This window comes from Acomys minous, assembly GCF_964271855.1.
Source record: "Acomys minous genome assembly, chromosome: 8".
Taxonomy (NCBI): Eukaryota; Metazoa; Chordata; class Mammalia; order Rodentia; family Muridae; genus Acomys; species Acomys minous.
In genome coordinates this window covers 68,912,092-69,189,072 of record NC_140489.1, presented here as the reverse complement: position 1 = coordinate 69,189,072, position 276,981 = coordinate 68,912,092, and the positions used below count along the sequence as shown (strand labels likewise).

At 40.1% G+C, this 276,981-nt stretch overlaps 1 protein-coding gene and 1 pseudogene across 5 annotated transcripts; one reads left to right on the top strand and one right to left on the bottom strand.

Annotated features, from left to right (window-relative positions):
* Nucleotides 1-34,276: 34,276 nt before the first annotated feature.
* STXBP6 (syntaxin binding protein 6) lies at nucleotides 34,277-270,351 on the bottom strand. 4 transcript variants are annotated; one of them, XM_084792379.1, is made up of 6 exons: nucleotides 270,018-270,351; nucleotides 206,843-207,031; nucleotides 82,694-82,824; nucleotides 81,682-81,847; nucleotides 43,387-43,544; nucleotides 34,277-37,516 (listed from the first exon to the last, which is right to left on the bottom strand). In XM_084792379.1, the coding sequence occupies exons 2-6, from the start codon at nucleotides 206,994-206,996 to the stop codon at nucleotides 37,493-37,495; spliced, it is 633 nt and encodes a 210-aa protein (XP_084648505.1). In that variant the 5' UTR covers nucleotides 206,997-207,031; nucleotides 270,018-270,351; the 3' UTR covers nucleotides 34,277-37,492. The 4 variants fall into 4 exon arrangements, with proteins under 4 accessions (XP_084648505.1, XP_084648503.1, XP_084648504.1 ...); XM_084792377.1 differs by lacking the exon at nucleotides 270,018-270,351 and adding an exon at nucleotides 269,922-269,940; XM_084792378.1 differs by lacking the exon at nucleotides 270,018-270,351 and adding an exon at nucleotides 212,937-212,956.
* LOC311603557 (small ribosomal subunit protein uS17-like) lies at nucleotides 96,037-96,511 on the top strand (annotated as a pseudogene). The gene has a single exon. The product of its transcript is annotated as a small ribosomal subunit protein uS17-like (transcript).
* Nucleotides 270,352-276,981: the final 6,630 nt, after the last annotated feature.

Here is a 276,981-nt window from a genome sequence, read left to right as displayed (position 1 = left end):
CAACTCATGGCTCTCAGGTTATTTGCAGTGCACTGGAGAATAGAACAGATGGTTTATGTCATTCTAGAAATCCAGACATTTATCTCTATTACCCAACAGATCATTAATTTAGAGTTTCAAAGCCACAGCTGAACACTGAAAGCCTTTGCCTTCAGAGACTGGTAATTATTAGGGTTCTCACACCAATAAACTTAAAAAATTACAGTCAAGAAAGGAAAATCAATTTCTTACTATGTCAAAAACTCTGACAATATTTGATGATGAGATAAGATGATGACATTGGATCCCCTCTGGTTCAGACATCAGGAGGACAAAACTCTAGGAGCTGTCTTTTGGCCAGGCCTGCCCTCCTTAGATTCTAGGAAAGGCAAGAGTTAATTCAGGTGCTGGAATTTGTTAGCAGCATGTTGGACAGAAGGAACCCAAGTAATCATTTTGGTCAAGTCGTTTTTCAGAAAACTGAAATTGTAAAAATACTAAGGGCCTCTAATGTAAAACACTGAAAATATAGCATAAAACATATTATTCAGAACAAAGTAGGAAAATGGTAAGGATCAAGAGACTGTCAAAGGAGCCACAGGCTTGAGTGTTAATGCTGGCTGGTGGTACCTAGACCTTGACTAAAACCAAATAGAGAGTAGAGGGCCCCAAATAAGTTCAGATTCCCCAAAGCCTCAGGAAAGACACAACAATAACAACAACAACAACAACAACAACAACAACAACATTATGTCACCATTAGAAAGTTGAAGTATCTTAACATGCATCCTGTATAGAATATTTTTAATTGAATGAATTTTGTTCCTCAACAATGTTATACATGTATAAATATATACTGTGTTCTGATTTGTCTCTCTCACGTACACATTGTCTTAATGTCTTTTCTTTCTTTTTTTTAAAATTTTTAAATTTTATTTTATTAATTTATTCTTATTACATCTCACTGGTTATCCCATCCCTTATATCCTCCCATTCCTCCCTCCCTCCCATTTTCCCCTTATTCCCCTCCCCTATGACTGTGACTGAGGGGGATTACCTCCCCCTGTATATGCTCATAGGGTATCAAGTCTCTTCTTGGTAACCTGCTGTCCTTCCTCTGAGTTCCACCAGGTCTCCCCATCCAGGGGATGTAGTCAAATATGAGGCACCAGAGTACATGTGAAAGTCATACCCCACACTTCACTCAACTGTGGAGAATGTCCTGTCCATTGGCTAGATCTGGGTAGGGGTTCGATATTTACGGCCTGTATTGTCCTTGGCTGGTGCCTTAGTTTGAGCAGGACCCCTGGGCCCAAATCTGCCTATCATAATGTTCTTCTTGTAGGTTTCTAGGACCCTCTGGATCCTTCTACTTTGCTATTCTCCCATGCTTCTCTCATCTAGAGTCTCAACTTCTTTTCATTCTTATCAACCAATTTCCCATCCCTACCAGTTCATTTATCAGATTCATGGTTTTTGTTTCTGTTTTGTGACCCATTTAGTTCAACCAGAGATTTCTCTATGAGCAGTGTATTACAGCTGTTCACTGGAGCCTGGTGGGGTCACCAATGACAATAAATCTTTCTGTGTTTTTGTGTCTCTGTTTCTGTCTGTTTCCACCTCCCTCCACCCTCTTCACCACCCCTCCGCCAAAGTCGGCAGTAGCAAATAGTTCATCTGTAGGCTTTGAACTTTTTAAAACCTACTTTATTTGGGGTTATTTAATGCTTATACCTCCCTTCCAATCCACCTACCCTAGATAAGATAGAAAAGAGGTTAATGGGAACAGGAGTAGAACTTTTTAGACTCAGTTCCTTGGAGCAATTCCACTGGCATAGTTGGCAGGATTCCAGCAGATTCCTTAGACTGCAAACCAGCAATTCAGTAAAGATGACTGCAACCACAGCCACCGCAGCCTGGAGCAGCAGCCAGAACCCGGGACCTGAAAGCATTCTAGAGAACAGTTCTCTCTAGAAGCATCTCAATGGGGAGTGATGAACACACAAACAATAGGAAAAATACTGTGCACCCTCACACAAGTGTGTTTCACACCCTACACTTGGGATCAAAACAAAAACATATTTATATACACTACATTCATCAGTGAGGGGCAGTCTTTCAGAGCTTTTCCTCCACCCATAGCTGACTGTTGGTGGCCTTTTCTTATGCAGATCCACTGTCCCAGCGTTCTATTGCTATGAGGACATCCAATGACCACAGAAACTCTTACCAAGGAAATATTGTAATTGGGGCCTGCTTACAAATTCAGAGGATTAGTCTATTGCCTTCATGGCAGGGAACATGGCTACATAGGCAGCCATGGTGTTGCAGAAGTAGCTGAGAGTTCTACATCCATATCCACAGGCAGCAGGAAGAGAGAGTCTCTGGGTTTGGAATAGACTTTTTGAAACCTAGACCTCCACTCGTAGTGACACACTTTCTCCATCAAGGACACACATCCTAATCCTCCCAAACACTGCCACTCCCTGGTGACCAAGTGCTCAAATCCCTGGATCTGGGATGGGCTTTTTGAAACCTCAAAGTCTACCCTGGAGACGTACTTCCTCCAACAAAGTCATACCTCCTAATACTTCTCAGGCAGATTAGCTAGCTGTTAACTCTCTGATCCTCTAAGTTGGCCTAGATTTCACTTCCTCAGCTTTTGTCATAATCGAGTTAAGTCAGAGGGCTTAATAACCCCTATCCTATAACAAACACCAGTCTCGTTTCCAAAAATATTCATAGCCATGTGTCTTAGCCAGTGTTCTATTGCTGTGAAGAGACGCCATGACCAAGGCAACTCTTATAAAGGAAAACATTGAACTGGGGCTGCCTTACAGCTACAGAGGTTTAGTCCATTATCAGCGTGGTAGGAAGCATGGCAGCTTCCAGGCTGACATGGGGATGGAAAAGGAGCTGAGCACTCTACATCCATATCCACAGGCTGCAGGAAGAGAGAGCAATGGGCCTGGCTTGGGTTTCTGAAATCCCAAAGCCCACTCTGAATGAAACTTCCTCCAGTGAGGTCATACCCATAGACTTGAACAAGGCCATACCTCCTAATCCCTCTCAAGTAGTGCCACTCCCTAATGAAAAGACATTCAAATATTTGAGCTTCTGTGGACTGTTCCTATTCAAACCACCAAGCCATGTTATATGGTGATCAAGAGAGGCCTGTAATATAAAAATGAGTAACAAATATTTATTTGATATGTCAAGGACCAGTGAGGGTATAAAGTATAATTTTTCCTAGACTGTAAAGCTATAAAATCAGAAAAGATGAATTGGTTCCTCTCCAAAAGGGGAGCTATTAGAATCAGCTGTTCCATTCTGTATAGTTCCTCCCTGGTTCCTTTCACTCTTCTGCTGCTTCTCCTTGGCCCGTTATGTCACAATGTGTACATTTTCATGTTGCAAGCCTGGGCAGCTCTGAGGTCTCACTCCTGTACTTCCTTCTCATTCTCCCACCCCAATGTGTGCTTTATATTCATTTCTCTCCCTTGCATTGGGATAGCAGAAGTGACACCCTCTTCACAAGATGGAGTGGAACTCTGAAAAGAGCTGTTCTTGAGCTGTTGCTTTTAAAGGTGGCTAACTGGTATCGCTGAGGGGGAAAAAAAAAAAGAGTGCAACTTGCATTCTGGTACACGTTTCCTACTCTGTGACTACATGCAGCAATTCTCACTTAAGCTTTTATACAGATCAATTTGGTACCATTTCCATTTATTACAGATTTAATTGCCTCTTAATTGGTGCAGATGTTTCAGCATGTTTTGAGGCATATTGGAACTATCTTCCTTAGAACCCATTTCAGGCTCACTTCTGGCCTGGATTTTATTATTGTTAAGTTGACATTTTGTGCTTGGGCCTCCCAAGTTTAATCAAAGAATTTCTGTCTCCAATAAAACCACCGACACCCATAATTTTTATAGAGAAAGAGGAAAGATCATATTAATAATCAGAAGTAGCTGGGCACAAGGGCATGTGCTTGTAACATTAGCTAGCTACTTGAGAGGCTGAGATTAAAAAATGGTAAGCTCAGTCTGAGAAATTTAGGGAGGTCCTGTCTCAAACAAATCCCGCACACACACACCCCACCCTGTGAAAGGAGTGTGTGATGGTACCTGGTAGGCAAGGAAGGTGAATCTTTCTGAGTTTGAGACTAGCTTAGTCTACGTAATTAGATGAAGACCAGAACAAGCCAAAAACTGGAATTGTATCAAAAATAAATACAAGAATAGATAAAAATAAATGTAAAAGGCAGTACGGTGGTCTTTGTTTCAATCCCTAACCCCCCATCCCCCTCTGCCCCCACCTTTCAGCTCCAAAACTGAAATTCATCTCAGCAACTAAAATGACCAGGTCTTGGATTAGAGTAACTGAAAATTCAGTTTAAAACACATTATTATAGAGCCATATATCTGAGGCAAGTGATTTACATTTCTGGACCAAAGAAGTTGTCCTGCAAAGACCTGGATTTTAGATTCTGGGTGTCTTACTATAATGTCTTGTATTATGTAGTGAAAACATTTTAGTAAAGTAGCATAGTTTTGACATTTAATGCTTGGATTATTTTCACTCTTGGAGCACACAGGCTGCCCAGATGCTTGCTTCCTTATATATTTATTCATTATGCTGAAGAAGACAATGACTGGGCAGGTCTAAGAGGTATGGCTAATAGAGTCTGAATCTTAATATTCATACCTGTGACCCTGGAGTGATTTTATCTAACTCATAAAGTTGTTCTGAGTGTGAAAATGATGAAAATGATCATGGAAGCTCTTTATAAACTAAAGGACTCTGATTAAACACCCACAGTCATTATTTTAATAAGAAATGTGGATATTTTGTGACAGAAAAAAATTATATGCGGATTAGTCAAAACACATGATTAACCGCTCAATTATGCACCCCATTTCTGGTTTTAAATATCTGGACTCCTTCCATGATCATTAGTAGTTCTAACCTGAGCGGAGATCAGATGTGAAAATCTAATTGTATTAATTCTCTGGCTGAGAGATCCTGGTTAAAGTGTTGGTGTGTGGAAGACATGCAAACAGGAAGCCAGGAACGTATAGTCTTCCCTTCTCATCTCAAGGATGCTCACTTGAGACTTGCAGGAGGGAGAAAAGTCTGGCCTTAGTTTCAAAAGAAGGTAGAGGAGGCAGATGTCAAATAAGGTAGTCTTTGGTTCAGACCATTTTACCAGCAAGCCTTTGATGATCTGTTTGACCCTCTTTAATGCCTAAACAGACACCATTGGAAGAAAGTACCACAGAAATGATGAGTTGCAATGATTTCTGGTGAAGTGCATGGAAAGCATACATTTCAGTGCTCTCGGCTGATGGGGCATGGTGTTCCTTTTTCTCTTCTTTCTTTCTGTTGCTGTGATAAACGCCATGACTATAAGCAACCCAGAGGGGGAAAGGGGTTATTTGGCTTACACATCTGATCATAGTCCTTTACTCAGGCAAATCCAGCCAGGAACTTGGAAGCAAGAACTGAAACAGGCCATGGAGGAATGCTGCTTTCTGGCTTGCTCTCCATGGCTTACTTAGCCTGAGGACCACCTTCCAAGGGGTTGTATCACCCACAGTGAGCTAAACCCTTTCACACTAATCATTAATTTAAAAAATACCCATAAAACCCCTAAGGCTAATCTTTATTGAAGTACTTTTTCTCAATTGAGGTTTCCCTCCCAAGTGACTTTTGCCTATTCCAAGTAGACACAAACTTTAACCAGGACATATGGTTTTCCTAGGGGTTGGCTTTATAATTTTTTTAAACGGTTGTGTGAGTCCTCGATTCTCCATATTGAGATCTGAAGTGCAAAGCATGATTTCTATTTTCCTGGTGGGCTGTCTAATATAAGCTTCTTTTTTCCAACAAAAACTCTATATAGGGAAAAATGTGTTAATCACCTGTAAGCTGAGATGAGCCAGTTAGTTTCTTAAGTACTTTCAGTGTTCTATTGTCATTATTGTCATTATTATTGTCATCACCATCTCCCGATAAATACCATCATCACAGCCTTTCAAGATCAAGCCTGTTTTTCTCTCTACTTTGAAGATGAGGAAACTTAGGCTTAAGTAACTAGCCTAAGACCTTGCAATAACATATGTAGACTTAAATTTCAGAACATGGGAAAGAAGCATTTGTAACAAATGGGCATTATCACAAAGTCAGAATGGTTATGAGTCAGAGATAATTCCAGGAGAATGAGCGGTGGTAGCTATGATCACCTCTTCAGCAAGCCATCAGTATTTTTTCATGTAAATTCTTAGTATATTGAATTTTTATTTATCTGCATGTGGGCACATACATGTACATGTGAAGGTGGGGTTGAAGGCATGTCATGGCATGCATGTAGAGATAAGCAAATTTTGGGCTAGCAGAAATGACAACATCTTCACAAGATGGAGTAGAACTCTGTTTCTGAGCTGTTGCTTTTAAAGATGCATAACTGGTGTTGCTGAGAAAAAAGAAAAAGTAAAAGAAAAGAGTTCCAAGAGAAGGCAGTAGTATCAGAGACACACTTCTTTTCATAGTCAGGAGTCCCATAAAAATAATAAGATAATAGTTATAATATATACGCAGAGGACTTGGTATAGACCCATGTAGACCCTGTGCTTCTTGCTCCAGTCTCTGAACTCATGTACACCTTGCTTAGTTGGTTCAGAGGGCCCTGTTCTCCTGGTGTCTTTCATCCCCTCTGACTCTTCCAATCTTTCTACTTCCTCTTCAGCAGGGTTCCCTGGGCTCTGAGGGGAGGGCTTTGATGAAGACTTTCAATTTAGACTCTTTCTTTCTGTATAATGTCTGCCTGTGAATCCCTGCATCTGCTGCCAGAGGAAGCCTCTCTGATGATGCACTAATAAGTCACTGATCTATAAGTATTACAGAATGTCATTAGGAATCCTTTTATTGATTTCTAAAGACAAGTTGTGTTTGGTTTTACCCTAGGTTTCTGGGCTTTCTAAACTCTGGTTCTTGGTTACCAAAGCAGTATTAGGTACGGTTCCTTCTCATGGAATGGGCCTTAAGTCAAATCATACATTGATTGGCTACTACCACAAGTTCTGTGCCACAAATGCCCTAGCACATTTTGTAGGCAAGACAGATGAAATAGTTCGTGGTTGCTTTGGTATGTATGTCTCTTCTTTGGTGGCCTGAAGAGTCCCTTCTCATACCAAAGAGCTAGAATGTAGTGGTGAAGGCTCCATGTAGGCATGAGCTCAAATTCTCCATGTTCAGTGAGCTGTGTGGATGTTGTCCTCATCAATGAGGCCCTGCTGCCAGTTTACAGAGATCAACCCTTTGGATTAGGATCAGCCTGGGTGAGAACTCCTTGGTTAGCACCTCAGTTGAATGCAAACCAATTCCTCTGCTGGAAGCCATGCCTGGCTACAGGATGCCTAATAGAGACTCCAGATTCCTCATTAATAGAAATCCCCATTAGGATTACTTTTGTAAGTTCCAGGAAGTTTATGGTACGTTACGTTTCCACATCTGGCCCCATCCAGCTGTCCCTCTCTGTACTCTCCCCCATTGCCATCCCTTCCGAGCTATCCTTCTCTTTTCCATGCTCACCTGCCCATAGATCACCTATAAAATATTTTCTATTTCTCCTTCCAAGGGAGATCTATGCATCTCCCCAAAACCCCTTCTCTCTCCCTAACTCTCTGAGTCTATGAATTGTAAATTAGTTATCATAAGGCATTTACTTAATGGCTAATTATAAATGAATACATACCCATTTATCTTTTTGAGTCTGGATTACCTCACAAACAGTTTTTTTTTTTCCTACTTGCATCCATTTTCTGCCAGATTTCATGATGCTAATTTTTAACAGTTTAACTAAAACAGCAGTTTAACACTCACCATCCTGCCCAGCCCCCAGGGAGAGGAAACAGTGGGCCTGAGTTCCTGTTCCAGCCCTACCTGCACCTACCCAGCACCTCATGGCTAAGGATGTTGAATATTTCTTTAAGTGTTTCTCAGTCATTTGAGATTCCGCTCCTCAAAATTCTCTGTTCAAATCTGTACTTCAGTTTTAAATGGGATTATTTAGTTAAGTGATATCTAATTTCTTGAGTTCTTTATATATTTTGGATATCAGCCCTCTGTCAGATGAGAAGTTGGTGAAAATCTTTTCCTATTCTGTAGACTGCTATTTTGTCTAATTGATGGTTTCCTTTGTTTTACAGAAGTTTTTCAGTTTCATGAGGTCACATTATTAAATGTCAGTCTTAATACATACACTATTGATGTTCTGTTTAGGAAGTTGACTCCTATGCCAATGAGTTCAAAGGCTATTTCTTTTCTATAAGGTTCAGTATATTTGGTTTTATTTTGAGGTATTTAATCCACTTGGACTTGAGTTGTATACACAGTGATAGATACAAATTTATTTTCATTCTTCTGCATGCAGACATTCAGTTTTACCAACACCATTTGTTGGAAATGTTTTCTTTTTTCCACTGCATATTTCTGGCTTCTTTATAAAAAAAAATCAGGTGGCTATATGTGTGGAGACTTATATCTGGGTCTTATATTTGATTCTATTGATGGATCTGTCTGTTTTTATACTAATACCATGTGGTTTTTATTGCTATAGTATGTAGTACAGCTTGAAATTGGGGATATTGATACCTTGAGATGTACTTTTTTTGTACAAGCTATCCTGGGTGTGTTTGTTTTTCCAGATGAAAATATTGTACTTTCAAGTTCTGTAAACTATCGTGTTAGAATTTGATAGGGATTGTGTTGAATCGCTAGACTGCTTTTGGTAAGATGGACATTTTTACTCTGCTAATCCTACCAATCAGGAAGCATGAAGATCTTTCCATATTATGATATCATCTCTAGTTTTTTTCTTCAAAGACTTGAGGTTTTTGTTATCAGTCTTTCGCTTGCTTGTCTAGAGTTATCTAAAGATATTTTATATTATTTATGGCTTTTGTGAAAGGTGTTGTTTCTATGATTTCTTTCTCAGCCCATTTGTCATTTCTATATAGACGGGTTACTGCTTTTGTTAGTTAATCTTGTATCCAGTCAGTCCAGTGAAGTTGTTTATCACCTGTGGGAGTTCCCTGGTAGAATTTTTGGGGTCTTTTATGTATACTATCATATCATCTCTAAATAACAATACTTTGACTTCTTCCTTTCCAGTTTCTATCCCCATGATATCCTTCAGTTGTCTTATTGCTGTAGCTAGAACCTCAAGTAATATGTTGAATTGACATGGAAAGAGTGGACAGCCTTGTCTTGTTCCTGATTTGTTTGAGTTTCACTCCAGTTAATTTGATGTTGGTTAGAGGCTTGATGTAAATTGCTCTTTTTATGTTTAGGTATGACCCTTGGATCCTTGATCCCTCCAAGATTTTTTATCATGAAGGGGTGCTGAATTTTGTCAAAAGCTTTTAATGAGATGATTGTGTGGGTTTTTTCTTTCTTTTTAATATGGTGAATTACATTGACTGATTTTTCTAAGTTAAACCATCCTTGCATCTCTGTGATGAAGCCTACTTGATCACTCATGATGGATGATTTTAGTGATGTATTCTTGAATTTAGTTTATGATATTTTCATTGAATATTTTTTCATTCATGAGGAAATTGGTCTATAATTCTTTTTCTTTATTGAATTTTTGCATGGTTTTGGTAGCAGGGAGACTATGGCATTATAAAATTAATTTGGCATTTTTTTGTGGAAAAATTTGATGAGTATTGATATTAGCTCTTCTCTGAACATCTGATAGAAATTTGTAATAAAACCGTTTGGGCATAGGGTTTGTTTGGTTTGGAGATTTTTAATGACTGCTTTTATTTACTTAGGGGTTATAGGCCTATTTGAATTATTTATCTGAATTTGATGTAACTTTGGTAAATGGCATCTATAGAGAAATTTTCTTTTGGATTTTCCAATTTTGTGTAAATTCTTTGGATTTTCTCAGTGTCTATTGTTATGCTCCCATTTTCATTTCTGACTTTGTTAATATGGATATTCCTTCTCTGTCTTTTAGGTAGTTTGGTAAAGGTTGGTCTATCTTGTTGATTTTCTCAAAGAACCAACTCTGTCTCATTGATTCTTTGTACTGTTCTCTGTTTCTATTTTATTGATTTAAGCCCTGAGTTTGATTGCTTCATGTTGTCTACTGCTCTTAGATGTGATCGCTTCTTTTTGTCCTAGATCTTTCTTGTATGCTTTTAAACTGCTAGTATTAGATCTCATCACGTTCCTTATGAAGGCACTTGGTGCTATGAACTTTCCTCTTAGCACTGCTTTCATTGTGTCCCACAAATTTGCATATGGTTTGCATTCATTTTCACTGAATGCTAGGAAGACTTTTATCTATTCCTTGACACAGTGGTCATTCAGTAGAGAGTTGTTCAGTTTCTATGAGTAGGTAGGCTTTCTATTGTTTCTATTGCTATTAAAGTACAGCTTTGATCTATGGTGATATGGTAAGATAGAAAGGGTTACTTCAGTTTTCCTGTATCTGTTGAGACTTGCTTTGTGACTAAGCATATCATCAGTTTTAAAGAAGATTCAGTGGGGTGCTGAGAAAAAGTATATTCACTTTTGTTTTGCTGATATATTCTGTACATATCTGTTGGGTTCATTTGTTGCATAACTTTTGTTAGCTCCAATATTCATTTCTTCATTTATTTTCTGTCTGGATGACCTGTCTATTGCTAAGAATGAGGTATTGAAGTGTCCCACTATTAATGAGTGGAGTTCAAGGTGTGATATAAGCTTTATTAATGTTTATTCTACAAATATGAGACCCCTTTTGGGCATAGATGTGAAGAACTTAAATGTCATCTTGGTGTATTTTTTTCCTTTGATGAGTATGTAGTGTCTTCTGTATCTTTGATTAAATTTGGGTTGAAGTCTATTTCTGGTAGACATTAGAATAGACACACCAGCTTGCTTCTTGGGTCAGTATGTTCAGAAATTTTTTTTCAACCCCTTTACTTTGACTTAATGTCTATCTTTGATGTTGAAGTGTTTCTTGTATGCAACAGAAGGATGGATCCTGTTTTCACACTCATTCTATCAGACTGTCTTTTTTATTGGTGAATTGATTCTATTGATTTTGAGAACTGTTAGTGATTAATGATTGTTAATTCCTGTCACTTCGATGTTGTTGTTGTTGGTGGTGGTGGTGGTGTTGCTGGTGGTGTGTGTGTGTACGCACGTGTGTGTGTGTTTGTGTGTGTTCTCTTCCTTTCTTTGGTTCTGAGTATGTGAAATTATTTATTTCCTGTGTTTTCATGGGTGTAATTAACATTCTTGAATGTATATTTACTTCTAGTATCTTCTGTAAGGCTGGGGTTCTGTCCAGAAGCTCTTGGCTTACAGAGTCTCTGTTGAGAAGGTGGTTGTAATTATAATAATTGTAATAGATCTGCCTTTATATGTTACTTGCTCTTTTCCCCTTGCATCTGTTAATATTCTTTCTTTGTTCTTTGTTTTTAGTGTTTTCATTATTATGTGGCAAGGAGACTTTGTTTTCTGGCCCAATCTTTTTGGTTTTCTCTGTTTCTTACATCTAGGCATCTTCTTCTTTAGAAGAATTTCTTCTATACTCTTGTTGAAAATATTTTCTGAGTCTCTAAGCGGTGATATTCTCCTTCTATTTCCAATATTATTCAGTTTGGTGTTTTCATAATGTCCCAGGTTTCCTGGGTGTTTTGTGTCAGGAAATTTTTAGATTTAACACTTTCTTTGACCAAGGTATCTATTTGTTCTATCGTGTCTTCAATACTTGAGACTTTATCTTCCATCTCATGTATTCTATTGGTGGAATTTGCCTTGTAGCTCCTTTTCGAATTCCTAAAATTTTCATTTTATGAATTCCTTCAGTTTGTCTTTTCTTCATTGCTTCTATTTCCATTTTCAGATTTTGAACAGTTTTATTCATTTTCTTCAACTTTGTGTTTTTCTTGGCTTTCTTTAAGGGATGTATTTGTTTCTTCAACTGTTTGTGTTTCCCCGAATTTCTTTATTTCCTTCAATTGTTTGTTTGTGTTTCCTTGGATTGATTTAAGGGGTTAATTTATTTCTTTTATAGGGAAATAAATAAGTTCTTCTTCTTACTCTATGATCTTCCTATAGTTGGTTTTTCTCGTCCTTAAGCTCTGTTGGAATATCCATGGTCTGATGTGGTAGGATAGGTAGGCTCTGGTGGAGACATTAATTTTGTTCATATGCTGATGTTTAGACATCTGGGTTTGGGATGATTGGAGGTCAAGGTGCTCATTTAGGAGTTTGTCTTTGTTGGGTGGGTTTCTTGTTCCTTAGTTTCTGTTTCCTCCCTGGATTTTCATAGATTGTGATGGCTGTATATTACTTGTTTTACTGGCCTGAGCAGCTGGTGTGTTCACAGGGAATGTCTGCTGGTGTTGGAGGCTCAGATACATGAAAGAGTCAGGGTAGGGAGGTTAGGAGAGGGTGGTCTGTAGGATTCCCAAGCGATGAAACTGAAAGATTGGGCCTAATGGAAGATATATATATATATCGAGAGAGAGAGAGAGAGAGAGAGAGAGAGAGAGAGAGAGAGAGAGAGAGAGAGAGAAGTCTGAGAACAGCCTACCTGGATTTCTAGCAGATATGGCCTGTGGTTGAGCAGGAGATGCCTGCTATTGTTTGGGGCTGGGATACAACAACAAGTAGGGAGAGGGATGCTGCTAGGAATGAATGGTGTGGGATCTAAAGGAGATGTGGGCAGTGAGGAGGAAAGGATGCAGCAGTTGATCTGTTGCAGTGTTAATGACAAGAGTAGGAGATTGTCTTCTGGGTATATTCCAAGGAGTGGGGTCTTGAGGAAGCCCTATTCCCAGTTTTATGAGATAGCGCCAGACAGATTTCCAAAATGGCTGCACTAGTCTTCATCCCCACCAGCAATGAAGAGTGTTCTTCTTTCTCCACATCCTCACCAGCATGTGGTGTTGCTTGAGTTTCTGATCTTAGCCATTCTGGTGGGTATAAGATGGAATCTCAGAGTTGTTTTGATTTGCATTTCTCTGATGACTAAAGACGTTGAGCATTTCTTTTTTTTTTTTTATTTTATTGTATTAATTTATTCATATTACATCTCAATGGCTATCCCCTCCCTTGTATCCTCCCATTCTTCTCTCCCTCCCATTTTCCTGGTATTCCCCTCCCCTATGACTGTGACTGAGGGGGATTACCTCCCCCTGTATATGCTCATAGGGTATCAAGTCTCTTCTTGGTAGCCTGCTATCCTTCCTCTGAGTGCCACCAGGTCTCCTCATTCAGGGGACGTGGTCAAATATAAGGCACCCGAGTATGTGTGAAAGTCAGTCCCCACTCTTCACTCAACTGTGGAGAATGTCCTGTCCATTGGCTAGATCTGGGTAGGGGTTTGAAGTTTATAGCCTGTATTGTCCTTGGCTGGTGCCATAGTTTGAGTGGGACTCCAGGACCCAAATCTGCCTATCATAAGGTTCTTCTTGTAGGTTTATAGGATCCTCTGGATCCTTCAATTTTGCCATTCTCCCATGCTTCTCCCAATAGGATGTCCCATTGAGCATTTCTTTAAGTGTTTCTCAGCCATTTGATATTCTTCTGTTGAGAATTCTCTGTTTAATTCTGAACCCCATTTCTCAATTGGATTGTTTGGTTTGAAGGTGTTTAATTTCTTGAGTTCTTTATATATTCTGGATATTAGACCTTTGTCAGGTGTAGGGTTGATGAAGATCTTTTCCTAGTCTATAGGCTGTCACTTTGTTCTGCTGATGCTGTCTTCTGCCTTACAGAAGCTTCTCAGCCTCATGAGGTCCTATTTATTAATTGTTGACCTTAAGGCCTGGGCTGTTTGTGTTCTGTTCAGGAAGTTGTCTCCTGTGCCAATGTGTTCCAGGCTCTTCCTCACTTTTTCTTCTAACCGATTTAGTGTCTCTGGTTTTATGTTGAGGTCTTTAATCCACTTGGACTTGAGTTTTGTGCATGGTGACAACAACAGGGACATATGCTCAACCATGTTCATAACGGCCTTATTAATAATAGCCAGAACATGGAAACAGTGTAAGTGTCTCTCAATAGAAGAATGGATAAAGAAACTGTGGTACATTTACACTATGGAATACTACTCAGCTATTAAAAACAAGGAATTTCTGAAATTTGTGGACAAATGGATTGAACTAGAAATGATCATAATGAGTGAGCTAACCCAGAAGCAGAGAGACTCAAATGGTATATATTCACATATAACTGGACACTAGCCCAGGGGGCATGTCCCATGAAAGTCGTCACTTACCAGGAAAGTGGGATAGAGGTGAGGACATCCCATTGGGACTCTGGGTGAGAGAAATATAGGAGATGGGGAAATAGAAGGGTCCAGAGGGTCCTAGAAACCTAAAAGAAGAACACTCTGACAGGCGGATCTGGGCTCAGGGATTCTGCTCAATCTATGGCCCTACCCAAAGACAATAAGTGCAGTCATTATCAAACCCCTACCCAGATCTAGCCAAGGGATAGGGTATTCTCCACAGTTAAGTGGATACTGAGGACTGACTTTCACACGGACTCTGATGCCCCATATTTGGCCATGTCCTCTTGATGCAGAGGCTTGACGGCACTCAGAGGAGGGATAGCAGATTACCAGAAGAGACTTGATACCCTAGCATCATATTCATGGGGAGGTGGCCCCCCTCAGTCACAGTCATAGGGAAGGGGAATGGGGTGAAAGTGGGAGGGAGGGAGGAATGGGAGGAAGCACAAGATAGGATAGCAATTGAGATATAATATGAATGATTTTATTTTCAATTAAAAAACAGTTTTTAAAAAAAAGACTAGGAGATTGGCTCTAGGGAAACAGAGAAGAGTTGGTTTTTAAATGATGTCCAACAGTATATGCATGCCCTTTAATGTTAAATTTTTTCACATTCCTTGCTTGAGCAACCTATTTACTTTATCTTCAAGTATTGATATTTTATCTTCGAATTGATTCACTCAACTTGTAAGGTTTTCTCCTAAGTTTTCTAATTGGGTTATTGACCTTTTAAATGACATCTTTATTTTATCCTGAGTTCTTTTAAGTATTTCTATCTCCTTACTAAATTCAAAACCTTAATTGTCTTAGTTATTTAATTCATCCAAATGTTTAGGATATTTTCAACTTCCCTTGGGCATTTATAGCTCTTCTCTTTATGTTCATTGAGCTTTTTATTCATATCTTCTTTAGACTCACTAAATTCTTTGAAACAGTTCATGATTGGGCCTTTACAATCTGTGTCCTGGGGTTTATGTAGGTATTTACTATTAGATAACATTCCAGTAGGACTGGTGGGATTGGGGGGCATACTGTCTTTATCTTTTACTTTTGTGTGTGTGTTTCTTGCAATGATACTTGACCATGTGGAGTTCTTTTTTTGGTAGTGAGTGGTCTGATGTGGAGCGCTAGGCTGTCTGTGTTAAGTAGAAGTCAGTGTATTTGCTGTTGCTCAAGCTTGTTTGATTTCAGACCACGTGGGAAGTTTATTGGTTAGTCAGTCCTTCAGGGATTCAGTGTTAATTTTGGATTGGAGGAATAGGGATGATTCCAGTTCAATGATAAGAAGCACACGAATGGGGCACATGGCTGGTGTGAAACCTGTGCTACACAAGTTATTCCTGGAAGTGTAAGGATGACTGAATGGGCCAGAATATTGGGAGCTCATGAAGCTAGCCAAATCTGCAAACTGTGCAGCTATAGCTAGGCTTGATGGCTGGGATAGTGTTGGCAGTCAAGGAGTAAAGTTTCCAGACATTCATCAGGTTGGGCTGGTGCATAAATGTGTTGTGTGAGCTAAGCCTGGTGACTGGATATGGTGTAAATGGGTTAAGGTTTGGTGGACTTTCCAGATTGGACCAGTACATGGAATGTGCAACCTGAATTAGTCCTGGATTTTGGATATGATGAAAATGGGCTCATATCCAGAATATTTACCAGACTGGGCCAGAACATAGAATGTGTAACCCCAGTTAGGCCCAGAGTTTGGGTATGATGCAGATGGGTTTGGGTCTGTTGAACTTACCAGAGTAGTCCAGCACAAACATTGTGGGACCCTGGCTAGTCTCAGACATTTGATATGGTGAGGCTGGTTAGGGTCTGGTGGACTTACCAGACTGAGATTCTCAAAGTTCTGATCTGTTAATTCTGATTTCCTTCTTTCTGAACCTGTGAGCTTCCTTTATCAAAGGCAATGTCATCTTTACAGTATGTCTCCAATGACTCTGACCTGCAATGTGTCTTTTCCAAGTTATTCATTTATTTACTCATTTTTGAGAAGATGTGTCCTTTTGTATCCCAGATGGGCCTGGAATCATGATCTTATTGCCACTTCTTCCCGAGTGCTATGATTACATGTATGTACCGCCATATCCAGACACAAGGTAACTTTAAGAACTTAGCTCAGAATTCCTCATCTCTGGAACATTTCCAGTGATGTCCTACACCAGTGGTACTCAACCTTCCTAATGCTGCAACACTTTAATACAGTTCCACATGTTGTGGGGACACCCTCAATGATAAAATTATTTTTGTTACTACTTCATAAATGTAATTTGGTTACTGTTATAAATCATAACATAAATATCTGTGTTTTCTGATAGTCTTAGGTGACTCTTGCGAAAGGATTGTTTGATTCCCAAAGGGGTTGCCACCACATGGTGAAAACTATTGCTCTACACCTATCTCTCTTTCTAATTTAGTTAGTTTTCATTTATTACTTTTTCTATGAAATCCAATATTTTTGGAAGTAATCACCTCTATGATGGTAATCCTCTCTTTTCTCTTTTAATGCCTATCCATACATACCTACTGGTTTTCACTACAGTGTGTGCATTGTGTTGTTAAACTTGTTTTCTCAGGGGAAGAGAAAAGAATACTATATATATTATATGTCCAAGATTTGAATGCATCTGAGTTCTCCTGGGAATCTGTGTTCTTTTCCTTTCTATGTGTCTATTTTTCCTCCTTACTGGTTTTAAAATCTATCATAGTTGTATCTGAGAAATTTCAGGCAGGATTCCCTCGGGGATGTTAAATAACTTTTCACTCAATAATGTCTGCCTCCACAGCCTTCTGAAGGGTCACCATAAAAGCTGGTTGCTTGCAAGGAGACCAAACAAAGCATGAGGTCATGGATATAGTAAAGTGAGCCGAGGCTCAAGGCAGCCTCAATTTATTTTTTTCAACAAAGGTTATTATTTATGCACATTTAAATATAATTATTATTTATGTTCTTGCAGGACAATTTCTTAAGCTTCAAAAGGGGGAAAATTATTATGCTATATGAGCCAATCTCAGAAATCCTGTATGCACTAAATCAAAGTGATAAATTGGCATTGTGAGACATATATGCCTCTTATGAGTTTGTTTAATATAAATCAATTCTCCAGGTTCCCAGCCACACCTGTGGGGGCCAGTTTAGTTGCTAAAATCTTAAGGTTGGTTCTTAGTGTGCTCAACAAAGTGAAGTCACTGCTTATAGCCCAGATTAAAGTGGTAAGGTATATAAAAATTTATTGACCTCCTAGTGGTCAGGGTGTCCTGGCCACATTTCAGTTATCAGTTTAATATTTATATTGTAATAACCCTGAAAGTTACCTCCTCAGTATTATATAGATGAAAAACCTGGAGCTTTGATTGTGAGATATTCTATAGTCATCTTATATGAGACAACTGAACTCATAGTATGAAACTCTCTTAAACCTTGCCTTCAGTGGCATGAAATAAGCTTTGTTAAAGACTTTACAGCATAGAAATTGACACATGTTATAAATCAGGATTTTGAATTAATTGCTTTAATTTTGAGATCCATTTGTTAAGCACTTAATAGTACACCATAGCTTTCAAAATTTTTCTACTGGGTTAGGAGTCAAACACTGCCGGTCTCTGTGCTCTTTACTGTGACCACTTTGGAAGAAGGGAGAGGCTGAGTGTCACAGACCAGCACTTTCCTATAGTCAGTGTGCTCACTTTCTCCCCAGTTAGGTTCTGTTATTAGGACTTTAAATTCAGCCAGGCAGTTTAGAACATCCATTCTCTTTACTCAGGTTCAACTCTTGCCAAAAGACAAAGTCAAGTGGTAAATCCATTAGAGGAAAACCAAAAAGACAAAGATAATTTGACTCCTGTTATTTTCAGTACCCATGAGTAAATGCCAAGGAGGAGGTGAACAAACCATTAGTTCTAGGATGCTTTGAGAAGCCTCATTGGAACACTCTTTCATTTGGCAGTGAGGAAGGAGACCCCATGGAAGCATTAATCGACACTATCCAATTATAAGAGACAGAGTCTAGTCAGTGGGCCAAGTGTCCATCTGCTTCCCATTTCTAATATGTTAATACAATTAAAAGTGAGTGCAACCTAACTCCAGCAACATTACTGATGCATTATGTTTCTGAGACAGGAGTAACACAGAAATGGACATCAAGGAAGATGTCCATCGGCCAACCAAATGTCATGCTATGTCAGGAGTGGACTAGAGTCAGATGGTGAGGAACTAGCCTTTAGTAGATATCAGCTTTAAATGAGACAGGAATATCCAGATATTCAAATTTTGGGGCAACTTTTAAGTTTGTATGTATTTTACAGCTCTTTCTTTTCTGTGTTAGTTCTGAGTTTATTTTTGAGGATAAAGTTGTTATTTGTATTTATAGTAATAAGTTGAGTGACTTTTAAGTCATTGAATAGACAAAGACAAGAACTGACCTATTTTGTACTGAGAAAATTTCTATATAGTGTTCAATAACAAGTTATAAATATAGATATGTTTATCAGAGTCTTGACTTAACTCCTTACATACATCTCAGAGCTTCAGAATGCTTCCAGTATCTCAGATGATCTTACATTTCATGTGCAGAACTTTCCCTAGACACATCTCACTCTCCTTTAAGAGTTAGGACCTAGGAAAACACATTCTTTCTATAGCATCTCTTACTCAGTTCCCATATTCATATTTCTAACATCATGGAAAGAAACCATGGCTTAGCATTTTTCATCCAGGCTTCTGTTCGTGGATGCCTAAAGCTGTTTGGCCATGAGTTAGGAAATTAATCCTTGCCATGATTTGCTATTACTTGCTTTCTTAATAACTGACATTCTGATTTGTGTAAGATGAACTCTCTATATAGCAGTAATTTATATTTCTCTGATGGCTAATGAGGTTGAACTTTCTTTTTCATTTCTTATTGGTCATTTGTAGTTCATCTTCTTGAGAACTCTTCTGCTCATTTACTTAGTCTATTTATTGATTGTGTTTGGTTTCTGATTGGGTAGTATTGTCTAGTTCTTTGTGGTCTAATTTAGATATTAATCTCAGTCACATGCATAGTTAGCAAAGATTTTTTCTCCCATTATGCAGGCTGTCTCTTAATTTGATTGTTTTGTTTGCTGTGGATAAGCTTTTTAATGCCATATATTCTCATGTATCAGTTGTTGGCCTTATATCCTGAACAACTGGAATTCCAGAAAGTCCCATTTTAAAATGTGTTCCCTATATTTTCTCTGATAATTTCAGAGTTTTGGGTCTTACATTTGACAACTTGCCATTTATTTTTCTGCAGTTTGAAAGCTAGGGATCTAGTTTCATTTTCCTACATATGAACAAGCAGTTTTCTCAGTACTGTTTGTTGAAAAGATCATCTTTTTGCCAACATATACTTTTGTAATCTTGTCAAAAGTTAAGCAGCCTTATACATGGGCCCTATATTTTATCATGTTGACCAATGTGTCTATTTTTATGCCAGTATTGTCTTAGTTAGGGCTTTTATTGTTGCAATGAAGAATCATGACCAAAATAAATGTTAGTAAGGAAAAAGTTTTTTGGGGGGCTGTACTTCCATAGCACTTTTCATCATCAAAGGAAGTCAGGATAGAAACTCAAGCAGGAACTTGAAAGCAGGATCTGATGCAGAGGCTATGGAAGGGTGCTTCATACTGGCTTGCTCCTCATGGCTTGCTTTGGCTGATTTCTTATAGAACCAAGAGCCACCAGCCCAGGATTACCAGCACCCATAATAGGCTGGGCTGTCCTCCATCAATCACTAATTAAGGAAATGCCTTCCATCAGAGGTCCTGCAGACGTGGATAGGATGGAAGGGGAAGGGAGGGTGGGAACAGGAAGATAGGAGTGAGGGGATAACAATCAGGATGTAAGATGAATAAATTATAACAAATAAAATGCTTGTGAAGGAGTGGAGGGTAGGAGAAAAAGACCTGGAGGTGACAGGAGCTCCATGAGAGGAGAAACAGAACCAGCTAACGAAGGCTCAGAGGGGCTTGTGGAGACTGAAGCACCAACTAAGGACCGTGCGTGGACTGGACCCACACAGTTGTAGCAGCTGGCCAGTTTAGTCTTTATGTGGGGCCTGTCTCTGCCATGGACTCTGTTGCCTGCTTTTTGATCACTAACCCCTGGTGGGACGGCCTTGCCAGGCCACAGGGGAAGAGGACACAGTCAGTCCAGATGTGACTTGATGAACTGGGGTGGGGGGGAGGGCAGGAGGGGAGGTCCCCTTTTTGAGGAATAGGGAAGGGAGGCTGAGGAAAGAGGGACGGAAGGTGAGAATTAGAGGAGAAGCGGGAGGGTTCTATGACTGGGATGTAAATTAAATAATTAAATAAATAAATAATTAATTAATTAATGAAAAGAGAAAAAGGACCTACAGGCTTTCATACAGCCAAATCTTTTGGAGGCATTTTCTTAATTGAAATTTCCTTATTTCAGACGGCTTTAGCGTGTATCACGTTGACATAAAACTATCTAGTTTCAGTAACATGGAGTTTTAATTACTACAACTATATATTATAGCTGCACATGAAACATGATAGTATCTCCAGCATTATTCTCTTTTGCTCAGGATTGTTTTAAGTGGACTGAGTATTTTGTGCTTCATATTAATTTTAGAATTTTTTTCTTTGTGTAAAGAATGACATTGGGTTTTTCATTTTTAGATTGCTTTTTGGTAGTGTATCCATTTTTCTAGTATTAATTCTTGTAATCCATGAACATAAATGAACTGCCTAGTTTAAGGCTGCTTTGCAAATGGATGCCAAAACATTAGTATGGATAGGCTCTGTTTTGAGTCTGTACAATTCTTTTATGTAGTAAGTTGAAATCTAAAACTTCCAGTTTATTTACAGAGATCCATCCCCAGTGCCATACAGAAGTAGTAACAGTGATGGAGGAATATTTTCTTTCTTGGGTAGCTAGATCTTCAACACTTGCTTCCCCACTTAAACTCAGCCACTTCTGCATTTTCTTCAGCCTGACATTTAATATGTTCTTCTTGCAGTTGCCTATTTACACTACAGTCTTATTTATCACAAAATTTTCTGCTTCTCTGGTTGCTGTTTCAGTGTAATTGGTTTGTAGTGAAATTTGTACTCCAGTGAAGGGATCCATGCCAGCAAGTTTTTCCCAAGAGATATCACTGGGGAAACTGCTACCTTGGGGAATTTACAACCATCTGGTGTCTGCCTCCACCCCTCAGGCTAGCACTTTGTTCTATCAGTACATTAAAATCAGACTGGTTCAATTCCCAGCAACCACATGGTGGCTCACAACCATCTGTAATGTGAACTGATGCCCTCTTCTGGCCTGCAGGTGTACATTCAATTCAAGCAGAGCCCTGTATACGTAATTAATAAATAAATCTTTAAAATAAAATAAAATCAGATTGCTTCAGGTTGAAGGTGTGCTTAGTGGTATGCTAGTATAGCTTATATTATACCTGGTGTTTCTTTCCCAGCATCACCAAAATCATAAATAAGATAAAATAAAACAATAAAATAAAGGCAGCCCTCTCCCAGACACTAATAGCATTTGACTTATGTTTCCCTGACCAAATGGGATGATCTTTGCTTCTCTCATCTTTCAGAAACTTTTGGGATTTCTAGTTACTCAATTTCACCTTATTAATTCACTGCTTTGCCCTTTATGCAACAATTGTAGCAGAACCAGCAATTGAAATCTCAAGACTCAATACCAAAATGACAGCCCAGGGGGTTGTTTAAAAATCACAGAGAACTTCATGATGGTAATTAGAGTGTGAAGGCAATGCGGGGGGGGGGGGGGCAGAGGGGAGGGGGAGGGCTTATTTTTTCTGCACCTGGAAATGCTCCTAAACCCAGCCCTCCCTCTCAGGACTTCACTCTTCCCACTCTCCCCCAAGTGCAGGCCCTCCTGTTGAATTCTCAGCAAGTGCTCTTGAATGACAGCCGAGGGTCTCAGATGTACTGAAATGCTATGAAGCTCCTTGACATTCACAAAGCCCATGACCATGGCACAGAGTGAAACTATTCAGCTTAACGTATGCTATAAAAATGGTAAGAGAAGTGTCTGCCCCTTTAAGCAGCCCAACACTGTGCAAGGAAAGTCACGTGACCTTTGAACTATGAGTACAGGTGGGCCAGAGACATGGAAGCAACAAATAGCAGCTAGGGCAGGGAGGTTCTTATATGGATCTGCGAGAAGGAAAGAGAAGAGGGTGAATAAACGAGAAAAAACCTCCCACCTGGTCAACATACAAACCATTCAGGCTTTGCAGACCTGCTTTTGCTAAAGGCCTTTCTTAACAAATAAATAAATAAATAAAAGCACCTGGAACAGCACTGGCACAGTCAGGCAAATAGGAACAGGGCAGAGGTGGGGAGGGGTCTGTCTTTAAAACAACAAAGCCCTAATGAGCATGGCTAATTAGCAAGACTGCGTTCATATTTCCCACCCTGGCTTGACAGGACAGTGAGAATTATGAAATGGCTGCTGGCAGACAAATGGGATTTCCTCCACCATCTGTCTTCCAAATGATCCTGTAGGTACAGCTATTATTTCAGTCAGACACTGGCAGGCAGGCAATTGTTCACAGCCTCTGTGAAGAATAGTGGCTGTCAAGGGTTTGGTGAATGTTACGACTTTCCGCGGGCCTGTTTTCGGCTTGTCTAACTATTAGCACAGCAGGCCTATCAGAGAGCAGCGGAAGTGCTCAGCGGCCTCTTTTCAAGTTTCTTTTGTCCTCTCCTCCCAACCTTCCTCTCCCTACTCCTTCTGTCTCTTCAGGTACTATAACTCAGGTTTCCTCTTCTCGCCCGAGTCTCCCCTTTTCTCTCTTGTGTCCGTCACAAAACTGAGAAAACATTGGGGAGTCAGTCTTTCTCCTAGGCAGTCCGGAGTGAGAGGAAGAGGAAGAGGAAGGTTGGTAGGACACACCTGAGGGAACAGATGGAAACCAACTGCAGTTTCATGCAGAGGGAGGCTCGGGAGTTTGGGAATTGAAGATGCAATGAGGAATTTAAAAGAAAAGAGAAAAAAGAGGTGCTTGCAAAACACATCTTGTATTAAATGCTGTGTTAATCCTGGCTAATAAAATTGCTTGTTAGATGAAAGAAAAAAAAAAACCAGCTGGAAGACAGACTCTTATTAAAATCCCTCAAAGGTAGGTGTTAGCTTGAGCACATTAAATAGCTTCGTATAATTTGATATGTTCATTTTGTCAGCAGTTTAATTTTGATCCCTTTAGGACCAATTTGAGTGATGTATTCAGTCCACATCTGGTTTGATGTGATGGATCTGAAGCACCCCATACAGTTCTCACCTTTACACTCTCCAGAACCCTCTAGTACAGACCCAGAATTCAACAGTGTCCCCCTGGTCAACTGGGCCCTCTGGAACAGGGAGTGTCTTTGAACAGATAGTAGCTTGAGAGTCAAGCTTCCTAATATGCTTATGTGTTTTCTCTTTGCCCTCCCTTCCCCACTCCCTTCCTTGTGTCTCTGCTTCTACTACCAGCCTGCCTGCAAGCACAGCTGAAAAGGAAAATAAATCAAAATTAATCAAAACAATACAGAACACCTTCCCTGAAGCTGCCTCCTCTGTAAGAGGCTGTCATATAGTAAAAATCACTCTATTTCATTAGATAATGTAACTCGAGTTTCCTCACCTCAGCTGGCAGGAAGGGACTCTGACTATGCTGTCTCTTATTGACATTTCTGGTTTCCTCACAACCAGTCAATGAAATGTGGTCCCTTCTGAGATTCCATTGTCATAGAAACGTGAGAATAACTTTTGGTCCTACATTGAGACTCAGGTTCAGGGCTTTTCCTAGTGGTATAGCGTGGGCCCCGTGACTTCCTACCCGATGATCCATGAGAGTAACTGTATGTGCATCCTAAAACAGACAGTTGTAAAGATGAAAGAAACCCCTATTGATGCCATACTGATGCAACAGACATGATCTTGTACCATCTTGGACCAACCTGGTGTACAGCCTCAAGCCCATCACATGTAGAGGCTGAATATGAAGAACATCATGCCCACTGAAACAAAGCTCTTTACCTGGTTTTGGAGAGAGATAAATTCTCCTTGCACTGCCACCCTGCAGAAAATTCCTCCTGAAAGCTTATATCCTTCACCTTAGACTTTGTTAGTTTTCTATTGTCACTGTAAAAAATTTATGAATTTAGTGCATTAAACCAACACGAATGTATTTATCTTTGTTTATTTTGGTGTAGTGTGTATGTATGTGTAGTGTGAGTGTGGATGTGTAAATGTTTTCACATATATGTAGACAGTGTGTGTGTGTGTGTGTGTGTGTGTGTGTGTGTGTGTGTCTGTAGGGTTGATTACCTCCTCACTTCTTCAATTGCTCTCCACTTCATTTATATATTGGGAAAGGGTCTCTTGTTGGACCTGGAGTTTGCCAATCAGCTAGTCTATCTAGACAGCTAGCCCTAGGGAACCCCTTGGGGACTGGGATTTCAGGTGGTTGTTATGCCAACCTGGTTTTTAATGGGTGGTGAGAATATGACCTATGGTCCTTACATTTGCACGGCAAGGGCTTTATCCACTGAACCATCTCGCTAGCCACATCACAAATGTATTGCTATTGTTGTCGTTGTCAGCATTGCTGTTTTCTCAAAGTCAAAGCTCTGGCCAGGCTGCATTTCTTCTGGATTCTCTAGGGAAGGTCCTCTGTTCATGTTATGGTATTTCTAGCTCCTAGAGGCCATCTGCTTTTATTGTATTGTAGCCTTTTTCTTTATCTTCTGTTAGGGAATAATTCTTATTCTCCCTCCCCCTCTCTATTTCTCTCCCTCCTCCCTCCCTCCCTCCCTTCTCTCTGCATTGCCATACTGCCTTTCCTGATTCTAAACGTCCTGTCTCCTCTGGTAGGGATCACTGTGATTAAATGGGCTTACTTAAATAACCCATGCTAACCAATCTCAAGTTCTCTAATCACATGTGCAAAGTCTCTTTTGCCATGTAGGCAGCATGCTTGTCGGTAGCAGGCATTAGGATGTGAGAGCCCCTGCAGGAGGTGTGATTCAGTCTACCCCAGTGATCCTCACAAACCGGAATCTTAGCATGTCAAAGGGCTTATCTAAAGGTGATAGCTATCAGTCATGTTGTCCAGAAGTCTGTTTTCAAACCATCTGAAGAAAGGAAATATTTTCCTGGTACTAAACTGTCGGTGGTCTCCTTGTCTTTTTAAGGTAGTTAGGAAGAATGAAGATATGTGATATGTAAGTTTCCCAATGGGCCACTGAGTCAGAGAGAGAGAGAGAGAGAGAGAGAGAGAGAGAGAGAGAGAGAGAGAGAGAGAGAGAACATTTTTCTAAAGTAACCCAGACATTTACTAATTAGGGTTCAGAACATCCTATCCAGGTCTTCTCTGGCTCTTGGACTGCACACCTTGGGGTAGTGCTAGTGTAGGTAGAAGCCTACCATAGATCATAGAGACATTGGCAATGTAAGGATACATCACAAGTTCTTTTCCCCCAAACCTATATTTTTATAAAGACAAAATATACTCCATCTCTCTGTCCATTTACACTCCTCTTGTAATGATACAACATAAACTTCTAAAATCTTCTATTTTAGCATAAAACAAACATCCCACTGCCCTCAACCTTAACACCCATGTTGATGTCATCTCTGTCACTTTTGTTTCAGGGTCTCATATAATGGCCTTCAGTCCCTGGTACTTTATACCCTCACACTCTTTTGTGGGGTTCTTTTAAGTGACAAGTTAGAGATTCATGCTCCCAGGTGTCTGCAGTTTTAGTAGTCTTTCAGATTCATTCTGTTGTAAAAATGAAGATTTCAGCATTTTATAGCCAAATATGTAAGTATCACTGTGATAAAGTTAACATGCATCTCATCTTCAGTATGATGTCTGAACTGAGCTTCACTTCCTAATAGCTGATCATAAAGTAAAGAGAAAGAACTATTCTTTAGTACTCAAGGAGAAATCAATGCTTTCTCTAATGTGTGTATGCATATGGTTACACACACCGTGTACATATTACTCAGGAGAGGTTAGTTCAAGGGAAATATTTTGAAAAATCAGTATTTATATAGAGGCAGTAAAAGGATGTTATATATAAAAACACTCAAAGTTCATTTTTATTTAGGTTGAAAGAAAATGATGAACACTTTGCTAACACATTGTATTCATATACAAATACATATATTTAATCTACAAATATATCTTTTGAGCTATGCATATGTGCTCATAGATGTATAGATATCACTGAGATTTTGTTTTCCAGGAGACAATAGATTATACAATTAATATTTGTGATAAGTATCAGAATGCTCCAGAAAACCAAGGAAAGCAATGAATGTATCTAAATGGCTACTTCCATGTAGCAAAGACTAGGAGGTATGTTGGATGAAAAAGAGGTGCTGAGTGAAGCCATGAGAGAAACAGTATGTGCATTGGACTCCAAGGAGGCTGGACACTCAAGCAGCCTCCATTATTTCTCCATTTCTTTTTCAGACTCAGAATCCCAGTGGAAGGAAAAGTGCTGAGGGCCCAGAAATGTGCATTGCTGCATGGAGGAACATGCAAAGCTAGATGGAGGGAGCAATATTCTAGCCAATATGAAGTATCAAAAAGGATCACTGCAAAGAAGCTTTGTGACCTCTGATCACGCGTCTGCCTTGCAAAAGCTGGAGAAGCGTATGTGGTTATCTGCTTCTGGAAGGAAAGCTAAGTCACAAGGTATGTGGGCAGGAAAGCTGGGACCAAAAATTCAGTCATAGTTCCAGGACAGGGAAGTGAGGATGGTAGATAACAGTAGCCTAAGTCTTAGCCTTCTAAGATGTGGCCTCTATTTTTACTCCTATTCAGTAATATTAATTGTCTTTTAAATTTAACTAAGTAACTAAGTAACTAAGTAACTAAGTAACTAACTAACTTGTTTTAGCCTTCTGATTTTTTGACACAGGATCATGGTCTATGTAACTCTGGCTGACCTGGAACTCCCTGCTTGGATTTTATTTTTTCTTCAATAAGTATCTATTCATATCCCTTTGCTTTGTCTTAGTCATTGTTCTATTGCTGTGCAGAGATCCCATGGCTAAGGCAACACTTGTAAGAGAAAGCATTTAATTGGAGAATGGCTTATAGTTTCAGAGGCTTAGTCCGTTTTCGTCATGGCAAGGAGCATGGTGTCAGGCGTGGTGCTGAGGCAGGACCTGACAGCTGCATCCTCTTCTGCAGGCTGAGAGAGACCAGAGGCTTCAAAGGCCTCCCCCAGTGACACTTCCTTCAACAAGGACATACTTCTTAATTCTTCTAGTCCTTTCAAATAGTTCTACTTTCTGGTGACTAAGCTTTCAAATATATGAGACTATGGTGGCTATTCTTATTCAAACCACCACATGCTTGGAGGTAGAAAACTCAGGGCGTAGTTCCAGGACAGACACGAGCGAGGACGGTAGGATCCCAGCAGTCTAAATCCTAAGGCTTGACTTAGCCTTCTGAGATGTGGTCCCAATTTAACTGCCATTCTATAGCAGTATTTTCTTTTTAAATTGAGTGAGGTTTGTTTGTTTTGATTTTTTGACACAGGGTCTATGTAGCCCTGGATAGCCCGGAAGTCACTGGTTTTACACCCACCCCCAACTAAGTTTCTAGTCATATCCTTCTGCCTGGAGGCTTTATAAGGCCAGGTTCACTTTTAAAAAACAAGGATATACTAAATTTCTGCTAAGTCTTCAGCTCCAGATTGAAGTCACATACTCCTGGCTTCTTAGAGTTTAATACATTTTGTGCAAGACAATAAAGAAATGAACCCCATGCACACAAATATTTCTGTAGATTCCATAAAGAAAGAAAGAGGTGCTGCAAGGGGCTGTTCAGGGGAAGTCTTTCTGAAAGACAGTTCAGTGGAGACTTGAAAAGACAGTTGGTATGTGACACACTGGAGAAAGAAGTATTCTTGGCAGCAGTCACAGCAACTGTGAAGGTTTTCAAGCACAAAGGAGCTTGACAGGCTTGAGGTGGCCCGGCAGTGACAGCCAGTGTGTAATGAGGCAGCAACTGCACATGACGGAGATAGGACTCTCTCTGCCTAAGCAGATCTGGGAACTATGTTTGAACTCCTTCCTTCCCTCTCATTTCCTTTCTTCCCTATCTTCTCTTCCATTTCTTCTCCTGCTTTATTTCACAGCATCAGTGGGCAGAATATGGCTCATGTTCCTTTGCAATGTCCTCAGATTCTCTCTTGCTATATCTGGGAGACATAGGCATATAACAGACACCGAGGGGAGGCTGGCTTCCCACCATAGAGGATCATGGGGAGCCACAAAAATGGAAACATGAGGCCAGGCTTTTCCCTGGCTCAGCCATAGAATGGAAAGGAGGCACTTATATCAACTTCCAGTCTTTTTCTATTGCTTCCAATGGGAGAGTGAGGACAGCTTGGGGCTCTTAAGGAGAAACTGAGCTGGCCTTACAATTTTCCTTGGGGAGAACAGCCCTACACTCATAGGCTCATGAGGGGAGCCAAGTCTTACACTGATTGGATGTTCTAGGGTTATAGTCTGTCAAAACTTGATGCTCAGATAACTTATTAACAACCATCACTTTTGTTTAATGAATTTCTAAACTTGGCCTTTTTCTGTGGCTTTCCTTTGCTAGTTAATGTTAGGATGCTCATGCCAGGACAGCAGGCCTGTCCCAGTGAGGGGGTAAATAGGTCACAGTTCAGCTCTTGGATATGAATGTCTGACTTCCCTGAAGAGCTTTGAAACTATGTTGTTGTCTTTAATGTTTTCTTGGTGGGCAGACATCAGCTTCTCCGACAGGCTATCAAGACTCGCCAGCATTACCAGTGGTCTTAGGATGCAATGTATCCAAAGTGAGCTTACAATGTAGTGCCTTGACCTTGGTGGTGTTCTGAACATTGTCCTCAGGAATGGCTTGTAATCCCAGCTGTCTCCTTCCATGAGCAATTTGGAACTATGCTCTCACATTCCATAATGGCAAGTAGTCATCTTGGGGTCTTATTTTCCTTTGGAGGAAGGAAGAACATTTTGGTACCATCTTCTGCTACTAGCATAGGCCAGAAGGGAGAGATGTGGTGGTACATAGGGGCATAGAGTGATGCCCTTGGACATTGGGTGGGGAGAGTGAAGGCTGGAGTTTGGAAAATCCACACCTCTACATGTGCTCTCAGCAGCTCCACCACATGTCACTTCATCCACCAGGCTTGAAGCAGGTGCAGCAGAGATTATTTTGCCTTGTGACATTAAGAACCAAATACAGAAAAACTGTAGTTTGTCTAGAGACACAGCACTAATGGCAAAGCCAGGAGGTTCTCTGCTAAGGATTCAAATCAACCTATGCTGTAAAAAAAAAAAGTCCCTATGGCTTATATTTTGGGAAAAAGTAACATAATATACTATTTCGAACGATGAAGTTTGGCATTTTGGTTAAAGCAAGCCTACTGCCTACTTGTTCGAATTGCCCTGACCTCTCTTGCATGGACAGTCCTTTATAAATGACCTAATAGTGACACTAGGTTTGCATTTTATAAATAAAGCACTGCAATTATGTGGAAATAGTATGCTGTCACCATAGTTTTTCTGAGACTAACTTGTATTTGAATACATTAGTGGCTTCCAGGAAGATATGACATCACCAGTGTATATGATAGTGAAATTTACTTGCTTCCTTTTTTCTCTAAGGGCTATTTTCATTTCAGACCAGATTGAATTTGTAGAGCCAATGGTTCTTTTTAAATAGCATTGGGGAAGTAGTCTAAGAAGAGTCTTCGCAGCCTCCTTGGAGTCGCGCAGATGATTTCACAGAAAGAATTTGAACCTATTCCTCAAAGAGTTGCATGAATTTCTGCTCAAAGGATACATCAGAACATTTCCCAAGCCACAAACTGTTCATTGTCACCTCCATGGTTGGTGACCTAGATATAGACTTGACTTTTTCTCTCATTAATTTAGCTTTCTTGGATACTTCTTTCAGAAAGCCATTCCTATTGGGCACTTAGGTCATCTATCTCTCATTTGCCAGGGCTTCTGTCTATGAAATGTAGAAGGATTGTAAAACTTGTCAGAGAGGCTTGGATAACATCTATTCAACATGCCCTAGGCCAGCGTGGACTTAAGGAAAGTATGGCTATTCACCAGCCAGCACCACAATCATCAGCCATTAAGGTCCTGCAAAGTCACTGCTTTGGGATCCTGCACAAGGTAGACAGATTTCTGGCTGACATACACAGAGTGCAGATGTGGCAGGCACAGGGCTGTACAATCATTATATCGTTCAGTTGCTACAGTCACAGCCACTTCTAAAGCCACATGCCTGACAAAGCTGGAACTAGATTTCAAAGAAGAGATGGTTGCAGCATGAATCATTCTTTTGCCTCGCAATATGTTTACTCTTGTGAATAACCACAAGGGGGTGCCCTGCCCTAACTCACTACACCTAAAAGGCAATGGTTTTAATTTTATGGAGGGGTGTGCATGTGTGTATGTGTGTATGTGTTACAATTATTCATTGTATACCTTTTCTTTCTTTTCTCTCAGTAGCATGGTAGTAGGCATGGAACCCAGGACCTCGTAGTAGACAAGCACTCTAGCACTTAGCTACACCCCAGCTATAGCCCTGGACATATTTTGTCTAAATTGCATGGTTCCTTTAATATTGAAACATTCCAGACTGATGTAAACATGTTCACAAATATTGGGTGTTAACTCCAGGCCTGAAACAGAAAACGCTCAAAGAGGAGCCTCTGTGCTGTGAACAAAAGGCATGTCTGCTCTCCAGTAAAAGAGTATTCTTTGTCCTCCAAAAACCAGAGAAAGACAGAATTGTTCTTACAGCTTCAGCCACAAAGAAGAATGCAGCCATAATTAAATAGATCATTTGGTGCACATGGTCAGTGTTTACACAGGAATGTTGCATAGAATTTGTGATCTCTAGCCTTAGTGCACATGGCAAAGCATAAGGAATCCATGGGCTCGGTTTTCTTGTTTCTGTGTCATCTGACAAATAATCAAGTTGGCAGAGCAACTGTGATACAATGTCATTGGACAAAAGCTCTATCCATATCCAGTGTTGGCAAGTGATGCCTGGGACTCAAAGGACTAGGAGTGATACACCCCTCCCCATCTAAGTCTAGATGTATGACATTCATAATAGTGAAAGTAAAAGAATAATAAATCATAATCCAGTAGGCCTGGCCATGGGACCTGTTTCTATACCTTACTCCATGACACCCAATGTGATGGGCCAGACCTTTCATGTAGTCACCTTATGTAGTCTAGTCATGACTTGGCAAACAAAAGAAACTAGAAGAAAACTTGAAGAAAAAGCATGTTCTCTAGCAACTTCCTCTGAGGCAAACTTCCATCTTGGAGGGAGGCAGACACAACTGTGTTATGAAAAGATGTGAAGTCTTCTGTCCTCCAGGGAAGCTAAAAGGGAACAACTCAACGGCTTCAGGAAGTCCCTGAAACTTACCAAATATACTAGACCTCTCCTTTTCCAAAGGTATATAAACAGTAATGACTAATGAGACACTCTAAGACAATTTGACCTGCCTAGAAAAGAGACCAGCTAAGCTTCCTGGAAGAATCTCAGACAAACTGAGCCATGTGGAAAGGACTCTTTCCAATCTGATGAGCTACCTACATGGACTCTTTCCAATCTAACAAGCTACCTACAGGTTGGCTAGTGTGCTCCAGGTTTCCAGCTTCTGTGAGCTGTCACCAGTGGGCTGGTGATTTGGCTGTCTTGGAGTCATTTCTGCTCCTATAAGTACCCCCTCACCTATGTGGCTGTAAGGAAGACCAAAAGTTCATGGTTCACCAAGTTGAAATTTGATAGTATCCTTATTTTGGTCTGTCCTCAGTTCCCTGTCTGGGGTGAGCACATATTTATTCACATCTCCCCAGGAATAATGTTATATAAGGAAGGAGTGGGGAGTGAAAATAGGATTTGGGAAACCCAGAGGCTCCAGATGAGGTTCAAATGTGAAAATGTGTTGAGAGTCAAGGCAAAAGACTGCCCTTATCAGTAACACTTTAGTACACTTCATACTGAATATTCTTGGTGGCTTTTATTTGCTGCTTTAAATCTAGTTAGCATCTGGGAAAACCAGGTGCCTCACCATCTGGGGCCTACACAAGTTATTTATTTATTTTTTAATTAACAAAGGGAAAGATAACCAGGGATAGAAAATCAGGAAATTTGAAAGTAAATGTGAATATTATAAGAACACTACAGTTGTAACAGGCAGTCAGGCTGAGGGAGTGGCTGTAACCCTTGGTAAGTCCACACTTTACTGACAGGTGACCTATAGAAAGGCTGAGCTGAAGAAGAGATTAAGAAGGACCAGCAAGAAGATTTTGGACAGAGAAGACTTTGGTGAAGGACTGACGACAAGGTTTGCATCAAGAAGGCTTGACGGCATAAAATAACCACAGGCTGCGGTGGTTTGCATTCATAACATTCTCAAAAATGCATCCTGGTGAAGGATTGGTCTGACACTTGAGTGCTACTGGAAGGTGGAAGAATCTTTATGAGGTGGGTTTAATATGAAGGTACACTCTTAAGGGGGCTTGTGAGAACCCAGTCTTTTACTCTGATTTTCACTTTTTTGGACACATGATGAGCAGTTTTTATCACTATGGTGTATTGAAACCTAAAAGCAATCTGTCTGCATGATCACACAATGACCATGAGCCAAAGAAACACAATGATTGCACTAGCTGTTTGCCAAGTAGGAGATCAAGAACCGAAGGACGCCTTCCTTTGTGTCGCCTCGCTGAGGAGTCAGCACTCACACTCTGAGCAGTGAACTAAGCTTGCCTGTGGGTGCGCGTGGCCTGCAAAACTGAAGCTATTACACAAAACCAGGGGCTTCTCGGATGTTCTCATGTGCTTCGTCGCACTTTGCCCATGTTCACTCTTCTGCTCTCCTGTCCTTTTCTTCTCTGTGTATTCGTGAGGTGACCCCAGATTCCACATGAAAGAAAGCGTGTAGTAGCTGTCTTTCTATTGCCTCTTCTTCCCGTCCTTGAAACACCTTTCTCCCACACATGCTCCTGTTCTACTTCTGAGTCCTTTATATACATGTATAAGTCCAGATTCCACATGAGAGAGAAGTGCTGTCCAGTTAGGCACGTGTCCTTTATCCATGCCATGTAACTCTATGTTTCTTGCTGGGAAAAGGGGCCATCAGAGTCATTTCTAGTGCTACTGGTAACTGGAAGTACCCTCCCCAGATGACGTGACCTTTTCAACTTGTCACATTAATTCTCTCAAAATTTGAGTTGGTAAATGTATAAATGGTAACAAATAAAAATCATTGTAAGAGGATAGCAATCTTTGTAGGCTAGCCAGATGAGTTGTAATTTTGTACAAAAGAGCAGGTGTCTTTAAGTGCACAATTTACCTAATGTCTAGGTTCTCCTCATTTAAACAAAATCTGTCACCATTGTTTCTCCTTGAAGCAGTGGAGACTTGTAGGCCACTGAGTTGGCCTGCTTCATTGTGTGTGCCCTTCAGAGACAGCCACCCAAGTTACTCAGGTCACCTCCCTTGAAAGTCAGTGGTGGTGACATTTGCTCTGCCTCAGAAATAAGTAGACACAATCTGATCTAGCCCACCTTATAATGTAACAGGGCATGACACTGGTCTTTTGAATGATGGGACATACAGAAACAAACTCTGAAACTGAACACACAGTGCTTGACACCAGCAGGAAGGTATGTCAGGATCAGCTTAACTGCTTCATTCACACAAAAGAAAACGAAACCCAACACTTGTTCAATAAATGTCATGCTTGGCACTGAGCCTTGCTCCTTTATACTTCAAGTTCCCCACAATTCATCAGCATTCTGGTCTCAGTCCTGAGGCCTCCAGCGGGCACACAAGGCTTTCCTGCTAGCGTAATACGTGTGATGGTGTTCACCTGCATGGTGAGCTTTTATAGGTTTCACAAGTAACTGAGAGAAACAAACTTTCACCACAGAGTTAAAGTATTTAATGACAAAATTCGAGTTGTGTAATAGTGAACCAACAGGACAGCTGTTATTTGTCTCTGAATGAAACAAAAATGGCACTCAGTAGCATCAGAGAATTTCTGAAAAACCAAGAACAATACACATTAGCAGCATCACAATTCTGAAAATTAGGAGTGAAACCTATCTTAACTAATATCTCTTATTTAGGGCACTCTGTAAATGTTTCTACATAAATGCATAACTTCTACTAGTCACAATAGTATAAAACAGATTTCACTATAACTTTTAAGTCTAACAGATAATCCTACTTTTATCAGACCTTAAAAAAAGTTAGCTACTGGTCTTGTTACATTTTACAAATACATTCTTTAAAATGAAACATCAACCTGAATAACGGCATAGTTCCCGGATATAGACATCTAATCTCTAGCAAAGAGCACTACAGCTACATTCCAGGAAGAGGTGGAAACACTGGCAAGTTCCCTTCTTTATGCACTGTCAATATAACTCAAAGTCCTCCAGAGAAAGAGAGCAGTTCTAAAACCCACAGTGAAGTGCAGAAATAAAATAAACAATGTAAGTCTTCATAGCAAGCTCAACCAAATGTCTTGGTCCCAAATGACAGGAGTCCCTTTAGCAAATTTCTGTGGGTTAGACTGCATTAGTCCTCCACATTGCAGCACCTCCTATCAAAGAAGAGCAATGTGTTATCAGGGGCTTCTCTGCAAGAGACTGGACTGTTGAAGAGGGGCAGCAATTGCTGTTCTAGCCCCTGTGTTTGGTGGAGGACAAGCAGGATTCACCATAGGTCAAGGTCATGGTGGCGGCCTAGAAGCTGAATGATTGATTGTTCAGTAGAGGAGGCCTACAAAGCTCCAGGTGAGTTTCTCTTCCAGGTCAGGCTAGTTCTAATGAGCTAGACTCAGGCCTAAAGTGATCAACACAGAGAATGGAAAGAGGGCAGGTGGAGGGCACTTACACTCACAGAAAGTAACCGTAAGAATTATGCTGAGGTTGAAGACTCAGCTTTCACAGTATGTATATGACCTCCCCGTCCGCCCCCCTCCCAGAAACATCTTCCCCAGAGCTGTTGTCAGGTAGCAGAGCTATTTATTGTTGAGTTGTGTGGGGGACGTTAGACTACTTCTCTCAACTTTTTATACCAATTCTCTGAAACTAGACTGGGAGACAAGTATGTGCGTTTTCCGAGCTAAAGTCTGCAAATTAAACCAACTTGGGGTGTTATTTGGGGGCTTTTATTTTTATTGTTTTAGAAATCCGATAGTTCCAATAGCCAGCACATGGCATCTTCCTGGCTTTTTAAAAAAAAATTATAAGATACAGTAAACATCTGTAATCCCCTATATACACTTCTATAGTATGTTCTTTACCTGCCCAAGAGGATTCACAAACCTGTTTGCGGCAAATCCCATCCTCCTCCTGCCATGATATTCCACGGACAGTGTGCTCTTTCCTCGGGGATGGGTTATTAGGAAAACTTAAGCTATTTAGATCATCATTAGTAATCTAAAGTCATCTTACGCTGCTGCATTAGAGACTACATCACACTTAAACAGGTGACTCAGTGGATAGCAAAGAATGAAAGGGGTCCTGAAGACCCAGGCTTCTGAAAACTTCATGCAATGCAGTGAGTGTCTGGCTTGTGTAGCTTGCCTCATTGCTTTATGAGGAATAAGCATATATATATTATTTATGTTTAGCTTTTAACCTTCCAGAAAACAAAACTTTTACATTCCAAGTGCAGTATTACCTTGAGCAACACATAATCCAAAGGCCTGGAAGAGACTGTTTAGTCTGACAGCAATGTAAAGGCTTGTAACCAGCTGTCTGTATCGGACCAGGCAAGTTGAAATTGACAAGTATGTAATATGTCAAGAAGCGCATGTTAAATAACACAAAATAAACTGAAAACAACAATACCCAAACCTCCAAAACCCAGATACCAAGAAACTAAAAGTTCTCTCCCAAGGATAATGTGAGAGCGTCTCTAAAATTTGGCATAAATTTGTAAAAAGAGGAAAAAAAATAAAGTAGCATATTTTCATATTATAATTTACGTAGACTTTTATCTAGACAAATCATTTATTTTTATTTAAATTTATTTATTATTGTTGTTGTTTTGTGTATGTGTTTTAAATGGTATGCGTATGTGTGCTGGGACGTGTGTGTGGAGGTCAGAGTTCAACTCTCTGGAGTCTGGTCACCAGGTTTATGCTATAAGCACCTTCATCCACTGAGCCACTTCACTGACCCTAGATAAATTATTTTTTGTTAAAAATATAAGTACCTCCCCCATGTCAACTACTATACTTTGGGACAATGACAAAAAGAGAAACATCCATAAAGGACAAAAGAGGTTTTAAAGTAGGTTTTCCTGCAGATCTTTACTTCAAATTTTTATCCTTCATATGATAATTCCAACTAGTCAGACTGAAAGAAGGAGCCAGAAATGTTTATGCTTCAGCCCAGAAAAGTAGATTTCTATTTGTGACTCTGACTTGTTTTGTGAATGCTTGTGATGGTTCACGCAAAAAGATTAATAAGCAAAGAGCAAAACCAAAGGCTGTTATTTCCCCTGATTAATTGTGTGTTTTCCTTTGTACAGAGTTAAAACTCTGGATCCTGATTTTTAACTTTGCTCTTCAAGCTGAAAGAACTAGGAGAGTAAGTGAAACCACGGCTTGGCTTTTATTTTTACCCAGGGCCATCATCTGATGCCACCACACTGTACAGCTTTGTTGCTTAGTTTCCAAGAGAAAAAAATTCGCTACTTTAGTCCTGGCTTATTATTTGGTCCAAATTTCCGATTCAAACTACAAAAACAGTTTTCCTTCAGAAGGAATACACACACACACACACACACACATACATAGACACACACACACATAGACACACACACACACACACATAGACACACAGACCCAGTCACACACACACACACACACTGGAAAAAATAAAAATGAAGCTGATGCTATTGCAGCATTCCTTAGCAAGATACGGAACCGTATACACACAGCATGTTGTCATTCATATTAACGTCTGAAGATGAAAAACCAAAACCCCTCAATGTCCTTATATTGGATAAGCAAACAACAAAACAACAACAACAAAATCGAAGAAGCGACGGTCTAGAATTCTTGTAATAACTGCTGAACAAACTCCTCCCTTTTCTGTAGAGGTTCACCAGGATAGTCAGCTTCTCAACATTTGTGCTTCATGGCAAGCTACGGAGACAGAGGGAGAGGGATAACAAAAATGAGACATTAGCAATAGGGAGCTCTCTCCACTTTTCCTTCCCAAGTCCAAGGTGACTACCATTCCTATCCACAATGGTCCTGGTATTGTGCAATACTTTCCCAAATAGTTCACAGAACATTGTACTTCGCCTCTTCTTTTCCCTCAACTTTGTTGGTATATGTGCCTGCTGGTAGAGGATACTGTGTGGTGTTCTTTCATCCCACTAAAGGAACAATGGTAACAAAATACACAGGGGACCAAATGACTTACCCAGAGATTCTCAGGTTACTGGTTATGTCAGGAAGCAACACTCCTGAGATACGTTGCAAAAATGATATTATACCCTGGAGGACTTCTCTACCCTGCCTAATTCCCAAATAATGGAGATAGAGACCTCTTGGATTTATAAACTGGTTTAAAGCACATTAACTGGGCAGGTATCAACTCTCTGAGGTAGTTTTCTATTTCCAAGCTACACACTTAAAGTTACTTGCTTTAATAGTTCCTGTCTGGGCTGCTTCTATTCTATCAGGGCAGCATTCATGGCTACATGGTTATGGCTCATATTGCCCCACTGTGAGTTTGCTCTCTCCTCTTGCTGTGGCTTCCTTTCCTCCTGCTGCATCTTCTCCTTCCTCTCTCTCCTCCTGGTCTTGTGGTCCCTCTCTGACTCGAAGCCTGGGAACTTAAATCCTGCTTCTTCTCTTTTGCCCAGTTACAGGCTTCCAGATATTTTATTAATCAATAAATTTTAAAATTGGACAGAGCAAAGTTTACACAACAAAGAGTAGCATATGTGAGGATGTGCTCATTTAGGTTGCCACCAGATCTTGGGGGCCAGTAATTAGCATTAATATACATAGCACCAGACCAACCGTCAACACATCCCATAAAGTGCGATAACTCAAAAGTGTGTAGGGAGACAATATAAACTAATCTATATATTATCTATCCTGGATTTTCAATCAGGTCCAAAGTTCCTGGTCCTGTATAATAGTACAATAAATTGCATTTTTGAATAGGGATGAACAATAGACTTTAACTTTCAACTATTGGTGCTCTGCCTCCTCCAGGAATACGTCAATAATCCTTCTTTCTAGCAAAGCTTAGGGCAGGCACAGTGTCGCCTTCTTGCTGGCCCCAAGAGAAAGGTTAGAACCTTGAGCTCCCACTGTGAAAACTGCATCCATATTTCTGCACATGGCAGAAGATGACTGGCCATTGTCTGGGTTATTCTCTGCAAGGGAAAACCTTAGCTGAAAGTCTTGGTACCCTGTCTAATAGTGCCAGCAAAGATCTCCTACTGCCTGATGCTGATGGCTACTCAACTGTCAGATGGAGGGTTTGTGAGCTCTCAGTTCTGAGTATGCCCATTTTGCTATACTGAATGCTAATATTTTTTTCTTTTTCTGGTCAACAACTCTGGTGATGCCTAATAATGCCTGACATCAAAAAGATTTTAGATGAGGACACAGTGACTTAATAGAGGTAAGGTTCTGCCTCAGATTTATCTGTCTTCAGCCACATTCTGGGAACCTTACTGGAGGGCCTACATTTTTGTTCTGCCTCAAGTTTTTCATATATTATTTAGCAATGAGGTCCATCAAATAAACACAGAGCTGTTAAGTGTTGTGCGTAATGAATACCAACCATAAATATTTGATCAAGGCCACTGTCTTGGTATTCATTGAGCTATTAACTTTCCACTAATGGGCTTGTGCCAGTTTACACATAGCCACTAATCTTCAGGAATGATTGTGCTGCTGCTCAAACCAGACTCTGGGCCACGGATACTGTAATTTAGGTACAGTTAGATAGGACAATTTGCTACTTAGGTCTTGTTATAGTCTAAATATTTGTATCTTCCCCTACATCATATGCCGAAACCTAACTGTCATGAGTTGGCATTAGGAGATGGGCGTGGGAGGTGACTGGATTGGGAGGGGCAGAGTCCTCAGAATGAGTTAGAGACTCCTTCCCTTTTCACTATGATAGGATTCCCTCAGAGGTCACCATAAGTGATATGGGGAAACAGACCCTCCCCAGGCATGGACTCTAGGATCTTGACCTTGCATTTCTCTGTGACAAATAAATTCATTGTTTATCAAATATCATTTTTTGTTTGTTTACTTTAAGCTATCCCAAACAGACCAATAAAAGCTATTTTAGCAAAAAGTGGTGATGCCCTAATTTATAAAAGTATCTGAGGATGATGGGCTTTAGAATTAAGAGCAGAAAGAGCACTAGACTAAGCACGACTAGGAAACCAGATAATACCTGAACTTCTGAGCTTGGAAGTCAGGAACTCCATGCCTTCCCGTTGTTTCCCATGCCTATGAAACTGCTGTAGGCTAACTCAGGGGCTGGGGCATTTAATTTACATTTCCTCCTGGTTTATTTACTGAGTATTTCACAGAAACCCCCATCTGTGATTTGTAACCTATTCTACACAATGTTGATTTAAAAAAAAAATCAATACTGATACTAAGAGGCCTGAGTGTCTCTTCTGGCCTGGAGGCCCAAACTGAGCAACTGCCACAAAACAGAATGGAGGGAGAGATGGAGGGAGGGAGAGGAAAGAAAGAGATAGCATGCTCTTTTTCCTTCCAGAGAAGGTAGTGCCTGTTGCCACCCCTTTCCGAACAAATGTGGGTTGGTGCCGAAGAGGCCAGATCAAGTCTCTTTTCTGTGAGATATGTCATTTGAGGATGCCTTAGTGTGGGTAATGCTCTTGCCTGCTGACTCACCACCCATGGCGGGCTGTCAAAACCTGGAGCACACTGCAACCTTGAGTTTTGGGGGGCAGGGGAAAGTGAGCCAGGCCACTTCTGTCGTGAGTTGCTCTTTCCTAATGCCTGGGACTGTGCTGCCAAACCCACAGCTCAGGAAGGAACAACACTTCCTTGTGACAGGCTCACCAGAGCTGAGGTGAGGAGGGCATGGGGACAGGAGAGGAGGATCTTCTCCCTCTCCTGTCTAGAGGGGGCCAGGACCCACACAGCTGGAGGATGCAGATGTATAAAAGAGATCTGTATGAAAAGACACCTCTTGTATTTGGGTCATTGCAGGGGTCCTGGGAAAAAATTGGAAGAACAGGATTGTTTTCTACTGTAACCTAGAAAGACCTGCCACACTTTCCACAGGACTTGGTTGTCCTCAGAGGAACCCTCACCTGGGATGACGGTTCTCTGCCTCATGCACTATGTCTTCCTCTTGTAAACACAACCCACTCTTTATGAGTCAACAGGCTACACATGCCTGGGGAGGTGGTGGAAGGTGGGTGGAAGGCCTGGTTCCACCTCCTAACCCTCTGCTCACTACTGAGCCTGGCTGGGGCTTGGTCAGTGAAATGATGTCTGCATGGTAAGCCTATACCAGCGGGGTCAAATCAGCAGGAAAGCAGCCGCACCTTATCTAAAGAGGCCGTCCTGCTCACCAAGAATACTGCCTGGGTTAGTGATTCATAAGCACGTTCCCGAATTTAGAAAACACAAGTCTAGCTGTGACACAGTCTTCCACTCCCTCATACACACTCACTCAGGGGCGCTACAGTGTCTTTTCTCCCCTGGGAACACCGTCCGGAGGGGAAACCAATTAAAATGCAAACTCCTCTTGCCCAATCCACTAGCACCGGACAACTGCCCAGTGTTGACCAAAGCTGTGTACCCCTTGCTTGATGGTCTCCTCAACTTCTGTTTTAAGGATTGCTCTCTGTTCAACACTAGAAACTTCCTTTTGAGTTTGGATCACACAATATTTATCTGCATTCTCTTTTTAATTTGCTGTTTTGAAGATTCTCAGTCATCTGTAGTAATTCTCCAGCTTCATTACTGAGCTCATTATGTGACCAAATGGGACAGGCTCATCAGAAGCTATGCTGATTGAAATAAATCATAAGCAATTTAGATTTGTCTGCATGCTCTCTCAGCACCTAAGGCTATATAGGTGCTATTATTAATTAATTATCTCTGTTTAACTGATGAGAAAACATGGGCTTGGAGAAATTTAGCATTTCTCCTCCTAGGTCACCCAGATGGAAAATGGCAGAGTTGGGCTCAGACATAAGCAGTTAACTACTATATCATGTTATTTTCCAGCCATTCAGCAAACTTGGCCACAGTGTCAGGGAAACAGTCGCAATGGCCAAGGACGTGGATGTTTGCACAACCCCTTTGTGGGAGGGATGCCTATGTGGATGACATCCAGGTATTGTCTACTCCACATTAGGAAGAATAATTTCACGGCTTCCTTGGTAACCTGGTTTGTGGTTTAATCATTAGCCTAAACTGTTTTAGCAGAGTTTTATCAGCGCACCATTGGCCGCTCAATTCTGTGGGAAGGCAGCAGAGATAATTGCCTGGAGTCCCCACCCTTTGCAAACTTTAGGACAGCTGCAAAGTTACTTCCTTTGGCTTTACTATTCCCAACTCAACACTAAGAGTTTCCCTGCAGATTTCCACTGTCTATCCCCCATCTGAATACTCGCAGAGGCTTTTTGTGCTAGTGACCTGGGCATGGGACCTCTCACATCTCCACATCGTCATTTCTTCATACCAAAGCATCTGGGCAAACATGCATCAGGCTTGACTCCCTTTGTCATGGGTCATGATTGTGAGATCCCAATGTCAGTTTGCCTTCCAGCTTTCTCAGATAGACTTGGTTAGCTCTTCAAGGAACTCCACCTGGTTCTCAGAGGCAGCAGTGTACCAAGACCCTGTTGTCACAGAAAGTCACTGAGGCACTTAGTTCTGTGTAAAGGCAGTCATGATGGCAAGGCAGAAGAAGCATCTAGCAGGAGCCAATCTCCTGGAATGCTTGTGTGTGAGCCCTGGACCAGCATCTCCTGCCCAGTAGAACGTATTTTTCTTACTGCTGCTGGTTGACCATTCTCATTTCCGCAGCAGAAGTGGAGAATTCCATGGAGGCTAATTGAATTATTCTCCCTCAAAAATCAACTGAAATGATCTGAAGGTCCAGATCATGAGCTTGACAGGCTGCTATGTCACCAGTAGATATGGTCCCCAGAAACTTAAATTCAAGTCATTGGTTGGAAACAAACTACTCTTTGATCTGAAGCACAAGTGCAGTAATAAATCTTCCTTATCACTGACCAGTGGGCCTTCTCCTTCCTCCGGTTTCTGATTGCCTTAGATAGGGGCTGCCAGTAAATAGCCCTTTTCCCTTCTCAAAGGCAGTTCTCAGCAAAAGCATGAACACGCACGCTAAGTATCCAGTGACACGAGAAGTACCATTCTCTGAGTTCAGGGACAGGAGATAATCTCCCTGCCACCTCTGTTTGAAATGAGGTCCAGACAGAGGCTTTGAATCAACAATACCCAGGCACTTTCAGAGGGGAAACTAGCCTTGGGACCAGGGCTCGCTTTATGTCTGGTAAAGAGCTAATGACACAGGGCACATGATGGGTGGATACAGACTGAGAAAGAGACAGAATAGCAAAGGACGTGCTAGAAGCCTAAAGTCCCCCATAATTCTTTCAATTGTGGCCAAGGACAGGGATATACTGTGAGACCTGATCTCATTTCTCTCTCTGACTGTGACCTGAACTTGAACCCTAATATTTGGGGCAGTAATTAAAGATTTTCTTTGTTATCTGAAATATGTAAAAGTCAGAAGGTCAGAGAAAGAGATGAGGACATTGGAAAGAAGATAGTGACCACAAAAAAACAAAACAAAAACAAAAACAAAAACAAAACAGGGACAAAGAAGAAAAATTCCAAGGCTCCCATCAAAAGGATTATGAAGTGTTACTTGATTTTCCTCCTCACTATACGAACAGTTTCTTGGTACTATGACCTCTAGAAATCCAGCATGGAGACCCTGCTCTCTGCTGGCTCACCTTGTGTGCGGTTTCTGCAAATTGCTGGGCACTGTTCTTCATGTCTTCCGTCTTCTCCTCTGCTCGGCCTAACCGTTCCCCACGCTCATTCAAGGCCTGGCTTGCCTTCTGTACTGCACTGGTCACACTGTCAGCTGCTGAATGGAGGATGCTGTTTCCTAGAAGAAGAGTAAGAGCTTCAAAAGCTTGGCTAACCCAGAAGGACAGATGGCCACACTACGGAAAGGCCAAGGGTGGATGGTGCCAGAAAAAAAGTTTACATTGCTTTGCGGGTAACTCATTCATCTGTAGGAAGAACACCCACAGATCTAGCACAGGACCAGGGCAAATCCTGCCATCTTCTCTCCACTCTACCATCACCTGTCCTGCTTGTGGGGGCTCAGAATGACGGGGCCCACTGGGACTTGAGATGTTCTTACATAAGTAAATGGGAACCCTGTGACAAGTTCCCAAATTGGGCAAGTTCATTGAGACATATTTGGATCTTATACACATTTCCATTAATTAATTAATTACATTTATTTGTTTATTTTCTCTCTCTCCCTCCCCTCACCCCTTTCTGCCTCTCTTTGTGTTCAGGTCAGAGGACAACTTCTTGAATTTGGTTTCCACCTTGCACCACATGAGTCTCAGCAACTGAATTTAGTGAACTTGGTGGCAAGAGCCTTACTTGCTGAGTCACCTCGCTGCTTTATTTACTTTTTGAGACAAGTGTCTCACTCTGAGGTCTAGGCTTGTCCTCCAAAGTGGTGAGGTTCCAGACATGATTTCCATGCTCAATTAAACTCATGGGAGATATCTTCTTTTTCTTTTTCTTTTTTTTTCCTTCCAGTCTAGGAGACTGAACCCAGAGCCTGGTGAATGCTAGGCAAACCCCATACCACTGGCTGTATCCTCAGGGCTTTGGTTTGGTTTAATCTGAAGTTTAGATTCAATAATCACCAGAAAATCGGGGCCATAAGGATCTTCTAGATTTAATGTTCTACATCCCTTTACTTTTATTTTACCACTTTACCTAGCAATTAAGCCAACTCTCCATTGCATGGCTAGAGCTATGATTCAACGATGAGTTTTTAAATTCGAGGGTGATGTGATGGCTTCCATCCTCCATCCCTGTGCTATGGCTTGGATGGTCAGGCTTCCTTGTTCTGGAATATGAAAAGCAGAGCCACACAGCTGCATGCAAGTAGCAGGTAGGAAACCATCACAGAAACTGGCCTCTGAAGAAAGTTATCACTTGAAAATTCAGGAATGACACCAAAGAAAGGAGAAGCCAACCACACTCCAGAGGTCACGTATCCTTGGCACTCCACTTGCCAAGACAGGCATCATGACTTGGTAAAGAACTTGCAGGCACTTTAGCCACAGAGGAAAGCACAGTGCCAAATAATAGCCTCAGGAAAATTTATAGCTGTATTTTGTTAACATTGAATGGCATTTTATATAATAGGTTTATGTCTTTGAATAAGTTGATTACATCATTTTACTTTGTTCTGGGGATGGATACTTCTAGCCACAGATAGCTTTTAATAGAAATGTACTTTCCACTAGTCTCAGCTACAAAGGCTTCCTAATTTCTCCTTTGTGAGAACACTCTGGAGGTTGTGGAAAAGAATCTCAGGCAAAGAGTGTCTGATGCAGAGGCAGCACTGAAGAAATCACTTTACATTTTTCAAGGGCTTAATATACACACACAAAAACAGTGATTAGGGTAAACTAATGTTACCAGTTGTAGCTAGCACCAGATAGATATTATATATATATATATATATATATATATATATTCATCTGTATATATAGACACAGTGAGTACAGAGCTGAGGAGATGGCTCCCCAGGGAAATCTGGTTGGGCACAAAGGAAAGTCTGTGACTTCAGAACAAATTTAAGAGGAGAAATCATGGTCTTACTTTGCTTTCATACTTCAACAGTAACTATGATGACAATCTATTATCAGGGCTAATAAAAAAGCACAAGATTTTGCGATCATATAAACATTCACATATATTGCTTCATTTGACTTGTCCAAATTTCTATGGAAGCAGATTTGAAGCAGAAAAGCTTGTACATGGTCATAACACCAGAAAATTACATGGTTACCATCCGTAGATGATGCCATCCTTTTTCACAGACACGATACAGTGATCACTGACACAACTGTTGGCAGACTAGCACACAGGTGTGGGTTTTAGCAGGTTATTCCCCAGGGTTTTTCCAGACTGCATCTTCCCTCAAAACATTCTCCTTGGCAAATTAAGAGTTATTGCTTATGCAACACGGCAAGCCAAGTGACACAAAGAAGAAAGAGAAAAGTAGGATAGACTGGAAAGACGAGCGAAAGACTGAAATCTCTGTGACCTATGCTTCCTTATACACACCACAGTTTAGCCACAAGAGGACTGAGAACGATGAGCAGAGATCTGCAAGTGTCAGTGTGATAGTTTATGCTGATTGTCACAAGTGACAAGCTTAGAGTCACCTAGGAGTCGTACCTCTGGGAATGTCCAAAGAGGTTTAACTGGGAAAGAAGATACACTCTAAAAGTGGGTGGCACCATCCCATAGGATAAAGCCCGGACTGAATAAAAAAGGAGAACACAACCGGAACACCAGCATTGGCTTCTCTCTGCTTTCAGACTGTGGAGGTGATGTGACCAACTTCCTCATGCTCCCACCATCACAGACTACCCGTATCTTTCCTGCCTTGATTGCCTATACTCTCAAACTGCGAAGAAAGAAAACATCCCCTTTCCCTTCTGTTGCTTCTCGTTGGATATTTGATCACAGCAATGAAGAAAAGCACCAAACGGGCTATGGAGACAGTTCAGTTGGCAGTATGTCTGCTGCACAAGCACGAGGACCTGAATTCCACTTCCAGAACTCTGGTGAAAACACCAGGTGTGGTGTTGCATGCCACAATTCTGGGAAGGTAGTGACAGGTGGATCCTTCGGACTCTGGCCAGCCAGTTGAGTCAAATGAGGAGTTCAGATCCTGGCGACATATCCAGCCTCAATAGATAAAGTAGAGGGGCTGGAGGGACAGCTCAGTTGTTAAGAGCATTCACTGCTCTTCCAGAGGATCCAGGCTAGGTTCCCAGCACCCATATCAGGCAGATCACAAGGGCCTGCTACTCCAGATCTAGCATGCACGCGCACATACACACACACACACACACACACACACACACACACAAAGAGAGAGAGAGAGAGAGAGAGAGAGAGAGAGAGAGAGAGACCCTGCACCCCCCAATAGCTAACATAGGAAATTGTTATGCAGAATTGATTGCTGTGGTGAGCTTGTGTGAAAAATGTGGAAGAGTAGATCTGTGGAAAGAGAGGCCCTAGACTGCCATCATCTAGTTTAATGCAGTCATTCTGATGGCTGCTTGCAAATATAAAAATTCACTTGAAAGGAGAGCAAGTGGATTGAGAATGCCACTGAAGGAATTTCTTGCTGGAAATTAACCTCCCAGAGAAGTGGTTTCAGGGTTCAGGCATCAAAGTGCAGAGTCCACTACAGCTGTGGTGTAAGGGGACAGACTACAACCTTGAGCTAGCAATAGATCTTGGCTTTTTTGCCAATGTGGTGCTGGCTTTGCAAGCCTACAAAATGTAAGACTTACAGGGTCATAGTGTCTTGATTAAGATTCCAGACAGCTACAGAGACCAGGCAATGTGGGGCAGGGTTGAGTTCCCTGTAAGGACATGATGCCATTGTGTTAAACAATGTATACTCGTACACTGCACCGGAAGCCCCAGGAGATACCAGGACTGTGGGATGCCAGTCTTGGAAACTCAACAGGCATGCAGTGAAACCAGACCAAGAGAGCCCCTGTGTATCAGAGCAGCTGAACTAGAGCGATGTGCCTACGAAAGGGTCGGGGAGCCCATGTGATGCCTTGAGCCCCAGAAGCCAGAGAAGCATTGGCAGCATTTGGTGTTTTCCCAGCCAGGTTTTGGATCTTGCTTTTGTCTGATATTTCCTCGCTATGTCTCTATTCCTCCTTCTAAAAACAGGAATGTTTACTCTGTGCCATCGCATGTTGGGAGTATGTGATACAGAGATCCACAGGTAAGTGATCACTTTGAGATACAGATTCACTGTGGAATTTCAAGAGTGTTAAAATTGTAAGATTATGGGGACTCTTCCAGATGAGATGAGTGCATTTTGCATAATGAGATGGCCACAAGTCTATGAGGATAAGGGTTTAAGACATGTGTTTGGGAAGCAAATTGGAAAGGCGTGGGCCTGAGATGCTTAATACCAATTATCAAGTTGTTGATAGAATGTAGTGATTCTAAAGGCTATATTCTGGCTGGGAAATAACGAGAGGCATTGTCATGGCCATTTCTTTCCTGTTAGTATAGACTGAACTTTAAGATCTGAACCAGAAAAAACCCTTCCTTAGTTTGCTTTGCCAGGTATTTTGTCACAGGAATGAGAAACGTAATTAATATGTCTTGGTTAAGAATAACTGTATTAAGATGGGTGCAGTGCCAACCAAGGACAAAACGTGCAGTCATCATCAAACCCCTACCCAGATCTAGCAAGGGACAGAACATTCTCCACAGTTAACTGGAGACTGGGGACTGACTTTCACAGGATCTCTGGTGCCCCATATTTGGCCATGTCCCTTTGTTGGGGAGGCCCAATGGCACTCGGAGGAAGGATAGCGGACTACCAAGAAAAGACTTGATACCCTAGCACCATATTCAGGGGGAGGAGGTCCCCTACAGCCACAGTCATAGGGAAGGGGGAATGGGGTGAAAGTGGGAGGGAGGGAGGAATGGGAGGATGCATGGGATGGGATAGAAAATGAGATGTAATATGAATTATTTTAATTTTCAATAAAAATGTGTTATTAATTTTAAAAAAAGATGGGTGCAGTGGAACATCCCAGCACTTGGGGAGGCAGAGGAAGTAGCATCTCTGTGAGTTCGAGGCCTGCCTGGTCCACAATGAGTCCAGGACAGCAAAGGCTACACAGAGAAGCTCTGTCTCATAAAGCCAAACACTAACCTCCTCCAAAGAAATAATTGTATTATTAAAAAATTAATTAAAGAGACTTTGGAAGTAACTGCAATAAAATTAAAAGGGTATATAAACAGCATCTTTTTTTTTCAGTTATAATTGACCTTTATGACTTCCTAAGTTATATACACCTACGAATTTAGACTGAATCCTCTATGCACTAGCCATGCTGCTTCTGTGCCATGACTTTCTTGAAATGAGACCTGTACACGATTCCAGGTAACATCACAGCTGGTTTCTTAATAGTTGTTGTAGAAAGAGAAACAACTGGTGTAGCTAGAATGGAACCATACACTGTACTCACTGTTTAAAGATGACATTGATGACCACTGACAATAGGAAATCCGCCTTAAGTTATTTCTCCAGTCATAAGAATGAATCTTATTAGGAAAGCCTCATTCTTTCAGATGAAATGGCCTCTCCCAATTTGATTCCTACCCATAGTTTAAGGCTGAGGGATCTCCTCTCATTTGCCAGGCTCCAGCTCAACTGCACTCCTTCACACAATGGTTAGCATATGTCCTTCTCTGGTGTGTAACCAAATCACAGTACTTAAACCACGCACACCTTTTCCCTTCACTTTTCAGCATCCAATGCCACAACTTTGAGCTGAATCACAAACTTCTTGAGTGTCCCCTTTCACTCTGTTGACCATCCCTAAACCTGTAATGATTTCACTCTTCTGACTTACTACTCACTTGACTTTTTTCTTTCTACAACCCCTACTTATACCATAATTCTAGGGCTCTGGCCCCTCCCTATGGCTATATTACCCAACACTTAGTTTCACAGGCCTGAATCTTCATCTTTCATAAGGTAGTTCTCTGAGCTTAAATGCATGTTCTTTCTTAGTAGACTCCAACTGAATTCCCCAAAGTTACCTTAAATTCAGTTATGCAGAAACCTGACCCTATAGTCTTTTCTGCTTTTTCTGTAGGGTTCCTGATTCTGTGAATGCCCTCAAGATCTGACTCCAGACAGAAATCTAGGGGTTGATCTTAGGCTCTTGTTATTTTCACTGGAACTCAAGTAAAGACTGCATTTTCTACAGCTTGCTACACTGTTCTGTTTACCACGCTCATGCTCCTCACACAGAGGCACAGACTTTACTGACATTTTTTCTTTTTTGTTATTACTCACATTTCTTATAGTTATTAAAAAAGGAAGGTGCTAACTCAAAGGGTATAAACTAGCTGAGACTTTTCGTGTGTGCAGAAAATTGCTCTTTGTGACTTTTATTAAACATTCAGAAACTACTTGGAGTTGGCACACCATTTGCCAGGTACTATTGTAATGACCCAACTGCTAGTCACTCTGTACTTATCTAGTATTCAGTTTCTTTCCATTTAAATGTAGGACTTGTCATCCATCTTATTTGTCTACAGAAGACATTAAGATGAAGACAAAGTAACTGTAGTGCCTCGTGAAGGTGTGTCACTCTACTTCCTCTCAAAGGAAGGTCACATATGATTTCTAGAGAAGTTTTGGGGAAAGGCCCAATCAATCACACTTATCCATTTTGTTCCTCTTATCCTGGGATAAATTTTTTATAACCAATGAACGATATTTCTTAGGTATCTAATTGTAGCTCAGTGTCTTGTTTAGGGGGAGATGCCCACATAGTCATTAAGTGAAAGCATGTTCTATAAATAGGACACCATCCTCAGAGGTTGGGGTCCATTAATATTGTGTTGTTAAATCAGGAAATAAAGCAATCTCCTGAGACAGATAGAATCATAATTCTTTCTAAATAGACAAGAAGCATATTAATACCCACATTTATTCAAGCAGTCTGAGAAGAAGCTGTCAACCACAGCAAATAAAGTCAACTGCCTCTTGAGAGTATAGTACAGACCAGTGTGGCTTCGCTGATGTTGCCTTCACTTGACGTAGTCTTAAAACAAATACATGCCAGCTTCTTTTGTGTTGTGCACTTTATAAAACTGCTGCGAGAGAAACTTGAGATAAAGCCTCATGATTGTATCTAGTCACTATTAGAACACAAGTAAGGAAAAAACAAGGAAGGGAAATAAGGGAGAAAGAGTGAAGCATACAGAAAGGGATTACTGAAGAAAAGCATGAGAAGAGATGTTTTTTAAACATAAAATAACTTGCTCAGAGATGTCCCATTCCAGTTCTCTCTTTCTCCTTCCTCCCGCACATGATCCCTCTTTTTCCCTTCCCCATTCCCTGACCTATCCAGTTCCCTTCCTTCAACCACCCATATGTAACAGATGTGCAGCGCAATCTTCATGTGGGACCCCAAACAGCAGGATCAGGGGTTGTCTCTGACTCTGTTGCCTGTCTTTGCATCCTTCTCCCTTAACTGGGTTGCCTTGCTTGGCCTCAATAGAGGAAGATGTACCTAGTTTTATTGCAGCTTGATATGCCAAGGTGGGTTGATATTCATGGAGGACTTCCTTTGTCTGAGGAGAAAGGGAGGGGAGGGGACAGGGACAGACTGGGAGGATGGGAGGGGGGGAAGTTCTGATTGAGATGTAATGTTAAGAAAGTTAATTAATTAATTAATTAATTAATAATAAAACTTGCTGAAGCAAAAAGTATATAAGATATACCAAAAGCTTAGATCTCAACAGGAATTAATTTGATAATTGTAGACTTCAACCCATATACTGGCAGTTATACTATATCCAGTGAAAAGATAATTTAAAAGACTTCAGCAGTTATTTCTTATATATAATACATATATATTTTAATTATACATTATTCATATTGTTTAGGAATCAAAAAGCAAAATCATCTAGAAATAAATGCAGATAAATATATGCTTATCTGGCTAAGTAAGCAAACATGCAAACATGTTCACCTAAGATTTTTTTTTGAAACAAGTATTTAAATGTTTTAAATGTTATTCTCTCTCTCTCTCTCTCTCTCTCTCTCTCTCTCTCTCTCTCTCTCTCTCTCTCTCTCTCTCTGTGTGTGTGTGTGTGTGCATGTGTGTGTGTGTGTGTGTGTGTGTGTGTGTGTGTGTGGTAGGTAGATGACTGCTATTTAACCAGAAGAGGGCATCAGATCTCCCTGGAGCTGGAGTTATAAGCATTTGTGAGCCACCTGATATAGGTGTTCAGATCAGCACCAGGGTTCTCTGAAAGAGCTGTAAGCACTCTTAACTTCCAAGCCATCTCTCTAGCCACAATCAGATTTTTAAAAATAGTATTGCTTTACTTGGACTATTTCTGTTCTAAAATGCAAAATGCAGTATGGCAATACTCCTTTCATCAATCTCTCTCTCTCTCTCTCTCTCTCTCTCTCTCTCTCTCTCTCTCTCTCTCTCTCTCTCACACACACACACACACACACATACACACACATACACACACACACACACAAATTCACAGAAATTGGTGGGAAGATGTATTATAATAATTCTGTTAATATACCAAAACATTATTACTCTCATATTGCATGCTTAAAATGTTCAATAATAAGTTGTTCCTCAAGTAGTTTAAATAGCTCCTGTTTAATTTTCACTCATGTTTTAACTTTCTTAGCAAAACCACTTCCATGGGTAAGGTATAAGGTACAATTAAATTGGGCTTAAAGTAGTAACATACACATTGCCTTTACTGGATATTAATATGTAGGATTAATCTTCCAGTCTACCTCTAGCAAAATTAAGTTTTATGGTGACCTGCTTTCTTGCCAGCTGCTAAAAGTGCTCCCTGCCACTTACCCACTGTTTTCTTCCTGTGATAAAAGTTCCACTCTTGCCCTTCACTGGCATTTCAGTCCCATCATTTTCATGGTGCATCAAAGCAGATGCTACTTAGTCCTGTGACCCGCACTCAACATCTTAGAAGAATACAACTTAAATGCCAGTGATACTAGTTGTCATTTACATGACGTGAGTAATGATGTGCAAAGACTTATCCAATCTAGCAAAACAAGTTGGATTCTAATTCACAGATTCCATTAATTATTGAAGATTAATACTAGATTAAGAAACTTAACAAGCTCTTTATACATAAGACAGGCTGACTAATAACACCACACCATTGCATGTCAGGGTTGGAAGTCCTTAGTGCCATCTTTAAAATGAAAGTCCTCTAAAGGGCAAATTTTACTTGTATTTTTGTGTTGATGACCACATAGATAAATAAAAGATAGATGACCACATTGTTAAACAAACAAACAAACAAACATAATGACTATATAAAGCCTTTCTAAAAGGAAGGGTATTAACCCATGCTGGGGCCAGATGCAATATGAATGTCAACCAATCACAGAACAGTTCTCATTCATGAATGTCTATAGGGCAGGAGGTACTAAGGTTAGAATTAATGTTCCCAAGAAGATATTCTCACCCTGAATTTACAGTTACAGAAATACAAGCTAAGGCTGGTGCAATAGCTCACAGCTGCTTTGGCACTCACTCCAAACCTCCTAAGCAGTTAGTTTGGTCAGCAGTTCCCAAAGTGGTTCCTTGGGTTAAAAAAAAAATGTAGCACAAAGAAAACATAATGGTATGTCAAAATAACATTATAAAATACAATCTAATCAGGACATTTCTTGAAGAATTTTGGATAATTTTTCATAAACTAATATAAGCCCTACATTTAAATGAGATAAGGATTCAGGAAAAGAATGGTGTGCAATTTCTCAAACTGAATTACTTGTGGGGTCCTCTTGGACAATGTACTGAGGCAGAATTTGTTAGAAACTGCTGCAAGGAACTATTTTCTGTGAAGCTAAAGAGAAAAAAAATGTAAATCTGGGCTGTCTCCATCAATTTAGTAGTAGATAGACAAGTCATGTAATTATATTCAAAGGGCTTGCTTGCTTTACAGAGGCAGGGAAACAGATACATCATGCTGAATGGCAGTTCTAGAATTATCTTTTGTTTCAATTTGGTGGTTAATTTCAGGGCCCATGAAGCTTGCTTGTTCCATGGAGGTGGATGACTAAGAAAAATGGACTCAGCATCCAGGAATACTTTGTAAACCCATAAATCCCAAAGCCTACTTGGAAGAGAACTTTTTTTGTTGTTGTTGCTGTTGAAATTAGTAAGGAAGAAAACTGGCCCATTCTACCAAATACATGTCTTCTATTGGCTATGTCAAGGTAGTTTAGTGGAACCTTAAAGACTTAAGGAAAAAGCCCCATTCTCTCTCTTTATCTCATAGGTAACTATGACTTCATAATTTACCTCTCAATTCCAATATGCTCAATGCAAAGTCAAACATTCAGGATATTTTTATCCATGTCCCTTTAACACATAAACTTAGGATTTGAAGAAACATCTGCTGATATTGTTAACATTAATTTAGCATTGGTTCTCAGGCATTTGTACTTATGGGTTATAGCAAATGAGAACATCAAATAAAAGAATACATCTGTTGGTTCTGTTCAGAGAATATCAGGCTCTCAGAAAGGTGGCTCTTCAAAAAAGGTATCCTGTAAAATACAACGTTGTCCTGAGGTTTAAAATCTCTGCACTCAGGGAGGCAGAGGCTGGTGATCTTTGTGAGTTTGAGGCCAGCCTAGTCTACAAGGCTACACAGAGAAACCTTGTCTCAAAAAACCAAATCAAACCAAACCAGACAAATAAAACAAACCTCAAGAAACTCTCATCTAGAAAAGCGGGTTTTGTTTTTTGTCTCTTGATATTTATGCTAACATACCAGTTATGCCTTGCAGGTCTATCACCTTAACACAGTAGAAAGTTAGTAGCTTCTATTTTAAGAACTATGATCTTAAGTCTATATAATATGAAATCCCCTAATGTAATGTTATGGCCTATAAAGCAAACTCAGCTCAACATGTGGAGTCTGCTACTTTCTTGCTGTGCAACAATGAATAAATTTCCTTCCTCTCTGTGATTCAGCTTCATTTCTTATCATGGGGTCAGGCTGGTACCTACGTCCTAAGATTTGATTGTGGGAAATATCTCATGCAATGTACAAGAACAAGGTATAAGAGGTACATGCAGTGGATAATCAACATTAAGCAGTAACAAAATAACCTGGCACTAAAGTCTTTCTTCTAGGCCTTCTTCTACCTCAGCTCCTCTTTCCCATCACTGTGGACAGTCTTCTATAGTCATCTCTCATACTTTCCTCATCATTTTGAACACTCGGCATGATGTTTATAACCCATTATATTATGATCCTTACGCTTGGGGAGATGGTCAGTGGGTAAGAGCACTTGGTATTCAAACAAGGACCTTAGTTTGGACCACAGAATACACATAAAAGTCCAAATGTGGCTGCACACATCTTTAACACCGGAATTGGAGACTGGAGTTGAAACAGAATGATCACTGGGGCTTGCTGGCCATATGAACTAGACAAAATATAGTTAAAACTAGGTACAGTGAGAGAGCCTGGCTCAAAGAAGCAAGTCAGAGAGTGAGAGAGCTAGACAGCAATGTCCTTCTTTGGGTGCTACATGTGAACATAAACATATGCATGGGCTGCACACATGCTTAGAACCCCCTGCTCCCAACACACAGAAGCTCCTCTCTCAGATTCACTGTTGACCTGGCCACTGGACCATAAGCTCGTTGATAGGTTCTTTTGAAGGTCACTCTTTTATTTAGTTTCTAGAATGCACTTTCCTGATTTCTACCACTCACGTTGATTCCTCCATTTGTTCTTTTTATGGTTAGAGAAATAAAGTCAGAAAAGTCTGAGCCTGATTCTGGCTCTGCTGAACTGCCATCTCTGGTCTCAGGTAAGTACTCTGAGGTTAAAATTTCTAATCAATAGAAAGGGAATAAAAGTAGCTGTTTCACAGGGTCTATTGTAAGAAGTAAAATCAATATACACTTAGCACAATGCTCATTTCACCTTGTGCCCTTCGCTTACCACAGAACACATGTGTTCCACACGTAAGCTGTCCTGAGTGCCTTGCAGATTACACCTTGGCATTAGCTCAGTCTTTCTTTTTCCTTTAACTATACAATTCTATAAAAATTAACAATGGTGTTTACCTCATCTCCCAGGCCAACATATTTGACTGTAACCTCCATCATCATAGCTAAGTCTGGAGCATCCTACCTCAGAAGGGCATTTAGCTCTCCACTTTGTAGAGGAATTTTAATTCAGAACATGGCTGCTCTGGCAAAAGATCACATTCAAAGACCTTCTATGTTTGTGTGATCTGGCTGGAATAAAAAAAATGCCTTTAATTCAGGAGATAGAGGCAAACAGATCTGAGTTCAAGGATAGCCTGGAATAGAGCAAGTATCAGGTAAAGAAAAGTTTAGGACCAGCCATGATGGTATGTGCCTTTAATCCCGAACAATGAAGGTAAAGTTAGTTTGTAGAAGGAAGCATCCATGTTTGAAAGTTATTTCTAATTGAGTGGCAGAAAATGTGACAGATCAGAGAAAGATTTGACATAACAGGATATGTGCAACTCACAAGAAGGGAATGGAAAGAGAAGCTACCTAAGGGGCAACGTAGAGAGAGGGGAAAGAGGAGACAGTTTTACCAGGACAGTAATAGAGAGACAGGTTGCAGAGAGAAAACTCAGCTGAAGAAATAAGACAGAGAATGAGAAACAACCAGGAGATTGGAAAAGATTGCTATAGTTAGTTTGGGGACAAATAGAGCAATTCAGAGGCTGAGAAAAAAGCCAGATCAAACAAGTCAGTTGGGAGAGGTGTTTGAGCCAGAACAGTTGGGTTGAACTTGAGAGCCCAGAGCTCAGAAAGAACAAGGAAAGGTGATCTTATTAAGCAGTAATTCTCAGAGGCTAAAAATATTCTAGGCCTAAGTTAGATTGTATGAATGCTCGAAGCTTCCAGGACAAGGCCTCGGTTAGCAGATGGAGGCAGTAAGTGTTCCTCAGACAACAACTGAAGAAGAATAAAAAAAAACCCTTTACACCACTTACTTCTAGTTACTATGGAACCTTAAATTGTTTTGGCCCTACTGAACAACCACAGCATCCTGCATGGTTTTTCTCCCACTGCACTTCATGCCTCCAGTACTTTGTTTTCTTTACAAACAATCATGTTGGTCATGCAGTTTCCTTGTTTTGATGTGGACTGGGTCAACAGAGTCAGTAGTCAGTGTCTGTCTTTATTTGGTTCCAGGCTACTTACTTGCAGCCTCTCACAGTTCCCTGGCCTTTATCTATTGCCCTACTGTTTCTTCCAAAGTTACGATTTTACAGTGTGCTACTTCAGAGAAACACATATAATAAATGAGTCTTGGAGAAAAGGCAATGTGAATAAAAAGCTCAACAAGGAATACCAGGTCCATCTCTGTTCCTAACCTTAGCAGTAGCCAGTCCTTGTGAGTTAGGCAGCACCAGCCCATCCTCAGATACAATTGGTATTCAGATTTCAGTGTCTATCAATTTTATGCTAGGAGAAAGAAAAGTTCGTTGAAAAGAAGTAAATTGGATGAGTTGGGGCAAGATGGGGCAAGAACCTCTCAGATACACCTAAAACATCTTACTATCAGACAGCAAGAATGCTTTCAAATGGTAGGGGGGTATGGGAATAAAAAACTGATTTAATGGGGATTTAACAAGGCAAGCTGTAATACTTAGAACTCCAACACTAATAAAAGCTGTAGTAATTAAATAAGTACAGTAGTTTTATATAAAAATTTCCATAACCTTTAAATGCCCACAAGAGAAAAAGTTCATATAAAATACATACCATTGATATTTAAATACAAACTAAAATTGGATGCTTCGCTTATTTGATTAATTTTAATTAGTATGGAATAATTTAGCTGGATATGGTGGGATAGGCCTTTAGTCCTAGCCTTTGGGATGGTAGAGGCAGGCAGAATTCTGTGAGTTTGAGGCCAGACTGGGAAACAAAATGAGTCCAGGATAGTCAGAGATATTCAGAGGAACCCCCTCCTGAAAACAACAACAACAAAAACCAAACACACACACGATGGAGAGTGATGACTACTTTTATCCAGATGTGGTTAGGGATTGTGCTGGTTTAGTAAAGTGGTAGTTGTAGGTTCTCCTCCAAGACACACAACATTAGTAGTCCTGGCTAGTTGGCTAGGTTTCCAGGTCCAGGCATGATGAGCCTCTTGTTGAGTAGGCCTTAAGTCCACCTGGAGAGCTGTTGGTAACTGCCAAGGTCTCTACTGCGTCCTTAGGGCCATTGTGCCATGCTGGCCATTGTTGTGGTTCGCAGGCATGCCTGCTTCTTCTTTAGAAATTCAGTTGTTTAGAATAGATCCCATTTCATGGGGGGAGAAACATCTTGATAACTTGCAAATTGCAGTAAAGTATTTAAAGGACACTTGTTTGTGTCTATTAGTTAACACACCAGATCAGTGATCTGGTGAAGGGTTGTGTAATGGTTTCCAAGCAAAGTAAACAGGTCAGTGTTCTGGGAGAAAATCCATCAGATTGAAAATCCTGGGTGCCTGTGAACAGCTTGGGCTCAGTACTGCTACCAATGGAATCACATTTATAAAGAGTTGTGAGGGAAACATTACAAGGATTCGGGTTGTATCACATCAGCAGAGGAAAGCAGAGCCAGTGCCCCCTCCCAAAACAACTGTTTGATAGCCCAGGTCTTCTAGGCTCAGAAAAACATGGGGGTAAAAAAGCACTTTTGATTAAATTTGGAAGATCTGTGAAGAAGTTAAGAAATAAACAAGATATAAACTATTGATGTTGTTAGTTTAAATAATAGGACTAAATATCATATTCTAAGTACTGTAATTGTTAATATTGCATCTTTATCTATTTAAATTACCTTAAGTATTCAAAACATTAAATGGTGATTGCAGCTTAAATTGCACAGTGAAATAAGTTTCATAATGTTTAAAAGCTTAGGAATATTTCCAAGTTATATCCAGTAGAAATATTTAATGAGCTGAGCATGAAACAAAGTAGAAGTAAAAGTGTTGGCTTCAATGCACAGAGTCCTGTCAGTCTTGAAGGAATGTCATCAACACTCCTACACACACCGTCTCTGTTTTTGCTTTGAGTCTTTGTATGCTCGAGTTACTCAGCCCCTGGTACACTGTCTTTTTCTTCTGCCAGGTGGCTCAAAGTCAGAGACTTCACTTTTATAAATTCCCCTGCTGTCTGTGTATTCATTGAAATATTTGGAGGGAGGTCACCTATTATTTACAACAGGCACAATATCGGTTGACAACAGGGTCATAGAGAGAAAAGATGAGTCTCACTCACAGTATTCATCATCAATGGCAGGGAAGAAACTTTCACTCTAAAATCATGGAGTAGAATGAACATTGGTCAAAATATGTGTAGAGGTAGACATATAGGTGTCAAAATACACTTATAATTGAAATTAAATTATTAAAGCACAATTTAAAATTTGCAGCCAAGTAAACAGTTGAAATTTTAAAAAACTGCCAGACAGTTCACAAATAATTTAAAATTTACCAGCTATTTTATTTGTTGTGACAGCGAACAAAAGAGAAAGTCACTGGCTTAGAGTCAGGTGGAAATACGTTTCTGAAGAGGTAAATTGTTAAGCTGTCCTGTGGAAGACAAAAAGTGGGCAAAACCCACAAGCGTAGACATGAAAGAGGAAAAACTCAGATGTTCTAGGAATTGATGAGGACCGCTGTGCTGGCAGATGCGAGTGTGGTTTAGGAAGAAGAGGTGGGGGACAACTGGGAGCCAGACTATACAGGAATCACATGTGGATCTCAGGTGGAACTGGAAGGTACTGTTGTGTTTAAAACTGGAGTAACATGGACTGAGATTTTTTGTTATTATTCTTCCTATAGTTTGAGAAAGGAGCAAGGGCGCAACCAGAAAAAAATGTCAGGAAGCTATTGCAACGATGTCAATTAAGAGATAATGGTGACCTAATACTGGGAAGACTTAAGATACATAATGATGGACAGGATATAAAATATAGATAAAAAGGAAAACAGGATCTGGCTTGAGGAACTGGAAGACTGTTTATAAAACAGAAACAGGAAAAGCAAATTTCCTTGGAGGGTGAAAGACAAGAATCTAGGATTTCACTTCTAATTGCTTGTGAGATTCCCAAGTGGAGCCTGTAAAGCAAGTAAAGATGCTAAGAAGCTTCAGAGAGAAGGCCAGGATGCAGACACCTGTAACTGTTCAGAAGAGAATTGGGGATAAGCTGACCCAGGGTTCAACACTGGACAATAGGGAAGGACTCACACATAATTCCCTCTAAACTTTAGAGGAAAAGGTTAAAATGAAAGTGCCTGCTAAGGGGGAGGAGTGAAATAGACTGAAAAGGAGAGGAAAATCCAGGTCAACAGAAAGTAAGTCAAGAAAATGTATCAAAGACACATCTGCAAAAATGCCAAGAAAACTCACTGAAGAAAAACAGTTTCCCCGTAAAGTGGTACTAAGAAAACTGAATATCCACATGTAAAAGATTGAAGCTGGACCCCTATGTTGGTCATATGCAGAAGTTAAGGTAGACCAAAGGCTAAAATTGACAGCTAAACTGTACAATGCTTAGAAGAAAACACAGGTGTAAGTCTTTATGACCATAGTTTAGGTGATGGTACTTAGACTTAATACCTAAAGCTAAGTTGTAGGGAAAAAAAATAGGCAAGTTAGACCTCATGCGCTTTGTGTGTACATGCCTCTATGTCTATGTGGGTGGAGGCCAGAGGTCAACATTGGGTGTCTTCTCCAGTTGCTCTCCATCTGATGTTTTGAGTCAGATCTGGCTGCCATGGTTGGCCAGGAAGCCCTAGGGATTCTTGTTTCTGTGTTCCCAGTCCTGGGGTGATAGGCATGCACTCAGTTGTTGTTTTTTTATGTGGGTACTGGAGACTGAACTCTGGTCCTCATGCTTGTGTGGCAAGTACTTATAAACTGAGCCATCTTCTCAGCCTCAATGTCACCAAAATTTAATTAGAAAGTCATGTCTCTACTTTTATGCGTCCTTGACAATATACACACTTTACTACCGTACTTAAACAAGCATATTGTATTGTAACTATCAGTTTAAGTGTCTGATTAGTTTGTCAGGCTGTGAATTTGTAAATTTTCCTTCACTGTGTTTTATTTTCATTCAGGCGATTTAGGTGAAAAAAAAAAAACTTCAAAAAGAGGAAAATTTTAATGGGTCTACATATAAAGCCTGCTCACTAAGTTGAAGGAGCACACCAAGGCTTGTTTATTAACAGGACATAGAGGATAATGTGATCTGGTGTAGAGGAAATGAGCTCCTTGTGCCTGGAGATAAGCACTTGAGAAATCAGGAATGTTAATCACACATTCCTTGTCTCTTCAACAAATGGAATGCGTATTCCTGTTTCCCACCCAGATGGCTGGGAGTGGAGTGGATGTTGTTAATAGCCCTGTAATCTGAGCTGTCTGTAGAGACGGGCCATACTTGAATTCCCCTGTGATATTGCATTTATCCCAAATTCTTATCCCCTAGAACTTTACTTTGAGCATTGCTTCTCAGTCAATAGAATCCTTGGAGGGATGGCCATTTTTATTATGTTAATTCTCCCTATCCATGAGCAAGGTAGATCCTTCCATCTTCTCATGTCATCTTCAATCTCTTTCTTTAGGGTTTTGAAATTTTTTTCAAACAGGTCCTTCACTTGCTTAGTAAGAGTAACTCCTAAGTACTTTATATTGCTTGTGGCTAATGTGAAGGGTGTAGTTTTCCTAATTTCTTCCTCTGCAAGCTTATCATTTGTGTATAGGAAGGCTACAGACTTTTTTGAGTTAATTTTGTATCCAGCCAATTTGCTGAAGGTGTTTATCAGCTGTAGGAGTTCTCTGGTGGAAATTTGAGGGTCACTTATGTAGACTATCATATAGAGGGGAAGGTAATCCCCCTCAGGAACAGTCATAGGGGAGGGGAATAAGGGGAAATTGGAAGGGAGGGAAGAATGGGAGGATACAAGGGATGGGATAACCATTGAGATGTAACAAGAATAAATTAATAAAGGAGGAAAAATAATAATAATAATAATAAAAAAACAAAAACAAAAAAAACAAAACAAAAGAATTTAAGTTAATAGAGATGACATAGGATAGATACTGATTTAGACCCAACAAGACAGGAAAGATGTTTGCTTCAAGTTTGACAAATGCGAGTGGCCAGATCACTATGAATGTAAGTTTCATAGAACTCATGATTGTCACATGGTTCTCCCTGCTGTATGTAGTTTGTTTTTGCATGTGTAATAAAATAAATGTATGTGAAAAAGGAAAAAAAAAAAAAAAGAATCCTTGGGGGGATATGTCACAGGTACTTTGTAGCTGTGATACCTAGCTCACACCAGATTCCTTCTCTAGGCCCTTAAGCTATAGAATCCACTCTTGCGGAGGAGGTCATATGTACTTTGCAAAAGAGTTTTGATGTAGTCATACCTTAGGCTTTATTGTGATAACTGTCACCAGGAAAATATTTTCCAAAATTGTTCTGTACTTAAATATGTCTAAATGAAACTGCCCGGTGCCAGACTCCAGAAGTTTTACCCAGCGTCAGATAACTAAGTTGTGCTGAGCCAGGTTCTTTCTTGCTTCTGCCAGATTGTTTCCCTGCAGGCCATTGCAGTTGTAATACTCCCACAGTCTGGTACTAAGACAATGAAAAGTAAGTAAAATCCTTGAGGTTCTGAGAGGGTAGAGTGAATAGTTGTTGATTTGTAGAGACAAATAAACAAAAATAACTTCCAGAAAATATGTGTGTAACATTTTCAGAAAATATGTGCGTAACATGTAGAATATGTACAACCCTAACAAGTTCGTAGGGGACCTTTACTTCAAGATAACTCAGGGGATATCGCAGGTCTACTGTCATAAAGTGCTCAGGTTCTTTGGGAACCAACAGTAATGTGGTTAGGATTAGTAACGCACTAGCAACCTTTTAATTTGAACCAGCAATGAGATAGATAAACCTCCCCAGAGTAAAAAGAAACATTCACGGTACGTTTTAGTGGAAAAATGCTGGATTCGGCAAGAAAACATCACCTTGTAGTTGCCATGGTACTTAGCAAGTGCGCTAAGTCATTATTGCTTATCATTAATTCCTACCACTTAGAAGTAATAAGTTGAATTAAGTCAGCCCATTGGTCACTTTTCTCATCACTGTGACAAAGTACCTGACAGAAGCAACTTCAGGAAGGGTTGGTTTGGGCTCATAGTTTTAGTCCTTCAGACCATGTGGACCCTCACATGAACCTGAGAATCAATTTTTATATCTTAATTTTATGACTATAAAGTTGTTAACCTCATGTAAAACACAAAACATGATATGGCCATGCTAGCAATGTTTGTCCAGTTCTGTCTGGGCTGACAGCAGTAGTAGGCATTTTTATTATTTCTCTAGTACTTTGGAATTTTGAAATTATGCCATCCTAGTGTGTTTCATGACTATTAATAAGTTGTTCTATGGTATTTTGTTTGATTATTAATGAATTCCCATGGTACATTTTTACTTCCTAAGAAGAATGTTCTGAAAATTGACAACTTGTCATTAAAATCCACTACAATTATCATCAACAGAGTCCAATTATGATCAATTAACATAAAGGAGTTAATATACACTGTACTATTTTTAAACATTAATATTATTTTTTCAATTCATATTATAAGATACAAAGAAGTAGCCAACCAACTGTGGACTTCGATGTGTATCACCAGAGTCACTAATGTAGCTCCATTCCATTTATATCATGTTAGAAAGTATGATTTGCAAAGGGCCAACATGTGCTAAGAAAAATGTTAAATGCTTTACACTAATTATTATATTCTAATACCTATTGTTTAAGATAGATATAATGATCTCTTAAACCCAGCAAGATACTGAAACTCAGAGGAAAGTATCCTAGTCACCACTGATAAAATCTTGATTTGATCAACTATGCCTGACTTCAATATCACTACTTTTGTACTATGTGACTTTCCACATTTTCTTAAAGGCACAATTATGTGAGAGAGTCTAAATGCCAAGAGTGCATTTCCCCTTGTTACCCATATTACTTTTCATAAGCTTGGAAACTTAAACCACAACTTTTCTGGGATTCTAGGTTTCACCTTTGAAAGCGAGTAAGGAATTCTACTCATGATCCTAGAATGTCATTTGCATTTCTCTAATGGAATATTTAGCATAATATACACAAACTGTTGTCTATGAAGCTATACATTTTTTTTAACTTGGCATCTCTTTCTACAGTATAATAACATCTTTGACTTTTTGGCATTTCCAGGCATATCATACATCCCGTTGGAGGTGTTCATTGATACTTACTGAATGGATGGGATTTTGAACAAGAATAGAAGACATGGATTCATAAAGATGTGGTGAGGTTAGTATATATGCCTAAATCCTATTTCCTTGTCATTTGTCATAGATTATGATATCCTAGTACACAGAAGAGTGCAATTTCTGAACATGGTAAAAATTATAATTTTATTTTTCCCCAAATTGTTAGGGGGTTCTTCATTCTGTTGAAGGTCTAATCATGTATAAAGTACAACAAGTCCAAGATATATGATGCAAACAGAAACATTTTCACTGGAAATACTACTGTTTCAAAGACTGTTATAATCTGGCAGAAAAGAGATGACATATAAACTGAATGAAAATGGAAACAGATTTTGCTTTTTTGCCTGTGTTTATTCCATTAGAGAAAATGAAGGGTTGTTGTTTACCCCTCCTTGTTTAAATATCACACTGGAAAAGAAAAAGGATTAGGGCATGTCTTCTCTAGTCATGATGGTAAGATGAAAAAAACAACAGCTCTCCTTTAAATGATAAAGATATTTGTCAATTGAAGGAGATTTTGTATGTCAGGTATCATAAGACATTTATAAGGGAAGTACCCTTACATACTGAGGGATGCATGATCTTCAGCCTGGTAAGGCACCTCACTCATGCATCACATAACTAGCAGGCCAAGTTTATCATCTGGTTTGAAATGAAGAATTTAAAGCTGTACTTGGCAAGGTTTTCCCATCATCGTACTGATGAATGGTTGGATAGATACCGTGCCAGGGATCCACAGAATTGTGTCTTGTGCTTCTCTATTCCTTTCCTACTCTCTCACATATGTTTAAGTATGTACACCTTAAGGAGCCCCTTGTAGGAAAAGTGCTAATACGGTCAGTGAATTGTAAGCAGAAGCAATGAGTGTTACTTTTGGGGGGAGGTAAGAAAAGCCCTCTGGTGGGCCTCCAGCTCTCTTTTCCGTGGTGGAACTGACTCTGGAAGGATAGAGACAAAGGCAAACCGGGTCCATGATTCATAACTTAGAAGCTGTTCCAGGGAAGGCCTGGAGCCACAGGCCTGACTGGAGGGAACAGTTTTATGCGCTAAGCGTAGGGCATTGTGAAGTGTTTGCGTTGTAGTGCCTGAGTCCTGAATCCTGGATGGAGTGATGCTCATCATTTCAATATATTCTGCGGAGAGTGCCCAGGTTTAGAAAGCTCTTGAAAATGCTTTATTTATTTAAAACACACAGAGCCAATAATATTGTTTTACTATATATGTGGCTAGGAGGGGAAAAACTGATAAATGCACCTTGTGAGCATGTAGTGAATAAAATTATCTATCTGAAACCCTTCATAATATTGTTTTGTAATAATAGGGGGACATGGATTATGCAGTTAAAAACTAGATTTTACTTTGTAGGAAGTTATTTTTCCTCATGCCGTTAAGGAAAGATAGGTGTTTTTGAGAAATAAGTGCTAAATAAGCCTAATTTTATGGATTAAGAGAAAAAGACCCAGGCTTCAGATTAATACACTAATATCAACATCCTATTTCCTGCATTGCATTTGTGACCGTAACTTCTATCGACACTAGATTAACCTCTCGTGACAACACCCAAAGTGCGTTTTCTCTCCTGTGCTGTGTGAATGAAAACAAAATTATGTATTTATTTTCTTACTCAAAATCTACCTTTGGATAAACCTAAAGAACAAAATGCTAATAAGTAACAAATATTGTACCATCCAAATGTGATGACACATTGAGAACTCACCATTAGAGAGACTGGTGACCACAGCAGCTGCTAGTTCACTGCATGGTCACTTGAGAAAGTTGTCAGTGACACCTGTTAGTCCAGAGTTCTCTCATAGGTGTGTGAAATCACACGCATTTGCACTTGAATGATAGGATGATTGTGATTGCAATATTTATATTCGTACATCTTTCATACTCAACTGAGTACAGGAAGGGACTTTGCAGGAACAAAATACACCAAAAGAATTTGTCTAAAAACCAAAGACAAATAACAGTTGAGAATTTACAACTTAGAAATGAAAACGAACAGCTGTCAGAAAGCTATCAACTGACAGACTAAAAATTCTTTTTGTTAACTCTTGTAATAGGGAGACAGGAGAGTGTATCTGTAAAGGTCAACGAAGCAAAAAGAAAGGTGAATGGAAAAAGAGAATCTTTTCTCAATTCTTTAAATCTTCAGGAAAAACTTCCTGCTTCAAGTAAAAATTTACATGAGTCCAATTACGTATTTTGCTGCAGGATGGAGCTATAATTAAAGCCTTACCTTATATGGCTACTGTGCAGCTGCTGGCAGAAAGTTCTAGCATCTCATCATATTGACATTAGTTTGACAAAATGTAGTAATCATTTCCTTTTGTGGATGAGAAAGGCATCAAGAACACGCATATTTTAATTTGTATGTTAGCTGATCCAGACATAATTATTAGAGGTTACGGGGTATATATGGCACTGCAATTTTCCTCATTCTCCTTTTAGGTAATTGAATGCTTTGCTTATTTTGAATACATGTAACTTGACATAAATGGCCTAAAAGAAGGGGTGCAAAACAGCAGGAAAGACGGAAGAGAGTAGGACAGAGCCACAAACTCTGCAAAGCACAAAAGTGTAATGTTTTTAAAATTAAAATGTGGCCTCAGGATGCAGATTTATAGGTCTGTGTGGAACTTATTTCTACCAAAATATCTAAATCCACTGGTGAGCCATGCATGGTGGCATATGCCCTTGATTCCAGCACTCCAGAACTCAGGAATAGTCAAAGGTGGTGGCACTCAGAGGAAGGACAGCAGGTTACCAAGAAGAGACTTGATACCCTATGAACATATACAAGGGGAGGTAATCCCCCTCAGGAACAGTCATAGGGGAGGGGAATAAGGGGAAAATGGGAGGGAGGGAAGAATGGGAGGATACAAGGGATGGGATAACCATTGAGATGTAACAAGAATAAATTAATAAAGGAGAAAAAAAAAGGAAAAAAAAAGAACTCAGGAATAGAGGGGAGAGGCAGAGGCAGGCAGATCTCTGAGTTCAAGGCTAGCCTGGTCTATAAGGAGAGTTCCAGGACAGCCAGAGCTGTTGCACAGAGAAACTCTATCTGGAAAAGAACAAACTAGCAACAGCAAAAAGCCTACTGGCGTCTGCCTTTCTTTGTTTATATTTAGTAATAGCAGCAAATCCACATGTGAAATCTGAGCTCTTACAGCCATTTAACTGCAGTGTATTGTGCCTCAAAAAAACACTGCATCCTGCATGGGGACTGGCATATGTGTTTGAATCAAGATCAGGAGGAAGTGGATGAAAGCAATGGTGTGAGCAGGCTGGAATCTATGCTTCAGTTCTGAGCTAAGGGCGTGTAGAATGTATAATACCCTAGCTATCTGGAGTCAGCCACACGGGCACTTGTGTTTATTTTAGCCAGGGCCAAGTCGGAAATGAGCTTTGTAAAACTGACAATAAAAAAGCCCACAAATGTACAGGGCACACAACCCTGCTGTGAATCTAGGAGGTCTGGGACACAGCTGGGCTCTAATAGCACAGGATAAAGAACAAAGTCTTTACCTGGGACTTCTCCACACTGAGACCTGTCCTCCAGACAGTCATCTCTAGACAGTGTTTGAAATGCCCAATAGAGCTGGGGGGGTAGCCTGAAATAGTAGCCAGCATTAAAACAAACAGCAAACAAACAAACAAAATTAATGATCTCTGCCAGTTTGCCAGCCAACAAAATCTTCTCCATGTTTTTACGTGCTAGTCAGATATCTGCATTTTTTGTTTGTTTGTTTTTGTTTTTCTGAGACAGGGTTTCTCTGTGTAGCCTTGGCTGTCCTGGCTTCACTTTGTAAACTAGGCTGGCCTAGAACTCAAAGAGATCCACCTGCCTCTGCTTCACTGAGTTCTGGGATTACAGGTATGCAGTGCCACGCCCAGCTAACACCTGCATTGTTTAACTTAGAACTTTACTGGCAAAATGGGCATCAAAGCATTTGTTGTGGTCTGTGCTTATGAAGTTGAAGGAAAAAAAAACATTTTAAAATGGTTATTTTGATAAAGAACATATCTTAAGTACCTACATTAGAGATTCACCTTTTAGAAATGTCCTGAGGGACTGAGCTAGTGTGAGTGTCAGCACCTATATTCATGGACAAGTCAATTTTCTTTCTGGTTTTATTTCCTGATATTTATTATTTTTTACATACTTTAAAATTCTTAATAGATTTATACAGTAGTTCTTGCCTTTAAAAAGTTAAACATGCTTAAAAACAAACAAAAATAAAAACTATTAAAACAGAACACTTAAAAAAAAAAGCTCAGGTCATTCAAAGGTCAACAGGGCTTGACAATGAGCACTGAAACCATTACAAAGATCTCGCCTCTCAATTGGGAGCCTGTCCAGGCAAATCCACGGGGAGCTGAGTTCTGTGACTATGAGTGAAAGTTGCATTGTCTGTCCCTGTCTGCCCTCCTGCTCTGTGCTCTAATTTTAGACATACTGGCCTTGACAGCATCCCTTAACAAAACGATTAGCAGCAACCAGTCCTAAATGTGACGTTTCCCACACAGAGAAAGATGAGAAATTCCATACCCTCTTCTTGTAGTTAATAAATTTTAGTAAACACACACACACACTACCACCATCACCACCACTACCGCCGCTGTCACCGCCACCACCACCACCACCACCTCCACCACCGCCATTGGGGACTTGATCCATATCACTACCAATTCTTTATAATTCTATTGTTTTTCATGTTTTCAGAATACATGGTCACCCTTTGAAATGTATCAAAAATACTGTTTTTGATTACAGACTTCCTGAAAGACTTTCATGTAGGATTCAGAACAGTCAGTTCTGTAAAGGACCAACTAGTAAATAATTCCAGTTTTGCAAGTGATAGTGTTTCTTTTACAACTGTTGTTATATCATGGAGCCATGGATGGTATGCAATGAAGGGGTGTGGCATATTCCAATAAAACTTTATTTACCAAAATAGGCTGGATTTGATCAGAAACCTCAAGTTTACAGACCTCTGCCCTAGTGTCCTAAGGAGTAAGCTGGCTGGTATCAAAACACAGGAGTGTATACATCACATTATCTTGATATTTCTTACAAAATACTTAGGCATGAGTGAAAGATAACTTGAACTTCACAGTGTTCTGTATTTTGCAAAACAAAAAATAGAAATACAACTGCACAATGAGACATTATATCCTATGCCCTGTAAAGATGAAACCAATCTTTACTGTGGTAAGGCAGCAGTCCCTAATGCCTTAGAAATACAGCAACCATCTCTAGTACAACTTCCCTTTTCTGAAAAATAACATCACTACTACACATTGAGTGTTACCCCACATAAAACACTGTCCAAAATGGTCTGTAAAAACTCACTTAGTCCTCTGAACAACTCTATGATGGTGTAAGTGGGAAACCTAAGGGAAAAATAAAAAAATGTCTCTGAGATCACAGCTCATATGGAGAGGGCATTAGCACACAAGCATTCTTGCTACTGAATCCCTACCCTCAATCCCTTCTCTCTGAAAAGGAAGAGGAAAAGGAAGCCCTTGTGTGTCTTCATGGATCTGAAATATCTACTTACTGTTGACTGCAGGACGGAAAGCATACATTGTTTTCCACACACATAATGTTACTTAATCCTACCCACAGTGCTATATAGAATAAACTTTTCCTCTATTTTATCTCAACAAAACATGGCTAACGAAGCTTATTAATTACTCTAGTGAACACATAATTGCAAATTGAATTATATTTAATTTGAATTATTATGTACACATAATAATTTGGATTATTTTATATTATCCTCATTTACCTTAAATGGACTTATTTTAGACTCATTTTCAAATTTCAATTGTTCTTTCTTTCATTTTCTTTTGTATGATTTCAGGTCTTGGTTATTTTTTCTTTTGGTTAGTTTTTACTTGCTACTGAAAATTGTTTGCCTATCTTTCTAAAGGAAGGAGTGAAAAGTAACACTAAGGATGTCTTAAAAAGCCATACAGAAATTCACTAAATATTTTATAAGCCACATATGCATATATTTTTTCCTCAGGTAACAGAGTTTAATTGGTGTTGCCCTACACAGTAAATACTGCCCTTCCCAGGAGCTACAGGTTGCCACATAAAAGCCCAGTGCCAGGTCTGGGATACTTAGCTTTGAGTTGTTGACTCCAAAAACAATACAGGCTATTGCTATTGCTTTCGTTTGCCCACCATGGTTTGATGTTAAGACTCTATTGCTTAAGACACTAACTACACATTTTGGTCACAGGACTTGGAGAAATCAAGTTAGTACTGATCAGGAAACTTCTAACCTGCTGGTTGGCTTTCATCACACCTGAAGGTCAGGTCCTATGCAGTGTTACCCTGCTGTGGGTCCTGCGCAGCCAATGCAAAGGCTGGCAAAGTAAGACGATGAATGCAATAGTGACATAAACATTAACGAGGGTTACTAATTGTTTTCTAATTGGAGTCCATAAAATTACTGTGAGCACCAAGGGCACTGGCTTGTTACAGGAAGGCCAGAGAAAGCACATGTAGTTTGTCACCCAAGACCTCTATCTATTGGACACTTTTCTGGGTCCTACTATGCGGTAGCACGAGAGCTCTCAAGCGTCATTCTAAGTCCACAGGCATCATTCCATGAAACAGTGGTACTGGCATTCGGAAGTCAAGAGAGATTACAGTCTTCCAGTTAATAAGTAGGTCCACAGCACTCTATTTTAAAAATACATACTATTCCCGTTTATCCTTTGACATTAGGCACAATGTATGCTAATTGTATTAAGTGCCCCTTCCTACCCCTACCACCTATCAGTCTACCACCCAGCTCCCCACTCCCTCCAACCTTCATGCCCACGCCCTTAACAAAGAACTCGGTGAGTTCAACTTGTGCTGCCTGTATACTCACCGGTGTGAGGCAGCTCACAAGTGTGAACAACCTACCGAGTGCCACACCCTTAAAGCAAGCATCAACTTGTAATAGCTCCTCAGTTAGAAGCTGGGTTTATGGGCCCCTCAAGCTCCATGATTCCAGGCTGACTGGCTTGATCTTGCACAGGTAACAACAGCTGCCATGTGTTCAAGAATGCAGCACTCCTGTTATGTCCAGCGGCCTCCCTCATCCGCCTTTGTAGTCTTTCTTTCCCTCTTCCACAACTGTCCCTGAGTCTCGAGCGAAGGCCACAATACAGATGTTCCATTTGTGGTCAATTACATCACTAAACTTACTCTTTGTATTTTGATTACTTGTGAGTTTCTGTGTTAAACATAACCCACTGCACAGAGAAATGTCTCTGATAAGGGCTGAGAACGGAACTAATCTCTCATAATAAAGAAACAAGTTCAGTGGGTCATTTGGTACTACATCCATCAAGCAGAAGGTAGGTTCACCCCTGAGGCCTGCATTTCTTCTGGCTGTGGAAAGGGCCTTAAATCCAATTAGAAAACATTTGATTACTCTCATGACGTGCATGTATCTTGCCATGCAGTTTAATATTGTAGTTTGTAAGACTCACAGCTGGGTGAAAACAGTTGCTTATCTTTCCCCACCCAAGAAGCCTACACAACTTCCTGAGTGAGGAAACTCAGACCCAAAAGACAGATGCTGAATCCTTAGACTTGTGTGTTTAACTGAAGCACCTATCAACTCTAGGAACTCAGAGATGGAATGTACGTGTGTGTGTGCACGCATGCGTGTAAGAGTTCAACTGGAATTGCCCTATACATGGAATAATGTTTTTCCTAGAAGCCACAGTTTGAAAAAAAAAAAAAAAAAAGCCAATGCCAGGTGAGTGACACCTCCCCTAGAGTTGTTGGTGAGGAATATCTCAAAGTTCTCCAAAACAATACAGGCTCCTGCTCTTGGTTGCTCATCAAAATTTGAAGGTATGATCCTGTTGCTGGACAGAGGACACACTTTGGTACAGGACATAGAAAACTCAAGTTGGTACTGAGCAGGAAGCTTCCTCCTTGCTTGCTAGCTTTTAAATTTCTTTAAAGTGATTTTTTTCCCCTAAGTATTAGTGTGTGTGCATAAAGCAGGATGTGTTTGTTGGTGAAACACTAACTAACTTCTCATAGTATTCAGCAGCCTCACCTGACTCACGGATTTTCAGTTTTGACAAAGGACCTAGTAGACTCATGAAAAAAAAAATATATATATATATTTTTGTAGCGAACAATACATTCATTCTCTTATAAAGTTGAGAAAACATACTTTGGGACTTTTTTCTTCTTCCTAGAAGATTTAAATTATGTGCCCCCAAACTCTGGCATAGTGTTATTTGATAGATTTGGAACATTGTTGCTTTGGTAAGTCAGCAGTAACATGCACTCCATAAATGTCAAACATAAAATGCAATGCTTTCAGCATTCTATAACACCATGGCAAGCAATTCAGCATCCTAGCCACCTGAAATATCTACAGTGCAGCTCATCTCATTCCTATCTGAAACAAAAAAGTTATTACACAGCTACTTTTGTGACAAACAGGGACTAAAAATTAAGGACATTTTGTTTATGAAGAAAATGTTTTTGATAACTATTCTGAAAAACATGCAATAATATGAATATACACATTTAAATTTCTGGACTTTTATTAATGTATATCAGTTACATAAATAAGGGGTCTCATTTAGACAATTTTAGACATATAGATAACATAATTTGAGTATATATATTATATACTGTAGTTTATATATAAATAAGAATATAGATGACATAAATAATCACATAGTGTATATGATTTCCAGCTAAATTATAAGACTCATTTGATTAAATATTTTAAAGTAAATTTTCATGCAATATACATTGCTGCCCATGTGATTCATGTAAGATATATATTTCTGCCCATGTGATCCATGTAAGGTATACACTGTTGCCCATGTGATCCAATTAGGATATATATCACAGTAAAGCAGAGAGGTTGAACATAATGCAAACAGCTTAGAGAAAGTCATAGTGCTGATGAGTGACAGCATCAAAGGTAGGGATAGGCGAATTTGTTACAGACTGGATTCTCTCTTCACTGTATCAAGACCTCCAGCTGACTCTCAGTAAGGAGTGGCTCTCATCTATTGCATATTATATAAATGGGATTTTTAAATAATCAAGCCAATAAATGATACCTCTGAAGACTCTTATGTAGCCTTGGTCTGGATCAAGATGTTGATGGAGAGATGATTCAGAAGCATTTTTGTCATGACATCCTAGATCAGAGTGACTGGGCATACCCACCAGCTATTTCATAGCAGGCATTTTAGTGTAATGTGTATAGCTAACAAACAATGAAGGAAAACAAATTTTACATCTGTGACCCAATTTTCTGTCTTACACAGAAATGGATAGAGTTTAAGGAAGTAATTCTTAGTTATTTCAGTTGTATCACTTATAATAAAAATCATCGGCTTCTAATTACTTTGTGAGTGTTCATGGAGAGCAAAAGAAAGTGTTGGCTCCCTGACACCAGAGTTACAGATGGTTGTGAGACTCTATGTGGGTGCTGGAAATTGAACCCAGGTCCGATGGAAGACATATCAGTGCTCTGAACCACTGAGCCATCTCTCCAGCTCCACACTTGTGGTTTTGCAATTGTGGTTACAATAGTGAAATACCAATAACAAAACTTAAAAAAAGAAAAAAATAATCTCCTTCAAATAGGATTTTTCAATTGTATACTTCATCATCATTATTTTTAGTAATGTACTAAAATTTTTTATTCTTTATATCTGTCTCTCTAGAAAGTTCTCTATGGTATTCTTTTTCTTCACTATTAGGGATTGAACCCAGAGCACTGCACATGCTGTTCATCCCAAGATCTATGTGATAAGTCTGAAATCAAACATGCTGTCTGGGAAAAGATACGTGGGCTACATGGATGAAAATGGAGTTATGAAAGGGGTAATTCTCTCTGTGTAGATACTAACAGAATGTTATTTATGTAATTTATAAATGTCCAAACACAATTTTTAATGTAACTCTCACAAAGAACTTGTTAAATTGGTGCCACTCCCCTCTTCTGAGCCACATCTATATAAAGACCTGTGTCCATGAAGGGGCCTTGTGAGTCATAGGATCACAGGGAATAAGTGTCAGATCTCAGCTCAAACACCAGCTCTGTCTCCTAATAGTGGTGAGATTTTCAGTAAGTTTCTCACAAGTCATTTTCTTCATTTGTACCAAGGGATAGGATAACTAAAGCTTGCTATTTTTCCAAGGACAACAAAATAGTCACCAGAGGACCTCTAACAGTATCCTCTTGATTTCAAGGACTGGAAGAGACATTTTGTGACTCTGCCACAACAGTGACTCACTTGTTAAGTTTGTCTTCTCTGGCTCTGTGTCTATTCCAAGAGAACAGGAAACAACATGGTAGCTTTAAAACAAGTTATCTGTGAAGGATGAGGTGGGGTGAGGATAGGCAGAGGGAGGGATGAGGGGTAAATGCACAAGGAAACTGACTTTCAGTTAGGGACAACATCCCACGTGACTTCCTTCTTGAGAAGTAAGCAATTCATATTGATATGCTTGATCAAGCATGTATAGGTTTTGATGTTCATGCTCCATATTAAAAATATTAAAAAAAAGTATTTAATAAAGGGAGAAATCTAACACTTATAGCAAATATTAACAAGGTCATTTAAAGAACATTATTGATAAGTTGGGATTATACCAATTACATATTTCCCCCATAAGAACACACATACTTGTGTGTCTTGTCAAGTAACTGCAGAAACCAAGAACGTGAAAAGAGACCAGGGGAGTGGGGAGAAGAGAGCAGTAGGGAGGGGAATAGCACAATACAAGTGATTTGAAGGGGAAATGGGAAAAGTGAGGGGATTAATGGGTGTGAACAAAGGATGTTAATGTAGAAAACGGAGGGGGACAGGTAAAATAACAGTAAGGATGCCAGAAAAAGTCATTAGAAAGCATCTATCTACCTAAATCCACCTATAACACATTTAATTCAATTTATACACATACACTCAAAAAATCAGTTTAAATGAAATTTTTTCCCCCTCTGGACTGACAATGTTCCTTGCCAGAGCTATAGACTAACAAAAGTCCCAACAGTAGGCACTAGAAGCACCCTTGAGTTGTTCAAAGTTCTCCAAGGGACTCCTCAAAACACGCATTAGTGCTGCTGCCTTTTATTGCCACTCAGAGGTTGAAGATAAGTCTCTATTGCTGAAGACACTCTAGTTTCAGGACCTGGAGAATCTGAGCTGGAACTGACCTAAAAGTCTCCTCCCTGAGGACTAGCTTTCCACAGCACCAGAGGGTACTGTGCAAGCTCTCAGGGAAGGAAGCAACCAACAGTCCTCAGGCTAGGATGCCTATGAACTGAAACAATGATCAGCACAGCATGATAACGCTGAGAGTGCAATAGCAACATGGATACTTCAGTGGTAACAAACAACAGCTCTCTGATGGACTTCAGGCCTGATCACCAAGAGGCCAATCATGCCTTGTACTGAAAACCAGGCCAACTACCAGTTCAGCCACTTTCCTAAACCAGCATAATTCTAAATATTTCTCCTTACCTTATGCCCATAGGTAATTATAGTACTCGCCCCTCATCTAAGCAGCATCTCCTTGCAACAGATGGAAACAACTATAGAAACCCACAACTGATCAAAATGGAGCTAACAAAGGACTGGCTTGTGCCAAGCCCTACCTGAAACATCTACAACACGACTCCTGCACGTAAATCTCTTCATAGCTGAAGAGGGGGTGGAAAGAGTGTAAGAACGAGAGGAACAGGAAGTTTGCTGTGAGATGGTGTTGCCAAGGAATTTCAGAGAAACTACACTCACAAAATCTTACCAGCATGGCCACCCAAACAAGACGTGAACAAAAAGGATGAAAGTCATGCTAACATGAGAAGGGGAAATCTCATGAGTCATCAACCCTAGACAAAGAACCCTAGACAACAAAGGAATGCTGAGAGCGGGATAAATAGACTCCTCCAGGAAAGAGCACATGGATTCGTTATCCAATACTAAGTAGTCAGCCTTGAAATCATATACCTACAAGTAATTTTATATGGACTGAGCAGGTTGTATTTACGTATCTTGGAATATATGTATGTAATGTATGCAATATATATGCATGTATATTTGTTGTAAATGTGTAACTATAATTAAAGAAAAAGAGGCAATGAATTACAGAGAAAGCAAGGGGAACTGCACAGGGAAGGTTGGAGGTGGAGCGAGGACAGGGAAGGGAGAAAATGTAACTATACTTTAACTGAGAACTTTTTTTTCAATGCAGTGATGCACATGTGTGCATGGTATATGTAAATGATATACATATATTGTGTATGAAGATTTGTGAAATGTGCACACATAGGAGGCCAGGAGAAGATATCAGGTGCCCTACTCTATTACACTCTGACACATCCCTTTGAAGCAGAGTCTCTCACTGAAATTGGAGCTGAGGTGGCAGCCAGTAAGCCCCAGTGATCCTCATTTTTAACCTTTCCACCAGTGACAGAAGTAGAAATGTGTAGCTGCACCTGACCTTTTTCTCGGGTACTGTAGATATGGGTGCTAGGTCCTCATGTTTATGCAGTGAGCATTCTTACCCACTGAGCCATCTCCAACTCCTCTACGCCCTGAAAATTATCTGTTTTCTTACTTTACACCATCTATGCCTGTGGCACTCACAAGGTGACATATTCTCTTCCCACGCTTCACTAAAGGATGACCTTGTTTTGTTTGAGAAAAAAGTATAACACAAAGTCACATTGTGATTCAATCTTTCCATTCTGTCCACCCCAGGGGGACAGATTAGAGTCATTTGGTCTTCCTTTTTAGCATACCAATCAGGAGGGGCAGACAAAGGCCAACCTGGGATGAAGGAGACATCAGAGGCACCTGTGTTCCTGGAATCCTAATGGTGCTCAGAAGTCTGGGCTTTATACCATCATCTGAAGAGCTGAGTGCAGAAGGGCAATGTGTCTGAAATACCTTTTGTTGCTGATCAAATATATGGCCCTTCAAAATTGGCTGCTTCAGGAGAAACAATCTCCCACATTCTAAATTCTGAATACAGTTAACATAGAAATAAAACTTTGCATTAACTGTTGGACTAAGGGAAAACTTATTTCATCTTGCCCCTGTTTGTCAACCACTAGCCATCCTTTAAAAGGTATCATGGCCATTACGTTGCTGATAGGCAGTTTTTTGTTTTTTGTTTAAACATCTGATGCCTACCAGAAAGGTTAATTAAGGTGGTGAAAATGCCCACTTTGTGGGTGTACCTCCATGGATAGCTCAGAGCCTGACACATGGTCATTGCTGAGCACTCACTAGTGGACTCAATGAGAAGATGTGCATGTCTGAGCCTCAAAGAGTAGTAGGAAGCACACTGGAGGATAACTCATAAAGAAGCAAAGGATTAGGAAGTAACTGGATGAGTTAGTCAGGGCTTTTGGACTTAGTGTTCATGAAAATCCTCAGATAGATTTCATTGCAGTCTCACCTTGAGATTAAATAATTTTATTCCATTATTAATTTATATCACTTACTGAAAACTAAACAAGTATTGTGATGCCCTGACTTTGTGGTTTTAACACAGATGTTGTCGACATTAAACAGTTGTCTGTAGTTCATAGTACATCCTTTATTTGAAAATCTGCAATCTAAAACCTTAAACTTTCTGAGCACAGACAATCTATGACATGTGAAATATTCCAGTCTTATTTTGTGATGGGATGTAGTGAAAAGCAGGTACAAGCTTACAGTTGCTCAGGGTCCCTAAGGAAAAACTCTTCCATCCTCTTCTCTGCTTGTTGCTCAGAGTCCCTAAGGGAAAAGACTCTCCGAGGTTCTTGACCTGTGACAAACTTTGTTTTATGTACAAAATTATTAATACTGTTATAGAGATTTACCTCTGTGTATAAGGTGCATAAAGCTGTGTGCATAAGGTGTATATGAAGCATAAGTGAATTTTGTGTTTAGACTTGAGTCCTCCTTTAAAAGATATCTCACCATGTTGTGCAAATACTTGGAAACCCAGAACTAAAGTTGAGAACACCAGGTATCCAAATAGGTAAGTAGCAGTCACCATAAAAGGTCAGGTTATAAAGGTGGAAGCCATTGGAGCTTGTTCATGTTTTACAAAGAATATTGAAGAAAGTAAAATAGCAAAGCTCGACTTGGGACTCATATTGAGTTAATATGAAATCAAATACTCACTATCTAAATGAATGTTCTATTTGGAGCTTCTTTTTTTTTATTATAATGACCTAGTAGAACATTTCTCCTCAGGAGTCTAAGATTCAAGCACACATATGTTATCAGAGGTATAATGTCATGCCATCATTTCTATTTAAAATAGATGCAGAGAAAAATAAAAGCTATGATGTCAGAAGCATATCCAACCTTCAGCGACCCCTATCATGATACCATGTTACATTTCAGCAGATATAACTTGCTCCTTTCCCTGTCATCATCAATCTGTGTGGTAAATAACTAGAAAACTAAATGGAAGGAAGACTGATCCTTAATGAATGAGAGGGTCATGCATAAAGGCTAAGAATGAAATTAGAAATGTGGTCCTAGCTCACTGATTCTTCAACTATCTAGAAATAAGAAGACAGCCACAAAGGACACGAAGAGAGACTACCATGTACTACCCACGCCCCTCAGAGAATGGTGCTCTGTGTCTAGGTTTGGAAGTAGCCGTGTAGAATCTACTCATGTATTTGGCAGACCATGAAGTTAGCATGAGAAGACCTTTTTCCTTTGGAGCTAAGAAAACATTGTTTTGGAGGATAGAATTTTTTAATATGTCAAGGAAACAATTTCATTTATGTGTAACTGACCTTCCCCATGAGAAAAAAGAAAGATAGCATCACATATGGCCTGCATAGGTAAAAAATGTAGGGGGTATGATGACGTGGAGTTGCTGATATGTAAGTGATAAATTTATGTTGAACTGGTATTAAAGAAAGTGTTGTTCAGGGGGCAGGCACACTCTGTTTAACCTTGATAAAGTCATTTAAAACCACTGAAACTCAGTTTTCCCAAGGATGGCATTGGAGCTGATGCAGACTCTGGGAGGCAGCATATGCATGGCCACAACTGCACCATTTTTCCTGCTTTCTTCTGTCTAATCTTCTGAAATTCTGAAAGTCCCCACTCCAAATTCAAATAATACAGAGTGAGATAGATGGCTTTAAAGGTCCTTAGGACAAAACATAGATAATTATCTTACATTTAAAACCAGCCACAGTCTGAAGCTCATCCCTGCTATCCAGACCTGTTTGGAAACTGAGGAGTGTTCTGACTAAAATCTTCTCAGCAAATCCTGTACATCTTCAGAGAGGACTTGTTATACTAAAGCCATGCAGCACTCTCTAAGGAAGATGCCTTTAGAGCTGTGAAAGCCATTGCCAGACTCTTATCTTTGCCCCTGACTAGTGACCCTTGGCTAGCTGGCTAATAACTCTGGTTCTGTTTCCTTCTCTGTAGAGATAATAAATTGCATTTCCAAAGGCTGCATTCATGCCAAGTAAGATAACATACGTAGAGACTGCTGAAGGGCAGCATATTAACAGCAGTGTCTTTAAAAAAAATCACAAAACTGTCATATGTAAAATGAACATTTGCATCTACAACTTGTGACCTGAATATAAGACGATGAGAAAAAATTGTGAAATTAGTGAGAGTTTAGTCTACTAAAGATGGAACAAGTTCATAAAAGTAAAGGGGTTAGATAAGAGTGATCCAAGAAACACCATTTTTCAGTTTCAGAATTATGTAACTGGAAGAAAAAAAAAGACTAATAAGAGTACTAACTCATTAGACTGTGTTGATACAACTGTTATCAAAGATACCGAACTTTTTGAATAAGACAGATTGCATTCATTAGGGACATACATGCTGCCAGCAAATTACAACATGCTCAATACCAACTTTTTTGTTCTCACAAGGAATGTAGGAACAGCCAATATTTAACCCAATAAATTATTTAGTTCCTTAGTCAAGAAACAATTAGATAATAAACTATGCCTTAGGAATTACTGATTCTGAGAACAGTAGAAGTGAAATCCTCTAGTCTATTGCCAGGTACTATACCTGGGAAAACTAAAATCTAAAGGAAAAAAATACCTAAAATCACAAGAGGCAAAATTAGTTCTGGTGTCTGACCTCATTAGCTTATTCTTTTTGTGTGTGTGTGTGACTATAAAAAAGCTATCTGGTTTTATCAATATAAATACTGCTTAGCATTACAAATGTGGGTTTCTATCTCTCAGTGGTGCATCTTTGGGGTTCACAAGGCAAAGACTATAAGAGAAGATAGGACCAATGGTCAACAGTCACAGCCGGGTCGTATGAGAAACATGAGTATATTCAAGGTTAATGAAGGACATGTGAGGTGCAGGGGCTCCCACGACACTGGATTTCCTTCTCGCTTCTCCGTTCTCAGAGTGAAATACATAGAAGTACAATCAATGTTCATGGAGAGTCCTCCCCGAGAGTCACACGAGTTCCAGCTATACAAGCTCAATGAAGAAAATGTTCAATAGCAGGAACCAATCTGATATTAGGCCAGAATAGGAAACCCCATCTGATGAAGAATGAGTAAAAGATTGTTTTCCTAGACAGCTTTCTACTCACTGAAAATAGCCACAGGTGGTCTTAAAACAATGTACTTTGCCCATTTACCAAATTGGGTAAGGATGGGCTTTCAAATCAGGATGAATTTGAAGTTTACCAGTGGCAACAGCATAGCACGAGTTTTTCAAATAGGTCATTATTTGGTACTTAATTTCTACACTTATCTTTCCATTTCATGAATTATGAAGTGGTCTCCTTAAAGAAAATATACACCATCCCTCATCCCACATATTTTAGAAAAACAGGAGAGCTACTGTATGGGACTGCCTTGATGCCTAAGAGAGATCTCCCAAGGTTACTAAGATGTACATAGTCACAGGACCAATAATGAAGTGAACAGTGTATTCTCAATACAACATCTCATAGACAAATAGCAAAGCAAGCATGAACACAGAGACTGTTAGCACAGAGCAGTGCATTGTACCCCATAGTCATAATGAAAGTTGAATAGAGTCCAAGAGAGGATGCAACATCTCTGGTGGGGCCATCTCTTAGTATGTGATGATGACAAAGTTGGCACATTTAAAAAATAATTTTCTAAATCAGTAAAATAGGTCAGTGCAAAGTCCAAGGTTATAAAATATCTGTGCAAGGTTTGCAGTTTTAGCAGTTTGAGTTTCCTAAAAGCCTTGCCACTGGAAAGGCAGATATCGGCACCCTTAAACGTTTTCTTTATTTCCAGTGCCAATGCTTGCCCTGAAGCCTGGCTTAGAATACTATTTCACTGTTGTATGTTCTTCCTTAATGAAGACGAAGAAGGGCTTTTGATAGAAAGTGCTATGGTCGGATTGTGAAATGTCCTCCACAGTGATGGAACACTTGGTTTCCAGCTGGTGTTTTTGGAGGTTGCAGAATCTTACATTTAGGAGGGAGGACAAGTTTGAAGGCTATAGGCTATCTTTGTGTCATAGACCCAGCTGTTCTAGGTGCCCTGACTGTGAATGCATTCCCCACCATGAGTGGACTGTATTCCTCTGAACTATGAGCCAAAATAAGTCCTCCCTAGCTTAAGCTGTTTCTGTCAAGTATTTTATTACAGTGATTTAGAGAAAGTAACACAAGAAAGGCCAGTAAGACCAGTTTCAGGAAGAACTTGAAAACCATCTTGAGAAGAAAAATAGGAGGAAATAACCCAGAAGAGAGTTCTGCAATCGAATTATAGCAAAGGCAGCAAAAAGCTCAAACTGAAAAGCTTTTCTAGTAAAGAGACAGGCTTGTTACATAGTACAGGCCAGTTTGTTAAGTAGATACTGTCTTCTAGGAAGACCAGCATTAGTGGAAGACTGAAGCATGCCTTTGCCTCTAGATGTGGCATATAGCACATTTAATATCAATTCTGAGCATTTTGACTGTTTTAATTATGTTGTTCAACATTCAATTCTTATATGAAAATGAGTGTCAGGAAATGGGGTGGCTAACACAGTATAAGTGCCCACTTACCTCCCATAATTTTGGATTGGCAGTTAATAAACTCTGGCTTCCTGTCTGTGAGGTACCTCTGGCAGGTGTGATGGAGGATCTGGAAGAAGGTGCACTTTTCTGAGGCCGTGCTAGCAACCCACTGGTCAAAGGCATTTTCAAACAACAAATCAAATTCTGCAGAATCCTGGAAAAGATAGCGAAATAACTACACAGACTTCTGCTTTGAGCTCTGTTCTGTCAAAGGATGCATAAAGGCTAAAACAAAAAAAACTGCAGAAAAATGGACCATAAATTTCATCTTTTTCAAGAACCAAAGTCATGGAGAGTTTGCATGTCTCTGTCAAGCAAATAAATCCAAACTCTACTGTATTTAGAGATGTCCCTAGGAAGCTATAGTCAAGCCTTGTGTTAGAACTCTGACTATATGGTATCTGCCAATTACTAGTAAAAAAGGATTTCTTCAAGTCCTCAGCACTGCTATTTGTTAATTTCTTTATAAAGGGCCCGAAAGGAATTTCCCCTGGTTACTTCAGTACTTCACTGATGCTTGGGGATACTGTAAAGTGTATGCACAAAAGGGAATGGGTACTTTGAGTAAATGCTTACTTCATAACACATTTCTATTGGAATACTAATTCATTAAAGAGCTATCATTTTATTGGCATTGGGAGGCAAATGAAACTTTGACAAGCCTGGGGTTTTCATATAGAGAGCCAGGGATATGACTATTTGAACCCTGCCCTGTATTTATAAATGTTGTTGGAGATATCGTTTTTCCATATGCATTCTCTTGGGTTTCTCTATCAAACTTGGAAGATTTATAATTTCCCATAAGACAGGAACAGACATGGGGACGTTTTAGCACATAACTCAAATAGAAAAAGAGCCCTGTAAGAATGACTCCCACGACCACCACCACCACCACCACCACCACCACTGCCGCCACCACCACCACCAGCCCAGCGCTGTGCTAATGCAGAGTCATCATGTGAAGAGAATTCCTTTGCTCAGCATTGGAAAATTCACTCACCCGATTAGGATCAATACCATTAACCTGGCGAAGCTGCTCAAGCATCCACTGGGATCTTCGAACGAATGACGTGGAGCCCTCAAACTGTTTGACCTTTGTGATAGATGCCTGTGTGGGTTTCTTGTTTGTCACTGTCAAAACAAAAAGACAAAACCCACTCAGATTAGTGGGCAGGCAAACTGGCTGATTTCATTATTCTGTGTTATTTTTATGTGACACCAAATGTGCATATTCAGGGAAAGAAGATGGGGGCTGAAGGTGAATGCAAGAGAAAAAGAAGTTCTAACCTCTCCTTTCAAATCAGTTTATAATACAACTGTTGCTTCATTTATGTTCAATTTATACAACTGAACTGAAAGTATCTTAACCGAATAACACCAAGTAGTTTTAATGGAGGCTACAAGTGCACAATTACAGCTCTTAGAGAAAGAAGTGTACAGGGCAGTCAGACATCAGGTAGGGCTCATTAAGAAGGCTGAATTTTAAGTGAGGGGAAGGTTACCAATCCCTTGGGGTAGCTACCAGGCCTATTTCCAGTTTTACAGTTCATTGTAAATACTGACACTTCAGTGATAGACTTGACTTTATAGCATGACCCAGTTTGTATCTAGTTTGCATCTGATTAAGACTATCTGCCTGGCATCCTGGGCACAGCTCCAATATGAATTCTTTTAGTCACTAAACCTGAGGACAAAGACAATCTTTCCACCTTGAGCAGTTCTTAATTGCCTATGCTACGTGCAGGTGGGCAGCATCACCCCTGAGATGTTAAGCACAGATACTGGTAAACAGGCATCCCAGACATCCCTGCATTTGCTTCCTTTGTGATTTGACGGCTCAAGGATGGTGGAGGAGGTAATTACAGACCTTGACAAGGATTTCCGCTGAACTACTGAGCCGTGTGTAGAAGTCAGTGAGAGTAAATAGCACAGCCATGAAGGAGCCTGGGAAAGCGCTAACCATCACTGGCTACAATGCGTTTGGTCCCAGTCACTGCCTTTAGGAAGAGTGTGCACCAAGGGAATATTTTCCCTTTGTTTCTAATAACTATACAGAGACTTAGCAGATGGCAAAAAGAGTTTCCAGGCATGAGGGAGAGAAAGACCTTGCTCTAATAGTTGGTGAGAGGAAGCCTCTACAAAGGCTGCAGAGATGGCTCAGCATTAAGAGCACTTGCTGCTCTTGCAAAGGGCATGAGTTTAGTTCCTAGTACTGGGAAGCTCACAGTTACTTGCAACTTTAACTCCAGGTGTGTGTGTGTGTGTGTGTACGCGCGTGCGCACACACACACACACACACACACACACACACACACACACACACACACATTTTTTAAAAGAAGCATCTATGGCTCATGTATCCTACAGCTTATTATTGAAGTAAGAGAACCCAAGAGAGAAGCCAAAGGGGGTCACTCTGCCTTTAGTTGTGGTGAGTCTCCAGGTCTCAGCACGAAGTCTGTCTTTATGGCCTTAGCACAATCTTCCTCTGCTCCTAAGCTGAATTTAGCCAATGTTTTTAGACATCAAATAATGCTTGTTATCTATTATTTCAGTTATATTTGGAAAAACGATTCTGAACACTTCACACCAATCCCATTTACTTTTGTGGTTAGAAAGCCATCATTCCTTCAATACTCCAATTACAGGAAATGCTACAGTCTCTGATCACAAACGGCCTCTCTCTAGCCAGAGGCTCTCAACCTGTAAGTCATGAACCCTTGGGGGGGGTGTCAAAGGACCCTTTCACAGAGGTCACCTAACACAGGGGTCACCGAAGACTATCAGAAAACACATGTTAACATTATGATTCAAAACAGTAGCAAAATCACAATTATGAAGTAGCAACAGAAATAATTTTATGGTGGAGGGTCACCCCAACACATGCAACTGTATTAGAGGGTTGCAGCACTAGCAAAGTTGAGAATCAGTGCTCTAGACTTTTTGCAACCATTGGGAATGGTTATTTCTCTACACACACACACACACACACACACACACACACACACACACACACACGATGAAAAAGGGACTTGAATGGGCTTCTCGGATTCACTGATAGTTGTACTCTGTGCTTACACTTTCTTGTTAAAAGAAACACACCTGGAATATACTAGGCCCTAAAATGTCCTTAAAGTATTAAAGACTATTTTTCAATAACAGGAAATATGTGTATTAGACATGTGTATTAGACACACCCCCCTGAACACTCAGAGGATTTCCTCCTTTGTTTATGCAAATCATATGGCATTTCAGCATGCTGGGAAACTGCAGACTTTCCTTCTAACTTCAGTTGCCTAATTTTACTTGTGGTCTCTGTTTCCAAATTATTTACAGCATTATAAAAGCTCTCACACAATGGAGGGACACTGTATATTCCTGCATGCTTAAGACGTACACATCAGGAAGGCAAGTTCCATGGAAAGTTTGTCATTAAAATGAACTGGCCAGGAACCCCATGTACAGTGATCAAAGCCCCCATAAAATTCCTCAGCAGAAATCATTCTATAAAATATATAATTACAGCCCCATCCACTCCTGCCTCATTTCCACAATTAGTTTATTGCTTGCCCAGTTTTTGGCATCTGGCTAGTTTTCCTGGGCACCAAGCCCAGTTTGGTTTGATTTTTGTTTATTGTTATTATCTCCAACATCCTAGTTTTGAGTCTGAATCAGGTGCCTTAAAATCATGTTATAATATACACATTATTATAGAATTAAACAAATTTCCTCTTACAAAATCAAAACACTTAAACACTATACCACTCCAGACTTTCTGAATACAAAACTTGAAGAAAATGTGTTCTAACTCCTTCCTTGTCTTGGGACTCCTTAGCTGATTTATTAAAGCCTTCAAATTCCCCCTGTCCAGTGAAGACAGTAGTCTAGCAGGAAGTTAGTTAAAAGCATCCCTTCAAATGAAAACTAATTACTTTGATAAGAACTATCAGAGCACTCAGACCAAGCCAATCAAAATTTCAGCATGGATGAGGAGGGGCTCAGTAGCAGACTACTTAGCATTTGACTACTGGGGAAAGAGTGGTAGGGGAAAGAGTCAATTTTCTTCAGAGATTTGGCCCCTGGTAGCTTACCCATGTATTAGCAGTTTACCATGTCAATATTGGAAGCACTAATTGGACTCAGTAATAAAGTCTTGGGGGAGCTGAAAAGGAGGTGTGTGTATGTGTGTGTGTATGTGTGTATGTGTGTGTGATCAAATTACATTGCATACATATATGATATTGTCAAAGAATAAATAATATACTAAAATAATAAAAAGTCACAGTGCTGTAGTCCTCACTGCTAACATAAAATAGATCCTTCAATTAATTATTTTTAATAATTTTAAAGACGAGGCAACTACTATAATTTATGTTATGCATTCAATACCCATGAAAGGCAGAGAGATACAGACATTTAGAGTAGCAAGTCAGTATAACAGTCCCAAGGAGACACTGCGGTTTCAGTCCTCTTCCGTGGTTCTCAACACTAACTAAGCAAATACAACAAACTTTGTGAATGGAAGCCCCTGAGGACATGGTTCTGAAGTAGACCTTTTAAGTCTACCTGGTTAATTCTGAGGCTAATTGGCTGCCAGGAACCACTGGACATGTATTATTTATCCATTTAGCAAATATTTATGAAGCACTTGTGTCTTATGGGCAATTCCAGGACTTAATAAGGTAGGTTTCTAATCAAGAGCCTATCAAGAGTCAAGAAGGCAGCAGGAGGGATGAAAATTCTGCAGCAGAGCATTAAGCATGGTGGGGATTGGGATTGGGGGGAAGGGTGGTGATACATGTATATATAAGCCATCTGTCCTGTAAGGACTAGAGCACATCCTAGAGAAAGTCAAAGGGTTGTTGCAACGTGACAGCATTGCTGACAGCGTACTATCATCCCTAGCTTGGATTGTCATGACTTCCCCCAATTGGCCTATGAAAATATTGGCCTATGAATTATATTTTTTAAAGGAAGTGATATTTCAAAGCATTCAGAAAAAAATGCAAGCTCTTTACCATGACTTACAAAGCCTTAGATGAACCTGTCCTTGGGGGCTAAAGACATCACATTTCATGTCCCTTTTTGTCCACTAAGCTCCTGGCAATGTCTGTCCTCCAGACCTCCTGCACCTGAGGTCCTCTTGGAATAAATGTCATTTCCTTTGTTTCCTCAAGGTTGTCTCTTGTTCATTGTTCATATTTCGGGCTATACCTTAACTTCACAAAAAGACACATCTGTAGATAGTTTATCCAAGTAGATTTCTCCCAGCACATTTCTACTTTGAATGATGTTTGTGTAAAAAAAAATAGATTATTTCAAGCCTGGATACAATATTCAATGTTTGCTTCTCTGAGATGTTTGTGAAGAATCAAGTCAGATACTTCACACACATGCCGAGTCCCCAAACATATGTGATGTGGGTAAATTTCCACATGAATCTGAGCTACTACTTACCAGTTTGTGAGATAGGCTCCTACACACTTTTAAAAATAGCATGTAATGCTAGATATCTCTTTGGTATAGTTTGATTTTTCTGTGACTGAGGCAGAAATTATGCTTTCCATTTTTTTATAGATAAGAAAATCGAGGCAAAGAAAGAGCTGACTTTCCAAAAGTCACACTTAATAATTGGAAGGCCCACAAATTACGTGTGAACTTTGAGCCACTGCTCTTTCTACTGCAATGTTTTGCTGCAGTTCAAATGTCACATTGTATTTGGCATAGGATACTCAGTGGGCAAGAATTAATTGCACCCTTTCTTTCTAATGATACTTGCTATGATTTTTATAGTTTCCTGAATGGTTTCCTTAATATTTTCCTTTAAATACCCATACATTTTACTTTTCAGTTTTTCAGTTTTATAAACATTCAGTAACATCACCTGACAAAATTGCTGAAGCAGCCTCAGACCTGAAATGTATTTCTCATGCATATTATGAAATCTAATGATTATATATTAGAATTTTAATAGAGCCAGAAGGAAGCCAGTTCCAAGCATCCATTCCCTTACCCTGCTTCCTTGCAATATTGGTACCTAGCTGCCATCTTTAAGTTTGCTTTGATTTCCTGGATCCATGTTGCAGATTTCTTTTGGTTGTTGCCACTATTTTTTTTTCCTGTCAGCCACTTCTGGCACTGCTAAAGATCAACACTGGCAATATTCCATGAAAACATTTTTTACAAAACATCTAAATTATATATTTCTCATCAGGAGTCTTAAAAACAAAATGGCTGACCATTAGATCAGCTCAGCAAGGACCTGACCCATACCACTAACACTGAGTTGCTGTTCTGTGGAAGATTATGGTAAGACTAATGTATGGTGATCTTTATGGTGTCCAAGGTATGTATGTATGCATAGTGAATTCTCCTATCAGTTGCCTAGCCTTGGGATCATGCTCTAATGTGCACATGGATTGAGTTTTGCTTGTTAATTTGAAAAAAAATAGTAAGATAAAGTTATAAGATAATTTAAGCTCTTGTGTGAGGAAATTATCATGCACATGTTAGTAAACATACAGAATGATAAAATATACATAAAAGTAGTATAAAATCAATTTGTTTCTATGAAAATTATTTGTTACATGTTTTCCTTAAAAGAGTTCCAAGGCCAGTTTGGTCTACAGAGCTAGTTCCAGGACATCCAAAGCTATACAAAGAAACTCTATCTCAAAAAACAAAATAAAAACAAAAACAAAGCCAAAACAAAAAACAAAAAACAAAAACAAAAACAAAAAACAAAAAAAGAAAGAAAAGAAAAAAGAAAGAAAGAGGAAAAGAAAAAAAGTAAAGACCCAGGTGACAAACTGGATGATGGCAGACAGATGAAATTCAGGGGGTTTGTTTTGTTTGGTGTTTTATGTGTTTGCTTTTGAATTGTTGAGAAATGGTGCTGTGAATCATGGGACCCTGTGTATTAACATGGGACCATTTCCCCAAATTGCTAGATTTATCTTCAGAGCTCAGCCTCTCTTCTTCCTATCTTAGAAACTAAGAGTTCTCTGAAAATACATTTTTGTGGCTCTAGTGGGCCCAACAGTATCCTTACATTTGCAGGTTTTCATAAGGACCTGCGGGGACAGGTGGAGAGCCCTGTCCTTGTCCTTTAGTTCCAAGGGAAGAAGGTAGAGACTCAGATCACATGGTTTTGGTTTCCATCAGGGATAACCACAGAGGAAGACTTCTATAGAAAAATTTATTTGGTAACACTGCTTCCTAATGCAGAGCTTGCAATTGTATCATATTCTCATCTTCAAGCTAGAGGAGAAAAATGGGGTTGGGAATGATAAGGATGATGTGATGGTAGCAGTGGTGATGGAAAACTCAGAAAGGTTTTCCCAAAGGATAGGAAAAAGGGAACCAAATATATGAAAAAGTATTTCCTCTTATATACAATTATGATGAGCCATCTTGCATCAAACTTTCTCCAGAAGAGCACTTAACCTATACATTGAAAGAGCAAGTGCCCACTTTCCAGAATGTTGCTGGAGACACTAGCTTGTTTTAATGCTTTCAAATTACTGATGAGCACATAGTATGCCTGTTGGAATGTAAGAACTCCAATGTCACAGGACTACAAGATACCTAAGCAACATTTTGAAAGTCTAGTTCCTTATTTGCCATATTCATAATTCATATCTTTTGAATTAATTTATATTAAATTAATATATCTTATAATTACAATTTAAAGTATATATCGGGTTCAAGTACAGCATAAGTAGTCTTGAACCATTACATCTTAAGTTTGAAATGAAGAAGTATAAACTCCTAAGGCAGGAGTTTCCCCTTTGTCCTCTGCAAACTAGGATTATGATGTGTGGTGCTTTAAGTGAGAATGGCCCCAATAGGCTCCTGTGTATGAATGTTCAGCCATCAGGGAGTGGCACTATTTAAGAAAGATTACAAGATTAGGAGGTTGTGGCCTTGTTAGAGTAGGTATTATTTTCTTGGAAGAAGTGAGTCACTGAGACGGGCTTTAAAGTTTCAAAAGCTCATGCCAGGCGTGGTGTCTGTCTTAGCCTGTGGATCAGGATGTAGCTCTCAGCTATTGCTCCAGTGTCATGTGTTCATCTGTGTTCTCTGCCATGATGAAAATGGAGTGGGCCTCTGACACTGCAAGTAATCCCCCAGTTAAATGGTTTATTTCATAACAGTTACCTTGGTCATGCTATCTCTTCCCAACAAAAGAAAGGTGACTAAGATCTAAGGTCTTCTATAACATATATTGATACATAGTACACCTTGGTGCAGGCAGAAAGGAATCAGTGACTAGTTGAATGGCTCCCCAGGGTAAGAAAGAACAACTCTGTGCGTATCAGAAACCAGAAATGAACAAAAAAACTTATTTCAGGCCAAACTGCTAGGGTTCAAAAATCAAGCCACAGTTTTTTAGAGATTTGAACACTACTGGAAAAAAAGGACTATCCTAGGACCTGAATAAGAAGAAAGGGCAAACATCAAGAAATTATAAAAATATCATGAGAAATAGAATAGAAGAGGAATTTGAGAGTTAAAACCACTTACAATAATACATACTACAACCTTTTTCTAGCAGCTTCTTAACCTCTGAGCCATCTCTCCAGTCCCTTTCTATCAGCTTCTTTAGCAACTAATTCTTTTGCTTCTATCTCCCTGAAAATATAGTTTGAGCCTTGAGATTTAGCTCATTCCTATTGTGTGTGAGTATTACCTTTCTTCACAATTCATCATAAACTTGGAGAACAAATCAATTTACATGTATTTAGGGTAAAAGTGAGATGGAACATAAAAAATTACAAAATCAAATATTATAGTTTTTGCAACGTTGCATTTTAGCTGGGAAGTATATGAGATCCTTGACTCTTGGAATCAACTACGAATCAAACAGCCAAGCCAGGCAAGGACATGCTCAGAGAAACAACTGTGATGGAATCTGAAAGAGATTCAGCTCAGGTAACATTTAAGGACTGTAATATACAACAAGGAAAGAGAAAGGGTTAAGTCCAGGTGGAGAGCCTGTTCTGCTCTTACTTCTGCGGTTCTGGAAAATGATGTAAACATTGTTTTCACTGTATTCTTAGAAGAGATTTTCAGTAGAGCAGAGCACAGAAGCAGCAGAGCAGTTCCTCCAACTCCTGAATCAACTTTCTCCACAAACAGCTGGATGCCTGGCTTGCTGGCTAGAAGACAGTGTCCTTTAACGTGACCCTTTCCTTCATCACTAACATTACACACTGGAAAGCAGAGGTGAAACAGGGACTACCCTCGGGAAAATATATTTGGCAAAAATTAAGTATCTATATTACCTTGGTGAGCTGAGAAAAGCATGTTTCAGCTGAAAAGTACATTTTACAAGGGACAAAGACAGAAGCATCTTGTTCCTAAGTTTTGTAAAAGGGCAGATGCTCACCACTGTATGATTCAGGCCTGGGACTCAGTTTTCCCATGCTACTCCCTCAGCCACGCATCCCTGGGGATAGTATTTCACAACTCATGCTTACTATAAATGAATGACGGAAGGATGCAATATAAGTTGACAGGACATTCAGAGGGAGCTAGCTAGAAAAGGAAGGAGGGAAAGGGAGAAGAGAAGGTGGCTAACACTTGAAGGGTTAGAATTAACACAATTTTCTAGTAGGATAGTTATTAAGCATTTAAAATCACTAGGAATTTGGGAAAACCAAAGCTCTTATTACTTAGCAAACACAAACATTCAAATATAATTACAACTATCGGGCAAGCAAAGACATAGACACTGCTCTTTTCTTTACCACTACTTACTGGATACACTTGTAATTCTATATTTTAAATGAGAGATTGCATCACTGATAGTCTAAGAAGTGAAAGACGTCATTCAGAACCTGATACTTTCAATCTTTACTCTTTTATACTTGAATATAAAATCAAGCAAAACATTTTGATTCAAACAGAAAACTCCACCACATTAGAAAAACCCATCAGGGATTAGAAATAGCTGAGTTTATCTTGGTTAATTTGAGTTAATATCTACTGAAGAAAAACATGGGTATAGTGTATGGCCCATAAATTTCAATCTTGTGGATATTTACAACTAAGATATGTGTGTGTGTGTGTGTGTGTGTGTGTGTGTGTGTGTGTGTGTGTGTGTGTGTGCTCTAATTTTAATGGTATTTGCTCCCTAAATGAAAGTATCATAAATCAAATATTTTTAATGTACCTAAGTAACTTATAGAAACCTTGGTCTGGCCTATCTTAAACATGCTCAAAAACTTTTATATATTGTGTAATAGTTGGGCACATTTATTAACACAAAGTATATTTTTAAGAACATGTCAAATACCAAAAGTAAGCCATTGACTATCTACTTAAAGGAAAAAGCAGAATGGAATTATGGGTATAATTCTCCATCATCATAAACTCAGACAGCTGTCACCTGAAGCAGGGAATTCAGATTATCTGTACATAAAGCCTGAGTTTCTCTAAGAAAATGCTAATACAACAGCTAATAAGTCAACCAAAAATTTCAATTTTTCAATAGTGTTAAAAAGAATATAATTTTTAGTAATGCACTTAATCACAGTAAAGGACTTGCACACTGAAAGCTAAAAACCTTATTTAAAGACATTAAATAATTAAACAAATATAAAATACCTCATGTTCAAGTAACTGAATGAATCAGCAATGTTAAAAATGCAAAAATCTGCAAAGTGAAAAGAGTCGTCGTGGCAACAGGCTAGAAAGCTCAGTCTTACTAATAGGTCACCTCTCCCCAATTGATTTAAAGATTTATTGACACCTCACTAAAAATGTCATTGGGCATTTTGATGGAATTTAAGCATAAGATTCATATAGAAATTTAATGCTAGAGGAACAGACATTGAGTGAAAGCTGTGTGACTAACATGATGTGATTACAAGACTTTTGATAAAACTAACCCCAGACAATGTGTTACTGGTAGATAGATGGACACATAAACCCAGGGAACAAAATGGAGAGCCCAAGGCAACGGTCTGGCACATACATGTGCAAGTGAGCTCTTAACAAAAACATAAAGCAACTCAGTAAGCAGGGAAAAATTCTTGACAAACAATTCTAGAACAACTGGATGCAACAAAAGGAATAACAGTTCAAATTTTGTACTCTATCCACAAAGTAAGTACGGATGATGGTAAATTCAAGTACTATAAATACCAACTGACACACGTTTATAATGGAATACACAGAAGAAAACACTTAAGACACTGGGCTGCACAAACATGTCAGCTACGTTATGAAAGTACAATTCATGAAAGAACAAATATAAGATTTCACAAAAACAACAACAAAAATATCTCCCAAGCTTGCTTTTTTAAGAGATAGTTTCTAAAGTAGGAGATGACATTTGTCACACATTTATCTCACTTAGAGTGAGAACATTTGCTTCAAACTCTTGTGGCAGTTAATTTTGTGTTGCTGCAATAAAATATGTGCCAAAAACTTGGAAGAGTAAAGATTGACTTGGCTTGTGGTTTCTGAGTGTTCCGTCTTGCTCATGCGGTTGGGCAGAATATCACAGTGGCAGGGGCGTGTGCTATGTTCACACTACAGCAGGCAGGAGGCAGAGGGAGACAGCAGGCCCTTAGGGGCTTAAGGATCACATTCCCCAAGGACCCACCTCCAATGACCTACTCCCTCTGGCTCTGTCCTACATCTCAGTTTCAAGAACTTCCCCAAACAGCACCACCGAAAGGAGACTCAGAATTCAGGGCCCAGGCATTCAAGGGACATTTTCTATTTAAACTACAACTCTCAAAACTCAGTAGAGAAAGACAAGCTGATTTCAAGAAAACAAGCAACAATTTTAAAGAAACATTATGAAACTGTGGAAATCTCAGGGTCAGTGCCTTGGAGGAGAGCTCTCCTGGCATGTGTGAGGAGGCCTTGAATTGTAGCACCTACAATACTTGTTCCTTTTTCATTCGTTTTTATTTAAAAATATGTTTTCTCCCTCTTCAGACTTACTTCCTTTGCTCTGCTGTAGAACATACTTCATTTTGTTGTTGTTATCTGACTTGAGGGAGGGCGAGAAAGGGACAGAGAAAGAACATTATGTTGGGTGAGTAGAGGTAGAGATGACTAAGGAGGCTGTCGAGGTAGGAGGGTAGGAGGAAGAATATTGCATAAATATATTATATGTAAAAAATTTTAAAGTAAAAAATGTAAGAGTAGGTGTAGTAGAAGGAACTACATATTATGTATTGAGATGTTACAGGACACTGGAATTTTAGCATGGAGACTACAATTATGAGTCAGGCTGTGTGTTTTACCTGGCAACATCTCAGTGCCAGGGGTTCAGAGTGTACATGTTCAGAGGTGCACTCGTTTTCCACACTACTAAATGAAAGGCACAGAGAAATCAGAGGCCTTCAGAACACTCAAAAGAATGCACATGAATTTCCTGGATCTATTAAACACTGTTCAAATCGAGCTCAGTTTCTTTTGTCTAATATATATTATATGCTATTATGTTATGTTATACTATTCTCTTAATTGTATAGTATTATATTAATTATGTAATATTATATTGTATTAATCATATAACAATTATATCATATTAACTTTATTATGATATATAATTAATATGAGCACATATATTTTTGCATTTTCAAGGCCATTTATTTAACCCTTTATCTTCTACTATGGAATGTGGTGGCCCACCCATTCCTTTGCTTCCCTGCTTCCTAATACTTTGAGTTAGGAATACTTTGCACATTAAAGTGCTGCCTCATAACTAAGCCTAATGCTTTCCCCCTCAGCTTCCATCATTTGTGTTTTATTGAATGGCTCCCTACACCACCATATAGTATGATGGTTAATTTTACATGTCAACTTGATAGACCCCAAAGGATCCATATTAAATATTGTTTCTGGGCATATCTGTGAAACTGTTTTATACGTGAAATTAGCATATCAATCAATAGACTCAGTAAGGAAGACTGTCTGCAGTGTAGGTGGGGACCTTCTAAGCTATTGTGGCCTGAAAGGAAAAGGCTCAAGAAATGGGAATTTGCCCCTATTTTTCCTGTCTTACTGCTAGAGGTAGAATTTCAGCTTTTCCAGACCATATACTTGAGTTTATAGTATCATTTTCCTTAATTTCAAGCCTTCGAACTGCGGATTGAAAGACAGCACAAGTTTCCCTGATTCTCTACTTTGCAGATGGAAATTATAAGATCTCTCAGCTTCATTATCATGTGAGCATAGACTCCACAATAAACATAAACATATATATACATGTACAGAGCACATATATGTATACACATATACTACATATGCCATGACTTGAATTTTTTCCTTTATTTCTTTTTTTATGAATATAAAGGCTAATATTTATTTTGAAGGTACAATGAACAGGAGCCATTAGTAAACCACATTGATAAATTTTTCTCATGGTGCCTACGTTTCTTTGGCCAAGGTGCACTAGATCAAGCCTTTGATCTAGAGTGGATAGTTACATCCATAAACAATCTTGGTATTATACCTGTGACTATATTGAAGTTTTTCTTTCTTTTAATAGTTAAGTAATTTATTCAGATTACATCCCAATTATTATCCCCTCATTTATATCTTCCCATTCTCCCCTCCCTCCCTCCCTCTTTCACAGTATTCCCCTCCCCTAGGACTGTGACAGAACGGGACCTCTTCCTCCACTATATGATCACAGCCTATCAGGTCTCATCTGGATAGCCTGCTTCCCCTTCCTTTGAGTTTCACCAGGCCTTCCCACCAAGAGGAAGCGGTCAAATAGGGGGCTTGAGTCTTTAAGGATCTCAAAGGCCATGTGCTAAGGGCTTTTTAACCAGCCATGGTACTAGTAGGAGGTGGTCCAGCCCATAGGCTGTGGGCTTAGTTGAAAGAAGTGAGGTTACTAAAGCTGGGACTGAGACCTTAGGCTTTCCTTGCTTTCTGTGCTTCTTGGCTTCCATGTGGTGAATAGACACTTCCATCACATAGAGAAAGCTGAGCATCCTGACTCATCCAGCAGCTACAGTCTTCACTCCGATGTTCCACCTTGCCAACAACTGAAAAAAATATGTACTGAAATCCCTGACACCATGAACTAAGACAAATCTTTCTTCTGTTAGGGTGATTATACATATTTTGTCACAGTGATAGAATGTTGGCGAATATAATACACATATATGTATAAATGTAAGTACATGTCTTAGATACTCTATTTCTTTGAACAAGCAAGGATATAAATCCCAACACATTTTTAGGTATGGAAAGATTTTTGGGTATGACAGTTAGTGCCAATGCCCACAGGTGTAAAAGAGTTTGACATCTTGAGATAAGGAAGCCTGGGAGTTGGCCTAGCTCTCTTTTTCTCAGGCAGCTAAGAAGATGGTGGACATTCAAGTGGAGCATGCTTACTAAAAGCAGCCCACAGTCTTTCAAAACAAGAAGCATGTTTTTCTGGGAGAAACTGTCAAGGAAAATCTTGCTCGGTGTTACAAAAGTGTTGGTCTAGGCTTCAAGACGCCCAAGGAGTCCACGGAGGGCACATATATAGACAAGAAATGCCCCTTCATGGGTAACATCTCCATCTGAGGTCGAATCCTGACTGCTGTCGTGACAAAAATGAAAATGCAGAGGACTATCGTCATCCACCAGGACTATCTCCATTATATCTGGAAGTACAATCACTTTGAGAAGCACCACAAGAACACATCTGTGCACCTGTCCCCTGTTTCAGGGATGCCCAGATTGGTGACCTTGTCACTGTGGGAGAGTCAAACCTTTGAGCAAAACCATTCTATTCAATGTGATCAAGGTCACCAAGGTTGCTGGCACCAAGAAGCAGCTTCAGAAGTTCTGAGGGGACTCTGGCCTACACGTGGGAATGAATAAGGTTATTTTCCAACTTAAAAGCACAGAGAGAGAGAGAGGAGATGTGGGGGAGAGGAAAGAAGACAGGCTTCTTTGTCTAGTGTGGTAAAACTTCATGAAGAAAAAAGAAATTGAGAGACAGAATGGCCAAAAGTGAGGGAAAGTCATTGAAAACATGACATAAAAGGCTTTGTAAACATGAATCAAGAGCTTAGTTAGATTGACTTTAAAAAAAAAAACTGACTGTTGTAGTGTATAAACTAGGGCAGATGTGTTCATGAAAACAAAGAACTCCCTCCCAATATGTATTTCTGAAGTCCTTGGAAGAAATTGCAAAAGCCATTTAGTTTAGATTAGATGTTAGAAGTAGAAACAGAGACACAGTGAATAGTCTATTCTACTTTGCATAGCTGTTGACCCTCTGGATAGAAAATATCAAGATATAAATTATGATAATACAAAGTAAAAAATAATAATCCTCAATGTCAGTTACCAAATAACCACCATTTTCATAGCCACATGACAAGTGGATATAAGGCTACTGTTTATGAATCTTGCTTTGTATTTTTGTTTATATGTATGTATTATCTCATCTACCATATTATAGTCACCCAGAGAATATATTTTTAGAAGATTAGGAGTGTAGACTCAGTGTCATGACTATAATATGCAAAATGTTACATCATTCCTACATGTATTAGAAATAGCCACATAGCAGTATATACTGATGGCTGTGGTCAGAAACACCCCACGCTCCACATTCCTTAATTATGTGTTCTTTTGTTGTTGTTTATTTGCTTGTTTTTAATTTGGGCTCATTTAAGAGAACTATGGCAAGGAGAATAAGCAGTCACACCTGATGTGCAGATTATTCCACACAATAAATAGCTGTCTCTTGCATATAAAATCAGTGTCACCCTCTGCATCTCTGTGACTTCTGCTGCAAATTCCAAGGTGGAACACATTCTTCTGCATGCCCTTAGTATTTTGTAACAGCCTAGGAATCATTTTTGAAATAAATTATGCCATAGGTATTAAATGGTTTCTTCTAAGAAAAATCTCTGGGGTCTTTCCAAAGTACTATCTTGATGAAGATTTAGAACAAAAGGAATGAATGCTGAAGGAGTGTCAATGTACTCAGCATTATATTTAATTCCCATATAAATAACAACATAATAGGAGGATGAACTGTCCTAAGGAAACGAGAGACAACTATCAGTACATTCACGTTTCTCAGCTCAGCTGGCCATGATGTGTAGGGATCACCAACCAGGGGAAGTGGGGTGAATGGCAAAGGAGCCGACACAGAACCCCGGGAATCAGACCATGGAGACCAGACTCAAAGGTGCAGATCTAACTTTATTGTGCAGTGTAAAGGCTTTTTAAAAGGTTGAAGGGCCAATCAGACTATCTCAAGGACCAATAGCAACCTATCAGGTTGGTGCAGCTTTCAGGAAGTGTGGGGGATGGGGGAGGGCAAGCCTACCTTAGGAGACTTCCATAAAGAAGGGAGAAGTCACTGCCCTAGCTGGATCCATTTTGGGACTTCACTAGTAAGCTAGGAGTCCCTAGTAGATCAACACTGTATGCAGTGGATCGGGATCGTTCAAGGAGTCTTAGAAGACCCTAAGGCTTCAGTCGCCATTCTCTGCGGGCCTCCAAAAGGCTTATCTCAACAATCCCCGCAAGGATGCACACACTCCTCCGTTTGCTTGGAACCTCCTTTCTGCCCTTCCCTAACCTAGAACACATAGAAGAGTGACTCTTGTGATGTCTTAGTTGCTGTTCTATTGCTGTGATAAGACAATATGAACAAGGCAACTCATAGACTATACAGTTTATTAGGGCTTACAGTTTCAGAGTTCATGACTATCACCCACAGTGAGTATGGCTATAGGCAGACAGGCAGGAAAAGCAGGCAGGCAGGCAGGCAGGCAAGGAAGGCAGGCAAGGCAAGCAGGCAGGCAGGTAGGCAGGCAGGCAAGGAAGGCAGGCAAGGCAAGCAGGCAGGCAGGCAGGCAGGCAGGCAAGGCAGGCAAGGCAGGCAAGGCAGGCAGGCAGGCAAGGCAGGCAGGCAGGCAGGCAAGGCAGGCAGGCAGGCAGGCAAGTCAGGCAGGCAAGGCAGGCAGGCAGGCAGGCAAGGCAAGCAGGCAGGCAAGGCAGGCAGGCAGGCAGGCAAGGCAGGCAAGGCAGGCAGGCAGGCAGGCAAGGCAAGGCAAGCAGGTAGGCAAGGCAGGCAGGTAGGCAAGGCAGGCAAGGCAGGCAGGCAGAGCAGGCAGGCAAGGCAGGCAAGGCAGGCAAGGCAGGCAAGGCAGGCAAGGCAGGCAAGGCAGGAAGGCAAGGCAGGCAGGCAGGCAGGCAGGGCAGGCAAGCAAGGCCGGCAAGGCAGGCAGGCAAGGCAGGCAAGGCAGGCAAGGCAGGCAAGGCAGGCAAGGCAGGCAAGGCAGGCAAGGCAGGCAAGGCAGGCAGGCAGGCAGGCAGGCAGGCAGGCAGGGCAGGCAGGCAAGGCAGGCAAGGCAAGCAGGCAGAGCAGGCAGGCAAGGCAGGCAAGGCAGGCAGGAAGGCAGGCAAGGCAGGCAAGGCAGGCAGGAAGGCAGGCAAGGCAGGCAAGGCAGGCAAGGCAGGAAGGCAAGGCAGGCAGGCAGGCAGGGCAGGCAAGCAAGGCAGGCAAGGCAGGCAAGGCAGGCAAGGCAGGCAGGCAGGCAGGCAGGCAGGCAGGGCAGGCAGGCAAGGCAGGCAGGCAAGGCAGGCAAGGCAGGCAAGGCAGGCAAGGCAGGCAGGCAAGGCAGGAAAAGCAGGCAGGCAGGCAAGGCATTAGAGCAGTAGCTGAGAGCTGAGCCACTCACACCATACACACACACACACACACACACACACACACACACACACACACACACACACAAAGAGGGGGGAGGAAGGGAGAGAAAAAGGGGGAGAGGGAAGAGGGAGGGGGAGACAGAGAGACAGAGATGCAAACTGAGAATGGTGTGGGCTTTTGAAGCCTCAAAGCCCACACCCAATGAGCCATCTTCTCTAATAAGGCCATACCCCCTAATCTTTCCCAAACAGCTCTGACGACTGGGGACTAAGTTTTTAACTATATGAACACATATTTAGTAGTAATTCTCATTCAAACTACCACATTTGATAAATCCAATTTGAAGCAGAGAGAAATCACTAATAGGAGCCATTACTCCGTGACACAGCTTTTGTAAGTGCTAACCGGAATCACCGAACTTTATTCTCCCGGTCTCAGAAAGAAATACAAATGCCTTTCAGTGCCTACACTAGGGAATGAGTTCTTACTGAGTGATTGTCACTTCAAGTATACTGCTGGAAGGTCAAGGTATTACATTAAAAAAAAAAACTGAATAGAGGGAATAAAACAATGGATAGATGTGGTGTATGTCTGGCAGAGAACCAATCTATTAAAGCACGATGTTTTTCCAGAATTCTCTAGTACTTTGCATGGTATTGGTTTGGTACAAATTTGACTTTATTTCAACTAAAACTTATGGCAGAAATTACCACCTTTCTATTGCAAAGTAGCCTATAATAGATTTAAAGCTAAACTTAGAGCCAAATATGACATGAAAGTTCTTGGATCTCTAAGACACCAAAATTATACCTCTTCCTCAGACGTAATGTTCTCACTCTTCCAATGTACAAGCCACAGTTTGATTGACTTTATCACACCAATCCGACAGAGCACTTTACAAATTTTGTGTGCATGCTTTGCACGTCTCTGCCTATCAAGGGGGATATCGTCAAGAGCTTTACTCTCTATTTATGCCTTTCCCTTGGCTACATTTCTTCTTCTAAGACACATTATATAAATGTTCCTTCAACACCTCTTATTCTCATCAAAATAATTTATAACTTATGCTCACTGTTTTAAAAATTTGTTGACAAGAAACTCTTTATAGAATATAGTTATTGTCATTTGCATTTTTACATTTTCACAGCCCTGAGAGTTGTCATTTAAATGTTAATAATATTGCTAAAACCTTCCTTATATATTCCATAATATGGTGCATTGTGAGACCCACCCTGAACATGTCACCCACTGCTTTTATCGTCCTCCACTGACCCTTTCTGAGCTTCCCACTTCACATTTTCAGACACAGAGGAAAATATAAGCAGTATAAAAATACTTTGAAACATGTCAAATGTAGCAGAAGTCCATGCTCAGCACCAGCTCAATCTGAATGCCTATTGGAGTACACTTGTATTTTTTTAAATTATAATGCAGTATGTCCATGGTTATCTTACTATTTAGAGTAAAGGTTTATAGTCTCAGTTTTTGGCCACATTCTCAAAGAAATAAGAGAAAATGAATTGACTTTGGAAGCTTTTTCCCCCCTCTATAAGCCATGCCTGCACTGTATATCTCCTTGTGGTGTTTTGTGATTTTTCACAAAGCAGGAAAGCCCACTTTGAGCTCCTGTAGGGATGCAAGTAGCCTACCTAGCAGATGATGGCAGTAGTGAGAAAACACTGAATGGATGGTACAGATATTAAGGGCACAAGCTGCTCAAAATGTAGGGGTGATTCCAACATACCAAGAAGACAGAAAGACCTCTCACAAACCCTATCTGTGGAAGTGTTTGTCACTGTTTGAAGAACTTCCATGGTTAGGATAAACAGGAGCTATGGACCTTCTTCTGTCTAGTTGTACTCTAGGAATGTGCCAGATGATGCGTCAGTAGGTCTAAAGGTCACAAGAACTGCCACAATCAGCAACCAGTTGATCATATACTATCAAAGATCAAATATCTCCTATCTAGTAGGAACTGTCTGCATCCTGCGCTGCTTTTCAGAGAAAGCCACCGCTGACTGGCCTTTGAAGGACTTATGATTGTAAAGGATCACACTGGACCTGTGGAATGATTCAGGAGTAAAGGTGTTTGCCACTGAGCGGGCCCAAGTTTGATCTCTGGGACCACATGATAGAAAGAGAGAACCAATTTCTACAAATCGTCCTCCGATGTCCATACAGTGCACAGGAGAGATGCCATAAAACCACAAACGCATATATAAAACAGGTAAATAATTTAAAACATTGGACCAATTTTTGCAAATGTTGAGACCACTAGCTCAAAAACTTTAATATTCACCTTTGATTGAAATTATAGTTCACTCAGATCTCACTGCTGAGGCTCCTGAATTAAGACACTGCCCTCAGAGTTAGTCTCTTGTTCTTTTGTTGGGAAGAATGAGGCTTGCTTCATTCTTGCTTCTTGATAATTTTATACCATGACGTCTTAATTTTTTATTTCTAAGATCTTTTCCCATAGAAATTGAATTTTAAGTCTTAACCTTTTTGTTGTTGTTAAAAACTTTTTAAAAAAGTCAGTGATTCTCCCTTCCCCTAGCCTTCTGACTTGACATGACTGTGTCTCCCCCTGGTCCCCACAGCCTGCCTTGTTCAGTGGAATCATTGAGTTCTGGGGGCTCCTCACTAATGGGTGCAGTTAATGGTCCTGAGTAAAATTATCCCTGCTTACAAATGTCTGCAGCTCAGATGCTTCACACAGAGAGTGCCTCTCCTCTCCTTTCCTCTGTGGACCTACCTCCTCAGGACAGACCTGATTCTTCTACCAGTCCCAAACTAAAGCTCCCTGGTTCTGAGTCTGAAGAGGGCACTTAGAAAAAAGTAGAGTACAAGGTCCATGCGAAGAAACAGAAGATTCAGACTGTGTTCTCTCAGGACCAGCTGTGTGAACTCAGGGACAGGTTTAAAGGGCCCTGGTACCCGAGCCTCCAGAGGATGCAGGAACTCTCTGCCAGTCTGAACCTTACCTATATAAACAGGCTAAGACCTGGTTCCAAAACCAAAGATGAAATGTAAGTGATGGCAGAAAAACCAATGGCTGATGACCGGCAACAGTGTGACCCAGAAGGGCTCTGCATCTGTGGAGTATCCTGGTCTCCATTCCGGCTATCCCCAAGGCTATCTGGTAAACACATCTCGAAGCCTTCCAATGTGAACAGCCAGGCTTGCACCAGGTTGCCTTGGAGCAACCAGATCTGGACCAATCCAACTTGGAGCAACAGGACCTTAACCAACCCAACTTTGAGTAAGAAGACCTGGAACACTCAGGCCTGCAACAGTCAGGCTTGCAGTGCTTCTTTCCCTGACTTTGGGGTGGACTCTCTGCAGCCTGACATGCAATTCCAGCAGTGCTTCTCTGCCAGTGGTTTGGAGTGAATTTACAAGCCACTGGGGAAAACCATACGCATCTTAGGACCCCACAAGCCTTGGAATTTCTCCTGAACTGCTTTGTGAATTTGCCAAGTGGAGTGTGAGGAGTTCACAGCTCTTGCTTAAAGTAAAGGCAGCAGCTGGATTCCTTCCTTCTTCTAAAGATTTTTATGTTGTTTTTATTGTTTCGGTGCCAGAGAGCAAACCCAGGACCTTGAACACGCTGGGCACCCACTCAGCAACTGAGCTCTATTGGCCTTAGCTGTGTAGCTGTCTTTTCCTTTAGTGGAGACTGAACTAAGGGCTTTAGAGACAAGGAACAGTGCCCTCCCTTCCCCGACAAACACATCCATCCCTAAGATGAGCTTGTCTTTTTCTTAGAAGCTTGGGTCTTGGTGTACATGGTGTGTCAATTTCAGGAGTAGGGTTTAATTGGAATCTGGTCAAGGAGGTCTGAATATCTTTTGCTGCTACAGAAACGGACATGGTGGCACTAGCTGTAGATCCAGTATGTTTGACTTTCTTTAAGATGTGGAGCCTAGAGGCATAAAAAGTATAAAGATTCATTCAGATCTGGTGGTCACTCTGGAGGATCATGAGTTTGAGGCTAGCCCAGATACACAGTAAGTTCAAGATCAGCCTGGGCTACATTTAAATAGTAAGGCAGCATCTGAATGAAATAAAACTAAAGCTTTGGCTGAAGGAAGACTTCCATTTTGGTCGTTAGGGGATTTGATCTGTTAAGTGGCTTTTTCTGATTTCCTTCATTTCTTTTCATCTCACCATAAGTACTATATTAATTAATATCTGTAGGAAGATGGTTATATTTGACTGTACCATGATCAACCAGTACCAGTTAACTAGTTTAAGTGAAATAAAATTCTAAATTTACCTTTAAAAAAAAAGACCCTTAACTGGGGCAGAGGGGAGGACATCCTATTGGGAGTCTAGATGAGAGAAGCATTGGAGAATGGCAAAGTTGAAGGATCCAGAGGATCCTAGAAACCTACAAGAAGAAAATTATGAGAGGCAGATTTGGGCCCAGGGGTCCCACTCAAACTATGGCACCAGCCGAGGACAATACAGGCCATAAACTTCAAAGCCCTACCCAGATCTAGCCAATGGACAGGACATTCTCCACAGTTGAGTGGAGAGTGGGGTATGACTTTCACACGTACTCTGATGCCTCATATTTGACCATATCCCCTGACTGGGGAGACCTGGTGGCACTCAGAGGAAGGATAGCAGGCTACCAAGAAGAGACTTGATACCCTATGAGCAGGAAGTCTCCTTCAGTCACAGTCATAGGGAGGGGAGTAAGGGGAAAATGGGAGAGAGGGAGGAATGGGAGGATACAAGGGAGGTGATAACCATTGAGATGTAATATGAATAAATTAATAAAATAAAATGTAAAAAAAAAGACCCTTCTGTCATTTTTCAGAGGCAGGAACTATATTAGAAACCACTCCCTGGGACAAAGGAGGCAACCAAGCTACTATGGCTCCCTAAAGGTTTCCCTAACACTAGTGCCTCTGCCTTGTTCCATTATAGTCAAACTACATCAGCATCCTAAGGCTTCAAACATCCTTATTAAGATTTCTTACACAAGTGTACGTATTAACCAATTTTTCCTCTATCTTCAGATAAATTTTTCTCCATTTTAAAGTCAGAAATCACACTGAAAGGTCTAGGACTTAGCCTTGATTTCAGATTTGCATAATAGAGTTCAGCATACCACTGAGCATCTCTGAGGCTAACAAAGCAGCATCTTAATTAGCCTTTGGTGCCCCCTAACAAAGCAGCATCTTAATTAGCCTTTGGTGCCCCCTAAGCATCTTTAGTATCCAGGTGTAATGGAACTTCTGGGAAGAAAGAAAATCCTCCAGAGAATAGCAGTAGTCAACAAGTACACAGAGAAACTAAACTGCCAAGATTTCCTCAAAAACTCATTTCTTCAATCTTAGACTATCTATATACCAGGTGATTCCTGGTCTCTCTCTTGAATAAATATGAAGTCCATGAGTAAAATCCTCAGAAAAAAAGATGACTTTTTGTGTGTCTGGTAATACAAAACTATTTTGGCAAGTTATTACAAATAAAATTAGGCTTTTCTATTAAATATTTTCTCTGCTACTGTGAAATCATACCTGAAGTTGATGATCCTATATGATTCTGGGAAAACACATTTTGGAATTCAAAGGCATTTGTAACCCTGCATGACATGAATGCATACACTACCACCACCACCAACATAACCACGGCCATCACCGCTACAATCACCAAAGAACCCAAGTATTATCAAAACTGTCAACTCCAGGTAGAATTATACAAAGTGACTAACACAGGGATTATAACGACCACTGATACTGTCACAAGGATAGAATTAATGTTTCTCTCCCATGTGGTCCCTTCATTCAGGAGGCCAGTGATGTAACTGAGAACACCATGGTGAAATGCAATTGTCTGTCCCAAACTTTGAAAGGGTAACCTCTTGACAACAAGCTGCCCACTTTCCACATTCTCTGTCTACAAACAGTCTTGGTGGTAGTCCACATCACTGCTGTCCACCTGTTTTGTCACAGGTAGAAGACCATGCTTGCCTATCCAGAAGTGCTCATCATTCAAGCCGGAGCTACTGAAAAAAAGGATCTTTAGAAAATAAAGGTTTGATTCTTTAAGCAAAGTAGGTCACCATAAGAGGGCACAAAATGCCCAATTCATTCCTGTGTTAATGAGGGCTCTCTAGAGGAACCAATGGGATAGACAGATAGATGATAGATAGATAGATTATAAAAATAATTTATTAAATCATCTTTAAAATAGCAACGATAGCAGAATCGCACCTGAGAGTTGAGAACACGATAGTTACTCAGCGCTTGTGGCTAGGCACCTCAGCAATTTGGGGAGTCCCTCAACAGCTCTCTCTCCCTTGGGGACAGCCCGAAAACTAGTAATTTCTCAGTCTAGGGCTTGGTTGCCTCCACAGTGCCAATCTGGCACCAGAAGGCCGAAAGTTTTGTTGACAATCACTAGTTCCTAGTCCACAGTGAAAGCCTGGTTCTAATATCAGCAATCACCACCACCGCCACCACCAGCACCTCCACCACCACCACCATAACCACCAGCACCGCCACCACCACCTCCACCATCATTATCATCCAGCAGTAAAAGAGGAGGCCAAGGAGCAAAAAGGGAGATAACCTGTCACATCCCTCTTAACTGGACTGCTAGCAGAAGGTAACACCCACAACTGGAATTGTTCTTCCCACAACTGTCAAAGCAATCAAGTCATTTCTTCAGGTGAAGCTCCCTGCTCTCTACTTTGTAGCAAGTTGACCTTAAAACCAAACATAATAGCCCCAGCTAACCAAGCCTCACTCTTCAGTCCACAGTTCCATGACTGGTACCAGGCCATGCACACGCAAAGCTCCTCCCACCTGTGTGCTGTTGCTCACAGTAAGTTTCAGCCTGAGATGCCTTTGTGGCAACCTTATGAAAATATGAGGTATGTTTATCACTCACACAGCAACTCCAAAGTTCTGCTCTGCTACAAGTCCTTCCTTCTAATCCAGCTCATGGTTGCTCCCTTTTCCCAGGTAATTTTCTTAAGACTCACTTCAGTACTTCGCTTAGTCTGATCAGAAACTCCAGGGAGATTCTCTTTCAAGAAAATAGTTGGTCCTACACTGTCTAGATTTGTTCTGTTATTTTGTTTTCGTTTTTTATTTTAATTTAGCAGGGTAAATATTTTTTGTTTACATACGTCTTATTATTGAATCATCTGATTTAGAAGCATTTTAACTTCTAGGCAGTGAGAAGAGAAGCTTCATCCAAATGACCAAAAGTTTAAATTCAGAATGCGTAATGCTCTCTCAGTTGAGAACATTCCCTTGATTAATGGAATAGTGCCTTTTGGGTAGTAATAGTCCAGGAAGAATTGGATATAGTCCTCTATTCCCCAGGGTGTGCATGTTATGTTCAGAAAAAATAGGCAGCCAAGAGCTGGGGGCGGAGCTTAGTGCTGCATTCCCACCCTATCCCCAAAATTGATATGCATACAAAAGCAAAAAAATTGTAGTTATATTTCTGTTTAAGCAGAGCTTTAACAAGCTAAGGCAATCACTAGATGGAGGCAAAAATCTAACGTGGGGCTTGAAACAAGAAAGGAAACTAAATCTCTTAAAAAGGCAGGATATAACCTATGGATAGTCACTTGCCCATGTGTAAAAATGACTGGTGAATAAGTCACATTCTCAGAGAGAGAGAGAAAATAAAGATAGAAATGGCCAAGGCATGAGAGGTTTGGGATCAATAACAAAGGGGACAGGATCACAATGACTTTGTCTCTGGGGTACCATGACAACCATGGAGAGGAAAGGACAGGAAAGATCACTGCCTTTCTGCATGTGCTGTTTGTCGGCTTGTTTTTCTTTTACATTAACTTCCTCCATCTCCTGAGGACTCTTTGTAAGGTGATTTATTTTGCAGCTGGAAGTTCACCCTCTGAATCCTTCTTCCTTGACTGAGAACAATGGGGATGTGGAGGAAGAATGTGGTAACAGTGTCCAAACATAACAGACACTGGCTCTATCTGCCCGAACTCCTGTACAGTCTTCCCCAGGACACATCTGACGATCCACATACTGCCGGCCTGACTCCAGTAGACAAGGAGCCCGGTTTTGCTGATGTATAGGTGCAGAAGCCCTGACTGTCAATATTTCTGCCTAGGAATGAGGTAATGGAAGCTATTGATTACAAACTAAAATTAGTACACATTGAGCACTCCAAATGGGAGCTTCCAAATCTTAAGCAGTAAGAGTTTTGAAGGCAATACCCTACCGGTCCCTTTGTCCTTGGTAACTGGCTCACTCTTGTCTCATGGAAATGTATGGAAAGGATTTGTCTGGTGGTTTAAATGCTGAATGAGGGCACAGGGCTTGGGGAGGAAGGCTTCCAGGCTGTGCAATAAAGTTAAGAGCAAGGGGAGCTGAAACAGCTGCTCAGAGCAGAGGTCCATCCTTGAATTATGACAGACTCACCATACCTTTGGTGACCATCTCAAGCAAGTCACCTCTATCAGAGAGGGTTGTTTGACAGGTTTGTTCTAAAGAAAAGTGTCATTGGGGAAGGGAAATCTGAATGAGTAATGTCATGTCAAATTTATTCTTTGTACATCACCTAAAAGCATTACTTTTAAAAAGAAAATATCGTCACCAAAGCTCCTGTCTCTTGTTCTACCCACAGAAACAGAGCTCCTTCCAATGCCGGCCACATACCATCCATGTTGTCTTGCTCATTAAACTCAAAGCTCAGTGGTGCACACACTATACAGCCCATGCACTATGACAGGCGAAGGTCACCACTATTCAACTGACTAGAACTAAGGAGTGGCTGGTTTTGTTATTGTTTGTTTTTCTGTGAGAAAAAGGTTATTTGCTGAGAGAACAAAGTAAAGAGAAGTTTTTATGTGAGAATACACACACACACACACAAAGAGTTTACTGCTGGGAGTCTCAAAAAGGATGTTTTCATGGGGTCCCAGATCTAATCTATACTGCCCAAAGAATTACATGTAACCCTGCTGCCACCAGCAGAAAGCTAATGGTCTCTGCTGACTTTCTGCCAGGAGGACAAGCTTCCTAAAGTGTCTCTGCAGTGGAGGCCAATTTTTCTGTTGTTCAATCCTGTATTTCTTCTTGTGCATTGGTTGACAAAAAAACATCAATGGCACAAAATTTGATCTAAAAACTACATGTCCCCTCCCCTGGGAAGGCTGCTCTATGTGGGGAAGGACCTTGTGCCCCAACACTGGATGGCAACTAAGAGCAGTAACAATAACCTGAAGGTGACACATCACAGAGAAGAGAAGGCTGGAAATTTGAGGAAACCGGGTCATTGCTGCCTCTCTGTCTATATACATGGGCCCTTTCCTCTTTGAGTATGTTACCAACTTTAAGATTAAATTTTGGCCAAAAAGACACAATGTACTCCCTTTAGTCTTAACATTGTTCTTCCTTCCTTCCTTCCTTCCTTCCTTTTTTTTTTTTTTTTTTTGGAGACAGGGCTTCTCTGTGTAGCCCTGACTGTCCCAGAACTCACTTTGTAGACCAGGCTATATCACAGAGCTACTCCTGCTTCTACCTCTGGAGGGCTAGGATTAAAGGATTGTGCCGCCACACTTGGCTCCAGACTTAACTTTCTATGATCCCAAAATGTTACAGAAATGCAACATGGCACAGTGGAGCCCATTTTCCCAGGTCCAGATGCCTCCCTTATAAGATGAGAAACAAGCACAGCAAAGGACTGTCAGGAACTGCAAAAAGGGCTACAACTTTGCACATCCAAGAAGCACATGGGAAATAGACATCTTCAATGTCCAGCGCTCTGGCTGTCTTCAACTGCTTATACACAGTCATTCTTCCAAGAAACTCCAGAGACTCATAAAAGGAGGCCTGGCTGTGCAGCTCCCTCTGCATGGCTGGGGAGAGAGTGGGGCTGGGAGGTCTCTTGGCAGGAAAGGAGCTGCATGCTATGAGAAAGTTTTTCTCTTGGTAACGGCAAAACTTTCTGAAATTCCCCTGGAGAGAATCACAGCTGTATATGAGTTAATTTATGTAAAGTTTCTGTCACTTAAGAGGAAGTTAAACAGCCAAAACTTGGATCAGAAAGCAGCATGACTTTTTTTCTTCTAGAAAATATAAAGCCACAAATAGCATTCATTCAAAATAATGTTTATTATGTGCATACTGAAAGGAAAGTGACACTGATGCAGATGGGGACATGATGCGGGGATATGAACAAGGTGATGAAGGAGAGCTGCATTTCTCAGGGACATGTACATCAGAAGAAAAGCGCAAGTCCCTGGGTGCTAGAATCTAGGCAGGGTATCAAAAATGCCACAGTACATAACTTGTACTACCATGCTGTCATATGACTGGGTATCTCAGGTGGGAAGGACACACACTGAATGGAATGGTGATCCCATTGGTGTGGTGTGCTGAGCTCGCCTTCCTTATGGAAGAAGGCTCCTTCCAGTTTGTTGTTCCCAAGTTAAAGCTCAAGGAAAAAAAAACACACATACTCCTCTTTCCCCAAACCACTTTTCTGATTCCACAAGGAAACAGATGAGCTTCACTAATTGGGAAGGACTGGCCCAGCAAGAACAAGTGCACAGTCAGTCTGAGAAGAGCTTCTCCTTTCACATGGCCTTGAGATGAGAAAAATCTGTAAGACTCTGCACATCCTAGCCAAGAACCCAGGGTACTCTCTATGTCCAAGCTAAATGTTTAGGAAGTAATCTGGTTAAATATATATTTATATTCAAAAGTAGAACTCTAGACTTCCTGGTCTCGTTTCCTGGCTTTAACACAAAGACACTATTATTTTCTTGAAAAGGAAATTATTCCAGCATCCCTGGCCAGGTTCTGACAATTCCTGTTTGCCTCAATCCTCTTCCTCCCCTTGAGAGGATTGAGACTTATGGCTGACATTGACAGCTCACGGGGCTTGCACAGCATTGTCCCTCTGTTTAAACTGTGAGGAGAGTGCTTCCGAGCAAGAGCAGTTGGCATCATGTAACCAAAGAGCTCCTCCCATTAACAACCCAGCTGCAGGGCAGGTTCATTTCCTTTTAAAACATAAGGCAAAAGCCTCAACTTGGTAATTGGGCATTTAATTGGGTATGTGGAAGTACTTACTGGATTTAAGAGCTTCAACAGGTAATGTTTGAGAACTTAAAAATTAGAGAGGTGATGACTTGGATGCAGATGGAAAGCCACTGAATTCTGGCACTAGTTTAATACACCATGTGTCAGGTGTTGAGCAGATGTTGAGCTTTCTTAAATTTCCTTCCATGTCAGAGGTCAAAACGTTTTACTTTTCAGTTTGGTATTTCGGAAAAGTACTCCACTCAATGCTCAATTGTTCAGGTAACAGTTCTCAGTTTTCTACAAGGAGCAGCAGGTATGACCTTATTCAACACTGCAGAAAAGCAGCGATGAGTTCCCAGGAGTGCCTGTGCACACTGGCATCTGGCAGGCAGCTTGAAGTCTGTTCACTGAAAGGGATGGTTCCTCGTGATGACCCATTCCCAAATAGCTCAAAGCCACTTACAAATACAGCCAATACCCATGGAGTCCTTATTCTTTGTAAATCTTATTTTAGACAGGTAACGCATTTACATGATTAAAATGTAATATATTAAGGCACATGACTCCTGCATGTGTGTCCATCTTACTTAGCTGCTTCCCATCCTGTCTAACTTTACAGTTTCTCTATGTGAAAAATGACACACATGAACAGGCATTTGCGTTTGCGCTTGACACTAAAAGTGAAAGGTTTTACATGTTTTGAACAATATTGAATCTTGAAACCCTTTTGAGATTCATAGAAAGAGAAATTCTTAAGCTCTTTTTATTATCACATATTAATTATACAAATAATTGTGTTTACTATAGCATTTCAAACATGCTTTGGTCATAATCAACCTGAGTACTCTAACTTCTCTCTCCTCCAGCTTCCTTTCATCCCCTTTGTCCTCCAATACCCAACCTCTTTGCCTTCAATTTTTTATGATCCTTTTTCTCTCTTAGACTCCATGTGAGCGAAAAAGCTGTACTCGTCCAAGTCTGGCTTATTTTACCCATCTCATGATAAGATCTTTATTTTCACACATCTTCCTGAAAATGAAATAAAATTTCCTTTTTACAGCTAAGCAATACTTCACATTTTTTTCACCTGGTCATCTACAGATGGCACACAGGCTGATTCCATGATTTGGCTATTGTAAATAAATAGATAAGCACTGTGTACAGGTACTGTCTGTTGTAATCTTTCTTTTTACAGCTCAGTACTACCTACTCAGTACTAAGTCTGTGCCATGGAGTATTCAGCCAGCCTCCCCCACTGCTGAATAGTGAGTTCCTATTGATCATCAGTAATGCTACAACAAATAATCCTGCAAGCATACCTCAAGAATGTTCCAGAACTAGATGGCGTTGCTGTGTCGATGAACAAGTGCACAAGAAATTTTAACATATGTTGTCATCAGCTTTCCATTGGCAGGTGGCACTGTGTTCTCCCACTGGAAATCTATGTCTATTTTCTCACACTCATGTGGGAACATTGCATGGTGAAATGATAAACCAAGAGATAAAAAAATGATACCACCATGTATTTTAATTCTGCCTTTGTCTAACTATTGACAGATCTTTCATAGGTTTAGGGACCATTTGTACTTCATATGTTTTTCCATTTTTCCTTATCATGATAATCATCTTTTCTTATTTATTTGTGACATGAACTCTGTGACATGACCATCCTACAGCATTTGGCTTTTGACCATAATGTTGGATTCTCTAGCATTTTAGTGTTTATGCTGTTTAATACTCTTAAAAAATAGCATTTTATGGCTTCAAGATTTTTCAGCCAGCCAGGAAGTCATTTCTTATCCTAACCCCTTTCTATGTGTTTTTAATGTGTAGCTACTGCATCTATTGGGAATAATTACAGGCAATTGATGACTGCTGAGAGTGAGAGTTAGCCTCCCCCAGAGATGAACCTCCCAGTTGGCTGGCCAATACAAAGTGTCCCTGGAACCACATACTCACAAGAACAAAAATGGACTGGGCAGGTTGTATCATCCATGTACACACATATAAATACTTACATATATACTCACATACATATGTAATAAGAATAATCAGGGAAGAAGAAGCTACCAATCTAAGACAAGGGTGGGCATGAAATAAATTGGGGGGAGAAGTATGGGAGGGGATAGAGGGAGAAAGTGGAAGGAGAAAAGAGATGCAATTGTGCTTTGTAAAATTAATTGATTAATTAATTAATTAATTTATTAACTTTATATCCCAAATCAGTTTTCCCCTCCCTCCTCTCCTTTCAGCAACCCCCCTCACCTCCTTCACACTCACTCCTCCCCACTTTCTCTTTAGAAAATGGGAGGCCTCACATGTGTGTCAAACAGCCCTGGCATATCAAGTTGCAAAAAGACTAGGAACATTTTCTCTTATTGGGGATAGATGAGTCAGCCCAGTAGGGGAAAGGGATCCAAAGGGCAGTCAACAGAGTCAGAGAAGAACCCTGTTCCCACTGTTAGGAGTCCTACATGAAGACCAAGCTGCACAGCTGTAACTATGTCCAAAGGGCATATGTCCCATGTGTGCTTTGTGGTTGGTGGTTCCGTCTCTGGGTGAGCTGATTCTGTAGGTTTTCTTGTGGTGTCCTTGATGCACCCTGCCTCTTATAATCTTTCCTCTACCTCTTCCATAGTATTCACCAAGCTCTGCCTAATGTTTGTCTGTGGACCCCTGCATCTGTTTCCATCAGTTGCTAGGTGATTATGCTAGCCTCCTTCTGCAAGTGTAATAGGCAATGGAAACTCCCAGGAATCTATGAGGGTGAACCTAGCTAAGACTCCTAGCAATGAGGTATATGGAGCCTGGACTGTCCATCTCCTGTAATGAAGCAAGACCTCCAGTGGAGGGATGGGACACAAACCCAACCATAAAACCTTCAACTTACAAATTGTTCTGCCTACAAGATGTTCAGGGATAAAGAAGAAGCAGAGATTGAGGAAGTAGCCAACCAATGACTGGTCAACTTGTGATCCATGCCAGGAGTGAGAGCCCACCCCTGACGCTGTTAACGATGCAATTGCATTTTAATAAATGTTAAAAAAAAATTTGATACAAAGAATTAATTCCACTACCTTCCAGATGACAACTGTTTCTGTATTATTTACTAACACTTCAACATTGTCTCACAGACTTGAGACACTACCTCTAGCACACAACAGTCTCAGTCTCTCCATTCATTCCTGTTGAATCGAAGATTCAATCTCAGCAGATAGCTGATCCTCAGCTGAGAGTAAACAGAAATTAAAGTACCTAATGACCTCTTCTGAAATTAACTTCTCAAAACATTTGTCAGGATCTTTAACCACAAGACACTTCTTACTACTGGCCTCTTTCCCACTCAAACTCAAAAATTTCTTTTTTCCCTTAGAGGTGTGCGCAGTGTTAATGTGAACAACACAAAATAGGAAGGGACTGATGGGAAGAACTGCCCTGCGCATGGTCACTCTCAATGCAGTGAAACTGTGGGCAAGAAAAGACGATTATGAAAACACAAAGTGCTTAATGTCCTCATTGCACAGTATTTGGTACAAACAACCATGTGACTCAGATGTAATGAAACTAGCAGTTTTATGAAATGAAATGTATAAACCAGAAAAAGAAACAAAACAAGACACAACAAACAGCCATTAATCAAGAAAATAAACAACCATCAGTCATTCCTGTTGGTAGGAATATAAATAGGTCCCCCCAACTGTGAAAAGCATAATGATTTTTTTTTTCAAAAACTAATCTTATGGCTATAATATTGCACAGTTATATCACTGCTGGGAGCAGACCCCCAGGATCCAAAGTCAGCAAAGATGAATATGCACAGATGTTTATCATGACACTATAGAAAATAGCCAAGTTTTGGAATTCACCTAGGTGCTCAGCAGTGGGGTAAAGGGATGATGGAAAACACAACAGAGCTTTCTTCAGCTAAAGAATGACACTATGTTCTTTATAGGAAAATGGGACAACGGTAGGTCATCAAGTAACATGAAATAAGACTCAGAAAGTCATGTTTCCTCTCACACGTACAATGTGGCAGGGCAGGGAGACAGGAAAAAGGGGAAACAATTAGGGAACAAGAGGAGCAGGAGGGAAAGAAAGGAGACAAGGAGGATAATGGCGGGTGAATGTAACCAGAGAAGGTTATATGGCCACATGAGACTATCAGAGTAAAGCACATTATTTTTGTAACTAATAGACACAAATAATATACATTAGAAAATTCAATAGCAATTTATACCACATAAATGATACCACTGAAAACAGCTGTATTTTAAAGAGAAGTAAATTTTGATTGACTGAGCTTCTCATCCCCATTAAATTATAATAAGTACTATTTAAAAAACAATATGCCATACAAATATGGCCATTTGTGTGTTGTCCTTTTTCTCACATATGTGTTCATTATATAAGCAAAGAACTGCCAGCGGAGTCTCCTTCTTTACAGAAAGAACAAGAAAGAAACAGCACAAGTCATTCTGACCCCTAATGCCTTTCTTGTAATCTGTTTGATACTGGAATAAATACTTAGTATTAAGACATTATTGATCTAAGAATAAAACCAAGACATTTGCCTCCTGGGGCCCAGGCTGGCTCTCTGCTCAGGACCCGTGCTTCTTCTCGCTCAGACCCTATGGTCTCACTTGGTCTACCTTTACTTTCTTGCTTGCATCCAAGATAACTGACTTGGTTTGCTTGATGACATTATATTATGACCCGTTATTTTCAGAAGGGGTAAGGATAAAAGGAGAGGGACTACACCAACAGTGTAACACAATTTATTGTTTTCTTCCAGCCTTTGCAACGTTTCTTTCTTCTCCACAAAGCCCTTCTTTCCTAGGCTTCAGCAGCACTGAACCCGATACAAGGTGGATACTAGCAGACAGAACTGACCTTGTGAACAACAACAAAACAACAACAACAACAACAACAACAGCTCAGGTAGACAGAATATTACTGGGCAGTGTCCTATGGTGCTCAGTTAGGTATTAGCAGCCACCTGCTGTACACTTACCACTGATATGGGAACAAACCTTGGGTGTCATATTTCTTGTTCTTTTCATTTGCTTGGTGCTCTCTCTCCCTCCCTTCCTCTCTCTCTCTCTCTCTCTCTCTCTCTCTCTCTCTCTCTCTCTCTCTCTCTCCATCTATTGAGCAGTGAACCACCCCTACCAGAAGGCTTGACAGCTGTGTATTCTGAGTAGAGTCTGGGTACAGCTGTGAGTGAAAAGCTACCTGACTGGCAATCACAGCTTCACCCAATCATACTCTAACTTAACTTGTGCTACAATGTGCTGGGAAAACAAACCAGACGTTACTTATTATATTGTTCACAATGGTCCCCAGAGAAGCGAGAAACTCTCCTTAGTTAGGCAGCTGTATGAGAGTTAATTCTGGCACCATTCCAGCCCCCACCCCCTTTCTCCTGTCTCCCTCCCGCTTCCTCCTCCTCCTAAGAGACAAAACAGGCAGGGGTGGAGGGAGCAAGAGAAGCAAGAGATAGGATCAAAGATTTCTAAACTTTCTCAGAGAATGTAAAATCTACTGAAATCTTTTGGAGCCACGCTGGTATTTAGTTCACTACCATAGGATACATCCATACGATGTCCATAGCCACGGGTATGACTGAGGCTTAGCACAGCAAAGGATACAGAGAGGAAAAAGTTCTTTGTGCAGATGAGAAATGTGTTGGAAGCAGTAACAAGGGACCTAAGGGTGTGAGCCACTGCTCCTCAGAATGCGGTGCTGGGGATTTGAGATAGGAATACACAATGAAAAGTAATGGGGAGATAGGAACAAACACTTGGAATCATCTCAGCTCATACCTAGAGGGAAGATGCCTATTAAAAGTCATCAAATATGAAACACTGGGCTGTGCATGGCTCTATGATATAGACATGTCATGTGCCAATGATTATGACACATCTTATTCTCTTTGCCACAGTACTCAGAAGAAAAGAAAGGGGGTCGGGGACAGCTGGAGGGCAGAGAAGCTGGCTGAGCTGATGGCACTGTGGGACAGTGCTGACTTCTGAAAGGTTAAGAGTCACATTTCATAGGGCTTTCTGAATTTTTCTTGAATGTTTTTTTAAAGATTTATTTATTTATTATTTTTAAATTTTTATTTATTTATTGTTATTAGTTGTATATGATCATTTCTAGCTCAATCCATTTGTCCACAAGAGTGCTTTATCTACAGAAGAGGATATCAGATCACATTATAGATGGTTGTGAGCCACCATGTGGTTATTGGGAATTGAACACAGGACCTCCGGAAGAGTAGGCAGAGTTCTTAACTACTGAGCCATTTCTCCAGCCCAGATTTATTTATTATTTATACAATATTCTACCCGCTTGTCTGACTGCATGCCAGAACGGGGCAACAGATCTCAATATGGACAGCTGTGAGCCACCATGTGGTTGCTGAGAATTGAACTCAGGACCTTTGGAAGAACAGACAGCCCTCTTAACCTCTGAGCCATCTCTCCAGCCCCTTGAATGTCCTTTTTCACTGCCTCAGTATCTATACCACAAGGGTCCTGTGCAGATGTGACCACATCATTTCAGACATTGTCTCTGCTGTCTTCCCAGTCCCATCCATGTTTTCTTCTACAGACTGTACTTTGCAGGTGATGTTGCATAGCCTTCTGGGTTTTTCTGTAAATATAATAGATGCAGTTCTGGGAGTGACAGGGGCAGGTTGCACTGTGCTCAGTGCTTGTAGGCTACAAGCTCAAGGGTAAAACTCAAAGACACCATTCTGAATACCTTTCTTGAGTCTCTTCTGGCTTTCTGAATGTTCCCAGCTTCCTTAGGTTGTGGTGGGTGGCCAGAGCTCCAGCCAGCAGATGCAGTTTACATTGGAACAGTCTTTCAGTTACAGGAGAAAAGAAAACGCCGTGTAGGGAGTGGACTTCAGAAAAGAACACAACTCAATGTTTGAGACACATTCAAAACATCTTGAAAGAGACATTAACTTCACAGGGGGAAAACACTTGAAATAAAACAAACATTAAGGATGAGAAATATAAAACAAGGCAAATGCCACTCACAAATTCAGAACATCCAAAGACAAAAACAGGGTTGGCCAGCGGTGTCCATAGATAGCTACCAATGACAGGAAGTGGCTGAGCTGTAGTGGAGTTTACTAAAATGCCATGGAAACAGGAGCATAGACTAGGATGTCACACAGCACTGTTCTCAGAAAGGACAGGGAGGTGTTTTGTTGTTACAGTTTGATTGCTTTCAGATAAGGACTTGTTACATTGCCTAGGCTGGCCTCCAATTCATAATCCTATATTACCTCCTGAGTAGAGTCCTGGGATTACAGGGTGACCATGCCTGGCAGAGATGCATTTTTCAAAGTGGGTAACTTGAGTGGCTGGCATCTGCGGGGCAGCATAACTTAAATGACAGGAGCAGACAGAATTCTGTGCAGCTTGAGAAATGCGGGGAAAGAGGATTCATGGCTGACTGGATGATGCTGTATAGGGAGGACATCTGTGTAACTTCATCGGAGTATCCACCCCAGCTTGCTGGAAATTAGATGCAAAAGGCAGACAGCTGTGAGAATCTGGATGTTTCCTCCATCCTGCATTGTGGATGCAGGAATTATTTCAGCCTTTCAAGGCAAGCTCCTATGTAATACCTATCCTCCTTCTGGTCGGGGGAGATGCTGAGTTTATTAATCAAGATGCCTGAGCCTTGTGGGCAAAATTGTTCAGGAACCTCTCACAGTCGGCAACGGGAGAATCGTGACCTGTGCATCTCTAGAACTCTCCCGTGTGTGTGTGTCAGGCCTGCAGCACGTGCTCTGCTCTGTTTCACATGCCTCAGTGGTGTCGTATATAGGTTTCCCCTTCTGGTTCCTCACACTGCCGCTAGTCACGCTTAATGCAACTTCAAACAGAGAAGAAGCAAAGCCTTTCCCTCAGCTTCCTGATCAGCTGTAGGCTGCCAGGACACCACACAGTCATTTGTTCATAGAGTCAGTAAGTGTTCTTTCCTGAGGACATATAAATGAATAACTGTTTCCAAAAAGAAGGAATTGGTCAAATGGTCAGCAGTATTTTCATACAACTGAATATTATGAACCAATGACAATGATAAAAATACAGTGACATGGAAAGACGGTCAGGGGCTTAAGATGCTGTGTGTCTCCCTTATACCATACAACTGTATGACACACTGTGTACATTTCCCTTATCCTAGAAAAGCCATGCACTTTACTGTGTATGACTATATCCTATGTGTTCTTCTGCATAGTGCTTCTCTTAACTTCATGAAGTTTCTATGAGCACATGTTCTTAAGAAATAATTATGGTACAAAAGGACCCTATTAGGAAATTGGTTAGGTTTTCATTGGTTTTATGGAGTGCACACACAGAATCTGTTACAAAACAGAAAAGAATTATATTCTTGAAAATGGATGTATGCGTGAGGCTATTTTTTAATCCAAGAAATTGTAAGATTGATGCCAAAATAGAGAAAAGAGATATTTTATTAAAATGTTTTCTTGGAACAACAGGAAGAAATGATTATGGGAGGCAGAGGCAGGGAGATCTCTATGAGTTCAAGGACAGCCTGGTCTACAACAATATTTCAGGACAGCCAGGACTATTACACAGAGAAATCCTGTCATGAAAAACCATTTTAAAAAAGAGAGAAATAATTAACTCTCTAGTATAGAATATGTGGATATTTATGAAAAAAAATGTATCTATTCAGATGCCTTACTAATAAAGTACACACTGTATTTGGGTTTCCTTAGTTACTATGTCTTTGCTATTGTAGGATCCCATTAAGCACATTAATATTTTAATAATAGAAAATAGACTGTTAAGAAATTGTCATAGAGGGAATAATAAAAATTTACATCATTGATAGAAGAGCATCCACGAGTGGTTGCAAGCACTGAGAGGTTTGTTTTTAAGTGAACTGTCTAGACAGGTGACCCCTATTTCCTATGGTTCTCAGGTGGAATGTTTTTAAAGCCTGCTATTAGAAGTGAAAAACTACCAAAGATTCAGCTTATTGCAGAAAATGGTGTGCTGCACTCACTGTCCTGAGTTAGTGGTTAGAGAGTTCATTGTGCTGCTGAGAACTGTGTCTGAGCTGGCTTAGTGACCAACTGTTTGTTCTTCTCTGCACTGTCTAACCCCCTGAATTCTTCCACAGCTAATGGAAATATCAGATGACCCCTCTCCACAGAGAATCGTTTATAAAAATGATTTGAGTCAGAACTTTTGCTACAGCACAGGCTTTTAAATAATTGGCAAGCGAAAGGACACAACGCTGTGCTGAGAACAAAACACACCCAAAGGCTTCTTTCCCTGAAGGCTGCTTTCCCATGCCTTTCAAAAGAAACCTGAAAATCAAGCTTTAGGATGTGACTGTCTAGATATCTTTGCAAAAGGGGCTCATTTTTTTTTTCAGAAGAGGAAGAAGGATGAAATACGCCATGAGATTCAATGGATTCATGTCCATTGACCACTTACTTTCTGCAAGGTGGGGCTGGTTACAGACCAACCTAATCTGTAAAAGTAGGGAAAAAAACCCATAATAATGTCATTATGAAGCCGGGCGTGGTGGCGCACGCCTTTAATCCCAGCACTCGGGAGGCAGAGGTGGGCGGATCACTGTGTGTTCAAGGCCAGCCTGGTCTACAAAGTGAGTCCAGGATGGCCAAGGCTACACAGAGAGACCCTGTCTCAAAAAGCCAAAAAAATAAATAAATAAATAAATAAAAATAAAATAATGTCATTATGCTCAATCTCACTTACATCTATAATCAAAATGTTAATAAAATTGAGGGAAAAATCACCCAAAGAACAGCTGCAAACAGTATCTAATTCCCATATTTCATTCATAGGAGAAATTTGGAACAGAAAATATCAATAGCTCCATTTCTGAACTAACAAATTGTCATTTAAAAATTTTTTATTAATTAAATATTTTTTGTTTTTTACATAAACCTTTATGCTATTACATATATATACAATAAACTACCAATAGCAAGAAGAACCATGACACAATCAGGAATTATATAAATGTTACATTCTTAGTGTTTTGGCTTTTTGTATTTGACAGCCTTGAAGAAAATGGCACAGTGAAGGATTCTATTTTGATTAGTTTCCCTATGAACAACAATTCTGAAATAGCTGTTCCACCAGAGCAACAACAACAACAAACTGAGAACTTTCCCTAACTCAGCCAAGAGTCAAAGATGGCCCTGTAGCTTTCCTTAAGTACCTGTTAGATGCTTCAGCCTCAAAGGATCCCAAAGTGCAGTTGTCCAAAACCTGCATGTGTTACTGAGGCATGCAGATGTGTAGTATCTGATACTAATACAACCACTTACTTTCCCAGTGTTGCTTCTTGAAGGCACACTCAAAATACCAAATCTGAAAGCCCATGACTGAGCCTTGAAGTGGCTTCTGCCTTTCTGTGGAAAGTGACATCACAGAAGTAGAGAAGCTGCTTTTCCTGCCTGGTACTACTATGCAAAAATAATTGCACAGGACTAAGTGGTGTGGTTCACTGGGAACACTGAGACATTTGAACCCAGTCCTCACTAAGCTGCTGTTTACCAGTATAAATACACTTCGCTTTCTCTCCAGTTCACATGTTGCCCGTCTCCCTGACTGCTTTAGTTAGGGTAGTTTCTCCTTCAGAACACAACTGTCTGATGAATATTTTAAAAATAAACTGATGAGTCATTTACTTCCCTGCATGGTTCAGAATTAATAAATGATATAAAGGAAGCTTGTGGTACAAGCCTGAAATCCCAGCGTTTCAGAGATTGAAACAGGATGAAGGTAAGAGAGAGTCTGTCTTCAGAGATGAAAGCAGAGGAGAGGAAAAGGAGAGGAAGAGGGACAGATGCAGAGATGAAGGAATTGTTATGTATGTTTTTATATGACATGGACGTTGTTCTCAATGGATGCAGTCTGTACAATGCTATTGCAGATCTTAATTTGGAGTCAGGCAGATCCAGCTGCAAGCAGCTTTTTAATTCTTGTCTACATGATTTCAGTTGAAACACTTATAGCTCAGCATTGTTATGCATAATAGAATAATAATATTCACCAAAAATTCACATAATTTTAAAGAGCAGCAATAATGTACTTTGTGATTGTTAGTAGAGGGAATAGCATACAGTAAGTACTCAATAAATGCTGCTTATCTTAATAAATATCATCTTTGAGGAACTTTTGATATCTAGAACTCATCAATAATTCATACTGGGTATTTAATTTTATTCTGGAATTTGTTGGCATGAGGCATTCGGTGAAAAGCTAATGATGCTATTCACCTTCCTAAGTTGACATTTCACATTAGCTGTTAAGATTTAGCTCTTTTCCCACAGTTCACACAGTCTGGACTTACACAGGACACTACCGTTCTCTAACAATTTATTTTTTTGTCACATGGCTTTTAGCTATTTTAGGATTTAAAAAATATACATAAAGCAATTTTAATGACTTTCTAGAACTGTTAATGTGCTTGTTATACCAGCATGGGTGTCACCGTGCAATCTTGAGATATAAAACAAAAGGCGGTCATGATCATAGCACCATGAGGCAGCCAAGCTAGTGTATTTGGTGAGTGCCAGGCTAGCAAAAAACCTTATCTCAGTGCAAAACGTTGATGGTGCCTCTGGAATAACGTGTAAAGTTGTCCTCTGGCCTCCTGGTCCGTCTGCATACATTCCACCCGAAGCCCACCACTTACACTAGTGAATACATAAACTTGCATTATAGGTGAAGTTTGCTAACAGTCAAACTCTGGTTTTTTGTTTGTTTTCTTTTTTTGTGTATAGGTATTCTGTCTGCATGTTATGTCTGTACTTCGTGTGCATGCAGTATCCACAGAGGCCATGCAAGGGCATTAAAAACCCTTGAACTGGAGTGGGAGTCAGTTGTTAGATACTATATACTAGACCCAGGTCCTCTGGAAGAGAAGCCATTGTTTTTAAGCACTTAATTATCTCTCTGCACCCACAGGTAGGGGCATCCCTTAGCATCTGTGGGAGACAATCCAGGAACACCCGAAACTGAGATAAGCAGATGCTGATTTAGTCTTCTGCATGAAGGGCCAGAGTGTCTGTGCATAAGCACATCCTCCCATAAAGCTCGGGTGACCTCCACATGGCTTGTGACTCTCTCTACAACACAAAAGCTGTTCAAGTAGGTCTCACACTGTCTTCTTCACAAAGTCAAAGGAAAGACCATATACACTAAGCATATACTCAATATGCTTTGCAGATTTCAATCTGAGGGTGTGGAATCCACAGATGAGGAGACAGGACACAGAGGGGCCCAAGGTACAGAGCCATGCTGTCTCACAGAGGCTGACAAACACTGCTGAAAACACAAAACCTCTTTAGCTCTGCTTCTAGACAACTAACATAGACCAAAGGCTGCCTGCTAACTTCTGCCCCACCCCAACTAACATCATAGCTGAGAGCATGGATGAACACATATTTGGACAGGAAAAGTCTTTTGTTTCTACATATCTATGAGCTCTTTACAGTTAAGGCCTCTGTGCGCACATGCCACACACATGCTTTGGTGCTTTACTTATTTTGTTATTATTATTATTATTTTAAGCACAATCCCCTCAATATCGACGAACTCCTAAGCCTGGTAATTTAAAAAAAATCACTAGAAATTAGATAATTTCAAATTAAAAACGAACATTATATTTTGGGTAATATGAGCTCATTAATTCTTTCCTATTGCCATCACCCAATTTTAACATCTCTCCTTATAGCAAAAGGAAGACAGCATTTTTTAAAAGAGGAAATTCACTTTGTTCATCGCTCCTTCCTAAAAATCTATATTTGGATTCAATAGCCAGTGGACTGAAACATTAATGGGGCTTTCCACTGAGCCATTAGCCTTTTTCTTTCTGTTTTGCAAACAGGGCTTATTAAATCTTTGCTGGAGGCACTAGAGAGATGAAGAATACTGAGAATGTGCTGATGTGAAAGCTTTCACAGAACTCAAGCAAATCATTTCTGATTTGCCATAATTCCACAACGAGAACCGCCAAGATGCATGCCGCTTGGATGGCAAATAGAACCCGGTGCCCGGAAACAGAAGCCCACCCTCGGCCGTCACGGGGAAGCCACCGCAAACACTTCTCATGCAGTACTTCCCAGTCAGTGTGAAGGACAGATCTTTGTGCTAAAACAGCTTACAGCCACCCTCCTCGCAGGACCAGAAATACATGAATGCATATTTTAGGATACCCTGAATTTCTTTCTTTTAGCTATCCCCTATTCTATTTTAAGCATAGAAACACACATGTAGCTAATTTTAATAATATATAGCTTACAGATTTATATCATATCGTCAAGTTGAATAATTAATCAGGTAAAGATGTTGAAAGCAAAACCAGCTGGGCGTGGTGGCGCACATCTTTAATTCCAGCACTTGGGAGGCAGAGGTAGGTGGATTGCTATGAGTTAGAGGCCAGCCTAGTCTTCAAAATGAGTCCAGGAAAGGCAAGACTACACAAAGAAACTCTTTCTAAAAAAAAAAAGAAAAGAAAAGAAAGAAAGAAAGAAAGAAAGGAAAAAGAAAAAAGAAATGAAAGAAAGCAAACACAATATAGTAGCCTCATAATTTACATAAAATCAGCCAGCCAACTCTGTGTCACACACACACACACACACACACACACACACACACACACACACACACACACTTTTTTAGTAAGTTCTCGTAAGCATGATGAAAATGACAACAGAAATACTGTTTTCAAGACATGCACGCAAGCACACTTAAAACAAATACTATCCTGGCTAGTTTTATGTCAGCTTGAGTCATCCAAAAGGAGGAAATACCTAGGAGGAGAGGAGGAAAGGGACTACAATCGAGCTGTAAAGTGAATATATAAATTAAAACTAAATTTAAAACATCAAAATAGAAAAGAAATGAAAAAATATTTCCGTAAGATCCAGCTGTAAGTCAGACATGGTAGTGCATGCCTTTAATCCCAACACTCAGGGAGGCAGAAGCAAGTGGATCTCTGGGCCAGCCTGGTCTACAAAGTGAGTCCAGGACATTCAAGACCACACAAAGAAACTTTGTAGGGGGAAGAAAACAAAAGGATTCTGTTGCAGGACCAGCCTGTAAAGCATTTTTAATATATTTTATTTATTTATTCATATTACATCTCAATTGTTATCCTATCCCTTGTATCCTCCCATTCCTCCCTCCCTGCCATTTTCCCCTTATTCCCTTCCTCCTATGACTAGAAGAATGGATAAAGAAACTGTGGTACATTTATACTATGGAATACTACTCAGCTATTAAAAACAAGGAATTCCAAAAATTTGTGGACAAATGGATTGAACTGGAAATGATCATAATGAGTGAGTTCATCCAGAAGCAGAAAGAGTCAAATGGTATATACTCACTTATATCTGGACACTAGCCCAAGAGGTATGTCCCATGAATGTCTTCACTTATCAGGAAAGTGGGACAGAGGGGAGGATATCCTATTGGGACTCTAGTATGGGAGAATTATGGAAGAATGGAGAAATAGAAGGACCCAGAGGGTCCTAGAAACCTCCAAGAAGAACATTATGATGGGCGGATCTGGGCCCAGGGGTCCTGCTCAAACTATGGCACCAGCCAAGGACAATACATGCAGTAAACTTTGAACCCCTACTCAGATCTACCCAATGGATAGGACATTATTCACAGTTGAGTGGAGAGTGGGATTTGACTTTCACATGAACTCTGATGCCCCATATTTGACCACGTCCCCTGGATGGAGATGCCTGGTGGCACTCAGAGGAAGGATATCAGTCTACCAAGAAGAGACTTGATACCCTGTGAAGCATTTTTTAAATTAGTCATTGAGTGGGGAGGGGAGCGCCCAGCCCATTGTGGGTGGTGCTATTCCTGGGCTGGGAGTCCCGGGCTCTATAAGAAATCAGGGTGAGGGCTACTTTTCTAGAGGTCCTGAGTTCAATTCCCAGCAACCATATGGTGGCTCACAACCATCAATAATGTGATCTGATGCCCTCTTCTGCAGATAAAGCACTCATATTAAATAAATAAATAAGTAAAAAAGAGAAAGCTGAGCAAGCCTAGATGAGGAAGCCAGTAACAGCATTTCCCCATGGCCTCTCCATCGGTTCCTGTCTCCTGCTCTGTTTAAGTTCATGTACTGGCTTCCTTCAGTGAGTGACTACAATGTGGAAATGTAAGCCAGATAAATCCTTTCCTCCCAACTTGATTTTAGGTCATGATGTTTCACGGTAGCAAGAGAAACCCCAATGAAGACAAATACAACACTAACAAGACTTCTCAACCTAGAGAGCACACAGACAGGTTGTTAGTGGCCCACGCTGAAAACCTAGAAAGCTGGAACCTAAGCTGAGCACATGGAAAATTCAAAGCAAGACAAAAACCAACAGTACACCAGCAAAGGACTCCTCAACACTTCTCAGTGTTCTCAGGCATCTTAGTGAGCTAAGATAGGACAAATCACTGAAAGTCTGCTCGAGATGCATTTAGATGGCAGTTCCCCGCCCTTCCAGCCCTCTCTTGCATTGGAGGCAGTTTAAGGCAAGAGTAACACTATTTTCTACCTTGGGCTGTGCTTAGACTTCCTGCTTTCCCTACTGGCCGCAGCTTCTAGGACTCTGGCAGGTAACCCAAAGCCTGTGTTTTTATAGGTAGAAGGTTAGGAAGGCCTCCTACCCTTGAACAGCAGAGAATCATAAAGATATTGATATCTGTGTCTCCATTTGAAAGCAGAGGTGGATGAATCACTTCCTAGTGGAGCTGGCAGGGCATGCCATGGAAGAGTGTGCCCAGACTCTTCAGCTTCTAAGACCCTGCACAGCCAAGCATCTCTGAGCTTTGATTCCTAGATAAAATCACAGAACCAAACATGTCAACTAAAACTACAGAGAACAAGGGCTAGTAGGGAGAATGAAACATTTAAAAATCTAGCATTAATACTGTCAGAAAGAAAGATGAAGATGACCTCTTTGTAAACCAATAAGATATGTAACACGTATCCTTACATATGTATTGTGGACACAAAATTCATATGTACCCTTACTTATGAATTCTGAACACACAATTTACTCAAGTATAGAGATAAATTAATGTTTCTTCTCTCTCTGATAGAGTTGGAAGACAGAAAGAAAAGAAGAAATTAGAGTAATAATCCCCACACGTTTCATAAATCAGGGCCCTTTGCAGTGAAAACAATCCATAGTTTTTAGGCGACATTTTTTTAAATGTTAAATGACATAATCTCCAGCAAGGCCGAACAGACACACTGCAACCCCAAAGCCATACCAGAGCATTATTCCCAGGAAGGCCTATGACGAGACTGACTCCCCTGAAGTAGGCATTGCTGTGGTCACTGCCAACTCCGGAAGTGAAGTGTGCTTTCCTTGCCAAAAGCAGAGTGAGAGCTGTTGCTGCTGGCCCTGAAGCTGGGCTGCACCTGCCACAGTCCCTGTGGCATGCAGCCTATTGCCTTTCACAGAGCCATTCAGTGGCTCCACACTCTGATGCCTTAAAATGCTGCTCCAAGAAATGGCTTCCACTACCATCCTTGCTAAAGAATGAGTCCCTGTGCCTATGAATCTGAATAATGTCTAGAGCATGAGCTGTAAAACAGCTTCCAGCCTCAGTGGTACCCAATGGTAAAGTAAAAGACAGCCGCAGTGTATGTGAGATAACTGAGCATGTGTGTGGTCAAAGGATCACCCATACCCAAATAATGAAGTGTCAGAATAAGGAACACACTCATAGAAAGAACACTGCGCTGGCTGTGCTGCATGTGCCTATCACCTCAGACCTTTGCAGGTGGAGTCTTGAAGAATTGTAAGTTTGAGGGCACCCTGGGCTATATAGCAAGATCCTGGAGAAGGGGGAGGGGAAAGGGGAAGCGAAGGAGAGGGAGAAATGGGGACGGGGAGATGGGGAGGGAGGAACAAAGAGAGAGTGTGTGTTAGGTAGAGAGGGTTCATGGATTGAAACTGATTCAAGCAAACTGAAAGAAACAGAAGAGTGCTAGAGGGCCCATAAGCCACAGTACAGGAGATGGAAAGAGGACCTAAAATCACATTACCATAAATCTGCAGGACACAAGGGATAGGCAAATCTTAGAAGCTTTCTAACTGGAGAAATATAAGTCATAAAGAGAAGCTTAAGAATTAGTATTCTTTGGGGTTTCCCAACAAGCTGCACTAAAAACTAGGTTAGAAAAGGTCAGCAATTTCAAAGGAAACTTTGTTTCAGTGTGTTGCTTTGAAATAAATAGAAATGGGCTATAAAGGGAAATTCAGTGTGCTATAAATTCTAATTTGTCCCCTAGAAGTAGTACATGGGTGCTACTAGCTTTGGGGCTCGTTTTTGATTTTATTTACATTTGGCATGTTTATTTCCTTGATTCCACAACTGTTCAGGCTATTGGAGCAGTACCAAGTGCATTTCCAGGCTGGCCTGTTGTTTATGCTCAGACAAAACATCCTAGATCTTACTCTACCCTCATCGAGGACTTCACACACTCTCTCCCATGTGCAATCTGTTTCTTCCACTTCCTGCTTTTCTCTTGTTTAGTGATGTCTTCACACTCAAGGTATTCCCTAGGGAAGGGCGCAAAATATCTGAGCACAGGCATGGATTTCTTTAGAAAATCTTTATTTCTGGCTGGGGATTACAAATAAAATGAGTTTCCTAAGAAAACAATATGAGCTAAGAAAATATTCATATTCTTTGGCCTTGTGACTCTACCTTTGGGAAGCAAGCCTAAAGAAATGATATTTATTCAATGATTACTTAGAGTATGGCAAAACCATACACATGTCCCTTGCTCAACAATCTGCTAAAGATAAATATATCGAAAAGCATCTATTCAAAATCATATGAACAGTGAGATAACCTTTGATAAAATGCAGAGAATAAAGGGAAAATCTTTGCGGTTGTGCAGTAAGTGAACAGGTGAAAATTTTCTTAAAATGACATTTACAGAATGATTATGACTTGGTAAAAATAAGGTTCTTCTATGAATAGAAAGAAATCAAAGCATGATTTACATAAAATGTCCATATCTGAGTGTTGCACATGTTGATAATTAATTTTTTTCTGTTGACCAACTGACTTTTCCAAACTATCTTTACATATTAAAGTTAATTTTATTTCAGTAAAATTAAAGCATATTAATTAGAAAGTTAATGTGAATAGGTCATATTGTAATAACGCTAGAAGATACCTCTAAGGAAATCAGAAAGTTCAAATTAGCACAGATAATTCAGAGATAGCACACTCCGGAAACTTTTTGGAGCACCTACACTGTCCAAGAGAAATGAGAATGATGTTCTTCCCTTCCTGAAGTCTGATTACAGTTCTGTGAGTCAAATGACAGGTTATTACCATTTTACAATGGGCACTGAGTGCTGTCATCTTAGCAGGAATTTATTCTACCAGCCAACTCTTGGGTGGTGCTCTTAGACACTATGCTATACACCCTCTCACATCCCCTGAAGTGTACACTTGTTGAACACCATTATTGCCAGTGCTCACAAGGGAAGAGAAGCGCTGAAGAGCCTATGCGAATTACAAAATCCCACATGGTCAGAAATCCAATAGGTAAATAGGAGACCACAGTTTGCAAACTCAGAGCACAACTGAAATAGATGCAATTTATTTCTAAGCATGTCTTTTCTTTTTCCATCTCCGTAGGGCTTGTGTAAGGGAAATCCACACTTCTGAGTCTTATATCTCTGACACTTATAAACTACCAGATCTCAAGCTCTTTCTTCTGGGTTTCATCAAAGAGCTTGCCTCCACTAGGGTAAGGCCATGTCATCTGCCTGCCCCACTCAGTACCACCCCCTGCTCTGTAGAACAGAACACAGCAACAGAACACTGAACTACAGGAGAGCAGTGTTAGGAGTGGAAACCAAAGCCACACACTGGCTGCAGCAAGAAAGTGGGTTCTGTGGGTGCTTATTTTCGAATTCATTATGGAGTCCGAAGTAAAGTCCAGGCTTCCGTGTGAGATTTGATATAGACTCAAAGACCCTGATATCTGTTGGGAGAGAAATGTTGATAGCACTCTGTACCAAGTAGCAACTGGGCTAAGTAACAAGAGAAATTTCCACAAAACTATTATTTCCCTCAGCTGCTGTGATTCAGTCATGCCTGATGTTTTTAGCATGCTATTTAGAGGTTTCTGGACTGTCTTCCTGGGATTGAAAGACAAGAAAATGAAGTTTGTATCAGGCTGTGGCAATGACAGGGTCCAATGAGGTTGCCATAAAAATCATGAAGACAAATTGCCTGACAATGAAGCATTACCTATCCTATGAGGAGAGTACAATATCCGTCCACCCTAAAGGAACCAGATCCCAAACAGTCCACTTCTGGTTAAACGTTAGAAATAAATGGTGACCTACAACATCTAAAGCAGTGATGAAGGCAATAAAACTTGGGATGTATGCATAATTAGAGAAGGATGAATTCTGCTTACAACTACATAAACTGCATTACCCCAGGGCAGGACAGACTAAGTAGTGAAATTTACAGCTTGAATTTAAAAGCCTAACCTCAAAGCCGAGTCTCATTTTGGACTAAAAGGGAAAATATAAATAACTTATTTAACTGCCCACACTAGTTATGTTATTGTTTAACCTTTTTAAAAACATTAATAGGTAGAAATGCCATAAACATTATTTTCACGTGCAAAATATACCTTCTCAAATTTAGGCCCAGTTTAGACATATGTGCTCTTTTGAGATTAAAAACAGAAGAAGATGATGAGTATATTACTAAAACATACCTACCAGGATGTCAATAACAAATAGACAAAACAATAAAAATAAAAATAAAAAGTCATCCTACCAAAACAAACAAACATACAAAAGCAAGCACTGATTGTATCAAACTAAGGCTAGAGAATCCTGCACAAGTGGGCTACTTGCATATGGCTGGGAAGTACACTCTCAAATGATGCAAATACTTGAAATATAGCCTGCTGCTTCTGATAAAATTAAGTATACTATCACTAAGACAGTATAGTTTGTTTTATAGCCCAAGGAAAATGAGGATATAAGGCTAGAGAGGCTATGTTAGAATGTGTGGAGAAACTTACTAATGGTTCCAAACTTAAAATAACAAAAACTGATGAGAACAACAAATTATGACTTACCAGCTATAAAAAACAAAAGCAAAAACTCCACTCTCAAAAAAGACCCACCCATATTACAGGTAAGACATGGATGAGTCTCAAAAATGCACACAGAATGAAATAAATCAAGATTTGAAGGGTTTAATTTGCATTGTGTATCCATATTACATAAAGCTTGGCAAAGGCAGAGTTATCCCAACTGATAAAAATCAGGAGAGTGCTAATGGTTAAGGATAGGCACCACTGGATGGAAAGTGGAACACCTTGGGATGACGGAAATGTTGGATGTCTTGAACTGAGTAGTGTTTAAATATGGGTCTATACATGTAAAGTATCAACAAGCTATATATTTAAGTCTTGTGCCTTTTACAGATTCCTTATAAATCAATCACAAAAGGAACAAACTACAAATGAAAAACATTCATTTTCCTTAATGTAAGAAAATTTTAGCATTAAATAAGTCTTTACATATGCATTAAAAAGAAATGAAATCTCTATAAGGAATACAAGGTGTTGTGATGTGATTGGGAATGGTCCCCACAGGCCCTCATGTATTTTAGTGCTTGGAAGTGATGACAGTTGAGAAGGATTACAAAGTGTGGCCTTGTTGGAAGAACTGTGTCTCCTTGGGTGGGCTTTGGGGTTTCTGAAGTACAAGCCAAGCCCAGTAGTTCTTTCTCTTTCTCTTCCTTCTGCCTGCAGGTCAGCTCCTTCTCTAGCACCATGTCTGCTATGTTACCTGCTATGTTGATAATGGACTAAACCTCTGAAACTCTAAGCCAGCTGTAAGCCAGCCCCAATTAAATGCTTTCTTTTATAAGAGTTGCTGTGGTCATGGTGTCTCTTCAAAGCAATAGAACTATGACCAAGACAACTGATTTTTGCTAATGAAGAAGGTGTAATGGTTCAGGAGAAAGGATACTCCTTGTCAAATTGTTTTTTATAGGCACATATAAGAAAAACAGTTAAATATACAAAAGTAAAGAACTGACTGTAGATATATTTATGTTGAAAGTCTAGACTTGAACTAAATTAAGATGCAGTAATGTTCTCCATAGATATGGAAAGGTAAGATTAAGCAAAAATCAAGGAAGTGTGTGTGTGTGTGTGTGTGTGTGTGTGTGTGTAAACCTTGTGATTTGAAGCCATAGTTCCTAGTATGCCTATAGTAAAAATGAGATAACTATTCTCCAGAAAAGATGGCTGATGAAACACACCAAGAATGGTGATGGCTTCATTCCCAACTCAGGGTCCTCTGGAGATGTAAGTAGTGACCAACAAGCAGGCCCCACATGGAAACTGTAGCTTGAGTGTGTACTGAGTTGAAGAGACAATAGGCCCATCTCCCCCACTAGTTATGGTAGGAGCGTCACTTGAGTTCAGTTGTGCTCACTTCCCAATAGGAAACAACACAAGAAAGTTAATCAATAAGTGAGGTTTCATAATGCCTCCTAATAAAGTGAAAGGCTAGTGGCAAGGGCATAGTGGAGTTTCTAGTGAGCAATGATGCTTCATTTAGCACACTTCTGTTTCCTGGAAATTCCATGGCTCAGTGTATAAATATCAGCATAGTGGCAGGTCTTGAGGTAACTCTCTGTATCTAAGAAGCGATCCATGTACTTTCACCAAAGACCATGAATTATGCAAAACATTTTGAAAAACACTTATCTTTGACTAAAATTTCATACTTCCTTTGAACTCTGGCTAATAATCATATTAAGATGGAGCTCACCACATGAAATCTTACAGCCATTTATATTTTACTTTCCTTTATTGAATTCCTGTGAATTGTCACATGTGCTTAAGACTATCTAATAAAATTTCCTGATGGGTTATAGCTGTCATTCTGAACGCCTGTAATTGGGTTTTATTATTCTCAGTTGTCTTGTAGAAATACAGTTCTACGTGCACTTCTGTATGGGTTTGCTGGTTCTCTCTGATGGATGAGGCAGCATGGGGATGCTTGGGCATTTCAGATCTTTTATAAAAAGTATTTTTATTTTTATCATATACACACCTACACCCACACCCACACACCCACACACACTTTTCCCTACTTCTTTGTATGAGTAGAGTGCCCTTAGAAGCCAGAGAGGGCAATGGCTTTCTCTAACTCTAACCCTGAGTTACAGGCCACTGTGACCTGGTGTTTGTGAGATGCTAGATCTGCTCACCAGGACCTGACCTCGGCTCTCAGAAGAGCACTAAATACTCTTAACTGGGCCATCTCCACCCACTAGCCCTTCTTCAGACTGCCTGTGTGCATGGTGGTTGTCTTTGTGATGGCCTTGTAACTAAGATACTCCATTATACACATTAAACTTTATACTTTCTTTCATCTATAACGGACGATAGCTAACGTCAGATTATACATTTTGATTCTTCCATACGCCTAGTTAAGACTGTCAGAGAAAAAAGTTATTTATAAACTTTGTAAGATGAGTTACAATTAAATTATAAGATCCCTGAAAGTTTACAAATAGACACTCTGAACATAAAAAAAAAAATCTACCAAACAGAAAAGCTGTATTTTGGTTTAGAGACTTAATATTGGTGAGTACAAAATTTATGCATGCAAAAGCAAAATTCCAAGTCAAAAGCACAGCTTCATAGGTCTTTTAAAAACTACAAGCCACATAAAGCCACTGACTTTTAAGTTTCTTTCTCTTTTTCTTTTTTCTTTTCTTTTTTTTTTCTTTTAAATTTTTGTTGGTTCTTTGTGAATTTCACATCATACACACCAATAACTCTCATCTCTCTCTCCCTTCATATCCTCCCTCTGTCTTTGCAATCTCCCTCCTAACAGAGACAAAAAATTTTTCATTGTGAAAGTTGTAGCATGCCACAGTGTATACTACAGTATATCCTTTTTTCCACACTTCTTTGCTTGCAAATGTCCATTGCAATGACTCATTGGTCTGGTATGAGGCCTCTGGCTTCTGTTACTCTATCAATACTGGAACCTAACTGGGACTCCTCTTAGATATCCTATTGTTGTCCAATACCGTGGAGATCCTGTAGTTTTGGATCTGTAGGACTAACCACTTCATGCATTCCAGCAGTTCACCAATGAGGTAGATGTTGGGGTGGGCCAATTCAAACTTCTGGTTCTGGGTCTGAGAGGTATCTGAGCTGGTCAGCCCACAGGCTCTCCCACTCTTACTGCCTTGGGGCTGGCTCACCAGGAACCCCTACAATCAGGGCCCGTTCTACTCAGCTTCCCACAGGAGGTGCAGGACCTGCTTTCCTGAGTGTTGCAGGAGGTGAGGAGGAAGGCCAGGTCTCCTGCTCTTATGACCTCAGGACCAATTCTCCCACCTGCCTTAAGTGGCAAGGAGCAAGTGTTTGGGGGGGGGTGCATCTTTCCTTTTACCACATTGCAGAGTACAGCAGACAATTTGCAGGGCCAGATCTCCCACAGGCATACCTTTAGGGCTGGTTCAGCCCAATACCACTCCCTCCCTGCATCAGGGTCAGCCCTACTGTGCTGTCCAGTGTGGGGCCTGCTCTCCTGAGTGCTGCTGCAGGTGAGGGGCAGACTTTAAAGTTTCTTATTAACTAAGAGTGGATGGTAGGCCACAGAACATTTACCAGGACTAAATCATGTATGTAAGCCAGGGCCTGCATATGCATATACCACTTTACACTTTTCTGGTGTGGTATTCTTCCTTCCAAAACTGACTATATATCTTCGTTTTCTGCTATATACCCCTATATCTGTGCTGTATTAGAATAACTCGGCTGAAAAAAATATAGATAGGTTTTGCTTTAATGCCTCTGGAGTAAGAACTATGACATTCCATCACACAGCTCAAGGGCTGGCTCCTGGGAACAGGCGAAGGGCTTGGCACTGGGAACATCATTCTTGTCGGTGACTTTGCCACTTGCTACTGTGAGATTTGGGAGCATAATGAACTGGAAGGGACTGTTTCTTCCAAATCTCACATTTCCAGCCAAAACAATGAGTCAAAGTTGTCTCAGATTTAAAACAAAGCCAACAAACACACACCTCAGCCATTCGATGTGACTAATTTGGTGACTGTGTCCACCTGGAACTTCACACCTACATGGCTTGACCAAGCATTGCCTAAGCTGATTTACACATCTGTTAGAGATGGAGTAGTGTCTCCTCCAACTCAGATGCTGCATTCCTAATTTCTGACTTGAGTACATTTAGAACTGGGATGCTTAAGGAAGTAATAAATGTTAGAGGAAGTCATGAAGATAGAGCCCAGTATGACTGAAGTCTTAAAAAGAAGAGGAAGAGACACCAGCATAGGAATCCGGAAGAGAGGTTGCATGAGGACACATCCAAATGGCTGCGCTCTAAAGCTGGGAAGAGAGACCTGCCAAATTTGCCTCCGTGGCTTCCTTTAACTAGATCCCTACTCTCCAGAATTGTAAGGGAAATAATTTCTATTCTTTTTTTGTAGTACTGTCAAAGCCTTAAAAGATCAATATAAAGTGTCTAAAGCAAATCTACTTGACTACAGTCAGCACTGGAGAAAAACACCCTACCATTCAGACACTGGTTACTGGACAGGATTTCCCTTCTTTTTAATAATAAGACTTGATTAGAATATAATTGTAAATATTGAGGTGCTCAAGCAATGCAATGTTCTGAAAAAAATACCTTTTTTATTTTTAATTTTAATATTTTATTAATTTATTCATATTACATCTCAATCATTATCCCATCTCTTGTATCCTCCCATTCCTCCCTCCCTTCCGCTTTTCCTCTATTCCCCTCCCCTATGTCTGTGACTGAGGGGGACCTCCTCCCCCTGTATATGCTCATAGGGTATCAAGTCTCTTCTTGGTAGCCTGCTATCCTTCCTCTGAGTGCCACCAGGTCTCCCCATCTAGGGGACGTGGTCAAATATAGGGCACCAGAGTTTGTGTGAAAGTCAGACCCCACTCTTCATTCAACTGTGAAGAATGTCCTGTTCATTGGCTAGATCTTGGTAGGGGTTCGAAGTTTACTATACATATTGTCCTTGGCTGGTGGCATAGTTTGAGCAGGACCCCTTGGCCCAGATCCACCCATCATAATGTTCTTCTTGGAGGTTTCTAGGACCCTCTGTATCCTTCTATTTTCCCATTCGCCTATGCTTCTCTCACCTAAAGTTCCAATAGGATGTCCTCCCCTCTGACCCACTTTCCTGGTTAGTGAAGACTTTCATGGGACATGCCCCTTGGGCTAGTGTCTAGATATAAGTGAGTATATACCATTTGACTCTTTCTGCTTCTGGATGAACTCACTCATTATGATCATTTCTAGTTCAGTCCATTTGTCCACAAATTTCAAAATATATAAAGAACTCAAGAAATTAAACACCACCAAACCAAATAACCCAATTAAGAAATGGGGCTCAGAACTAAACAGAATATCAAATGGCTGAGAAACAGTTAAAGAAATGTTCAATGTCATTTAGTCATCAGAGAAATGCAAATCAAAACGACACTGAGATTCCATTTTACACCCATCAGAATGGCTAAAATCAAAAATCCAAGTGACACCACATGCTGGCGAGGATGTGGAGAAAGAGGAACAGTCTTTCACTGCTAGTAGGAATGCAAACTTGTACAATAACTTTGGAAATCTATCTGGTGCTTTCTCAGAAAACTGGGAATAGGGCTTCCTCAAGACTTAGCTATTCCACTCCTCAGAATATACACCACCACACAACAGGGACATATGTTCAACCATGTTCATAGTGGCCTTATTCATAATAGCCAGAACATAAAAACAGCCTAAGTGTCCTTCAGTAGAAGAATGGATAAAGAAACTGTGGTACATTTGCACTATGGAATACTACTCAGCTATTAAAAACAAGGAATTTCTGAAAGAATATCTTACATTCTAAGAGACTGGGATTTTTGCTGGACCTCACAGGCAGAGTTAATAACACACCTTGAAGTCACTTAAGACTGCAATCCTACTGTGCACTCAGCTTGTTTCTTTAAACTTCCTCTAAGAAAACAATGTTAACAGTCAACCTTGCTTTGGATTCCCCCACATAGTCAACATGTCCAATCTAAGAATAGCTGTAACCTTAAATTATGGACTCTTCTGTGTTCCTGGCCCAGATAATGTGTATCATTTTCTGACTCTGTAAAATACAGAAATTGAAAGCAAACATCTAATGCTGGATATTGGTTTGTAAGCAGTGGTGTTTGTTGTCACAGTCAGTTGTGATCCTTTAGAGCCAGTGACAGAACCCCTTGTAAAACCCTGTTAAGGATTTCTGTAAAGTAACCCTCATCTTCCCCAATGGGATGATTTCTGTGGTGTTCAATAGATACAGAGCAAAACCCTTTGTTAGGGGCAGTCACATGATACATACAGAACAGAAGACATAGTCAAGGGACAGATTCATAAGATAGACTTCCGGCAGGCACAGACGCAGATTCATGCAAATGATAGAGGTAGATTAAAGAAAGACACAGGAAGCATAAAGTAGAGAATTCAAATCTAGACTCACTCTGGAATAAATAACTTTTCTTTTGGGCTATTCCAATATATTATTTTATCCTCTTTTGTATTATTTTGTATTGTTCCAAAGTCCCCTTAGTGCTTATGCCAAGAGATGTCAGTAAAAGTTTCAGGATTTTCTTATACAGGGCACCTTAGGACAGTGAGGATATGAACATTAGCTTTAGCTTGTTCACCAAAAAAAAAATTCCCAAGGCCATCTCTATAAAACAGTATCACATGATGGGCACCTGGCAGGTGGTGACTACAGTGTCTGGAATAGAGCAGAAACTTGATATATCTGTGAAATGTGGACCTTTCTCAATGCTCCCTTGCTCTTTGCTCCCACCTATCTGATTCAGAATCCTTGAGCCTCGACAGGGGCTGTTGTTGTTCTGATTTGGCAACAGCAAGGGTTGAGTTCCATGATCTTTGAAGAAGTTGGCTTAGTCCAGTTCTATGCTCAATTCCATACTTTTCAAACACCAGGTACCTTTGTGTCTCTCTTCTTTGACTTTGATAAGGGAATATGTAAGATCATTAGTGAGCCAGTTCCTAAACAAAGCCTTCAGGCGGTACACAGTGTGAAACCAAGACTGGATCATGCACTGAAGTTCCTGGGGTTCTTTGCACCAGAGAGCCTGCACAAGTATTTTCTGTAGAAAAAGACACCAAAGTGGGATCTGAACTCAACTGGCCAGAGACATATAGTCATCTACCATAAGAATAAACTGTTATGGAAAGAAGATGAAACTTTAAGTACAGTTAAGAGACCTGTGAGCATCGACATAGAAAAATCAATCAATTATCACTAGTTTTTACTATTTTTAATCATGGAATTTTTCTTGAAGATGAATTCATCTACAGTAAAGTTATAATTCTATTTACCTAAAGAATTTGCTTATTTTTGTACTCCTTTGTTTTGAAGGGCCTCGGGGTGGTCTTTTCTCAACCCATGCCTGTATCAGGAAAGGGATGTCGGATTATTTTTCAACTTAAATATGAAAACCTTAAGCTAAAATATACATAACTAAAGACATAATAACATTCTACGGTATAAAAACTTCAAAATCAGATTATTTTGGCATGACATTTATCTTTTTATGTAGACATTTATTTGAGGCCATTTAAAAGATTTATGTAATGCAATTCAAAGAACAAGCCAAAAACAGTCATTGTCTCAACTGACATTGATAATGATCTTTTGTGCACAGAAAATATATTTAGCTTCCTGTGCCCAGAGTATCTCAGAATATATATCTTACTAATATTTTGTAGCAGTCATATATTTGAAAGTCATTTGATTTAGACATTTTATAAGATTGTTTTTGTAATTCTGTTAACCTGAGAATAGAGCATTCATGATATATTTTTCATTTAAAGTAAAAGAAGACACAGTGCAAAGTGGTATGATTTTGAAATTATCAGGCTCCCTTACTCCAGGCAATAATTATATGTCTAGTTTGTAAGCCAGCAAATTCACAAGCTTTTACTTTGCTGTGTACAAACTGGTATTACTATGGAATATCTGATTGAGGAGATAAACTGTCTACATCAGTATGTCTTCTGATAGAAAACGGAAAACACTACTCAAAAAGCAAAGCTACTCAAAAATAGTAAAGATTTGGAAGCATTTACAAACTAAGTTTAAAAATATATGTTCAATTATTAAAGTTAACTTAAAAGAAATCACTACCATTGAAAAATATAAAGGAAATTATACATAGTTGTTAATATCCACATATTATTACCTAAATTACTTAAGTAGTGCATCAGAAGCACAAGAAAAAACTGGAAAATGAACTATAATGTTACTATTTTGGATGCTTTGCTTCTTTGTTCTTTTTGTGATCTGACCTTTTTAAGAGTGAAATAGTTACTGTGTTAATATGAAGTATCTCCCAGAAAAGGCACATGTCTTGAAAGCTTTGTCTTCAGCTTGTGGCACCAGTGCCTGAGATGTGGTCACTTCATGGTGGTTTGGATGAATATGGCCCTAATTAAGAGCTGTCCCTGCCCCTCACTGGTTGTGTCATTCAAGTGCTGGTCCCAGTCCTCACCCAGGCAAAGCAGGAGAACTGATGGGCTGACCATACCCAGGCCCAGATCCAGGGTTCTGAGTTGGCCCAGCCCAACATCTACTCCACTTGTGAACTTCTGGAATGCATGACGGGGCCAGCCTGCAGATTCAAAGCTGCAGGATCTCCATTACACAGGACAACAAGATATGCAAGAGGAGTCCCAGAGGATATGATCTTGATAGTATAGCAGAAGCCAGAGAGGCCTCGAACCAGACCAGTAAGTCACTGCAATGAACATTGGCAAGTAAAACTGTACAAGATGGTATACTGTGTGACACACCACAGCTTCCACAGTGAGATGCTTTTTAGTTTGTTTACTCATTTGTTTGTTATTTATTTTTATTTTTTCTTGGTGGGGAGTTTGCAAGAGCAGAGGGCAGATATGAGGGGACGGGAAGATAATTGGGATTGGCGTACATGATGTGAAATTTATGAAAAAAATCAATAGGAAGTTAAAAAAAAAAAAGAAAAGGAAAAGAGAAAAGCAAATGCCCTCCATAGACTCAGGGAATGGCACTATTAGGAGGTGTGGCCTTGTTCGGGTAGGTGTGGTCTTGTTAGAAGAAGTGTATCACTGGAGGTGGGCTTCGGGTTTCAGAAGCTCAAGCTAGGTGCAGTGTTATTCCCTCTTCTTTCTGCCTCCCTCTCTCTCTCCTCCCCATATTCTCTTTGCAACTCTTTTCTTGGAGAGAAGACCTAACTATGTTCTCTAGATTGGTTATGAATTAATAAATTCAAATGATCCTCCTGTCTTAGCCTCCTGAGTAACCAGGATGTCTGCCACTACACTGAACTTCAAATATGTCTGTCATCTTCTTCACTCTTGTGGCATCTAAATAACAAAAGACTTTACTATATTACAATTAAACCTCTGTACCATATTACGACTTCTAAGTGTGAGTTCTGTGCCCATATCTTCATGGCAATCAGAATGTTAAATGCATCAAGTGACATTGTACTTAATAACCATCTTCGCTATCCTATTTAGTGTGTGATCAAAGTAAAGTGACAGCTTTTGGCTGACCTGTCTTTGCAAAATCTAAACCTACCTATCTCCTTAATCTCATTTCTTCTCCACTCTCAGCCAGTTCCAGATTTTTCCAGGCCTTTCTTTAACCCTTCAATTGAATCACACATGTGGGTCTTTCTGCCCCTTCTGCTTGAAAAGCTTTTTTAGTTCTGCCTCTAAAATGGTCCTCCCTTCTACAACTCAGACTGAAACAGACCAGAAACTTATTCTAGTTTCTTCCTAAAGTACAGCTGGTGGTGGTACAGACAGACCAGCAACTTCTTTCGATATCTAACAGCCCTTAAACCGTCAAAGGACAGGCTGAGTTACAGCACTGTAAATGGCTCTGATTGCTCTGTACAGTCGGGTCTCACCTCAGGCAAACCCCATCATCCACCAGTAGCTAAGCTCTACATCACACAGCTCAAGGACAAGCTGGTGAGATTTTGCAGGACATAAAAGGAATCAAGAAATTAGAGTGGAAAATGTACTTAAATAGATATAGGTAAAATATACAGTAGTAGAGTTTGTGCCAGCTAAATACATCAAGCCATATTTACATTTCTATGTTATCTGTAGGGACAAGCAGGAAGGGGAAAAAAGCATTGGCTTTGTTTGAATCTACATTTAAATTTAGGATTTTGATTCTTAGGACATCACAAATCTAAATTCCTACACGATGATACACAGGCTTGGCCTTGAGTAGGGTCAATTTACAAATTTTAGTTGGTCAACCTTGCCACAGAAACAGTGCCCTCTGGCAGTACATTTGTATGCAAGAGCATTACAGTTCACCGGCCCAGATAGACACTTCCCTGTTGTCCTCACAATCCAGGGTGATATGTCTCCTACTGTATACTTGTAGAAACTGATGTTCAAAGATTTTTATGTAATCCAACCAAAGAATCAGTTATAAAGGAAATCTAAGATGGTGCTATTGTAAATCCTAGCACATCACACAATAAATTGTAGTAAATCTAAACTAGGATGTTCTAGAATCCAGAAGACAGGTTGCCTCTGACTCTTTTACCAACTACCACATATGATACTGAGAATCAATATTTTGCCTTAATTTCCTTGTGTGTAACAATAGATATAACGACATTTCCATGAGCTATACCACAGATGTGTTAAGGAGCAGTAAAGGCTCCATGCAAAAAATCTGCCCACTTCAAGTCCTGTGAATCCATTGATCCTTAACATGCTTGTCTTTTGAAATCTATGGTTTGTTCCCATTTCCTTCAGGCCATCACTCATATCAACCATCTTAGATGACATTGGTGACTGAGATATAACAAAGGCCCCTATCCCCATTTGTCATTTACTCTGTTATGAAGTTACACATATCTTTACTATCTGATGTATTTGTTCATTTGCTTGCTTACAAATATGCTTCACAAAAGCCAGGGTCTTTACTTTTGTTAGCATCTCTAAAGCCTCCAAGCTCACTGGCACAGAGCATAGCCTTTGAGCACTGACCTAACAGAACTGGATAAGCTTCTTGTATAAATACTTGTAATATTATTTGGTCATAATCTTCTATTCCTGCTCTGGTCTGTCTTCCACAAGACAAGTTATACACAGCATTTCTCATATCAAAATATGTGCCTTTAAAGTCAATAATGTAACTGACAACTATATAAGCTGGAAGATCGCAGGATTAGAAAACAGATATATGATAATTAGGTACTAGAGCATAAGCACAGGCAACAACTTAAATCTTATCAAAATCATCAAACATTCTGCTCTTACTTCAGTTCCTAACATCAGATGCTAAACCATCAAACAGCCCTGAGAGCTGGGAAAGGGGCAGAAAAGCACAGGAAACATTTCTCACAACAAAGGAATCTCAGAGCAGAGATTCTTGAACAATTAGATGCTATATCTGGGAAGAAAGAAGAAAAGAGAGTAGTGGTAGTAAGCATTTAGCTGTATCTAAGATGGTGAGAGGGAGAGAAAGAAGATATAAATAGTACCAGATTTTAACTCTTCATGTGATTTTCTGCATGGCTACACTGTTATTTGCTTATTTATTCATTTATTCATTCATTTTGGTCTTTCTAGACAGCTTTTTCTCTGGGTAGCCTTGGCTGTCCTGGATTCACTTTGTAGACAAGGCTGGCCTAGAATTTATAGAGATCCGCCTGCCTCTGCCTGCTGCGTGCTGGGATTACAGGCGTGTGCCGCCACTGGCTAACCTATTTCACAATGAAAAACAACAACAACAGTGAAAGCACTGGCTTATCTTCATCACAGCCATCATAACCTGCTGAATCTGCTTCAAAGTTAGAAGACACCTTGACAGTGATCTAGCACAATCTGCCACCAAAAATGAAGAAGAATCAGGCCATGCCTTGTGACTGAGCTGAGCAACTGCCCCGTGTGGTGAGGAGCTGTGGAGCAGCCAGGGAGCATACACAGGGTTCAGAAACAGACTGCTCTGGGCCATGTTCAGGGGTGGTATTCAGGCAGAACTGGATGGTGTTGTATAGCTTTGCTCAGTGCAAAGTGCATGCTGTATATACAGAATGGCGGCTTCAGATGAGGTGTGCCCTGGGCCACTGCTGCTGGAAACACCTTGGGCTCATTAAGCATTCAAGGCTAAATTAAGTTTTGGTCATGTGTGTCATGAAATCTCTTACCGTTGCAGCTACATAACCTTGTGGCGTTATGGACTACAGTTGAAGAAGCGGTGGTTTAAAAATGACAATTTATTTAAAAAGTAAAAAGATTTGGAACAGCCCCGCCAACAACTGATTATAAGTGAGTACAAGAGATTAATGCTATTCAAAGACAGGTCTTCACAGCATGCTGTCTGCTGGTGTGCTGCAACAGAGACACAAAGAGGGGACACACTGAGAGACCTCTATAGAGCTTCACCAAAGAAAGGGGACAGCTCCTTAATTACCAGTAGATTAATAATGCGGACTTGTTTTCATCTCATTTTTCTAGCGATTCATTTCACTCTGCTTTTATCTATGCAAATAGGAAGCTTCAGAGCAGGCCTGCCACTACAGGCATTTTCTGGAGGAGCACTAGATGAACTGGCACTTGAGCTCTGTTTTTAAATCGATACAGCTCTGATTTGTAGTACTGAGCTGTATGCCTAGTTCTAGTGCTACAAACACCTCTGCAGCCAGAAGATGGGAGGTACAGAATCATTCTTTCTTAAAAAGCTCATTCTCTCTTAAAAGACACTGAAGAGGAGAGCTTTCACTAAGGGGCAACCCCGCCCCGCCCCGCCCCCCCCAAAAAGAGAAAGCAACAGCAACAAAATCACCTGCAGCTCAGCTGTTAATGTACTCCTTAAAACTTTTCCTTCCTAGTTGGAGACAGGGAACATGGTCTTGGAGAGGAGAGTGAGGAACATCTAATGAAAGGGTCGTTCTTGTGAGTGTCTTAGACACTCTGAGAAGGAAGTGTCTGTGCCCATTTAGAGCTTGGTTTGGATATGCTAAGAAGGAAAAGATAAAAATAAACAACAACCATTTAAAAATATCTATAAGGCAAGTAAATTTCATTGGAAATTTTAAAATAACTTTGAAAAGTTAAAGTGCTTCTCTATCTTTCCCATGTTTGATCCTGTGCTTTAAATACATCAGAAACAATGAGAGTAAAATCTTTATAGTCTTTGGAAAAATCTTGTTACTACCTTGGCTATCATCTGATTCATTTCAGAACAGCGTGACCAAGGAAGTGAGGGCTAAAGAGGTCACCAGGAAACGGAAAGGTATTTGCTTCTTTCCAGAGGAGGATTTGAAGCTGCGGGCTTGTATTTAAGAAACACTGCAAGGGGTGCTGCGTAGCTACCTCCCTGTGCCCTGCTGTGCCTTACTTAAGTGGCCTGTGTTACTGCTCAGTACCTCAGGCCCACTAAGCCTTAAAACAAATTACATTTTATCTTTTACTGTCACATGGTCACAGACACTAATGGTGGCATTGGAAACAAGTCTCTGTGACCAAGAAATCAAATTAAGAATAGTTTCTTCATCTGTTCCAGTATCAGTGTCTGGTCCTATTGTTCTGAAAATATAATTTCTCACAAGCATTATACGATCCTAAAATTATAAATATTTGAGGTGTGTGTGATGCACAGAACAGTTAAGGCTGGTTCTCTGCTCTTGGTATGAGTAGAAGAAACAGATTTGTAAATCTTCATTCATGCCATAGGAAGAATGGCATCTAATAATAAATCACATGGATTCTGTAACCAACAAGAAGCACTGTCTATGCATGTGTGAGGCAGTCTCAGAACTATTCCTATGTTGTGGGATTAGCAATATAAGTTACATGCTTGTTCTGCAGTCTGAATTCATTACATCCGGATTGCAGCCTGTTCCCTCATGGCCTTCCTCTCCCCCCTCCCTCCCTCCCCTAGTGCTCAAAAAGAGAATTCCTCCTTCCCTGATATCTGCCCTCAGTCCATAAGATATGATAGATATTGATTTACATTCAGAATTTTACACTCACCAAGATAGGAAAGATGTTCTCTTCAAGGATGCCAAATAGCCAAAACACTATGAATGCAACATTTATATAATTCCTAATTGATAGGTGGTTCTTCTTGCTGTAGGTAGTTTATTGTATATATGTATAATAATATAAATGTATATGTAAAAAATAAAAAGGAGAAAGATCCTTGAAAAAAAAGAATAGGTTCTTCAAGTGGCACTATGTAGCACTCTGGGAGGTAGAGGAAGGTGGATTCCTATGAGTTTGAGGTCTACAAAGTGGGTCCATTGTACAATAGCCAATGATATACATAGAAACCCTGTCTCAAAAAAATCAAAAATAAATAAATAAAAATAAAATAAAATAAGATTAGCTTCTTGCGGATTTTATTATCTTACAGGTATCTTCATTGTTGGCCGAGGCTATGCCATTTCCAATGTCATGGTAACAGTACATTAAAGTTGTGTTCAGAAGGTGTGTTTTAGTTTCCTTGTTTCTTTTGTTAGCATGATAGGTGAGTATCACTCCATTATTAATATGCATGGCACCATATATGCCCTTGCACCTTAAAAGGTACGCAATAATACCTGAAATTCTCATGTGGGTGCTGGGGTCGTCTCCTAGCTCTTTTTGTTTTATTTTTTAACTAAACTTCAAATATTAACTAGTGGAATGATGTCTTATCCTTAGTAAGTTAAAGAAAGAAAAAATCCTATATAACTTTATGGTAATAACAAATTTTCAGAGAGAGGTTGGTTATATTTTTTTCTACTTTCCTAGAGAAAATATCCATCCCTTTCCTTTTTTATGTAAAAGACCACCAGCAACAATCATACATAGCAGCCTGTAAGGGCCTGGCATGAACCTACCTGCAGTCTGATGATGACTTTCTTTTCTATTTTTCACAGACACTTTCCCTTCTTAACTTCTGCTTTTAAATTTAAATTAGGAAGATGGTGTATCCATAATTATAGAGGCTTGGAAGGACATGTCAAGAGTTATGAGTCTGGTTGATATCATTTTGGAATTCCAATTGTATTTTCAAGCGATGAAGGTCTCAGCTGATTTTTGCATTTTCAAAAAACATTTTTTTTCCTTCAGAGATACAAGTATGATGCAGCAGCATTGTTGTGAGGAAATACATGGGATTCCCTCAACTTCCAACATTACTATCAAAAGTTACTCTTTACAGGATAGTCCAAGCACTCAGGAGGCAGAGGAAGAGGGGTCTCTGTGGGTTCAAGGCCAGCCTGGTTTACAGAGTTCCAGGACAGCTACACACAGAAATTCTGTCTCAAAAATACCAACCCTTCCCTAACTCCCCAAAAAGTTATTCATCATAAAATTTGGGTCAACACTCTTTTTTTAGAAGGAGGAAAGGGAGAGAATTGCTGATATGGACAGTTATGTTTCACAGTGCCTAACAAAAGCACCCTATTGTGCTTCACATAGTCACCGTGGAAGTCAGCCAGAGCTCCCAGCATTCCAGAAACAACCTCAATGTAGAGATGGAAGAAAGCTTACTAAATTACATCAAAAGCACAAGTGAGGAAGCTTGGCAGACTTCAACTGTGGTTAAGAACTATACCCTAATAAACACCTCTAATAGAAAAAGTAAAGTTTAAAGTGTGGTTGGGAACAGCTGTTCTGAGGAGTTCCATGGGGTTGATGTACATGCTATGCTGCTCTGACATTTCAATGGAAAGCCGCAGTAGCATTGCTATCATGAACACTATTACTATCTTATTTCATCTCCTGAGAGGCACTGGTTCTTTCTCAACAAGAACTACACAGTAGGTAAATCACTTGGACTTTAAAACAGAGTCCAGCAAAGGACTGTTTCACACTTCTGGTGAAGAAAATTTAGCTATAAAGTTTTGTGTTTTAAGTCACAGAAATTAAAATAAAACATGAGGTCCTGGTATGCTTACATCAAGGAGCAGCATGCCTTTCTTGTTTTTACTCCAGGGCTGTCAATATGCACTAAATCTATGGTGTTAGCTTTAGTTGAATTGTAAGATAAAACAATCTTTATCAAGTGAAGGTATAATTAATAAATGCATTATTGACCAACCATTCCTTTCCTAGGCTGAAGGTTACTGAACAGAATAAATGACATATAAACCAACTGATCAAACAAACACATAAATAAAACTGAAATGATCATAAGAACTAAAAGAAATGTGGTTTCTACTTTTAGAACTTCAGAAACATTTCAGGACTGGTTTACAGGCAGCATTCAACAGACAGGTGTGAATCTCTCTTTAAAAATGGTGTTCAAATGTCATCCACTCTAATTTTGAAGTGACTACCAGGAGAACTGCCATAGTTTCATCACAAGAATCTGATAACTAGGTACTCTGGGATTGAGTAGTTTTCATTGTATAACTTAAGGCAAATTTGCTACCAAGAAACTCAGCACACAAAGCTGACAACCTGCCTTGGAAGCTTTGAGGAAAGTAACATTGAGTAGGTAAAGGGAGCCTAACTCTCACTCCACTTCATTCTTTAACCAGCTGTGAAATCTAGACATTGTGCTCACGAAGCACAGATGAGGCAACATCTTCCTGAGTGAGACATAACACAGAGAACATATCAAAAAACCAGAGGAATAACCATGTATGAAACTCAGCTATTGCAACAGTACAACTAACCATAAAATGTCTGCAGATTTTTCAAAAGAAAGATTTAAATTTCTTTAACAAATCTAGGCCAGACTGATTGTGACTACTGCAATGCATATGGAACAGACTTGTTTGTTCTGTTGTGGTATGAGAAAAGCGTTTTGTTATATTTTTAGAAGTCTTTTGTTTGTTTAAAGAAAACTTACAAATAACTGGGTCTGGTTTAATATGACTCCAAAGATTAATAGCTCCTAGATACACAGTCCTAGGACATTTTTTAAGTATAAGGCAGTGGGGTCAAAAGGATCAGTACCCCAGGAGATCTTGCTATAAATGTAGACTCTCAGGCTCCAGCCACATAATGAATCACAATCTGCAGTGTAATAAAACTCCTCACAGATACACATGCACATTCAAGTTTGAAAAGTAATGGTTTGCTGATGTGGAACATGGAATTTTGTCAGAGTGAAGACCTAAGCAACTACAGGTGTTTAACTGACCGGAAAACATGACCTTTATTAGGCAATACCTTCTAGGGCCATCATGTTTAAGAACAAATGAGAAAAGTTCCTGCTCTGCTGGAAGCATGGGATAAAGAAATTAAAAGTATTGACCATGTCCCCTGGAGGGGGAGACCTGGTGGCACTCAGAGGAAGGACAGCAGGTTACCAAGAAGAGACTTGATACCCTATGAGCATATACAGGGGGAGGTAATCCCCTTGAGGAACAGTCATAGGGGAGGGGAATAAGGGGAAAATGGGAGGGAGGGAAGAATGGGAGGATAAAAGGGATGGGATAACCATTGAGATGTAACAAGAATAAGTTAATAAAGGAGGAAAAAAATGAAAAAAAATTCGGTCTTTCACCCAATAAACTCCATCATTTCTAGAAAGTTAAGGAGTCCGGCAATTCAAAGAAAAAAACAAAAAAAATTAATACTAAAATCCTTGTTCAGTTATTATTTATTTGTTTGTTTGTTTGACTCATGGCCTCACTATGTAGATTTGTCTAGTATGAAACTTGCTATGTAGTGTAATGTTAATTTAAAACATGGTTGTTCGGGCAAGAGATCACATCCAAAGGCCTTGTAGGTCTATGTGATCCATCTGGCAAGAGATCACATCCAAAGATCTTCTAGGTCTATACGGTCCAGCTGGAAAACAAACATGCCTTTAATCCAGGAGACAGAGGCAAACAGATCTGAGTTCAAGGCCAGCCTGGTATACAAGTATCAGATAAATGAAGCTTAGGTCCAGGTATGGTGGTACATGCCTTTAATCTCAAACAAATGTAAAGTTAGTCTACTTGAGTGGCAGAAAAGGTGATGAATCAGAGAAGATTTGACAGAACAGTATAGGCCCAACTCTCACTAGAAGAGAGAGGAAAGGGAAGCTACTTAAGAGGGAGTTTTATAGAAAGAGGAGGGAGTTTTTTTGTTGTTATTGTTTTGTTTTGTTTTGTTTTTTTAACCAGGACAGTAATAGAGAGATGGGTTGCAGGGAGACAACTGAGGTAAAGACTAAATGCACTAGAAAATGAGAAGAAGCCAGGGTAGAGCAGATTGCTGAGCTAGTTGAAATCAAGCAGAGGAATTCCAGATCAAGAAAGAAGCCAGATTAAATAAATCAGCTGGGAGAAGAGTTTGAGCCATAACAAACAGTTGAGTTGAACCAGCCCAGAGCTCAGAAATAACAAGTAAGGGTGAACTTAGTAAGCAGTAAGTCTCAGTGACTGAAAACATTCTAGGCCTAGGTTAGATTGTATGGAGGCTAGAAGTTTCCAGGATTGGCATAGGCTAGCAGAGAGAGACAGTAAGCCTCCCAGACAACAACTGAGTCAGGAGAATAAAAGTTACTCTTACAATGTAGACCAGGTTAACACACAGAGATCCACTTGCCCCTGCCTCTGCAGTGCCAGGATTAAAGTGTATGTCACCATGCCCAACAATTAGTCTTAATCACATCGACTCATATAAAGATTTTGTAGGTCAGTCTTGTACAAAACAACAACAAAAACTAGAGGAAAGGATAACAAAATGAGAAAGATAAAAGTGTATTTAGTTCCTATACTTTGTACATTATTTGACAAGGTACTGGCAACTCACATAGGGATCCTCGTACATTCCTCAGTGGAGACACATGTGTAAAGAAGCTGTAGTAAGATGGCAGATAATAAACATACAGCACAGCACAGTCTTTCTGAGGCACCAAGAACACTGTAAATATTCAAGGATCATCTCTTAAGACTCCACATTTTCAATTAGAAATTAATTGAATCCCAGGGGTGGAAGAACTCTCTTCCCCATATAAGATGTGTATCAGGCACCTACCACACAACACACCAGAAACTAATGTCTGCTTCATTAGTAGCAGAGCAAAGTAAGAGATAAAACTTTAAGGATCTTAAAAGGGAAAAGTCATATCAATAGAAAGATATTCAAATTGTGATTGAGTATAAGGAAAACATTTAATTTTCCTAGTGATTAGGAAAATGCAAAGTAAAGCCACAGTAAGAAAATTCTTGATAAGCCTTCAGGATGTCTAGGACCAAAAGGACAGATACAAGTGATGGTAAAAACGGACTCATACAAGTTACCATACAACCAGCAATTTACTCTTAAGTAAATAACCAAGAAAAATAAAGATATGTATTGATACAAATACTTTCATAAAACTGTGAACTTTTATTCATAAAGGCCACAAAATGGTAGGAAAAGGCATATATTAGCTTTTCATTGCTGCGTTAACCATTAATCTAAGGGCTTAAAATGATGTAAGTTTATATGACAATTCCCCTGACTTCACTTGATTCTTCTGCTAGGGTTATAATCTACCGACATGTTTTTGCCCTCTTCCTCAACCATTAAATCCAGCAGTGACTGCTGTTTTTATTTGTCTTCCATAGATACTCCTCCCTTTGACCAAAGACTTCAAAGGCTCTACACATCAAAAGAGTTCTGTGATTAGATAAGGTCTATCACATGACCCAGGATTAATTTCCTAATCTCCAACTCTGGTACCTGAAAGACGTATGCAAAGATTTTTTTCCATGTAAACTACCATATTCATAGGTCTAAGATGAGGCTATGAATAATTTGAAGAAACATTTCTCTACTTATAGCAAATTAAATGTCTGCAGACTGATGAATAAACAAAGTTTAGTTTATTTATGCAATCAATATGATGCTATTCTTCAATAAACAAGAATGAAAGACTGATTCATAACAGTATGAATGACCTTCTAGATCATTATGCTAAGTAAAAGATGCCAATCAAAAAGCTTTATGACTACAATTACATGCAATGCTCAATAGATCAATAGATCAATCCAGAGATAGAAAGTATATTAGGAGCTGTCAGACACTAAGGTCTATCATCTGCTAATGTGTATAAATTTTTATGTAAATGAGAGGAATATAATGAAAATGAGAGAAATACTACAAGTCTGTGAGCATAAATTAATACTGAGTTGTAAGCCTAATGACACAAAAATTTTGTGTTAATAAATCCATTAAAAAGTGAATTCATATATGAGGACACATGAATGATCCACAGTGGTTCTATTTAAATATGGTTTGTATTTTTATTAAATACAATAAATAAAAGCTTAAAGTCATTGTCAAGGGACCTTGAATTATGACCTATTCCTTATGAAGACACATGAAAATAAATACATTTAAAAGAGGCAATTGTTTCTTAAGCACAAATAAGCATCGATTATAACACAGCTACCCAAGTTAACTGCAAAAAACAGATGTCAAATTAGAAAACATTTCTCTCAGGGAGCTGAGGTAGCAAGTTTGAAATATATGAAATAAAACAAGTTTCACTGAATAAAAAACTCTGGACTGGCAGCATGACCAGTGGGGTCAAGAGTAAAGTATTCAGTAAAAATACTTTACCATAATAGGTAATGAAGTTCATTCTGAAGCATTCTGCTCTGTTACAGTGCATCAGTCATGGCTTATACACTCCGTTCTAAAACACAACTCAAAAGAACAATGTCATCTTATGGCTGAGTAATGATTGGCAAATACTGATGCTTTTCATTCTAAATCAAAAGTTCTGGGGTGTTTATTTGTTTGTTTTTAGCATTTTGCCTCAAGGGAACTATAAGATAGTAAGGGCTTCCTGACTTCAAAGCTGGTGGCACACTGGCAAGGCCAAGACTTTGTTGTGAGTCTGAAAGTTTTATGATTAAAACACTGTTGTGTTATAGAAGCTCAAGGACATAGCTTGAGCCACACACCTTGATCGGACTTCCTCTTTCCCTGGTACCCAAGCCAGCACTCAGGATGAGAGCTGCTCCAGCTGCCTAGGTTGTCTCCTTTTGCCTTATGCAACTGGCACAGTGTGGAGTTCAGCACACTAAGAGATCAAATACTTTCGGGGTAATTTTCTGCCCAAGATGCTTAAAATAATCTCATTATCAGACCTCATTCTGGTGTGCAGAACATGATACAGTAGTTAAACAACTTGAAGGGAGAGAAGAAAAGTTCCTAGGAAAGGAAAAATGTCTCTTCACAAAACACACTGGCAGGGCTCACCTGTCATGCATAAGGCTCTGAGTGTGATCCCAGCATTAAAGAAGGAAAGACCATACACTAAGAGAAAGGTAGAATGTTACATTGGCTAAGCCCCCTTAAAGACAACTGGTGGATATAAAAAGCCATAACTGCATGTAAATAAAAATGTTGCTTTTATGGTTCATCGGGCTCCTTGAACATTTTTTTTTCCTCTATAAAAATGCAATGGATTTTTTGTAATGCCTTTAAGTCCTTTGGTGGCTTGCTGGCTCACACTGAATTCTGCTCACTTAATATCTGGGTTTTTCGAAGAACGGATAAAGAAAATGTGGTACATTTACACAACAGAGTATTAGTCAGCTGTTAACAAAAATATGGCAACATGTAAGTGGCAGGCAAATGGATGGAACTGGAACAAATCCCGAGTGAGGTAACCCAGTCCCAGAAATACAAAATGGTATTATTTACTTCTAAATGGGATATTAGCCAGTAAGTAAATGATAACCAAGCTACAATCCACAGACCCAGAGAGGCTAGTAACAAGGAACACTCAAGGGGGAACATGTGATCTCCCTGGGAAGGGAAAACAGAGTAGATTTTGCTGGTGGACAGGGGTAAGGTGGGGATGGGAACAGGAGGAATCAGATGGAAGGAGAGAGTACTGGAAGGGGTGACTGGAACTGGGGGACATTTAAGGAGCGACACAGAAATCTAGTGCAATACAAATTCCCTTCAGTCTATGAGGGTGACCCTAGCAGAGGCTCCTTCTAATGGGGGTTATGGAGCCTAAACCCTGTAACTAGGCAAGGCCTCCAGTGGTGGGACTGGGACAACAACATAGCTGCAAAACCTTAGGCCCTCAATTTGTTCTGCCTGCAAGATGTGCAGGGTAAAGGTGGTGCAGAAGTTGTGTGAGTGGTCAACAATGACTGATCCAAACAGAGTTCCGCCCCAGGAGAGGGAGCCCACCCCTGACACTGCCTAGAGGGTCAGGAACCAAGGAAGGCTAGCTCAGGGGCTTGTGCTTTGGACTTTATTGTTGAGGGTCAGTGAAATGGAAAATATTCTTAGTGAAAAGTTAATTTCATAAGAGCCAATTGGGTAACAGAGGCAGCAGTGACAGGTTAGGCACACATGTATCTAGTCTACGTGTATAGGCACTGTCCTAGTTTGGTTTCTATTGCCATGGTAAAGTACCATGACCAAAAGCAACTTGGGGAGGAAATATTTTATTTTACTGTATAACATATAGTCTGTAGCTGGCATTTGCTATTTTATGGATCTTCCTTCTTTCACTCTTCTCCACTCGTTTCTTCTTCCCTTTTAACCCCATACCTCTAGATAAGGAAAGAGATCTCTGAATGAAGTCAGGGGTCATTGTCATTAGACTACTTCTTTCTAATTAGGGACATGGAGTTCCTTGAAGGAGGCTTGATCTTTGCCATCAGGATATTTTAATTTTTTCTTGTTGTCTCTTCTTTTCGCACAGCTTCTTTCAAAACATGACCAACAACAACCAACAACTAACATCATCACATAATCGCAGAAACTAGCTGCAGCTGGTAAAATCATGCCCCGGCTAGAGCCTGAAGTAAGTCATAGTCAGCTGCTGCAAAGCAGCCCCATAGCCCCACACCTAGGATTAAAATGAAAACAAATTCTTATGATATTTCTCTGTTTTTTAAAGAAACTAAACATTCCAGAACTCTTATTACATTACTTTATTATGAAAAGAAGTCAGGTCAGGAACTCAGGGAAGAATCTCGAGGCAGGAACTAAACAGAGACTATGGAGGAGCACTGTTTACTGAATTGTTCCTCATAGTTTTTTTCAGCCTGCTTTCCTATAGTGTCCAGAACTACATGCCACGGGGAAGACACTGCCCACATTGAGTTGGGCCCACCCATATCAATCATTAGTCAAGAAAATCACCTCTAAACTTGCCTACAGGCTTGACAACCCTCTTCCCAGATAATTCTAACCTGTGTTGGGTTGGCAAATGCTGCACAGGACAGGCACTTACTTAGGATAGTGGCTGTAAGGTTGATTTTTTTCATAAAACATCAGTTGGTAAGTGTAGGTTTTTACCAATCTGCTGACAGAATCTAGGAGGGACAAGCTAAGAGATTACAACTACAGAAGCTTCGTTCACACCCGACCAGAGTGTGAAGTGAAACAAAAAGAGGGAAACGTACAGGGGAAAGTGTGGTTTTCCAGGCTTTTTCATATCTAGTTATTATTACTCTCATGTGTAGATTTTTGTCTTTGCACTGTAAATGGATGGACCAGTAAAACATCTAGATGTCAAAATTTACCACAAGCTAAACTTGTACCACTTCTTCTCATTTCCTTATGCTTAAACTCTCTACCTCACTGATTCTGTGTTTCAAAACTAATCCTGAAGCTCAGCAGTGGGCTTGCCTGTGTCATCAGGAAAGCTGGGTCAGAGGAGCTCACGACGTGCGCAGGTAGAAGGTACACACCCACCGTGTCATGATGCTGTCTAAAAGGTGCATCAGTGACACCCTTTGCTATGACACTGCCATTCACACTTCAGTTTTCAGTGGCTCTTCTCTGACAATTTAAAAATATTTGCTCATGAAAACCTTCAATTATTTTAGAAATATTACTTAATATTTTCATTTCCATTTCAAAACGTTGAAGTCACTTCTTTGGAGATAATGCTATTTTTCTCTTCTTAATAATGGCTGTGGGGCCATCAACTGCAGTGTAGTTAGTGTGCCAGGCCCTACATCGGGAAATAAAAACAACTTTCCTCTCTCAGCAGTCATCATTAGTTGTTCAGCCAAGGGTAGGGCTCATCAGACTCTTGCCTTTTGTGCTAAAATATTCACTGGATTGATCTCATGCTGGCAACCACAGTTGCTGTGAGTTCATGAGTGCAGTGCTCTTGGTTATGTCCAGAACACATAGTTTTGCTTCAGTTCTGCACATCTCAGGCTCTTACAGTCTTTCCATTCCCCTTTCTGAGACAGCCTCTGGGCCTCAGGAAGGAAATGTAACTCAGATGTCTCACATGCCCATATGTGACTGAGCACTCCAAAGACACTTTCTCTCTGCACTGTGACCAGCTGTGAGTTTCTAAGCTAACTACTGATCCCTACACAGAGATAATTCTCTAATGGGGACTGAATGATGTGTTCACCCATGGGCATTGAGATATCAGTTTAAAGAATATTCAAGTTTTAGGAATTACAACTTCCTAAGAATAATGCGTAATCTTTTTAAACCTCACTTTTCTCATCTGTAAAATGTGAATTATGTCTTCATCTCGAGGGGCTGGGTTGAGGATTCAAGGACATCTTGGTGATGTTTTTAATTGATGCAAAGCCATACAATTGCATGATTGCCACAAGGGTAGAAATAGCTGCAATTTTCTATCGACCCAACCAAACCTGGGGTGAGCTATCTTTAAAATGCAGCCAACAGCATATCTTCTTCTTGCCATGGCCAGGCTAGCATTGCTGTGAACATAATCTCATTTCCTTTTGCTAAATCGTGGCAGCTGCATCTCTGCTTATTTCAAAACTCTTCTAAGACTATATTGCTGCGATTTCCCAGTCTTTAGAAGCCCTGGGAAGTACGGCACTTTCCAACAGACTCCCTGATACTAGATAAATGAATCCTCCCATCCGTTGACCTTGACATGCCCTGCATTTTATATCTGCTCTGGATAAACTTCCTGCTTATTTCACCTTACACACTGTCAATATATTAGGAGGAGCCTTGTAAGGTGTCATTGCTACCTCCAGTATATGATTAAGACAGTAGGATGAAGAAATGGTTTGGGTTGTTAAAAGATTTAAGTGAAAGAATGCCTTGAACTACCACTGCTTTGGATTCAAAGGTCTAATCTTTAGTGGTATTGTTACATCATTAAAGAATCATTCTTGCCTTTTATCTATGTTTTAAATTTACAGCAAAATACATCCGACACAAAATGATATAGATAAAAGTAGCAAATACCCAACTATCTATGACTCAATAAAAGAAAAACCTATGGAAAGAATCATTAGTGCTTTCATACATGAAATCTGTGACCCCCATCCCTGTCCTCAGCAAAGCTGGCTAAACATCTGAATGAAGTGCTAATGGTGCACGCACACAATTTCTCTTATATGAGTGATCACAGTCATCTAGTCACAGTTATATAGCTATATTCACAAGACAAAACATTTTATGTTGAGAAACTGTCTACAGATGCCAATATAGGAAAGATTATCTTCCCACATTTTATTAAAGAACCAACATATTTTTATCCATTTTCTATTTTTAAGTAACTAAATTCATGATTTCAATAGTGCAAGTCAGTTTCTTCAGAGTGTAAACAGTAGCTGAGTCCTAGAAAAACATTTTTTCCCCCGAAAGAGGGCTTCTCTGTGTAGCATTGGCTATCCTGGAATCTCTTTGTAAACCAGGCTGGCCTGAAATTCACAGAGATCAGCCTGCCTCTCCCTCCCAGAGTACCAGGATTAAAGCTGCACACCACCAGGCCCGGCTTTGAACATCTTATACCTTCAGACACTATTGGCTCTCCGAAACCTATGTTGAACAGCTGAATAAAAAGTGCTGGTAGTGAGGCTCAGGTCATTTATTATTACTCTTTCTGAAGTCAAATAAGAGTATTCTATATACAGTGCAGGCAATCACAAAGGTCATCCACAGAGACACGCGTTCACGGCTCACTCACAGGTGTTAATGTTTCCTTTGCTCCACCCTTTCTGGATGCTTATCTGCCAAGCTTCCAGACCTTCAAGCTGATAGAGATGGGATCTCACTTTAATTGTCTTGACTACTACTGACTACTACTGAAAATGGGCCACTGACCTTTCCTCATTTTCTTTTTTCTTTTTTTTTCTCTAGGAAACACTCATTCCCTGAATGCTCCATACCTCAGGGCAGTGCGCTTTAGTATTTGTGCTTACTGAATAGCTTGTGTATTTTCTTTTTTTTTTTTTAACATTTTATTTTATTTTTTTATTTTTATTTTTTTCTACAGTTTTTTTATTAATTTATTCATATTACATCTCAGTTGTTAGCCCATCCCTTGTATCCTCCCATTCCTCCCTTCCTCCCGCTTCCCTACCTACTCCCCTCCCCTATGTCTGCAACAGCCAAGGAAAATATAGGCAGTACACTTCGAATCCCTACCCAGACTAGCCGATGGACAGGACATTCTTCACCGTTAAGTGGAGAAGGAGATCTGACTTTCACACAAACCCCATATTTGACCATGTCCCTTGGATGGAGATGCCTGGTGGCACTCAGAGGAAGTATAATAGGTCACCAAGGAGAGACTCGATGCCCTATGAGCATATACAGGGGGAGGAGGTCCCCCTCAGTCACTTTCCTCCTTTTCAAGCCTCCTGCTAGCAGCTTTTACCCATTCTCTGGAGCTTTGTTCTTGCTGTTTGATGGGAATCCTTATATTCTGTTCCTTTATAAGTGAGTTTGAAATTTCTACCCCTACTGCCTGCGGCATTTCTTGGAACAGAGGACTTCCATGTTACTCCCGTCAAATGAACAACCTTTTCCTTACGCTTGTCCTTTATGCAGTTGTTTAAGAAATCTTTCCTTAATTTGATAAAAGAAGAGCAACCTCCCACATATGTCCTGGCTTGAACTTTAACGCTCTACATTTTTACCTTTAGATATTTAATATGTAGAAGTGGCTGTTGGACATGGTAGAAACTAGATGACCACTTTCTTCTTAGTATGAATAGCCAAGTGTCCTGGCTCCAGTGGCTGAATAGTCACTCCCTCCTTGCCCACTTGCAGTGTCACACTTCCAAGGGTATGCACACTATCCTCTATCTGCTCTCCCCTTGCTCTATTAGCAGACTGCATTTTGTGGAAATGGCCTGGAAAACACCTTCCAATGTTAGGATAAGCAGGGATTAGATTATACTGAAGACAGGAGAAGCTGAACCACATATAACAAGCCATATGAGTTTTTTCAACACAAGAATCACTACTCATAAAAACTTTTTGAAAATTACTATAAATATCTGAGTACTCATCAAAATAGGGTCTTTTAAATCCAAGGTTGTAGTAGTAAGGGAAAAAAAATCCAAGGATGACATTGTCCATGACCTACTTTTAGTTCTTATACATGGAAAGTGCTGCCAGCATGGTGGTGTACACATATCTGTAAAGGCAGCACTTAGGAGGCTGACATAGGAGGATCAAGAACTCAAAGGCAGCCTGGGCTACACAGTAAGTTCAAAGTCAATTGTGCGGTATGGCAAGACCCAATCTCAAATCAGAAAAAAAAAATGAAACTAATCTGTGTCAGTTTGGTGTTTCTACACTCTCACAAGGCACTGTGCGGGTCTAATTCTACAAAGAAGTCAATGGGACAAGCATAAATTTATCATCTGTTATGGTCTATGTTTGTTGTTGTGATAGCTCTAGCTACAATATCCAGATGACTAGCCCACACTCTGTAGTGCTGGAGGACTAACAAGTGAGGGACACACATGGAGTCATAGCTGAGCTTAAAAATCCCAGAAAATGACAAGTAACACACCGCTTTACCCTATTCATACTTTCCAGGGTAGCTCAAGTCTGAAGGAATTTGGGGGAAATCACAAGGACCCAATACTTGCTGAACATTTTTGTATTCTATTATTTTTCTGGAAAACTTAGCTAAGAAATAAAAGCATAAGTAAGATACTACTGTTTCAAGTACAAGACTGTCGATTTTGTAAACAACCAAGTCACATATTTAAAAGTACACACATGTGGTGGTTTAAATAAGAATAGTTCCCATATCATCAAGCTAATCCATCATATAAACAATCTGAAAGAAAAAAAACAGATGATCATCTCCTTAGACGCGGAAAAAGCATTTGACAAAATCCAACACCCACACATGTTTAAAGTTTTGGGGAGATCAGGGATACAAGCACATACCAAAACATAATAAAGGCTATATACAGCAATCCAATAGTCAACATCAAATTAAATGGAGAGAAACTGAAGGAAATTCCTCTAAAATTAGGGACCAGAAAAGGCTGCCCACTTTCTCCATGTCTTTTCAATATAGTTCTTGAAGTTCTAGCCAGAGCAATAAGACAACAAATGGAGATCAAAGGGATCCAAATGGGAAAGGAGAAAATCAAATTATTCCTATTTCCAGATGATATAATAGTGTACATAAGTGACCCACAAAATTCCACCAGAGAACTCCTACAGCTGATAAACACCTTCATCAAAGTGGATGGATACAAAACTAACTCAAAAAAGGCAGTAGCCTTCCTGTATACAAATGATAATCATGCTGAGAAAGAAATTAGGGAAATTATACCCTTCACGATAACTATAAGCAATATAAAATATCTAGGAATAACTCTAACCAAACAAGTGAAAGACCTGTTTGAAAAAAAAAAAATTCAAATCTCTAAAGAGATTGAAGATGGCATCAGAAGATGGAAAGATCTCCCTTGTTTATGGATTGGAAGAATTAACATAGTAAAAATGGCCATCTTACCAAAAGCAATTTACAGATTCAATGCAATCCCTATCAAAATACCTACACAATTTTTTAAAGACATTGAAAAATCAATTTTCAAGTTCATATGGAAAAACAAAAAACCCAGAATAGCTAAAACAATCCTGTACAATAAAGATCCTATGGAGGAATCTCCTTACCCGATTTCAAGCTGTATTATAGAGCAACAGTAATTAAAACAGCATGTTACTGGCATAGAAATAGGCTGGTTGACAAATGAAATCAATTCAAAGACCCAGAAATAAATCCACACACATATCAACACTTGATTTTTGACAAAGAAGCCAAATTTATCCAATGGAAAAGGGATAGCATCGTCAACAAATGGTGCCGGTCTAACGGGATGGCTACATGTAAAAAGATGCAAGTAGATCCATGTTCATCACCATGCACAAAACTCAAGTCAAGTGGATTAAAGACCTAAACATAAAACCAGAGACACTAAATCTGTTAGAAGAAAAAGTAGGTAGGAGCTTGGAACTCATTGGCACAAGAGACAACTTCCTGAATAGAACTCCAACAGCCCAGGCTCTAAGGTCCACAATTAATAAATGGGACTTCATGAGGCTCAGAAGCTTCTGTAAGGCAGAAGACACTGTCAACGGAAAAAAGCAATAGCCTACAGATTGGGAAACTATCTTCACCACACCTACATCTGACAAAGGACTAACATCCAAATTATATAGAGAACTCAAGAAATTAAACACCAAAACCAAATAAACCAATTAAGAAATGGCACTCAGAACTAAACAAAGAATTCTCAACAGAGGAATATCGAATAGCTGAGAAACACTTAAATGCTCAACATCTTTAGTCATCAGAGAAATGCAAATCAAAACAACTCTGAGATTCCTTCTTAACACTCATCAGAGTGGCTAAGATAAATAACTCAAGTGACAGCATATGGTGGCTAGGATGTGGAGAAAGGAGAACACGTCTTCATTGCTGGTGGGAGTGCAAACTTGTACAATCACTTTGGAAACCAATCTGGCTCTTTCTCAGAAAACTGGGAATAGGGCTTCCTTAAGACCCAGCTATTCCACTCCTCGGAATATACTCAAAAGATGCTCCACCACACATGATCAACCATGTTGATAGCAGCCTTCTTTGTAATAGCCTGAACCTGGAAACAACCTAAATCTCCCTCAGTTGAAGAAGGGATAAAGAAACTGTGGTACATTTACATTATGGAATACTACTCAACTATTAAAAAAAAAAGAGGAAATCCTGAAATTTGCAGGCAAATGGATGGAAATAGAAATGATCATCCTGAGTGAGCTAACCCAGACCCAGAAAGATACACATTGCATATGCTCACTTATAATTGGACACTAGGCCAATAGAGATGTCCCCTGAAAGTCTTCACTTAGCCAGAGATTGGGCTAGATACTGGGACTTTCTACTGGGATGCTAGGTGAGAGAGGTAAGGAAGAATGTGGAAAGACCATTAAGGATGGTGGATTTGGATCCAGGCAGGTCAGCTCACACTACTGCACCAACCAAGGACAATGCATGCAGTAAAACTAGAACCTCTATCCAGATCTAGCCAATGTACAGCACATTCTCCACAATTGTGTAGAGAGCAAGGGAACATGAACTCTGACCACTTCCCCTTGGTGATGAAACCTGGTGACACTCAGAGGAAGAGGAAGCAGGCTACCAGGAAGAGACCTGATAGTCTGTAATTTTATAGTGGAGGACAAGGTCCCTTCCTGTTACAGACTAAGGGAGAGGGATAGGATGAAGGAGGGAGGGAATGGGTAAGGGAAGATACAAGTGAGGGGATAACCAATGAGATGTAATCTGAATAAATTACTTTAAAAAAAAAGAATAGTTCCCATAGGCCCCATAGAGTTGAGTGCTTAGTCACCAGGAGGTGGTACTCTTTGACAGGACTAGAAGGATGAGGAGGTATGGCCTTGTTGGAGTAAGTTTGTCAATGGAGTCAGGCTTTGAAGTTTCAGGCTCAGTCTATTCTTTCTTTGCCTATGGATCAGGATGGATCAGCTACTGTTCCAGCACCTGCCTACATGCCACCATGCTCATTGCTTTGATAGCAATGGACTAAACATCTGAAACTGTGAGCAAGTCCCCATTAAATGCTTTCTCTTATAGGAGTTGCCTTGTTCATGGTATCTCTTCACAGCAATAGAAAATTGACTAAGACCAATATGGAAATACATAAGGGCAATACTTTACTATGTAGGTGAATTCATGATAGACCTGCACTAAATGTTGAAGTCTTCTGAATACATGTTTATTTGACTATTCAAAAATGATGGTTCAGTATGCTAGTATGTCCTATGCTGTTCTTCAGGAAATATCAACATGGACAGAGCCTCGACTCAGCTTTCAATTTTACACAAAGCACATAGCTATGGCTCAACTCGGAGACCCTGTGTGCTGGGGGCCAGAACCTCTCCTCCCATTACTAGTGAAACTGAAAAGCATGATTCCATGCAAAACATAAGCCATTATAGGTACAGAACAACTGAACACACCCTGGCCAGAAAATCTACTGTGAAAGCTTCATCTTGTTCCTTCCAGCAGCTACCCTTCCTGAAGAGGGTCAAGGGCAGACACTAGCATTTCTTCAGGCAAATATGCTTCAGCTCCATAGTTTATTTGATCTAGTTCTCAGAAACCAGCAATTCAGCCATTTCAGATTAACAATAGCAGGGTTTGCAGGATCTCTGTCCAGGCCCTTCTGGCTTTTATGCTTTCTGATGAGAAGTTGGAATATATCCAGAAGATGCTCCACCACACAAGGAAATATGCCCAACCATGTTCATAGCAGCCTTATTCATAATAGCCAGAATCTGGAAACAGCCTAAATGTCCCTCAGTTGAAGAATGAATAAAGAAACTGTGGTACATTTACACTATGGAATACTACTCAGCTATTAAAAACAAGGAAATCCGGAAATCTGTGGACAAATGGATGGAACTAGAAATGATCATACTGAGTGAGTTAACCCGAAGCAGAAAGACTCACATGGTATATACTCACTTATAATTGGACACTAGCTCAAAAGGCATGTCCTATGATAGTCTTCACTTATGAGGAGATTGGAATAAATGTGAGGAAATCCTATTGGGACTCTAGGTGAGAGTAATATAGAAGAATGGGGAAATAGAAGGATCCAGAGGGTCCTAAAAACCTACAAAAAGAACATTGTGACAGGTGTATCTGGACCTAGGGGGGTCTGCTCAAACTACTGCACAAACCAAGGGCAATACAAGCAGTAAACATCGAACACCTACTCATATCTAGCCAATGGACAACCTTCTCCACAGTTGTGTGGAGAGCAGGGACTGACTCTGACATGAACTCTGGTTCCCTCTGTTTGACCACTTCCTCTTGATGGGGAGGCCTAGTGTTATCCAGAGAAAAAATAAGCAGGCTACCAAGATGAGACTTGATAGTCTATGACCATATAGTGGGGGAGGAGGTCCCCCTGGGTCACAGACCTAGACGAGGGAAATAGGGTGAAAGCAGGAGGGAGGGAGGAATGGGAGAATACAAGTGATGGGATAACAATTGAGATGTAATCTGAATAAATTAATTAAATTTTTAAAAAAGAGAAAAAAATCAGGCAGTAGTGGTCACGTAGTAATTGTTGTCTTTGGAAAACCCTAAACAGGCTCATATAACAGGCTTTAAAAATATTTTACAATCTACAAATGCCCTAAACTTCCATCTCTTCTCTACACTGAAATGGGAGGAAGAATTCAACTGGAAAACAACTTCTAACTGACTTGAAATTTATCTTTCAGCTTTAATAAAAATAGAAACATTATGTGTTTCTTTTGCCAAAAGTCCCTGAAATATCTCACCAAGGCAGATATCTGGAAAGGGCCCAGTATTTCTGATGGCTGGAACATAAAAGCAGAGATTGGACAGGATCAGTAGAACGGAGCCATCATGCAGTGTAGATGGTGACATGTCTTTGCTCGCTCTCTAGCTTTCTTTTTAACTTTTCTTCTTTACATGAACAAATAAGCATATATTTCATGTCCAACAAGCCTAGAAAGTTCTCTTGAAATATTAAAAAAATTCTTTCCTGTGGGACTATACTACTAGGGTGTATCAGTGACAAGAAGTAGGGTACTGGCAGGGAAAGTGCAGCCACTTACTGTCAAACAGCTTCTCTGGAGTCTTGGAAATCACAGTACAGGCATCTTACCACATAGACATGACATGGAGTCAGTTAGAGGCTTTCCTCTGGGGCAAGTAATGCTTTATGATAAGCTTGTCAAATAATTAAGCTTTTCATACTTTATTCCTTGTATTATGGAGAAAAACATGTAGGATGATAAGCTCCAATCTATGATTATTGTTGCTTCATACTTGCTAAGAAAAATCTGTACCTAAAGCAGGAGACCAAACTTGTAATAAGTGTTTATGATTTTATGATTATATCCTCAAGGTAGAAGCTAACCATTTGCCAGCAGTGGTAAGAAAGCTCTGCGCATGTCCTTATTCACACATGCAGCTAGCAGTCTGTGTGCATATGGGCAGGTGACTAGGCCTTGGTTGATCATCTGTGAAAGGACAGTCACACTAATAATGTGTGTGTGTGTGTGTGTGTGTGTGTGTGTGTGTGTGTGTGTGTGTGTGATATCTTGTGGAGATAAAATGGGTTAATATGCATACGACACTCAAAATTACTGGTTGGAGAAGAATACATTACGGTTACAAAAGTTTTATCACCTGTTACTATTTTTTTCAATTGCTGCTGGCAAATCGCAATTTCCTGATTTAAAAAAAAAAAAAAAACAGAGTGAAATGCTAACATTTTAGTAGACACAATTGAGCAAAATCTTATGTGTAAATTATTATTACTAAAAACTTGAGATGCAAAGATTGCAGTGTGGGTAAATTTCTAATGTTCTTCTCACGAAGTATGGCATGCTGATGTTCTTATGCAGAAGGCGTCTGGGACTCATTCGTCAAAACAATGTTTCTGGAACACAGGCTATTGTCACTGCTTAGCTGCCCTCCAGAACTAGATGGCAAAGCAGTAATGCTGACGAAACACATGTTTTAGTTACAGGACACAAAGAAATAAGCTGGAATTGAACTGGAGGCTTCCTCTCTACCAGTTAGTATCCTTAGTGCCAGAAGGTGCTATACAAGCACTTGGGGTGAGGAATATCACACCCTTCGCCAGCTGTGTACCTACATACTACAATATTAACCTTCCAGAAACAATCTATTCACTGACATGCAATAGTGACATGACTGCACTTGGATAATCATGGGATTTGAGGCCCCTTCCACATGATAAAATACATTCAAAAGTCTACAGCCAATGAGATCATGGACCCTAAACCTATTACTGTTGTTTTGCCAAATGGGCATAGAGTCAGTCAAACTGTCTTTTAAATGTTTGTTTATATATGTGGACTGGTGCTGCTTTCAGTCATGTCACAGAATCTTCTGTAAGCAGCAGATAAAAGTTAATGCAGAAACTTATAACCAGACAAAGTGCTGAGAATAAGTATTGACTCTTAAGTCTTAAGCAAGACATCTGTATCACTCCTACTAAGGATCGAAGAGCATCACTGAAGAGAAGGAATAAAGATTATAAAAGCTAAAGTTTTGCGAAACAGTTGTTCTGGACATGACGTGGTCATTGCAATCACTAATATACAGCAGCTGTTACCTTCACATGATTCAGCTCTGCAATCTTCCATCACAGATCAGGGAGAAGCTTCCCACAGCTATCGATAATTGATGAGTGCTAGGGTAATCATTTTCTTCAATGGTATAAATACTGGTAAGTTGCCTATGTTCCAGTAAATGCCACCCTAAACAGTCTCATACAAATGGGTCCAATTAAACTCAGTGCGTCACCGGGGGGAAAACCATGAAAATAGAAAGCAGGAGGAAGGACTAGGTAAGATGAAGTAGAGGATCAGCGGGAGTGGCAGAGAAGGTAAAAGGGGTCAATATGATAATAATACATTCTATACATATATGAAGTTGTCAAAAATAAAGATATGTATTTTAAAAGAATATTAATTAAGGCATGATTATTATGTTGTGAGTAATGGTAGCTACCTCCAAGTCTTCTCCACTTCCACATTGGCCCTACACATTGGCTGACCCCTTTAGAAGGCCTTCTATATCAACAGATAGCCTCAGTTGTTAACTTAGGTTCTCAGTGACTGTGGCTCTTTTCTTTTTGGCGCCAGTGCTGTGTTGATGTCTTTCTAAAATACAATCTAGTGGAGCAAGCAACAGTATGTCTTAATATTATCTGTATTTGACAAAGGCAGACTATATTTCTGTTCAAAATCCTTTAAGAATCCTCAGAACCATGTCACGCAAATCTTAGTTTGCTGAAAAAGTTTTCATAATTGTCATAGTTTTCAATAACCTTTTCTCTAAAGACATCTTCAAGGAAGACTTGGTTTACTTTTAGTCACTTCTGATACTGGCTTTCTCACTGATTTTGTGCTACAATATACTCTAGTCTCTATGCGTTTCATCCAAAATAGATGAATTGCAGCAGCGTTCCTTTGGGTGAAATTAGCTGAAATGTCAACCAGATTTGGGGCTTATTTTTCTTTATTGGGTCCTTCCATTCCCTCGGCAAGGTATGTTAACATTTAAAGTGAAAAAATTCTAAACCTTTATGTCTGCAACTTTAATAAAAATTTTCCCTCTCTACTTTTGGGGGACATATAATCAACTAGGGATCACATTCTCATTAATCTTAGTCTACCTGACACCTCACAGATACCCTTTGAATTATTAGTTGGTGCTGCTAGCACCTGTGCACACGCAGACAACTGAGTGAGGAGAAAGCAAAGAATCAAAACACAAAGGTGCCTTCAGATACCCTGCCTATAGCAAGATAGTCTACCAGAATTTAGGATAACAATCCAATAGAAGATTAATCTACCAGACAAGTCTTCCCTTTTCCTTATGAACCAAGGCTAAGCTACACAAATGCACATGACTCAAAAGAAGATTTAAAAAAAAAACTATGTAGGAGAATACAGGGGAAAGACTCTTGCACTACTATAGAAAGATCTAGAAAATAGGGTGAATATTCTAGAAGATAGGTTCAAGTTCACCTTTCATCAACCTTACACCTTGTCAATATTTCCTTTTGCTTTGTTGTGTTTTCTTTTCAGTTTTGTTTTTATGCTCATCACAGCCATATGCTAAGCTGTTCATTTACAATTTTAATAGTGTCTCTAGATCATAAACACATTATTTCTGCTTCCACCAGCTTATTAGTCTATTAACAACTTCACACTGTGAAAACAAATTAGAATTGGATAACCTACCCAGTTTCTGACACCACTTTTCAGCTCTTTAGTAATCGCTTCAGATCCTGACAAGCCTAAATATAGAAGCAAGAAACACATAGCTGAAATAATTTAGCATCTTAGTGATTAAAGCAGAAACACACAGGCAGTAGCTCAGACTCCGCAGCACTTGCAGCTGTCATATCTAATCATTGTTTATTTCAATTTATTCATTCCAAAGGTACTTCAAGACAATCATGCGTTCCCAGAATTTAAATATTTCTAGTAATCTGCCTCATTGGTATTAAGAATAAAAGACAGCTTTTAATTCCAAAAACTCTCTGGGGGAAAAACACTTCTGAATATCAATCCAAGCCATTGTTAGGTTAGAAATTCCATTAAAACTCAACACGTGTCACATTAAGAAAAATGACAGTAGGTCATTCCATAAGGCCGAGACTGATGGAAGGCTTCAGAGAGAAGCTCAATGCAACAGCTATGGGGAAAACACCTCACAGCAATGCAGAGCATGCTGGAAACAGCAAGATAAAAAGTCTATACTCTTGAGAATTCTGCTCCTAACTGTTCCCAAGTACAGACAGGGTACCTGAATAAAACTTGCAGCTTTGTGGGATGTTATTCTCTTTGGAAAGGCATTGTACTGATAACGTTGTTCAGAAATTAAGGTATCCTCAGAAGCCTTCCAAGCGTTCACCTCCACAAACACTTAACACCACATGGCAAATGCTTCTACTCCCTCTTTCACAGACCAAAACACCAGGGCTGTTTTGTCTCTTCAGTTGATTCAAGGTATGTTGCACTCCAGCAAAAGGCCAGACTTCTGCAAGTCTAAAAGCATATGCTTAGGGCCATGCATAGTTCAAGCTGTTCCCCATCTCACAGAAAATATAATTTTGTCTTTCACTAGAGACTGCTGAGATCTAAAGTAGAAGTTTGCACTTCTAAAAGGAACTTGTGCCTACATTGGCAGTTTCTGGAAGTTTTATTGTTGAACTTCCAAAGATGCTAATAAACATGTGTCGAATTTCCCATTTAGGTTTTTCGGTACCAAAAGAATATACAATACAAGAGGAATTTCTTCAAATTAGAAATTTACAACAGAAGCAATTTTTTTCTAGCTCCTAAAGGCCTAAGTAGAGAAATAATGCCCTGCAAGGGATAGGTGGGTGACCTCCACTTCACCTTAGACCCTGGTCAGTGAGGTGGAACAACTGCTTTCCTCTAGTTTCTTCTCCATCTTTCTCCTATGATTGTAGGCCTTTAAAGGACTACTGCTTTCTAAGCTTCTAAAACAACATTAAAAAAAAAAAGCATTACCTACACAGAGGTTAATAGCTCTCACATAATCCACAGGTTTTCTGACCAAAGCTTAGTCTCAAGGTATAGGATGCCTTTCTTAGCCATTGGCCAGGGGCAGGAACCTTGGAGACCTTCAAAATAATATAGGCTCCTACCATTGCTCTTGGTTGCTCACCAGAACTTGGCAGTAAGACCTGCTACTGAGCATACAGTACAATTTGATTATAGGACATGGACAAATTGACCTGGGACTGACCTGAAAATTTCCTCCCTAATGGCCAGTTTTCCAGAGGGCCACAAGGTGCTATGGAGATGTCTAAGAGAGAAAAGGCATAGTAGTCTTAGTCAGCTGTGAACCCTAATAGTTATCATAACTGGCCAGGAAAGATATGTCTGTTGGTACAATGGTGGTTTGGATGTTATGGAGGACACCAAGAGCTTTCTAATTAGATTGAAGGCCTCCTCCATAGGAGAAAACTAATGTTTGGTCCCATAAAACTAGGCAAGAACCTGAAGGCCACAAGGGAGAACCTTTTATCCTTTTGCTAAGGGATAAAGTATCAAATGGGCATGTACATACAGATCCTCATACACAACGATTACTGCAGCTCACACTCATCATTGGAGAAGTCTTCTTTTGGTGATGGATGCTAGTTATTACAGAGATTTGCAGCTGGTGAAATAAGTGACTGTGTAGAGTTCAGCACTTAGGGGATGTCTATAGTGTACCCTTCCCCACCAAGGCTTTGGGAATGTCACAGAAGCAGGGAAGAAATACTGTTAAAAGCCAGGATGTGGGGAGGACTCCTTCAACGTAGTGCCTTCTAGACATGACAGAGCTATTGCTTTCGTGAACTCACGGAAACTTTAGCTGCCTAAAAGAGCAACACAGAATCAAGACAGTCAACATTTCAGCATGGGGGTAGGAGTTCATATGATGCCACCCATAAGTGAGGAATTGTGGCAGCTTATGGCTTCTCGGGAAGGGAGAGTCAGTTTTCTTCACAGCTGTGGCCGCTTGTAAGCTGCAATGCTCCTGAGGAAGGGCTTATATCTGTGTGCATATAGGCAGCAATATTTGACTCAGTAGGGTATAAAAAAAGATGGAGAAAACCTAAAGTTGACAGGGGGCAGAGAATGTCGTGGGGGGGGGGGTTGGATTGAATGAATATAATCAAACCACATTATATACATGTATGGGTTGTGTATTCACACACACACACACACACACACACACACGCACACACACGCATGCACACACACACTGAAGTTAGCTAACTCCTGACAGAAGGAGAAGTAGGCCTTAGGAGAATTGAGATACTACACTTCTGACTCACAGAAAAGCATTTCATTATATGTAAGAACGAACAAGACCATGTTTCCTAGTAGAAACTTTTATAGCCGTTTAAATGAAAAATATTCCCCAGGCCACTGGTTCAGAAATGTTCATGTTATTAGATTTCTTCAACACTTTCAGTGCTTCTGTTGTAGACAAACAAATGTATTTTTGGAAGTGAAATCCACCTGGCATACTCCTCAGCTGGCTAATCCTACCATCTGGTAAAGCAGAACCATGGCAAACCTCATGGAGACATCATTGTGCCTGCATTTTTCTAAAAATGTATACTATTTTAATAAATTATTTTTTCCACTGAATTTTTAGTTTTTGAAGAAAAGTCATATTCATTAGGAAAAAAATCTGACAATTCCATTTTTTTCCCCAGAGCTGAGGACCAAACCCAGGGCCTTGCACTTGCTAGGCAAGCACTCTACCACTGAGCTAAATTCCCAACCCCTGACAATTCCTTTTATGACAAAGTCTTCACTCTATACTTCTTTGGCTGTGGTACTGGGATCATTCTGACACTTTATAGACAAATTCCTATCTTTACATAGCATTCTAAAAAGAATACCTCCAGATAGGTCTTCTATCATATAGTGTAGGCTAATAAGACTGAAGCTGTATCCAACAAAATGGCAGTGTCTGAGATGCATTTGGGAACTGGGATAGAAACTGTTTCATAAAATCGCAACAGGTAAAAATCATTACTTTCTTGTTAAACTTTTTTTGTATCCCCCACAAGCTATTGTTTAATCCTGCCAAGATAAAACAGTTAAATATTAAGGGTTATTACTTCCTGTTTTTTTTTTACCTCGTTTATCTGAGCTTCCACAAAACTTCTTAGAAGAGTTAGACTGTCTACTTTTGTACTTCTAGAGATTTACTCCTGCAATTGGGCTTAGTCTTTAAGTCTAAAAACACAGCTCATCTAGTTACATTGTATTGTGTTATCTCTACAGAACACTCAAACTAATGGCATATTATAGAATATATGACCTTATGAAAAATTTTAAGATAAGTTTATTTAGAAAATTTTATTTGTATCTTATATTTTATCAAAAAATTGTTGTAATGTTTAACACAGTAATTTTAAAAGCCAAAAACTAATTTAACATTTAATAGTTAATGTAGTAATTATAAAAATGCAAATAAAAGACTAACCTTATTTCTATATCAAAACTTATATTGTTCATGTATTTATATACATTTCCCAAGGTAGCAGCAATTTACAGACCAAAAACTAATATCTACACATATAGTTGGGTAAATAGTTGGCTAAAGCAACTACCAAAAGATGACAGTAAATGTAGTTGTAGAAATATCAAAGCTGAGACAAGAAAGAAACAGTAATGAAATCCAGACAGGATCAAACTAGACAATTGATATTTAAAAAGCCCCCAAAAGGGAGCACAGAATATTAAGATACATAATTGTAGCCATTGTTTCACTGTTTTGTATGTTCCTTTTTCTTCCACCCTGCTCTACTCCTTTTTCTCCCCTTTCAATCTCTTATCACTAGATATGAAAGAATAAAGGATAGAGGGGGAAAAGGGCATCATTATTGGTAGACTACTTCCTGCTGGTTGGCAGCACAGAGCCCCGTGGGGCAAGTTTGATCTTCACCAACCACCAACTAGCCACACCCATCAGGACTCTAACATGTACATATCCTCTAAAAAGTTCCCATAATTCCAGACATCAAACACTAGCTGAAACTCTCTGCAGCTGGCAAAACTATGGCCCTGCCAGGGTATGAGGCAAATCACTTTCAGCTGCTGTGAGGCAGCCACATAGCCCCAAACCTAGGATTAAAACAAAAACATATTCTCAAACATTTCTGTGTTTTCTAACGAAACCAAAATTGCACAATCCTCACTACACATGAAAAGAGAAATCACTAAGAAAAATGACCATAGTGACTTCACAGAATGAAGTTGGAAGATAAGCTGTTAATCTACAATGCAGTGGAATACTTTTTTAATATTAAAATGTGCAAACTAGAACTGAGCATGTTTCTCAACCTCTTATTGCAGCATGCAGTGTAGAAGAGGCTACTGTGTTATTAACCACACAGCTATGATGGGAAGAAAGCTTGAGTGTCAGCAGAACAAGCAGAGTGTTGCCAACACAAAAGAAGACACGGACTATGGAATAAGCTCATGAATTCTTGACTAAATCACCAAATGCTCCAGGATGAAATATAGCCTATCCAGAATGAGCAAAAAGAAAACTCTAAAACCAAAAGGCTATGGTAAAAAGATTTAGAATGCACATTAAATTCATTAACATACAGAACCAAAACTAAACTATCGGGGGGAAACACATTATAAGAATAGAACGTACTTACTGTAGTCCCTGACAAAGTAATAACACAACTAAGAAAAGCCAAGAGGTATAGGAATGTAATACTAGTAAATACTGCTGTTTATAAAATCAATAAGATCACTCTCCAACATAAAGATCCTCAGACAAGGATGTTATACTTTTTTGTTGCTGTGTTATATACCAGAAATAATTTAAATTAAGAAAGGATTTATTTCCTTTGGTCCAAAGTTAGCTCGTTCCATACTAAGGCAAAAAAACATGGCAGAGAAAATTCCCTTAGAGTTGGGCCAAATCCAGTACATATGCTTCAAAGGACCTTCAAAGAACCCACTGTCTATAGTTCTACCAACTCTCAGTGGTCTATTCAAAAACTTTATCCATCAATAGGTTATGCCATTGATTAGAACTCAGATCTCATGATCTAACTATCTCTAGAATGGTATGATTCATTCATCTCTCAGGCACCTGTCAATATAATCAAGTTGACAATCACAGTGAACTACCACAATCAGGTAATGAATATGGTCAGAGTACATTATATACATGTATAAAAATACTACGATGAAAGCTTATATCATTAGTATATGCAAATTTTTAAAAGACGAAGGGATTAAACACCAGAGCAAACACATTGACTGTTAAGAAAATCAAGAAAGCTCTTTTAGAAACCTTAGTGTGTAAGAAGATATTCCTCTTAAAATTTTTCAAAACATCTGGCTTATTTTATATATATATTAGCTCAAGTTCACATAGTAGCAGGACATCTCTCTGGGAAGCAAACCTTTCCATAGCGTGTAGAGCTCCATAGTCTAAGACCTGGCTCAATAATAATATTATTGAATAAAGATCATATAGTAGATATAAAAAGTGGGAGGGCAAATACAGCATTGTTACACATAAATTTGCCTGTCAGAACTATGGCCACAGAAATCCCACCAGAACCTTTCATTTTCAGTGCAAGGCAAACATTAACCAAAGTACTGCAGATAAGCTGCCTGCAACTCTCTCACCAGATGCCGTCTGCTGCCCACCTAAGCATATGATCTGTTATCTCCTAAAATCTTAGTGTTACAAAGATTCCACTTCTCCCTAATAATTTTGTATTTTGTGTTATCTTCAAGCTAAAGGAAAAAGGTAAATCTCCTCTCAGAGGTCCTTATCAGCCACATAACAGAAACCATTTCTGCAGTTTTCTAAAGCAAACACCAACTACACCAGATCTTTTTCCAGACTGTTTAGGGAAAGCTATTCTTTAACATTTTAATATGAAAAAAAACAAAAGTTAACCTATCAATATTTGGGGTTTTCGGAACTGTGCTGGAAGCACAGTAGGCCTGGTCACTTTGATAGCAGAACAGAAAGTGTCTCCATGGTGACTCATGTCTCAAAGCTTTCACAGGGCCCAGCTTACCAGTAACCACCCAGTCTTCTGTCTGACTGGACACTGCCATTTAAAAAGTCACTTTGCTGGCTTAAGGCCCTTGATATATATTTACCATGTTCAAATAGGCTTGTTGGCAGAATATCAAAGGAGGAGGGCTGGTGTCCAGAGTGGGGCAAAAGGAGTATGTATGCGGCCAATTGTAAGCCTTCATTCAGAAAGGAGCCACATACACGGAAAGAAAACAGCTATGTGAGAGAAAGAGAGTGGAAATGAGAAAATAAGTTCTAAGTCTATCTTGATCTTCTAGGAACAGAAATAAACCAGGCTGCATTTGTTGGTCTGATCTCAGGAGGTAGAGCTGGTATGGATCAAGCCAAGTACCAAAATTTTCCTCTCCATGGTACTCTGGTGGCCATCACCAGTTTCCTGGCAAACCATATGGACATGTGGAAAAACTGCAGCTGTGTGGATCTGGGGATCTTCCTGCCTCCTGCTCTAGTTCGGGAGAGATCTTGACTCCAGTCACACTTGCTCAGTTGGGCAGCCCAAAAAGGTGGTGGGCTCTTTTATAAATAACAGAGATAAATGGAAGACTGCAGCCACAGATTCCGCTATTGATTGATTGATTCATCTTATGTGTATGAGTGCTCTGTCTGCATGTACACCTGTGTGACAGAAGAGGGCATCAGACCATATTATAGATGGTTGTGAATCGTCATGTGGTTGCTGGGAATTGAACTCAGGTCCTCTGGAAGAGCAGCCAGTGCTCTTAAGCACTGAGCCACCGCTCCAGTCCCCAGCTATTCTCTCTTAGTACGAGTGATCAACATATGTTTACTGAAGTCTTATGAAGCCCTTCAGGAGTACTGAGTATCTGTACATATTGAAACACAAATTCCAGACCATTGTTTTCTAAAAGAAAAGAAAAAGAACAGAAAACAAAAACAAACAAACAAAAACCTCCTATCTTTCTGTCCCCTCTTCCTTCTCTCCGTGGCCCAAATATGATTCTCACTGTGTAAGCTAGGGTGGCCTTGAACCATAGCAATACCACTGCCATAGCTATCTGAGGGCTGGGATTACAGGTAAGTATCAGTATATTCAACTTGACACCAATTTTTCTAACAGACACATATATTAACAGCTGTGGAAAAACAGGTAACATAAAACACACTGTACTTAGTGTAGTTTGCAATAAACATAAAAAGGCTATTACATTATTATATTTCACATTCTTATTTTTACACTAAATCTTCAAAATCTGATAGGTCTAGACTTACAGCACCATTTAACTGGGAATATTTTTAACTGTCAATGATCAATAGCCACACACAGACAGCTTGTGTTTGCAGGAATAAATGGTACTGTTCCAGAGCTTCAGGGAAAAAACAGAAGTTACTGGTGGGGAGAAAAGTACCATATACCAGAGCAGAAAAGAAATAAAATCCTGGAGAACAAGTTTTCTAAGGTGAGATCCCTTCAGGAACCAACTAACCGAGTCACTAAGGAAGAGTTTGCCCTTCTTTCTGTAATAGAACCTTGATTTGGGTGATTGTGTGAAACACAGGACTTGATAGTGTGTTTTCAACCACAGCTCCCTCCTATCTAAAGTATCCTTCTTACAGAGTTCTGGCCAGTGAAAATACCCTGGCTTCTGGGAAGAGCCGGAAAAGGCAGGCTTGTAAAATCGGGTAAGGTAGATAAAGCTAGCAGGCAGAGGAGCCATGGCAACCACTGGATTCTAAGGGGGAGCCATAGCTCTTGATTTATTTAAGCTGTCACTTGTGCATTAGGTTAGCAGAACAGAATCCTAACTGATAAATGAGTCATTGTAAATGGCCCATGAGTGTTGAGATCTTATAATTTATATATTGTTCAACAGTCTTACAGTTCTTGTGTCATTTAGTAATTAAATTCTGAATTTTTCATTTAAAAGGTAAACTGAATGAAACCTGCCAGATTTTGTTCTGAACTAGAGGACATTTGAAAATATAATTGCCACCAATAATAAAAACTGGTCTTCTTTTTGTCACAACTAAACTGAGTGTTCCATAAAAATGTATCATTGCATTATTGGGTTTTAATATACAGAAAGAAGTAAAAACTGGCTTCAATCATTAGAATAGCCTGCACATAATTAATTTAAAACCCCTAACAGTAGATGCTCTAGCTTTGACTCTCGAGCATCAGAGAACTGGAATGAATACACATTTTCCCACTTAAAAATGCTAATGTGGTGACTCAAAATAGCTGCACCCTGATGCTGTAGCTGGAACTCATCTGTTGCTCTTTGGCATTAGGTATCTTGAGCTTGTAAATTCTTTGCTTTCCCTCCAAACAGATTTGAAACGGAAACTATGGCTTTGGCATTCATTCGTTCCAGTTCAGTTTTCAGTCAGGTCTTGAGGATTGGTTGTTTTGTATCTGCCCTAACATTTCTCCATCTTTCTTTAGAAATCAGGTGCAGCTTGCTCCCTGGGAGCAACAGCAGCCTGCTTATCCTACCCAAAGATGAGGAACTCAGCCTAGCCCTGAGGTGCAGAGGATGCTAACCTCCACTAAAGAAGCAAACAAGTGATCCCAGCTGGGGCGGGACAGACTCAGATTACTGGCGGAGACTGAGAAACACAGACATCAGTTCATCTGGGTTCAAAACCTCCAGGGATAAAGTTCTAATTAAAGTTATTTTTAACGGCGTCAGGGTCGCACAGTCCTCACCCATCTGCTGACTGTGTGCACAGCCAGCACTTTGTCGGAAGCACCTAACAAATTAGTGGGAGGGTTTTCTCTGAAGCCCTAGTGTTCTTCCACTGAAAATGTGAAAGTTTTGAAGAGACCATAGCGTATCGTGCCTTCATCACAAAGAGATCAAAGTTCAGATGCTTGCACTAGAGGGGCTTTAGGATCTTTATCTTCAGTAGTACTGGTCTACGTAGTTACATTGTCAGAGTCTTAGACCAAGGTCTCCAATGCCACCGTTTCCATCACTACCCTAGACCATGAACACTAGAACAAACACAAGGCTACTATGTTCTTACCCTAGCTTTTCCTAACTGTAAATCTTATTTTTATAAATATCTTTCTTTCTTGTTTTCCTACACTTTCCGGTCTTAAATCTTATATCTCAACCATCGTCCCCTTGAGCTTCTTTTTGTCTCTTGCCTAGTATTTCAGCATCTTTTACATCTTGTATTAGGATAGCCTATATACTTCCTGGGCTTGTTTCCTATTGGCAATTAGGGGACAAAAGACTATGTAAGGTTTTTAATTCAATGAATCACTTTGTAAGTGAGTGAGGCAGGATAGAAAGACAGGGAAGATATAGAAACTTGAGAAAGAAAGGAGTCCTCCCTCACCCAGAAATATGGTTTAAGATTCTTGCTAGCAGGAAACTATGACTTCAGCACAATTAAAAACTGTTTAAGGCCTTTTACCTTCCTGGATGTGAACCCTTAATTTTCTCCATTTACAGGGAAAGAATGTGTACTAAGCCCCTTGTGCAACTCTAGTAGATTTTTTTTAAATTTATATTTATTTTTAGTCTTTTTATTATATATACATATAAATACATTTACATTATTACACATATATAATATAAACTACATATAGCAAGAAGAACCACAGAAATATCAGGAACTGTATTCATGTTACATTCATATTGTATTTGGCAGCCTTGAAGAAAACATCTTATCTTGATGAGTCTAAAATTCTAAATGAAAATCAATATCTATGATATCTCATCTCTATTAAATTAAAATATCTATCTAGACCTACAAACATCTTAACCTTTAAACAACTAAGCTTAATTGTAACACTAATCTACCTGGTCGTCAACCCCATCAGAGACATGAGAAGGAATAGAACTCACCTGAGCGAACCGGAAGTGCAGGTTAGCAGCTTCCACAATGAACAACAACAACAACAAAAAAAATGATAGGGACAGTTTGCTCCCTGAGCAGTCACCCAAACTCTCTAATGTTGGAACATCAGCTTCAACCTTCTGGCCCAATATATCTGACATACATATTTGTGAGGCAGGAACTATTGAGGACTTGCTGACCCTATCTTGGCAGTTTGGCCACCAATTCTGCCTGCATCCAAGCTTGCCCACTTTTAGGCAGAATTCTGTTAGTGGCAGAAACAAGGACATTTTACTCAGTGGCTGGTTTGCCACATTTGAAGCCATTTCCATAAGGACATTCTTTGATGCTCATCATCCTCTTTGAGGTAGGCTGGGTGTTGCCAGGAGTTAACCTGTCCTATTGTCAAAGAATCTTTAAAATAATAAAAAACATCTTTAAGTGCCATATTCTGTAGATCCTTGAGGATTTTGAAGACCTTATCTATTTTACCTTATCTATCTATAGAATCATATCTACTGTTAAACCAAGGACGTATAGTCTTGTGATAAAAATAGACTAGTAATTGACATGACCATGCTTTGATTCACTAACAATTCACTTGTATTATTTAATTATCCTAAACAGCCTGCAATACCACTTTCAAGGTATTGGAAGTAAACCTTTTATTATATTAGCATTCTAAGAGTATAATACTCATATTAGAGTAGAAATATATATAATGTGTGTGAAGAATAATCTCAAATTTGAATTCTATACCAATGTATCAAAATTAAACTTATTTTGCATCAATATAAAAAATAACTTTATTTGTGAGTAGCAATTAAGGCCTTGAGTTGAGTAGTAGAGCAATAATCTACTTTTTGTTCTATCATCCTTATATATTTCTATATTCCCCCCTTCTTTCTTTTCAACTCCTGTCTCCATACCTACAAAAGAAATGAAATATTCCAGTTTCTTTTATGAAATAATTTCATTACAGTATGTCTGTACCTACTTCTCTTAACAGAGAGAAAGAAAATAGGTGGGGCGACTTAGCAATCTTTTAAAGATGTAACTTGAGAGCCACCAAAATGATACATGTGGAGAATGCTACAATACTTAATTGTGACAGTCCTGAGGAACTTGGGTAGTTCTTTCTTTTTGACTGCCTATTTCTCAAAACTCTATAGATTAAAACCTATATTAAATTATATTTAATAAAAATCTTCAAGTCTGCTCCAAAAGAGCCAGGCTTGAAATCAATTTCCACATCAGAGTCACCAATGCCTGTTTGGCCTACACTGAGGTCAGGGCAGCTCCTTAGTCTGTGAAGGTAACAATCTCTAGTTGCCTCTGCTCCCTTACCAGCAACTGACATAATACCTTATTATATATGATTTCAAAGACTCATAATTTATTAAGTATAAAAATAACCCTCAAATTCTTTCATATATATAGGAATGATCCAAGAAATTTTGCTTTCAAGAGCACCTACTCTTATTTCTTGAAAATGATGGCTTGGAAAGAGTTTCCTTTTCCCTAGGCTGGCTCAGTCGTTACGAGAACTCTCCTGCTCCTCTTCCAGAGGACAGGAGTTCAGTTCCTCAAGCCCAGAAGGTGCAGCTCACACCGGCCTGAGTCCAGCTGCAAGGGATTTATTTCCTCTTCTGCCATCTGTGGACACTGCATTCATGAGCACAAACCCACACACAGACACATACATATTCACAGAATTAATTTAAAAAATAAAATAAAACCGTGAAAGCATAATTCTGTGCATAATTCTAAACTGGCCAGGCTAGAGACTACAGATGAGAACACTGGATGATAGAGAAGGCAAGCCAGATTTCACAATACCTATGCACTATTGAAGAAATGTCTATGTTGCAAAATAAAAGAAAAAATAATAGTAACTGTTGATATTGAACACTTACTGTGCTAGGCACTGTCTTGAGGGATTGCTAAATCATTGACTCCTTCACCAAAGCAACTTACTTAGAAATAGATTCTACCAAGTGTTCCCTAGAATTAGTCACTAAGTGGCTTTCTGACATATACACACTGGACTTAAGGATGATCAAAATAGTTTAAGTCAAAGAGTATAGCAATAAGATGGCTCAAAAGCAAATACTTATACCAAAGTCTGACAGACTGAACACATGGTCTTTTAGATGAACCATGTAGCAATTAATACCGAATTAAGAGTTATGATGTTTAACATCTGAACTAAAAGAAGAATACATTCATCCATTCTTTCTATTGCCAAAAGTTTGACCCTAATTTAAAATATATATGAGGAAAACTAAGGGGGAAAAACATAAAAAATAGCACAGTGTTTTGCTGTGTTTTCTGTATTCTGGGGAGGTAATGCCAATTTTTATTTTATTGTTGTCGCTCCCCCATAATTTAAATATAAAAGTACTAGTAATGTTGCCCTCTAGGCTTTATTAATATAAATCTTCCTACTAAGACTATAGAAAATCAGAGAGAGTGTTTTGGAGGATGACCCAGGACAGAGACCCAAGAGTCTCCAAATTTAGCAGTTAAAGGTGCTATAGATCTGCAACAGAAACAAAATCAAAAGTAAGCAACCAGGTAACAGAGAGGTGGTGAGTGTGATGCTACGGAGGAATGGTGCCTGGCACTGCATCTGGGATGGATGAGTGACCTTTTTAATGAGAGATGCTGCAATGCTGCCAGTATGCTTACAGGAACAGCTTTACAGAGTGTTGGATACAAGATATGCAGAGGAGCATAATGCTTGTGGAAGCATAGCTGTGTTAAATACAGAGGGAGTAGCCTTTGAAAGGAGCTTGAAGACCAAAATGAATAAGGCCATGATTTGGGGCAGCTGGATCAAAACACCAGAGTTTAGAAACTTAAGAGGAAAAGTTCCATAATAAGAAGCCCTAAGAAATTGCTCAGAAGAGATAACCCAAGAACAAAAAGGCAGAAGCCATGGTTGATTGCCATTGAGTCAAGTGCTTAGCAACCAGTGAATTGAAGTGGCCCATCTGTTAGTTAAAAAAAAAACCAAACAAACCAACTTCCCCCAAATAATTTAATCTTGATTGGCAAAGTTAGACAAGCTTTCTCGAAAGAAAGGAAAGGAGGGAAAAATATTTTAATACAGAGCTCCACATGTATGAAAAAAGGAAAAAATCACAGGCTTCTGCCTCTCTGGTTAAATAAAAATGGCTTATGCTCCCATAGTACGGACAGCCATGATGTAACAATTACAGAAGGGAACACAGATGGCTTTCTGTGGCAACAGGGACCAATGAGCACAATGTGGTGACCGAGCAGTGATAGAGAGCTAAACGAGGACACATAGGACCTTTTCAGAGGAATGCCAGGAGGCCCAGCCCTCATATTCCCAACAGCGACACACAAAAATATATTACTATCAAGGGCCACTGTCAAGCACCGAAGGAAGAAGCCAGGGGTGGGACGAAGAATATAATTCACTCATCAGACACCCCAAACAGAGACAGTTTTGCAAACAATGCAAAGAAATATTAACATGCAGGGAGAGGGATGAGTAAAAACAAAGAAAGGCTGAAGAGTGGGGTGTCCAACTGCATGATACATAGGAAGTGATTGGACGAGAATGCAATCAACAAAAACTCAAGACCTACAGATCACCAATGACAGCTACGCTTCAAAAGGTTGAAGAACTAACTTGCCAGGCTACAGTTCTCAAAATGAAGTGTACTTTTGAAAAACAAACAATTAAGGATCTACACTCAGAAGCGTTATCTTGTCTTATTAACTAGAATGTCACTCCAAATTTTACTAGTAGCTACTGGCTCCTTAGGTTGGACCAGTTCCCAATATAGAACTCATCTCTTACACAGAAAACAGATGGTATTATGTGCATGAAGATGATAATGAACAAAGGCACCAGGTCTACTTGGCTGTGAAAAAAGCAAAAATGCTTGAAAAGTACCTACATGGAAATATAGCCCTAAAACTCATTCATAAAGATCCATCTTGGAATGCATAGTAACAACTATTAAATCATTCTCTGGTGTCAAAACTTGTTGGGACTATTAGACGTTGGCATTGCTCAATCTGGACCCAAGAACTCCCCAAGTGAAATACCAATGATTGTGAGAAGTCTTGTTCTTAATGAAACATTTTACCTACCTTCCAATGTCTGGAAGCTGGTGTTTTGTATAAAGACCCTCTAACATGTGACAGAAGCTCAGGCTGTGGCACAGCACTCAGAAATCCTGTAGCACAAGGGCATCACTCGACCACAGGGGGATTCTGGATATGATGCTTACAGGAATGACAATCTGAGATTATGGAGTACCCTTGAACTGGAAAACCCAAGTGAGAGCTGTCTTTAAGCAATGAGTTGGAGATAACATCATCAATGATATTAATCTACTAGTATCTCTTTCTAGTCCTCACCCTGTAAGGAGCTCATGTGGATTAGCCAGTGTCTTAGTTATGGTTTCTATTGTTGTGAAGAGACACCATGACCATAGCAATTCTTATAAACGAAAACATTTAGTTGGAGCTGGCTTATAATTTTGGAGATTTAGACCATTATCTTCATGTCAGCAAGCATGGCAGCTTCCAGGCAGACACGGTGTGGATAAGGAGCTGAGAGTTCTACATTTTGATCCGTAGGCAGCAGAAGGAGACTGTCAACCACACTGGACACAGCTTGAGCATATGAGACCTCAAGCCTACCCCCACAGTGATACACTTTCTATGATAAGGCCACGACTCCTCAGAGTGCCACTCCCTATGGGGCAAGCATTCAAACACAGGACCAATCCATTTAAAGCACTACAACCAGAGCCTGATAGATTGTAGTATTTAACTTTCACAAGACTTTCAAAACAAATAGCAGATGCTATAGGAAAAGGCAATATCCTATCACCAAGAGTAATAAAAAAGAAATATCACTGGCTCTTTCTACATAATTAAGACAGAGGTCATGTGACTGGTTGTAAATTACCCCCAAAATAACATCCTGAAGCATATGAGCTTTATCCCACATTGCAGAAACCTATTGCGAAGCAGAGAATAGGGAATAAGATTTAATAGTCAGTTAAAACATCCTAATTTCTTTGTAATATCTTTGCACATATCCTAATGCCAATCCATACCTGATAACATCAGGGGAAGACAAAGTGGAAAACAGAATGGACAGAGAACTGAGGTTAGAACAAAAAGTAACTATGAGGGAAAAGTCATAAAGCTGCTGAACTGAGACTAAGTTCAATAGAAATGCCAGAGTATACGCTCCATTAGAATGAAGGAGCCTAATCTTAAAGAAAAAGCTGGCTACATCAGGACACCCTCATCACAAGATGTCACATTGTTAACATCTAGTATCTCTTACTTAAAGACACTAAGAGTATAACATGCATGAGTCTGAAGTAAGCTCTACCTCTAAGCAATGATTATCCCTTTTCAAGTTTTCCACAATGTACATTGTTTTACATGTACAGGGGAACTAAAGAGGATTCTACAGAGGAGTGGAGTGCTTGCATACCTCCTGGATGTGAGAGCAGAGTGGGTCCTTGAACAACATTGTAAATTGTTAAGAGTTTCTCAGAAGAATCAAGGCAAATAATTCTCAAGTGTCTTCACAGTGATGGAACAAATGGAGGCAGTCACTAACCAACTGAGATAATCCATAGATAAAAATATTTCACAATTAGAATATGCATGTTTAAACAAACAAACAAAGAAACCTTTAGTCTGGCCCAAAATCTACTTCCTTAACATTTTAGGTACACAAAAATAGTAACTTACTTGTCAAATTTCAAATTCACTCAGGAATCTCCCTACCCACTGAAAATTTTGAAACTAAAAAGTGGAATAACTGGTGCTCAGTGTTCTCCTGGGAAGAGTGAAATAGATACCACCAGTGGGAATACTGTATCTACCAAAGCTGATGAGGCAAGCATGACTCAACTTGAGAACTTTATCCCTGATATAGACCTAAAAGAACATGTAAGTATAATCACCAAACACATATATGTCCCAAACATCGCAGCGCAACACTTCTTGCAATGCCTAAACTTGTAACACCTCTAAAATTCAATCAGTATTAGCATAAAGAGTAGTACTCTTTATGATCAAATCCTCATTAGCAATGACAGTGAGAACTATAGTTACATGAAGCAACAGGAATAAATTAGTCTCGTGAACAATACTGTGAGGAAGATGCCTAGCACTAAACAGTATATACTTATGGCAAAGTCACTAACATGCAATCAAGATGACAGTGAGACATTTTTTTTTTAAAGTACTCTTTGTCACTGCAACTCTGAAGTCCTTAGATATCTTTGGGGATAGGGTCCAGGAACCCTCATGATACCAAGATCCAATAATTTTCACATCATTTAAATAAAATGGTTTGGTGTTGGCTTATAACCTACAACCGCGCCACGACCCTGCCGCGCATGCACACACACTCTACAGCATTTCTAGAGAACTAATAATCTAAGACAATATAAGTGCTATGCAAATAGTTACCAGTCTGCACTGTTTGGGGATAATGACAAGGAGAAAAGCTGTATACATTTGATACAAATGTAATTTTTTAATATTTTGTATGCTTTTACTTATTTTATGTAATTACTAAAATGAAGAAATATGCCTTTTCTACACTAACTTTTTGTTTTTATAAAATGCATCTTATTTGTTTGAGGACTATATATTTGACCTAGAAAACATTTAATTTCATTAATTTTACATGCATGAGCTATAAATACATATGGGTCCATAATGAAAGTTGAATATTGAGTCTGTTATTAAGATCTTGCTTTTTTGACTACATTTTAAAAGTGTTTTAAATATATATTTAAATATAGTAAGTGAAATGTGAATATGAAATGTGACTTACATAAAAGTAATTTGGAGAGAAGTATATGGGAAACAGATGCAACACAATAGGCCAGAAAGCTAGAATATTAACTAGATAGCGAGTATATGGTTTGGATAAAGTAGTCTCTCCATTATTGTACATTACAATTTTACTTTAAAATATTTAAAAAATAATCCTTATAAAATAAAATGTCATCAGAAAATAATGTGGTTATTTCAAATTAAATGAGATGGGAAAGTCCTACTAAAACCATTGCATCGTTTCATATTTTGCTTTTTAGAGTTGCTGTGGAGAAAACCACATTCTGAAGTGACAAAATTATAACTTTATATGCTCTGCAAGCAGCGTTTAATGCTATGCATCATGAAATATTCCTTCCAACCCCACAATTAAAACTCATTATTATTTGAACAAAGGTTCTAGGTTGAAAGATTTTTAAACTATTGGTATTCAACACACACACAGAGGGGGGAGGAGAGCAAGATGATCAAACAAGCACCTCATGTCACTAAGCACAAGAGGAAAAAACTGTTGACTTCTTTCTTGATTTGTTTAATGTGGCCAATAAATTTTTCAAGTAAGCCAAACCCACAAAGATGGGACTCAAATGCATTTGGATACAGAGGAAGACATCATACCAATATTTTCTTATTGTAAGAAAATAATCCCAAAGACATTTTTATTTCTTTGTCTGTTTGTAAGCATACGCAAATATTTAATATACATGTGTCTTGGGGCTGCTTCAGACTGTCCGCAGCAGTGGACTATGATTTGCCCCATATTCTAGTATAAATGTGGTTTTGCCAGCTGTAGACAGTTTCTGTGATTGTGTGATGTTTCAGATTCTGGGAAGTTTTCAGAGGATACATGAAAAAATACAAGGGCCTCAGTAGGTCAGTGGTTAGTGGTCATTCAAGGGTGTTGGTTATGGTTTGTTAGTAGTTGTTTTGGATAAATATATTTCCCACTCTATTCTTATTTCTGTGCTATCTAGTGATAGGGGTGAAACCAATAGGATAGAAGGTGGGGAAAAAAGAACCCACAAAGCAGCAAAGGTCAGGTACAGTGCCTACTTAAACTTCTGCTAAAATTTTGTTGGCTAGCATGAGTGCGCAGATATTTTTGGTACTTTTCAAATGATTTCATTGCATCTAAAGATATAAGCATGGATAACATGTTTGAAAGTGCAGCAATGTTTAATTTGTGATAACGATAAATCTGTTAAAACAATATGGTAGTTTTCTAACAGATTTAAAGGCTGGAAGTTCAAAATCAAAGAATTAGCAGGCCACGCTTCGCTGTCTTCAGGGGAGAGTCTGTCCTTTGCCTTCCCCGTCTTCTGCCAGGTGACAAAAATCCCATGACTAGTGCACCTGTCTACTGACTTCCACCCACACAGCTGGCTCCTCTGTGCATGTGACTGACTCCTTACCACAGTGGTCACATAAAGACACATTTGATGGCACTCACAGCCTGTTGGAGCAGTAATCCAGGGTCATCTCACTCAAACTCAAAATTATATTTGTTAAGAGTCAGAGACATCTCAAATAAATAATTTAATGATATACATTAAGGCCTTGGATAAAATAAGAACAACCCAAATTCCAAATTCATAAATGGAAAGCATTATTGTCAGGGAAGAAATTAATGCAATGGAAATAAAAAGCAAAGGCTTAATGACACATAGTTTACTTTTTGAAAAGATTAAAAAATTATCAATAAGCATCTAAGCAAACTAAGCATGGAAGTGACAGGAAAAATCCTAATAAAATCAGAAATGAAGAGGGAGATAGCTCAATAAACATAGCAAACTTCAGAAATTCATTAAGACATATCTTTAAATATGATATTTCACTAACCTGGAAAATGTTAAGAAGAAGAGAGATGACATTCTGAATTCATATGAGTTGCCAAAAATAAAGCAAGATGAGATAAATAATTTTAAGATATCTATAAAAAATGGCAAGATTGAACATATAAACAACAACAACAAAATAAAACTAAACACAACTCCTAACTAAAAACATCCAAGCCTAGCTAGATGTAGTGCTGACTGCTACTAGGCTGTTAAAGAACTAACACCATTTTTTTTTTCAACTTTTTCTACAAAAAAAAAAAAAATGTCCAAACTCATTTTTTATGAAGTTAATATTACCCTACTACACAAACCAGATAAAGACTCAACAAAAACGAAAATTATTAACCAATCTCCCCAATGTATATAGAATAGATATTATCAATAAAATATTTATGCATTGAATTCAACAATATATCAGAGAAATAATTTAACATGATGAAGTTGTCCTCATTCCAGAACGGACAGGCTTCCTGCTGCCTGTGAATATGGGTGTAGATCTCTCAGCTGCATCTCCAGCACCATGGCTGCTTGTGTGCTGGAATACTTCTACCATGATGATAATGACCAAAATTCTGAAACTGGAAGCAAGCCCCCCATGAAATGCGTTTCTTTTACTGTGATCATGTTGTCTCTTCACAGCAACAGAACACTGACCAAGACACATTTCAATAGATGTATGAAAGGCTTTTCATAAAATCCTTCATCTTTTCATGATAAGATTGGGGGTAAATGAAACCTACCATAATACAGTAAAGTCTATATGCAACAAACATAAAGCTAACATTATACTGAATGGGGAAAAAAAAACCCAAACATTTCCAGGAAATTCAGGAACAAGACAAAGGTGTCAATTTTCTTAATAGAAGAGAAAAATAAACAAATAAAGACCAAGTCTCTTCATTTGCAGATGATATTATTGTATACATGAGCAATCTTAAAGTCTCTGCCAGGGGCTGGAGGGATGGCTTGACTGTTGAGAGCATTTGTTGGTCATTACTGGACTGACATTAAGTCCTTATTGCCCACGTCAGGTGTCTCTCAACTCCATTATAACTACAGCACCAAGGAATCCAACAACTTATTCTAGCCTCTATAGATACTTATATGCTGGTGAACACACACACACACACACACACACACACACACACACACACACACACATACACACACACACCAGAAAACTCTTAAGAGAGGATAAGCATTTTTCAGAAAATTAATATAAAAATAGTAGCTTTCCTATCTACCAATAACATACATGCTGAAGAAATCAAGGAAACAATCCTATTTACAGTTGCCTCAAAACAAAATCTTACAATTGGCCTAATTAAGGAAGCCACATGCTTTACAATGAAAACCTTAAAATACTGAAGAAAGAAATTAAAGAAGATACTACAGGATGGAAAGACTTTGCATTCTCCTAGATTAGAAGAATATTATGAAAATAGCTATTTTACTAAAAGAAACCTTTTAGTTTAGGTTAATACAACACCCCTTAAAATTCACATGCCATTCTTCACAGAAATGGGAAAAAAATCTTAAAATTCACATAGCAACACAAAGACTCCAGATACTCAAAGAAATCCGGAGCCAAAATAATACTGCCAGGGGTATCTTCATATCTGATTTCAATAATACTACAAAGCCAACACAGTACTTGGATAAATGGTCACTCGGGCTATGTACCCAATCTATTTCCCATGTGTATGTCTGTGTGTGCGTGTGCGTGTGCGTGTGTACTCAGCCCATTCAAGTTTGACTTGTTTAAGAAAATAACATGGTCAACCTTACTGTGTCTTGAACTTCCCATGTGATCAGCTTTTACAATCTAAGCTAAGTGTAGGTTTCAAATCTTAAAGAATGTATTCTTCCACTATCCTAACCCCAGACATGCGCTCATTGCCTCTCTGTTCTTGACGTTGCTATGAGTTTCCAGTGTCTGCTTTAGCTCCCTGCAGGGATGGACTGTAAACTAACCATGAGACAGATAAACCCTTTCTTCTGTTGTGTTCCTTTTGGTGACTGTGTTCTATGATAGCAAGAGAAATGAAATTAGAACATATGCCAAAGGGGACAGCGCGTGCGCAGTGGACAGGGAGCATATATTCAGTGTTATCTACTCCTATCAACAAGGACAATAGCCAGCAGCTTGAAGAAGCAGAACAAAAAAAAAATGTGATTGATAGCTTTTCCCTTTCTGCAGCAGGTAAAGACCCAGGGGCTTTAGCAAGATAAAAGGAGAGGAACTGCATGAGTGACTTTTGGATATTTTGGTATAACACATGAGACTCCCTGGTCAAGAGATATAGCAGCTGACATCTTCAAGTGGGCATCTCAGGAGCCCTTTTCCTACTTGTGATGATGAGGTGACCCTGTTAGTCATCCTCCTTAAAAAAGTTACCTTCTCTTGCCATACTCAACATGATTTCTATAGACCAATGAGTGGCTGAGCAGTAAGGAAATTTTCAAATGGGAGTAATAAAAATAGCTATAGTAATTGAACATTTGTTAAATATCAGTCACTTGCAGCTTAAGTGCCTGATTTTGTTTAATACGTATTCCAGTCTTCCCAGACAAGCTCTCAGGCCCTGCCCCAAGTGCTGGTGTACAGGCATGTGCTGTCCAGCTATTGAGTGGAAGCTGCTGAGAGCATAGGGCAGTGAAGAGCAGTAGTACAGAGCAGCTGTGCAGAGCAAGTGAAGATGCTCTTCAGAGCACAGAGCATCTGGTAGGTGATCTGAAGATAGGATTCTACTTTCTGCAGCAGCTTCTCAGACACCAGTGTCACCACAGTGCATCAACTGAGTAGACAGCAGCCATACCAGGAGCAGCTTCCATTCAGTAGCAACCATGAGGTCCCAGGAGAAGCGTAAGGTGCATCACATGTGTTACCTCTCATCTTAACAACCATTCCCATCAGTTTCAGAGCTAAGGAAACATCACACACACACACACACACACACACACACACACACACACACACACACACACACACACTCACCTGTCTCAAAGGCATCTGTGTCTAAGAATCTACCCATCACTGTTTGACCCAAAAGCCCACACTCCTTTCTTTACTATTGCATGCAGACTATTGACTACTTATGAAAAAAAAAAGCACAAAAGAGGTTTGAGGTTTCAACTGACAGACACCTGGGTAAAGTAACATAAAGAAAACATTGCTTCTTAATGATTTGGTTACAAGGGTCAGCATTAAGGGGCCAAGCTCATTGCACCTTTGACTTAAGTTCTACAGAAAAGAACAGAACTTCAACGGGAGTTCAGCATCATGACCTGGAGGTTTGTGGGTGCATCTGCAGCTGAGGGCTTTGCATTTGCATGTGGAGACATGCAAGACACAGCCAGGGGCTGAGACACTGCAAAGTAAGTCCTCATTTGAAGGTGAAAAAATATCCAAACAAATGGTATTAGCATAAAAATGAACATGGAAAAACTAATATGTTAAACCAGAAATTGGTTTTTAGAAGTTTCTTTTATATCCTGAATGAATGTTATCAAGCTTCAGGAAATTCAAAATCCTTGGGGATTGCACACACAGCAGCTGATGGCTTGCTGGAGCTTAAGACTCTCTATGCCACAAATAATCAAAGAAGAAACTAAGAACTGACAGCACATAGCTTAAAAACAAAGAAGAAGAAGAAAGATTAGGAGGAGGAAAAACAAAACCTCACATAAAAAGTAAGGTAGGTGTCTCAGTTAGGGTTTTATTGCTGTGCAGAGATGCCATAACCACAGCAGCTCTTATAACTCTCTTATAAACATTTCAGAGGCTTAGTCCATTATCATCATGGTGGAAAGCATGGCAGCAGGCAGATGCTGGATAAAGTAGCTTAGAGTTCTACATCTGGATCCTCAGACAGAAGGAAGAGTGAGTAAGTGGCCTGGCCGGTCTTGAATTTCTGAAAGCTCAAAGCCAACCCCCAGGGACACACTTCCTCCAACAAGACCAAATCTACTCCAACAAAGCCATACCTCCTAACAATGCCATTTCCTATGAGTCTATGAGGGCCATTTTTATTTAAGTCACCACAGTAAGTGTTTATCTGTTTGTCAAAGTCAAAGAAAACAAAACCTCACACAAAACAACAGGACACTGCTTTGGTGTGGTTGTCTTGTTTTACAACATTGCTTCAAAACCAAAAACACAACCCTCACACTCATGGTGGTCAGGTCAAGGCACTCTGGTATCATCAGGTAACATAGCCACAGAGCAGTGGCGTGTCCTGCTGCATTCTACACTTGCACATACTGCTTTTTAAACATTCAGCATACTCTTGTGGTCCTTCAGATGCCTAAGACTAGAGCCACAATCTGCAGACTTCGGACCTCTTCACCAAACCTTTAACACACACTATACTCAGCACTGTCAACTAGCTTTGACTTAGGTCGGTGGTGAACAAGGCCAGGAGCTGGTGGTCCCCTCCAACTTCCACACCAAGCCATAAGGTACACAAGGTGAAAAAAGTCTTTGCTATCAGGAAAGTGTTGTGTTTAACACAAAAATCACAGTCTTTCTATATTGCAAATAAAGACTCAGGAGCCAGATACTGGGCTGAAAGCCTACTAGCTCAGAGAGGCAGAGGAAGAAGTCGGCTAACCTTCCTATTCAGCTGGCATCCCAGAAGGAAAAAGCCCTTCTTACTTAGCTCAGATCCCAGAAGGAAACAGCCTTTCTACTCAGCTTACAACCCAGAAGGAAAAGGCCTCCCTATTTCACCATGATGTCTTCAATACCTTCTTCCTCAAAGTCCCTCCCATCTGTTCTGTCACTGTCAGGTGGTTGCTGGCTCTGCCTCTTGAACTTTAGTTAATTCTGTTTACAGAAAACTGTTGGATTAAAGGTGTATGCTAGGGTTGAGCCATACCACAAGTATTTGCTTACAGTAAACAGAGAGCTCTAGGACCAAAGACTGAGCCAAACTACAACGAGAAACAGGTTTTTACAGTTCACAGTGGGAATAATATCCTTCAACAGGAGCATAAAGAGTTCACACAGGTAGAGCACATTCTGTGATGAGAGGTCGAGACATGGCCATGATGTAAAGAGAGTTAGCTATGATGACACTCTGGTACAACACCCAAATGGTCCAGCATGCTTAGCCTCCACACACATCCAGCCTTGAATAGGTTAAGCCTCCAATAGCTTGTTACTGCTTGTCTCATGATAAATGCTCAAAGTTTTAAAATAAGTATCTTTTTTAACTGTTTGATTTGGCATTTTTAGACAGGTCTGTCTCACTATGTAGCTCAGACCAGCCTTGAACTTGCTACAGCCTCTGAGTGTTAAGATTATGGATGTGTGCCACCACACAACAGTTTCACAATCAGCCTTTATGTGTGAAGTTACAGCTCTAAATGGCCAAGTGACCTGTATTTCACAGGTTTTACAGTTAGAAAGTCCATGTTTCTTTCTCCTTCAACCCCTTGCTCTTACAAGGTTACTTCCCCTGAGTTATGGCCAACCCAGAAATGGAAGACTATGCACACAAAACTCTCACTTGAACCACACTGGGCCACATGTTTCTCCACTCCCTTCCTGCTGGAATGATGGAAGAGATTTATGTCAGAAGTGGCTTATTATACATATAGTATTCATAATTTGCTAGTGTACAAAGACAGTTTGGTCTTTGTGACCCACACAAAATTTAAGAAAATGATACTCCATAAAGTATCAGCCACTGAACAAGAATAAGAAGTAACAGTTGGACTTAATATACTTATCTAAATAGTCAATTAAATCTAAGTGATGATTTCAAGTCAAATTTCATTTTTAATACAGAACTGGTTGCGATGCTAACTAGTTAACTACACTGGAAACCACTGTATGATTTGTGTAAAAACAAGTGTTATATCCTCTGAAGAACTTTGAGTACCACTGGTCTATTCTTACATCTAGGCAGAAATTAAAAGAGGTGTCACAAGTCATGTCTAAAGTCATTTCTGCCAAACTCTCCCCATGCTCACCACTTGCTATTTCCAGCAAAGACTCAAAGAACACATTAAACAGAGAAAAAGGTTCTTTTCTGCTCCTGACCTCAGTGTCCATGGAGCTATGATGTATCTCAAAATAAAATGAGATTTGGGAAGGAAAGAAGTTTGAAACATTATGTATAAAGTCTTGTCAATAAAAGTTCTATCATTACAATGGTAAGCCAAGAAATACTTGTTTGTAAGGCTGGCTATGTAGAGATTGTTAAAACCACACAAACATTGCTTATGAAACTGAAGGAGTTATTTACTGGGCTGCTGGAGCTAGTGAGCCAGGCTATGAAAATGTGTAACACAAGGCTCTTTGGCATCAAGTTTTGTTTTTTCAGTACTATTTTTTTGTTAAAACAAATACACACACACACACACACACACACACACACACACACACTCTAAATGAAATACAAAATTCATGCAGTAGCCTGCCTTTTAAATTCTAGGTAAATCCCACACCACACAAAAAGTAAATTCTTAGCAAAAGTACAATGATGACCCAGATCATAATCCAGCTGTTTGTCATACTGTGTGTACCAACCCCAAATGTAAACCTCAGGAAAGAACAGACTGGATAATAATTGTTGCTCGATAAATGCAAAAAGTTGGGACCACTAGCACCACTGCACTCCAAAGTCACCTTTCACAGGTACAAACCTCAGGAAAACGTGTCCATTAATTCACAATGACACAACAGATCATGAAGGTTTAATATGAAGCTATAACATTTCTTGACTAACATTTTAGATAAGACCCTCTGAGCAGTTGAATTTTTGAGAGTGACAGTGAGGAGAAAGAGATTTCAGAATAAAAAAGTACTAGATGGCATGATGGGATACAGAGGCACTGGCGAGCAAAGGGCATCTGAATAGCAAGTGACAGAAAGGTTGGCCCTCATAGGGTGTCTAAAACTGAAAAAATCAAGTAGAAAGTTGAGGACTCAGCTCAGTGGTGGATGTCTGCCTAACACGCACAAGGCTCCAGTTTGATGCCCAGAGCTTAAAAGCAAAGGAAACAGAGTTCAACCTTAGTGCTAACTCTGATGTTTCCAGAGAGGAAAAAACGTATTTGTAGAAGCTCCAAACTCTGGGAAGAGAGGCTTGTCACTTAGTTTTCTCTTGGGAGATGTGGCATGTCTGAATGTCTCAGAAAGAACACAGCAGCGTTCCTTCATGTGCTTTAGTTTCCCTTAGTGTCAGTTACCAGTGGTCAATAGGAGTTAAAAGTATTAAGTAGAAAATTCCAGAAATAAAGTCAAATTTTTAATAAGTAGTTAGAGCATACTGTTAAAACTGTCTGTTACTGTTTGCTTACTTCTCTCTGTATTAATCAGTTAGTTACTTCGGATCACAGGGATGCTGGAGAGAACGGCATATACACATAGGATTCAGAACTACATATAGTTTCAGGCATGAGCGAAATGCCTCGGGATGCAGTCTGTGGAAGTGGGTGTGGGGCCACTGTGTTGGAATTTAGGTTCAAAAATGTCTTTCCTAAAGAAGGTTGGCATAGCAACCTAAAAATAAACAATCTATACGTAAGCAATATAACAACCAACAGAAAGATATAATCATGTACAAAAAAGGAAAGGCACTAGTCCCCACAGAACTGCCCAGCCAGAAACCAAGTACATTGCTGTATCAGCAAAGGAGGCTCCCTTGCACGAATCAATAAGAAGCAAGTCCAGAAAGGAAATGCAGGTTTCCTTTTTAAAAAACTGTACAAAAGGCCAACAAGCTTCAGAACTAAATAAATCTCAGCTTGACGATGATAATGCACCAAAGCGAAGCTGCTCATGTTTGCACGAAGTTGAATTCAAAACAAACACTATAACTGAAACAACTGCATCAGCCAGGTTTCCCGAGAACAGACAACTTGAGGTGGTGCCCAATTGTTTGGCACAATTTTTTGAAGACCCCAGGTGCTAACAAGTGTTACAGGTACCCCATGTTTGGATGCTCACCATAGCAAGCAGCTACTTTTAAAGCCAGAGCCTTTATAAATTGATCAGAGTCCTCTGGCCAGTAGTTAGTACAGAAGACAAGCCTACTACCTCTGAGAACTCTAGTCATGAGTCTGCAACTTTCACTTTACTTAATTTCACTACAAGTCATTCAAACACTTCACATACATTTAGCAGCTGATTACTAGTTAGGCTGTCTCTAATTTCTGCCTATTATGGATTGAGAACCGAAGAGAATGGATGAGCAAATACCTCTGCAATAGGATATAGAGTCCTCTGGGTGTATATTGGGGTGATCCCAGCTGCCTGAGGAACTGCCACACTGACTTCCGTAGTAGTTGTACAAATTTGCACTTCTACCAGCAACGAGTATTCCCTTTTCCCTGCACTTTGCCACCAGGAGTTGCCATTTGCTTTTATTCATCTTAGCCATCCTGACTTGGGTAAGATGAAATCTCAAAATAGTTTTTATTTGCACTTCCTTTATGGCTAAGGATACTGAATATTTCATTAAATGTTTCTCAGCCCAACCATTTTGTCTCATCTTTTGAGAACTGTTTAGTTCTGTAGTCAATTTTTAAATGGAGTCATTTGTTTTCTTAAAGTTCAGTTTTTTAGTACATTTACACAACAGAATATAAATCAGCTGTTAAGAAAAACAAAATTAGAAAGTTTGAAGGCGAGTGAACGGAACCAGAAACAATCATCCTGAGTGAAGTAACCCAGCCCTAAGAAGGACAAATGTGTGTTTTATCACATTTGTGGATGCTTTAGGTGTATATAGCGATCTGAATAACCACAGAGGTAGCTAGTGAGGGACCAGGATAGAATGAGGACATCTACCAAGAAAATGGAGATAGAGTGTGGTGTTGACAAAGAGATGACGGGCAAACTAGAATAAATTAAACAGGGAGAAGGATCAGGGTGCAGGGTAAAGGGCAGAATATGGGGAGGGACGACTAACACCCTTTGGAAAGCCATAGAGAAACCTACTATCATAGAAGCTTCTTAATATATGTATGTGTGTATACATATATATGTATATATATATATGAATTACATATTCCTAATGCCCTAAACATCACAGACTACTGCCAAGTTTTTAGTTACTCTCCATAACCTGAAGGTAAAGCCCTATTGTGGAAGACAATGCTTAAATATGTTATTGAACATGGAGAAGTAGAGCTGGTACCCAACTACAAACTTCCTCCTTCTTGACTGGCATCCATGGTACTGAAAGGTACAAAGCAGTCATGTTTATCTGCACAATATTAAACCATTCAACACTCTAGCATGAGGTGGGTGCTCGTGGGCTCCTACCCCTAATCAAGGAGCTATGGATAATTTATGGCTTCTGGGGGAGGAAGGGCCACATTTTCAGACTGTGGCTGCTGGTGGGATGACCCACGCTCCTACCCAGAGGTAGGAGGAAAGCACACATTGGAGTTGATGTGTTATTAAATTAAAATAACGAAAATAAAAATAACACCAGGCTTTTCCTTTCAAAGTACTTCCCCTATGCACTTTATGGCTCTCCATGTCTAGAAGGAATTGGCAAAGAAGACAGGAAGATCTACACACACCTTTAATGGATGAGCCCATATCCCTACAATAATTAAACCTTAAAAGAGACAAATGCCTCCCTGATCCACAGCTGACCAAAAGTGTGTGTTACAGCTCACTCTGTCTTGCTATGAGCAGGAACGGCAGAAACACATTGTGAAGTTCACCTTAGCCACTCAAGCCAAACTCACCTTAAATTCCTTCCTTCCTCATGTAATCTGCTACAGCTAGAGTCAAAAATCAGGTTGGCAAGAGGTGAAATATGATTCATCTTCTTTTGCCTAACTGTAGTAGTTCTGTGGTTCTGGGTCAGCTATTCATTCTCTGTGAGCATTGTCCTTGTTCTTGAAATTAACTTGGGGAATGACAATCAGTTCTTTTAAGACAGAAAAACCCAGACTTGTGGGGAAAATCCTAAGAAGCTACTTTCCTTCACCTCAGTGGCTTTGTAGGTTCAGACGGTGTACCTGATAAAATGTCAAAGTACATTATTAATTAAATGCACTGACCTAAAATGAAAAGCATACACATTTTAGTTGATATTTATTTTCATACCTCACCCAACAAACACAATAGAAAATGACTAATGATTTCATAGTCAACCTAACCAGACATCCATGCTCCTCTTTTGCAAGTGGTAGGCCGGGAATCTAGGCATTTCACATACCTTCTTCCCTTTCTCTGCAAACACACTCTCAGTCACACAGGACAGTACACACACACACACACACACACACACACACACACACACACATATCCCCTTATATATGTGTGGAAATCAAATTGCAGCATAATCTTAACGTTTCAAGCATCTCATATATATATATATATATATATATATATATATATATATATATATATATATATATATACATATCTTATATACATACATATATATGTACCAAGGAGGACTTGAAACTGAACAACATTAAATAGCATGAGTTTTGTTCACTGAATGTTAAATACACAAAACGAATAGGATATTTTACTCTAATGGAATTCTGGAGGTCTTAATTTTGAAGCAATTAGATTAATTTATTTTACTTCATGTGTATGAGTGTTTTGTCTACATGTATGTATGCACACCATGTGCAAGCAATGCCTGTGGCGGTCAGATGAGAACATTAGATCTCCCTGGGACCAGATCTTGTGGGGCACCACGTGGTTATTGGGAACCTCTGCAAAACCAGCCAGTGCTCCTAGCCTCTGAGCCATCTTTTCAGCCCCCAGAATTGAGTTTTGAAATAAATCAATTTTGGTCCATGGCAAAAAATTAATAGGGAACAGAGGGCCAAAGTCCCAGTCCTATCCTACTACCCTCTAATACTGCAGTCATTTCCCATTAGTCATGTAGTTCCCAGTTTATTCATGCAGGCAAACCAGGCAAGGAGGTTCATGGTTGCAATTGGGGAATAAAGCAAAGGGTTTTATGTTCAAGGTCAGCATGAGCTAAATAATGAGACTATCTTAGAGATACACACACACACACACACACAAAATCCATAATGTCAAGATCATTATTTCTCATGATAAAAACTGAAGAAAAAAGAACCTCAGCCATAGATAAATGGTTATTTTATGGTAGACAGCAAACCATTAAAATTATCTTCACAAAGAATACACAAAATAAAATTCTAGTTACCAATTATATCTAGAGTATAATAGTGAAGAAAAATTAAAAAGTGTGAAAGTTAAAAAGCCAATGTCAGGGTTTACATGTATTTACCATTGGATTTTTTTCCTTTTTTCTCTTTAGTGGTATATTATTTGTTGTATATGTACATGCACATATGTATGTATGTTTCATACATATATATCACGTGTGCCTGCATGCACAAATGTGCAGAGTAATGCTCTAAACTTCATGAATCATCTACTATAGAAAGAATTCTGACCTGATGTCAGAGCTGTGCAGTGCTGCTTAGAGGGCTGCTCTCAGCCTCCAGTGTTCCCTTTGTGCAAACAAAACTTCGGGTCTTAGGGGGTAAAGGACAGGAGTAAGTTTAGCAGGTCAAACCCTTTCCCAAGCACCTGTGAGCTTCTCAGAGCAGTGCAGTTTGTTACGCAGATATGAGCACAGTGAGCAGTTTAAATCGAGGTCCTCAACCTCAACCACATAGGGTCCATATGGTAGATAAAAAATGCCTTGACTTGAGAAGGTGGGCTGGAAGTGACAGCATTAACATCACCAGAGAGATGACAACTAAAACAGGAAATGTGGTCTCCTTTTTTTTTTTTTTTAATCTCCATAGCCCTCTTGAAGGAAATGCAGACTGAAAATGATTCCTGTGAAAAAAGAGCATTTGGGGGAATATCGGATGTAGTAAGGAGCCGTGAAATGACCATTTATTCTTCATAATACAAACTCATTCTGCAGGGAAATACTCAGGTCCTTCAAAATTCTGAGATAATAGCTTTGTACTGTGGGTCACAATAGAAGCGCCTACCATGGGTCACAATGCAAGTATTTATAAATTGCTCATTTGGGATGACTCTAAGAGTCTGAAGACAAGAGAAACGTCTCTATTTTCTTCTTGGTAAATAGGCAATTAGGTAGAATAAAATCTTCTGTTCAGCAATGTAATGAATTCAGAGAGAACTGAGAGACAGACACCAGAAGCATCTCATTATGAGTAAGGGCAACTTCTTCCATACAGAGTCAAAGGAAAGCACAGCTGCTATGATCCAGTTTAAAGCCCAGAGTTAGCTCTGAGCTCAGCCTTTGCATCATGGAAACCAGAGACCCTCAACAGGAGTGGGAGAGAGCCACTCTGCTCAGCCCACCTCTTCTCGAGGATGGCATCTAGTGATCAGAAAAGAACTGAGGAGCCCCTCGGTGCAATGCTGAGTGACAGTGTGGAGGTGGTTGGGAGCACACTTGTGCTTCCAGCACAGTAGCTAACTAGCCGTCTGTGCTCTATGGTCCTGGAAAACCTGCCAAGTGCACTGTGCTTCTGCTCATTTGTAGTTTCTTCCAGAAAACTGCATATGGGTTAGCATGACTACCTAGGGTAAAAACGTCAATCACCGTAAGTCAGACACTCCCGGTCTCTGTCTTTGTCTCTGTCTCTCTGTCTCTGTCTCTGTCTGTCTGTCTGTCTGTCTGTCTGTCTGTCTGTCTGTCTCTCTCTCTCTCTCTCTTTCTCTCTCCCCCCTACACACACACACACACACACACACACACACACACACACACACACACACACATACAGAGTAACAGGAAAGAGGTTCAGAAACATAAACAAGAACCTGAGCTGGCTTTGAAAGAAAAAAGCTGAGCCCTAGGCAAGCATCTGTGTCAGCCGCTCCCACTTCTGTTGTTTGATTAGCAGTGCACTTGACTGACCCCAGAGAATGTTTTGTTCTATTTTGTTTTAACTTTTCTTTTGATGTTGTGAAGATAGGTGTAGGAAAATAACATCTCCCATTTCAGGGACAGGAACCTGATGGACAGAGGTCTGAACATAATGGCGCCAATGCCCAACATACCCAGCAATGCACAAACACTCATGAGATCGTAGTTAACGTTTCAGTCCAAATCCCTGAAGTACAACAGCAACACACACAAAGCCACCCAATGGCGGACCTTAGACAGGGAAGCTAGACATAATTTTTGGACTAAAGAGATTTAAGAGAATCTGACTTGGAAAGCCAGGATCAGAATGGCTGGGGTTACTGTTGTGTAGACCACAGGAAGGAGAGGCCATGAAGCTGAAGCAAGGGGGCCCCAGAGGGGCAGGAGGTAATCCAGATCAGTGACAGTGCTTCCCAGGACTCCAGTAAGGAGGTCTGCCACCACAGGTATCAGTTAGGGCTTTAAGAACCCCGCAGATTAATTAGCATTGCCTAGAACAAACCTGACACTGCTCAAGTAGAATCCAGCTTTGTTTCAGGCACTCACAGACACATATGGAGCCTTTCAAACCACCCTTGAGTACAGACATCACTCCAATGTTAGAGATCAGAACACTGCGCCTCAAAGCTTCACCAAAGTCAGGAATCAGTGTTGTACCAGACATCAGGGGAATGCCTAAGTTGCTGCTCAGAAATACAGGGGTAGAAATGCAAGGAGCAAGAGAGACTCTTAGAGCCCTTCCCTCACTTGGCACTGAAGGATTAAACAGGGGAGTTCCACGGAACTGGATTCCTCTCCAGGACCTCTTTCCCACACTGGACTGTAGAAGTCTTGGGGCTTTCTCTGTGCCTTCATGATCTACCACAGAAGTGTTCATTGATGTCTGCACAAGTACAGCTCTGGGCTCCCAGGAAGACAGAAGTCCCTGCCCCATTGGGGTTTCATTCTCATAATAAACAATTAAAATACAAAAGAAACACACACACACACACACACAGAGAGAGAGAGAGAGAGAGAGAGAGAGAGAGAGAGAGAGAGAGAGAGAGAGAGAGAGAGAGAGAGAGAGAGACTCTTCGGCTCCAAGCCTCTGCCCATGATGTACTGATGAAATGTCGATAACGATATCTCAACACCACAGCAAAGGGCACTATCCTCCAGCAGCCCAAGCTTAGAAAACTCCAAACCAAACAACCGTGTGCCTATTTGACAACAGCCCCTCCTTGGTCATCTGCTGCGGGATATCTACAGCTCCTTGCCTTTCCAGCCACAATCCAGAGGGAGCTCTGCCTTAGGGCTCCCTAGCCACTTGTTCTACCTTTGCAATTAGTGAAAACTAATCAAAACCAACACAAGTGAATGAGTCAGCTGTGAAACTGCTCCTGGAAACAGAGGGCTGGGTGGTGGGAGAGTGCACAGATGGCGTTTCCTTTTTAAATGAAATGTTTTGGCACTGGCCTCTGTCGAGAGCTTTCCCTTGTTTCCATCTGGTTTGGGTCCTGGAACACACACACAAGCGAGAATGGAAAAAGAAAGTTCTGCCGGCGTGCTAAACCACTAGAAAAGCCAAAGTGCCTGCCAGCACTTCCTCTAGGTCCCCAGAGACCAGAACATTCTGCTCAAGGAATGTTATCATGTTGTGTTAAGGGAATGGGAGAGCCCTGTTCCTCAGGCCTAGCCCTGTCTTGGAAAACAAATTTAAAAGTGTGTATACTTTGGAGGAGAGAGTCTTGCGTGTGGTCCCTAGCTGCTCAGTTGCATGCAAAACACTTATCCACTTAGCCCTGGCTGTGTCATCTGGAGAGCAGAAATAACAGAAGCTAATGTGATGATAACTGAGATGGTACATATTGACTTCTTGGTTGTCTATTGCTGGGCACTGCTGTTCAAAGGGGCTTTAAAAAAGATAATATTACCATCAATTTTCACAAGAAATGATTTAGAATCATAAGGACATCTAAGAACACTTCCAATATACAAATGAACAAACCAAACTTGCACATAGCCAGGTCACTATGAGAAAGCATTAATTTCCCTGAGGAGTTTGTTTCAAAGACTCCGATACATCTGCTAATTACATCTTTGAAGATGCACAGCTTTAACGGCTTGGTTTACCAACCTTACCATCCAGCCAAAACCAAAAGCATAAACCTGCAGGTGACAAAGGAATACCGAGTAATGGTCGTTGGCTGCTTGAGATAGCAGGGAAGGATGTTTGGTTTTGGAAGTCTTTCTCACACAACTCTTATACCTACCTTACCTTAAGAAAGAAGAACAAAGTCACTCAGGGAACACAAACTAGAACCAAACTACCCAGGTTCCTGTGATGATTTTAAACAAGCTAATTCACATCTGCGCTCACCTACAGAGTGAGACATAACTACTCCATAGCGTTATTGTAAGGGTAGAGTGAGGGAATATAGGGAGAGAAAGGGAACCATGCCTGCCACAGGGACTCAACTGACAAAAGCACAGCTGGAGCTGCAAAGAGGGCCATTTAACAACGGTCAGAAAACAAGGGGAATGAAAGTACTTTTTAAAATAAAATTGAGTACCCCAAATAAGTCACTATGTCATATATCCCAGTGGGCAAGCCCCTCACATAGTAAACTATTTCAACCTTGCTTGTGTGTCCGCAGGCATTTAACACTTGCAAACTCCAGATATTCTTTCCCAAGCCTCCTGGTGACCTCAGTGCATCCTGGAAGGGGCCGCAGGTTCCTTTGAAAGGTTCTGGGGCTACTCCACGGAATACCTAGGGTTAAGAGCTGCTGAGATACAGAGCAGAAGCACCAGTTTCCATCCTCCCCACCCACAGTACAGCCTCCCGTGGAATACATGCACATAAATTACTTCATCAGCGTGTATTCAGCAGTTTCTTTAAAAAGACAATCTTGTTCTTTCTTCAAATCTATAATAATTTAAAAAGTACTAAGGTTTTCTGTTTCAACAAGATATGTCAAAGAATGCACTAATCACAAAAATTGTTTTCCATATGTTCCTTCTGTGAGGACATAGTGGTATCCAGGGAAGGCGCTTATCTGTTTATGAATATGAAAGCTACTATATCAAATACTATACATATCAACCTAAAACAGGATGAAGTAAAACAGGTTGTAAGGATGAAATTACAGAATGTTCAGCAGAAAACTGAACTATGAGAATAAACTAATTTTAATTTAGCATGTTTCAGCTTCAATTATAGACTCAAATTATTGTGGGAAGATAACTTTTGCCTTTATCCTTTGAATGCACTAATAGTTCAAAGTCAAGTCTATACCCTAATCAGGCAAATAGTGAGTCGTAAATCCAAACAGAAGCCTCCAGCAGGCTCTTACTGTATCCTTTAGCCAGCAATGTGAGCTGCTATGAGGAACTTAAAGAAACATATCAGCTCTAGCTTTGAAACCCTAATGATGTTTACCACGTATGTCTGTCCATGTGGCCGCCTGTATTGGTAGCTCATTTCTTTTCACTATTAGATAAACTCTACTGAAAGATATAAAATGTTTTGTTTACTCACTCAACATGCGGGTGAAATGTTTAATTATCTATTGTTCGTGGCTATGAATGAAATTTATGAGCTGTCATGTACAAGCTCTCACGTGGACATGAGATTTTATTTCTTGTGTGTGTACGGCTAGGCTCGGGATATATCTTTGAATTCATTAAAAACTGCCAAAGTTCCAGCCAAAATAGTCACATCCATTTTAGGTTCCCACGATTATTAGGACTCACACTGCACTGCATGTTTAGTAGCACTCTGCATTGCTGGTCTTTTTCATCTTTATTGCTGGTCTTTTACATTTTTATCATCGCTGAGAGGAAAAACTAGAAACTGGAGTGTAAGGCATACCAATCATGGAGATATCCCAGTGTGTAAGCATTTGTATACCATTCCAGAGTTAACCAAGGCGGGGGGAGGGGGGGGGCACGGGGAGCAGGGGGGGCGCTGTTGTTACAAAAAAAACCGCAAATGTTGAAGTCATTAATGACGTGAACACTATTGTGTTCTGAGGGAAGTATACTTGTGGCTACATTGAAATCTAATTTGAAAATCATTAAGAAAAACAATAAGAATTTATTCACAGAGAGAGACTTGCGTAGCTGGTATGCCACAAATCACGGATTATAAAACATTAAGCTAGGCGTGAAGTCAGGGCCTATGAATCCAATTTCTTGAGAAGCTGAGGTGGGAGAGAATCACTTAAACATAGGAGTTTAAGGCCAGCCATGGGCAACGTAGCAAGGCTGTGAAAAAAAATTAAACATTAAAAATTATGGGGTCTTGGTAGTGAGAGAATTCTGCCCGATTTGCTATGTGTAAAGTGTCCTGCATGCTGGGAAAATGCTGTTGATACAATGTGGTCCTCAGCTCATTCCCATATGCTTCTGTTTAGATTTATCAACATTTTAACAGTTAGTGCCATGTGTAAAGCATTATGTGTAACTAAAGATAAAGTACTTGGCACACAGAATTCATAATTCCACAAAGCATAAAATGTGTCATACTGGGTTGTCATGAGCACAAACATGTCAGTGATTTTCTGCTATAGGGTGCCTTGTTCGCATGTGGGCGGGAATTATTTTTTTTTAATTTTTTATTAATTTATTCTTGTTACATCTCAATGATTATCCCACTCCTTGTGTACATGGCTATGTATATGGTACTGTGATTGCTTCGCCTTGTAAGACTTTCCTGTGAATATTTTTATTTGTTTGTTTTGTTTGAAACAGAGTTTCTCTGTAGCCCTGGCTGACCTGGAAGTCACTCTATAGACCAAGCTGGCCTGGAACTCAGGGAACCATCTGCCTCTACCTCCTAAGTGCTGGGATTAAAGGTGTGCACCACCACAACAGGCTTGGTTCTCATGTGGGACCTCTAATAGCAGGAGCAGGGACTGACTGACTCTGTTGCCTGCCTTTCGGTCCCTTTCCCCTTACTGTGCAGCCTTGTCTAGCGTCAGTAGAAAAAGATCTACCCAGTCCTACTTGACATGCCAAGGCTGGTTGGTATTCATGGGAGGCCTCCCCTTCTCTGAGAAGAAAGGAAGAGGCACATATGGAGCCTGAGGGAAGGTATGAGAGATGAACTGGGAGGAGAGGAGGGAGAGGAAGTTCACACCAGGATGTAAAGTAAGTATATAAATTAATGGTGGGGGAGTAAAAGATGTACACGATCACGCCCACCTTACATGAACACATTTATCAATCAGTCTAAAAAAAAAAAAGTTGAACTGGATGTCCAGTGAGAAACTGTCAAATTTAATCTCATAATCTCTTTTTGAACAAATTGGATTGAATACCTTTCTCCTTCCAAAATAATAGCTAAATAACCCAAGAAAGATCCTCTTATTTCCTCTACTTTCGTATATATTAAAAATACCTCTTTACAATATAGAACATCTCTAAAAGTAGTAAACTTTATGGTCTCAGACCTCTGGTTCTCAAATTATAAATTGTGTATGGCACTGAGGAAAAAAAATCATATAAACACTGGTTAAGATACTATATACCAGTGTCTAGATGCATAGTTTGCAAGCTTCTTTTCTTTCATTTTAATGCTTCATAGTATTTAAAGGATTGTTAAAGATTATTTGCAGATTGAATTTATACAAAAGTTGCCCATTATAAATGAATAGCTGGTTTTCATCTACCACACTAAATGGGTACAGGGGTTGGCATCCCAGAAAGCATGGGCAATTTACACTAATAGCAAGAAGAGGGCTGTCATCCTTGCTTTCACATTTCAACCTCCTACTTGTGGTCAGCTCCAAAGACATTGTCCCTAGTAGTCTACAGGAAATGGGAAAAACCAGAGTTGCATTGCTAATAAGACTACCACTCCTCTGCCTGAATGCTGCCCACACACAACCCAATTAAAAACTCAGAAGCCCTTTCTTTCAAACAGGACTAATTCTTCCAGACACGCATACTTGTGTTATTCCTTTTGCCTTCTTCATAGCTTACAATTATATGAATTTCTTTAAGTAATTAATGTCTACAGTAGCCCAGCTAACCTGCTATTTTTTTCTTATAACCCTTTCTTCAGCACCTAGATACTTAGCACATAAAAGATAAAAAATATTGATTAACTTGTTAGTTAACATATTAGTGTATCTATTGTCCTTGGCTGGTGCCATAGTATGAGCAGGACCCCTGGGCCCAGATGGTGGCACTCAGAGGAAGGACAGCAGGCTACCAAGAAGAGACTTGATACCCTATGAGCATATACAGGGGGAAGAGGTCACCCTCAGTCACAGTCATAGGGGAAGGGAGTAAGGGGAAAATGGGAGGGAGGGAGGGAGGAATGGGAGGATACAAGGGATAGGATAACAATTGAGATGTAATATGAATAAATTAATAAAATACATTTTTAAAAAATCATTAGTGTATCAAAACTGCTATGCCTCCAAGCTGTACAAAGCAGAAAATAAAGGTAGCATAATGCAACAAAAGTGAGCATCAAAGCTACCTGACTCTTTTCTGTCCTGGTTTTCATTCCAGTCTGCTAACCTGTCAGATCTACTGTGTGTACCCGTTCATTGTATACTCACAGTTTTAAAAACAATAAGGATTAAGACTTTCAGAAACAGGCCTTTTCCTCCATTAGAATGCAAGGAAAAAACAACTCTTGTCATTTAACACTTCCCTCCCGAAGGCCTTGGTAATTTTAACAGGGATGCCGCTGAAAGTCCCAGGCCATTTTCTCCAACTCTGAGAAATGTTGAGACTGCTTCCCTGAGATGAGACTGGTAGAAGCCCATTTCCACTCTCAGGACTGTATGATTAGAAACAGGCAGATAATAATATACATCTAAAAGCCAAAGAAAATTGTTGTCTTTCCGTTATAGGTATATAGCAGGCCAAATTCAATTGACTTCTGGATCATGCAATTTTCATTCATTTATGTTTCTGTAGGAACTTTCAGAACAGTGAGGAGAATCAGGGTTAGAATATCATGTGTCTTTGCTCAGCTAAACACAAGACAAGATTATTAGTATGTACTTTGTGCACTGTTGGCAAACAAAAAACAAACAACAACAACAACAACAAAATGCTAGGGTACAAATTTTTAAATATGAAAGTATTTTTAAGACTTTGATATTATCAACAAAATCTTAGGCTGGTACTGAGAAAGGCTTCTTTGAGATGGAGAACTTTAGCATAGTGACTAAGAGCACTGTCTACCCTCCTGGAAATCCAGCACCCATGTGGTGGCTCACAGAGGTCTATAACTCAAATTTCCAGAAGATCTGATTCCCTCTTCTCCCTACTGCCGTAGGACACACATGTTGTACAGACATACATGCAGGAAAACACCCACATACATAAATAAAAGGAGAAAGGATTTAAAAAGCAAAATAAACAAACAAACAAAAATCCCAACTTAGCTACTGGTTCCTAACTCAGCACCTACTCGGTCAGTATGTGACTATACTAAAGAAACACAAGTATTTTCTAACCATAGGAAATTTGATCAACCTAGCCCAAATTTAGCAAGGAGAGAGTAGTGCTTCAGATTGATTCCTTCACCCTCTAAATAAATAAAGTTTTTTGTAACAATTATAAAGGCATGCTTACCAAAGTACTATATTCTCATTTCATTCTGATCTGAGATAGTCATAAATTCCTATCTCTCCAACAAAAAGTCATTTATTCATTAAAATTAATTCTGACTAACTTATCAGATCTGTACTTTTGTTGAAAAGCTAAAAGCAGGTTTTAAAATTAAAGTTTTACTTCCAGACCCCAACTCAAAAAGATTTTGTAAAAGATGAATTGTGGTAAGCTTAGTTTACCGAATCCTCTTGTGAGAAATATCATGAAAAATATTACAAATTACAAATATAACAAGTGCTTAGCTTACCCAGAAGCTCACAGAAAATTTATGTAGATTTTATCTCAAAAAAACTTGGTTTGTTTCCACAGTAAATCCCACAGATCTCCTCAAATCACAAACAGAAAGAAAAAATAATAATCCAACAAAATTCTAAGCTTCAAAAAAAACAGATGGTTATTCTTCCCAAGGCAGTGGATGTCAGGCAAAGCAATGATTTGTGAAGAAAATTGTCTTCCTCCTATTTCATACAGTACCAATATTTCTCCCAAGGAAAAAAACTACTACTAATTGTTGGAAATGGTCTAGGAAAAAAAAAAAGAAAAAAAACAAGTGAAGCTCAGTCTGCTAGTAGTGACAACTATCCAAATACCAAGAAGAGTTCTAAAACAAAACTCCCCAAAGGCAGGCACTCCCTCTGAAGGAAAGAACAAATAAGGAAGTGCCTGCCAAACTCTGCAGAGACTCTTCAGGGATTGGAAGATTGAACTTCATGATCTTTCCAATACTAAGAAATCTCAACAACAGAGGGCAAGGCATGAGTAAACAAGGACGAGAGGATGACAACAAAGACAAAAGAAAAGAGTGGAAGGGTAGAAAGTACAAAATGAACATGACCCTCCCAGATGCCTTAGAATTAAACATTTTAAAACAAAATTTGTTTTGATACTATTATTCAGTTTTCATTACCTGACAGGCAGATATAAGTTAAATATTCGCCTTGACCCCCAGTTGCCAAGAAAGGAATCTTTTTCTTTGTCCTCCTCTTGACTTGGACAGCTCCCAGCATTCTTTCATCAAGAGGTGCAAAAATTTCCTTGCTGATGGCAGATTTGGCACTCATTGTAGAGCAACCGAGGAGGGCGCACAGGAAATTTTCTGAAGAAAAAGAAAAGCAAAGTTGGAACTGACAATCTTGTAGGCCTTGTGGGAAGGAGCAGTGAGTGTTCACAGGTGCAGCGTTGTTCAGTTGGCAGGTTAACCTCTGAGTTACAGAAACACTAACAGCAAGTTCTTCACAGTACACTATAAAGATGCAAAGAAAGGGGGGGGGGGTGTTCTTACTACCTGAAACCTCAGCACAATGTGACTTGAAGGGCAAGTGATGGGCTCTGGGGTGGGGGGCTTGCTAATCTCTACCTCAGCTATGCCTTCCCCTAACTGGCAACAGGATCTATCTTCTGCCTCCTTTGCCAGAAACAACTCACGCTTGCAGTTGAGAACTCTAACAACCCTTAAATCTAGTTCTTTATACTCCTTCCAAATCTCCTTTGACTCCAATGAAAACACATTTTTCCTAACTTCGTTCATAGTGGAAATAATTATGTCATCTGCTATATAATAGCTATTTAGGAAACAGAAGACCATTAATTTCACCACTACTCAGTTGCCTTTCCTCCCCTAAGGAGCTCATGTTATTAGTCTCCTGCAGTAGGCCCTATTGTCCACTTCCACTGCATAGACTTGCCACCATCTGGACCCTTGCCAAACCTTCCACATATTCCTTCAGCCCCAGTGGACATGGAATTCTACATCCGTGTCTGACCCATGCCAAATAGGTTGAAAGTGCTTCCCAGAAGTTCCCACTTTATGCCTCTGTGGTTAACTGGTAGTGGGTGACCAACACCAAAGAAAATGAACCAGCATGTTCTCCCAACAAGGCACAAACTAATGCAGTCACAGTCCTAACACAATATTTGGTTTCCCAAAGTTGTATTTCCCTGATGACCTTAATTCTGCTTCTGTTTTTCATGTTCAAAATCAATCTGAACATAAATCCAGCTCAAGTGTATTAGGCAAATCTACTGTATTTTACCATTGTAGTCACAAATAACCTTCAAATCATCACTAACCAATATTTACTCAGGCGATTTAAAAATTCACAGTTAGGCTTAGGGAGAGAGCTAACAAAAGCAAGAGGACCTGCATTTGATAGCCAGAGCTGGGGCAGGATGGGAGGGGGTAGAGGCTAACTGTGGTGGCATGCACCTGTCACCCCAGCACCATCAGGATGAAACAGGTGGGTCCCTGGAGTTCCCTGGCCTGCCAGAATATTCGACTCAATGAGTGCCACACCAATACAGCTCAAAAATAAAACAGGAAGAGGGTGACTGAGGAAAACCATCCAAGGTTGACTTCTGGTCTCCACACATTCACACACACACATGCTTGCACACACATAAACATCACGTGCTCCAATCAGAACTGAAAGTGCAAGGAAAGCCTTTGTACACCTCACACAGCTTGTTTAGAGTACAACGAGCTCCTGCACCCAGCCTGGCAGCACAGTAGTGTGTGCGGTATCAGAAGCTCAAAGGGTTCATAGACAAGCCCCCTTATGTTTGATATTAGAAATTCCACAACAACTTAAGATGCAGTCTCTGTCCTACAAGGGTTGATTACAGACCACATCACAAGGTTCACCGTTAGGCCAGTGAGTTGGCACAGAGAGTGAAAGCATTTGCTGCCAAGCCTGCCAACTGTAGTTTTAATCCCTAGAACCCACATAATGAAAGTAGAAAAGCAACTTCCACAATTTGACATGTCACTTCCATGCATGCTTCATTGTGGCATGCCCTACCTCCTAAATAATAAATAATTTTTGAAATTTTCATTGAAATCCCAGGGATCCATGATGGAAGACCATGGGAATGCCTTTCCACTGCAAAATCACACCTGTCTATATCTATTACCCTCGGCAGAAAGCATGTTATCTTTATTTCTGAAACACAGTAGGTTCTTCTTAACACCAAAAAGACATGCTGACACATGCATCAATAATATAGGGTGCCTGGTTTTCATTTTGCTGACTACTGTAACTGTTGCAAGCTGCTTAGAAAACTGAATTTCTCCCACCATGCACTTGTGTTACTATCCTATGACAGGTTTATGATCTGTTGGGTCATTTAAGAAAAATAAAGAACATTAGTTTTCTAGGACTTCAGTCTTTCATGTCTCCCACTTAAGGAAGCACAGAAAAGAAAGCCAAGGAAGAAAGCAAGCCATATTCTGAAACACATCCAGGGACTCACTGATATGCACCTTCCCCAGCTGGCATGGCTTTGCTTCTGCATCTTGGTTCACACCTTCTCAAGCCATATTGAAAAGTTTATATTTGATTAACCTTAAAAATGGAGGATTTTTTTTATTAACTCTTATTATGATATAAATAATGAAATATCTTTTGAACTGTAATGACTGAATTGATGTACCCATGCATAGCAGAAGATATCCGGTAGAATAATCTTCAACTTTACTTAGCAAACCTCACATTTTTTCATGTATAGACACACACATATAGACAGTCTCTTCTATATAAAAATGAGGAGCTATAGGCTTTTCTCCTTTGAAAAATTACCATTGGGAGAGTACCATATTCATTCTAGGGTCAAGTTTTTGGTCTTGTTGTTCATTTTTCTCAGGACTTTCTGATGTACTTGAAGGTGTATGTTTTTAGTTTCATCCTGGGAAGGTTAATGTACACTGGATTATATATAAGTGGGAAAATCAGAAAGTAAACTTATCATCTCAAATCCAGTTGCACATCTGATGTCCCTAAATCTCAATCTAATAAACTATGTTTTAAGCAACTCTACCTCCTTCTCAGGTTGCCATGCAGTCATTTGGCCAAGTTTAAAAGACATTACCTTATGCAAAACTACAACCTTGACCAGGAAGTTAGCAATTGGTAGAGAAGGGATCATTTTTGGAAAGGGCACATATGCATGTGGATAAAGAATGAGTCCCACGAACATGTTATATCTGTTAGCCAATTCTTCCATGTAGTATAACAAACACTTTCGACTAATAGTTCTCATGAATAGAACCTGAAAGAACCCAGATAAGGTCCAATAGTCAGACAAATCTGATAACATTCAAAGTTTTAAAGTACAGTCACTACTAACTCAACAAGTTATTACTGGTATAAACAAGCCTAGAGAAAGCATGCCAGGGGCCGGGGAGGTGGGGCACACTAGCACAGAAGATCAAGAACCCATACTTAAGGACTCACAAGTGTTACAGTGTAAAACCAAATTAATAAGCTATGCAAAGTATTTGAACAACACTCTTAAAGGAGCCATGTACTTCTAAAAGGAGAAAATAATAAAAAGATATGAAATATATAAATATATTTTATATTAATGTATGTAAATATCAAGAATAAAGAAATTTAAAAGATTTTTTAAAAAACGTTCCCTGTGGATGTTCTCGGCTTACTCTGCTGCACAAACAGGTTTAAAACTATTTTTTTAGTGGGGCTGGTGGCCAGCTGTACTTAATGACTTATTTGTTAAGCAAACTAGTAAACATATTTCATGAACAGAAGCCCGTGGCAGATGCTCTGCACAGATCTACAAAGGAATCCCTACGTGTCTATAGCCCTTCGTGAGTTTACAAAGCACTTCCACATTCAGTCTCCAATGTAGGTCAAGACAGCTGCTGAATTTATCATCTCCTGACTGCAAATAAGAATCATCAGATTGCCTTTTTATAATGGTAACTTATTCTAATTTTAGCCATTTCTTTTTGAGCTACAGATTATGGGAAAGTGTTGATTTTCCCTCGTGGAGATAGTATTTAAGCTGAAACCCACTGAACCAGAAGCTTAGCTATTCAAGAAATGCATATACTGTAGTATAGATGCAAGCTTACCTGAGGTTCATTTTAAAAGCAACATATATGGAAGCCATAATAATCATAAATTTTCCTTGCTTAAAGACAGAGGGGATGGAGTACATCCACCTACTGGAATATCACGTATTTTCTTTAAATCAGGACGGTGAATATACAACAAATGTTTAGATCCTCAGAACCCTCATAAATGAGTGTGGCAGATCCCTTATAATTCCAACCTCAGAGGTCTGAGACAGGGGTTCCCAGAGCCAGCTGGCTAATGAGACTAGCCATATTGATGAGCTGTGGATTTAACTGAGTTCCTGCTTCATTAAATACGGTGCAAGGTAATTTTTTGTATGCAAACCTAACCATGTTCACTTATACCCCAACATGTTACAAACGCTACAAATGCACACCACATACATGAAAATGGGGAAAATGAAAAAAAAAAAAGACTCATATATCCTGATTTGGGAAAATGGGCATTAAATAATGCAGAGTGAAAATAAGGAGGCCGCAGAACAGAAAAGGAGATTCTAAATGTACAGTTCCACTTTCATTTTTTTTATTGCTGTTCTTATCTTGTTCTTGTTTGGGGTGGGTTTTGTTTGAAATAGTAGCCCTGGCTCTCCCAGAACTCACTCTGAACTCCAGGCTAGCTTTGAACTCATGGAATCCACCTGCCTCTGCCTCCTACATGCTAGAATTAAAGGCATCAAAGGCATGTGCCACCACACCTGGTATACTTACATACTTACATCCAGAAAAAAATGTCTGGAAACATGCTACTAAGTCCATATCATTATTCGAGCTCAAAATAAGAAAATAAGCCCAAAAATCTTCCTCCTTTCCTCATTGCCAACAAGCTACAATGTTCCCATAAACATCTGTGACTGTGACTTCAGGCCTCTTCTCCCCCTAACTTGAAAGCCAAAAAAAAAAAAAAAAAAAAAAAAAAAAACCCTTCCACTGAGATCCAATGATTAGACTCACTCAATTTGATTCCAGTCAACACCAAAGCATTGGGAGAGAGGAGGGAGAATGCTATGAGCAATCGAGGGGCTGGAAGACCGTCATTCATTCCTCTGTGGAGCAGAGAAGCCCCTGCCTGGCTGTAGCCTAGTGACGTCAGCCACATGCCACATTTTATCTACTGCTGTAGCCACACACTTTTAGACAGTGTCAACACAAAATGTTGATCACCATACTCAACGGCTTCTGCCACAGTGAAGTCTTTAAGAAAGGGTGATCCAAGGTCCAGTGTAATGGCGCATGCCTTTTATCCTACCACTTGGGAGGCAGAAGCAGTCAGATCAATGTGAGTTCGAGGCCAGCCTGGTCTACAAAGTGAGTTTAGGGCAGCCAGGACTAAAAGAGAAACCCTGTCTCGAGAAACCAAATAAAATAAAAAGAAGAGTCTCCACAACTGGGATACGGATTTGTGAAACTTGACTTTCTGTTCCCCAAATATATACTCTCCTCTGTAGGAGACATTATGTAGCCAGGATTCTTTGGGCGCTGTGTCACTTCAATTACAGACATACACTCCTTTCATCTCCTCTTTCTTTATTTCCTAAATCCATCCTTCACATAGGTTTAATATTTAAAAACAAATCCTGTTCTGCCACAGACCTGGTTTAAGTTTATTTACATTGTCCTTGTATTTGTAAATTGTCACATCATAACATTAACAAACAATATGATAAGTTAGTATGTAAAAATCAAAATATGATGATGATGATGATGCAACTAACAATAATATTTTGTTTTGAGACCATCCCCTACAGGAGCAAGCACTGGAAGTAGCAAAGATGATTCAAATCATGTTCAAATAAAGCCAAAAAGAAAAAGAAGCTGACGGTATAGATCACACACACACACACACACACGGAGGATCTTTAGCAAACATAGAATTAGCCTTTACAGCAGATTCTGACTTGAATCTTAGGTAAATTTTAAGTTTTCTCAACTAAGCAAATTCTATTTCAAAACATGGCTGAGCTAAACCTGTAGAGCGAACCTCCAGTTTTTAAGTATATGAGATCTCTAAACATGTAAAATATAGATAAAGCCAGTATGTTTTCAACTACTATCAAATTAATGTAAAACTTATTTAAAATAGTCTCTAATTCTAATATCAGTTATAAGTCAGGTACTATCTGAATACCTGATTTGGAGAATGGCCCCAAAGTAGTTTGGGTGAGAACTTCAGTGTGTTTTCTGTAGCTGATATGTCATCAGTGGTGTCTTCTGGCATGAAATCTTCCATGGCAAAGAGTGGCACATAAAAACATGATACTTCACAGGCACATTTTTATTATGCACATTTACCATGTTAGCCTAAAAGCCAAGATTCTACGGCCTTCAAAGCCTCAATTTCATACGTGAAATTTAAAATTAGGCTCATTAATGTTCTTTATCCCATCATGTGGCCAAGGATTTAATTCCAGGCTCAACTGGTCTCTCCAGTGGTCAGCTTTATGATTTTGTGTCTGTGTAGCTCAATGAGAATGCTGATAGAAAGGCTTGCTCCAGCTCCTCCAACCACCTTTCCATGTCACAGCCTCAAATTCTGGCAAGAGAAGCACAAATGTAAATTTGGTATTCAAACATCCTTATAGATTCATTTATATGTGGAAAGGAGAAACTGTCTTATAGCCCAGGAAAGTAAGTGGTTAAGTAAATTATTGTAAATCCCAGAGCTTCTCAAGGGCAAATGGGGATTTGAACCTAGGAAACAATTCCAGAATAGTTTCTGTTCCTCTGTACCATTTATATGGAAGAAATCAAAGAGGAGAGGGAGGCAGAAATGTATTCTCAGTAAATCAAAAGCAACTTCATTATTTCATAGTCTTCCTCCAATCAACTTTGTTTCTGATGGACAAGATACTGTTGGTACCCCTGCCCAACAACCACCAAGATGACAAATTGGGCTACGGCCATTCCTTGCTGCTCTCAATTTGTCTTGGATGTGAACATCATGCAGCTTTGTTGGCAAAGACTATCACAGGGTGTCACTAAGATAACCCATTTTCTTTCTGCAAGTTAAACTGGGGACTTGGCACACAGGGTGGAACTCTGCAACAGATGTCCATCTCCAGAAAGAGGACTGTCTGAGCATGGTCTAAAATTGGTGACGTGTAAGAATTCCGAATACTTGTGGCAAAAAAAAACTCCAAGAAAACAAGACAAGAGTCGCATGACCTGACTTTTCAAAACACAGACTTGATCTTGGACCGAGTCTTTGTGCTCCTCCCAGGTGTAGCAGACAGAAGTAAGTTTACTTCAGCTGTCTCTTCGTCATATGCCTCTATGGAAAAACATCATTTTGCCATGTTTGGCTTTTTGTTGTGATTGTATACTTTATTTGGGTAATTAGTTTTAACCCTCCTAGTACAAACTGTCTGATGCTCTGCGTAAAGTGGGCTGTTGCCTAAGACTTTAGTCCACCTCATGTTTAGGCCCTTCTCTCTCAGGTTCATTCCACCACCTAGAGTGGCAACAAAGGACAGTAGCCAGTGAGTCTCACAGAAAACTGTCTGCCACCCTTCTTTTGAGTCCATCCAGGAGTCAGTCCAGAGAAGATCTTGGATGGTTGCCATACGGCAGTTTTCTGAAGCATGTAGGCTATTTTCCAAACCAGAAAAGGCTTAACTCTAAAAGGCACTTATTTCAAAGGTTTCTGCTGGTTCTCAAGGGGAAACTCCTCTTTCTACTCCTTTGCTCTATTGCCCCACTCTGGCATTTCAAAAGCACAACTTTGACCCTCTTGGTCAACACCTCTCATATATTCTACAGCTTCTATCTTCTGTGATGCTTTGGGCAGCCCTCGCTTGCCAGTAGCAATGCCCCAAGCTTCAACAGTTTAAAAGCCTCCAAGGGATGTTCCATATGTTTTGTTTTACTGAGAAGGCTCTCAGAAAGACTTTCATAACCAACAACTATTCCCTTGATACGTTTTTGGTTCCCATGTAGTGACAGTTACCACATACATCGAAAGACACTGTGAGCATTTGCATGTTGCAAATATTACCTGCGGAATCATTGTGGTGACTATTTATCTCATTCAGTTCTACCTAAATCAGAAGCTGAATTCCAAAGCCATACGTGTAAAGAGAAATAAAGTCAGACTTTGGACAAGACACTGTTCTCCTCTTCATTGCAATAGTCTTTCCAAGGAAATTTAGAGAAACATAATATGAGAGTATAAACTATTACACTCGTCCCAAGACAGTAGATGAAGAGAACTGGTGTGAATGGACAGAGTGGGGAGAAGACAAAAGAAAGAAAGCATGGCTGACCATGGTAGGGACACTCCTCAGATTTTTTTTTTTTTTTTTTTTTGAGCACTGGCACAAACATAAGTCCTAGCCTACATTATGCAAGGCCATAGATTTCTAAACCTTGATTTTAGGCCAACTTCTCCTCTTGAATTTTCACAGTTGATGTTTTCTCATTTGGCTGTTGAGGCCAAAAGTGGAACAGGCCCAAGTGGAACAGGATGGGGAGTCCAAGAAGCACAGAATAACCTTGGCCTAGTCCCAACCAATAGATGTCTGTGCTGACTCCAGTTACCAGAAGTCCTTCTACAACCTTTTGGTGCTCTGAGCCACAGTGAGGTGAACACATCCAGGGGAATTCACATGCATATTATCATTCTGGGAATCGACACTTAGGCATTGGTAGTCTCCACACTCAGAGCCAGATCAGCTGTTGTATGGGCTTCTTGGTACCTATTCCTGGCAAGCAATAGAACAGGAAATAGGAATCAGTCGAGCCCAATGCTTCTCTTTGAAATGGTACCCTTCAGCCGCAATACAAAAACAGCACCAGGTGCCTGCAATCTGTAATCAGTGCTCTATTAAAAGGCTCTCAGAAATGGCAGGACTACCCTGATTTCCGCAGGCAGCTGCATGAGGTCCTGCTGGGTAACGGCAGAGTCTTTACAGGTTCACTAAAGCAATGAACTGGAATGCCAAGGTTAGGACCTGGCTTCAGAAAACTGTGAAATCTTTATGTGGTTGGTATAAATAGGTGAGTAGAGATCCCGAGTTCATGTCTCAGATTATTACAGAATAGCCTATGAATTCAGGTCAGACTCAAGGCCCACATGCAAATGCAGACTCTGCCCCATCCTATCAGCCATTCTGCCATTCAATGTCAATCCCTTTTAATCAGCGTGGTCCAGAAAATAACTAACTTCTAACCTAACTAGCCATAACAATATTTGATAGTGATGAGGGGAGAAAAATCTGTCAATTGAATACTATCTAAAATGAACTCAGCTAACACTAGTATAAACTTAATAGTGCCTCACACTGAGAAATTAGAGGGACGTTAACGTCCATGTGATCAAGAAGCTGGTGTTAAAGCAAAATGGTTACTTTTCTCCTGCCCCAATTTGAGAGTTGATGGAGAGTGAAAAGAAGTCTACACTTGTCATCATTGATCTAAGCCAATCTAAGCCATAGATCTAAGCCTATCAAATAGGATAGTGAATCCACATCACAAGACTTTGTGAAGGACATTGTGCAAATCGGCTCCCATCTGAGGTGCCTTGCCCTTGAGAGAAAGCCAGCATATCAGAATATCTGGTAGCATTTGCCACCACATGTCCCACACAATGTATTTGGTAAAAGCTATTTTCAACTGGCACCCTATTTCATCTTCCAAATATGTGATGGCACAGAGGACATATCTTCATCTCTCCTGGAAAGAAAAATGGAAACAATGGTTCTTGCCTCAGCAATCTTGCCCTCCCTCTACTGGTACTGCTCCCTGCCTAGATATATAAGTTGCCAGCCTAAAGAGAAAATAATGGCAAGATACAGCTGAAGTGTACCGCACTATGAATAGTGCTGTGATCTGGGAAGATGCAGAATGGTACAGACAGTTAAAAAGAAGAGGAAGAGAAAGAAGAAGAGGAAGAGGAAGGAGGAGGAGGAGAAGGAGAGGAAGAAGAGAAAGAAGAGGAGGAAGAGGAGGAGGGGAGAGGGGAAAGAGAAGGGGGAGGAGGAAGGAGAGGAGGAGGAGGAAGAACAAGGAGAAGAACAGTTTTTTTCCTTTTTTTATTAATTTATTCTTGTTACATCTCAATGGTTATCCCATCCCTTGTATCCCATTCTTCCCTCCCTCCCATTTTCCCCTTATTCCCCTCCCCTATGACTGTTCCTGAGGGGGGAATTACCTCCCCCTGTATATGCTCATAGGGTATCAAGTCTCTTCTTGGAAGAACAGTTTTATAGTTTTATAGTTTTACAGAACAAAGTCATAAAGCAAGGCAAGTCTGAGTTACTTTGGTATATACTTCATAGAGGCAGTTACAGCAAGATGGAATAGCTTTTCTATAGGCTTATGATGCTATCTGACAACACTTTTAGCTTTGGGTTGGTGAAAGCCAGTGTCTGCCAAATCAATAGATTCCAAAGGATTTAGCTATTAGTTATAGAATGTTATTTCTGACACAGTGGTGAACAAGGAATGGCTGTTACTGGAGCCAAAACTAGGCCAAGATAAGGTAGCTAGCCTCTGGACCTGTCACAGTTCATTCTCTCCACACTACTGAGATTCTAATCAGTCTCTGCAAGACAGCTTCTTCTCAAGACTTTGAATTCACAGGAATAAGTAACAAGTCCACAAATCAATTGTAGCTAAGAAGAAGCTGATGGGACAAAGGGATAAAAAGCAGAGGTATTGCCCTTTACTATTAACCATCAAGTTGTAAAATCAAATGAGGGCCAAGATCTTCTACCAGGATATCTACCTGGTCTTAATGACCATTTCTGTTCCTAGTATACAGTACTCTTTCTTAAACTGAGGCAATAAACTCATCTGGGGACAAGAACTCTCTCTCTCTCTCTCTCTCTCTCTCTCTCTCTCTCTCTCTCCCCGCCCACCCCTTCATTCAACATTTTATGAAGAATTGTGAGGTTTACAGATCACAGACAAGCTGGAAGTATTCAAGGAGAAAGATCAGAAAAAAGAAGCAAGCAACATGATTCAATGAAGAAGGGGAAGGGAGGGAAGGCAGGTACAGCTCAATCCTTCAGAGACTGGGGGTCAGGAGACACTTACTCTATTAAGTCAATCCTTGAAATGTAATTAAAGAAGTTAATCAGGTCGGTTTACAAGGATTATGCAGGCAGCTCCGCTTCTGTTGAAAGCCAAAGGGAATGAATCCCTTGGGAATCTGTTGGCGCCCTGTGAGTGATCTGGTAGGTCATTGCTTCTACCTGTGATCTATCTGCACAATTGGTGTGCTCTGAGAGGCAGATCAGTTGACTGCAGGTGCTACTGTATAAGGAAGTTTCTGAACAGAATGCACATACTTTAGAAAGTACAAGAAAAGGGAAGTCATCAGATAAACAGGATGCCTTTCTTAAATGTCTGTTTGATATTAAGGGTCATTTGAGAGGGTGGGGATGGAAGAAAAATATGTTTAAAATCATTATCTTGTGGTGTGTATGAGTCCCTGGCTTTATTTTCCAGCACCACACCTCTCCGCTTGTGAAGAGGGTCACTAAAGGGGCAGAGGGCCAAATGGAGGTTATAAATGGATCGCTTTGCATGAATAAATTGAGTTGGTCTGTACATATAGGAAAATACAAATTTTTAAGTACAACACATTTATATTTCTCTTGCAAGTTAAGAGAATTTGGTGCCGAATGCCTGTATCCTTCACTGCCACTACAATCTTAAATGGATAAGTCACCACTTCTTCCTGTACCCTTGTTCACACTAAGGTAAGCATCATTCAGAAAGTTTTCTATGTCTGAATCCTGCTAGTTCTCCAACAACTGGTCCAGACACAAGTCCACTGCTTTCTAGTCACTGAGGATATAGAGCTTGTAATATATACCAAAGTAAACAGCATACAGAACACTTACATATTTCTCAGAAAGGTAGATCAGAACTGAGTTTAAACTAACAAATATAAAACACTGATTAATAGGAGAGGAAAGCTGAGATATGAAATCACTATCTCAAGGTGGGTGATATTGAGCCAAGAGCATAAAAAAAAAGCAAAGCAAATATTTTATCACATAAGCATCTTCCATACTCTCTCTCTTCCAACATGTCTACTGCAAAGTACAGGCCCTTGAGAGACAAATATGGACACCATGAAATGTGTCATGGGGGTGAGAGGAATGTGGAATATCAGCAGATACATGTGTGTCCAACTGGTATACACTTATGAAGAAATTTTCTGTTATATATTTTTTTAAACTTTTCAAATTGCCACACCCAGTACACCAGAAATTCTGCTCATAAATATCTTTCCTGGGTAAACCATTGAATGAGTAGGCAAAGATGCATCATCTAGAATGTGTCTCTACTTGATGAGCATTAGAAATTCCAGCCCAGTGGTTCTCTTCGTCTGATATCCTAGTTAATGTCTGTGTATAAATGCTGGCATTCCAAGCAACTCATATCAAATATGACTCATTTATGCTTTCCTCCTTCCAGTTAAGCATGTCATGGTGTATCTACTACATGCCAAATCTGTACTAGCAATCTCAGAGAGAAACAAGACAGCCACTGCTTGTATCCCTGTGACAATAAAGGCCTATTAGGGAAAATTATTTCTGTCTGTCAGGAGCATGAAACCTCTGGCCTAGGTGGTCACTTAACATTCCAGGTGAGCTGGTCAATGACCTGGCTAAGGGACAACTCCTTGGGAAGGTGGGTTCACCTAGAGCCATGCTGAATAAGTATCACTTTAATGAGATAATCTATTTTCCTTCTCAGAATTCCTGCTGCTAGTACAGTTGCTTATATAAGCCGTGCATTATGGGTGGCTTTTCTGAATTATTCTGAAAAGGGCAAGTTTCCTTTTTTTCTTCTTCTGTCTATCTCCTCTATAAGCAAGTTTTCCCTAACACTTAGGGCTTCACTCCCCTAAAGCTCCCCTTGTCTGTCATATTGCTAACCTAAAACATAATGGCTTTTCCCCCCTCTTCTCTATCTCCCTCTTACAGCTTTCCTCCCCAGGGGTTTTTCTTTTTAAAATCTAATAAAACTGTCCTTGGGCTTCTGTTTGAGTCCTCTCTTAATTTGTTTAAATTAATGCAACTAAGAAGCCTAAAAGCGGACCCCATTTCCCCAGTAACACGTAGAAAGGCCCATCAAGCCCACACTGTCAGGATACAGTGTAGATGGAGCACTGACCCTGGAGTTATGCACAACCACAGCCATCACAAGGTCCACTGGCTTAAAGCCAATGGCTCAGTTACAGAAGAGCTTCACTCTTTTTATTCTTACTCTTATTTTTTATTGTAACTAGCCACTCGTTGAAAGTCCTATAAAGCAAATGTCTTAGATTTCTGTAGTTACCTCCACAGTGCCTGAAGAATGATGAATTCAATGATTCCAAAGCATCAGTGTGAAACAACCACACTGCACATTACTCCCTATGTGAACTACCTTCTATTACATGTTAGTACATAGTCTGATCATTTTCTACATGCCTTTCTAGAATACAGAAGCCTCTCTATGGTTTGAGAAGGATTCCATGGGGTAAGCTTCACTAGCCAGAACCAGCATTGCTGAGAAGCTATGAAGGGAAAGAACACAGTTTTATAAAGCAGGTATTTTTATTCACCAAATTAAGATAAATAACTTAGAACAAATTAAGGTTGATAAATATCCTCCCTGTCACATCTCTGCAAAGGATCAATGACTTAATTAATGTGAAGTCATTTGGTGTTTCTGATGGCCTGGATGCTTCTTGGCTGCAAACTGTGTTGATGCTCAGTTATGTGAGAAATAGTTACGCCACTTTCTGCTATTCCAGCTCAAACCACCTTTCCTAATCTTCTCAGTGGTCTGTAAATATACCGACCTCTCGCTGTACTTGGAAGGCTAGAGAAAGCAAATGATTCAGTGTAGAAGTCATGACAATACAATGTAGGAAATAAAATGTTTCATCCTTTTTTCTAAGCAATTAACTTAGAAGCCACCTGGAAATTAGTCACGATAAAAATTCCCAGGAATAAACAAGCTTGATTACAAAATCCAAGTCCTACAGAAACTGATTCTGTCCAAGACAAATTGAGATGCTCCAATTTCTTAATGGGGCCTGAAAGGGGGGGTGGGGGTGGAGAATTCTACTTTGATGTACAACTGCTATGTTGAGATTTCATTTTATTCTATGCCATGCTACTAAATTACTGAGAAATTCATCTGAAAAACAACAACAACAATAACAACTCCATAGCCAGATTTTAGCAAGGAAAGACACAAGAGGAGAAACTAATGAAAAAGCACATGAAGCATTTCCAATATCCCAGACCATTATACAACCAAAGGACTATTAACATAGTAGGGAAGAAAAAGCAGACAATGAGCAAGGCCCGGGAGTCAGGACTCCTCAAAAAGTGAACTACTTCCAAACATTTGACTTCAGAATCCCAGTAAGGGGGCCGCTCATTGCCAGGCACTGGCTGCATTTCTATACAGAACGCATGGTAAGCCAGTATGGTGCATCTTTCTCATAGCTAGATTGAGAAGTAAGGTTTCCTCATGTTTGTTAAATCAGCATTAAGAGTCTTCACCACAGCACATAAGGCAAGATGGGCAGACACATGCTTCACTATTCTATGGCTAAGTTTAATCTCTACTACCTAGAAAAAGAGGAGGAAGAAGAAGTAGTGGTGGTGGGAATGACAGTGGCAGCTGTGACAGGGTCTCACTAAGTTGCCCAAGCTAGTTGAACTTATTTTTTAGCTCAGGCAGGCCTTGAATTCATTTTGTGGGTACTTAGGATACTCCTGTCCCAGCCACTCAAATGTTAATTGCCTGAACCATCAAAAGCTGCTTCTTATAGAGAACAGTAAATATGTGGTGTTACTATGCGGTGAATACATTAGAGAAGACTTAGGAGACGATATGTAGGAAATGAGTTATGCAGTAAGTAGGGAAAGGTGACACTTCAGGTCACTCTGTGATTCTGAAGAACCTGCTGATCTGTTCTATGAACCACACATGTATGTCTCTCAGTCTAAACTGAGTGACAGAGAAGTGAGTCCTTGAACCAAGAGTCAGGCTACCTACATTGTGGCATCACTTGGAAAAATAAGTCAGGCCAATCATATCCTGAAATCACGCTACAAGAAAACATAACTAATACCACCCATAGGCTGAAAATGCATCCCATTAGTGTCATCCACCCACAGATGAGCAGCAGGAGCTGAAAGTTTGCTGGGAACCACAGTGCAGAAAAAGAGAGAAGACTAATTACACATGTGCAAAATTTGGGACAAAGCTCACCTACAGATTGAAGGCAGTGTGGCAGAGATATGCAGAGGGGACATGAAGGGGGAAGAGAGGAATTTTAGAAAATGACTGTTACATGTAGCCAAATGAATCTAAGTGTGTTTCACACTCTTTACTTATAGAAGATAGGTCTATAAGATGCCCAAATTAGCTCCCACAAGTCACTGTGAGAACATAGGTTAATATGAGTATGCAATTTGTCATGATTAAGGGTGAATATAATATAATGGCAGCCAGGTCAGAGTTTTAAACACACACAGAGCTTTAGCTGTCTATCAGATGCTCAGCTTGCCTGGCTTTCATCATCCCCAAAGGCAAGATAAATCCAGTCAAAAGACATATTAATGCAAGATGACTTTTGTACTTTATGTAAGAGGAAACCAACCAATTCAAGGTTGAAATTCTCACAAACCCAAACCACATTAAAAAAATTTTTTTATTTAATGAAAATAGGCTGGAGAGATGGTTCAGCAGTTAGGAGGACTGTTGCTCTTTCAGAGAATTGGGTTCAATTCCCAGAACCCACATGACAGCTCAGAGTTACCTGTAATTTCAGTACCAGTGGATCTAAGCCCTCTACTGGCCTTCAGACATGAGGTAGACACAATGCACAGTAATGTAGACAAACAAATATATAAGATAACAAGAAATTTTTATCGTATTTTCTCTCTCCCAGCTCCTCACAAATCTTCCCACCTTCCTAAACACACAACTTCACATTCTCTCTCTTTAAAAAACAAACAAACCAAAGATCAGGAAAAAAATAACAAAAAATAAATCAAAATGAACAAGCAAAAGTAAGAAAAGCAACAAGATTAAAAAAAAAAAAAACACCCACACATACATACATGTATTCCTGCATGCACACACATACCACACATGCAGAGAGAGAGAGAGAGAGAGAGAGAGAGAGAGAGAGAGAGAGAGAGAGAGAGAGAGAGAGAGAGAGAGAGAGACATGCAATAGGGAAATGTTTGGTAACCCTCATCAATTTGCACATTCTTCAGCTAGCTGTTTCTCATCAGGTCACAATATGTGCCCTTCTTCTGCACCACAGCTTTCCCAGTGTGGGGATTTTCATTTCATGGTCATGGGTCTGTGTTTCCAACCAAATTCTGAGTAAGAATAAGTAAGAATTCTGAGTAAGAATAAAGTAAGAAGTATCTTAAATGTGTACACTCAGACTTCCTCCCTTATTCCACAGAATTGCCCCAGAAGGTCTCTTGTTAGATCCCTGACTATGAAAGTGACCACTATTACCTTCCATTAGCTTTTCTTTCAGCAGGCATGGAAGCAGGATCAGGAAGCTTAGCAAACCTGTCCTTAAAGAAAAACATAGCAAGAGAGGGAACTAGAAGCAGAGAGGGATGTGTGTACTCTCAAAGCCTGCCTCTAGTGACATCCGTGTACCAGCAAAATGGTACCTACTAACTCCCCGTGTCCTAGTTGGTTTTATATCATCTTGATACAAGTTGGAGTCATTTGGGAAGAGGAAACTTTTTTTTTCTCAACTTCGAAAATATTTCCACAGGATTTGCCTGTTGACAAGTCTGTGGTTCATTTTCTTAATTGGTGATTGATGTAGGAGCGTCCAGCCCGCTGTGGTAGTACCACCCTGGTGCTGGTGGTGGCCCTGGGTATCTAAGCAAGCAGTCTGAGCAAGCCATGGGAAGCAACCCAGTACATAGAGTTCCTTCATGGTCTTTGCTTCAGTTCCTGCCTCCAAGTTCCTGCCTTGAGTTCCTTTTGTGATGGACTGTTACCTAGATGTTTAAAATGAAATTAACACTTTCCTCCCCAAGTAGCTTTTGGTCATGGAGTATTATCACAGCAGTTGAAATTCAAAGATGCTACCCAGTGTCACCAACTGGGGACCAAGTATTCAAATGCCTAAGGCTATGGAGGAAGTGAACATGCCTCATTCAAACAACCACCATACTTTTCAGCCTACTTATGATGGAATACATTAATACCAGCCATAAAGACTCTTAGGTTCGTGTGTGTGTGTGTGTGTGTGTGTGTGTGTGTGTGTGTGTGTGTGTGTCTGTGTGTCTGTGTTCATTGCATTACATGAGTATATGTGTATATGTACATGAGTGAGTGGTGTAAGTGTACCACAGCACACATCTAGAGGTCAGATGATAATCCTGAGTGCCGGCCCAGGTCTTCTACTTTGTTAGAGACAGAGTCTCTTCATTGTTTGCCACTGTGTATGCAAGCCTAGCTGGCCCACAAGCTTCCATGGATTCCCCCATCTCTGCTAACATCTCGCCACAGCAGTACTAGAATTATATACCACGCTACTGCCTCCAGCTTTTATATAGGTTAGAATTTTCTTTGCTTGTAATCTTTCCTAGCCATATATAAACTTTTTTTTCTGAACAAATGCTGTAATATTTTATGACTCAAAATCTTTCAAAGGCTGGCTAATTATTTAACTTCTTTCCTTGATCTTTTGATAGTAACAATATACTTTGGAGAAATCAGTGGTTGGAACATATCCTCACAGATTTATTTTCCTGTTATTATGTTAAGACTCCGCGGCACTCAAAGAAAGAATAAGCAAGCTACCAAGATGAGACTTGATAGCCTATGACCATAGAGTAGGGGAGGAGGTGCCCCTCAGTCTTAGACCTAGGAGAGGGGAAATAGGGTGAATGTGGGAGGGAAGGAGGAATGGGAGGATACAAGTGATGGGATAACAATTTAGTTGTAATCTGAATAAATTAATTAAATAAAAAAAATTAAAAAAGACTCCTTGGTATAGGTGGAAACAGAGAACACAAAAAAGTAGGTCCTCAAATTTATAGAGAGTTATTAGTACATTCCACTGTCATTCCTCATCTTCTACTTTGACAAGAGACAGAATTCCTGGCCAGCACCAAATTACTTGGCAAACTTGCAAATGTCAACCTCATGTGATGCTCCTATACCTAAACTGTTGGGTCTGATATCCCTTTGTAATCAACTACAAAATTCATTCAAAACATTTACGTTTTGTTTGTTTATTTGTTTGTCTTTCAAGACAGGCTTTCTCTGTGTAGCCGTGGCTATATTGGAACTCACCTTGAAGAACAGGCTGGCCTTGAACTCACAGAGATCTACCTGACTCTGCCTCCCAGGTGCTGGGATTAAAGGCATGCACCATCACCACCTGGCTGAAAACATTATCAAAACCACTTGTTGTTTGCATTTCAGTCAAATCTCAGTCCCTTCATCTTTAGGAATGGAAGAGGAGGTGGGTAGGTAGTGATAGAGACACAGATGCAGAGCATGCAGTCCGTGGAAATTGTCTTGTTGAAAAAGTGATAATCAGAGGAGTGAAAGTGATGGATAACAGCTGAAGTTAGAGGAAGGGCTCCAGAGATAGTTTCACACTGCGTTTGTCTGTTTTGCCTGTCTCAGTTTCCTCATCCATACAACAAGAATGATGTTAACACCTACACTGTGACACTGTGATAAGAGTGAAAGGTGAAACCTGGAAAGTGGGATAGATGTGAGGATATACTTTTGGGAATCTAAGTGAGAGAAGTATGGGAGAATGGGGAAATAGAAGGATCCAGAGGGTCCTAGAAACCTACAAGTAGAACATAATGATGGGCAGATCTGGGCCCAGGGGTTCTGCACAAACTATGGCACCAACCAAGGACAATACACGCAGTAAACATTGAACCATTACCCAGATCTAGCCAAAGGACAGGACATTCTCTATAGATGAGTGAAGAGTGGGGACTGACTTTCCCATGAACTCTAGTGCCCCATATTTGACCACGTTCCCTTGATGGGGAGGCCCATTGGCTCTCAGGGGAAGGATAGCAGGCTACCAAGAAGAGACTTTATACTCTATGATCATATACAGAGGGAGGAGCTCCCCCTCAGTCACTGTCATAGGGGAGGGGAATAGGGTGAAAGTGGGAGGGAGGGAGGAATGGGAGGATAGAAGGGATGGGATAACAATTGAGATGTAATATGAATGAATTAATAAATAAATAAATTTTTAAAAAGAGTGAAAGGTAATACTTTATAAAGAATGTTAGAACAACACGAAGAGCATACAGCCAGTAAGTGTTACCTATTATATTTTTCTTGTTCATGTAAGGAAGTCAATCCTGTTCATACAAAGTAAGGAAACGAAGAAGAAATGAATAAGATACGAAAGGATGAAAATGTCAAGATGGCAGACAGAAGGCAGAGAAACCCTTTAAATAAAAGGAGAAATGGCACTGCCTATGAGTGCTACAGTCAGACCTCACAGAGGACAACAGGCCTGAACTCAAGACAGCTCTAAATGTGAAGGAAGCCACGTTAGCACGAGCTTGGCAGCAGAGGACTGCCATCTTCTGACCTGAAAGAATGCTCCTGTCCTTGTAGAACGGGCTATATCCCGTGGACTCCTGAATCCCCAAGATACAAAATGGCCACAACAGACCCTTGATGGGAATTTCCACCTGTCAACTCCAAGACACTGAGTGCAACAGCTCCATCTTTATCAACTTTTCTTGCTCTCCATTTTAAGCAAAATTTCCTTTTGAGAGACAGGTACTACAGAGTAAAACTGAATAAGCAAAAGACCAGGAAACTATTCCTCCAACCTCTCACAGATTAGGACACTGAGGCCCATAAGTAAAAAATTATTTATATAAATTAAAATATAAAAATATTATATTTATTGTTTTATATTTATAAACATTTATTATAGAAAATATATCATATATTATTATGTAAAATAGTTTATTTAAAATACTAAGAATTCAATACAAGTAGTAAACACCAAACCCCTACTCTGATCTAGCCAATGGACAGGACATTCTCCACAGTTATGTGGAGAGCAGGGACTAACTCTGACATGAACTCTGGTGCCCCATATGGGAAGCCCTGGTGGCACTCAAAGAAAGATTAGGCAGACTACAAAGATGAGACTTGTTAGTCTGCGACCATAAAGTGGGGAAGGAGATCTCCTTAGGACATGGACCTAAGGGAGGGTAATGGGGTGGGGGTGGGAGGGTAGGAGGAACAGAAGGATACAAGTGATGGGAGAACAATTGAGTTGTAATCTGAATAAATTAATTTTTAAAAAGAGAGAAAAAATAAAATACTAAGTATCACATTTTGATACTATCTCGAGCTGCTTTATTATTCTCTCCTGCTTCTAATTCTCTCTCCCTCCACAAACCAAACTAATCCATAATGCTCTGCATTGTGTATAGTGTTCTGTTAATCTTCATTTTCTGGAGTTCACATACTAACACATAAATTCCTTTAGTCCTGGATCAAGTACAAATAGCGCTAGCATGTTTCTTTATTATTTGTTCATTATTAGTATGTGTGGGTGGATACACACGATGTGTTTGTGTGAGCGCATGTACAGTGGTGTGCATGTGAGGTTCTGAGGACGTGAATTCAGCTCACGTCACCAGGCTTATGCAGCCATCACCTTTGCCTGCTGACCATTGCATGGCCCATTATGCATCTTTGTGTCACCAACCCAGAGTAGCAACCCTAAGACACAATGCACATATATTTCTAAATATTTACAATTCTTTACACTGTAAAAGCAATATAAATAGATAATAAAAAACAAAAGGCCACAATAAGAACCAATCTTCACAGATCATTGTCAGCAAGCATACTGTACAATCTTCTAGACTACTCTCTATGAACATATAATTCACATGGGCAGAAAAAAGACATTTTTGTGGTATAGTAGGAAGAACCACAACTAACTTTACCTTTAAATATGTATATCTAACATGTGTATGCAGGTATATGTACATAATTAGACACATTTATTTGCAAATGGGGAGGGAAAGAGAATTTATCTCATTTTTAAGGGTAATGTGTTATTTCCTTATACAAACATGTTATTTTATTTATTTTTCTACTAGTCAATATATTAATATTTTTTGGCTTTTCAGGGATAAAAATAAAAGACAACTACTGTGTACTATATGAATATTTGTGTAAAAGTTGATATGTACTTTGAATGTTGATAGATACAGCCAGTGTCTACAACACAATAAAAATTGGGGGTGGGGGTTCAAGATAGGGTTTCTCTGGTAGCCTTGACTGTCTTGGAGTGAGCTTTGTAGAACAGGCTGGAACTCACAGAGATCCACCTGCCTTCTGAGTGTTGAGATTAAGGGCCTGTGCCAACACCACCTGACACAGTACAAATCTTAATTAACCTCCACCCTTAGTGTATACAATTGCTCTTTTCCAGTTCAAGAATTTTTAGTCTTTGTAATTTTTGCTAATCTGATAAGTGAAAGATAAGCTGGTAATAAAATTTTCATTTCTTATGTCAGGTGTTGGTGCATGCCTTTAATCATAGCACTCAGGGAAGCAGACGCAGGTGGATCTCTGTGAGGTCCAAGGCTGGCCTGGTCTACATGGTGAGTTTCAGGACAGCCAAGGCTACACAGAGAAACCCTGCCCTCCCCCTCCCCCCCAAAAAAAAACCAAATTAATTTCTTATGTAATAAAAAGGTGATCATCTTAGTTTTCCAGGAAGGGTTCTTTTAAGCAAAAACCACTTTTCAATAATAACCAAATCATTTATTCTTATGCGTAAGTTAGAGATAAAAATGAGGGCAAATTCTTTTTGTTTAATTACCGGACTATAGATCATATAAACTTTAGAAATAAAAGAAAAATGGCTCGTTGGTTGCTATAGAAACCTTAATTCTAGTTCATTTAAAGGAAAACCAGAGTATGCTAATTGAGCTGTCATTTCAGGAGGACTGGTGACTAGGCACAGGCTGGTCTCTAGCGCAGGACTCTGAAAGCAAACAAGACTGAGCTGAGCCACCTTACCCATTTGTTAAGACTCACATATTTCTACAAATCAACCTGAATCTACTAGCAGCTGCAGCCCGCTTGGAAAACACTAAATGACATAAGCGTTACTGAGATCTTGGCCCTAACCTTGAGGAGTTGCTCTTTTTATTTTTCTGTGTAAAACGGAAACCCATTTGGAGATAGTTTTACTTTTACCATATAGAACTGTCTTCCAAGCAGCAATGCTGCGTATAATATTTAACAGGTTAAACAGCCCAACTTAAGCCATTTCCAAAAATGCACAAAAACAGTACTGTCTGTGGAGAATACAAAGCTTTTTAGCCTTGGCTGTAAATGCTCCTAATTCTCACAGTAGTGAACACAAACCCCCTTTTAGTTAATTATTAGTTGGGAGAAGGTTGGTTATTTTTATAATTGATACAGAGCCAGAATGCCCTGTAATGAAGGATCATGGTTAGCCTTGTGTGTCAGGGGGCGTGGGGGTGGGGATAGAGATTTTAGGCTTCCTTGTAGTCTGCCCAGCACATTATCTTCTAGAGAAGGCACCAGTCATCAAAGGCATAAGCAGAGAGATACATATTCAAATGCTGTGGCAGAAAAAGTGCTTCCGCCTTCACATTCCTCCCTAGTAATCTAAATCATAAACTGTGAACTGAAAGGGTCTAAATCCTTGCGACCATACCTGAGTTTATACTAATAACTTGACTCTTTCCAAGGCCCTGGGTGGCTTCATGATAGGGTTGGTGCACAGAATGGCCAGGGCACGTTTAGGGGGCTAGGGCTTTCAATTCCATGCTCAAGAACTCTTTATTTCTGTTACTACATTTTTATTTCTAGCACTTTCCTTCTATTTTTTTCTTTCAATTTTCATCCCCTTGCTTACATTACCCATTTGTCCTTGCATGTTGTCTACTGTGTCTATTAGAGCCGATAATACATCATAGTCTTTTAAATTCTTTATTTGACAATCTCAGCATCTACATCAGGACACAATCTGGTTTTAGGTTATTGCTTTGTCCTTCCTGAGAGCTTTTTCTTATCATTTGGCATTTCTTATCATTTGTTTTCTGGAATGCGATATATGTTAATAGGAAGGTAACAACCCTCTAGTGTAACAATTTATTTTTCTTCATAATAAAGACAGAGGTTAACACTATCTTCTATAACAAACATACTCCTCAATTTATCTATCCTTATTCTTATTTTTTCTTCATAGTAATTTTAATGAAGACAAAGAGTGACATTATTTTGTACGATAAAGACAATCTTTTTTTGGGGGGGAGGGGGAGTTTCGAGACAGGGTTTCTCCGTGTAGCTTTTGCTGTCCTGGACTCCTTTTATAGACCAGGCTGGCCTCAAACTCACAGAGATCTGCCTGTCTCTGCCTCCCTGAGTGCTTGGATTAAAGGTGTGAGCCACTATGACCAGATGACAATCTTCTGCAATAAAGACAAAGAATGGCATTATCTTCTACAATAAAGTATATTCTTAAACTTATACATGATTATTATGTTCAAATATGTACCTTCTGCTAGGTCTGTGACTTAAAATGTGCATATACAATCACTAGACCAGCATCTCCCATCCAACTATTAACCAGACCTGACCCTGATTAGCTTCCAAGCTAGGACAAGATCAGGTGGGTTCAGGTGGTACAACCAGATACTAGGCAAGCTTCTCAAGTGATCATCTGTAAAATAATTTAAGCTACTATGAAAGATGGACTCACACCATCTGTTATGGTTAAGAGAGAGCACAAATAATCTATGTACATTACAAATTCACTTTTCTTTTAAGCCAAGCATCCTGACACTGCAAGAGGTTACTGTCGAAAACTATTTCCTGAAAGTCGATGACCCTAAAGCTTCACTTCCAGGCTGCTCTCACATCACTCATCCAGTGAGTGAGATACAAGGAGTATTTAACTCCTTCACAGGTGGCCAAACAGATTCTGCTGAGACAACACAATAAGCTCCCTGTGACCAACAGAAGTGCTTAGATATTCTGAAGTTAACTTATGTTAGAGGACGCTATCCCACTGAACCCTGGCTTTGAAAATCGTTAAATGATCATACCCTGACTTCACAGAGCTGGGCAAAGGAAAACAAGTCTGCACTGAAATACTTGTCTCACAGATCTCTAAATGTCAAGATGGAGGAATCAGAGATGGGAAGATGATCTTCCGCTTCTCTATCATTTGGGGAAAGATCCTTAAACTTACAAAAGAAACAAGAACAGGATCACATGAAAAGGTCTCCCATCTGTAATGGAAAGGGAGGTCACCTGCTAAGCTAATCTGCGTAGAGGACCAAAGGTGCTGGGCAGACTCGCTGCTAATTACAAAGAGAGACAGCTCTTCCTGGAAGACACCCACTCTCCCCCCTTACTGTCTTAAGTCCTCTTAAGTTATCACTGGGTTCTATTATCACAATTAAAATGTGTCTTTCAGAAGAAACATAACAAGCCCCCAAGGGAAGGATTGCAGCTGTAATTTGATTAGGACACGAGGCCTAATTATGGATGTGCATGAGTCCTTTTTCAGAGAATTCTCAAGAACCACCAGTGCATCAAACTGGACCCAAGATACAAACCGAACTACCAGGCAGGTCAATATCAGTTTGTTCCCTTTTTTAAATTGGACAATGGACAATATAGTACATGTAGCATGAGATGATTCTTTGCCAAAGCAATGTGGTCAAGAGTCATCTAAGATGTGCACCTAGCATCATGTGTTTGATAAGAGTAAGGCACATCTACTAGGAACTAGAGACATAGGTCGATGGTTAAGAGCAATTAGAGCTCTTGTAGGAGACACAAGTTCAATTCCCAGTACCCCTGTGGTAGCTCACAACCACCTAGAACTCCAATTCTAGGGGATCTGATGCCTTTTTCTGACCTCAGTGGATACGAGACTCACATGTGGTATATAGACATACACTCAGGCACAAAGCATAAGATGAAATACATCTTTAAAAAAGAAGACATTTACCATACTTACATAGAAACCATTTAGTACACCATCACTTTCCTTTCTTCAGCCTCATGCTTGGTTGACAACCAAGGCCAGGTCAGTAGTATCATAAAAGCAAATGACAAGATAAAACATCCCACAGGTCTAAGGACATCATTTTCAACATGGAAAGAACAATCCACCAAGTATGAAACTAGTGCAAGAAAGTCCTCCAGTATAAGAAAAGGAAGAAATCAACCAGATGATACGGCAAGTGCTTCCTGAGCCACACATAAAACACAGCACTGGAAGAGATTAGAGAAAACAACACAACGAAGGCTGAGGTCTAGCACCTACCCCTAAAGAATAAACATGTCCTCTTCTCGGGATCTCAAGGGAAAGGTGCAGGTTGACAGTAACAAGTCAGTGGCGGTGGGGGGTGGGGGCTGCCTAAGTGCAAACTGATAAAGAGCTAAGGGAGAAGAAAGTGGCTGATCATTGAATTCCCTGGCAATCTAGTGATATGTCAAGTCAAAGCAGACGAAAGTCTGAAATCACAACTGGCTAGGATTTCATTAGGCTGCATTTGCTATTGCCCTTCCCTCTCTGTTCTTACTCTTCACATACTTGGCAAAGTCACAACTGACTCTTCTTAGCTCCAGCTCAGTGAAATTTAAGGACAGACGGGCTCTTACTCGCCTTGCTCCAGATGCTGTCACACCCACAGCATGACCACAGAGGAAGGGAAAGGCAGTGCTGGAGTGGAGTTGTTTACTAAACTTTGAGGTTGAACACCTGAAGCAAATATAGGACAAACCTAATTAGATTAGAACTCAAAGAGAAACGACCAGAAGTTAAGGTGTCCCTCAGCTTCGAACAAATCACTTATTGTTGAAGTAATTTGAACTGAGTATGTATTACCCCCCAGCTAAAGGCCTCACATTCTGGCACTGTTGTTAGCTCTTTAAGGGTCAGACTCATGTTCCTATCATTTCTAGAACCCCTGGTGCACCTAGTATAAGGTAAACAACAGAAGGATTGAATGAAAGGAGGGAAAATCAAGCATCAGTTTACACTCCTTGGGCTCTACCCTACGCCTGTGAGCGAGGGGGTTAGCACAGCAGGCAGCAGAGTTATCCTTAGTGTTGAGTGTAGCACACAGGCATGCACAGCCCAAGCCTACACTAACCTCCCTCTTGCAAGGCACTGTCTCACTCATGCTAAAAACAACTAGCTTCCCTAATCTGGCATGAGGCTACTAAAATGCAGACTTTGCTTCTCTCACTGACCACACAGCACCAGTGTTAGGTAGGAAAAAGAAGTCAATGGCTAAAATAAACCCCGAAATGTCTAATTCCTCTGCTCTTGAGACATTGGTGGGATGATGGAGATGCGCCTCTCTGTCTCATCAAACCACAGATTCAGGCTGATGGTCTTATTATCTGCGTCATGATGGTTTACTCAGTCTATGGCAGCACATAACTGCAAAAGATGCCATGCACTCTGGCTGTGTGGCTTCATGAAAACATGGATTTGAGTGAGACATTCACTCACTACACTTCACAGCTTTTCTTTCCACATAGAAGCCGTGCTGTGCATGCACATGTGCATAGGTGTAGTTATGTTTCTGTGTAGCAAACATTGATTGCAACTGTATAATTAGTGCCTGAGACTTTAATAAAAACACAGTTGAGACTCTGCTTCTGAAGGAAGATAAAAATCTGGAATTAGGACCCAGACCAAGAAGCTAAATAAAGAACTCTGCTTCCAGCAAGAGCGTCCTTAAGGATGTTATCAGGCCCACGTATACAGCATCTGCATGGCAAGTTCAGGACCCAGCTCTTCTTAGTAAGGTATACTATTTCTCTCAAAAAGACAGCAAAGTGCTAAGTCTCTTCTGGAGGCCTTATATGATTCCATTTCTACCCAAGATCTATTGAACCTTAGGTGTAACACTTCCCAAAATCCATCACATCTTGGCTTGGTACTTTCCAACAGTGGAAAGCAGTTTTCTTCAGAGCTATATTTCACAAAGAGAATACTTCTCTGCTAGGTATTTTACATATCAAACAAATGTGGATACCAGCTAACTTGCTAAACACTCAGACTCATTAGTTACGCAGATGGGCCTCCCAATTTAAACACATGCCTTTACAAAATGAAGGAATGGTATATGTCATGGATTTTTACAACCTCTCAAATGTTAAAGTGCTGGTGTTGACTGGTCTGTCCCATGACTATACTAGCCTACACATTCCTTCGCATGACACTTATGTTGCTCTTCTTCATATTGCCTTTTGCATCTACCACCATCTATTAAACATATACTGAATAGGCATGGCCACTTAGGTTTTTTTGTTTTGTTTTGGATTTTGGTTGTTGTTGTTTTGTTTTTGTTTTTAGTAAAATCCTTACGTGTATCCATGAGAAGGCAGTCAATCTGGAAGACAAACATTTAGCTGCATGAGACAACTTCGCAAATTATAGGTGTGAAGTAAATGTTCTGACTGTGATAGTGACAACAGCAGGAGCCACTCTGAAAGCATAAACAGCCACAGCTTGGGTAGGGCAGGCCTATGCTACCTTATGCCTGTCAGTCTAACTAGAAACCATAATCAGTGCAAGACTGCAAGTCCATCCCTCCCACCTCAGGCATAATCCCCATGCCCTTTGCTGCTGTGACTTTCTTTCTAGCTTATACTGTGTATCAGTTCCTCCACTAGAAGCCACGTATGGGAAGAGGTTTGTGCCTGTGTTGTACAGTGCTGAAAAGAAGGCTGGGTACATTACAAGTACTCAGTAAACTTTGTGGAAAGCATGAGCAAAAATGACAAGATCATTTGGGTTCTTTGTTCTACAGCTGAAGACAGCAGTCATAGTGATGTGACCCTCACATCATCCCAGCATCTTTCACTTCCTCGGACATCTCAGAAGAAGAAAACTACTTCTTCTACCTTAAGCGGGGCTTCCAGAAACCCAGGTTATTGTCTTAATGTCCTCGCATAAATCAAGAATGGACAGAATCTTGGAATAGGACACATTTTTGGTAGTTTTTCGCCACAAGGCCAGGTGTGGCTCGCTTCAGAGTCCTCCCCAGTGTCCTCCCTGGGGCCTCTCTAGGCTTCTCTGAGTCCATTCCAGCACCCAGCATGTGAAGCCAGAGGGAAAGATGGAAATTTCCTTTATATTAGGAGCAATCTCTCTGAGTCCCATATAAAAAAATAGTAGAGACCTTATACCTATCCTTATACATGCTAAGTAGCTAAGTAGTCAGAATATATCTATATATGTATATGTATATGTGTATATGTGTATATGTGTATATATGTATATGTATATGTATGTATGTGTATATGTATATGTATATATATATGTATGTGTATATGTATATGTATGTATGTGTATATGTATATGTATATGTAAATGTATATGTATATATGAGGCAGCCCCAGTAGTTCAGCTTTCCAAAACTGAGTATGAACTTGATAAGTTGCTCTGGACTGTTCTGGAATCATGGGACATTATTATTCACAAGCAGTTGCTTATAGAGCTGTCTCTTTGTTAGTTTTTTGGCACATGAAGAGTGTATTTTGCCAACAATGCCCCTATTTACTTATTCTCCTGTTGTCCCTCAAACATGGTTAAATAATTCTCCCAAAAGAGTGATTAAGGTAAATACCACAGCTTTAAAATATATTAAACAAAACACTTCGAACAAGTGAAAAGTTTTCATATATGCAGAACACTTTAAACTTCCATTAGTTCTTAGAATGGGATAAACATTACTATCAACTAATTTATCAAAGCTTTTAATTGCTAAAAAGCTATCCTAACATCCTCTTTCATACTTTTCAGTTTTCAAGGTTTTCTTCAAATATGCTCTGATCAAAAGATTTGTCTCATGTTTCTTTAGTTATCTTCCCGAGCAAGAGCCCCCAACTTAGCCCACCAGCCAGTCTGTGCATACTCTGTACTAAACCCACAGATGGTGTGGAAAACCCCAAGATGAAGATACAACTTCCATCAGGAGTTCAGAGACGCTATAGAAAACAATTAAAACTAGCCTGGATGACAGCTAGTGTCATTTCTAGGTAGTGGGTGGTGACTTCAGAAGGAGCACACAATTTCACAGGTGTATACAAGACATAAAGTTAAGAGAAGTCAGCAAATGAAATTTTGAAGTAGAAGTCTTTTTGTTGCTGTTCTTGTTTTGTTTTTTAAGACAACGTGTGTCAGTGTAGCCCTGCCTGTGCTGGAAATTTCTCTGTAGACCAGGCTAGCCTAGAACTCACAGAGCTCTGCCTGCCTCTGGCTCCCAAGTGCTGCATTTAAAGGCGTGCACCGCCATACCTGGCTGACGTAGAGAATCCTTACCACTTCTGTGTTTTCTATACTAAAATTGAAAGCCACAGCTTCAGATTTCATCTGTCTTCATAAGGGCTGTTCCCTGTAAGCTTCATTTGGCTCTCTTGTTGATGCTATCTTACAGGAAAGCTCATCCCACCTCTGAACTCTCAGTATCTGAGAGGATGGTCTCTTTAAAACACATTATATGACTGTAAAAATAGTAAATAAAATATTTAAGATGAGAAAAATTAACTCTAAAGCTGTAATTTCCATTCTCAGGGTGCTGAGGCAAGAGAATGACTGGAGTTTGAGAACAACTTGGACTATATAGTAAGTGCACTGCAGCCTGTGTGAGACCCTCTAGCTGACCCTCTCTTGTGAAGCACTGATTTGCTGCCAACTGTTTCCTGTTACCGCATCACAAACATACTCTCTTCATATTAAATGAGATCTCACAAAAATACATGTCTAGAACCAAGTCACAATGACACCAAAACATACGTGGACATGCTATGCAGGACATACTGCCAAACACTGAGAAGCAGTCAGAGCACAGAGAGAACTGCAGATCCGTGCCCCTTGCTCATTCTTTTTCTAGAAATAGTGATGCTCTCCAGCAGGAAATGCTATCCATCATCTCGAAGAGGACAAACTGGCGGGCAAGGGGGTGCACAGTCATCCCAGCACTCTGAAGGCAGAGCAGGAGGGGCAGCGCACAGTTGAGGCCAGCCTGGACTACACAGCAAGACCCTGTCTCCGAATAAAGTCGAACGTGATCCTCAGTGTTTTCGTTTATACAACTACCACAGCAAGTCATTTCCAGAACATTTTTCTGCTCTTCATTTGCAGTTTCTCACCTACCACTAGTGTCATGGGAGGACCTATGCCAGCTGTTTAACTCTGAAGTTCCTAAGGGCAGCGCTTTAGTGTTCCAGAAACACACCTGGACACTCATGCCTCAATTCAGTGGGAATCACAACCACAGTAGGTCTCACCTCCAGATACAATACTGGAATTTTGTGCTCATACCATTGGGAACCCCAACCAAGGCAGTAATGAGCCATTGTTAATTATATGTTAATTATGGCCCATTTTATCATGAATTCTAACACTTGAAAACAGAATTATACCAAAACTGTCTCTAAGATACAGACAAGAACAAGGGGGAAAAAAGCAAACAAGCAAACAAAAAAACACAGTAACAATAATAAAATCCTGGCCCTTGATGTTTCAATAAAACTCAAGGGAACCTATTCAGCAAATAAAATTAGTTCCAGTTCCAGAAATGCACATTTTAAATCTTAATTCAAATTGCTTAAGGCTACTACATACTTAATGCTAAAAAAAAAAGAAAAGAAAAGAAAAAGAAAAGGTTCACATAGATACATATATTCATAACCTTTTTTTCTTTTTTTGTTTTGTTTTTGTGACAAGGTTTCTCCATGTAGATTTGGCTGTCCTGGAACTCATTCTGTAGATCAGGCTGGCCTATAACTCAGAGACCAACTTCCCTCTGCCTTCTGAGTGCTACGATTAAAGACTAAAGATGTATACGACTACCACCTTGGCATTTTTATTTTTTCAATAAAGCATTCACCTACCTTTAGTAAGGCATAAGAGTCAAGACTGCACTTCATGGAAAAACACACACACACAATTCCTTTCCTTCCAGAATGTTCAAGCTCTGGTGAAGTAGTAGCACTTTCTCGACAGGATACCAAATTGTAGAAAGGTGGGGCGCTTTCCTTGGTCACACCAAGTGCCCCAAATTCCTGGCATTCCATAGCTAAAGTTAAAGCTTTATAAATGCACCAACCATCACATACCACATGTTCTCCATGTGGAGATGGGTCTGTTTCACAACTTTACTATGAAATTTACGTATGTGCATGCATGTATACATTTCCTGTTTAATTGAGGTGGAAAAGTACTAAGGACATTGCATAAGGCTGCACCTCCCGGGCGTGTACAGCCTCCGAAAGCCCTGCCAACTGTTCTCAAAGCCCAGTTTCTGTTCTGACCATGGAAACTGCCCCATGACCCTGGAAAATAGAATTAATGTTCACTAGCCAAGAAAAGCTGTTAGTGAGGAGGTAGTCAAACAGCATGCTACTGAATTCAGCTCAACACAGTAAGTCAGATTCCCAAGGCCCTAGGTACCACAAGAGCTAGGAAATTTTAGTGTCCACATTTTAGAGACACGGCGTTCTGGGGAAATGAGAGGCCAATGCTTAAAGCACTGTTTTTGAGCTTTTAGAATTTCAGGATGTTTTCTTATAGAGTTTTGGATAATTAACTGAGAAATGTAAAAATAAAGTAGTTATAAGCACCACAGTTGAGCAGCCAGTTGAATCCTGGATTCAGAGTTGAGTGGAAAATCCATTACTCAAATCCAAGGCCACTGCAGTCTTTTCCTTGGATGCCTGAAATCCTCAGACGTGAATGCAAATGAGCTTCTTCTAAGGTTCTGATTTCCTGCTGTGTTTAAAAACCTATTATTGAGAACTCCCTTCTCTATCATCCCAGGAAGCTTCCACACATACTCCTCATTCTGTATGTTTTCCTCTTTTAAGTGGCATACTATAAGAAAAGGAATTGATGCAAAATAAGCTTAGTTTTGATACATTGGTATAGAATTCAATTTTGAGATTATTCTTCACACACATTATATATATTAATACTCTAAGATGAGGTATTGTACCCATGCAATTCAATTATAATACAAGGTTTCCTTCCAATACCTTGAAAGGGCTATTGCAGGCTGTTTAGGATAATTAAATAATACAAGTTAATTTTTAGTTGATCAATTTATGGTCATGTCAATTACTAGTCCATTTTTATCACAAGAATTTACATCTTAGGTGCAACAGATAGATATTATTCTATAGATAGATAAGGTAAAATAATTAAATAAGGTCTTCAAAATCCTCAGAGACTACAGAATATGGCATTTAAAAATGTTTTTATTATCTTAAAGATTCTTTGACAACAGGACAGGGTAACTCCTGGCAATACCCGGCCTACCTCAAAGAAGATGATGAGCATCAATGAACCTCCTTATGGGAGATGGACTCAAATGCAGCAAACCAGCCACTGGGCAAAATGTCCTTATTTCTGCTGCAGGCAGAACTCTGCCTAAAAATGGGCAAGCTTGGATGCAGGCAGAGTCGACGGACAAATTCTGCCAAGAGAGGGTAAGCAAGTCCTCAATAATTCTTTCCTCACAAATATGTCTGTCAGATATATTGGGCCAGAAGGCTGAAGAGGATGCTCCAAGGTTACAGAGTTTTTGACTGCTCAGGCAGCAAACTGTCTCTGTCATTCTTTTCATTTTGGAAGCTGCTACCCTGCACTTCTGGTTCACCCAGGTAATTGATTTTATTCCTTCTCAAGTCTCTGATGGGGTTGAAGATCAGCTAGTTTAGTCTTACAATTAAGCTTAGTTGTTTAGGGGTTAAGATATTTCTAGTCTAGATATATGTTTTAAGTTGATAGAGATGAGATATGATAGATATTGATTTTTCATTTAGAATTTTAGATGCACCAAGATAAGAAGGATGTTTTTTCAAGGTTGCCGAATACAAACAGCCAAAGCACTATGAATGTAACATGAATGCAGTTCCTGATTGTTTTATGGTTCTTCTTGTGTATATATATATATACACATATATATGTGTAATATGTGTAATAATATAAACGTGTATGTAAAAGAAGAAATATAATAAATAAAACAGACAAAAGAAGAATAGAAAAGGAATGTCTAATTTTACTCAGTGGTCCTTAAAGAAGTTCACGTGTAGCAAAGTGGGCAGTGTTTAAAGCTCCTCAACTTAATCATAAGCTTTGGAACAATGGTGATCTTATTTCATGAAGAGGGAAAATAAACGCAGTTCATATACATCTAACTCCAAATTTCACCTCCCCAAAATATTTAAAGTTTTCATGAAGACAGGTATCGGAGCACACTGCTGAGACAGGGGAACTCGGAGTTTAAGAATAGCCTGAACTATGGGCTATTTTGCTCAAAAACAAAACAAAAGAACAAACTGAAAGAGACAAAAACAAAACAACTTATCCTGGTAGACTTGAAAAGTGAATTATAAAAGAAAAAAAAAATACCTGTTTTGTGTATGGAGGAAGCAGATGATAGCCATTATCTTATCCTTTACAAAACTAAGGAGAACTGTTTTAAAACAAACATACTAGATTTTCCAAATCTAGACACAGAGATCTTCTCAGCTGCGTCTGGGCCCTCAGTGTCAGCACATGATGCTCAGGCAGAAGAGGGGAGGGGGCCTAATGAAGGGAGGGGCTTCAAAAAATAGAAGAAAGTCTCTGCACGACTGCTTCATATGCACCTTCCTCAGTCTGCCTCTTCCATCAGGTCAAGAGGAAGGAAAAGTTTATTTTCTTGCCAAGGTTGAACACTTGATAACACTATATTCTCCTAGGGAAGATGTATTGCACATATAGAAATGGGCTTATTATTTTTTTAAAGATTTTTTTATGTTTATTTGCATTGATATTTTGCCTGCGTGTATGTTGGTGTAAGGGTGCTGGATCCCCCTGGAACTGGAGTTACAGACAGTTGTGAGCTGTCATGTGGGTGCTGGGAATTGAACCTGGATCCTCTGGAAGAATCATCAGTGCTCTTAACCACCGAGCCATCTCTCCAGCCCCATTGCTTTTTTTTTTTTTAAGAAAATGTTCTTTCTATGTAAGGGTTCTTAAAGACCTACTCAAGAGCTTTGAATCATATGCATGCCCCTATTATGCTACTTAGGAACATACCACATAAACAGGAAAAAAGAAAAATGTTAGAAATTTGGTATAGACAACGTTATGGTTTTCCATATGGCTGTAATTAAACTTGGTTTAGGCTGAGCAGTGCCTTATTTCTTAATTCTGCCACTAAGTGGACAAACCAGAAAAGAAAAGAAAAAAATCTGAAATTGTCACTTTTCCTGTGACTGAGATACACTGCAGAGGCTGCCCATAAAGGGGGGGAAAAAAGGCAAAGTAACTCATTATATGGCAGTTTGGTTTGTAACAGTGTGAGCTTTGAGGCAGATTATCAAGGCCAAATTGCCGATTTGCCATTTATTAGATGTATGTGACCTTGGGAAACTGAAGGCCTTCATGGGTTCCTTCTCCGCACCATAAAAGATAAAGGGGTGTAATGTGGTTGTTGTAGTAACAGTGTTTGAAAATTCCTGGTCATATGTCTTCAGCAAAGTCCACTAACTATTATTCTCAATTAGGCTTTGAAGTCCTTCTTGTTTCTTTTCATAACCTAGGAAGAAAATGTTAGCCGGGCAGTGGTGGTGCACACCTTTAATCCCAGCACTTGGGAGGCAGAGGCAGGTGGATCACTGTCAGTTCGAGGTTAGCCTGGTCTACAAAGCAAGTCCAGGACAACCAAGACTACACAGAGAAACTCTGTCTCAAAAAAAAACAAAAACAAAAACAGAAAACAAAAACTAAAATAAAGGAAAATGTTACAAAGTGCTAATTGTTTAGCTTTATCAGTGAATGCTGTTTAAACCTCAATACTTCTATTTCTTTCACTGTAAAAACTATTCTTCTCTAGAAAAAACAGTGTCGTTAGATTTTAGTTTGCTTTTCCTAGACATGAATAGCTGCTGTGTCCCAACTTCTTGAACCTATGATAACATAATCACACCGTTTTTTAAAACCTAGAAAATCCTAAGAATTAGGGCTCTAGCCTTCAAAATCCTTTGTGTGGGGGCTATCTTATCTAATATACTAAATTACCAGTTATATACTATTATATTATTATACACTCTTATATATTATGTTAGTATATGTTATATACTACTGTTATCATAATATATATATATACTCTTATATTATATGTTACTATTATATAATTATTATAGCAAATCTCCCCCTCATTCTCTCAGTAGAAAATGAATTCAGGAAATTAGTGTTTAAAAAGATTAGGCTTAGTAAATTAAAGGGGCAGAATTAGAGGGGAAAGTTTGGGGGGTAGGAAGAAGTCGATGATCACTAGGATGAAAGGCGGAAGAGGCAGGTAAATGTGCACTGCATTCAAAGATGAGAGCTTGTCTGTGAAGCTGGCTAAAGGTGGCTCCCGTGACTTACTTCCCTGCTAGAAATCTCCTGGGACGCCAAAGAACAACATATCGAGGAAAGTTAACTTCTGGCTCTAAACACTAACAAACATAGAGAGAAGCAGCTTCTAGACAGCTGTGTTTCCCTGGCCTTGGACCTCAGCAGGCAGTTGGATAGGGCAGACAGGTAGCAGGGTGGCTAAGCTCTTCAACATGACTAACTAACTCATCAAGAACTGATTGCAAGCTAGCCACCCATTCACTGAAATTCAACACTTTTTCTTTCTGCTTCTGCATCCACCCTGAATTTTCCCTCCGTCCAGATGTTTGTGGTCATAGATCACTTTAGATCTCCCTAGGTAAAAAACTGCAGTGGGGTTCTCCATAGCAACAATACAATTTTATACTGCCGCCAACTCAGATCCAGAAAACACATTCTGCAAGGCTGGTTATTTGATTAGAGCTTCAGAGTTGTGCAGAGTTTTGGATGTATCAAGTCCATAACCACGTTAACTTGGGCCACCTTTAGCTTTATTAATAGCCGTTTATTTCCCTTCTCTGTATCTGAACTAATAGCTTTGTGACCCTTGGGTAAATCTAGTGGAATGTATAATCTACCACTAGCTTTTTCAACTAACCAAAGAGCTAAGAATGCTATCAGACAGCATCTAAGGACTAAAACAAGAGTTTGGTCTGTTTTGCTTTAACCAACCTACCCAATGTTTCCATCAACTCATTTCAAAAGTGTCTTCATCTATGAGCATCTTGCAGAGAGTGATAGAGGAGATCCCCTCCAGGCCTTGGGAGATCTGCAAACTCTCCAAGGTACTGATACCGAGTTTGCTAAGAAGTACCAGACATAGAAGGCAGCCGCCAGAGAGTAATATGACAACATAGCACGATGTGGACATGAAGCTATTCATTGGCATCACCAACCAGGGCTACAACCCTCCTGACACATACATCTTCTAGCTTTTTCCTCCTATCTTTCCACACTCCTGCAGTAAGGATGAATTCTGCAGAGTCATGAACTGTGATGTGGTAGGAAAATCCTAAATTCCAGATTATAGATTACTGTCCTGGTCATAATGTGCCAAAATAAACGGTTTGGTTTTGGTTTGGGTATGATCACAAACTTCTCTAGGCCCCAGTATCTTTTCTTGCAATATAACAGAACTATTTCTAGCCTTAAAGATAATGTTCTAATTTTTTTAAAACAAACTTAATTTTCATTATGCCTTCCATTGTACATTACACGGTCCTCATAAGAATATCTACCATAAATTAAGAGCCTATTCTATGCCAGACATTGTGCTTTTTAACCTTTTGTTTTGTTTTGTTTTTTCAAGACAAGGTCTCACTGTGCAGCTCTGGCTGTGCTGGAACTCACTATGTGTGTAGTTTCAGATTGGCCTTGAATTCACAGAGATCTGCCTGCCTCTGCCTTGCAAGTGCTGGAATTAAAGTTCTTTGCCACTATGCCAGCCTCCTCAATCTTAGTCTTAACTAAGACTTTCAGAGATCTTAAGAAAGCTTGGATTTCTCTGTTGTATTCAACTCAACCACCTTCTTTTCTGTAAAGGCCAAGAATCAATACTAGGCGGCCCTACCCCTTGCTTTTCCTTTTTTTTTTTTTTTTTTTTTTTTTAGGTTTTAAAATGCTTAGTGAAGATGTCCAGGAAAACAGAAGAATAAACAGCTTCATGAACAGCTACGGCCAGAACTAACTAAACATTTACCTTCAGGAAAATCCTAGGAACAAAGCTGTTAATCGAGCCATTTGGGGAGAAAGGAGAAACTACTACATGAGTAAAACAGAATAGCAGAAGGCGGGGAGGGGCGATTTTCATAATAACTTGTTCTCTTTAGTGAAAACTGAAGCAATCCTCAAAGAGCTTCAGGTCAGAATCCAGGTCTCATGCTGAATACTCAGGGCAAGAGGATGCTGTCAATATTACTAAGCCTTGGGAGTGGGAGAGATGGCCCAGTGGTACTGAGCACTTCTATCAGGAAGTGCATAACTGCTTGTGATTCCAACTCTAGAGAGACCCAATATCTCTGGCCTCTGCGAGCATCTTAATGCATGGTCACATACCCATACAGAAACACATACAAGTGTACATAACTTAAAGTAATTGTAAAAATCTTTTTAAAGGATATATTAAGTCTTGAGTTAGAGAAGTGATTCATGCCTTAGTTTGTGAGAAAAAAAGAAAATTATAGTTTCTTGCACCCCTAACAAGCTAGGCCTCTACTAAAAATACAACAGTGACTCCCACAAAATACAAATGCAAAAAAATCTGAGAAAAGAAGATCCAATACCATATAGACTTGTTTGGGGTCACTTTTTTTTTGTGTGTGTGGCTGTGTGGCTGTGTTTTGTTTGGTTGATTCTTTTTAAGAGATAGCACAATGAGACCTGGAGGGAACAAAAAGATGTACTAGTATGGGGAAAAATAACAGCAGAATCAAACATGAACATGTAAGTTTCTTGAGAAAGAATAAAAAGAGCTTTAAAAAAAGCAGATCGAACTGAACTGCCCGGTGGCAGCAAGCTATACTAAAACAGCAGAACACTGCATTCTATAGCAGACACCTTGAGTACCACCCCCGCTCCATCTTCCTTCTCACCCTCAACCTGAACAGCTGTACACTTCTGTCTTTGCTATTCACTAATCCTTTCAGACTTAGTAATGAATGCTGGATAGTGTCTAAAAGATTGCATGTGCAAATTCTATGTCTGTTTCTGATGATAGATGTTAGCATCCTAATCACTGTTTGAGGATTTTCATCACACCCTAGAGATGTTTTGAGATGATCAGACTTAGAATCATATCACAAAGCCAAGTTCTTTTTCCCCCTCTTTCTTTTTCTGCTCGCATAGCCTTTCACACTCTGCTCAAGTATGAGGAGTGCTGGCAGGGGCACTTTGTCGTTCAGAGGAGAGTTTTTTTGGGCTGTTATATTACAGGGTGGTGGGCTTGCTTGGCTTCAGTTACTGGCAAGGCTGAGACACTTTACACATGATAGCAGATGCCTCCAGCATGGCTTCCCACTTACATTCCCTTCAAAGTGGGAGCCACAAGAGAGTCAGTTGACATTGGCCTGCTCCTGGAAGTCAGTCACCTTCTGAAGCCGCATGACCGCATAAGGCAAAATCAAGAAGCAAACTGTCCCAGTTACTGAGCTCAAGATAATAATACTTCCTTTAGCATTTAACATAAAATGATTAAAAGCACATTTGAAAACATTGCTCCTAGAAGACACACCAAAACCAGACAGGTGTGCACAAAATCACAGACAGGTGCTCTTCCACGTGACTCTTCATTGTCAAGAAAACCCAGGAGCTTTAGAGGAAATGCAAAGTAAGTTCTTAGTAACCTGCCGCCCATGGGCCTTATTTGAACCCTAGGCAGAATCTTTGTTTCTTTCCTAATCTTGACACGAGCATAGACACTCTGAACATCCAAGCCCACTAACTGACCTTAGTTATTGTTTTACTGCCTCACAGCCAACAACTGTGTCTTCACCTACCAGACCACCACAAACCAAATAACCTGACTCTCAACTATAACACCCTCAGCTTCGTTTTCCTTACGAAAAGCCCTCTCTCTTTGTGACAAATTCTGCCTCATTAGAAGTTTAATTGCATGTCTATTCTTTCCAGCTTGCTCTCTAAATGTCATCTCTTTGACAGCACATTTCCCCTAACACTAGTACCAGATGTCCTAAATTTACTTTGCTCACTTTCTCCCCAACTCTAGCACCAGGTGATGTCTACTGTAGCTCTATGTCTACAGCTTAGCACCTGCGCACTAGAGAAAGACACACAGAGTCCGATAGCATCACTCAACATGCATAAGCAGCAGCTGTACATAAGCTCTCAGCAGTGTCTGGAAATCCCACCACTGTCAAACCCCTATCCATTTGACACATAAACTGCCACTCCCATCCTAGGACTGTTCCCTAGGAAGAAAGCCATCTTTCCAAGCAACCCAGTTAGTAGGCTAAGGTATATCTAGACAAACCGTTAGTGTCCAGCCTCTATTGTACCCTACTCCCTTTTCTCTTTTAAGGCCAAAACCAACTACATTTTAAGTTGCACTCCATTTTACCTTCTCTAGCTCATTATCAATTATCCCTATGTTCTCTTTTTTATTTATTAAGTTGCCAGCCATACCCCTCCAGCCAGTATTTAACATACCATGGTGGCTACTCTTGGTTGTCAACTTGGCTACATCTGGAATCAACTAAAACCCAAGCAACTGGGCACACCTTTGAGGGTTCTTCTTGATTAGATAATTTGAGGTAAGGAGACTCACCCTAAATCTGGGCCACAACTTCTGGTGGCAGCTCACATAAAAGGACATGGAAGAAGGAAGCTTTTGCTTTGTCTCTGCTTCCCTCATTCTCACTGGCACGTTCATCTCTCCTGTTGATGAGGCATCCCGTCGCTACTACTAGGAACTACTGCTTTGGAACTGCAACACAGACTGAAGACCAGCAGCTCTCTGGGGATCCTCTGGGACCCCAGGCCCCACACTGGGACTACTGAGACAGCCAGTCTTGTAAACTAAACAACTACCTGGTTCTCTGCCTTTCTACTGACAAAAGGCTGATGTTGGACTACTTAGACCATGGCCTGTAAAGCACTCTAATAAGATCCCTTTTAATAGGCTGAAAATAACTTATACACACAGAATATATATATATATATATATATATATAATATTTATATTTATAAATATATAAATATTTATATATATATTTATATATATATAAATTCTATCAGTTTTGTTCCTTCATACGAACACTCTAATACACATACCAAATCCTACACTAAAGCATTCTTACTCAAGTGTCCCCAGCTACTGCCACAATGATCAGTGCAAAAGTAGGTTTGTAATCTAAGTTAGCCCAAATACAGAGAATGCTGAGGCTGTGGGAGATCTATAGAGAGCCTTTTTTTTTTCTTTCTTTCTTTCTTTCTTTCTTTCTTTCTTTCTTTCTTTTTTTTTTTTTTTTTTTTTTGTTTTTTGTTTTTTGTTTTTTTCCTAAAGCTGGCAGAACATGGACCAGCAAATGCTTTGGTACTTTGGGGTAGACTGAGCTTACCTCAGCATGGAGACAACAAAGAGGTGGACTCCAAATAGGAATCCAGGGCTGACTACTCTGAATGAACTCTATGGTAAGCCACAGCCATTGGCTTGTTTGGGTGTAACCTGGTTACCAGGTAACCAGGAATTCTTTTACTTGCACTAGAAAAAAAAAATGTAGTTAATGCAATTGCCAGAATTTCAAACTTGTGATTTTTTTTTTTCATAAGTTAACAGGAGCCAGGAGCATAGGTGTGTATCAGTTAACACTAAATAGGAGTTCTGGTTCCTTTTTATTATGGATCTTAACACTCTGACTGTCATCTGCCCTGGGTCACGTACTTCATTTGGAACCAGACAGAGTCAAAACTTTATTTAAAGCCCAAGTCCTAAAACCAGAGGACAAAGACTATCTCAAAAGAACATTTGCTGCTAACAACAGAGAAAACATATTCTGGGCAGAGAAAAAAAACATAAACATACACTGCAGAAACTCATTCAAATATTTTTACAACATTCCACACTCAAATTTAAACAGGTTTGCTGGATGAGGGAGACTTACCAACCTCCCCTATAACATCCTTTCTTTCCTAGGTGATATCATCCAACGCTGATCCTTCATCTACCATCTCTTCACCAAAATGCCACACTCTTGTTTTATTTCTGACTCACAAACTCAACGCCTACACAACATCTTTACTTGGATGCCTCAAACTCTTCTCCAATTTAATTTGTCCAAAATAAAATTCAGGACCTTCTGAACACTCTACATGATCACCTAGCTAAAATTTAGCCTCCGTCAGACTTCTTACTACACAATGAAGGAGAAATGCAAGGAGACAACTTATTACTTGGGCACTAAATTATCTCTGGAAAACTTGTTCTAAACAGAGTGTTATCATGTGATTCTAACCTGACTAATGATACAACAAGCCTCCTCAAAGCATTGCAAGAACATTGGAAATTATAGGTAGGTCAAGGCCATGAAAAGATCCTCTTATAACTAATAACTAATGTTTCAAACTTCTAGGTGTAATATCAAGTGGGGATTATTTAATTACAAATGTATCAATATTTCACAGATTTTTTTCTACCCCTTGGATTAGGACCAATATGACTCAAGAACAGGTTCCATTTCCAGCACCCAGATGGCCGCTCACAACTGTCTGTAACTCCATTTCCAGAAGATCCAACACCCTCAGACACACATGCAGGCAAAACAACTATGCATTTAAAATATAAATAAATACATCTTTTTCTAAAAAGTAAAAGAAATGAAAGGGAAAACTGTATTCTTTTTTCCTAGGCAGCCTAGGAATACTGCTGCCATAAGCATCTGCCAGGTGTGTCAGACAGCCAATGCATTACTAACCTCACTGCTAACTCACTAGGGGATAGGCTAACACAAAAACTCACCTCTGACTATTTTAATGTCATCCCAAAAGCAATGATTATTTATGAAGAATCACTGTTAGGCCTCTAATCAAACTGAAATTTCTTCTGTAATAAACAAACAGGATAATTCAATGGCTTCTTTAATTTTTTGTTTCAAAAATACCCATTTGGAAAGGTACCAATTTATACCTAATTATTGTACAGAATAATGCAAAGCAAATTTATAAGCTCAATTGCCCTCATCATCCTGAGTAAGAGACCTTTGATCTTAACATCCAACACTCATAAAAAAAAAGTTGCAAATGACAAGAAATTTATTGCATGAGATTTGAATAAGACAGGCTTCGTTTGTAACAAAATTCTTTTTATGTAAGTGTAATAGTTTCCATTTTGGACCCCTCAGGCACGCACACACACACACACACACACACACACACACACACACACACACACATACACACACAGTTCCTTGAGCAGTGTTCTGAACACAATTGGCCTGTATTTACATAAAAATAAAAGTAGCACACACTCAAATAGTGACAGGTTGTAAGTCCTAGTTGTACAACAGGTGCACATGATAAACATAACAATGAAAATTAAAAATTAATTTTTTTGGTTGATTTACCCTTTTCCTAGTCCTGAGATGGTGCTGAGTCAGAAACATGCTAGCAAGTTTCTAGTGATGCCTACTGTATTTTTGGCATGTATCAAAGGTATATCAAAGTTAAATGGGGTTTTAGGGAGTTGGCAAACTAATCAAAGGTAAGAATATAAAAGTCAGATGGGTCATAGAATGCCTGTAAGCATTCTGAGCTTCTTATTAAAATGTTTTGACATCATAAGCAAAGATTGTTGACTATAAGACCTGGTACATCCAGTGACCTAAGGAAGTAGGGTCTCAGAAGCTGCAGCCTCATTTATTGCCCACATATCCCTCAGGGCTACGACAAAAGAAATTAAAGGAAGAGAAAATTCTCTTGAAACCCCAAAGCTGAACACAATTTAAAATGTCTCTTAGGATACTTCCCTGAATGCTGCGATGACTTCCTCTGGGAGTTCCTCATGATGACGTGAGAGAACTCTCCTAAAACGCGAATCCAGCCATTCCATTCCCAGAGCTTATTGCTGGAGGGTGAGCCTGCAGAAACTGGCTCCTCTGCACCTTACTTTTTAACCACATCAATATACAGTTGCCCCCCCAAACATATTCTCTTCCACAATTAGCTCCTGAATTCTTGATAGGAATTCTGGCTGTGATTGTCTTTTTAAACTCAGGAAAGGCAAAGGTTTAGTCTTCCTGCTACCACCACCCCCCCAACACACACACATACACAGGGTTTTTCAGTGTGATAGCCTTGGTTGTCTTGCTTGGTAGATCAGCCTGGCCTTGAACTCACAGTGATCTGCCTTCTTCTGCCTCCCAAGTGCTGGGATTAAAGGTGTGTGCCACCACACCTAGCCAAAGGCTTAGTCTATTAGTAGTTACCATATTTAGTACAGGGTCCAAAGTATAGCAGCTCCCTATCTATTCCCTCAGTGACAGGAAGGCAGACTTACATTTGCATAGTACCAAATAATAAGAGGAAGCTTATCAAATAAAGAAAAGACTTAAAAGTTCTAGAAAAACATGGTAGGCACACATCCCTTATCCAATCCCATAAGTCTACATGTATTTTGGAATTCAATTTTGGCATTTTAGAAAGGTAACATGGCATACAAACTTTATGTTCTCAGAAACGTCAACATCAGCACCACATGATCAAACAATAGCACACACCATCCTATTAAATGAGATAAATAAAGGGCCCTAGGTCATGCAGATCAGACCTGACCAGTCAGTGGGTTATAAGGATGTTCAGAGCCTTTTGGATTTGTAAATCCAGATCAGGATGGTGGGTCCCTCCATCTTTTTAGTGTACACACTTTTTTATGTCCCTTTTCCCCTTTGCTCAGAAATTTGCTGTGGCACAATTGGCCTGTACTTACATAAAAATAAAAGGAGTATGCACTGGAATAGCAACAGAGAGGTTATCTGCCAGTTAAAAGATGACCTAAAAGTATTCCAAGCAGAAGATTCAGAGCTACAGGCAGACATCAGCACTGGCAATTTTATTAACTTCACAGAAGATTAGAAAGATTAAGGGAATGCTGAGATTTCTCATTAAGCAACCAAGAGAGGAGAACAGTGACACACAGCCCAGAAGTAAAGTGATTAGCTGCATGCACAGGCACACACATATGCAAATATTGTTAGGGACTGACCCTTGTCACTGCTTCCAAAATGCATCTCCAATTCTAAGCAAGGAAATATATGCATACAAACAAAAGCATCCTTAAGCGAAGAGTAAGCTATCCTAAATCAACTGGACTTGTTTCCACTTCAAAGCAGAAATGTACAGGCACAGACTATGTTCTCTGAAACAACCAGAAATACTCCCATGTAATAGCTAATGTGACAAATTTGTTTTAGAGCCAGGTGGTAGCATGAGTAGAGCTTGCCCAGAGAGCCAGCAGGCACTTTCCTTCCCAACATCAACACTGTGCTGCTGTGCAACACTAAGAGTTAAGGGAGAAGAGGTTGTGTGACTTTGTTTGCCATAAATCCCAACACCTCCTAACGACCCGCTTTGTGGTTACCCAGGAATTTAAGGATTTTTATTTCTGAGATGGGGAGATGTCTTGGTTCTTGACAGCAAGAGTCATCTGATTCTATCCTACACTAGAGGCCAATAGCATTAATAGCTATCTATGCTTTACTCCAGAGAGCCCTCATTGCATGCCAGGCACGGAGTTTATTATCTTGGAAATCCCAGTTAATCCTCACATTAATCATAAGCTGTCTCACAAAGTTATCACCCCACCTTACACATAAGAAATTTGCTGCTTCAAAAAGGACCCCAAATAACTATGCTGTCTGTTTACTTTCTACTCTGAAAAAGAATGGCACGTCTCATGCTTGTCCTCCATAACACACATTTCTATCGTCTGCTATACATCTTTTTTAGGAAGCATGAGGCAAAAACGGCTCTCTATGGTAAAATTGTGTTCTCTCTGTCCCTTCAGTATACTGCACCCACCCAACCTGGTCTAAGTATCCACGGTATGGCAGGTGTGCTGAAGACAGTACTGTGTATGCCGTTGTCTCATTCCTCAAGCTTTCAGTCTAGACATGTAAGCAAATAACCACGAGTGAGGATGAGCTCATGGGTAATAAAGTCACTTCTGCCTTGAGTGGAAATTTGATTTCCACAAAGGATGTTAAAGTGAACCCTCCACCAAATCTCAGGATGGACAGAAGATGGGTGACGTGGATTATTTCAAGGACTATGACTAGTATCAAGCAGCAATGGAAAGACCACAGTGAAAAACAGAGGCCATGAGGCTGGAGAAGGAGCAAAAGTGAATAACCCCAGCCTCGGAACAGCCTTCCCACACCTGCCTGTTCACAGCCATCAGGGCAGCACCCCGCCCCACGGGATTGGAAAGGCAAGGCCTGGGGCAGTCAAGCAGGCAAAGGGGGCCTAGGAAAATCTGACCACTCCTTCCCAACAAAACTTACAACACTCCTCTCTCCTTCCTATTCTTACCACAGGCCCTATGAGTTCTGATACCTAGTCCCTTGCCTTTCTATGAGACTAACCTGATGACGGTGAGGACAAGACAATATTCACGCAAGAGCTCTTCATCCTGAAGACAGCACAGAAAACAAAATGTGATGAACAGGGCAAGAAAGCGAGGCTTTTAATGAGAATGGAGGCAACACACATCACATTGCCTAGCTTCAGTATCCACCACAATAGCAGGGCACAGCGGTCCTCAGCCTCTCAGCCATGCCCTGGGGCACTTAAAGCTATAATGCTCACACATTCTGAAAGAGCAATGGTTCCTGTGCACCTGGCTCAGGCTTTCTCACCCCTTCAAAGGAAAAATGGTGTCCCTTCTTGGTGTACCATATGTTTTTACTTCTTACAAAGAAAGACTTAAAACTGTTCTCAATTGTTATGAAAATCCCTGGCACCCTAAATGATAGTTGGACACATCCTGATTTCCTACACAGACTCAGGGTGAAAATCCCATGTACAAGAACTCACAAAGACCAAAACAACTGACAGAGGCCTGCCCACACACTTCAAAGTTGTGAGCTGAATCACTTCCTGTGAGAAATGTGACCAGCCCAGACATAAAATATTGGATATCCCAAGTTGTTCATTCAGACATACATTTACTATTCCCAAATTTGATTAAAATATTTACAGAGCTATAAGTCTTTGTTGTTTTGTTTTGGGGACATAGCTTTGCTATATTTCTCTGGCTTGCCTAGAACTTGCTGTGCAGATCACACTGGCCTTTCAACTCACAGAGCTCTACACATCTCTGCCTCCCAAGTTCATGAACCACCCCACACCTAGCAAGCTATAGATTTTAATATTAATTTTAGAAGAAGACAAAGTCATTGCTTGGTTTCCTATTTATACAGAACCAACTAAAGCTTTGTTTACTAATGTCTCAGGAAGTGACTGTAACAGAAAGCCCAGCTATAACATAAAGAACCTCAGAAACATTCGAAAATTCTACAAATTCTCAATGAGTCAGAAGTTCAAGTAGAGTCCTGATTGAACTATACAGCTTTGATTTTCCTCACTGGACAAAATAAATGTATATAAGAAGGACAAAGAGGCGGGAAGAAGAGAAGACTAAAGCATTTAGACACATAAGGACTTTTTCTGCGAAGAAGGAGGAGGAGGAGAAAAGGAGGAGGAGGAGGAGGAGAAAAACAGTGGATATACGATAGTAACAAAATAGATACCCTATTCCATTTTTTAAAATTAATAGTGTAAAATAAAAGAAAAAAGTAGAGGACAGTAAGATACATTAAGTTATCTTAATGAGTGATAAAAATTTTTTTCTTAAGATTCTTACATACACCTCTCAAACAGTAAATTAGTTTTGTCCTTTGTGTCCTCATGCACAGAACAAGGATTTCCTCATCTCTGGTAGACTGAAGAGAGTAATGCACACACTTACCAGTGGCATACTTAGGATAACAGACTAACCATAGAGTAGACACTCTTGAACACTGTGAAGGTAGAGACCCAGCACAGCTCAAGGCAGCTACAACTCTGCGGCTGTCCTCGCCTCCATTTTCAAAAAGCCTCTTCAACCTTCTGAGAATCAAGGTCCTCGGCACATTGTCATCTCTGGGGTTCAACCTTGCTTTGAGGAAGACAGGACCTGAGTCTAAAATAATCTCAATAAAAAATAAACTGAACCTTTCATTCATCTTCAGTCTTCAGAGTCACATGAATCGAAATTCATCACTCACTCTTTTACAGATGACTAAGTAACAAGGAATGTATATATAATTACAAGTATAAAAGATAATATTTGTTTAATTTCAGCCAAGAAAGAAGGAAGAAGTTAAGAAAGAAAGAAACTACTTTTCTTAAATTTGAGCACTTATCTATAAAATAGGCTTTATTTGCCAAGAGTCAACTGTCATCCTGGGACCTGCGCCCACTTGGTAGGGAGGACTACAAGGAAGGAAGAAGTGTAATTGAAGATCACCTTTAATTCATGTAAAAAGCTTTTACAAATTTTCAAAGTTACCTCCAGCAGACACCTAAGGATGCTGTTGTTACTAGACTCATCTTACAGATGGGGTGGGGGAGTTGAATTGGTATGAATAGAAAACAGAGACTAAGTGCTAGAGGCTCAAAATGACTTTGAATGTTCCCTGAGATTCACTGCACATCTCCCTATGCCTAAATGTATGACCACTGCTTCCCACCAAGCACACATGGCGTCTTCCTGCAGACACTCCTCCAATCTTAAAAGAAACCCACTATCTTCCTCTGCCGCATTCAAATGTCAATGGAAGACTTCTTGAAAAATCTCTTTCTTCTCCATTCCTGCTGTAATTCATTCTCTCATGCCTTACCTAAGCGAAGCCTGTTTAAAGTTTGTCGTTTCTCTTAGAGATGTAGTTCTTTTCAATAAGTATTTGATCTCACTTGATAGGCAATTCCTGGGGTGACAGTTGCAGGTTCTGACAACACTGTAGAGTTAGTTGCTCACTGTTACTGCCCATTACAGTGGCCAAAGGATTCAGCAGTCACCCTAATAACTGCATGAACCAAGGACAAGAGAAAGAACTCTTTGTATCTTGTTTTCTAATATTCTAAACTAAGTATATAAATAAGAGTACTCAAGGAATCCAGAATATGTACTTAGCACCTACCTGTAATTATGACTAATTATTATATGTAAATATGACAGTGACTGAAGTAAGGTCGTTATTCTCAAACCAAGAAATTAAACACTTGTCAGAAAACTGTAGACAACTGTAGCTATAGGGTTAACACAGCCAAACCATAGGGAAACAGTATTTATAGTACTCATCCAAGGCATCAGTGCGACCTGACCTACATCCTTCTCAGAGAATAAGGATGTGGGAGGGCCTTATTATACCTACCACAGCATACACCTTGTGTTTCCTCAGTGTTCTGTAACATTCAAAGTACAAAGCACTGTTTGCACATTTTTTTTTTTGGACAGGAAGTAAGTAATAAGTTGAGCCATCTGCCAGCCACTGCAGTTCTGCCATGAACACATCTACACATAAGGTAATGCAATTCTAAAGAAAGTGGTTTAGAATCCCCTGTCAGGTATTCACTGCCAGTCAGGACAAGACAGCAATGTGTTATAACACCCACTTCTGTGCATCTGCTCGGGAATCCTCTATGGGAGTTAACTGTGGTATGAAAACAAATCTCTTAGCCAGGTGATAGTGAAATATGCCTTTAATCCCAGCATGTGAGAGGCAGAGGCAGATAAATCTCTGAGTTTAAGGCCAGCTTGGTCCACAGAGTGAGTTCCAGGACAGCCAGGGCTACACAGAGAAACCCTGTCTTAAGAAAGAAAGAAAGAAAGAAAGAAAGAAAGAAAGAAAGAAAGAAAGAAAGAAAAGAAAAGAAAAGAATCCTTTACTGGGAAAAGTTTTCATGAGAATGTCTTCACATTTCTTTTCATGTGGAAAATGAATGGAATAAAACCCTAACCTTTATAGAAAGTGTGTTTGGCAATCCACAAGTCATCTTTGAAAAGCAAGGCTACTGAGATGAAAGTTGTGCAAAGAAAGGAAGCTCAAGGCTTCTGCCTTGCTTCTGAGCAGTCTCCAAAGAACTCCACAGGCCCCTGAGCTCCCCCTCAGCAGCTGGAACAGCTGGCTTCTCTCTTCCCTACCTGAAGCATCCCTACCAGACCTGAGTAGTATTTGCCAGTTTTGAAACAGATAGGCTTCTAAGCCAGGCAATCAGTTCTGACAGTACAGGGCAAAGCCTTGAAGAAACATACAAACAACAGGGCCTGAGGAATCCTGTCTGGCAACAATCAGTTTGTCCTGAAGCCAGAGTGCCAGGAGAAAGCTTCTCACCACACAGCCCCGGCCATTCCTGCGCTTGGCTCTACAGGAAGAGGCAAGGACAAATTTCACCTTGACTATCTGGCTGCAAGAGGTTTGAGTAATTCCTTTATCATTTGTAATAGGAGGAGCAGCATTATGGCCTGGATTTTAACTGTCCCTTGGTTGGCCAGGCATAGTGGCATATATCAGTGATCCCCAGACTTGGGAAGCTGTGGCAGAAGGATTGGGAGTTTAAACTGAGCCTGGTATACACAGCAAGACTTTCTCTGAAACAACAGAACAACAAGAACAAAGGAGAAACCATATTAAGTGCCCTCAAAAAGTTCATGGATTAAAGGATTAGTGTTATCTGAGGTAGTATTGACTTAAGGAGCCCACAGGAAGGACTTAGGTCACAACGGCATGCCTTCGAAGGGGATCTGGGGACCTTTAAACCTTCTTCTGTTTTGCTTCTAGGCCCCCATGAAATTCTCCTCCTCGGTTCTACCGTGATATTCTATCATGCCACAGGCCCAAAGCAAAAAGGGCAAGCCACCAGGAACTGACATTGCTGAAACTATGTAACAAAACAAACTTTCCTCCTTTTAAGCTGTTTATCATGAGTATTTTGTCACAGTGGTGGAAAGCTGACTACTGTAAGCAGGACTAGGAAAAAGAATAGTAGGTAGCCTACGCTCAACTCCTGAATCTCGTTCTCTCTCTCTCAACTTCTAGTGTTTGTTTGTTTGTTTGTTTGTTTAATAAAAGAAGCATTCCCCCGCGTTACTATTTCAACTAAAGAAATCATAAAATGGAGCTTTCTGCTATTCTGTTAAGATATCTTGTGTTCACAAAAGAAACAAAAATTCTATCAAAGGAATAGAAGCTCTTCTTAGTCGTGAAGGATCATCCATATTCTCGAGAGGTGTTATCTTTTGTTGGTTTCAGCAGTGCTGGAGATTGAACCCAGGACTGTGTCTCATACCAGCACCCTTGGAGCTACATCTCTAATCTGCAGAGAAGGTTTTTGGTACTTCCCTAAATCGCAAACATGCTCAAAGGACATTTTAAATCCAAGGAAAACTACTCAAAGCAATTCCCAAAGGGGCTTTGGCAATATTATCTCATCTTATCCAAATAATTCTATAACTGCAAGTTCATATATAGATTAAATCTCTCATAACTGTAGAATTGTCCAAGTTAGCTCTAGCACTTCGGGAAGTATTCATGCAGAGGGGCTTTAGGATTCTGCGTATTGCTCCCTGCCTTCCTCCCCTGGAATATAAGAGGATATAATTAGGTATTGAACTCTCCTCCCCTGGAATATAAGAGGATATAATTAGGTATTGAATTCTCATGCTGAGGCTGTTCTTTAGTAATTTGTTGGGTGGCAGGGGGTTGGGGGGATGCAGACCAAAAAGCAAGCAAGATGCTTCAACAGGTATTCCACAGAAGATATCCAATTGCTAATGCACAAAAATAAACTTGCTAACCATCAAATAGAAACCAGAGAAATATAATTTAGTACCATAATGATAAAGTCCTGTACAGATACCAGTATGAATAAAATCAAAATGATTTGTCAAACTAAATGTTGGTAAGGTTAATGGAACCCAAACTCAAATCTAATAAAGTAGAAATGATTGCAACAGACAATTGTTCATGTCTTTCTTAGTTAGGGTTTCTATTGCTGTGATTAAACACCATAGTAAAAAGCAAGTTGTGGGGGCAGGGGGAAGGGTTTATTTGGCTGACATTTTCACATTGTAATCCGTCACTGAGGGAAGTCAGGACAGGAACTCAAATAGGGCAAAACATAAGAGGCAGGACTGTTTACAGGCTTGCTTCACATGGCTTGCTCAGTCTACTTTCCTATAGAACCCAGGGCCACCAGTGCCGTCCATAATGTGCTTGGCCCTCCCCCATCAATCACTAACCAAGAAAATGCCCTACAGCCAGATCTTATGGAGGCATTTTCTCAGCTGCCGTTCCCTTCTTTCAGATAACTCCAGCTTGCATCAAGTTGACATAAAACTAAACATCACAATGGACCCCTTGTCAACTTGACACACAAACACAAAAAGCTATACCCTTTTATTTCTTGTTCTTGCCCAAATTCACATTAATTTCAACATTACAATATAAACATTCCAAATTGTAAAAGTCACACAGTCTTAAATTCAAACCCCTAAAAATCCAGTCTTTTTTAAATAGCCAATCTCTTTTAAAATCCAGAGGCTTTTAAAATTCAAAGTTTCTCAACTCTAGGTTCCTGTAAAACCCAAAATAAGATAAATAATATATTACTTCAAGAGGGATGAACCAGGGCACAATCACAATATCAAGAAAGAAAAACCAAACTCCAAACGTGTAAATAACTCAATTTTCAATTATCTGGAATTCACTCAGGATCGCCTGGGCTGCTACAAATGGCTTGTGTCACTTCTTTGGCTCCACCCTCTGCAGCACACACAGCTTGTCTTCTGGGTTCCAGCTGGCTCCACTCCACCCTCCACCACTGCTGCTGTTCTTGATGCTCACCCCATTGTACTGGCATCTCCAAAATGCTGGAGTCTCTACTGTAACTGGATTTCACTTTCACCAATAACCTCTCTTGGGCTCTCTTCAGGGACACTGGTGTAGGTATAAGGTTATTGTGTAATTTAAATGCTAATTTCTGTACCCCACCCCCACATCTGGTAACAGTCCTTGTTCTGAGAATCTCCTATCTCAATGTTGTATAAATACTGTTTCCCGATTGTCCCTGATAAGTCAATAAAGCAGCTTACAGCCATTCTCTGAGCAGGGGAGAGAATAGGGCTGGTCTTCCTGCCAGCCAGGTGACGGGGAGTTATAAGAGGAAGTAAAGGATTCAGCCATGGGCAGATCTCTAGGAGTGACCTGGAGAGAGAGCCAGCAAGGAAAGCTACGAAAATGAAAGTATCACTCATAGGTATGCTGGGAGAAAGCCAAATTAGCTTAGGAGGTTAAGAATGGAGTTAAAACTGCTCAGTTCTTATGCTGTGAATCTTGGTAAAATAATATAATAGAGTCTCAATTATTCGTGTGATCCCACGGTTAAGAGAGAAACTGAGAGACCAACACAATTTTATTTAAAAAACAAAAAACAAAAAAAAAATCTATAACATTCCAGTGGTACTACACAGCAAGCTTCAACTGCCTTCCATGACTCCCTCACATCTTCAAAACCAACATCATATGTGTGACTCTCACACTACCAAGTACAGCTGCCAGCATTAGGTACAATGGTGGCCACTTCTGGAACACAGATTATGTGTGCTAACTCTGAAGACACAATTCCCAGAAAATTTCACCTTAATGATACTGGCCTCCTCTTCATCGGAGCCAATTCTTCAGCCTCAGCTGACCAGCATCCATTGTCCGAGCAAAGCAAGGGTTTTAGTTTAGTGGTTCTGGTCTCTTGTTAATCACAGCCAATTCTTCTGCTCCAGCTGACCAGACTCCACAGATTTGTCACACAAAAGGCCAGTGGAGTCTTTGATTCTTTCCCTCTGAAACTTTACAAGCGAAGTAAAACTTTAAAGCGAAGTAAAGTTCACTGTCTGAACTGCCGTCAACATTTTTATCTTCCAAGCCCCTACAGGACACCTCACAGATTTCTTAACACAATTGTTTTTCTAGCTCAAAGTGTCAGTGTCCTTCCACAGTCTTCCCCCAAAACAATATGCCTGTTACAGCAATACCCAACTATCCTGGTACCAACTTATTTTAGTTAGGGTATCTATGGTTGTGATCAAATACCATGACCAAAAGCAAGTTGGGGGGGGGTTGGCTTACACTTCTACATCATAGACCATTATTGAAGGAGGTCAGAATAGGAATCAAATAGGGCAGGCATCTGGATGCAGGGGCTGATGTGGAGGCCATGGAGGGGTGGTCCTTACAGGCTTGTTCCCCCGTAGCTTGCTCAGCCTGTTTTCTTATAGAACCTAGGACCACCAGCCCAGGAATGGCACTACCCACAATGGGATGGGCCCTCCACCATCAATCACTAATTTAAAAAAATACCCTACAGCTAGGTTTTATGGAAATATTTTCTCAATTAAAGTTCCCTCCTTTCAGATAACTCCAGCTTGTATCAAACTGACATAAACCTAGCTAGCACAATGTCTTAAGACCCAGCAACTATGTATATATGCACATTAGAAATGAAAACCATGATCACCAGAGTTGAAAACTATTCAAGTGTGTATCATGCATAGTTACAGTATATTCATGCAAAGGAATATTATCTACCAATGAAAATGAACAAACAACTGAATTACATACAACATAGATAATCTCACAAACAAAACCAAGGGTTAAGAAGTCAGACTTCTAAACTCCTAGAAGTACAGGGTAGAATCATAGCTACAAAGGGATAGTAGGGAGAGGGGATCTGGGAAATGTTAGGCAAAGAATACAGAATTTCAGTTAGGAGACATAAATTGAAGAGTTTTATTGAACAACAAGATGACAGCCATCAACACTTGAATACTTAAAACCTGCTTGAGAGCTTTCAATTGTTGTCACACAAATAGATGTGGAGCAATGAATGCATCATGAGCTAGACTTAGTTATTCCACAATGCGCACTCACCAATACATGTTGTAAGCGATAGATACATACACACAGTTTTATTTATCTATTAAAATACATTTCAAAACAAAAGGCATAGGATACAGAAGTATGATGTATTTCTATAAACTAAGTGCTTGCTGTGAGTTGTAAATGCATCAATTGTAACATATTCAAAAACAGGAAGCATATAATCTGTAGGCAAGTATTACGTAAAAAAAGCAACACTGACAGAAACATTAATAGACTAGACAGTGAAGAGGGATCCCAGAGGAAGACGCTGTCTAGCTCAACACACTATTGAATCTTTTCTAGCTACCAGATGTATGTGCTCAGTATCTGCAGGGATGCAAACAAACTACAGATGAAGATCCATGTTCCTGCTCCTGAAGAGTTCAGTTCAGTAGAGTTGGAGACCAAGGACTGTTCCTAAAAAGGGATCTGAGTACAAAAATAATCTTGGTTCCCTCTTTAAAAATAAAATTTTTAATCACTAGATAGACCACTGTATGACTGGCAATATCAGAAATGGATCTTAAAAGTCTCATTTTCCACGTCCCAGAAAAAAAAAATGGGAAAATAATCTCATTATTAGCACTGAGCTCCTTACATACACACAACATCCTAACAACAAAGTAGAGGTTGATTTTTGTTTTTTGTTTTTTTTTTCTTTTAATGACTGTTATAGTTATCTACAGATTTAATTTTAAAAGAACTGACTTCAGGAACACCCCTCAGCAACAAGACAGCTTTCTCACCACTATGTAATGGTAGGGTAGATTAAATTCTTCACGAGTGATATTGGATCACTAGGAGCGGTGAGCTTTCACCTTAGATTACGTGGCACACCACATTTCAAAGCAGCCTAAAAATAAAGCCTCCCTGGCTTGTGCCTGCCAGACCAGGCACTCATACCAATAGTTATGGAAAGTGGCTAAAACCCACACATCACCTGCCCCGGAAGTCAGATACTTCCCTCTCTCAAGAACCAAACCAGAGTGTGGGACACGGTGTCATGGGATCCATTTATCACCCGCACAAAAGCACTGACTCTCAGGCTGTGACAACTGGAAACTGGATAGATTTACTGATTTGTGGCTTAAAGGCTGTATTTACGTCTTGTTTCCTAAAAGGAAGTACGAAGGCTCTGTAAATTGTAATTTCCTAGTCCCCTCTGTTGCACATAATAAAGGTGACAGAAACAGAACAAAAATCAACAGTCACCAGCTCACCTGGTAACTGTTGGGTTAACCCATGTGGAAAGCCAGAAGAGATTATTCCTGGTCAATTACTCACACCAGTAGCTGAGACTCTGGGCCGCACCCAGCACAGACTCCAGGTAGGAGAACCACGGTCACTGGTCAGCTTCAGTACCCACTTCTTCAGTTGCTCCCTATTAAGCTAATCCCATCTAACTACCTACATTTACCAGACTCAGAGAGGGCAGTAAAATTGCGAGATTTTCTCAAGGCCAACAGGAAGCAAATATTGGTACTCTTAACCCCAGAAATTTCTACTATGGCTGCACACCTGTGTGCATTGTGCTCCCTTTAGTTTGTCTCATTTGCATCAGAGAGTAATGTAAGTAAGAGAAAGCACAAGGCAGCTAGACAAGGAAGTGCAGGTTCCACCTTACCAAGCATTTGTGGCATTGACTGACAGCTCCAGGATGGCCTGGTCAGCCAAAGCTGCCCACAAGAGCAGAGTAGAAAGAGACTCACCACATGACTTAAAATGACTCAGCTGAGAGGGGTTGGGTGGCGCATGCCTTTAATCCCAGCACTTTTGAGGCAGAGGCAGGCAGATCTCTGTGTTCAAGGCCAGACTGGTCTACAGAGTGAGCCCAGGACAGGCAAGGCAACACAGAGAAAACCTGCCTCGAAAAACAAACAAAACAAAACAAAACAAACACTCAGCAGAGAGTAAGACTTACCAAAACTATGATAATATGAACAGAAAATTTGTCCCTGAGAACTATAATTTAATCTAGTAAGCCATTTCCCACACCAACCCATGCACACAAGTTAAAACCCTTGTTCTTTCGTATACATCGGGGGTTTGTTGTTGTTGTTGTTGTTGCTTTGTTTTGTTTTGTTTTGCTTTGTTATTCAGGGTTTGGTTTGGTTTGGTTTTGGTTTTTGATTTGGCTTTAGCTTTCATCACGGAATTCCTGGCCCTTGGGTAAAGAAAAAGGCAACCAGCATTGCTATTCTGAGACATTATGCTGAGCATGTTTTTGTGAGCTCAGACCTACCCTGATGTGGAAAGAAAACTGGCCCACGTGGTAATTAACTTGCCAAAGTCCCACAGCAAACACTTGATGGAGCCATGTTTCACATTCCGCTCCGCCCCATCCCAAAGCTGCCTTCTATGCAGTGTATCAGCTTCGCTCTAAGTGTAGCACAGGGGATGACAGCATCTGCATCAACCCCAGGCTGGTTAGAAGTGCAGAATCTCTAGTGCCATAGCAGCTGGCTGAGCGGGATTCAGAATTCAAATGAGATCCCCTGGCGCTTCCAGCATGATGCTGAGCACTGCGAAGCCACTCCTGGAAAGAGGGAAGAATGTCTCCACCCGAAGGGCAGCTGCCTCAACCCCCAGGAGTGTTAACCATATTTAGGATCAGGCATGACTCTTGGTGCAGGCACACTGATGCTCACTCACACAATACCAATTAGCACATGAAAGTCTGAATACACTTAGACTTAAAACAAAGAGGGCAATCTTGAGAGAATTCCAGGAAGCAGTAAATGACACTAAAGGTCTACCACAGTCAAATCCAAAGGGAGAAGCTTGGTGTAAGCTGCCAGGTCATCAAAACCCCTGCTGGCTCAGGATCAGGAAGCCCAAATATGGAATCTGTTTCAGAAGGGGAAGGAACTTGGAAACTTGGGGGTCTGAAGACCACAAGGTCCTGACCACTGCCAAGCCAGTTTCAATTCTCAGAAAAAAGAAGTTTAGTGACAGTTCACAGAGACCCTTGGAGCACCCACAAACAAGAAGATATGAATACGCCAGACGCTTTCCCAGGAGCATAAGCAGACCTGAAACTCTTACTTCAAAGTGCTGAGGCCACTTTTAAAACTCTCAGGCCACCATACACTAACTCATATACCATAAAAATTACGCTTTTACAGTGTGCAACTCAATAGTTTCCAAAAGTTATGTAATCATCACCATCTAATTCAAAAACATTACATCACCCCCAAAAGAAGCCTCATGCTCACCAAAGTCACTTCCTGTTTCACTCTCTGCTTTCACTAGCCCTAGCTTTCCTCTGCAGGATGTTTCATGCATGTTGTAGCATGCATCCAAACTTCATTCCTCTTTTTGGATAAATCGTTTTCCATTGTATAGATATACTATGTTTCATTTATCCATTAGTTGATCCCCAGGGTTCTTTCCATCATTTAGTTCTATGACTAATGCTGCTATGAATAGCCACTCATGAGCGTTTATTCCAACATGCTTTCACTTCCTTTGGGAATATACTTAGGAGTGGGATTCTTCTTTATGTAGCCTGTACTTTGCATTTGGAGGGACCATCTAGTTGACTGCACAATAGAGCTTCTACCAATACATGAAGGAGCAATTTCTCCCCCAGGTCTTCTCAGTCATATCCATCCTGATAGATGGGAAGTATCTCCTTGTGGCTTTGATTTACATGTCCTTGCTGACTAATGGCACTGAGCAAGTTTTCATTCTTCTTCAAAGAAATAGCTATGCAAATCTCCTATCTACTTTTAAATTGGGCTATTTGCTTCTTTATTGCTGCATTGCAAGAGTTCTTTCTTGCTATTTTTGAAACTCTAGTGAGGAACTGTCTTCCTGGAAAGTCCTTCCAATGAAGAATCCATCATTCTTCAATGAAGCTGCTACACCAGTTCCATCGTGCAAGAAAGACTTTGGTTTATCAGCAACTCCTACTCTCCCTCTCTGAATCAGTCCTCCCCATTACAATCCCTCTGAGTGTTTCGCCTCCTAATACCCACACACATCTGTCCTGCCATCGTCAGAACCTACCTGTAATCTTTAGTGAATTGAGAAAGCATAGACCCGGTTTTTGGACTACCACAACAGAATCTTAAGTCTCACTCTGAGCAAGGCGCCATCTTTTGCCTCATGCGTCTTGAAATTCATCTACACAGACACAACTGCTAGTCTCCACAGTCCTGCGGCACCATACCACCAGCCTAAAAGGTTCTGCATCTGCGGGAGAATAGGGTCCCACTAGTCTCCCCTTCACGGAGACTTTCTTAGTCACCACAGCTGAAAACTCTCCCTCTGCAATACCAACTAGTCATCGTGAACAGGGTTCATTAATCAATCACTAAACAGAAAACGCCCCTAACAAACCACTTCATCCATTGTAGTATCAGAGATCATATTAGAATTGCTGGCGTACCCTAATTTAGTAATACATCCCCTAAGATACAAACGAACTCAAAATGTTCTGTTCTGGGAATTTCCGACATGAATAAATACGAATGAGTATTTGTTGACAGTGTTCAGTGCAGCACATCTCAGTTTCTTCGGTGTGATGGTGCACATGTCTGGGAGTCTCCATAGGAGAGGAAAATGATAGACCATGCTCCCCAAATTGATATGTCCTTTAGAGGAGCACACCTATTAACATCCACCCCAACAACATTCTTGCAACACGTTCAGAACTTCGAGCTAATCCACTGCTGTTCAAGTCTATCAGATGGACAACAGTGAGGAGAAGCCACTTTATATGGGGGAACAAAGTACACTTGCTTTGTCTTCTAATGTCACCGGCTGGTAGAAACTCTTAACAGCAAACAACAATAAAAAAGAAAAGTAAAGTCTCATGATGTGTAAACTGCCTGGTTTTCTGAAACTTGAAAATAGTGAAATTAAAAAATAAAAAAAGAAATAAGCAAACAAAAGTATTTTTTAGTTGAGCTAGTGCAGTGTTTCTGGGACTTTTTTGTTTAAAATCAGTCTCAGGAAGACTGAGAGCGGTGCTTCTGGACTGAGCTGCGACTCTTGGTGACCCAGTGCCAACAGTGACAATCAAACCCAAGCAGAGGAGAAATGAAATATGATAATGATTGTTTTAGTATAGACTTATTAAGGGAACAAAGACACCAGAGAGCTACTGCTGAGAAAAGTAAACAACAGCGACCAGAAAAGGACAACTTGAGTGAAGTGGGGGTGGGGGTGGCGGACTCAAAGGACAGGACAGGACAAGACACGGCAGCAAAAGGTAAGGGTAACAGCCAAAATATACACAGCCTTATGGGGAGGAGTTTAAAAGCAGAAGTGTTCCTGCTTGTGCTAACTGGGAGAAATAATCTAAAAGAGCTACTGAATCTTAAGAATGGCAACTGTTCTTCACCAAGTGTTGATTATAGTCAGGAAGGCAGGCTTGGGCCTCCAGTTTTATCTATTGAAACATTAAGTGGTACACTTGAGTTTTTGAATAAGGCTTCTGATTTACTGATAAGCCCCCCCCCACCTCACCCCACCCCTGCTGTTAATCATTTTAATGCTAAAACAAAGCACAAATGGAAAGCTAAGATAAAGCCTGTGGGTGAGCCAGGATTCTTTGTGGCATACCAACATAAGAAGTAGTGAAAATGCCGACTGACTTCATATACCCAGATTTGGGTGCTGCGTTATATAAACATTATTTCTTCTTCAGGAGCCCTCCTGCCTCAAGCAGGCCCCTAGTGCTTCTCTGATACCAAGTAGTTAAAATGCAAGATCATAATCTAGGTCATAGCAAGTCATAGTAAGATCTTCCTGCACAGGCCCATGCTTGGGGTGGGAAACAAGGAAAAATGCTTCAGATTGGCTGAGTCTAAACAATGCTAAAAGCTAATTCACCCTGGCACCCTGCTGAAAAGGCATAGCTGCTGCTGAAAGCTATAGGTCACTGCCAAGGCCGCCATCCTCCAGAAGGCCTTGGCTAAATCTGATCACCATGGGTCAACTGGCATCAGGTGCATTTCACACTTCCAGAAGGCCTGGGCAAGCTGTCCATTCAGAAAAATACATTACTAAAAATCCTTCTTAAATGTGCTTTCAGATTATTTTTACCTGTCCCATAACTACACAGTTCCAGCCATCAAGGCTTTGTGCAAACCTTCCACAAATGTCCAAGAGCTTCAAAAAGAAAAAAAACAAAACAAAACAAACAAACAAACAAAACAAAACAAACAAACAAACAAAAAAGGAAATAGAATACTTGTTGGACTTAACCCATTGTATTAATTTGTTTTCTCTTGCTGTGATAAACATCATGACCAAAGGCAACTTGGGGAAGAAAGAATTTATTTGCTGTACATGTCCCAATCACAGTTCATCACTGAGGGAAGTCAGACCAGGAACTCAAGAAGGAACATAGGTAAGCTCCATGGAGGAACACAGCTTACTGGCTTGCACACCATGCCTTGTACAACTCCCTTACTTAAAGAAGCCAAGACCACCCACTCAGAGACTCAGGGTGCCACCACCCACAGTGGCCTCACCCCTGCCCCCCCCCACACACACATCAATCATAAGCAGAAGAATGTCCCACAGATTAGCCCACAGGACAATAGCAGGAGTTCCTCAGTTGACGATCCCTCTTCTCAGGTAACTAGTTTGTGTCAAGTTGGTAACCAGCACACGTGTATAAGGCTCACCAGTCTCTCCCTACCAAAGCACGAGCACCATGGCTCACCAGTCTCTCCCTACCAAAGCACGATCACCATGTCTGCCAAGTCTCTAGAGACTGGAGACTAAGTACCTGACAGCAAGAAAGGGCAATCTTATCTTTTTGTAAAAATATTCATTTGTAAAGCAACTGGCATCATTAAAACCAGGCAATGGGAGCTGGCACATGTCCTGGGGTTCAAAACGCTTAAAGCAACTTCCAAAAGCTCCACTATGAAGAACTAAAATCCTGATCATTTGAAACAGTCCTCATCTCTCTTTCTCCCCCTAATACAAATTGGTGATTCCATAGGCATGGCCTGAGGAGCAGCAGCTTAGTACCATCTGAATCTAGTTAGAAATAGACACTGCGTTAGCGCTGCTGTAAACCCAGAGAATCAGAGACTGTGAGTGGAAGCCAGCAGCTCATGAGTTAGCAAGGCCTAATGCTCAGACTTGAAAAACCTCTGCTCTAGGCTCCAGGTGTATTTCTGGGGAAGCTCGGGAGCCTCATTAAATCCTTGTTAACTGGGTGGCATGTAATCTCTCCTTGTCCTTGCCTCTTAGGTTGGTTTTTAATCTCACAGGCTGATTTCACCGATGAAGAGTTGAGTCCTTAGTTCAAGGTCACTAGGAGAAACCAATCAGAGCCCCATCCCAGGACTTGCTGATTTCTTCATCATCCTTGGATCACAAAGGAAAGTCTTGCTGACACAGACAATTCTGGGGCCCAGAGCCGTGAATGGTGTTGGGGCTGGTCCCATGGTCTCCTCCATTATACCACACTGCCTCCTTCAGACAGAAGAGAGGGATTTCCAACCCATAAAATCAAGAGAAGCTGTTCAAGTGTGTGTAAATAGCGGCCTCCACAGATCTCAGCCACTAGCCCTTGTACTGAAGACTGCATGGGGAGCGGAGAGGCTTCACTATTTGTTATAATCAAGAATAAGCAGACTTTGAAAAACTGGGCACGACACACAGAGACAAAACCTAAGGCAAAGATGCTGCTTTTATGTTTTCTTGGCTCTCTTCATTTCTATTATGTCACTCATGTCTCACAACGGAAATGGAGATAGTCCCCATTATCTCCCATTCGTTAGAAAAGCAAAGTAAACGAAAAACTGAAGTTCAAAGTGGCTAATAACTTGTCCACGAGGGACAACTTGAGCTCGTGTCTGTGTGACCCTAGAACCTGTGTCGTACAGCCCCACCGTGGGATCCCTACATCTGGAAATCTTCCCGAAATGTTCAATCCCCAAGGAAAACCCAGGAAGGAAAAAAAAAAAAAATCAGCAGAAATGGTGAGCTTCTAAAATACCAGCACTTCATCGGAGTGCGAGTGCTCCTTTAAAAACTTACCACACAAGCCAAGGTGTTCAGCCAAAAGAGGTGAAAGAAAAGGAGAAAGAGAAAAGAAAAAAAAAAAGGAAAGGAAAAGAAAAGACAGTGAGAGGCGTATTTCTAGCCTGCATAATCATTCTGGCCTTTTTCCCATACCAGCCTCCAAGGCAAGGCATGCAACCACTCACAGCCTGAGCAGAAGCTCCTCCACACACCTCAACCCTGTTCCTCTACCGTCCCCTCCTCCCTACCCTGTTATGACAACTCCGCTCTCTGACTAGGGTGTAGGCACAACCCTAAAATTCAAAACAAGAAGTGAAAAAAGGTGGAGTCAGGGAAACGGTGGAGATCCTTCACATCCTTGCAATATGTATACTGCCACTTCCAGGGCCTCGGAGTCTCCCAGAACACCTTAGGAAACGATGTAATGAAGCAGAATTCCTTTAGCCCTGGTTCTGTTCCTTCCCCCAAAGTCCATACTGAAGAAACCAGAGAGGGTTGTTATGAAGTCCAAGGCAAACAGGCTCCCATGCATCCCTCCTCCTAAAGAGCTGGGTGCCATTCTAAACTCTCTAACTGACCTTTGGGTCCTGGGGTCGTGATGGTGTAAACCTGGGAAAAGTCAGGAAGAAAAAGCAAGCCATCCATGTACTCCAGCCATGCTGACCCGCCATATGGGTGAGTCGGATTCTGTTGCGCTCTGGACGACAATTCCGAGCCCCTGGCCTTGGCCCAGCCCCTGACCACTTCTTTTGCTGGGGTCAAAGGCAAAAGAAAACCACGGGTCCCAGAAGCCAACCCCATGAGAAGTACCCGCCTCAGTTTTGGCAGCAATGATCTTCCTAGGAGATGCCAGCCTTCACAGATCGGGGGCGGGGGGGGCGGGGGGGGGATTCGCTGATTTCAGAAGAGAGCACTGGCTAGGGGAACAGCGACCCACTGAGTTTTCCAGGCGGCACCCTTGGGGGCCTTTCTGCTTAACTGGCGGTGCGGACCTCAGAGCTCCACCAACTTTCTCACAGAAATTTGCCTTCCTAAGCTCCGACCAACACTGCTAGCACTCTTGGTCCTGGGGTTGCGGAGAATCGGCGACCCAGACCCCTTTTCCGCACGCACAAAGCAGCTGCGACAGGCATGCAGCCCCCTCTCCCGCCACCCTCCAACTTGCCCGCGCTGCTCTCCGCGCGCCTACCCTCTCCGACTGCCCCGCGGCGCGCATCCCAGCCGGCAGCTGCGGTAGCTGCAACTGTACGCCGGGTGGCCTGGCCTCCCCACGCCCGGAGCCTACCGTGCAGCCCGGCTCGTGCTCGGGCGGTGCCTAGTGCGCGGCACGCGTCCCAATCGGAGTCTGTGCTTCCCCGCGGCTGCCCCGCGCGGAGATCCGGGCTGCGGACTAGGCTGGGCCGGCTCGGCTGCTGGCTAGTCGCTGCCCGCCGCTCCCGCGCGGGCTCCTGCCACGGCGCGCGAGGAGGGAGGGGTCGGGGAAACTCCTGGCAACTCCAACTCTGGGCGCCAGAGCTGCAGCCTTGAGCTCTCCCGCTCGCTGCCGCCGAGTGCGAGCTAGCAAAGCCAACCTGCCCCCGCCGCTGCCTGTGAGCATGCCCAGTGCGGCTGTGGGCGAGCCATTGCGCCTTGGCCGGGGGCAAAGATCGGTGGCGGAGGGCTCCGCCGCAGGCGAGGGCCCATGGGACAAGTGCGGGTGGGGGTGGGGGTGGAGATGGGAGGGGCTGGGGAACGCGGTTTAGCAAGTGCAAGAGTCGCACGGGTTGTAGGAAGTTTGTGGGCTGGAAAGGTGGGCTGTTTCTGCAAACCTTTGTAAGCAAACATTCAAAGGACAACGAGAAAATGTGCTACAGGAATGTGGGCCCAGCAGGTGGGGTTTTATTCAGTCCCAAGCTTACTTAGGATGACAAAATCCGAGAGCTAATGGGGCCTGGCAAGCCCAGTAAATGAGTAAAGCGGGGAGGCAGAGCAGCTGTCCTACTCGTAAGTGCTCAGGGCTGTTGTGAAAGAAAAAGCCTGGGTTTGCTGAATTTCATTTTAGATGTAAGTAAGTGGTTAATAGATAGCTTTTTCCATGGAACATATCGTAGTAACTAAATTTCGCCAGAGAACTTAAAAAATAAATAACACTCTAGAATCTAGACCAAAAACCCATGGCTAGGTGCTGTGACTGTTCAGCCAGTCTGAACCAAGGAGTTCGGCGAAGGGGTGCTGAGTGCCTTCCTCTGGTGGTTTAGGAAGGCGCTGGAAAGGAGCCAAGATGATTCATACTGCCTTCAAAGTGCGAGGGGAAATAGGTTTTCCTGACAGGGGAGAGCTAGTGATAAACGCTGGCGCGTTCAGAGGTAGCTAATGAGGAAAGTGGCTTTAAGAAGTAACTTTGAGGACGCTTCATGAGGTCACTGCAAGATAAGCTAGACCAGTCTGACTTCTAGAGCCTCTCAAAGGCGTTTTTGATTCTGAAGCAAAAAGAAGGCCTCTTAGTACCAGTCCTCCCTTTATTCAAATTTTTGGTTTTTTTTTTTTCATCAGGAAGTTTTGCATTGATGTCTTTCTTTTTCATACAGCATTAGAACTTTAATCTGAGTTCTGAGTTCTTTGGCCGGCCTTGCCATTTTGTGTCCTACCTCATCCTGGCCTGACTGTCTTTTGCTGTAGAAGAGGCGGCAAATTCTAGTATATGAAGAGAATCATCCAGGAGTGGTGGCACACACCTTTAATCCCAGCACTCAGGTGGCAGAGGCAGGAGGATCTTTGTGAGTTTGAGGCCAACCTGGTCTACAAAGTGAGTCCAGAACATCCAGGACTACAAGAGAAACTCTATCTCGAAAGAGAGAGGGAGGGGGAGGGAGGGAAGGAGGGAGGGGCAGAGGAGAGAGAGAGAGAGAGAGAGAGAGAGAGAGAGAGAGAGAGAGAGAGAGAGAGAGAGAGAGAGAGAATAGGATCAAGTGGGTCCAGAGGTCCTGTGAGTCCTAGTCTGCTTGTACTTTATTTGGTAAAATATGTTGGAACCAGCTGAGATGCTGGTGCTGGAGGGGGGAAAAACGCTGTGTAATCTAGAGATAAAATCTGGGAAGACATGTGGAGCAGTAGTAAGGAAGATAGTTCGAAGGAGAAGAATGAAGCCTGTTTATGACATGATCACTGATTAATGAAAATCAGAAGCATTTCTCTGATAATCCATCCACGTTCTTCTGTGGTAGGTTTATCTTTTTCTCAAAAAGTAATAACCGGGGTTTTCCCTGCAGACACAGTCATTGCCCCCATCAGGAGTTTAGGTGAGCAAGTGACTCATCTTTCAAGCTGTGTTTCCTTCATCTGTGAATTAGAAGAGAGCTCTCATTGTAAGAGGTTTAGGAGAAGTGATGTGCCACTGTGGGCCTTTTGAATGGTGAGAGTTTATGCAATAAGAAAGCGCTATCCTGTCCTTGATGTTGTCTATCAAGCCGGCTTGACATAAAAGTCCTGCTGCATTACAAAAATTGTCTGAGGTAAGACACTTCAACCATGTGAGAAGCTTTGTAAGGAGGGAGATACGGCTAATAAAACTCTGGAATCAATATTTTACTATTTCAACCATGTTGTTTAGTAAGATCCTCTGATATTAGCTCCTATTGTCACCTTCACTGTTCTTCTTCACCACTTTAATTTTTATCTTTCCCCTACCCCTCCTCAGTATTGAAGCTCTAGACAAGATGGCTGCCCCCTTCCACAAAGCACCATCTAAATTATGGATAGTTTGTAGTGTTGGCTTCAACTAGATACCTGGGCCTTAGCTCAGTGCTATTGTGAATCTCTCTACAGCTGAGGTCATTGGTTGCTCCTTTCACAGAAAACAGACTGCCCTTTATCTGTTGGAAGTATTTTAAGCATGCAGAACTCTCAAAGGGGTGAAAACTGCTTGAGTGTTTACACAGAAGCGTTCCAGAAGTTTTAGAAATGAGGAAGCCTAGCACAGAGCCTATCCCATGACAGGTAGTTACAAATATTTGCAAAATAAAAAAAAGTTTCCATCATCAAACTCTTCCGGGTTTCTGTTGTACCTCCCCTAGTTCCTAAGAATTATTGTTTTAAAAATCATAATAATAATGCCATCAAGAACAAGAACAGGATGTAAACATTTATATAGGGAGGAGCTCACACACACACAAAAAAATACTTTGCTTACGTTTTATAGTGTGTGTGTTCCTGCACGTTAAAGATTTAGCTAACTGCCGCATGTACTTTGTCTCTCTGTTTAAACATTAGAATAATAACCTTTTTTTTTTTTTGAGGCAAGATTTCTCTCTGTAATAGGCCTGGCTGTCCTGGAACTCTCTTTGTAGACCAGGTTGGCCTTGAGCTCACAGTGATCCTCCTGCCTCTGCCTCTTGACTGCTGGGATTAAAGATGTGCATCACCAGGGTTGGCAACATTTTAAAATATATATGAGTAAATAACAAGTGGTATTTTTTAAAAACGCAGTGCAAAAGAGCGTCATACAGAGTGAAGCCAGTTCCACCCTATAAAAAGCTAGTATTGTCTGTTTCTTGCATATAGTTACAGAAATAGCCTGTGTGTATGACAGCAAGCACAGAACCTACTTTTTTTCCTTGAGATTTATTCTTGAAATGATAGAAATGAAAAAGACACTGTAGTTCATCAAGCTGCCAGCTTAAGCACTTTTAACCTGTGAGAAAGAAGTTTTATGTTTGTGAGAAAACATAAAAGTGGAATTTCTGCCTTCCTTTGTGGCACAGGTGATCTCACGGATGCAAGGACATCTGACACTTCTGTGGGTATTAAGAGAAGCCGAACAATGAATTTCTCTACAGCGCCCTAGAACACACTGTGGACCGCAACCTACAATCCCAGTGGATTCAGATGCCGTAGGTTGTCTAAGGCTGTAGAATGAAGTGCTGTCTAAGAGCAAGTAGATTTGAGCCTTCTGGTTCATGCCTGTAATTCCAGCACCAGGGAAGCAAAGGCAGGGGAATTGCCATGAGTTCATGGGTTACATAGCAAGACCTTGGCTCAATAGCAAATAAACAAACAAGCCTGATGAAGTGACATGGTTACAGTTTGATGCAGAGGATTGATGCCATGACAGTATTTTAATAGCTTTACTTAAGATATAAAAGTGCCATTTATACATGTGGACTAGAAACAACTCACAGACATCCTCCTGCCTCTGCCTCCTGAGTGGTGGGATTAAAGGTGTGCATCACCACACCCAGCTTAAAGGTTTTATTCTTTAAGCTGCTTGTAATTATGCTTATTTTCCTACAGAAGTGGTGTCAATAACCTAGCCCCAAGACATATATTAAATGTCTGTGTTTTATAGTGACACCAGGTGTACCTGGGAGCTATACAGAAGAGGAAAACAATGCTGTTCTGTCATTGAGAACAGCAGCAGGACTTTAGTTGGTCCTGGAGTAGGTGAGAAGAATGTTGTCCCCTTTTTGTTTCTTCTCACTTTGCTTTCCTAACATTCCTTTGGAAATCCACACCTTTTCCTCATCTGGTCTTAGTTTCTTCCATCTCACTTAGTTGGTCACTCCCTGTTTCTAAGAATCAATTCATCTTTAGTGTATCACAGGTGAGAACTGAATAAAATAACTTTGTTAAATTAACCTATGCTTATGTGTGGGAAAACTGACCACTTTTCAAGTACATCCAAGATTGAAAGGCCAATTTATTATTTCAGAGAAACACTCCCATAACAAATATTTGGAAGATGAAAAGTGCCAATAAAAAAAAAGGAAAAAAAAAGAAAAGAAAAGAAAAGAAAGAAAGAAAGAAAAAGAAAAAAGCTGTGGCTTGTTGTTCAATGGGAGAGGGATTGCTTAGCATTAACAAACCCTGAGTTTGAGCCTCTGATGCACAAAACAGAAAACAAACAAACAAATATACATACATACATCTCTGTTTTTGTGTGGGTTTGTGTGTATGTGTGTGTGTGTGTGTGTGTGTGTGTGTATGTGTGTGTATGATAAGAGAGAGAAATAGGCAATGTGCTAGTAAACTAAAGATAGATTACATTGAGGAAGAAAATATTTTGTACTTTTAGGTTCTGTTTGGTTTTCACAATGGCTCTCGGCAGTTGTATGACCTCTCGGGCTTGTGACAGACCAGTGGCTGTTGTAGGTACGTATTATATGTGAACTGGGAATAAAACCTGCCATATCTAGTGGCAAGTATTTGTTTAACTCTAGGAAACCTTCAGAATTCAGGTAGATGTGTGCTTCAGATTTTGTTCTGTTCACAGAATACTTAATCTTAGTCTGTAGTTTTATCTAACCATGACAATCATAGCTGCCTTACAACTTGTACCCAACCATCTTTTTTTTACTTAATTTCTATAATACAATAGTCTGAATCCAGAGTACCAACTGTGCTACTTCATTTTCTTCTGTACTTTCAAGAACCATAATAAATACTGACTCTTAACCTCAAATGTTATGAACTTTGATCCACCATTCTAGACAACTTCTGAAAGACCAGGCATATTTGAGCTCTGCAGTTTCTTCTCTCACACCATAGGAGGTCTTCTCCTGTTCTTCAAATGTTTTCTTAATTCTCTGATTATATTATTTTGTCTTCTAACCTGCATCAGAGAGTTTATATGCCAGTATACAGATAAGACCAATATTAACTAGAGGGAGAAACAATTCCAAGGGAGAAGGAATATGAAAGCAAAGCAAATCTTTATCTTGTAAAAAGACTTATTTGCACTTTGAGCTTGGTTATTCAGTAATATTTATAAGTATCTTAGCTATATCTTCAGATACGCTTGTAGTTCCTCAGATGCTAGAAGCAAGCCTTTGTAGTCTTAATTTGTCCCCACCCAAAGCCCAGCACAGAGACTGAAGCCCACTCAACGACTGACAACTACATGTCACCTTTAGGGTAAGTCATCAAAGGTCTGAGGTAGCTAATTTTAGAGATAACTACTCTGATATTTAAATGCATCTAGAAATGGAAATTATGTCTGCAATAAGCCTTACAACCAAAAGGTACTCTGGGTTCTGAAAAGCCTGGAGTAAGGAAGATAAACAAAGGAAAGAATGGTTGAACTGAGCCAAAAAATAGCAACGAAAACTCAGAGCAGAGGAAGTAGCATGCCCCCATTGGGAAGCTGCACTGGCTAGTTTTATGTCAACTTTACACAAGCCAGAGTCATCATAAAGGAAGGAGCCTCAATTTAGAAAATGCCTCTATAAGATCAGGCCATAGGTGAGCCTATAAGACATTTTCTTTTATTTTTTCTTATTCTTTCCTCAGTAATTTGCTTATTCACTTTACATCCAAATCTCAGTCTTCCTCTTTGCTCTCCCCCAAGTCTCCAGCTCACACGCTTACACCCCTTCTTCCATTCCCCCCTCTTCTTCTCAGAGAAGTGGAGGCTTCCTCATGGGTACCAATCCACCGCAGCACGTGGCACATGAAGTCACAGAAGGACTAGGCACATCCTCTCCCACTGAGGCCAGACAAGGCAGCCCACCTAGGGGGAAGAGATCTGATCCAAAGGCAGGAAAAGAACTGCTCCAAGTCATTTTTCAAATTAGTGATTTATGAGGGCGGGTCCAACCCACCCTCATGCATGGTGGTGCCATGCATGGGCTGGCAGTCCTGGCTTTAAGAAAGCAGGCTGAGCAAGCCCTAAGGAGCAAGCCAGCAAGCATGGCTTTCATGGGCTCTGCATCAGCTCCTAGCTCCAGGTCCCTCCCCTGCTTGAATTCCTCTCCTGACTTCCTTTGATGATGAGCTGTGATGTGGGAGAATATGCTGAATATCCCTTTCCTCCTCAAGTTGCTTTTGTCATAGTATTTTATTACAGCAGTAGTAGTCTTAAGACAGCAAGTATATGGAAAGGTTAAGAAAAAACTCTACAGTCTTTGTTTATCTTCCTTCCTGTGATGATTGACTTTGATTGTCAAATCTTGAGCATGTCTGTAAGGGGGTTTCAGGTTTACCGTTTTTTTTTTTTTTTTTTTTTGAGATTGAAAGACCCATCCTGAATAGAAGCAGTAGCATTGCATGGGCTGGAGTCCTGGACTGACTAAGCTGGGAGGAGTGAAGGGAGGAAAAACTGTGGTCGGATGGATTATATGAGAAAAGATTCTATTTTCAGTAAAAATTAAAAAAAAGAATAATAGACTAAAATAGAGAATGTAAGCTGGACACTGACATACTTCCTCCTGCTTCCTGACCACAGCTGCAATGTGACTGGCTCACTCAAGTTTCTGTCACCATGCATGGCCCCTCCG

What these genes read in the sequence shown, in the direction of transcription:
- STXBP6 (XM_084792379.1), bottom strand. Translation starts at nt 206,996, where the DNA reads ATGAGTGCCAAATCTGCCATCAGCAAGGAAATTTTTGCACCTCTTGAT. An exon ending in AACTTATATCTGCCTGTCAG is followed by an intron (nt 82,825 to 206,842) that starts GTAATGAAAACT and finishes TTGTTTTGACAG; the next exon opens with TGACAAACAAGAAACCCACA. An exon ending in CCAATCCAAAATTATGGGAG is followed by an intron (nt 43,545 to 81,681) that starts GTAAGTGGGCAC and finishes CTCTTCTTCTAG; the next exon opens with GAAACAGCATCCTCCATTCA.